Here is a 228,123-nt window from a genome sequence, read left to right on the forward strand (position 1 = left end):
ACCGTAAATAACAGAGAATCAACACTATGTAATCACATCATCTTAGATCTTAGTGTACTTCAGACTAGTTCAGGGATTACTGGTTAAAGTCAAGGGGCAACCTTCCCCAGTTTCTGTTGAAGCCAGTACGGGAGTAACTTTAACTGCAATTCCTCGACTGGCCACTAGAGACAGGCTCCAGAAGTTAGCAGAATCTCATTGAGCCCCATGTTAAAATTCCCAACTATACAGCAGGAGAAAAAAAACATGTTTACAGCCTGGTACAAATTGTGGTTTTGGTCTATACGGCTAATTTTGCTCTTCATGACAACTGTGAGGGGGGTGATTTTTTTTTCTGTTTACATTTTTTTTTTTTTTTTTTTTTTTACAAAAAAAAAAAAAACCTTTCCCCCTCTATTTTTTCCTTTCTTCTTTCCTTTTCTGTTTTTTGCTACTCTGAGCAGTGTACAAATCTTAGTATTTAGGGCACTTTTTGTGTTTCGTTGCCTCTTCTTGACGGATCGCTTCCTGTTCTCCTGAGTTGTAAGTCGCTTTGGATAAAAGCGTCTGCTAAATGCATAAATGTAAATGTAAATGTAAAATTATATAAAGCCTTAAAGTTCTGCATAATTAAGGGCGTGGCCACTTTAAATGACAGGTGGATTGCTATTTATCCGCTGTCTGTTAGTTATAGCGTCACCTCAGCTCCGTCCACGTCCCACCTCTTTGCCCATTTTCATCCTCAAGTGACGTGCGATGACCACAAGAATTAAGGACTCTGGGATTATATAGTAGCCTATATCTCGCGGCATGCGCTGTAGCTAGCAGAAGAAGAAAAAAACTAGGGGATTGGAGATGTTTTCCATAATGGAGGACAGTGCTTTAAGTAGCCTAAAAGAAGTGCCGGTACTCTATCATTATTATTATTTTTATTTTTTTTGCTGACTCCTCTCCTCCCCTGAGGTAACAACAACTATATTGAAGGGGTTTTATATACGTAGGGTTGTCAACTTCTGGAAAAGAAAATAAGGGACAATCGTGGTTCTTTAAGAAAATAATGGACATAAGGGACACTCAAAATATGTGTAGGCTACCGTACCACACAGTGTAGTTATTTCAGTGTCTGCAGTTAAGTGTGTGTATAAAGGCTCTCAGACATACACATTTGAGTCATTCTGTGTCAAAATCTGCCAAATTTCTGAAAATTTCCCAGATTTTGTTAATTTTGTTTCTGAAGAATGAGTCATAAATTAAGAAAAAAAGACAAAATATTTAATGTGATGGGTGTATATTTACTGAGTAATTCAATATTTTGTAGTGGGGGTCAGAATGACAATTTTCACAGGGGTGTTAAAATGACTTTAGAAGTCAGAAGTCAGTTTTCTATACATACACATACATGGTACGGGGGCCCAGCAAGATGGTTTGTACCCAGGGCCCAAAATTTGGTGCTACGCCGCTGGATACCTTTATTAGATTCCAATTCTTAAAACGCTTTTTACTTTAGGTTCCTTAATTTTAAGGCCCATTAATTTCCAGAGGTATAGGGATCTCAATGTGGCTGTTATTATTAATTAGTGTGAGTTAATTGGTAAGCATTTTCAATGGTCTAATATTTTCTAAACAACAAAAAAACTAGAAATGTATCTATTTTTTTAGATACATTTCTTTTGGATACACAATTGAACATTGCTATCTGAGTGCCATCAATAGTTTCCCATACTGTACGTGTAACTTTTTAGTTTAAAGTATTAAATATATCTCAATATACTTCTATATTCTCGTTCTTAATACAATTTTCTTTTGTAACCTTAATTTGAATGGCCCTATGGTCCAGTCCAGTGGGCATAATGTGACTCCATGCTCAAATGACTGAATATTTATTTTAAGGGATATTAAATACCAAAATTATAAAACGTAAAAGGAGTTTTTTTCCCCTCAGGAAGATACATAGATGGCATACAATTTGAAAGCATAATAACTGGACTTTGAAATTTCAGCCAATAAAACATTTTATAAAACAATGGCATTTAAAATGTTGAACTAAATGTTGTTGTAACCATATATGAATAAATTAAAATGCATATTTTTGTATTAAAGAGAACTTAGAGGATTGCTTTTGCTGCTTGAGACTGTATTAGTTATTTTGTGTTTGAATAGCCTAATGAGTTTATGAATACGACATGTTACTTAAATATTAAATATTTAAAGTACTGCATTAACTTACAATTATAGTGAAAGACGACTTCCCTTTTTGATCACTTCTTCCATCAGGGAGAGTGCATGTTTTTTTTTTTTTGCATGGCTGAATGTTGGACTTACGAACAATAATCACGTTGTTTGCATCCGCCCAAACTGATATGCCGAAAATCTTGTCACATGCCTGTCCTGTCTTGTGTGCACATGTGGGTTTTGTCAGTATGGCCTTGTGCTTCTGTCATTGTCTGATCCCTCCCCCTTGTTATCTGATTAGTGTTGATTTCTCCCACCTGTTCCCTCTTGATTTCTTCCCTTTATAAGCTCCTTGTGTTTGTCAGTCTGTGTTGGATCCTTGTGTATATGTCTCGTCATCGTCTCCCGGTTCCCTGTGTGGTATGTCTTCAGTTCATGGTTTTTGATTATGTATTTTGCCCCCTCGTGGGTTTTGTTTTCTGTTTATGTTTATTTTTGTCATAAATAAATATATAATTTTCTGCACTTGAGTCCTCGCACCCTTTTCCTTTGTCTGTGACGTGACAGAAGGATCCAACCATACAATGAGGACTCAGCAGAGAAGTTCTCCCTCGGTGCCAGTTCCGGGGGTCCCGAGTCCGGGAATCCCGAGTCCAGACATGGCCTGGAGGGCTGTAATGGGAGGGTTTGTGATGGCAGTCCTGCATGCTTGGGAGAAGCACAGGGTGTCATCCACCACTCCGGTGGTCCCAGTTCCGGTAGATCGTGTTCCGGTGGTCCCTGTGCCGGTGGATCGCGTGCCGATGGTCCCTGTGCCGGTGGATCGTGCTCCGGTGGTCCCTGTGCCGGTGGATCGTGCTCCGGTGGTCCCTGTGCCGGTGGATCGTGTTCCGGTGGTCCCTGTGCCGGTGGATCGTTTTCCGGTGGTCCCTGTGCCGGTGGACTCCGTTCCGGTGGTCCCGAGTCCGGAAACGGCCTGGAGGGCTGTGATGGGATGCTTTGTGGTGGCAGTCCTGCATGCGTGGAAGGAGCACAGGGCTTTATCCGAAGCCCCGGAGGCAGTTCCGGTGGTCCCAGTTCCGGTGGATCGTGTGCCGGTGGTCCCAGTTCTGGCGGATCGTGTTCCGGTGGTCCCTGTGCCGGTGGATCGTGTTCCGGTGGTCCCTGTGCTGGTGGATCGTGTTCCGGTGGTCCCAGTTCCGGCAGATCATGTTCCGGTGGTCCCAATGCCAGCAGATCGTATTCCGGTGGTCCCAGTGCCGGTGGATACTGCTGGACTGGAGAAGTTTCCCCAACGCCCTGCCTGCGCCCCTGAGGCGTCCTGCTCTCCGTGCGCCCCTGAGGCGTCCTGCTCTCCGTGCGCCGCTGAGGCGTCCTGCTCTCCGTGCGCCGCTGAGGCGTCCTGCTCTCCGTGCGCCGCTGAGGCGTCCTGCTCTCCGTGCGCCGCTGAGGCGTCCTGCTCTCCGTGCGCCGCTGAGGCGTCCTGCTCTCCGTGCGCCGCTGAGGCGTCCTGCTCTCCGTGCGCCGCTGAGGCGTCCTGCTCTCCGTGCGCCGCTGAGGCGTCCTGCTCTCCGTGCGCCGCTGAGGCGTCCTGCTCTCCGTGCGCCGCTGAGGCGTCCTGCTCTCCGTGCGCCGCTGAGGCGTCCTGCTCTCAACGCGCCTCCCTGGCGTCCCCTGCACTCAACGCGCCACCCAGGAGTCCTGCTCTCACCGCGCATCCCTGGCGCCCTGCTCTACCCATGCCGCCCTGGCTGCCTGAACTCTGCGGGCCGCCCCGGCCGCCTGAACTTGGTGGGCCTCCCGACCTCGGCGGGCCGTCCTGGCCATTCGAACTTTGTGTGCCACCATGGCCTCCTGAAAATTTTGTTTTCCCTATTCCCTCCTTGTTGACCCTTCCCTTGTTTGTTCCTTCCTTCTCTGTTTCCCCTGTTCCTCCCGTCCCGCCCTGGTCTGTCCCTCCCGTCCCGCCCTGGTCTGTCCCTCCCGTCCCGCCCTGGTCTGTCCCTCCCGTGCCCCCCTGGTCTGTCCCTCCCGTGCCCCCCTGGTCTGTCCCTCCCGTGCCCCCCTGGTCAGTCCCGCCCGTGCCCCCCCTGGTCAGTCCCGCCCGTGCCCCCCCTGGTCAGTCCCGCCCGTGCCCCCCCTGGTCTGCCTCCCGTCCCGCCCTGGTCTGTCCCGCCCGTCCCTAGTGGAGCGTCTGGTAGCCGCTCCTTAAGGAGGGGGTAATGTCACATGCCTGTCCTGTCTTGTGTGCACATGTGGGTTTTGTCAGTATGGCCTTGTGCTTCTGTCATTGTCTGATCCCTCCCCCTTGTTATCTGATTAGTGTTGATTTCTCCCACCTGTTCCCTCTTGATTTCATCCCTTTATAAGCTCCTTGTGTTTGTCAGTCTGTGTTGGATCCTTGTGTATATGTCTCGTCATCGTCTCCCGGTTCCCTGTGTGGTATGTCTTCAGTTCATGGTTTTTGATTATGTATTTTGCCCCCTCGTGGGTTTTGTTTTCTGTTTATGTTTATTTTTGTCATAAATAAATATATAATTTTCTGCACTTGAGTCCTCGCACCCTTTTCCTTTGTCTGTGACGTGACAAATCTAAATGCGAACAGTTAAAGGGATTCGCCGTTAGCGCGCGCATAGGGTCTTAAAGCCTTCCGCGAACGGTTATTCTCGGTGGGACGAATTAGGAAACGTGCATTCGTGAAGGAAGCTCTGGAAGATGTGCAAATGAGCGTACCGGTACGCTAAAGTCACGTTCTGGGCGCACGGAGAGGTGGCGGTAAGCTCAAGAGCTATTTGGAAGTGGCGTTACTGAGCACCGGCGCGTAGCCTACCGGCCCACTTAAAGCACTGATTGAGGAGATTTAAAAAAAAAAAAATTAAAACAGTAATAATACTAATGATAATCATTTGGTTCATCCCATTGAGTTTAATCTATGGTAGTAATTCTTTGTTAATCCACACACATTGGCGGACTCGTCGTAGGCTATCCTTTGAATAATGAATGTGCTCACATTCACAGAAATGTATCCAATTAATTTGTATTGATTTGAATGATGAGACAGATAGATTGACCGTAAGCCTCACCAGTGGAAAATTAAGCTGATCAAACATCAGCATTGATTCAATGTTTGTCTTTTCAACACTGAAAAGCATGAATTACCAACATTAATCCAATATTATTTAGCACTGAATATTTTTTTTGCACACAACATTGGTCCAATATGTTTTTAGTATTGAATTTTCAACATTGATCTAATATTACTTAGAACTTAGTAGGCTACTACTTGGAAAATTGACCTTAAACAAAATTATGATTCTGATAGAATTTCACCATTGACTCAATGTCACAATGCTGTATGAGAAGTCATCTGATTTTGTAACTCTAGTTACTAATGCGTTACTCCCAACAGTGGTTACACAATCCTTCAGAAATCATTTTAATATGCTGATTCAGCATATTAATATATATAATCATATAAATATAATCAGCATTTTAACATGCTGATTATATATATATATATATATATATATATATATATATATATATATATATATATATATATATATATATATATATATATATATATATATATATATATATTTTAATTACATACATTTGTTAAGATTGTCTCTTTAAGTTCAAACAACAGCATTTATTATATTATAATTGCCTTTACTGTTAAAGTACTATTTTTCTTTTCTTTTTTTTATACCGGTGCTAGACTTCAACCTGAATGTACACTGACTTAATGAGGACTTGTGTCACCATGATTGAGATCCCCATGAGAAAACAAGTTTATATACCATACAGAATTGAGTTTTGTAGAAAATATAAAAATGCAGAAAGTTTTCAGTGATATGTTAGGCTAGTGATAGGTAGGTTTGAGCGTAGAATTTGTATAAAAGCCATTATGTCTAAATAGAATCTCCACAAAGTGAACCTGTGTGTGTGTGTGTGTGTGTGTGTGTGTGTGTGTGTGTGTGTGTGTGTGTGTGTGTGTGTGCGTGTGTGTGTGTGTCGCTCACAAATATGTAGATACTAAGTAACATACATCATCGAAATTTTGAAAATTTTAGGCCATTTGTCAAGAATGGTAAAGTTTGAGAACAATGTAATTGCACCTGATCTTTGTGTCCATGAGACTTTTTAATTCTAATCCTGGACAGAACAACTTGTTTGAGTACAAACGGTTATTAAAATGGTATTGTGGCATAAAAAAATATTACTATAATTCGTTACATACTAATCTTGCCTCTATAATTGAAGGAGGCAGAAAGGGAGGAAAGATGAAGGGTGTTTGGGGAGGGGCTTTATTTAGCCTTTCTTTAAGAAGTACTGTTCATTGTTATCCTCCAATATTTTTCTGTCTGTGTTTTACTCTGCTTGTTGATGCTTTTTACCATCACTGCACTCTACAAAGACTGCTCATATATTTCAATAATCAAGCGGAAGAAGAGGTGAGTGTCTTTTTATCTTGTTTTTTAACACCGATGGCATAGTATCATGCTTTTGAAAACACAAGAATATTGATTGAAATAAAATACCTATATATTTTTAATCATTGTGATCATGAAAAACCAACAGCTTCACAATGGACAATTTTTAAGAACATTTTATTTTCATTTTAAATATTGACTGGAATAAAGTTAAATTTTATTCTTGACTGAATAAAGTTTTGGTTAATGTGAGGATATTTTCACAGAATCATTATTAGAGGATAAGCAAGTACAATCAAATTAAACGTAACACACATTTTGCAGTGTCCACCTTAATAAGTAATGGAATTAAACTTTTTACATCGAATAACTACTATTCTAAACTGTAATCATTCAGTCCATCTAGTGTGCGTCTCAACAGCTGTGCTCAGCATTCAAACAGAGTTCTGTACCCCCTGTTGTCCGTTGCCTGCTTTGAGGCTAATGTAGGCTGAAAGAATGAGCTTTAAAAGGGTTCATGCTGCTTCACAGTGTTTTCAGAATCCAACAACCCAGTAAGTTTAATAAAAGGCCCTTACAGAATCATTGAAATAGTCTGTGATGAAGTTGTATCGCATACAATGATGTCTCAATGATTTACTAATTGATTTATGATGAACTTATTTGTGTAGTTTAGTTCCCTATCGAGATGTCTCTCATATTGCGTATGGGAAAAGCTCCTTTTCTCGAGAATATGAAGCAAAACTTTATTGTTTAAAGGTATCTATGTAAAGCGCAGTGTCATTGTACAGCAATAGCATGGCACAAGGAGCGCTTTGATTGGCCGGGCCGCGGCAACTGCAGGAGCCTGAGGAAAGCGAGCCAATGGGGGCGCTCTAGAGAGACAGCCGAATAAGGGACTTAAATTAGCATACTGGAGGCTATATAAGACCCTGTTTCGCCATAGGTATCAGATTTTATCTCCTTCAGTGACACCGTCGCTGACCTCCGGAATCGAGCAAACCGCCGTCGAAAAGCAACCAGCGGAACTTCCCTGCAGCCCTGAGGACGCCGGATTCCCACCGGGTCTCCGCCTTCAGCCACCTGCATTCCAGCTGCGCCATCCGGTGTTAAATATCCTTTATTCTGTGTGTCTATGTTGTGTGTGTGTGTGTGTGTGTGTGTTTGTTGCCGCTGCAACACCCCTTCAAAGAGCTTACAGGCTTGTTCTAATGCGAGGACTCTCTCCCTCTTCTCTCGTTCCGCCGTGCCAAAGAAGGGCCACGGAAAGACGGAGCTCTCCTCACTCTCCCTCTTCTCTCGTTCCGCCGCGCTAAAGAAGCGCAGCGGAGAGAGATTGTTAGAGTACATGAACAAACTCAAGTCGAAGCTCTCTTCACTCTGCCGCCACCGCGATGCTTCTTTTCCCCGCCGCCACCACAGAGCTTTCCTCACTCTTCCTCTTCTCTCGTTCCACCGTGCCCAGAACCGTCGCGTACAGAGAATACTAGAGTAGATAAACAAACTCAAACTCTCATTCCGCCGCAGAGAATACTAGAGTAAGTTAGACGAGCGAACTCGGGCTCCTGGATATGTCGAGAACTTGGCTTACGTCACAGCCGTTCTCACTGCAGCGCGCGCTTACTGCCAAGGAAGTTGTAATGGCTGCCTTGTCATGACAGCGCATACACTCTCCACAGCGTGCATTCGCTGACTAGAGCACGAATTACGTCATAGCAAACACTCACTGTCAGAGCATAAAGGCGTCGTAATATGGCTGCCAAACCCTGCGCCTTTTTCACTATCATTTCTCCCAGGCCCCTCTATTCAGACGACTGGAGAGGTTTAAACACTGTAGGCAATGTGTCTACAATGTGCACCCCTGCATAAGCACTGTTAATTCAGCCCCACAAAATCACTCATATATCCTGCCGCGGCCGGATTACACCATGGACTTCCTTCTATTCTGCCAGTTCCCTTGGTACAGGTGACTGGAGATGTAAATATTGCAGTCAACTAGCCTGTGGTCAAATAGCCTGTCTGCACACGTGCTCTCGGTCTAGACTAGAGCATAATGGCATTGTAAAATGGCATCCATACCACCCGACCTTCCTTACATTCTCCCAGTTCCCTTAGTGACTGGAGATGAAATATTGCAGTCAACTAGCCTGTGTCAAACACTCTTGTCTGCACACTAACGCTGTGAGCGTTTACCCCTGGGGACTCACTTGCTGGCTTGTGCCGCAGGTACTGCACATTATTTACAACGAAACACAAAAGAGCTTTTTCTATTTAGGAAATGTGCCCACTTTACAGTCTGCACTACTGCACCCAAGCACTTTTCACAAAGCGCACTTGTGCTACGAGCACTATAAATGTGAGGCGCGGGCTTTGCAGTGGGCGCGCGCCTCACATTTATAGCGCGAGTGCGCTTTGTGAAAAGTGCTTGGGTGCAGGAGTGGTCGAGCCCTCAATGAGAATCAGTGTCAGTCACGTGCTTCTCACTGAGGTGTTGAAACTGTTAAAGGAGAGAGTTGTGGAAACAGTGCATACAACGCTAGCGAGTCAGGTTTTTACTGTCGGTAATTCCTCATCCCGAAAATGGATGGTGGTCTAAGGCCCATTCTTCAGACATCTGAACAAAGCACTTATGACATGCTTGTTCAAGATGCTGACGGTGAAACAAATCCTTGCACACATTCGCCCCGAGGATTGGTTTTTCACAATAGATCTTGAAAAAGCCACACTTTCACGTTCAGACAGCCCCACACAACAGGCCATTCTTGAGATTCGCCTTCGAGGGGCAGGCTTATCAGTACAGTATCTTTTCTGGGCACAGTCATAGACTCAAGACTCATAAATGAGCGGCTTACATCACAGTGCACACTTCAGAAGACAAAACTCGCTGCCCAATATTTTTCTCCAAATGCAGGGACACCCTGGCCCATGTTTTGTCCCAGACTCCCTCTATATGCTCCCTTCGATCGCGATGCTGCCGCAAACCATCAAGAAGATCAGAGAGACAGTATCCACAGTGCTTTTAATAGCCCCACTTTGGAAGAACCGCACATGGTTCTCCGAACTTATTCAGCTATCAGACACAGCCCCATGGCCCATTCCGCTGAGGAAAGACCTCCTCACGCAGGCGAAAGGGAAGATCTGGCATCCCAGTCCCAAGCTATGGGCCCTTCACGTATGGCCCATCAACGGGTATCCGGAAACCTCTCTGACAAAGTTATGAACACTATTTCGGAAGCTAGAACCCCCGCTATCAGGCGGATCTATGCTTTAAAGTGGTCAGTGGTTTTCTGACTGATGTGCTGCCCGAAACATCGACGAACACTCATGCAAAGTGGCAGAAGTGCTTTCTCCAAGAACTGTGCTTTTCTCCCTCTAAGGGCCCTTCTGCAGCCCTGTTAACACGATTGCTTATATTGCATTCCGCTTATACACAATCGTTCTTAAGCACCATTACACGCTACCATAGATCCGACTATGTCCGGTCAGGTGTTCAAACTAACCGACTCTTCCGGTTCTTCATTCCCCTTATGAAGCCCGCCTGTGTCTGTCTCTCTAGAGGTTTTTTGACTTTCCCTCATTCAGTTGGGGATTTTGGGTCAGTCAGCACGCACTGCGTTTTACATTGTGTTCCCATACACAATATGAGAGACCTCTCGATAGGGAACGTACTCGGTTACTTTTCGTAACCTCGGTTCCCTGAGAGAGGGAACAAGTATTTGGTTCTGTGCTGTGCTGGTGCTTCTCAGGTGTCGCTTCAGTCGATTTTTAAAACCTGATACCTATAGCGAAACAGGGTCTTATATAGCCTCCAGTATGCTAATTTATGACCCTTTTTCAGCGGTCTCCAAATTGACTCGCTCTCCTCAGCCACCCCTCTCCATAGGTTCCTGCAGTTGCCGCAGCCCGGCCAATCAGAGCGCTCCTCACACCGTGCTATTGCCGTGCAGCGACACTGCGCTTTACATAGATACCTTTATATAATAAAGTTTTGCTTCATATTCTCGAGAAAAGGTGCTTTTCCCATACGCAATACTCTTTCCCTCTCTCAGGGAACCGAGGTTACGAAAGTAAACAAGTACGTTTCTCATATAGTCAATGATGTAACCTATGTTTAGAATTAGATGGGTGGAATATAATTTAAAAATGCCTCTAGTCAATGATCCTTTTGTTGTTATTATTACACAACCACATAATGTACACTGTAAAAAAAAAAAAAAAAAAGTCAAAGCCTGAAAATTTTAAGTACAATCAACTTAGATGTTAAAGTTATTTCAACTTAGATTATGTTAAACTGATTTTAAACAATTAGTTACATCTTGTATAACAGTTTTTTCTTAACATATTCTGACGAGTTAAAACAATGTAAAAACATGTTGGCATAACTTATTGAACATATCATTTTTTACAGTGTATGTACATATAAATATAAATAAATATACACTACAGTTCAAACATTTTGGGTTGCTGACATGTTTTTGTAAAATATCTAGCTGTTTTTTATTTTAATTAATGATGTATTGTATTCCTGTAATGGCAAAGCTGAATTTTCAGTGTTGCATGATCCTTTAGAAATCATTCTAATATGTAGATTTGCTGTTTAAGAAACATATCTCAATATTATCAATGTTGAAAACATTGTGCTGCTTAATATATTGTAGGAAAAAAAACAATATTCTTTGATGAATAGAACTTTTCAATAGAAATATTTTATATTAATGTAAATGTCTTTCCTATCACTTTTGATGAATAAAAACTTAATAAAAGTATTAATATCCCTTTTTTTTTTTTTTACTAACTGATGCCAAACTTTTTAATGGTAGTATAAAAGTCGTCAAATAAATATTAGGCCTAACCTTTATATCAGTTATGACATATTGATGTTTTATTGTCTGAAATTCCAGATGACAATTAAGTTTGACAGCATTTTGGACGAGGCAGATGGGTTTGGCCGTTATCAGATTGCACTGCTCTTTCTAATGTCCATACCTCGTATCACTATCCCATGTCACTTCCTGATGAACAATTTTATCGCCGCCATCCCGTCTCATCACTGCAACATCAGCTCTCTGGATGCTGACGGGATCCTTGGGAATCTGAGTCGAGAAGAGAGACTGACTGTCAGTATTCCAGTGCAGGAGGATGGGACTCTTGCTTCCTGTCATATGTTCTCGCATCCTCAGTTCCACCTGCTGTCAAACTCCTCCAGCAGTCCCTCAGAGGTTGCTGTAGTGGAGTGTCAGAATGGATGGGAATATGACAACAGCACGTTCATCAGCACTCTCGCCACACAGGTAAAGTCTCCTGATGGCCCACTATTAAATGTATTAAAATGCACTTAAAGGGGTCATATAATGGTACATGCACTTTTACAAGCTGATTGTATGGAAATGTGTGTTGGCAGTTCGACGCCCCTCCCACGATTGTTGATTGACAGCAACGTTTCAACACAGACCCACCCTGAGTGAGCTCATCACAGTCCACTACTGTTGTGGTGTCCTGTTTTTGGTTGCAATAATGAATACAGCATTTTGATGTTCCTAAATCCAAACCGCTGAAGACGCAGTGGCTGAGTTTTGTTTTCGAAGGGAATATTACCCCGATCAATGGCAATGTTTTCAAGTTTGCACCGTGCAAATCATTTCTCACCAGAGGGTCAGTATAAAGCAAGTTTGCGGTACTAAAGATCGATACTAACAATTTGTGTTCCTGCTGCACCTCCAGAAGAAGTGAGTGTAACGTTTGAAACGCTTGCATCATGATAAATGCGGCTAAAGTTTTCAGGGTAAGTTAAATCCAGAGAAGATGGCGCCTTTGTTTGGCATAACCGTTGCTGCATCACATTTATGTAGTTTTTATTTGTTTGTTTTCATCTCTTTTATGGTCACATCAACCCTGCCTTTAAACTACTGTGCCACTGCTGTTTCGACATATGATCATTTCCCCCTGAGTGTATATGGAAGGACTTGTAACAACTGGAAAATTTATAGTCAAACTTTTCCGCCCCCGTTAGTGTGTGTGACCAGCCTACATAAATTTTTGTTTTTCGTGGTAATCCCAAGAGGAGACGAAGGAGAAGAGACTGCAGAGCTGGCATTCAGGTCGGAATGAGACTGTCTTCATGGATGGGGTGCCCAAGCTTTTTTGCGGGTGGTGGCTGCATTGACTGCTGCCTGTTTTTCCTCGGGATGCAGGTGCTCACTGGACGAGATCTCCTTTGTTCATCGTGGGCCGGTGGAGGAAACACTCTGGAATTGCAGTTTGTGGCCGACCTGCCTAACCTCAGCCCCGCTGGAAACCACATGATTGTATCAGGTGTTTGCGTCCACTACAACTTGCCATTAAGGAGACCGGCTTGCCATCATCGCACTGATAAATGCTCATTCCATCACTAATAAGGTGCAGAAGGTATGTTTCTAACAGAAACGTGGCAAAAGGATAAGGAAGCTGTTCATTTAAATGAGCTCTACCCTGCAGGCTGCTCTGTGATTGGGACACCTCGAATGCTGCTGTATATCGTGACAGATTCTTATGCAGAGTAATTCACTACGAAACCTCCTCTTTAGAGTCACAGATGATTAAGGTTGGTTCTGTTAATGTATTATTGTGTGGTAATTTACCGCCCTCTTGGTCCTACAGGCATCTTCCTTACTGATTTTACAGATTTTATAGATCCTCTATAATCAAGCTGAAGAAAGTTTTAATTATTGGAGATTTGATGGTATTGTATGTATTGCAGCTACAGATCTCTTACCCATTACTGACTGACTCTTTTAACTTTATGCAACATGTCTCAGGACCTACACGGTGCACTCCCTGGACCTTGTTTTCTCATTAGGTCTAGAGATAGTAAATGTGTGTGTGGAGGATGTGCATGAGTGATCATTGTTGTTTTCTTTAACCTGAATTTACCTCAGGTCTCGGGACCCCTCACCCCGAGAATTAAGGCTCAAAGGAGAGTTATTGACCAAGATGTTGCTTGGAAGTTTTCTGTTGTTTGAGCCATGCCGACTAAAGGGTTGCAGTGATGCAAATGTGTATGCTGAGTCTTTTAACAGTTAATGTTTAGCTATTTTAGATGAAGTGGCACCTGTGAACTCAAACATTGTTTCTCTTAAAAAGCCCTTCCCCTGGATAAATAAATCTATCCAGAGTTGTAGAAGTAAATGTTGGAAAATAGAACGCTTATGGAAAACAACCAAACTCGAAGTTCACAGGCTCTATTTTAGGGAATTAACTGCTTAAATGAACTTCTGAAAAGTGCTAGAACTAAATACTCCTGTCATCTAAGAAAAAACACAAATTCTTGTTTGACAGCATAAACTGTTATTTCAACATCTGTCCCTCCAATTGCAGTGCTCTCTCCATCAGACAGTAATGCATTCCTTAACTTCTTCTGTTGAGAAGATTAGGGATATTAGAGTTAGTATCTTACCTCCTCCTGCCTGTGTATCAAGGCATGTACCTTGGCTCTTCCCCATCCGTGTTTCTCTTTTAAATTAGTGACATTGCATAAGGTCACCACTTTGCTAGATAAGCTGAAACCTTCTTCCTTTCACAGTGATGTTCTCCCGACTATGCTGTTTAGGCAGGTTTTTGATAGTATTGGCCCGTGTTGTAGAATTTATCAATAATTCTCTTTTAACTGGTGTGGTTCCTAACTTCTTTAAGCATGCTATTGTTGAACCTGTTCTTAAAAAGCCCAGTATAGACCCACTTCAACCCATCATAGGCCTATTTCCAAACTCCCCTTTATGGCTAAGATTCTAGAGAAAGTTGTAGCAGAGCAACTTACTACTTTCTTAAAGTTAAATTATATTTATAACAAATATCAGTCAGGTTTCCATAAAAACATTCTATGGAAACTGCATTAATTAAAGTCTTGAGTGATATTTTGATGTCAGCTGATTCTGGGAAGCATACCGTGTGTTTTACTGGACCTTACATCTGACTACATGATCTAGTAGGGATATCTAAATCAGCTATGAAATGGTTTACCTCTTATCTTTCCGGTAGAAGTTTTGTTTTCTTTATTAATCAGATCATGTCATATACTGCCGGTTTATTGAGTGGTGTACCTCCGGGTTCTGTCCTGGGACCGATTCTTTTCCTTATTCTTTCCTTTACATACTGCCGCTAGAATAGATAATTGGCCAGTTTATTGATGTTTCCTATCATCTGTATGCAGACGACATTTAGTTGTACTGCTCTTTTACCCTACTGAGTTACATAAACTGTTTTCTTTGATCAGCTGTCTGAGCAGTATCAAGCAGTGTCTAAATGATAACGTTTTACTCCAGAACTCAGCTAAGACTGAAACACTGATCATTGCTCATGAGCAAAGCATCCCTCAGATAAAACAACATATTGGTGCCCTAAGCTCGTCTGTCCAGCCGAGTCTTAGGAGCCTAGGTGTTGTTTTTGATTCGGCCATGTCTTTGGAGAAACACTCGAATCAACTTATTAAAACGTTTTTTTTTTTCAATTAAGGAACATTTTGAAAAGATGAGCCTTGGTGTCAAAGGCCGAATTGGAGATGATCATTCATGCTTTTATTTCATCTCGTTTAGTCTATTGTAACAGTTTTTTTATGTGTCTAAATTTTTGAAAGATTTTTGTCACCTCCAGACTGCCCAGAATTCTGCAGCAAGGCTTTTAACCTACACCAGTAAAATGAGAAGGGTCCAGCTGCGGCTTGGGCGTTCCGATCATGAAACAAGAACGCCTATCGGACGCCTGGGCGTTCCTGGTATCATCTCATCGACCAATCGCAATGAGTTTCTCAAGGCACATGGGTATGATGTCATATGATGTCGTATGATGTCATATGCGTTATCCCCCCCCGCCCCCCAACCAGTTCAGTGGAAATGCCCTGCAACCGATTCTAAACATTTCATTTGGCCATGTCAATCACAATAACGATTGCCTACACCCCACCCTGATCCCTAAACCTACCCATCACAAGAAACATTCTGCATTTTTACATTTTCCAAAAAAACATAATTTAGTAAGTTTATAAATCCATTTACATTGTGGACACACACACACACACATAATGGTTCATTTCGGCATAGACATACACGCGGAATCACATACGGTGACGATGGATGGTTTAGGTGTAGACTAGATTCACGCGGAATCACACGGCATAGACATACACGTGGATAGCTCAAAATGCACGCAGATAACACGCCACTTGGCTTTAGAAAGTGTCGTGTAAGTTCTGCATTCCTGTCCGATCTTCACAGTGATCTGTGCAGGTGTGTGTTCTCCCTGGGCGTCTCAGCACTCTGCCTGAGTTACTCCTCTCTAAAAGAGCTGCTTCTTTTTAAAGATGTTTCGCCCGAGCTCCGTTCGCGCATTCATTCCCTCTACCACACCCCGATCTACTGTCTCCTCGTGAGGCAGTACTTTGGCTGGTGATCAGGGTAATCTGAGGCTGTCTGTGTGGGCCAACCCGACAAGTATTCCTCGGGCCACACCCCCCTCTTCGGTACTGCAACCTGTGGCTCTACCAGATGTTAGCGCTGGTGTTTCCAGGTTTATCAGGCCAGGATGCTCAGAGACATGCACAAGCGCAGTGCTGACCCTGCTTTTGTGCATGAGCTGCGCATGGCCACTGACCTCGTCCTATAGGCGACGAAAGTGACCACGCAGGCTCTCAGGTGATGTCCACTTGTGTGGTCCAGGAGCACCGTCTATGGCTTAACCTGGTTGAGATATGTGAGTCTGATAGGACCCGCTTCCTAAACGCTCCCGTCTCAGCGTTTAGGAAGCGCTGAGACGGGAGCGAATGGGCGAATTCGAATGGGCTATTCGGCGGGGTGGTTGAGGACTGCGCCCAACAGTTCTCCGCTGTGCTGAGACAGACTGAGGCTATTAAACACATCCTGCCCTGGCGGCCCGCTGCTGCTTCCACTTTGCCGCTGGCCCAGACGCCTCAGTCCTCTCCCCATCGAGGCCGCAGCAGCAGCCTTCACCTGAGCCGAAGTGCGGAGGTGTCCGCAGGAGGGCCGCACAGCCTGTCTCCGCCCCAAAGCCGGCTAAACAGCAGGCTAAGCAGCTGACCGGAGATAGGCCGCTCAGAGGTGAACTGTCCTGCGTATGGCTCCCTTCGAGCCACTGCAGACGGTGGAGCTTAATTTCCTGTCAATGAAGACAGCGCTTCTCTTTGCTCTGGCTTTGATCAAGAGGGTAGGAGACCTGTAGGCATTTTCAGTTGACGAAGCGTGCTTGGATTTTTTTGCCACCCAACGGGAAATGTGCCCAAGGTTGCTACCACCCCCTTCAGGGACCAGGTGGTGAACCTGCAAGCGCTGCTCTTGGAGGAGGCAGCCTCGGCACTGCTCTGTCCAGTACGCGCCCTTTGCGCTTATGTAGACAGGACGCAATGCTTTAGGACCTCAGACCAGCTCTGTCTGTTATGGAGGGAAGCAGAAAGGGAAGGCTCTCTTCAAGCAGAGGCTGTCTCACTGGATAGTGGACGCCATTGTCCTGGCTTACCAGGTTCAGGGCTTGCCATGCCCCCTTGGGGTAAAAGCACACTCCACTAGAAGTGCAGCTGCCTCTTGGGCTTTAGCGTGTGGAGCCTCGCTGACAGACATTTGTAGAGCTGCAGGCTGGGCAACACCCAACACATTCACTAGGTTCTATAATCTGCGAGTGGAGCCTGTGTCCTCTCGTATACTCGCCCCCAGATGGCCAGTGACTGGACACACGCTGGTGTCTTCGCTTGCTGCGCCATTCCCCTCCAAAAACGGACTGGATATGTGCGCTTATATTCGCTCAGGTGAGCCTCCCCGAAGGCCCTGAGTTCTTCCAGCACTGTTGATGCCGGCACCAGAGTGCATGTCCGAATGGTCCCAGCCCTCGTGCCGCAGGCCAACCGTCACATTTGTATTCTCCACGGTAAGTCTCCTTGAGCACGTGTCTTCCCTTGGCAAGACCCTTGCCACCCCTGGGGTTGAAAAACGTTTCCACCTGTGGCTGGATACTCCAGGTTCTCCGTATGCACCCCATACGTGGGTCATACGTGTATTCCTAAGTCCTTCCTACGGGTAGGGACTGTGATTGCATTTCTCCAAGTGGAATATTCTTCCCAGTGTACCTTGGTATATGAGCCGGCCCCTAGTCATGTTAAACTCCGAGGCAGGGTGCACAGGTCAGCCCAGGACACTGGAAGACAGCCGCTGTGGCGTGATTAGACTGGGATCCCCATTTTGTCAGTACTGATGTAACTTGTAGTGTACTGACTGAAAGGGAACGTCTCGGTTACGTATGTAACCCTCGTTCCCTGAAAGAAGTGAACAGAGACATTACGTCCCCATGCCACATCCGCTGTACCGCTGGTATGGCCAGGGTGGTCGGCCTCGGCTCCTCACCCTGCTATGCAACGCCGTTTATACCCATGCAGTGGGGCGGGGTTGCATTAGGCAAATTCTAATTTCAAATTCTAATGAGATTGAAGGCAGCTGGCTTTCTAAGCGAAACCCCCATTTCGTCAGTACTGACTTAACGTCTCCATTCCCTTCCTTCAGGGAACGAGGGTTACATACGTAACCGAGACGTTCTTACTTTTAGAGTTCTACAAGGACAGGTGCCTTGTTACATCTCTGACCTGATACAGCTGTATACGTCCTTACATAGTCTAAGATCAACAGGTCAAAGATTTTAGTTGCCCGCCACACACACTTTAAAACTAGAGGGTTACGTTCATTTCAAGCTGTGGCACCAAGACTGTGGAATGCATTGTCTTCTTCCTTACGCTGCCTGGACTCAGTGGACATTTTTAAGACACAGGTGAAAACTTCTATTTAGGCCGATCTTTTGTGCATTTCTGTTTATTTTTAATTTCCATTTATTGTTTTTGTTACTCATTCTGATTAGGTACTGTAATGTTTTTATAAATGTTGTGTATTTCCTCCTTTTGTTGTGAAAAACTTTATCTGTGAAAAGATCTACACAAATAAATTTTACTTACTTAAATTACAGCATTCTTTCTATGTATGACGTTCTGAATATAATTCATAATCCTAAATTTATAAATGTGGGATTATGATTATAAACGTGGGTTCATAAGGTTATTGTGTAGTTACAAACTGATGATAAAGTTAAAGTGCTAACACCACACTAAGCTTACTTTTGTAGATGGTTTATAAAGGTCTCTATTGAAACATTCCTGTGGTGACCCAATGTCAGTGCTTCAGCCCGACTGTTATATACCTGTTGTCAAGGCAACACTCCACATGTGTGTGTCAAAACGCCCCACAGAACAAAGGGGCAGGGTGAGCAAAGCTCATTATCATTTAAAGTCGCATGCACTGAAATGGCTTGCTGAAAACAGAGCTGTTTTTGACCAGGTAAAATTTGTGTTTTCTTACAATACTAATGAGAATTTTTTATTAAAGTATATTACAAACTTTTAATTTAGACAAGAATCATATTAACTTGTACAAAAATGGCATTATATGACCCTTTTAAATTTCAAGTAGTATGTTTATATTTTATCTTTTTGTATTGTACTAAAACATACACAGATATATTTTTTATACATTTTCTTCCTGTTTTTCTCTCCTTAATTTCTCAATCAGTTTGATCTAGTTTGTGACAGGAGGGGACTGGCCAAAACATCAGCCACCATATTGTTTTTGGGCGTCATGACTGGAGCTGTGTTCTTTGGAGTGCTCTGTGATAAGTAAAGTGCCAATATCCTCCATTAAGAATCATTCACCAGTGTGATATAGTTTAATGAAACATATCATATAATGAATGCAGTATTAAATCTCTGACGGGTCATTGCTCATCTATGTGCTTTTTTTCAGGTATGGCCGTAGGAGCATGCTGCTGTTGTCATATGTGTTAGCTATAGTGTTTAGTGTTGCTAGCGCTTTCTCAAGCACCTTCATCATGTATGCTACCTTCCGCTTCCTGACTGGATTTGCATTGACGGGAATCACCAACATATCATTCGTGCTCAGTAAGTATGGTCTGAAACCTAACTGCCTCAATTCTTCTTTGCTATGTATTTTTCGTCTCTATTGTATCCTGTGGACTCTTAAGGACATTAAGCCATTTGTCAAGTCTGAACACTTTAGGGTCCAAAATTAAAAGAATCCAACAAGGTCAATAACAGTCGTCTGGCTGCACTGCCATTTTCGGATAAGAACAAAACTTTTGGAGCTGGATGATGATACTGCACTATATAAATGTGAAAAGGTTCACCACAAAGTTGCAGTTTTTATTAAATATTAAGTAGGCCTATTAAAATATATATGTTTTATGAAAGAACACTTTTTTCTCTCCTTTGTCTTCTTGAAATAAAAACATAGAATGTGTTCATTTTTGTAGCTTTTTTAAATTTTTGTAAATGTTTGTGACATGTAAATATTTTCGAGCATGCAGGCTCTTTATCAGTAACCCGTGTGAGTCCATTATTTAATCTTTTGCATAATTTGGAGTTTTATACCGACTTTTTTCAGTTTTTTATTATTTATTCTGTCGAGTTCCAACCCCTAGTTTTTTTTACACTGTATTGGACCAGGCCTGTAAATAACTGAAGCCTCTGCGCTTCGATCGCCCTGGTGGCCAGTCCCAGTATAGCCACCCCTCCGTGTTTTCTAATGGAAGCGAGAGAAACTAAACAATCAAATTAAACTTCAAATATTTTCCCTCAAAGTTAATGTCATTGTAGGCAGTTTTTATCATGATAATTTAATTTCAAGTTTAGTTTTAGTTAGTTATTTGGTGCTATAAAAACGGGGTGTGACCTCATGACAGTTGAGATCGATGACTTCTCTGAGTGAAGTTGTAACTGAGGAACTAACAGACTTTTTTCGGGAGTTTTTTGGAGCAGATTAGAGCTTTAGCTTAATTTCCATAACTGTTAATTTCACACCAACATAATTAATCGTTCTGCATCTGTGAGATTCTGGGCGGGCTTTTGATTCGCGGCTGTACTTCCTGCTCTCTACTGCACAGACTCCGGTCCCGAAATCACTATTGCGCAGACTCTGTCCCAAGGTGTCAGCGCTGTGTATGAAAGCTTCAACTCTAGTCAGTGGAAATGGATGAAGTCGCGTCATCCATATTTTTTTCCGGTCTATGTATTGGACAGGTGATGACCAGTGCCTGGTTTTCTCCACAAATACCACTTAGAATTCAGGCCTAAAAGTTAATACCAGAGAACCTTATTTCTCACCATCTTGGAGTCCTTCAGTTGTTGTTTTTTATCACATTTCTGTTTGTGATACAGTGACGTCTAAGGGCTCGAAGATCACAGGCATCCAGTATGGTTTTCCGGCCTTGACCCTTACGTACAGAGATTGTTCCAGATTCTCTGAATCGATGGACGATATTATGCACTGTAGATGATGATAACTGAAGTCATGAGAAGTCAAACTGTAGAAGTCATGATAAACTCTTTTCTGATATTGATATTGGTCCTCAATTTTTTTGCCGCAGTATTGGAGGAATTGGTGATCCTCTGCCCATCATGACTTCTGAGAGACATTGCCACTCTGAGAGGTTCTTTTTATACCCAGTCATGTTGCCAATTGACCTTTTTTTTTTTTTTTTTGTGTATTACGTGGGGGAGAGGACGCTGGCGTCGTCTGTTCGCCGCTTCTCCACCCACAAATGATCATGTTAATGTACTATTAGATTTAGATTTTATTTTATTTCCTTATGTTTGTGACTAGTCTAACAGTCAGAGCTACAATTGGGGCTGTTGCTGATTGCTGGCAGCCACTGAGAGGACGTTGTTCCTCGTTTCGCCGTTTTCCACCGCTTCTAATGTTTACGTTTGAATTGCTGCGGTTGGTTGGTTCTGGTTTGGAGGACATTTGATGTTTCTCGCCGCGACTGCTCACTGGTGGTCTCCCTTGGGCATAAGCTGCATGGTGGCTGAAGTTTGCACCGGGCTAGCGTCATCTGGGCCATCGTAATCGGCGTCCGGCATGATGTTGGGATGTTCCGCTTCTCGGCTGCGCCGCTGTTCCGTCCTGCATTGCGGCCGTGGAGCGGCTTGGACTTCTGCGCCGACCCCGGTGTGTCCACAGAAGTGCCCGAAAAAATTGTTCTGCCTCCTGCATGGTGCTGCGGTGATCCCCATCGTTTGAATCGTCATGAAGACCCATCATCTGGTCTTCAGCTGTCTGCCTCGGCGATGTCATCAGGACACTGCCGCTGGGAGAAATCTGAAACATGGAGTGGACCACAGTGTGCTGCGGAGCTAACAGAGACTTCCACCAGCTGTTTTCTGTTCACCATCAGCTCTGTTTCTGTTCACCATCAGCTCTGTTTTCTGTTTTCTGTTCTGTTTTCTGTGTTGGTTGATTGTTTGTAGTATTCTATATTTTTACTTGTTATTCATTTTTTGTTGTTATCCCCCCCCCCCCCCCCCTGTTGCACTTTGAGATTCTTCGGAATGAAAAGTGCATTATAAATAAAATCTATTATTATTATTAATAAGTTGAAAACTGTAATTTCTCTCTCTCTCTCTCTCTCTCTCTCTCTCTCTCTCTCTCTCTCTCTCTCTCTCTCTCTCTCTCTCTCTCTCTCTCTCTCTCTCTCTCAAAAGATGCACTTTTACAAGTTGATTATACAGCAATGTGTGTTGGTAGTGACTGTACACAACCATCCTATAATGATAAAAATCCATCAAGTTTTTTTTTTAAATCTCCTTATATGTTTTCACCTGTCTGAAATCAAGCCGTTCGATGTGTGACGTCACACAATCGGACACCACTCCCACGACTGTTGATTGACAGCAGCATTTCAGCTCAGAACCGCCCTGAGCGAGCACAAGCTGTCCGCATTGTGGATACGCTGGAGCAGAATGGCGTCTAAGCGATTGTGGTGGTCTGATCTTGGGTGTAATAATGAACACAGCAGTCATTTTGATGTTGATATATCTGATATATCGAATTGATACGGTTGAACTTGCACAGATGGGTCCTGAGAGACTCGCGTTGTCAAACTTTTTCCTGTTGTCTAAGCAACGCTTCACACTCAAAGCCCCCACAGAACAGAGGGGCCGGTTGAGCAAAGCTCATTAACATAAAAGGCACATGCACAGAAATGGCTTGCTGAAAACAGAGCTGTTTTTCACCAGGATAAATGAGTGATTTCTTAGAATACTAAATAGAATTTTAAATTGAAGTATATTACAAAGTTTTAATTTAGACACTAAATAATCATATTAACTTGTACAAAAATGGCATTATATGACCCCTTTAATGATTACATTTGATCTGTTCTGCAGATGTTGAGTGGGTGGACACTAAGCACCGTACATTTATCGGCGTGTTCAGCAGTGTTTCCTGGACTTTAGGCAACATGCTGCTGGCTGGTTTTGCCTATCTGTGCACTGACTGGAGGATGCTGATTATTACTGCCACCTCTCCTATTCTACTTGCTACAGCAACCTGGTGGTAAGGGAATACCATTATATTTTATGAAGTCCCAAATCTTCCTTACTGCCAGAGCCTGTTTGTAATGTCACCATGTTATTTCCTCAGCTGGAAAGTTTGTTTTTTATTCTCTCACACATCACATCAGTAAACGCAACAATAATAAAACTTTTAGTGCTGCGTACATACAAGAGCACCAGCACCCCCCTTGTCCTAAAAGAGCATAGATAGGCCCATAAGTCACTCACATTGCAAATTACATAATAGTATCTAATAGTATTTAATAGTAAAACTCTCCCTCTCTTATAAATGAAAATAAATTTCTATTTGAATATATTTTACTGTAAAATATAATTTATTCCTGTGGTGCAAAGCAGAATTATCAGCTTCATTACTGCAGTTTTCGTCACATGATCCATCAGAAATCATTCTAATTTGCTGATTTACTGCTCAAGAAACATTTGATATACTATATATATATATGGATAAATGATTGAAAGAATCACGATTGAAAATGATTGGTTAATACTTTAATAGGTGGATCCCTGAATCAGCGCGATGGCTGATAACCAATGGAAAGGCAGAAACAGCATACAAGTATCTGCAAAAGTGTGCTACTTTTAATAAGAGAAAAGACTTCACATCTATAGTCAAGCCAGAGGTAAACAGTTTCATTCGCCATCTATGTTTGCTATCATTTAAATATTTGAAAAGAACTTATTTCAACAATAACACCTTTCTTTCTGTTTCTATCTTAGTCTCTGTCCACTGTGTCAACTTTGGTTCCACAGGGCCACAGTTACACTTACTTAGACCTAGTCAAAACCCCACAGCTAAGGAGACTCACACTCTTTACCGGAATAGTGTGGTAGGTTTTTGTGTGTGTACTTTATTTTAGAACCGAAGAAAGTCCTATTTAGTGATTATGTGGAAGCAATGAGCCTTCATTCATCTTCCCTTTTTGTAGGTATGGAGTTGCTTCCACATACTACGGCATCAGCCTAAACATCACCGGCTTTGGGCTCAATCTTTACCTGACGCACTTCATTTATTCAGCCATAGAGGTGCCAGCAAAAATCCTCTGCTACTATAGTCTCAACAATGTCGGCCGTAGAGTCACTCAAAGTGGGACACTGGTGCTCACAGGATTTTGCATACTCATCAACATCATCACACCTACAGGTTTGTAGATTAAATGTGTCTTTTCAGTTTAAAGCAAATAAGCCCTTTAGTTGCCAGTGCACTTGCGTGGTTCTAAAAAAATACAACCAAAAACAAAACTATGGTTCCAATAGGGTAAAGGCCAGCAGGAAAAAACTATCCTAAATACAAATTATAAAATAAGATACCAAAATACATATGTGCATCCGCTTTCAAAAGGGGTGAGAAAACACTTGTTGATGCTGATGTCAAAAGCCATACAGCAGCCAAACTCTATTCATTTTGAAACATGGGATGATTGTCCATCCTTGAAAATCATGAACAAAATTATGCAAGCCTAGACTTAATAAAACACAGGTTCCCTCACAACAAGAATAGACATAGTTTATCATGACCACAATTATTTTTGTATGACAAATTATTTGCCTTTAAAACCACTGAAATGGATATATTAAGATATTTAAAAACCAAAAACTCAATCATTTCAATTTCACACTTGGTAATATTAAGAAATTATAAGGAAATTTTCTTTTTAAGGATACATTTTGATACTGTTTTGTGTCACTCTGTGGATCGACGTAGAACCGTAAATAACTTTTTAAGAACCACTGCTTTGCAAAAACTGTTTTACCCATCTTTTATAATTCGGCATAGTATGTGAGGTGTTATTTGGTTGCCTGATGCTTTTCTCTGACCTCTTCCGTGTGAATGTCTGGGGTTTTAGAATACTGGACTTTTCGGACTGTGATTGCAGTGTTGGGTAAAGGACTTTCAGAAGCTTCGTTCACAGCTGTCTTCCTGTACACAACTGAGCTCTATCCTACAGTCATGAGGTTAGAATCTACCATGTCCCCTTTCAAATGATTAAGCACACTCATTTTTGAAAATGCTTCTGTTATCTCCCTTTCACATCTATAGGCAGAATGGTCTTGGCTACACAAGTTTTATGGCACGATTGGCTGCATCCATTTGTCCTCTTATCATGCTCTTAGTAGACATGTGGATTCTCCTCCCAGAGATCATTTTCTGCACAGTGGCCATCTTTTCTGGTCTCATCGCTTTGCTTCTCCCTGAAACCCAGAACGCAAGATTACCAGAAACCATAGAAGATATTGAACAAGGTATAAGAAAAACAAAAGCAAATAGACAAAATGCTTTCACTTTAGTTTGTTATATTGTATCCTTTTGTTTGCCTTATTTAGTTTGTTTTCTAATTTTAAAATTCACAATAATTTGCTTTATTACAGAAAGAGACCTGTCTATTTCACAACAGAGGATCAGAGTACCGTCCCTTTAAATTTGCCCATCTCTACAAACTCAACCCAATGATACAAATCACTTCAAATGCACAAATTATAGTAACAAGATTCATACATTTACTTGCCATCATATCCCATCTTTTGATATAAACAAAACATGGTATACTGATTTACTTGTTTTTATAACCTCTAGGAATCGAGAAATCAATGTCAGTTTTTGCCCATGCATTACCTAGCTTTATATACATATTTAGTTAATCAGTTATGCTTTTTTACATCTTCAACTTTCAACTAAATTTTCATGAATGTAATGTTGCTGTTTGAGCATGAATAAAGGTCTCCAAAGTTACAAAGCACAAAGTCCACTCCAAAGGGAGTTATTCTCTTTATCAGTAAGGATGGTTTCTCTCCCTTAAAAGCCTTGATTGTAGTCTTAAGTTTTCTTCTGGAAACACACACATCACAATATCCCTCATTTGAATTATTTCTGCCCAAGGCATATGCAAAAAATAAATAAATAAATTAACAGAGGAGGAGCAATAAAAGGGAGGAGGCCTGAATGAGTAGTGTGTTTAAAGGGGTCATATAATGCCATTTTTGTACAAGTTAATATGATTCTTTAGTGTCTAAATGAAAAGTTTATAATATACCTTAATTAAATAAATTCTCATTAGTATTGTAAGAAAACACTCATTTTAACCCGGTCAAAAACAGCTCTGTTTCCAGCAAGCCATATTAGTGCATGCGACTTTAAATGATAATGAGCTTTGCTCACCCCGCCCCTCTGTTCTGTTGGGCGTTTTTGACACAACACAAGTGGAGTGTTGCCTTGACAACAGTAAAGGGTATATTTTGGAGAAAGAATGTCAACAGGAGTCTTTGAGAGTCATCAGATTCGGACCCGGAACAAAATGATAGCCCCAACGAAATTCAAAAATTAAGGCTCAAACAGGACATTTCTGAATGGTTGGTTAACGTAATGTCACTTTGATCTATCTTTGTATGTTCTGGTAGGGTAACGTTAGCGTAGTGAGATACAAATGCTATGTGTTTACTGATGTATATGTTAGTTCATTGGCAGACTGATGTTACAACTAATGCCAATAAAAACTTTTTTTCCGGTAAATATAGGCTTGTCAGTAATGTGTAGCATTATCTATGCAGTGTAATAACTGTTACAACACATTTTTTTGTGACTTAATCAGTAACAGACACTGCTATAAACCATCTACAAAAGTAAGCTTAGTATAGTGTGACCCCGTTAACTTTATCACCAGCGTACACAGTTTGTCATAACCCAATAACCATAACGCATTGTTAATTATAAACGTGGGATTATGAATTATATTGAGAACGTCATACATAGAAAGCATGCCGTAATGTAACTTACCCTGTTAACTTTAACTGCATTCATTGTGACGCATGCAAGCGTTTCAAACTACGCTCACTTCTTCTGGAGGTGCAGCAGGAACACGAATAGTTGGTACTGATCCTTTTTGTCAGGAGCAGCTTCTTAGCAAAACCTGCTTTGTACTGACCTTTATACTGCTTATAAAGCAGTCTGGTGAGAAATTAATCACACAAACATGAAAGCATTGACGTTGATCCGGGGGTACTATTCACTTTGAAAACAAAACTTAGCAAATGCATATTCCGCTGTTTGGATTTAGGAACATCAAAATGCTGTGTTCATTATTACACCCAAGAACAGAACACCACAATCGCTTAGACGCCATTCTGCTCTAGTATATCAACAATAGTGGGCTGTGATGATGATGATGATGACAGAGCTCACTCAGGGTGGGTCTGTGTTAAAACGCTGCTGTCAGTTAACAATCGTGGGAGGGGCGTCCGAACATGTGACGTCACACGGTCGGACGATTTGAGACAGGGGTAAACATATAAGGATATTAAAAAAAACACTGGATGGATTTTTTTTTAATTATAGGATGGTTTTGTACAGGCACTGCCAACACACATTTGACAATTTAGCTGGCCAAACATGCATCCAAATGTATGCACTTATATACAGTTGTTTTATTAGATTGTATTCCATTCCAATGTTCCTGGTAGAGTTTGAGAGCAGACAGTGTGTTTCACACAGCTTTATGCATTTAAAAAAAAGCTTTGATCAAAGGTGCACTATGTAGTATTTTTGCAGTAAAATATCAAAAAACCACTAGGACAGTGTTATATATTTTGTTCAGTTGAGCACCTACAATATCCCAAATGTGTCCAAGTGTGAACAAGTGAACGCACGGAGTAACGTCATAACATAATTTTCAACACACTTAAATGTATCTAATATGATAAACAGAGCTCATAATCATAACTGGAAGAGCGGAAATACTGCAGGCGCCCGGCGAATGTGTCCCGTCCCGTCCCGTCATAATAAAAGTCCCGGTGTTCGTGAGCCATGTGTTTGTATAACAATCTCTCCAGCGGCCGTGCTCAGCTCCACAACACTCGGTCCTGCTCTGCTTTACACTACAGTAACGTTAATAACCGCATCCATGAACATGATTTCTGCCCAAGTCCTATTTTCCACCGGCTGTGAGGTGAAGACCACATGTCCCAAGATGCTACGCTCAAACTGTGCGTCATCAAACTACACATTTGTTTTGAATAGGTGCCCTCCAGTGGACGGAAAGTTGCATAGTGCACCTTTAAGCTTTGCTGGACCTGAACACAATTTATGTAAGTTTATGCTGCCACATGTTCAGTCCTTCTAATAATTGTACTATATCACTGAACCTCTAGATGGCAGTAGTGACAGAAAAAAAGAGTAGTCGTGGCTTGCAGTGTTGTCAAAAAAAAAAAGAGATCACACATTTGGATACAATTTGTTACATCATACACCAAGAACTGTAAACTTTACATTACTGTTCAAAAGTATTATTATTATTTGAAAGAAACTCATACTTTTATTCATGCGTTAATTTGATCACAAGTGACAGTAAAGAGTCATAAAATTATTATACATTACATTGTTACAAAATATTTATATTTCAAGGAGAGAAGGCACTCGACTCTGAAACATGGATGCAGAAACAGTCAGACAGAACAAACTTGAAGCAGCCATTCATCTTATGCTTTCTACAGAGGATCATCTTATGATCCTCTGTAGAAAGCATTGTCTGTAAGTTTATGATTCATTTGTATTCTGCTTATTATATTTACTAATTATAAAGCTATGTAGTGCAGAATTTTAGACATTTAAGAAATATGCAATTCATTTATATTAGTGTTATGTTGTTGGAGATAACTAAGCAGCTCCATCATTTACATCTTTCTGTAGTTTCACTCTGTTGCAACATATTCATCGTGGTGTGGAATAAAGCAGCATTCTCCCACAAGCCTACGTGTTGAAGGAGTTTATCTAACGTTATCTGTCTAACTTTGGGAAGTGAGACACAAATGTCAGGGCAGAATAAGTCCAGAGATCCCTAGAGACTTTTTTCAAAAACAATTTTCTATTGTTTGTTTAGCATAACGATGACTGTAATCTTAATATTATATTGATAATAATATTATGTTATATATTATAATCTGTATAATCTTTGTACCCAGTCTGTCTATGTATTGTTCAACACCGCTGTCATTTATTAAGCAGGCAGAAGTCTGTTCAAATGACTGGAAGTTCGGACTTTCCACTATAGTTTAAACACTCTCTGTCTTAGATGTTAATTTACTAAAGGAAAATGCTAATGCATCTGTGTGTGCAGTGTGGTATCCATGCCTATTTGTGAATTATATAGAAATGGAAGTGTTTTTGTAAGTTTGTAACATTCTTTACTTAGGTGTACGTGCATGTGTTTGTTTGTGTTTAAGAAAAAACGGCAGAATAGAAAAGGAATATTATGTATGGATGTCTTTCAAGGTAGTATGTGAGAGGTTAATGATCTACATCAGAGCAGTAAGTTTGTAAGTTAGACTTTTGGTTGGACAAGCTCAAGTTCATATCACCCTCATTGCTTTTTTTGAGCCACATCCGAATATTTGATCAGCAAAGATGAAGTTTGAGAACCTGTTGGCTGAGGTTGGGGGGTTTGGAAAATACCAGATCAGTATCATTGCCCTTTTGGTGATTCCGAGAGTCACACTGCCGTTTCACTTCCTGTTAAACAATTTTATCGCCGCCATCCCGTCTCATCACTGCGACATCAGCTCTCTGGATGCTGATGGGATCCTTGGGAATCTGAGTCAAGAAGAGAGACTGACTGTCAGTATTCCAGTGCAGGAGGATGGGACTCTTGCTTCCTGTCGTATGTTCTCACATCCCCAGTTCCACCTGCTGTCAAACTCCTCCAGCAGCACAGAACTTCAAGTAGTGGAGTGTCAGAATGGATGGGAATATGACAACAGCACATTTAAATCAACCTTGGCTACTGAGGTAATCCACTGTTTGTTTGTTTGTTTTTTTCAAAAAAAATTTTTTTATATAATTTAATTTTAAGATTGTTAAATATGGTTTTCACAGTCCTTCTCAGCCTAAATAAATGTTAAAAGTTATAAATAAAAAAGTAGGCAATTTTGGGGTTTCCCCCCAAACATTGGCTTAACAAATAGTATGAGTTTGGGGTTAGGATTTTTGTTTCTCTGGCCAATGGGAGATAAGGGGAGTGTTTAAATTCTGTTTAGTGTTGATAGTGCATTAATTACATCAGTAAAAAATCTGATTTAGACATTAAGCAAAACAACATCACTGCTCAAAAGAAAAATGATGTATCTCTGATACTGTATGTGTCCCTCTTTCAGTTTGAATTGGTGTGTGACAGGAAAGGTCTGAATAAAGCCACAGCCACCATCTTCTTTGTTGGTGTGATGGTTGGAGCAGCCATTTTTGGCTGGCTGAGCGACAGGTGAGACCTAAGACTTCTTAGATCTAGGCCTTCAAGAGATGATGTAAATGAATCAGGCTTTCCAACTCTCAGATTGATTCACTAGAATGAACTCACAATTCTACGTAGGCAACACATGAGAGAGAGAGAGAGAGAGAGAGAGAGAGAGAGAGAGAGAGAGAGAGAGAGAGAGAGAGAGAGAGAGAGAGAGAGAGAGAGAGAGAGAGAGAGAGAGAGAGAGAGAGAGAGAGAGAGAGTTTAGGATTAGCCTATTCACTAAAACAATTAATCAGATTGGAATTTGCCTGCAAGGGCATGACCATGTTGACACTGTGGTCAAGATTCTCCTTCCTCATGAAGGCTGGAGTCCCCTCTTCTATTACACAGCAAGCTGTCTCTGCACATTCTGAGAGATCTGACGGTTACAGTGTGACAGAGTGATGATGTGAGTCCTTCTCATGGGGGTGACAACCTCCGGGTGACAACCAGATGTTGGTAGAGAGATCGGAGAGTGGACTAATGTCCTCTGCAGAGGAAGATGAAGCCGAACTTCCCCCTTCGGGCATGGTCGCTCAGGCTGAGTCGGATGCAGAGTGAAACCCTCCAATGTGTCCTGGGTGCTCAAAACTGGATGATTGGTTCCTGGGTGCGGCACACAGTTCACACATCCACTTTCTGCATCAGTGCATCTTTTCCTGGAAGAGCACGAGGAGGTTCAGAAGTCGTGGAGGGCACCTTTTATGCTCGAAGTCACAGCGCAGGCCCTCGGCCAGATGATGTCCACTCTGGTGGTCCAAAAACCTCATCTCGGGCTTAACCTTCTTGCCGACAATGTACGATTGCTCGACGCTGACAGGGTAGCCTCTTTGGTGACACTGTTGGGGACATTGCCCAGCAGTTCTCAGCAGTCAAGAAGTAGACTGAGTGGATCAAGCACATCCTACCCTTGCATAACAACGCTGTCACCAGGCCTCCGCAGTCTGCTAATCGCAGTGGGCATCCCCCTAAAAAGAGGCTCCTGGGGCATATGGCATCTGCAGCTGCGGTCAGACCTTGCCTTTCTATGGTCCTTGACAGAGGCTCCCATTGGCACAGGTTTCTTGACACACAGCTGGCCCCAGGGCCTATGCAAATACGTGTTTCCTCTAGTGAGCCTATTTGCACAGAAACAGTTCCTTACTGGATGTTTTTTAAACCTGATGTGTCTCGTGACAGCCCTGCTCTGGCAGATTCCAGAGGAAGAACCTAAGGGAACAGAGGCACAAAGGCAGTGTGGGCTAGGAGACACCTTATTTATTTGCAAGATTCTACAATCTCTGGGTGGAGCCGTTTTAAAAAAAAAAAAGGAATTGAGAACCGAAGCACACCTGTGAAATAAAATGTAAAAGGATCAGCAGCTAAGACCATCTTCATCTTCATCTCCATTTCCATTTTCCTTTCCAACTCGTTGGCATGGGGGACTAACCTTCTGGAACTTATGTGGGGTGCTGGGTAGGTTACGACAAAACCCGAAGGCTGGGGACACACTGAACTTAGGGCTGAACAATATATCATTATCAATATATTATGAACTGTCAAGATATTACTATCGAAAAAAGCAACGATACAGACGATATAGATTTCCCCTCTCTGCACTCAGCCTGCATACAACTCTGGCAGTCACAACAAACATCAATTTACAACCTCTATGTTTACAACACGTGAATTCATCCTCTTCTCCCGAAATACTTAAAAGTGGCTGGTGAACTGGGAATAGAATAGAGTAAAGATTGAAGTTACTTACACAATGTGTATCTGATATGAATAAAACGTGTCGAATTATAATGGAAAGGATTATTATTACCTCTTCTATAGACATCAGTGTGTATTTTACAAACTCTAAATGTATTGTTTTTTTTAGTACTTATGTGAATTTATATGTTTGAAACCTAAAATAAACAGTATGTGGTTGAAAACACTGAAAAGTACTGGTATATGACAGCTCTGAGCGCACCTGTCTCTGGCTAAATTCAACATTTGGATTTAGCAGTTGATCATGTGATGCACTTGATCATACGCTCCAAGGACCAGCCTAGACTGATTACACCTGTGTGATCGTACATGTGAAAGGCTTAAAAACAATACATTTTCTGAGACAAATTTTTGAAATGTAGGCTTAAATCTTTTTATTTTTCTGAGAAATGCTTGGTTTTCACCGAACACGTAGTCATATCGTATTGTATCGATATCGAGATATCTGGCATGAAAATCGAGATATGAAATTTTGTCTATATCGTTTAGCCCTACACTGAAGGACTAGCTGAAACATTCTAAGACTGAACTGAACACACTTCAGATTGTTTCCTTCGACTGGTGCAGATTTTAATCTTTGGCAGTCAGAGAACAGCATAAAACTTTTACGATGGAGCCAGACTGAGATGGTTTCATCGGACGAACACGCCTGGCCCGAAGTTAACTCTGTGTTTGTTTATCGGTCTGGCTATGATATGGCGCACTACTCAGTAGAATTTTTTTTTTTTGACATACTATTCTTGGATAACATTATATAAATATTAACAATCAAGCAGAGAGCATATGACACCAGCGTAAAAGCAGTGTGTGACTCACAAAAAAGCCGAATGCTTTATAAGTATCCAATCTGAGGGAATATGAGATCGGCGTCTAATGTAATTTAGACTGTATGTCTAATGTAATTTAGCTTGTTATCATAAATAATTTACTGTAGAGGTTATTCTGGCTGTTTTTACACATTGCCAGAATACATGTGATCGCATTGATCCTGTCAAGCAGATTGGCTCATCGTTTACATTTGATCACGTCAAGTTGTTGCCATCTGGATAACTGATTGGATTTATGTTTACCGCAAAATATTAAATTAGGTATGTAATAGGCCTTTATCAAACAATTTCACTTTATCCTTTTATCAATAACAGTGCCCATAAAGCACAGGATTTTTGTGATGCATTCAAATAGGCTACAATCAATCTCAAATATGGTACTTTATCTACTTGTTAAAGTTTCCCAACATTAATCTAATATTATGAAACAAAGATACATAGTCTTTTGACACATTGCATAATTGAAAGGCGAGTGCGCACGCATTTATATAGGCTACTGTACAGAAAACGTCCCCGGTTACGACTGTAACCTTAGTTCCCTGAGAACAGGGAACGAGACGCTGCGTCAGCTGACGCTATGGGGAACGCCTCCAGCGTGACCGGTGTCTGAGCTACTATCAAACCACAGCAATCCTATTGACCGGCGACAGCCTATGATGTCATCAAGGTGCGACCAGGAAGTATATAAGGGCGCCTTGCAAACATGACACCAGCTTCTTCGTCTGAAGGGACTGTTCGCAGGCAGGCCCCGAGGCATGGCAAAAGTGACGCAGCGTCTCGTTCCCTGTTCTCAGGGAACTAAGGTTACAGTCGTAACCGGGGACGTTCCCTTTCGAAAGGGAACTCGAGCTGCGTCAGCTGACGCTATGGGGAACGATATACCCACGCCGCCATGCCGAGGGGAGTGCATGCCTACTGGCAGTGACAACTGTCAGGACAAGCAAATTCAACTGAAATGCCTGAACCATTCCCCCTCTGGTCACATTAGGCTGTCAGTGACAGCATTCCCTACGGTCATAGCCCGAGCTGTGGCCTTGGGGCACCTTCATGTACCCTACCCCGGCCGCTCAAAGGCCTGGAACCAACCTGTTCGACAGAAGGGGTTCCTTTAAGGGAATGTGGCTAGGGGACCCGAGGGCGCCCCAGCCAGTCACTATTCGGGAAGAACTTCACCGAATGCCACCAGGGAGGCTTGACCTGGCGTCACTATGCGGGACGCTTCCGTCTGCCAGCCCAGTCTGTTAACAACAGAGCCTCTGGAAACTCGCCTCTGGAGAGGCATCAAGCTGAGGGACTGCGAACTGGCAGTGTCCGCCTCAGGCCGGAACTCAGAGACGGGCTATCCTGGAGAACAGCGCTCAGCGTAGTGCTTTCCCACCCTTGCTAGCGAGGGGAGTCAGCTGCTCGATCCTAGGATCTACCGAGCACATACATTACAGGGGTGCTCAGGAGGCCTGAGAAGGCCTACAGGCTGATCTCACAGGGAGGCCCCGAGGGGCCTACGACCAACTGACCAGGCCCAGGCGGCCGTAAGCTCACAGACAACCCTCCTAAGAGGGGAGCTCTTAAGCCTGCCTGGTAGGTACCATGCTGTAGGCAACCTATGCAAGTCCCTGTCCTGTAAGGACCGCATAGCAGCAGTGTAAACTCGTCGTGCTAGAGTATGCGCCCGCCATCAGGTGCTGCCGGCTAGGACCGAAGCCTGATGGCAGGAACCACTAGCTGTCAGCTTGAGCCAGTTATGTGTCTCCGTCCAAGGAACTCATTCCCCCTGGGAGGCCCCGCAGGGCCTACTACTTGCCAGGCTACTCGTAGCCGGCACTGAGACCAGGGAACGACCTCAGGGAGGCCTGGTGAGGCCTGCTACCTGATAGCAGATCATGCTAGCCGCCCTGGCTAGCAACCATGCTCACTGTCATAGGAACCGGGAACCGGGGCTCACCCTCCGGGAGGCCTAGCGAGGCCTAATCCCTGTCACCCAGTGGCCGAGGCCCTGGACCACCCCCTCAGGGGAAGCCAGATGAGGCCTGCTGCAACCCAGCAGGCCCTCCGGGAGGCCTGGTGAGGCCTGCTACCTGCCATCTGGTGACTGGAACCCAGGAACTGTTATCCAGCGCTAGTTCCCTGGAGTACCCCCTCAGGGGAAGCCAGATGAGGCCTGCTGCATCCCAGCAGGCCCTCAGGGAGGCCCCGCGAGGCCTACTACCTATCATCCAGTGACTGAAACCCAGGAACGACCCCTTGGGGGAAGCCAGACGAGGCTTACTGCTACCACAGCAGGCCCTCAGGGAGGCCTGGTGAGGCCTACTACCTGCCGTCTAACACCTGAAGCACGGGAATACCCCCTCAAGGGAAGCCCGGCAAGGCCTGCTGCACCCCAGCAGGCCCTCAGGGAGGCCTAGGGAGGCCTACTAACTGGGCTTGTAGCCATGCGCACTACTCAGTAGAATTTTTTTTTTTTGACATACTCTTCTTGGATAACATTATATAAATATTAACAATCAAGCAGAGAGCATATGACACCAGCGTAAAAGCAGTGTGTGACTCACAAAAAAGCCGAATGCTTTATAAGTATCCAATCTGAGGGAATATGAGATCGGCGTCTAATGTAATTTAGACTGTATGTCTAATGTAATTTAGCTTGTTATCATAAATAATTTACTGTAGAGGTTATTCTGGCTGTTTTTACACATTGCCAGAATACATGTGATCGCATTGATCCTGTCAAGCAGATTGGCTCATCGTTTACATTTGATCACGTCAAGTTGTTGCCATCTGGATAACTGATTGGATTTATGTTTACCGCAAAATATTAAATTAGGTATGTAATAGGCCTTTATCAAACAATTTCACTTTATCCTTTTATCAATAACAGTGCCCATAAAGCACAGGATTTTTGTGATGCATTCAAATAGGCTACAATCAATCTCAAATATGGTACTTTATCTACTTGTTAAAGTTTCCCAACATTAATCTAATATTATGAAACAAAGATACATAGTCTTTTGACACATTGCATAATTGAAAGGCGAGTGCGCACGCATTTATATAGGCTACTGTACAGAAAACGTCCCCGGTTACGACTGTAACCTTAGTTCCCTGAGAACAGGGAACGAGACGCTGCGTCAGCTGACGCTATGGGGAACGCCTCCAGCGTGACCGGTGTCTGAGCTACTATCAAACCACAGCAATCCTATTGACCGGCGACAGCCTATGATGTCATCAAGGTGCGACCAGGAAGTATATAAGGGCGCCTTGCAAACATGACACCAGCTTCTTCGTCTGAAGGGACTGTTCGCAGGCAGGCCCCGAGGCATGGCAAAAGTGACGCAGCGTCTCGTTCCCTGTTCTCAGGGAACTAAGGTTACAGTCGTAACCGGGGACGTTCCCTTTCGAAAGGGAACTCGAGCTGCGTCAGCTGACGCTATGGGGAACGATATACCCACGCCGCCATGCCGAGGGGAGTGCATGCCTACTGGCAGTGACAACTGTCAGGACAAGCAAATTCAACTGAAATGCCTGAACCATTCCCCCTCTGGTCACATTAGGCTGTCAGTGACAGCATTCCCTACGGTCATAGCCCGAGCTGTGGCCTTGGGGCACCTTCATGTACCCTACCCCGGCCGCTCAAAGGCCTGGAACCAACCTGTTCGACAGAAGGGGTTCCTTTAAGGGAATGTGGCTAGGGGACCCGAGGGCGCCCCAGCCAGTCACTATTCGGGAAGAACTTCACCGAATGCCACCAGGGAGGCTTGACCTGGCGTCACTATGCGGGACGCTTCCGTCTGCCAGCCCAGTCTGTTAACAACAGAGCCTCTGGAAACTCGCCTCTGGAGAGGCATCAAGCTGAGGGACTGCGAACTGGCAGTGTCCGCCTCAGGCCGGAACTCAGAGACGGGCTATCCTGGAGAACAGCGCTCAGCGTAGTGCTTTCCCACCCTTGCTAGCGAGGGGAGTCAGCTGCTCGATCCTAGGATCTACCGAGCACATACATTACAGGGGTGCTCAGGAGGCCTGAGAAGGCCTACAGGCTGATCTCACAGGGAGGCCCCGAGGGGCCTACGACCAACTGACCAGGCCCAGGCGGCCGTAAGCTCACAGACAACCCTCCTAAGAGGGGAGCTCTTAAGCCTGCCTGGTAGGTACCATGCTGTAGGCAACCTATGCAAGTCCCTGTCCTGTAAGGACCGCATAGCAGCAGTGTAAACTCGTCGTGCTAGAGTATGCGCCCGCCATCAGGTGCTGCCGGCTAGGACCGAAGCCTGATGGCAGGAACCACTAGCTGTCAGCTTGAGCCAGTTATGTGTCTCCGTCCAAGGAACTCATTCCCCCTGGGAGGCCCCGCAGGGCCTACTACTTGCCAGGCTACTCGTAGCCGGCACTGAGACCAGGGAACGACCTCAGGGAGGCCTGGTGAGGCCTGCTACCTGATAGCAGATCATGCTAGCCGCCCTGGCTAGCAACCATGCTCACTGTCATAGGAACCGGGAACCGGGGCTCACCCTCCGGGAGGCCTAGCGAGGCCTAATCCCTGTCACCCAGTGGCCGAGGCCCTGGACCACCCCCTCAGGGGAAGCCAGATGAGGCCTGCTGCAACCCAGCAGGCCCTCCGGGAGGCCTGGTGAGGCCTGCTACCTGCCATCTGGTGACTGGAACCCAGGAACTGTTATCCAGCGCTAGTTCCCTGGAGTACCCCCTCAGGGGAAGCCAGATGAGGCCTGCTGCATCCCAGCAGGCCCTCAGGGAGGCCCCGCGAGGCCTACTACCTATCATCCAGTGACTGAAACCCAGGAACGACCCCTTGGGGGAAGCCAGACGAGGCTTACTGCTACCACAGCAGGCCCTCAGGGAGGCCTGGTGAGGCCTACTACCTGCCGTCTAACACCTGAAGCACGGGAATACCCCCTCAAGGGAAGCCCGGCAAGGCCTGCTGCACCCCAGCAGGCCCTCAGGGAGGCCTAGGGAGGCCTACTAACTGGGCTTGTAGCCATGCCAGCGACGAATCCTCGCTGGCAGGTCGGATGAATGCTGGCCGCTCCAAGTCGGGCTGACAGTGGCTGTCTGCTTGGCTGACGAAGACCTAGACATCCAGTTACCACCTGGGGAATCACCCCAGGGAGGCCATGATGGTCCTGCTTGTCGACGAGGTACTGCTGAAGCCGACATCGTCGGGGATATTCCTCCCAGGCGCACATTGGCCCGATGTCGCGACTCACCCGCAAGGAGGCCTGCTGAGGCCTCCTGCTCAGAGTCCACTGCCAGGACTGCCCAAGCTGGCTGCTCACAGCCAGCTGGTAGCCCATGCCCCTCCCGGGGCTGGCTTCATCCCGGAGGCTCACGGGGTCCTCCATGCGATGACGCAGTCCCATCCGGCAGTGCCTACAGACATAGCCTAAACACATTGCCAAAAGCAGTGTACTCAGCAGAAAGTACCTAGACCCTCAAAGCGAGGGGAGTACAACTTACGTCACCTGCGTCAGGGCGGCCACTCTTCCTTCATGCAGCGGCCTACCGTTCACGCTAGGGCGTCAGCCATGGCAATGCTTCGGCTTCCAGGGGAGCATCCGACCGAACCATTACGAAGCACGCAGGTTGCGAGTGCAGCTCAACCCGAGCCCTAAAAGGTGGAGCAGAAGACACAGAGCAGAGGGCAAAAAAATATTCACAAATATGCTACCCACCGGCCCAACATCCTCCAGGATGGGGCCAGGGGCCGCCAGAAGGTGGCAGCCACAACAAGCTCTGGAAAGCGGGGTTTTCGCAAAAATAGCCCACCTGCGTACAAGCGTGGGACGCCAAACCCCGCCCCACGACCACTGGCTAAGTCGCTGTTCATTCTGCTTCACACCAACCTGCATTACTAAAAACCCCAAAACGCAGAGAAGGGGGCGGGCCTTGGCCGGACGACTCTAATGTAAGAGGAGGCTGACTAGGGATGCGAAAGAAAATGCCCTGCAATATTCAAACCGAGGGCCTCTGGCGATAATTACTTTCCTTCTTTGGAAAGAAATGCCCACCATCCCGCAAAAGCCTAGGCCAACCGATGCAGTGGCCCGGAGAGGGCCAGCCTACATAAGAGTATTATACGCGGCTCGGGGAAGCGAAAAAACCTCAATAATACTCCGTCTAAGCCCTGCGAGGCTAGACATAAATCTGTAGTTCGTGCGTAAGCCTAAACTCACCCTCCCGTCTATGAAATTCCACGAAGGGCAACGTTGACCGCTTTACCCTGGGGTGGCTAAGAGCTTCCTGTTTGACTAGGAGAGCACACTCGCCTAAAACAACAGCACATTCCTACAAGAATGAGCGGTTGCCTCAATACTGCTTCATCACACAGAGAGAAGGCAAAAAAACTGTTCGCACAGCTGTACATACAATGGCGGCTATTCTCTCCTAGCAAAGCTAGCTCTAGACATGCCACATAACGGCATCTAAAAAATCGTTCTAGCCACGGGACAGGGGAACTACAGGGCCCTATTGTCCTCCATCGATACCGTGATCCCCAAACCCTTGGCGGGGAGCATGAAGTCTCACACAACATAAATAATAAATGTTTCCCTCGCAAGGGGGACTTACCAGCTCGCCTCCTGCGCGACGATATCCACACATAAGTTTTACTCACAGTATGCATGTTTGGGAGCGCAACCGCCTGAGGGTGCGCTTCTCACAGCCCAGCCAGGCGGGGTCTAGAGTATCATCGTCATGGCCCCCCTCAGGGCCGGATGTAAGAAGCGCCTGGGGAGAAAATGAAGAAGAGCAGTAAATGAGATGTAATTCTTAACTCACCCACCTAAGGGAGGGATATTTCTTTCACGCCAACAGCGTTGTGATACTATTCCTCTTATATGGGAGTCCGCCTCTTTGCGCCCCGCCCTTAACCGCGGGGAGCATGAGAGGCGATGTTGGCACTCAGGCCCCGTCACTGGTCCGTATACCGTGACGCCTCCCGCCTGCCTGGGACCCGGATCTCAGCGGTGTGCGGGTCCTCGGACACCACCACCCGCGCTTCTGTGACACTGGCCCTCAGGCCCTGCTATCGCTGATATGGCGCACAGCTGCGCCGCGGGTCAGGGTATTTTCCCTGATTGAGATCCCTCAGCAGGTCTTCCCAGTATACTTGCAACACCGACACGGCGTAAAAGTAGCACCAGGCTGACCCGCTGCCGTGTATGCCCCACCATCTAAACTTCTTGAAACATAGTTGAAAGAAGCTCAGATGGCAGGGTTGGAGCTAGAACACCCATCCTCCAAACATCAGCATTTAACACCGCTGATGTCCGTGAATACACTGAATATGGGTTCTTCCATACCCTCACGATCTCAGTCAGGAGATCAGGAAGGAATGGAAAAGCTCAACTGAGCCGACGGTTTTATGGCCGGGGAGAAATCGATCGTTCCGTTTAAACGAGCGATCTCTCCTTTAATGCGCCCACATGACGGCCGCAGCCTGCATGCAGCGCGCTCATAACAGCCATCGGCTCAGCATACACAGTCAGGATGGCTGAGAAATTAATTTCCCTTCTCACCAGCCATCCCTACGAGCATTCGTGATTAGTCTCGTCAGTCGCTAGATCGCCGGAGGGAAACATCCCCTCGCGGCGATCGGCGACCCCATCCGAGGGAATGTGACGTGCATCCGCGCTCAGCCTCAGCGTGAGCGGGGATCACATCACTAATCTCAGATGCAAAAACGCTCTTCCCTCAGGAAGAGCGCTAGACGAGAACGGAGCGATCTCGGATTGAAAACTTCGCTCACATTACACACAATCGAACAAATGACTCCACAAGAGCTTGACTGTGCATGCTCTTAATCCCAGGCAGAAAATAAATGAATCTGGATTACCTTTGATTTGAAGCATTCAGACAAAAACAGTCCCTGAAGACGAAGATGCTGGTGTCATGTTTGCAAGGCGCCCTTATATACTTCCTGGTCGCACCTTGATGACATCATAGGCTGTCGCCGGTCAATAGGATTGCTGTGGTTTGATAGTAGCTCAGACACCGGTCACGCTGGAGGCGTTCCCCATAGCGTCAGCTGACGCAGCTCGAGTTCCCTTTCGAAAGGGAACGGCATTACACGGTCCTTAAAGTGTTAGTTCACACAACAATTTTAATTCTGTTCTTATCACTCACCCTCATGTCGTTCCAAACCGGTAAGACCTTCTTTCATCTTCGGATCTTTTTTCGTCCGTACCAGTTGTCCAATGTAGTCTCCAAGGAAACAGTGACATATTCCGTGCATGATTGCCGGAGTCATCAGACGCAAATATTAAACGTAGAAAAATGTTAAAATATTTAACTAGAAATCGTTGTGAGGAGGACTGACAATGACTTTTTCTTAAATTCTAAGACTAGAATCTTAAGATACAGCACACTGCATAATTTTTCACACTGACTGTAAACACAGACTCAACGCAATTGTCCCTGATTCAGTGCGTTTGAGCATGATCAGTCATAACAACGAAAGTTCATTCATAATCAGCCTAACAGTCGTTTTGTGTGTCCCTGGCTTAAGTGGATGCGTGCTGCCATCTAATTTACCAATATGCATAAGGGAGTGTCTCGGTATACAATTTCCACTCACCAATTCCATTGGCCATTTTTAAAACTCAGAGGTGGGGTTCCCAAGTGAGACCCAATTTGTCAGTAGACAAAACGTCTTTTTACATCAGTAACCAAGACCTGTTTTCCTAATTCCAGGTACGGTAGGAAACGAATGCTGATGATGTCTTACCTGATATCTATTTCATTTGGGGTGGCCAGTGCATTCTCTCAGTCCTTCATCATGTTTGCTGTTATGAGGTTCTTCACTGGAATGGGCTTGACAGGCATCAGCATAATCTCCATTGTCCTGTGTGAGTGCTCTACATGCCTGGACCTGGGCAAATATGTTTTTTATAATTAATATGCTTAATTCTATAAATTTACAACACTGTGACTGAATAAATGTATTTTTGTCAGGTTAAATACTGATAGTTGGTCACTCAAACCCCTTTATATAAACTTCTCTACTTAACCGCCGGACTCGCACATCCGCCATGTTTGTAGTTTTTTAACACTTTTTATTCGCGTTTGTAGTTCTAATCGAATCCAACCTTAAAAAGTTGTGGGCTATATAAGCCGTTAAGAGTGTGCGTCGATCTGTAAAGTCACGATTCTATATCTATTCTAGTATGTCCAGCAAAAGAGAATATTTTCAAAATTCGAAAAACACTAGGCAAAAATATGCGGATGACTAACTACTGAGAGTGTCCATCCCACTTTACTATTCCATTAAGACACAGAGGAGTTATAAAGTAAGTTTCAAAAGTCCTGTGAGTTTCAAATGAAATGTAGTACCAACTATTACAGTGTGTAATGTCAGATGCAGCTTGACACCTGATTAGTATCTGAATTTAGTAGCGTTTATGAATGAATTAGTTGAATAAATGTGAATAAATGATAAAATTACTTCTTCTTTTTTTCTTGACTGTAGCGTTTTGAAAGAGTAGATTGAATTATTGAATGGCTCACTCATAAAGAAAGGCACTTTACTGGTGTAAAGATTTAATTTTGTAGAAAATCATTTAAAAATATGCATCCCTAATACACAGGCTGACAGTCTATTAAATAATAAAACATATTTGTTTTGTTCATCAGGTGTAGAATGGGCTGATATTGCACACAGGACGATTGCTGGGGTTGTAATTAGTCTGGATTGGTCTATCAGCACTATGCTGTTGCCCGGCATTGCTTATCTCGTCAATGACTGGAGGCATCTAATCATCACGGTGACAGCTCCCCTTGTACTGGCAGTGATCACATGGAGGTAAGATGTTGCTACGATTGAGTCTCATCATGTCCAGTTTTGCCAAATCACATATCAATTGTAGCGTTAGTTCTGGCAGGCCACGTCATTCAAGCTTGTATAAGCTGGCTCTCAGCTGGCCCAGGTCTGCTTATAGGAATACGATGCCTATCACAGCATCCCTATAAATTAGGCCCTTCCAGTATTATCAGCAGCTTCATCGTGTTACTCAGGAGCTAATAACCCTCCTCCATCCCCAGCTCCTCCTCTCCCCCAGTCAGAACTTTCTGATATTCCTCTTCAAATCAGACTAATATTTCTTAAAATATGTTGTACATTCAATTATTGAACATTGTTGACATCTGCTATACATTTATGCTGGTTCTGTTCTGTTTACCATATGAGAGGTTATCCCTGCTCTCCCTGCTCTTATCCATGATATACTGCATGAATAGACAGGGAGTTCTTGCCCAGAAAAGAACCATACCGCAAATCTAAACAGTATGTTACTTGTCAATCATCTTTGACTATAGTGGTCATGAAAAGCTTGTCTGCTAGGTGGATCCCAGAATCGGCACGATGGCTCATAGCCAATGGTCGACTGGAAGAGGCCCATCTTTATCTGAGCAAATGTGCCTCAGCCAATAACAGACAACACAACCTCAGAGATATCAAACCAGAGGTAACACTTTAATATGTGACATTGAGAAAGAGATCCAATTTTCTGCATTTTCCTTAAGCTTTTGAGAACATGACTTTTCAGAGCCTTGCTAATGTTATAATTGCTGAGGGCAGAGGTGACAAGAATTACTCGTATCTGGATCTTGTGAGATCTTCTACGATGAGGAAACTGGCTCTGCTTACAGGAATCACTTGGTGGGAATGTTTCATCTACATTATAGACTTCATGACAGCTAAAATTATGGTTTTCTCATCAAATTCAAGTCTGAAAAGCATGCTTTACTAAGAGAAGAGATATTGAGGTATTATTTTTGCAGGTTTGGAGTGGCGTTCACTTACTACGGCATCAGTTTGAACATCAGTGGCTTTGGGCTGAACCTGTACCTCACCCAGTTTATTTATGGTGCCATAGAGATGCCATCAAAACTTGTGGCCTATGTGTGTCTTGATAAACTAGGCCGCAGGTACAGTCAGGTGGGCATGCTGCTTTCAACAGGGGTCTGCATTGGCATCACTGTTCTCATTCCCAGAGGTAAGGATAGAGAACAATCATTTAGGACGCCACAATCATGTGTGACTGTGAATGTTTAGTGGATTAAGTTACAGAACATCATGATGTTGTAATCATGTGTCTGGCATTTCAGTGAATGTTTTGTATTTACAAGTCAATCATTCATTAATATGACATCACAATCATGCGTCTGACTTTTCAGTCCATTTATATAATTTGAGCAATAATGTATTGGAATGTCACAGTCATGAAATATGAAAAAAGTCATCCATTGTGATATCATAGTCATGTGTTCAGCATGTCAATCATTTAAACTTTTTATATGTAAATGAAATTCATTTTTGAACAAGAAAAAAAAAAAGTAGGGCGGGGCTTGATTTTGTCCACCAGGAATTGTTTGGATTGTTGTGGTTTGCTGTGAGTAAACACATCATCAGAGAAGAGAGTAAATGTAAAGAAATACATGAGGGAAAGTTATTTTGATTAAAGATTACAAGGGCACATTATTATAATATTATTTTAAAGGTTACACTTTATTTTAAAGTGTCATTGTTACAGTGTAATTATATATTTAAGAGCATATTAATTAACAACATGTATAGAGTAAGGGTAGGATTAGGGTTTGGTTGAGGGTTAGTTGCATGTATTTATAACTATGGTACATGTAACATATGTAACAAGGACACTGTAAAATAAAGTGTTACCAAAAAAATAATGATGTGCAAATAATGATGTGCAATAATGATGTGCATGGATAATTAATTTATAATATATACTTCAATTCCTTAAAAAAGGAAATTGTCCATTTTTATTTCATGGTTACTTTAAAAGGCTTTTCGATGTCAAAATCATTTGTGAAGTTAATGTTGAAATATGTATTTTCTAGTGTTAAAATATTTTATCTTATGCCAGCTGAATATGCAAAAGGCAAATATATAAGCGAGCCATTTATGGGCTGATTCCCACACAAAATACACATTAAAAAAACATGCCATGTTAATTTAAGTGTACTAACAAGGTTTTGCCTGTTATTATGGCCCCTGATAGATGTCGTGATACACCGCCTGGTCACAAAAATAATTTTTTGTCCAGTTATGCCAAGGAATGGCATATTTAATTATTAAAATAAAATGTCCTTTGGTTCTCAAAACATTAGTACACATTTCAAACATTTGACATTTACGATGAATGGCTCAGGTGACGGCACACACATTTCACACTGAACTTCCCCTTTAAAAGAGTCCGGTTCTCAGCCGTCTCTGTGTCTGTTTCTAGATTTGTGGCTGCCTCGTACAGTCATTGCGGTGCTGGGTAAAGGATTCTCAGAGGCCTCCTTCACATGTATTTTCCTCTATACCACTGAGCTGTACCCGACAGTGTTACGGTCAGTGGTTTATCATTTGCATTTATTTTGTTGTTTGTGCATAATAAAATCCAATATTAACTCAGCAAATAAATGGGTTATTAAACTTCTGTCTCTTCTGACCACAGGCAGAATGGACTAGGCTATAGTTCATTTGTTGGTCGTGTCGGTGTGTCTTTAGCACCTCTTGTGAGCCTCCTGGATGAGATCTGGCTCCCTCTGCCCCAGGTCCTGTTTTGCTCTGTAGCTGTCATTGCAGGCTTCCTTGCCCTGCTCCTCCCTGAGACCCACAATGTGCGGCTTCCTGAGACTATTGAGGACATTGAGAAAACTAGGTGACTGATAATTTACTACTATACCACCACTACTACTACTACACTGTCAAAAATTATTTAGAACAAAATTTACCTGGTTGCCTTAAAATTTTGAGTTCGTTGAAATTAAAATTTTGAGTTACTACAATGAACATTTTTTGAGATTCGACAACCTTTATTAAAATATTATTAAAAGATTTTGTAAGCATATTGGGTAATTGTGTGTGTTTTATTTGTGATGACGCAGCCAAAATGTGCTATTTTCATGATTTATCAAATATTTTATGTGGTTCAGATTCAATAATATTTTGAGTTTCTATTTATTAAACAAATTTCCTTCATTGTTTCAACTAAAAAAAAATATTTCAATAAACTCTAATTTTTAAGTCAACCAGGTTACTTACTTTTTTAAGTTAAACCAACAAAAACCAACAAATATATTTTTCAGTGTACTACTTCTACTACTACTACTACTAGAATGAACAATAATAAAATGATTGTCATGTCATATTATCATTTTGATAATACTTACATATTTTTGTTTAATTCACTTAAATCACCATGTTTTACTCAGGAAAAGATCAGTGTGTTTACAACTTGAATATCAGCTTGGAAAGGAGCCCCACAAGGATACAAAATGAATCTAACCTGTAAAGAAGATGAATCTAATAAAAATCAAATTCATCATTGAATTGCCTTGGTCTTTATTTTCAATAACTTACTCTTGTGACAATCTACAAAACCTTTTCTTGTGTATAAACTCAGCAAAAAAAAAGAAAAGCCCCTTTTTCAGGATACTTAAAGATAATTTTGTAAAATCTAAATAAGTTTTACAGATCTTTATTTGAAAGTGTTTAAAGGGATGGTTCACCCAAAAATGAAAATTAGCCTATGATTTACTCACCCTTAAGGTGTACATGCCATTCTTCTTTCAGACGAATAAAAGTTGAGTTACATTGAAAAAGTCCTGGCTAATCGAAGCTTTATAATAGCAGGGATTGTTGCTCTGTTTTTGAAGTCCAAAAAAAGGCATTTGTCTGTCAAATAATGTGCTCCACACGGCTCCGTGATAAATGCCTTTAGAAGTGAATTGATGCTTTTGTGTAAGAACAATTTCCATATTTAAAACTTTATAAGGTAACTTTTCGGGCGATCGCCTTCCGTATTCAGTTTATGGAAAAAGTGTTGAAAGTGCCTCTGCAGTTCAAAGGCTTACGCTATCAGGTAAGCTACTCCGAGAAGGCACTTTCAACACTTTTCCATGGAAGGTGATCGGCCGGAACTTTAATTAAAAAAGTTTTAAATATGGATTTTTTTCTTACACAAATGCAACGATTTGCTTCAAAAGGCTTTTATTAACCTACCAGAGCCGATTGGAGCACGTTATTTGACGGACAGTTTTTTATGGAATTTAAAAACAGAGCAACAATCCCTGCCATTATAAAGCTTGGATTAGCCAGGACTTTAAAAAAAAAAATATAACTCTGATTGTATTCGTCTGAAAGAAGAATGTCATATACACCTAGGATGACTTGAGGGTGAGTAATGCCTAGTTCAGACTACACGATATTAGCCCGAATTTGGCACGATCTGTTTGATGTAAGGTGTCGTAGAGATTCGTAAACGATAATGGACGTCGAGACGTAAGAATCGATCGTTTCATCTCGTATAGTGTGTCGTATACGACAACCGAATCCGCATCTGTGATAGTTCATTACGTCATGACAGAAAGACTAGCATGTTTAATTTTTTTTGCGGTCCTTCACGACGGGTTCTGTCACGTGTGAAGCTGACTAACCGGAGCACAGACAGTTTTCGTACACAGCTTTCAAACACGGCGAAATGCATGAGAGATGACGGAGCGGCTAACTTTAGGTGGAATTATAAAATGGAGGAAAGGTTTGTAGAGTTGTGGCAATAGTATTCCTGCCTGTACGATGTGTCATCGACGGACTACCACAACCAAATAAGAAAAATGCTGGCGAACGATAGCGGAAGCCCTTCAGGAACCCGGTGAGTAACGTTACTGGAATGTAAGCTTAAAAGATGTTTTACAAATACTGGCTAATAACTAAATATTTAATATAAAAAGAACAATATTTTACCTCAAGTTCTCTTTGGAGGATTGACAGCCCATAATGTCCTCTTCCAGCAAGCCAGGAACATGTTCTTTGTTGGGTTTTCTTTCTATTTTTGCGCTTTTCTAAACATAAATAAGCCAAAATATGCTGCTTCAGACATCGTTTGTTTACACGCTTATTTCTTAAAGTCAATGACCTCTCTGGACACGACAAGATTTTAGGAGTAAAAATCATGTAATCTGACACAGTAACTATCGTTAACAGACAAAACTATCTTGTAGTCTAAACCAGGCATAAATCATGGGCTAATTTTCCTTTTTGGGTAAACGTGTTTTTCATGCTTGTTCCATAAAAATGAAAATGCATGAGGACTGCAGATGTGACAAGAGCAATAAACTGCAATGTCCGTAATGTAGGACACCTAAGACTACATGCTTACTTTACATGCTGCAGGGAAACAGGAAAAACAGATGATCATCCTTGTAGTGCCAAACAACAGATATATTCCTCCAGACATGTTTGAGAACAAGTGCCTTGGAAGAAGAGTAGCCTAACATCTCGCAGCAAGAACTTGTAGATCTGGTGTGGTCCATAAGGGTGAGACTGAAGACGAGGACACACCTGTGCCTAATCAGGGACAGTAGCGTTGAGTGTTTACAGTTGGTGTGAAAAATCATGCAGTATTTTAAGATTCTAGTCTTAGAATTTAAGAAATGGTCATTGCCAGTCCTCCTCACAAACGATTTCTAGTTGAATATTTTTCTACATTTAATATTTGTGCGGATGACGTCACTGTTTTCTTGGAGTCTATCGTTTTTTTTTAAACAAGCAAAATTGTAAGACAAAACAACAACAAAAAAAAAAACAGAAATTACCTTGAAAATACACTAGACAACTGGTATGGAAGAAGATCAGGATAAACGAATGGTTTTGAACGACATGAGGGTGAGTGATAATGACAGAATTAAAATGTGTAGGCCTGTGTGTGTGTGTGTGTGTGTGTGTGTGTGTGTGTGTGTGTGTGTGTGTGTGTGTGTGTGTGTGTGTGTGTGTGTGTGTGTGTGTGTGTGTGTGTGTGTGTGAAAGGACCGTTAATGTCGTTAAATGTGTGTGCGCTTGCCTTTCAATTGTGCAGTGCGTCGGAATATGTTTCTTTCTTTAATATAAGATTAATATTCGTAGATGAACCCTATTGGCGACAACGACATGATCAAATGTAACGTGCTGTGTCCTGATCGACTGAGCCGATCGGCGATCGCAACTGCAAGTGTAAATTCAGCCAGAATAAGTTACCTCTACAGTAGATTATTTATGATAAGCTAAATAAATAACAAATCACATTAGACGCCGATCTATGCAGTCAGGATGTTTATAAAGCTTTAAGCCAGGCGTTTTGGTAAGTCCAACACACTGTTTATGCGCTGGTGTTCTTGCTGCTTGATTGTTAATATTTGTTATCCAAGAATAGTACGTCAAAAATGTGTTTCTACTGAGTGTGCCATACTATCCACTAGCCAGACCGATAATAACGACTTTACTCATCAAACAGGAGAAAGTTAACTTCGGGCCAGGCGTAACCGTAACCGTGGCAACGCGCGTTCATCCCTGGTTCATCCGATGAAACCGTTTATAGCAGTCTGGCTCCGTCAACGTTTGTGCTGTTCTCTGACTGCCAAAGATTAAAATCTGCTCCAGTTGAAGGAAACATTCTGTAAATGTGTTCAGTTCATTCTTAGAATGTTTCAGCTAGTCCTTCAGTGTGTCCCCGGCTTGAGTGGACACACAAGATACTGACTTGATTTTTGATAGGCCTTTTTTAATTGACTACTCATGTTCAGGGACTTCCCAGCTAACATTTTTAGGTTATAAGAACGTTTCCCTAACGTTCCCATTAAGTTCTAAAAACGTTTTTGAATGTTCTAGGAACGTTGAAATGTCCAGTTTGTGGAACGTTGTATTAACGTTCTCATTAGGTTCTAAGAACGTTAAATAACGTTCTTATAAGGGTGTGGAGTATGATCAAATAAAATATTCCTGTTTTCTCCTTTAATGTACTTGCTTTTGTTTATTGACATCTTATTCTTTCTTAAAAAAAGCTAAAACCACTTTTATAATTGACTTTTATATTTATATTACATTTATATTTAATACATAATTAGTTTACTAGATTTTTCTTCTGATTGTAAAAAATAAATATATACACGAAAATAGCATTTAAGTGTCATTAAGTTGTCTCTGGATATACAAATTATGTATCTGAAGTTTGAGAAAAAAGCTGTATGACTAATTTGTAATGACTAATACTTTTTTTAATGTAGTAACGTTTTTAAAACATTCCTCTAACAATGTAGGTTTTATAGCTAACATTTTTAGAACATTTCTCAATAGCAAATAGCGTTGTCACAACGTTCTAATAACGTTACTGCAAGAACGTTTTTTGATAACTTTGAGAGAACTTTCAGAGAACGTTCCCTGTTAGCAGGATTGTTATTCCATTTTAGTTTTTTAAATGTTTGTCAAATGTGTTCAGTTTATGTTTCGGTTGGTAAATCTTTCTACTAAAGCAGTAGAAAGTGGGAGGATTTTTCTTGTTTGGCTGAGTTTATATAAAATATTGATAAAGGCTCTTATATCAAAATCCTCTGGCATTTCTCTTTGAAAATTCTCATTTTTGACTTCTAATTCATTACCGGTGTTTGTTTTGCTCTATCCTCTGTGCTTCTACGCAGGGGCGTGGGACTGGGGGGATAAAGGGTACTGAGTAACCAGGGCCCGAGGCAGGGAAGTCCGTTTTCTATACATACACATACATGGTACGGGGGCCCAGCAAGATGGTTTGTACCCAGGGCCCAAAATTTGGTGCTACGCCACTGCTTCTACGTTCATCAATATGTCATGCGTCAGATCAGGGCTTACTGTTTGCCATAAACTGATTTGTACAGCCGTCTGTCAGAAGCTAGTTATAGTTTATAAAGTTTTAAATATGGATATTTTTCTCACACAAATGCATCGCTTGGCTTAAGAAGGCCATGTGGAACACTTTTATGATAGATGGATGTACTTTTACAAAACAGAAGCAGCCATTCACTGCTGTTATAAAGTTTGGACGAGCCAGGACATTTTATCACTGATTGTATTCATAAAAAAGAATTTCAGATACACATAGGATGAGTAAATCATGGGCCATTTGAGCAAAAATACAGTGAAAACAAAAATTGTACAGCATTATTAATATTACAATTTAAAATATGTTTTATTTTAATATATTTAAAAAAATAATGTATTGATTACTCTAGTCTTCAGTGTCACATGATCATTCAAAGAATGTTCTAAAATGCTAATTTTGTGCTCAACATTTCTTATTGTTGAAAACTGTTGTACTGTTAAGATTCTGTGGAAAGAACATTTAGCTGGAATAGAAACATAAATGCCTTTTGATTAATTTAACGCATTCTTGCCAAATAAAATTCATAACAAAATTTATGTTGGATAAACAATGTCACAATGTCAGAAAAATCAAAGTGAACAGACGGCTGCTAAAGAATTTGAAAGATCAGCTAATCTGTGTCTGAGGGCAAAGTTAGCATATGCTCACAGTGACAAAGCAGAATTCACTTCTTTTATAAAAGGACCGTATTGTAAAGTTTCAACCAAAGGGTTTAATTTTTACAAATGTTCCACAAAGCTTTCCCCCCCTGTTAACCATTTTCTTAATTCTCTTAGAGTGTGATTATGAACCCAATGGCCAGGTGCATGAGACAGATCCACAACCAGGTCAAGCACAACAGAGCGCAAAGATGAAGTTTGAAGACCTTCTCTCAGAAATTAATGGATTTGGGAGGTTCCAGAAGATGGTCCTGATCATCAATTTCTTTGGTCGATTCAGTCTTGCGTGCCATTTCCTGTTAGGCAACTTTATTGCTGTCATCCCGTCTCATCACTGCAACATCAGCTCTCTGGATGCTGACGGGATCCTTAGGAATCTGAGTCGAGAAGAGAGACTGACTGTCAGTATTCCAGCGCAGGAGAATGGGACTCCTGCTTCCTGTCGTATGTTCTCTTATCCTCAGTTCCACCTGCTGTCAAACTCCTCCAGCAGTCCCTCAGAGGTTGCTGTAGTGGAGTGTCAGAATGGATGGGAATATGACAACAGCACGTTCATCAGCACTCTCGCTACACAGGTGAGACTCTTGCTTTTTATGTATCACTGATTTATTCTACTCTATTCTAGTCGTGGCCTTTCTCTTTCTCTTGTGTGTTCAGTGGGATTTAGTGTGTGACAAAAGAGCACTGAGCAGATTGACAACCACCATCTTCTTCATTGGGGTCATGTTTGGAGCAGCCGCTTTTGGAAGCCTAAGTGCAATGTTGGTAAACTGGTTCAATAAGACTTTTGATGTAAAAAAACATACAAAAAAAAAAACACGTTTTTACCACCTCAAAATTAGCACAATACATTTCTCAAAGGCATAGTTAGCATTAAAATGAAAATTCTGTCATCATTTACCCACCCTCATGTTGTTCCAAATCCAAGTCTTTTATTCTATGGAACACACACACATATTTGGTTACCATTGATTTGGTATAAAAAAAAAAAAAAAAGGGAAAACAAGAAAGACATTTCTAAAAATATATTTTATTTTAAATTACAAGGAAGTCATACAGGTTAGGAAACGACATGATGGTGAGTAAATTCTGACATTTTGGGGTGCACTATCCCTTTAAATTTCCGTTGCATTAGAAACACGCCGGACGTATTTCTAAATAATCTAGTCAATCATGGATATCCTTCACAAAAGTATAAAGGTTATCTAAAGATATAGGTGTTTGTTAGTGTTTCTAAATGGATACATGTCTTATTCTACACAGGTTTGGGCGTAAGCCGATGTTGCTTGTGTCATATATATCAGGAATGGCTTTTGGATTGTGTAGTGCTTTTTCCTCTTCCTTCATCATGTTTTCAGTTCTGAGATTCTTAACTGGATTCACCATTACTGGCAGCGCCATCATCTCCTCTGTACTCAGTAAGTTATTTTGGTTTTAAAACAGCACAGAAAATGTTTCTAAAATGAAGATGAGTACGTGTAAGTGATGAGTGTGTGCATTTGTCCTTTTGTTAATTTGTTCTTTCTCAGATGTGGAGTGGGTGAGCATTGAGCACAGAAAGCTGGTAGGGGTGATTGACAGTCTGTCCTGGACATTTGCATTCATAAGTTTTCCACTGTTTGCATACCTCATTCGAGACTGGAGATGGCTGACAGTTTCCATCTCGTTGCCCACTGTTATTGCAATAATCACTTGGTGGTGAGCATAAACCATTACTAAGTAGATGTCATAAAATATCTGTAAGTCATCTGGTACAAGAAAGTCAGAGTAAATGCAGAACATTCTCAATATGAAATAATTATTGATGTGAATAATGTTATAGGTGGATTCCAGAGTCGGCTCGGTGGCTGATTGCTAATGGGAAAGTGGATGAAGCTTATATTTATCTTCATAAATGTGCTGCCATGAACTGTAAAAAAGAAGGCACTGCTAAGATAAAACCTGAGGTGAGGAAACCCAGAAGAATGTTAGTGAAAACATATCAGCAAAATAATTTTGCTAGCAATTTTACAGTACAGCAAAACATTTTTCTTCATTGGAAAAAGTCAACATGAACTGCAGATTGCATTATATTTTACTTCTAAAAAAGATGTACTTCTAAGCATAACATAAAAGACGTGATGTAACAGAAGAAGCAAACGATCTTTTCTTGTGTATTGTGCCGTACATTAGCCTAGAAATCTAAACGATCCTTAGCGGCAGCAAATTTAATTTGCTGCGAGTGTAATCTAACAACTCTCAATACACTTCTGAAGCTGTAAAAAACAAACTCAGGCCAATCACATCGTGTATAGAGTCGGTGGGCGGGGCCATAATGACGGCTGAGTTGCGTTTGCGTGCTACTAGTAAACACAGAAACTGGCGAACGGTGGTCTTTCGAATCAGCTTTGACCGCGACTCTGGAAGACTTGGAGTTAAGCTTTTCTCTGAGAAAAGAATAAAGAACGGCACTGAAGTCATTCTTAAGAAGGGAAGATGTGTTCAGAGTTTTGCCGACTGAATACGGCGAAAGTTTAATCTATCAACTAGCTCCTCTATACTTGCTTTGGTTGGTTGTAGCGATATCCAATTGCGTGCAGAGGGAGTTTGAAAGACAACCGTTTATCCCGCCCCTCGGATTGAGCCCTGTCAATGATCAGTTTCCAGACCAAACATCTTGATGTGGATCTGGCCTGGCTTGTCAGGCTAGCCTTACATCTGAGTGAAACGGATTATTGAAAAAGGGAAAAATAAAGTGCAGGTTGTCGACTAGATGGAGGCAGATCTGAATGCAAGCTGGCAGTCGACTGTAAGAAAGGGGCAGGTTAAAGAGGACAAAATAATTGGAGAAGTCCAGCATGCATCATCAGAGAGTACGTTAGTCTTTCGTTCTTCTGGAAGATCAAGTTATGAAAATGTTATAACTGTCAAAATAAAAAAAATAAATAGGCAAGGCAGGTTTATTTGTATAGCACATTTCATACCCAACAAAAATTTAAAGTACTTTATATAGAAATTAATTAAAATAGTAGTAGCATATGCATGAGAAATAAGAATACCATGTGTAAGAATTAAAAATTAAAAACAAGGATAATTAAAACAGTTGTAAAGATAATTCTCAAACACGTTCATAACATCCATTTCAATCACTATTCACTGATTTTTACTCAAGAACCTTCTTGATTAAACCCATGTTCATTCATCATACCTTTCCACAGATTTACACATACTCAAACCTTTTTGTCAAACTTGCCATTTCCATCAAACCCAGTTTTTACTCATCATATTTAACTCAAATGAACATATTAAATAACAATAGCCAAAGATTAGAACAAAGGTAAACTAAACTAAAACAATTATAAGAATAAACAGATAAGATAAGGTGCAATCAGTGGGACGTACAGTGGCACATAGCTCATTAAGTAAATGCACAGCTAAACAGATGTAGCCTGACAAGCCAGACCCACATCAAGATGTTTGGTCTGGAAACTCACCATAGACAGGGCTCAATCCGAGGGGCGGGATAAACGGTTGTCCTTCAAACTCCCTCTGCATGTGATAGGATAGCGCTACACCAACCAGAGCAACGAAGGTGAAGCAGAGCTCGCTGACAGATTAAACATTCGCCGTATCCGGTCGGCTAAACTCCGAACACATCTTCCCTTTTTAAGAATGACTTCAGTGCCGTTCTTTGTTCTTTTCTCAGAGAAAATCTTAACTCCAAGTATTCCAGAATCACAGTCAAAGCTGATTCAAAAGACCGCCGCCGTTCGCCAGTTTCTGTGTTTACTAGAAGCACGCAAACGCAACTCGGCCGTCGTCATTATGGCCCCGCCCGCCGACTCTATACACGATGTGATTGGCCCGTCCAGAGTGAGAGGAATAGACCCTTTTACAGCCCACGTGATCAAAGAGTTGCGCGCGCATTTTGGCAACGGAAGTGGTGTTGTTCCCTAGTGGTTCTAACGTGTTAGCAACTCCGAAAGTTTATCAAAACGGTTTCCCAGCATCAAAATGTCTGGCTGTTGCGTTTTCGGTTGCACTAATTGCTATTCCACCAATGGGCTTAAGTTTTATAGGAATCCGACAGGATCACGGCCGTTTCAGAAGAACCGGCGGTACCTGTGGCTGCAGGCGATTAAATGCATTTATTGGAACGAGGACATAAAAATGCTCGCATAAAAGAATTTCATTTGTAAAACATTTACTGCACTTGAAACTTAATTATTTATAATAAACCTCCCAACATTGGCTGCCACTGGTGTGTATAATGTACCCCCCACCCCCAGATTATCATATCAATAATCACAGTACTTATCAATTTCATTTGTAATGATTTTATTAATAGTTTAATTGCAAAATAACCATCTGAGAAATGTATGCAAGCAACATAGTTGCTATTAAAGTACTATAGCATTACAAAATTAAACTTTAAACAGAAGTGTGTCGACACATACGAATCAATAACAACATAAAATGTAAGGAAAAGGATAAATGTATGTCTGTGTGAAGAATAAGAAAAAATGTAGAAAATTGTATTGGACATTCTGTACATGCCAACAGACAACGTATTCACAAGCATCCAGTGATTTATATGCTTGTCTCGGGTGTACACGCTCGGTTTCTCAACTAACGTTAAATACGTATATATCCGGCCACTAAGTTATATCTGGCCATCTGCTAACGTCTTCTATCCACTCCACTATAGTACACGGATCTGGTAGCCGAATACCATTTGATAAAGTCAACTTTTTAAAATAACTTTCTCGGTTTGTGTTGCTTAATCCGCTCACGTAGCTTGACATGTTGCTGATTCTCGCCACAGTTTGTTGCCAAAATTAAATTTGCTGCCGCTAGGGTGCGTCTAGATTTCTAGGCTAAAACAGATGTGTTTTGAGTCTGGATTTAAATGTGGCTACTGTTGGAGCACATCTGATCTGTTCAGGAAGCTAGTTCTAACTGCAGCTGCATGCTTTGAGTGAACTCTTGGTATTTCTAACTGACTTGATCCTGCTGATCTGAGTGATCTGTTGGGTTTGTACTTAATCAGCATATCTGCAATATATTGAGGTCCTAGCTCATTAAGTGATTTACAAACAAGTAATAGTACTTTAAATTTAATCCTAGATGTAACTGGAAGCCAGTGTAAAGACCTGAGGACTGGTGTGATATGGTCAAATAAACACATTGTTTACAATGGTTTTAATAGGGCCAGGGTCTGTGTTTGTTTTCTTGCTTTTTCTTTTGCATAGTTTGATAACAGCTTCTGAGCGTCTTTGTTTTTCTCTGTCTAGGAGCTGGCTAAAATCATAGTAACTGGACGAGGAAACAGGAAGTATTCATACCTGGATCTTATCAAGACTCCTAAAATGAGGAGATTGTCTTTACTCACAGGAATAACCTGGTGTGTCAAATAACAATCACAAACCACAGTGCCATCAACAAAAGGGTATTCAGATTAATCTCATTTATGACATGTTTCTGTTTTCCGCTGCCAGGTTTTCTGTTGCCACGGTTGCCTATGGGATTAGTTTCAACATTTCAGGTTTTGGACTAAATATGTACCTCACTCAGTTTCTGTATGGTGCCATTGAAATCCCGGCTAAACTGATCATCTATTATCTGCTGGATAAGTTTGGAAGGCACATAACTCAAGCTGGATCTTTGCTATTGGTTGGAATCTGCCTCGTGATAAACATATTCATACCCAAAGGTGAGAGACTTACAACTTATTCCCCCAGTGTTATAGACAAGGCTTAAGCTATAGTCCCAGACTAAAATGCTTGTTTGATCTGTTTTAACTGAAAGCAACTTGCACTGACATAATGCTACTGCCATTGTTTTGTCTCAAGTTGCACACCAGTAATGTTTTTTTTTTTTTCTAAGGCGCATTTATAAAACCTACTTAAATGTCCTAATTGAATACTGGCTTAATCTAAACCCATCTGTGAAACCAAACCATTTACTTTTTTAAATGACAATGTAGGTTTGATAAAAAGATCCGGTGCAACAATGTTGTCTCTTGCCATTCAGATAAGACAGTGGTTCGTACGGTGATAGCCGTGCTGGGAAAAGGCTGCTCTGCCACATCTTTTGGTACAGTTATTTTGTACAGTTCTGAGCTTTACCCCACTGTGTTAAGGTAGGAAAACTAACTTCCTGCTTAGTTATACTCTAGTAAAACTATATCCAGCATAAACAACTAATGTATTTATTGAAATATTGCACTACTTGCAGGCAAAATGGGATGGGCTACAATTCCTTTGTGGCTCGTCTGGGTGTTTCTGTGGCTCCTCTGATCTTGCTATCAGACGATACATGGAGCCATTTCTCTCAAGTCATTTTGTCTTCTATTGCACTCATTGCTGCTTTTGTGGCTTATCAGCTACCAGAGACACGAGGCAGGTGTCTGCCGGAGACTATAGAGGATATCGAGGGAATCAGGTGATGTTATGTGGGGAAACTATTTAGTCTGTAGTGTAATTTCTAGGTGACTGAACCCTTAAAGGGATAGTTCACCCAAAAATGAAAATTCTGTCATCATTTACTCACCCTCAAGTTGTTCCAAACCTGTAGGAGTTTCCTTTCCTGCTGAACACAAAATAAGGTATTTGGAAGAATGTTTGTAACCAAGCAGATAGAGCTATCATTGACTACCATAGTATTTTTCCCGCTACTGTCTATGGTAGTCAATGGTTGCTCTCTCTGCTTGGTTAAAAACATTATTCCAAATATCTTATTTTGCGTTCAGCAGAACAAGGAAACTGACACAGTTTTGGAACAACTTGAGGGTGACTAAATGATGACAGAATTTTCATTTTTGGGTGAACTATACCTTTACATATTAACATTTGCTTCTCATCGCAGGAAAGACACTGATGGCTCACCACTACAAGATCAAAAAATGGAGGAAAAAGAAGGCAGTAGGGTGAAATGGAAAGATGATTTAATTTTGCAGAACACATAACTATAGCAGAATAGCTTTTTTAATCCATAAAATGTCCTATTTATGTGTTATCATTTAATTGAACAATTTAAAGAGAAATTTGAAGGGAGATGTCACTTGTTTTTCTCATTGTGTTTGCCATTTTAGTCAGAATTGTGTGAACTCATTATTCAACGCATATGGGAATTTTAAAGTAGAAATAGCCCAATTTTGAGAATTCATCAACATAGCCTACTATAATTTGCTTTAAAACAAAAATTGATCGGGTTCACAAAGCGAGATTAATTTATCCTGGAAATCATTTTCCAGGATAAATTAAATTTGGCCACAAGTACATTTCTACAGGCCAACAAATAAAACGCTTCATCTGGAATGATGTTATGCAACTTGAGTTTACTGCTTATTAACCAGTAATATGGTGCTTATCTATATGTGTTAATGAAATGCAGAATGTTTGTCTATAGAGAAGAATATTAAGAAGTGATTTATATCTTTGGGCCTATTTTCTTAAGTACACACAATGTAAAATGGCAAATGAAAGGCTTTAAAATGTATTTAATCTACTTTCTATGGAATAAAATAAAACATGCAGTGAAGGTAATAGATAATGCGAAGATGCTGTTTTATGACAATAAGAGACAGAGTTTGTCTTTTTCCAACTTCCAACTTCAATTTCCAACAATGAAGAAATTGTTTACGATATATCGATTTATGTATGTGCACAACAAATCATGTATACTAGCCAAAATTCGCTAGTGTGAGAGCCAATTGCTGACAAGTTAAGGAATGGCGTTAATGTCCATGTGCATTAACCAAGCATACTGCACACATGGCAAAACACTCTTTTAAAGACATTAACAAATCATTCACCCCTAATGACAAGCTACTATGGTTGGAAGATCATTTGAAGATATGCACACACACACAACCGCAGCAGTTTTATTAAAGATCAAAGTACAAGCTGCATCTGACTTCCAGTTACCAACCTTTGATATCCCATAAAAACTCAGCACATGAACCAAGCATTTTGTACGAAGACACAGAGGAAAGTCTGTGCATCATAAAAAAGCATGAAGATCGAGGATTTAATTACGGAGATCAATGGCTTCGGCAGGTTCCAGAAGATGATTCTTTGCATCAGTTTTGTAGGACGATTCACTATACCGTGCCACTTTCTCTTAAGCAACTTTATCGCCGCCATTCCATTTCACCATTGTGACATCAGCTCTCTAGATGCTGAGGGAATTTTTGGGAATTTGAGTCAGGAGCAGAAACTGGCTGTCAGTATTCCAGTGCAGGAAGATGGGACTCCTGCTTCCTGTCGTATGTTCTCTTATCCTCAGTTCCACCTGCTGTCAAACTCCTCCAGCAGTCCCTCAGAGGTTGCTGTAGTGGAGTGTCAGAATGGATGGGAATATGACAACAGCACGTTCATCAGCACTCTCGCCACACAGGTGAGATTTCAATGAAGTAAACTCAACTCAATGTGCCTGTAGACTAAAAAATCCTACAATGCAGCATTTTTTAATCTTAATGTCTATATTTACTAATATATATTTTAATTCAACATTTGTACATTAACATTAGTTAATGCATGAACAAAAAAGAACAAATGTATTATTATAAACACATTTTAATGCATTTTTTTTTAACAAATGACTTACAATTTCTTAAACTATGGCTCTTTCTCTGTAAACTCTACTCACAAAACCCCCAAACACACACACACCACTCAAACCATCAAATGATTAACCATACATATCAAACTCCACGCGAATGTGAAAAATGTATTGCATCTTGTGTCTTTTGCTGATTCTGTGTGCAGAGTGCACAGGATCGTGTCATAGACTGCACATGTAAAGGAACAAAATATGTTGATCCAGAAACATGTCTAATTAGGAAAAATAACTGTGACCCACTGTATATGAGTATACATATGCACAATTGGTGAACTTTACAGTTGTAAAGTGTGAAATGCAACTGAGTGTTGCATTTCAATGCATGTATGTGACATGACAATTCGTATGCCATTTTGGCGTGCTATCAAGACGCATAATCACTGTTTAGCATGTTTATCAACGGCGTTTCATTCTAACGTTATCCCCCTACACTGCCCTTACCCCTAAACCCAGGGGCGTAGCACCAAATTTTGGGCCCTGGGTACAAACCATCTTGCTGGGCCCCCGTACCATGTATGTGTATGTATAGAAAACTGACTTCTAAGGCCCCCCCCCCCCCCCGCCCCCCTGCCTCGGGCCCAGGTTACTCAGTACCCTTTATCCCCCCAGTCCCACGCCCCTGCCTAAACCTACCCATCACTCACTCTCCGGAAGAAACGTCAGGTCAGCTTTGACAGCATTGGCTGTCGTATGCATAGATATCCATAATAAGGACTTTATTATGGATATCTATGGTCGTATGTGACCAATTGCGTCATGACGTCAGCGTTGATTGTAAATGTGTTGTGTCTCGTGATCAATCGCATCTTTCTAAAGAGTCGTCGTGTGTATAATTTGAATGAGAAATATGAACGAGTGCATGTGTGTTCTTTCCACAAAGGGGCGCGATCATCATTTCAACGACTAAAACATTAAGATCACACTGTTCTTCACATGAAAATATATGACTTCAGAAGACTTGGAATGCAACATGAGTTAATACTTTTACAGTTTTTTTGGTCAGTTTTTGCAATAAATACTTGTATGTGTTTTATATTGTTGAGGGTAGGTAGGTTTGGGGTAGGAGTGAAGTTAGTTGCTCCAAAATATAAAATTAGGCTATAAATATTCATTCTGTGAGATCAGGTAGGGCAGAATCACACGGCGTAGACATACACGCGGATAGCTCAAAATGCGTACAGATAACACGCCACTTGGCGTTAGAAAGGGGCGTGTATGTTTACGCAAAGTCATGATGTCATGTTGTTCAATGGCAAGAGCTGTTCATTTCAAATGCATAAGTAGGGAACTGAGTTTAGCACTTTGCAAGAATTTCATTTTACAATTGGAAACTGAGTGTAAATCATATATTGTGCTTGTAGTTTTGCAGACTTGGTCTGGATATTAGGTTTATGAGTGACCTATATTAGTGTGTAAGCAAAAATAAAAAACCTGTAAATGCTGTATGTGACAGATCAGTCAGTCTCTCTCACTCACCTCACAGCGATCCCTGTCACCAGAGTTCTGATCATCCGCTCCTGTCATCATTCACCTCATCAGCAGTGCACTATATATTCACACAGCTCATCTTCAGTCACTGTCTGACCTTCCACTAGGAAAGACTCACCTGATCTCCTTGGTTTTCCTGGAATGTGTTCCTGTCTCATCCCAGTGTGTTGGCTTTTGTTAGCCTACTCACCTTTCATCCTGGCTGCTGAGGTTTCCATTTCTCCATCTTCATACTTCCTCTGTAAGACTACCATCAAGGCTGTTATTCCTGTACCATCTCTCACCGTCATACAAGTGTATCTGCTACATCCCTTTCTCTGCCCTGTGTTTCCAAATAAAGTGTGTGTTTGGATCTTCACTAACCTTATCCAGTGTGTATATCTTGACAGAAGGCCAAACCAAAACTGCATATGGTTCCAGATCAACATGGTCCTTTTCAGGGACTAGCTGAAACTCAGGAGAGTGTTAGCAGAACCCAGGGTAGTGATGTTACGTCTGACACCGATGCTCCGAAGCTTGCTTCAAACTCGAACGGTCCTTGCAGTGAACCACTGCTTCGGAGCTTGTATCATTACGTCACTAGTCACGTGAAAATGCCTTCTGAAGCAAACACACCGCTTCACTCCTGTAGTGAACCACCTGACTGCTTTGACAGCCCAATCAGTGTTGACAGGTTTGAAACCTGCCGGTTGTATTTCTTATCTGCTTTCACACATGATACTGCCATGCTAAAAAACAAATAAAACAATAAATAAATAAATAAAACTGTAGAAACCATTACTGAAATTCTATTGCATTTAATGGTTTTCATGGGAATTTTATTGGTTGTAATGGGAATTATAGTGGTCTCTGTGGCTCTCTTCTGATAGGTGTTGGGTTCTATTGGTGGGGGCATGGGCATCACATCCTAATGGAATACGTCCCACACATGAAAAAAAAAAAAACCTTTTTAAAGCTGGTCTGATCTTCTGTCCTTGTCTAAAGAAATAATTACACACACACATCATGATAATGTTTTATTATCAAGGTGAACACATGAAATTCATCAGTATCTGTAAAATGCTCCTACATAAATGCGTTTCACAGCACTAACACTGTTTCAGCTTTGATCGCGTCGTTAAACCCGTAATAAACGGGGCGTGAACATAAGCCTACTTGCATTTTATGGTTGTCTGCTTTGTTGCATTACATTTACTTCACCAGGAGATGGTGCTGCAATTTCTATCTGAATGAAGCTTCGAGTAATGAACCATTTTCGACACAATTGTATCAGAAAGCAATAATGCTTCGAAACGCTTCATTTGGCCATTACTAACCCAGGGCACCACTGAGAACTTCTGTCACTTCCACAACAGCCACTCCTTTACCCATAGATATCCATAATAAAGGCTAGATGTCTTACGGCGGAGTCACCATCGTCATCACCGGCGGCCATCTTGTCACAGGCAAGCTTTCTGTCGGGCTCTGTGGAACCTGATGTAAGATGAGCGATCTGTACGAACATAAATACTCTTATCTCGCTGAAATCTTGACGGATTTACAAATGGTTTGGTTTCTTACAAACGTTATTAACATGGCTACAAATCTGGATGCTTTAACACGTTGAAATTGCAGCTTTTCGTTTCGGTAAACGACTTAATCATGCAGCTTGTGTATCACGGCTAACTTACGTGCACTTTATCAAGGCTGTGACCACAATCGAGCTATTATAATATTGATATTCTTATTATAAAAGTATATATATATATATATATATATATATATATATATATATATATATATATATATATATATATATATATATATATATATATATATATATATATATATATATATTAGCTATAGCTAGCTCTGGAAAAAAATTCAGAGCTATGTGTGTGTGTGTGTGACATAATTAATAAATTTCTCATGTTGCCATTCAGTACACAGTTTTAGTAGGCCTAGCCTATATATTGATTTAGCATAAATACCTTTTTTTATTGCACCTATCTGTTCTGTTCAATGTTACTTTCATATTGAAGTCCATGGTTATAATTATTCATAAGTATGTAGAGTCATAACTACATCTGACGTTTATAACAAACGAAACAGTTTGAAAATCGGTTGAAAATTGAGCTATTTAAAAGTACATGCACCATTAAAACACACTGTTACGAGTGAGCGAGCTGCCTGTGACAAGATGGCCGCAAGTTACGGACAAAGACCTCCATTGGCCAACAGCGCGCACGAGACATCTACCCTGCGTCTCAATCAGCTCCCTAGTTCACTAGTCAGGGCACTGATCAGGACATAAGTCAAGGCTGACTCCCTGATCAGTGCCCTGACAACTGAACTAGGGAGCTGATTGAGACGCACCCTACTCTGGTCTGGAGGAGGACTGCAACGGATTCATCTTACAATGTTCCCTCGCACTGGAAGCGCAGTCTCCGCTGTTTACCATCGAATGATCAAAGAAATCCTTTATAATTTCTTATCTATCTGGTCAAGCCCTTCATTGGGCCAAAACAGTTTCAAGCTGGTCCGGCCACCATGTGTCTTCAAAGTTTCATTGCATGTTTTAAGGAGGTGTTTGGCCATACTGCAGGCGATTCTTTAGCCAGCGAACAGCTTTATCATCTCTGACAAGGTATGCCCTTGATTACAGATTATGCACTAATTTAGAATTCTTGCTGCTGTGAGTGGATGGAATGCACTCAACACTCAACACTCAACACAATAGACCAATCAAAGAAAAACTACCAACAATCGTTTGCTCTCTTCTCCCCACTCTTCTCCTCTCAACATTTCATCACACATAGGGTAAGGCAAAATAAAATTACCTGTTGTGTACACAATACTTACATACTCACTAACAATCCCTGGACGCACCCGACTAATCAATCCACATTTAAAATTCATAATTCCCTCCCATCTATGAACCTCAAAGTTCCAAAACATACCTTTCCAGAGGAGTTAAGGAGATATCAGACCTACACAAAAAGGTCACATCAGTGCAATCCCACGAGGAAACTAATCTCACTGTGTCTATATAGGTACGTCATTACTTGACATAACACCACAATCCACACACCATTCTTAAAGGGGCCATCCTATTACTCACACAAATACCCTTCTTAAAAGGGCAATCCCACTACATACAGAAATTAATTACAGATGTAATTACATGCAATTTACATGCAGGTAAAAAAACATTTTTTAAATGTAAGTACAATGTAAAAACATGTCCACAAGTGCATTATCAAATTATTAATTTAAATGTAAGTACATATAGTTAAGGCCACCTAATATAAAGTGGGTCCACAATATTTTACTGTATGACTACTATAAACTTTGTGGTTTTTTTTTAAAGTGGACTTAAATTGGAGTCTTGCTATTAACATACAAACTCTTCTCAACATTGTCTTAATTGAGCAAAATTATTTAAAAGTAGTAGTTAATTTTCGGCTAGCAATTACATTAATAAAATTACTGTGTGACCAGAATAACAGCTTTTCAAATAAAGCAACTTTTTTCCCCCTTTGCCTTTCACATCCCCCAAAAATTTATAAAATCAATCTGTTAGTTGGAGAATTTGAGGGGTAGTGTGACATGAAAGTTTGCAGGTTAAACCCCATAGGGTCAGTTTGGATAAAGTGTCTTTCATCCACATCTAGTTTTAAAGTCTTTTAGTTCATGAAGCAGTTCATCAGAACTGTTTAAGTAATTTTCCATCTTTCTTCATTTCACAGTGGGATCTAGTATGTGATAAAAGAGGTCTGAATAAAGCTGTGGCCACCATCTTCTTTGTAGGAGTGATGTTTGGAGCAGTTTTTTTTGGTGGCATGAGTGACAGGTGATGTTTCATTAAAAACAGAACTCTGTATTATAAAATATAAATCTTTTTTTTTTTGAACAGCCGCAAGCATGAAATGTTTTCTATAAATAAACATGTACTCTCTTTGGCATGTAGATTTGGCCGTAAGCCAATGCTACTGGTGTCATATATATCAGGAATGGCTTTTGCGATGGCCAGCATCTTTTCTTCCTCCTTCATCATGTTTGCAGTGCTGAGATTCTTTAGTGGATTCACTATCACTGGAATCATTATCGTCTCAACCGTACTCAGTAAGAACCCCTCTCTCTCTCTCTCTCTCTCTCTCTCTCTCTCTCTCTCTCTCTCTCTCTCTCTCTCTCTCTCTCTCTCCTTGGCCTTGGCTTATAATTGAAAGTGAATATAAAAACAAAGTAAAAGGGCCTTATCTTCTATATGTCTTTCTCCAGATGTGGAGTGGGTGGACATTCAGCACAGGAGACTAGTATGTATAATTGACGGTATGGCATGGGCTGTTGGGAGCACCTCATTGTCTCTTATTGCGTTCTGTATCAGAGACTGGAGATGGCTGACAGTGGCTGTCACTTCACCTTTACTGCTGTCCACAGTCCTCTGGTGGTAATGGGCTTTACATAATTTGTCTAATTAAAAGCACAAATGAGTCAGTACAGCCTATGTCTAGAGGCATGCCCTGTGTCCAAGTACCCGGATGGCCTACTAATTCAGGCGAGATTCTGAACTGCAATTGCACATCCACTGAGACTACAATCCCATAAGGCCACATGAGAGGATTTGTTGTTTGCAATGCAACTCACGCCATAGGTCACATGAATTTAACATCTGAAATTCATTCCTACACCATACTATATACAAACCCGATTCCAAAAAATTTGGGGCATTGAACAAATTGTAAATATAAAAGGAATGCAATAATTTAAAAAATTTCATAAACTTATATTTTATTCACAATAGATAATATAGATAACATATCAAATGTTGAAAGTAAGACATTTTGAAATGTTATGCCAAATATTGGCTCATTTTGGATTTCATGAGAGGTATACATTGGGAGTTGTGTCAGGTAGCAATAAGAGGCCGGAAAAGTTAAATGTACATATAAGGAACAGCTGGAGGACCAATTTGCAACTTATTAGGTCAATTGGCAACACGACTGGGTATAAAAAGAGCCTCTCAGAGTGGCAGTGTCTCTCAAAAGTCAAGATTGTCAGAGGATCAATGCTGCAGCGAAAAAATAGTGGAAATAGTGGACAAAAAAAATGCTAAGAGTTTTAAGTTATCATCATCTACAGTGCATAATATCATCCACAGATTCAGAGAACCTGGAACAATCTCTGTGCGTAAGGGTCAATGCCGGAAAACTATACTGGATGCCTGTGATCTTTGGGCCCTTAGACGGCTCTGCATCACATACAGGAATGATACTGTAATGGAAATCACAACATGGGCTCAGGAATACTTCCAGAAAACATTGTCGGTGAACACAATCCACCGTGCAATTCACCATTGCTGGCTAAAACTTTATAGGTAAAAAAAAAGCCATATCTAAACATGATCCAGAAGTGCAATCGTTTTCTCTGGGCCAAGGCTCATTTAAAATGGACTGGGGCAAAGTGGAAAACTGTCCTGTGGTCAGACGCTCCCCTCTAGACATCGTCTCTTTCAGGGAAGACCTTGCATTTTCCAACATGACAATGTCAGACAATATATCATCAATTACAACATCATGGCTGTGTTGAAGAAGGATCCGGGTACTGAAATGGCCAGCCTGTACTCCAGATCTTACACCCATAGAAAACATTTGGCACATAATAAAGAGGAAGATGCGACAAAGAAGACCTAAGATAGTAGAGCAACTAGAAGCCTGTATTAGACAAGAATGGGACAACATTCCTATTCCTAAACTTGAGCAACTTGCCTTCTCAGTCCCCAGAGGTTTGCAGACTGTTATAAAAAGAAGAGGGGATGCCACACTGTGGTAAACATGGCCTTGTCCCAACTTTTTGAGATGTGTTGATGCCTTTAAATTTAAAATCAACTTATTTTCCTCCTAAAATGATACATTTTCTCAGTTTAAACATTTGATATGTCGTCTATGTTGTATTCTGAATAAACTATTGAAATTGGAAACTTCTACATCATTGCATTCTGTTTTTATTCACAGTTTTTACAGTGTTCAAACTCTTTTGGAATCAGGTTTGTAGAAGAAAAAAAAAACTTTACAGTTGCTAAGAAACTTTTGAACCAAATGTAGTACTTAGTATGCGCTTTCGGCCGCAGCATTGTTTTAAAAGATGAACTTTAGTGCCACATTTTTAGAATGCTGTCATGCATAAGATGCATGCGCAACAGTCAAACACATCTGTCTAGCGAATGTTTACTTAGAAAACTATTGAAAAGCAGAGGAGTGTAATACAAAAAATGCATTCTGTCTGAACAGCCCTTAACAATGTTTTTATAGAGACAATGTTTCTAATCCAGGTGGGTTCCAGAGTCAGCTCGTTGGCTAATAGCCAATGGAGAGACAGAGAGAGCTCATTATTATCTTCATAAATGTGCTGTCATAAATCGCAAGGAGGAAGTTATCTCAAAAATCAAACATGAGGTGAGAAAATATATCTTATCTGATCTTACAGTAGGCTACATGCTGGATTGGCCAATGGTCACTTTAAACGGTCTGTTGGTAGGCTAACTATAGCTCTGTCTTTCTTCTATAGGATCTATCTGTCATAATAACAGATCAAGGAAAGAAAAATTATTCGTACCTGGATCTTGTCAGAACCCCTAAGATAAGGAGACTGGCTCTACTCACAGGAACCATATGGTGTGTAACAGTGGTTATGCGCAACACACTTCCATATTCTTTAAAGCAGGTTGCTTTTTTTTCCCTCTTCTTTACTCAAGATGCCTTCAAATGAGCAAGCGAAGATGAGCATAACAGATGTCCATCTCATATTCAGATTGATAAAGTATCTAAAAGTTATGTTGTATTTTTCTTTTTCGTGGATAATTAATTTGAATAAAACACCAATAATAAAAAAATGCTCATCAGAGGCAACAGGTGCACCCTGGTATACCTTTTTTCTACTGTCTTTAGATCACAGATTTATAAAGTTTATAAATATGGATGTTTCCTTATGAAAACGCATCACTTCAGAAAGACTTTATTAACCCACTGGAGCCATATGGATTACTTTTATGATGGATGAATGCACTTGCATTTGGGTTTCCAAATCTTAAAGCTTGGATGAGCCAGGATCATTTTTAACATAACTCTGTGTTTGGCTGAAAGAAGAAAGTCATATACATCTAGGATGTTTTGAGGGAGAGTAAAATATGGAATGATTTTCCTATTTGAGTGAACCAACCCTTTAATAGTTGGTCAGTTATTTTTCAAAATCCATTTCCCTGTAAACAAAATGAATGGGATTTTTACTTTTGGAACCTTGCTGTTGCACTCTATTAGCCTTCAGCCGCACAAGATTAGAGAATATTGACAGACTTTATTGTTTGAATAATAAATAATTTATTAATAGCTTTTCACTTCTTGCAGGTTTTGTGTTGCCACTATTACCTATGGTATAAGCCTCAACATCACAGGCTTTGGACTAAATATGTACCTGACTCAGTTTGTGTATGGAGCCATTGAGGTTCCATCTAAACTGATTGTATATTACCTGCTGGAGAAGATTGGAAGACGTAAAACTGAAGCAGGGGCGCAGTTATTGGCTGGAATCAGTCTTATGATCAATATATTCATACCCAAAGGTGAGACTGGCAAAAACAATGATTACACAACACAAAACCGCATGATTGTTTTTATACAACTGATGAATAAACAAGATGTTAAGATTACATTAGGCCTAGATTTTAGGCATAATAGCCCACTGTCAGTTTACTTTGTTTTTTGCTCCACCAACGAAAACGTGGTTTGGTGTAGTTGGTATGTTGTGCCTGAATGAATCAGCATCTTTGAATGAATCATTTCAGTTGAATTAGTGATTCAATGACTCACTTTTAATAAGACATTATTCTACCTTGTTTCATTCCTGAATAAATCAGTTCTTTCAACAGTCAGTTGTATGTACAAGTGACTGATTGATTGAATGAAAGACAATAATTTGCCTCCACCTACTGCCATAACAATTTTAACTGCAGAAAGAATAAGCTAACTTAATCCAAACATTAAAGTGCTACTCGGTTGATTACTTAACAGTACGAAAACACTGTTGTCCAAATAGATTTGTAGAATCCGCATACGCGTTGTTTAAAGGGGGGGTGAAGCACTCAGTTTCAGTCAATCTCATGTCAATCTTGAGTACCTATAGAGTAGTATTGCATCCTTCATATCTCCGAAAAGTCTTTAGTTTTATCATATTTATAAAAGAAATATAGGCTGTACCGAGTCTTTCCGGAAAAAACGAGCGCCTGGAGGCGTATCGTGTGGGCGGAGCTAAAGAATGACGAATGTGCACAAAGCGGTGATGTCCTCAAGCGTGAAGAAACCCATCTCAGCTATCTCAGCTAATACCATAGGCTAATACAGATAATGATCCACAATCAAATCTGAGGCTGAAATAAATTGAACAGGAGAAACGGCAACATCAGGATGTCCGTCTCTGTGGTATGTACTGTATTTAGGGGCCTTTGTGTGTCTTTACGCGAAGTTTATGAGGACATGATTCGGTTTATGGACTATTGTATGTGACTAGACCTTAGAGGTAGCAAGCAAAAACGGTTTTGCACGTCAGAGTCAGACTAGTGTTATACAGAACAACAATGGAGTAACCGTTAGCGCATTTGAATGACGAAGCACGCGATTGTATCGTTTACTGATGTTTACTCATGCGACGGTAGCCGACAGCACAGACATTTGAAGCAGTTTTACTTACCGGCTGCTTCCAAAGCAGGACCGAATCTTTACCGCTGGGACCGCTCTGTCAAAAACACACTTCTTTGGTATGATTTGGTGAAGTCCTGTGACAGCAGTGACCGTGGAAATCCACTTTGCGACGCGACTGAAGCGATGCCTTGAAGCTTCCCGTCATTTCTGCGTTCAAATCGGTTCAAATGCAGCGCTGCCTTCCCGGAATGCTGTGCTGAAGCGTTGAAGTCGCTCGACGTCACCCATAGGAATAAAGTGGAGCGCGGCGCGTCATAAGTGTTCACGGACGACTGGATCTGCACCTGAGAGACTGTGTACTGCGTGCATTTCCTCTCTCTCCCTCTAGTTACGCGCGCACCCTTCCGGGAGAAGAGCCATACGGCCCATACAAGGACCTTCCGATCTATTTAACGTCAAGTAGACCCATACTCGAAAAAAACTCGCGGAAACTTGTGAAAAACCGGAAGGAGTATTTTTAACACAGAAATACTCCATCAAACGTCCAACATTAGTTTTTGAAACTTTGTCTATGTTTAGGATGGGAATCCAAGTCTTTAAAGGTGTAAAAATCTCAGTATGCATGAAACAGCATTTCACCCCCCCTTTAACTTGAACTCTGTGGGAAACTATACTTACCAGTATGGCTACTAGAAGAATTTCATTTGTTTCTTCAGTCACACACTGTGCCTAATATCCTCTCTTTCACATTCAGATCAGTGGATTGGTCGTACTGTGGTGGCAGTACTGGGTAAAGGTTTCGCTGTTGCTGCTTTTTCGACAATTGTATTATACAGCTCTGAGCTTTACCCAACTGTTCTCAGGTAACAGAACTGTCATATGATTAAACTTTTATTTTACACCTAGAACAAAAATCATTAAATTACTTAATTTTTGTATATATTCATATTTAGGCTATTATCTAAAATGCAATTTTTACATTATTTATAATTACCGATTAATAATAGTCCTTGTTATTAACAATGTTGAAAAGTTTGTAATAAAGATCTGAAATTTGAAATTGAAATTAACATTATAAATGTCTTTACTGTCACTTTTGATCTATGCTGAATACGTTTTTTAATCTTTCGTAAACCAAACTTTTTAATTATACTGTATCACTTAGTTTGCAAAAAAAAAAATCAGCACAGTGGTTTTCAATATTTATAGTAATAATTTTCTTCAAGTTTCTTGAGCACCAAATCAAGGATCATGTGACACTGGAGACTTGAGTAATGATGCTAATAAATAAAAATCTTAGAATATAAAGTATACAATATTACTGTTTTTATTTTTGAGCAAATAAATGCAGCCTTGGTGAGCATAAGAGCCTTCTTTCAAAGACATTAAATAATTAAAAATTGACTACAAAAGTGCAAAATGTATGTCAGTGCATATATAAATAAAGACTTTATTTAATTATATGTCCTATAGGCAAAATGGGATGGGCTATAACTCGTTCCTGGCCCGTCTGGGTGTGGCTGTGGCTCCTATAGTCCTGCTACTGGACAGTTTCTGGGGTTACTTTTCTCAGACGGTCCTGTGTTCTGCGGCACTTGTCGCTTGTCTGGTGGCTTGGCAGTTACCTGAGACACGAGGCCGGCGTCTTCCTGAGACTATAAAGGATGTCGAGGGTACTGGGTAAGTCATAATCTATGTTTTGTTAAAGCATCTTTAGAAGACTTGTATTCGACATACAGCTGAAAATTTGAGTAATGTTGAATAAAGCCACTCAATTAGTATGATACCATATTTTGAGATTATTTTAAGAGAATTAGCTTGAACAAAGATATATTTGGATGAATATAGCTCAATATAGTCTCTCTTTAATCTCTATAAAAAACTTAAAGGAAAGTTGAAGTTGTTAATTAACCAAGTCATGTGTTTTTAATAGGAACAGTCTCATTAAACATGACAAGCAGGAGGACGTGGAGAAAATGAAAATGAATGAACCCATTGAAGACCACTGAGATATACATACATTCAATCTTTAACCAATCTTTTATCTTTTCCCAAGACAGTAAATGCACACAAAAATGAAAGAAATTCATTGTGAAATATTTTTTATTAGTTACACAAAGATTTACACATTTCTCCAGTGCCATGTAATAACTACAGATAATTTCTAAAAAATAAAAAAAATAGTGATGTGAATGAATAGCTGTAAATTGTACATCTGTTTGTGAAAGAAAAAAACTAAACAATGATAAAGTGTGTGTGTGTGTGTGGGGGGGGGGGGAGACTGTTTTGTATGAATAATTTAAGATGCCAGTGGCCATTTATCAATTAGAAAACATGCATATATCTGACGATGTGAAAATAAACCTTTACACCATACGATTTTATAAATGATGTAAAAACAAAAAACAAAACAAAAACACGTCTGTACCAAATTAAAAAAGAGCCTTTCCTATATGACTTAACGCTCACTTGGCATTTCATTTTCTGCATTTTCTTTCTCGTAAATGTAACAGCCCACCTTTCCAATGTTCACACCTTTTGGTCCAAAAAGGTACCCATAGCAGGGCACATGGCAGTACGGGCTACCCTCATGCTGCAGAAAATGGAGAAAATAATAGAGCATATTTTAAGGGAGTCTGAATTAATGATAAAGTAATCATTATGATAAATATTCTACAAATATTACACAATATATCATTGTGTCATAGAAGCAGTAGGCTGTATGTGTCTATGAGTACCTCTGCATGACCACCAGGGGTCAGTGTTTTCTTGCACCTCACACAGCGAAGGCAAGGTCTGTGCCAGTTGCGACCCAGTGACATCACCTTCTCAGCTGCAGCATTAGACCACATTACATCATATCTAACACAATGCTTTTTAATGATTATACTTTTAAAATAAAATAAGTATATACACAATCTGTATCTTATAAAAAGGAAAATATTCTTAAAAATATTATTACATTTTTTTAAAATATTAATCATTTATTTAAAATATGTAATTTTATAAAATGTATGTATACATAAATAAATAATATATAATTTTAAATAATTTATTTAACTAAATTTTTCTACTTAGTTTTGTGTTTGGGACAAAAATATTCAGCTAAAAAAGAACCAACTAAGTTCAAACTTTGCACTCAAGTGTAAATGGCAATTGACCATCAAAAACAACAGTGACCTTTGACTTGCACCTTAAACTTATCTATTTTAAACCCTAAAAATCTATTTTGTTTTTACTGGAATTCTTGCTATTCCCTTATAAATAGACTAAAAGTCTCAGAGCGGTCAGATAGAGTGCTGCACACATATCTACCACAGCACATAACTACACACACACTTTCTGCATTTTTACATTTTCAAAAGCGGTTTTCCCTATGGGGACCAAAAAACCCCACAAGGTCAAAAAGTACTGGTTTTACTATCCTTGAGGTGACATTTGGTTCACGCACAGCACAGCACAGCACAGCACAGCACAACACACACATGAAGGTTCTAAAATGTCTAAAAGGGTAATAGTTTTGATTCAATGGACTCACCGAAATAAACTGCCTTTCCACAGCCAGGACACATATAAGTCTCCCCAGCAAACATGCGTGTAGGCACAGTGGACGCTATAAACAAAAAGCAAATCCTTTATGGTTCTGTATACCGGTATGTTTAAACTTTTAAAATTGTATCTGTGTGTATGTTAAATGTTTCTGACCTATAACTTTAATATAGTTGGAGGACCATCCACTCAAACTTTCATATAGCTGCTTTTCTAGCAATTACCACAAAATTGATCAAGATCTATGTAACAGGAGCTATCTTTAAGGGATAGTTCACCCAAAAATGAAAATGTGATGTTTATCTGCTTACCCCCAGGGCATCCAAGATGTAGGTGTGTTTGTTTCTTCAGTAGAACACAAATTAAGATTTTTAACTCCAACTCTATAATATTAACCACATATTAACTCGTATAATGCATGTCAATGGGGTCTAATTATTTAGACCCCATTTAAATTTACATTACAGGGTATTTATATTAAGTACATAAATATGTAAATGTATTTTTATAATTCATGTTACTTTTACAAATTAAGATTTTTAACTCCAACCGTTGCTCGTATAATGCATGTCAGTTGGGTCTAATTATTAGACCCCATTTACATGCATTATACGAGCAACGGTTAGAGTTAAAAATCTTAATTTGTGTTCTACTGAAGAAACAAACACAACTACATTTTGGATGCCCAGGGGGTACATCAAACTTTCATTTTTTGGGGGAACTATCCCTTTAAATATGTTCTGGTTTGTTGCTTTTAAAGGCCGGATCCAGACTGCTATTGTTAAATCTGTCCTGTATGATCCAGCTTTGATAAGGATCTGTTGCATTTCAACTTTGATTCAGCACTTCTGTTTCACATCAACGATGACAGGCTTTTACCAGTTTTAGATCCTAATTTCTTTGCCTGTGTTATATTTAACAAAGTGAACCCATGGCGTTTGGCTCACAGGAAACACGTTACATTCTGAGACATTTCTCCAAACGTTTCCACAGCAGTCCTTAAAACCCTCCCCTTACATTCCTGCAATGTCCTGCCTGTCGGAAAACACCTATTAAGGGGAAATATTTCAGGAAAGGAGCCAATCAACTAAAGCCATTAAAATTCCACTGCATAAAATCCCAAGGGGGTCACTTCAGAAAATGATCCTCCTACCCCTCTATTACAACACACACACACACACACACACTTAAGTATTTCATTCTCCCACTGAGTGTGGGAGTGTGTGTATGTGTGCGCGTGTGTGTGTGTGTGTGGTGTGTGTGTGTGTGTGAGTAAAAGTGCTGAGGAAGTGTTAATGTATAAAGGAATGTTTGGAACAATGCAGCTCGGTTGAGTACGTCTATCTATATTGTGGCTAAAAATAGCATATTGACACATTTGAACACTTAAGTCACACTTAACCATGTCTGAATGTCATTTCATTACAAGACCAAATATTAAAACAAGTGGCATTAGTCCCCTAAAATTATTGTTTCTCGCTCAAAAACTGTGCTGATTGGCAGAATGGTAACCATAGCAACATTCTGGCATCTCGTGTGTTTGGCATCCACAATTCTGAACAAAGAAGCATTACAGCATCAAAATAATTGGTATGTTCGTTTTCGTCTCGTTTTGCTTATGCTTGGAAAGGGGGCTTCACAGAGAGCACTTGCAGTGTTTACATTTTCCCTTATTATAAGTGTTTTTGGGCTTGCTGTTTAAGCTTGACTCATAAAGTGAGCAGTTGCTGGTTGCAATAGTTTGGAATAGTTCTTAATTTTAGCCTAAAGTGTTTGGTTTTAATTCTTGTGGCCTTGTTTGCTTATTTTCTAGCAAGATCTGGCAACATGAATTGAGTCAAGACTCGTACCAGCTTTCCCTATGATTTCTTGCACCACACATAAAGAGAAACATTTCCGGTGCATGTTAAAATATGTCATTAACAACTAGTTGTTCAGTTCGGTTCTGTACACACAGTGTAAAAGATATGCGATTTTCACTATCTGCATTTTTCAGGAGTTAATTCTGTTGTAGAATGCTGTTGTCACTCCTGTAAATTACTTAAAGGGGCACTTCAGCACTGGGAAGATGAATCTGTATTTAAACAGGGTCATTAATGTAGTAGAAATGTGTAGTTATTTTTGAATTCGGTGCTTTCTAAACTGAGAAAAAACAGAAAATGTGTTTTTCGTCTCATGGGGATGAAATACTCCAATTCCCAGAATGCTTTGCTGCCCTGTGAGGCCACACTCAAAGCCACCGCTACTGAAACACTTTTACTTTCCCAACACTGCGTTCATCTTCATAAAATCAGTTCAGTTAGAGGAACAGACACTACAATTAAAAACTGAACGTGTCTGTTCAATATATTGTGATTTAGCTGCTGAGGAGTCCGATTACACGCATCGTGATAAGCTGAATGAACTCTCGTGATGAGAGCTGAGGTAAACGCGTCCACGCTCGCGGCAGTAGTTCTCGGCGCGTGTTCAGTCTGGCGCATTTTTAGTTCATGCCTTTGGAAAATTAACTTTCATAGGAATTAACTTGAGAAGATAAAATACTTACTTTGCTCCGCTGGCCGCGCCATTTCCATGAATGCCTGAGCCGAGCTGAGCTGTGCAAATTGAAAACATGCGGAAATGGCTCCCTCTGCTGGCTGTAGTCTTTAGTGTCTGGCTAAGTATTTTACCGATGACGCAAATTGACGATATTTGCTTCACTGGAGTAATTCTTCCGGAAATATAATGCATAAATCTCTCGTCTCAGGGGGATATGAGAGGGGGGAGCATGATCATTTGAATAAACTCCATGGTTTCTACTGATAGAAAGCCATATGCTAATAGCTGAAGTAACCCTTTAACCGTTTAAACGAAAGATGATCAAGCACTAAAAGGTGAATTGACAACCAAATTTAGCTGCAGTGTACTTGGCCAATTCAGATTCCAGTTTGGGATTCTTTGATGAATAGAATTTTGATGAACAGTATAATTGGAAGTAGAAATCTTTTGTAGAATTATACATGTCTTTAATGTCACATTTGATTAATTTAATGCATCCTTGCTAAAAAAAAAAAATCCATAAAATAAATTAATATCTTCCACCTAAAAGTTTTGAATAGTAGTGTCTAAATTACCTTTGGGTTGATTATAGTTGATCTGTGAGCTGGTCCAAGGTGTGGTGGGTGCTCCGTCTGACAGGCTGTTATATGATTTGTCGACTGGTGTTTGAGGAGGTGTGTCATATATGTAAGACCCCGCCCCTCCGATATTTACACCTACCAAAGAGAGGACAGAACAGTGAGTCCTATTCCATTAGTGTGTTAGTGAGTGAGTGAGTGTGGTTGATAAAGCTCATATCTCATATCAGACTGTCCAAATGCAGACAGCATTACACAAAAGCCAAAAATATCCTGTTCAGATTATGATAAAAATGTATCACTACTGAATTATACACTCACTTGGATAGTATAATACAAACAGAAACAACCATATTCTTAAATCTGGATGGGCCTTAGCTATATAATGAAACCTAACATCTTACCGAATGTCACATTCCAGATGGAAAAGACACCTCTCCAGTTCACTAGCTCAGCCTGTCATTGTTTTTGTTTGTTTTTTGAGAAAATTATCTAATTGAGAGTTTCAAATTAAGGTTTTGAATAAATGTTCCTGTAAGATCATGTCCGAGGTCCAAAGTCATATTCTTGTGCATGTGTCGTGGAGCTTCATGAGTTAACATCAGAGGCCCAGACAGAAGACAAGAACTTGTTGAATAACACTTAATGCACAAAAACTATTCTCGCTGCTTCATAAAATTATTGTAGAACCACTGGAGTGAGATGGACTTTTTAACACCTTTAGTGCCTTTTATTGGTCTTGAGAGAGGAAATGTCATTGCTGCCAATGGAGGCCTTTCTGAGCCACGAATTTCATCAAATATATCTTAATATGTGTTCAAAAGATAAACAAAGGTCTTGTTGAATGACATGAGGGTAAGTAATTAATGACAAAATGTTCATTTTTGGCTGAACTAACACTTTAAGTAATGTTTCTTATGTAATGTAAATAATATAGGCCTACATTGTGTTTGTAAAAAAGAGGCTTAAAAGTCAAGTCTCTCTCGCTTCCTCTCTGTCTCACACACACACAAGATAAGGTTTCTAGTGGTGAGTGAACTGTCTTTGGTTGGATGCTAAGTCACTGAGAGTCAAATGTCTCTAAATGAGCCCTGATTCAAACCTTTATTTCCTGCAGATCAGTGTTACTCATTGCGCGACTCGCACAGATACATTTGTGGCTTCCATGGCAGTAAATAATAAAGTGAAATTATTGTGCAGTCAATACATATATTTCATAAAAACAAGCAGGGCTATAACATTACCCATTAAAAACTTGAAGTGTCTGCTCTATTAAAAATAATTCATATTTTCAAAAATAGCCAAAAACAGTGGAATTACAAGATGGAAATACAGACTAGAAAGGATATCTAAACTTGCTCTGCTCTTATGTCCATTACTCACTGTGGAGTTGCCAGTTTTGGCTGTCTTTCAGGCTTTTAACTACGAATGTGCTTTTATAGATCAACACGTTCTAATGAAATGCGTATCTATAACACAAATTGTATTTATCATGCGATTTAAGTCTAGCTCAGACTGCACGATTTTCAAACTCATCGGGTCACTGCTCTTTTCACACTGCATGACTATCTGGGGTAGCATTCAGTCACTGCTGTGTTCACACTGACCTATGGATCGGTGACAGGAGGTTTCACACTGCATGACTGTACAGTCAGGAGGAACAATCGCCGACAATTCTCTCTCTCCGGTGCACAAACTACGTTTCCCAACTACACGTGCAATGTGACAAGTAAACAACGCAAGATCACACGTGCGTCACACCAGAGTTCTCGAGCGAGAATTGTTATTAAAAATGATAAACTGCACAAAGTTTGCTCCAAATTGTGTGTGCTGATTTGTGGAGAAAAAGAAAAAAGATTATGGTGGAGGAAATTGTTGGAGAGACAGAGGGAGGGAGGTTTGTGTTCTGCAAAGAGAGTTTGAGGTAAATAAATAATTTTGTAATGTGCTGCTGCCGCGGCTGGACCCACAAATGCTTTGTTTCTGTTTAATAGAACTGAAAACATATCTATTAAAAGGTGGGGTACATGTTATTTTAAAACCGTTTTACAAAAAGGACTTGGGCCCAGTTTAATAACAAACTTGTAGCCAATCAGCAGGTAAGGGGCGTGTCTACTAATGATGGTGAGAAGAGAGGCTCAGTGCACATCATTATTCAAAACACACGAGTCACACAGGACGGACATTAGCCGAGAACTAATATATGCTGCTTTTGCTTGAATATGCTTGTGTCATGTTCACTTGTTCGTTCATTTGCGATCGTATTGTCACTCACTTCAGCGATGATCAAGACTTTTTTATTTCCACACTGTATGGAGCATCTAAATCTCCTTCACTGTCTGTTTCAAGCGTCAGCTCTCAAAATGTGTCCGACAAGTAAGATACTATACTCCTAATATATGTTTGTTTCCTCTTTTCATGATCTATATAACCCTTATCCCATAATTGTAATATGTCGTTAGGTGGACTGTCGGCTCGTGTTCTATTGAGTTGTTCATGAGAACGGTTTGTAATGGAGGGGTTTGACTTTTTCATTAAATATTCGACCTGGATTAGTAACACTCAGATTCTGTATGTTGCCTGGGTTACGTATGTGTGGGGCGGAGCTATCAAAATAGGGCCGAGACCCTTTTTGGGAGTAGGGTCTAAAAGCATGTTTGTTTTGGTGATTTGAAATATCAACAACGGTTACCAGAAACTTTAAAATACTTACCCAACCTTTAAAATACTGATATTCTGTCTATGACTCCTCTCTGAATCTACGGCTGCCCTGTCACTCTCTCATTGGCCGTCGGTTATCGCCGATGTAATTTTCAGTCAGAACACATTTCACACAGCAGGATTTTGAATTGCAGACAGTTCCATATATTTAGCATGACAACTATCTTGCGTCGATGACTCGTCGACGATTCTCTCTGATCGCATTCACAGTGAGATATTGTCACTCGCGTGCACGGGCACCAATTTGTCTATGATTTCAGGCATTTGTCAGCGATTTCGCAAAACCTGTGGGTAAATCAAAATCGGGACTAAAACCGGGCAGTGTGAACTCGACATTACATGTCAAAATGAGTTTTTACGTGCATACACATTGTCTAGTAATTTTATCGATTGACAGCACTAAAAAAAGTTTACATTAAAATAATATATACCCTACCCACTATCTATCTACCTTTTGTATATTGCACTGGATATTGAATGTTCAGGTATGACAGATTGATAAGCAGACATGCTTTTTATGACTGGATGTAACTTTTGATACTTTGCAGTAAAAGTGGCTCTCCTATTGATTTTGTCCTATCAGTGTGGCTCTCCTGAAAAAAATATCAAAGGCCACTGCTGTAGATGAACTCTGAGTGCAGCTAGAAAAAAACTCAAAATACAATTTATTGCACATACCTTTTGGTCCAAAGAGAGTGCCATAGCAGGGTTTATGACAGTAAGGCAATCCATCATGCTGTTAGAGAGAGAAAGAGAGAGAAAATATATTTGTTAATGACAATATCCATTTTAACTTTTGAATAAGTCCTATTTAACAAATTTTGTCAATAAAACACACTAAACTAAAACTGAATTGAACAAATAGAAATGCACTCAAATATTCAGACTTCCTACCAATAACAATTATTTTCTATAACATGTATTTGTAAATATTTTAATTTGTGCAACTAAAACCTGATTTTTCAAGTAAGGTAATATTTTCAAGAGAGAGAGAGAGAGAGAGAGAGTGAGGGGGGGCTTGTGTTTTGTGCTGGATTCATTAGAGGTCATTGTTTATCCTTCTCTTCCTTCCTGCTCCTCCCAGACTGCATAAAAAGACCCAGTCAGGCTCAAATCAGACTGAAATTCAAGCCTCCTTAATAGAGAGACTACACACACACACACACACACACACACATACACATTCACTATCTTTGTGAGGACTCTCCATAGACGTAATGTTTTTTTTACTGTAGGCTACAAACTGTATATTCTATCCCCTAACACTAACCCTACCCCTAAGCCTACCAATCACAGAATACTTTCTGAATTTTTACATTTTCTGAGAAAAAAAACTCATTCTCTATGATTTTTACGTTTGTTTCCTAATGGGACCTCAGTTTAGGTCCCCACGGTGACAAGTCCCCATGAGTCAATGTGCATTTATGTTGTCCCCACTGGAATGGAAAAACATGAACACATACACACATCTCTATTTTAGTGTGCAAGTGTTTTAATGTGCATGTGCATAAAAATTAAGCCAAAATAACATTCTAAACTGAGAAAACAGATATTTATTCATTTATATTTACAACCATCCTCCTCAGGCATTTTTATCTATTTTATACATTTAATTAAAAGCGTTGTCTCTATTGTGACGAGCTAAAAATACAGTTTGCAAAGAATCGAAAGAATAGAGTTGGGGGGGGGGGCAGTCTACACCTGCAGAGAGTGAACACCAACAACACAACCACCTGCTGTTTTAAACACAATAAGAGAGAGAGCTAGCACAGTACTCAAAAGAAGTAGAAAACAATAACTCTAATAAAAGAGTAACAAGGCTAAATATATCCCTCAGTAAAAAATGTGGAGAGCTGTTTGTCCATCCGTTTTTATAAACACAAATGAAAAAGCAATACAACTTACTTTATAATTAAACTAAAGCTGTGTGTGACTGTTCTTTTTGTGTGCATACAAGCGTGAGCGTGCTGAGAGAGAAGGAGGGAGAAGGAAGAAGGGAAGAGTAGCAGAAAGGCAGACGATTGTTTTCTGGTTTGAATGAACACTATCTTTGTCCCTACATTGTCCTTGTAATAGTTCTGGTAGACCCACAGTAACACTGTGTGGGAGAGAAAGTCCATATGCTAACAGATACCTACATGTACACTAAAGTTTTTTGAAATGTAGCAGCTGTATCATACTAACCATGCATTTGAAAAATCAATTTCTCCATGAATTTCATTGCGATTAAGAATATTATGATTTACATTTCCTGTAAGAGGCAAGTAGCAGTAAAGCCCAAGAATAAAAGAATGTTTCACTTCCTGTTAACACAGTCAGTCTTCACCCTGCTCTTCTTGTCTGTCAATCTCTTTTCTGTTCTTAGTGTAAAAAATGACAAAATAAATCAAAATCTAATGCTTTTAGTAATGAGTGCAGAGGATATTTATTCCTTATCCTTTTATTCTTTGCTATTTTGATGTTCAGGGTTCAGAGGAGTATGGGAATGGCTTAATGTAACCTTTTCAAGAAAACAAACATGATTTTTACATGATAAATAGTAAATGTAATTGTAATCTTTCCCTGACAGTGAGAGAACATTCCAGACATATCAAAGGAGGTTACTATAAATACTGATTATCTGTGTTTACGGTCATTGTAGGACTTTCAATTCCTCAAACCTCTACTCCGGATGATTGACAAGTCTACGGGTAGAGTGTAGACTTACTGAGGGATGGATGAACAATCATCATTTAACCCAAACAGGCACAAAAGACATCTCAGATCACTGATCTAGAAAATCTCCTAATGTATCAGACAAGACCATCAAACTTGTCAGGACAATTAGGAGAAGGGAGAAAAGAAGGAACAAGAAGAATGTACAATGATTGGCACCGAAACAGGCAAGGACTTGGATGACCTAAAATCAGTTGAGCTTTTAGAGTTGGTTGTGTGATTTCCTGCTAAACTATGACATTGAGGATCTGCAGCCCATAAATCTGCAGACCAGCATACATACAGATCAAGAAGCAGGACATCCACAATCCCATTTATATGTCATCGAGAGAGAGAGAGAGAGAGAGAGAGAGAGAGAGAGAGAGAGAGAGAGAGAGAGAGAGAGAGAGAGAGAGAGAGAGAGAGAGAGAGAGAGAGAGAGAGAGAGAGAGAAACAGAAAAGACAGACAGGCAGAGAAATAGACAAGACAAACAGACAGAAAGAAAGACAAACAAGATAGACAGATAGACAGAAGTGTAGACAGACAGACAGACAGACAGACAGACAGACAGAAGTATAGACAGACAGACACACAATCAAGACAAACAGAGAGACAGACAGACAAAAGCATAGAAAGACAAGATAAGACAGTATAGACAGACAGACAGACAGAAGTATAGACAGACAGAATTATAGAAAGACAAACAAACAAGACAGACAGACAGACAAACAAGACAGACAAAAGTATAAAGACAAAATAAGACAGTATAGACAGACAGACAGACAGACAGACAGACAGACAGACAGACAGACAGAAACACAAAAGTATAGAAAGACAAACAAGACAGACAGAAGTATAGACAGACAGACAGAAAAACAAGACAGACAGACAAGACAGATAGGCAGACAGACAGACAAGAAAGAATGATCCCAATGATCAGAGAGCGAGTTTTCATTAATGACATCTCAGCCTGCAATATCAGCTTTAGTTCTGCTTACCTCCGCATGGCCTCCAGGAGACAGAATTTTACTACATCGTTCACATTTCAGACAGAAGCGATGCCAGTTTTTCCCCAGAGAGCTCACTTTCTCAGCTAGAACAGGGAGAGAGTGTAATGTGTTATCTATCTGATCAGTGTACTGAGGTGACCGCTTTAACTGCAGTGATATACTCTATTTCTAAATTACACACAATTAATAAGATCACAATTGTTCTGATAAACTTCTATGTTTGGCCACTTTACAGCTCAGTCAAATGACCTCCTTTTTTCTAAGTGGGTGGTTCTTGGCTAAAAACACTGCAAACTACATGGACCGCACTGTATGTTAACAGTCAAAAGCATGACTTTAGAAAAACTATGTTCTGGAGAAAGCAAGGAAAGCAAGAAAAAAGAGAAATATCAAGCATACACTGCCATTCAAAAGTTTTGGTCATTAAGAATTAATTAAAGAAATAAGAAAAAAGACTTAATTCAGCAAGGATGCATTCAAAAGTGACTGTAAAGACAGAAAAGTTTAAAAACCTGAATAAATATATACCACAACTGTACCTCTTTACATTTGATAAATGTTTCTTGAGTACCAAATCAGCATATTAGAAAGGATTCATTTATTAATTAAAAATTTTATTTTAAAATCTAAAAATATTTCACAACATTACTGTTTTACTTGAAAAATATTTTAGTTTAAATCCAAGAGACAACAAAAAATTATTTCTAACTCTTAACATTTGAATGGTAGTGTACTTAAAATCTTGTCTGGCTATCACCAGACCAAACTCAATTTAATATTGATCATTGGTCTGGGAAGTCTGCTCTTTATTTTCTATTGCACAAGAGGTGTGATAAACAAAAGCATAAATTAAATGACCGTATGCAATTGTATAGTCCTTCAACCAATCTGACCACAAGAGGCATGATCAACCGGCAATGACCCATCGTTTCTCTATCCATCATCGTGTTAAACCTGCCAATAGCGCGCCAGGTGGATAAGCCACTAAAAGAATAAAAGTAAAAGTAATTAGTAATAAAGTAAAATAAGCCTGTGATTGGTTCCCGCAAAAGTGTAACAGCAGTGGAAATGAATGTACAGGTTTCCAGCCTGAGATGCAGAGCAAAATCAAATCGCCGGCAGATCAAGGTTGGTTTACCCAGTCTACTTAAAATCTTTATACGACTTTCATAATTACTGTTACTGTAAATTCATAGATCTTTTCAGGTGTGTCCAGCTCAGCAAATGCTAAAATACAGCTTAACACAGAAACTACAATTGTGTTTGCATTTGTGCATTTATGTCTATCGATGTATCTATAAACAGTACTTACAAGAATATCCACACAAAACACTTATTCTATAGGGTGGGGTCTGTCTCTGTATGTGTGTTTGCAGCTGAACAATGCAGCATCAAAGCAGAGGAAGAACAAACTCCTTCTGAAGAAAAGCTCCAAATGGAAATCCTGTTTCAAACCCTGCTGAGTCAGATCTGCTCCTATCAAGAGGATGTTGAAAAGTGCATCTTATCTCCAACCTTTCTGATCTTCACAAGCAGTTTATGTGCATAATCAAATGGACAAGTTCGTCACTGATAGAAACTAAGCATTGAAAAAGTAGAAACACTACCATTTAATTGTTAGCGGAAAATAAGATTGCTTTTAAGATACTTTTTTTTTTAAATCACTGTTTTCAACATTGATAGTAATAATAAATGTTTCTTGAGCAGAAAAATCAGCATATTAGAATGACTTATGAAGGATCATGTGACTGGAGAAATGTCTGATTGCCATCAAAGGAATAAATTATATTTTAAAATGTATTCAAATTGAAAACAGTTATTTTACATTGTATTATTATTTCACAATATTGATGTTTTACTGTATTTTTGATTACATATATGTAACCTCTTAATGACCCAAACTTTTGAATAGTAGTATATGCTGATCTTCAGCCTTTAGTAATGTTGTCCAACTTCCATTCCACATAACTGCTTGCGTGTGTTCTCTAGCTTGTCTATCAGCGCCTGAATTTAAAATAACTACAAGAAAAAAATCAATAGTTTGCTATGAGCAAACACAAAGTAAACAGCCATGAACTTTGAAGCACAGGAGTAAGAAATATAAGTGACAAATGATTTAGAGAAAGACACACAGACCCAAAAAAGTAATAAAAATAAAGAAATACATATAATTCTTTGTATATTTTCTGCACTCTTAAAAGTAAAGGCTCTATACTGGCGTTGGTGGTTCAATGAAGAACCTTTGACATCGCTTTCCATTCAGCAAAAGGTTCTTTATAGTGGAAAAATGTTCTTAAAGGTAGGGTAGGCAATTCCATAGAGGCTAGCAATAGCAAGTTAAATTTCAAAGAGCAAGATTCAATTCAAGAACATTATGGGTTGCCAACTTGCCAGCTCATAATTATGGTTATGACATGGTGTAAACGCATTTGGACTGAATGCAATGATTGGACAAACATTTTATTCCTGAGACTTTCACAAAAGATTTTCATAATATTTAGACCATTTCAATTATTTATTGCTATCAGAGAGTTTAAACCAGCAAAACATTGCCTATCCAACCTTTAAAGCTGCACTCTGTAATTTTCCGTCCGCTAGAGGGCGCCTGTTCAAAACAAAGGCGTACCAAGTTTGAGCTCAGAATCTTGGGACATGTAGTTTTCACCTCATAGCCGGTGGAAAAGAATCGGGATAGGACTCGGGCAGAAATCAACTTCATGGATATGGTTAATAAAGTTACTGTAATATGAAACAGAGCAGGACCAAATGTTGAAGGAGCTGAGCAAGGCCACTGGGGCGATTGTTATGCAACACATGGCTCACGAGCAGCGGGACTTTTATTATGACGGACACAGTCACCGGTGCTATTTCTGCTTTTCGAGTTTCCGGCTGCTGTGACACTTGTTGTACACTGCCAATTAGTAAAGCATTTCTGCCAAATGAAACCGGAAAATGAGAGTAACGCAGATATGATGCAATTGACAGGCAACTCCCTCAGACGTCCCGCCTTCTTGGTTGAAATATTAATTTTTTCAAAATGTACAAATAGTTGAAAACATTTGGGATATAGTAAGAACTCAACTGAACAAAATATATAACACTGGCCTGGTGATTTTTGGATATTTTACCGCAAAAATCTTACATAGTGCACCTTTAAAAGACAAATGTCATTGTCTGAGACAGCAGAGAGTAGCTAGTCTTCTGTAAACCAGTCTGTCCATTTAGGGCTACTATAGAAACACGACGGCGCAAAATGTTGAGTTCGCTGTAAGGAGACCTGCGTTGTATGTAGATAGAAATGGCTCATTCTAAGGTAATAAAAACATAACGATTCATTATGTAAGGTTTTTATACACCACTGTAAACATAGTTATGTATATTATATTGCATTTCTGTCAATAGATCCTCATATATTATATATATATATATATATATATATATATATATATATTACCTAATGAAAAAAAGAGCTAAAATATGATCCAAAAAAACATTTACCAGGTTGACACTGTGCTTGTGAAGAACTTACCCACTATCCCAAACCCTTATGCACTAACCAGCCAACATTCCTAGGGTCTGTCTCGCTCACACATTCCATCACACAAAACTAGTCGCAGTAGTCGGTCAATCAGAGAGCACACACTGAGTCAGACATTTTCAGATGTCTAGGCTCAGCAGGGATATCAAATCATCAAGCTGACATCTCCTCTTCAGCACAGCTAGAAAGACAGTTACTCCATCCGCTAACCTGCAACAGTAGCACAACAGATCCTCTCACTTTGTTCGAGAGTCCCTTGCCAAATTCTTACGTAACACTGTCACCCAATTCTCTTTTCATGGGCTACAGCATTTACTAACCCTATGGCTACGAGATGCCAGGACAGAATACTAAACAGGAGTCTATAACAAGACAATACTAGAACTACATCCTCCAATGTGTTTGTGGGAGCGTCGGGGTCACTTGTGCTTGACCTACAAATAACAATACGTCTGCACAGGCTGCAAGATTAAGCTTCATCTTTTACTTGAGACTGACAGTTTGAGGTCTGAGATATCCCTATGATGTATGAGGGAAAATTCATGATAGCAATATTGAAATTAACCTATTATTTTACCCTACATCTTTTCCTATGACCCAGTTGAAACTACTAGACGGATTAATTTAACCGTTTACTAAACAGACAAACTTTTTAGAATGTTTCTCAGAGACATCAACCCCGCTTTTTGGGGCTGTAAGTTAGTTCTGATGTGTACAGTTGAGAATATTAGTAATACATTTATTCATATGAATCCCGAACAGTAGAAGCACATCCATGAAGCAGGCTACTAATAAAAGATCATTTGTTAGACCATGAAATGTTTTGTAACTATTAAACTGGTACGAGCTCTTCAAGAGCCCAAAAAGTAAATAGATAATAGATAATAGTTCAGCTCATAACATTACTGCTTATAACTAAATGACTCCAAAACAAACAAATACATTTTTCAAACACTTATTATGTAACTCTGCCAAGATTTTAATAAGTTTATTCCTTTTAAAAAATAAATTACCTTTGAACTTTAAATTCTAGAACTATAAATATAATTTTAAATTCCCTGCAATTTGAGTCAGTTGCATCCACTCCAATGATATAATGACATTGAAATGAACGTGGCTCAGATAAAGTGATAAAGTGATAATTCTAGTGGAAAATTCTCACCGAAAAACACAGTCTTGTCGCATCTTGGACAAATGGACGTCATTCTCTAGAATAGTCTTTTTGCCACGCAGTTTCAGTAGGTTGGTTGCTTGTCCCTCAGCGCCGCTGCTGCACACTGTGTGAGCAACACAGGTCGCGCCGCCGCGTTTATTTAACTTTAAAGAGTCTCCGTCTCATGAATAATTAATACATTGCGTGACGTTCTACCAGTGAACTCTGACTGAAAAGTAACTATTCCTACTATGGTGAAGGAAGACTTGTAAATATCATAGACAGTAAAAGAAATGGACACAGCGACCCCATTGACGTCTACGGCGAAATAATGAAGTCAACCTAGGGGCACTCACTTCCTGATGGCTGAGCGAACTGCGCAGGCTCAGACTGAGCTTGACGACGTAGATGTGACGTGAGCCTCCTGTCTGACAGCTGTGAGTCTTCTAGTAGATGTGGAAAGCGAAAGCTGAATCACGTTGTTTAAATATTTTCTCCCGTTGCTTTTGGCTCACTATGGGCTTCTACCCATTCTTCCCCCTTGACTTTATCAGACTAGTCTCCAGGACATGTCTCCACGTCCCCCCGACTGTCTCATAGACAGTAAAAGATTGCCTGCGAGCGTCTCCTCAGGTCTATACGGTAATTTCTCTACTGCGCGACAGGGTCGCGTTGGTTATGACGCAATCGTTAGCCTATTTTTACAAAAACAGCTTCTGCGGGGCGATAGTGTAAGATACAAGGTAATGGAGCCTTTTATACATTGTCGTGTTTCTTTAGAAATATACAATGGACAAATGGAGTCTTTAAACGCCTCTGATGTAAAGTTATTCACTGTCAAAGTGACTCAAAAATGAATGGGAGTCAATGGGATGCTAACAGCAGGTGATGGCTTGGTTAGCAATGGCAGCCCCTAGGGGTGGAACGCTTTCCGAGCGCTAGATTACCCCCTTGGTAAATATTCATTAGGAAACGTGACTGGACCAAGCCTGCAGTCTCCCTCTCATTTACTGAAGCTTTCGCGCCTTGATCGCCCCCCGGTGACTGGTCCCAGTATAGCCGCCCCTCTGTGTTTTCTAATGGACGCGAGGCAAACTAAATAATAAAATTACACTTCAAAAAATGTTCCCCAAAGTTAGTGTATGTCACTGAAGGCAGTTATCATCACGATGATTTCATTTCAGGTGTTCGTTTTAAAAATAAGTTTACTTTGAGTTAGTTATTTGATGCTATAAAAACGGGGGTGTGACGTCATGATTGACAGCTGAGACTGACGGCTTCTCTGAGTGAAGTTGTCACCGAGGCACTAACGGACTTTTTTCGAAATTTTTGGGAGCAGATTAGATCTTTAGCTTTAATTTCTACATTTCCATAACTGTTTATTTCACACCAACATAATTAATTGTTCTGCATCTGTGAGAGTGTGGGCGGGCTTTTGAAATCGCGGCTGTACTTCCTGCTCTACTTCCTGCGCTCTACTGCGCAACTCCGGTCCCGAAATCGCTACTGCGCAGACTCGGTCCCAAGATGTCCGCGCCGTGCAAGGGCGCCTGAAAGCTTCAAATCTGACAAGCGGAAACGGATGATGTCGAGTCGTCCATATTTTTTTACGGTCTATGGACTGGACCAAGCCTGCAGTCTCCCTCTCATTTACTGAAGCTTTCGTGCCTCGATCGCCCCCCGGTGACCGGTCCCAGTATAGCCGCCCCTCTGTGTTTTCTAATGGACGCGAGGCAAACTAAATAATAAAATTACACTTTAAAAAATGTTCCCCAAAGTTAGTTTATGTCACTGAAGGCAGTTATCATCACGATGATTTCATTTCAGGTGTTCGTTTTAAAAATAAGTTTAGTTTGAGTTAGTTATTTGATGCTATAAAAACGGGGCGTGACGTCATGATTGACAGCTGAGACTGACGGCTTCTCTGAGTGAAGTTGTCACTGAGGCACTAACGGACTTTTTTCGAAATTTTTGGGAGCAGATTAGAGCTTTAGCTTTAATTTCTACATTTCCATAACTGTTTATTTCACACCAACATAATTAATTGTTCTGCATCTGCGAGAGTGTGGGCGGGCTTTTGATATCGCGACTGTACTTCCTGCTCTACTTCCTGCGCTCTACTGCGCAACTCCGGTCCCGAAATCGCTACTGCGCAGACTCGGTCCCAAGATGTCCGCGCCGTGCAAGGCCGCCTGAAAGCTTCAAATATGGCAAGCGGAAACGGATGATGTCGAGTCGTCCATATTTTTTTACGGTCTATGGACTGGACGCTCCAGGTTACCAAGCAACGTCAGGTTGACCTCATTAATATTCATTGCCTTCACCATAGTAGGATCGGTTATTTCGCATAGGGGAGAGCAGAGAAAAACGGCTCTGGGCTGCACAGTTACGCCACGCCTTTGGCTTAACCAATGAGAAATGTTTTTTACACGTCAATCAAAGCAAAAACTTATAAAGCAACCCATCATCATCAAACCTTCCCGTTTTTCATTTTCGCTTACTGTCAAAATTCAAAAGCTGTTATTAGTCTCTCTTTTTTTCTTTCTTTTTTGTCGTATGAATAGCTGGGATTATCATTTAAAAAAACTGCATTTGATAGTTTATGTCTCAAAAATGAGACCCTAACCCGGGTATTTCTAAGAGAACGTGATTTTTAATAATTCTATTTTCATCATCTTGATAGGGTTTTATACTGCCTCCTGGTGTTTTAGATCAAAACAACACTGCCAGATCAGACCTTGCACAGATTTTCACTTGAACATATTTTTAATAACATAAGAATTAGGAATTAAACAAGAATTTTTAACTAGGATTTATCTATTGGTCAGATTTCTGTTATGGATGATATTATCTGAGGATATGCAAATTAGTTCATATTTAATTACTGTGCCTCATTTCCATTTTTAAACATAATATTTCAGAAAACGTGTAAAATAAAGCATTTGTCTTTATGTACTGTGATTAACCAACTGGGGAAGTGTTTATTAAAACATTTACCCTATTTGCCTGTGCTGTCTCAACACATTATGAGGTTCTTTTTAAAATGAACCGCATTAAAAGGACCCCAAATTCATCACTTAGCCTACTCAATGTCATGTTGTTCCAAACGTGTCTTTCTTCTATACAGAATACAAAAGGAGATATTAGACTAAATGTTAGAGACCGACAGCCTCAGGCTACTTTTCTTTCCCTCCCCTATACAATGAATGGTGTCATTCTGTGAAAGGCTGTCATTCCACCTAACATCTCCTTTTGTGTTCCACCAAACAAAGAAAGACATACGGGTTTGGAACAACACAAGGATAAATAAATAATGACAGAATTTTAATTTATGGACTCTGTTGAATCCAAACTTTGTTTATTGGTGCAGAAAGTCTTTCCAGTGCTCTCATTCATTCTTCTGACTGTTTACACTACAGTAAAGATACTGTAATTAGTGCAGTCTAAACAGATGGCTGTGAACGATGGAGGCCTCAGTAAATGCACTTGCAGCCACTGGCATCACCACTGAGATAATAGATGATCTCACACTTGTGTCCTTAGATAGGGTCATAGGTCACCTCGTGAGAGACAGACATCCATGGTACCAACTGTTTACAACACAACTAAATCTCACATGGTCTATTACATAACCGTGTCTCACTGTCCATAAGCTTTATACCCTGAAATATAGTGTTAAATGACTTCAGTATAAAAAAGTCATGTTAATTGCACACAAATAAACAAACAAACAATAAAAACAGCCCAAAACACCTAACCAACCATACTTTATATTTGTGATGGAGAAAATTAAATAATAGTAATAAAAAGAACAAAATCTTAAGAGTGTCATGCCCTCACAGCCACCAGACACTGCCACGCCCACTCGTTCACCATCACCGGCATTCTGAACACCTGGGCACCATCACCAGTCACCCTATATCAACCTGGCTCACCTTCACATTCACTGTCTGGTCTTGCACCGATCCAACCTCAACTACCTGTCCTTCATCGAAGTCCTCAACTACCGTCATCTCCGTCTCCATCATCATCGTCTTCAGCTTCACCTTCATCATCGTCTTCACCATCATCGTCCTTCGTCTGAGTGTCACCACCCTATTAAGTATTACCTGTGTCCGCAACCTCTGTTAATAAACTTTGCACTTGCACTTATCTATCTGTGTCCTCGTCTGTGTCTGACAGAAAACCAGACCAAATGCAGAGCTCGCCGGACACAGGCGGCAACCGCACCGCACAGACCACTTCACCACGCTGGTTCACGCTATATGGTCCTCACTGGTTCACGACACTCCCTCCACCGCTACTGAAGCTATCGTGTTATCACCTGCACAACCGGCACCCGTTACTTCGTCAGCTGCCTGCGTAAGTCCCATGGCCTGACCAGCAACCTACGGCGCGGCGGACGATTGCAGCGGGTTTCTCTTGCAATGTAACTTGAATATGGAAGCAAACTCCCATCAGTTCCACAGCGAGAGAGGCCGGGTGGTGTTTATCATCTTATTACTCTCGGGAAGAGCCCACAGTGGCCACAGTCGCTATGGGAAGTGAATGCCCCCATCATTGGCTCAACAACCGCCACCTGCACTCATCTTAAAGAGGTATTTGGTCAAAAAACTGCTGAATTATCTGTCCATGATCAACTGTTTTCTATTCGCCAAGGCAAACGAGAGACAGCGAGTTCCTATGCACTGCGCTTCTGCACACTGGCCTGTATGAAAGGATGGAATGAATCAGCCCTTATCACGCCTTTCGCCAAGGCCTCCTCGCTGAAATCAAACAACTCATTGTGGTCTACGAGGACGCCATGGGCTTGGCAGCCCTCATCCAGAAAACCAGAAAATGGATATCTACCTGTGGCCTCTCCTCACCCGCTGCCGATCTTCTGCCTGCTTAGCCATCTGTCGCACCTCCAGCACCTGAACTCCTGCAGATCGACTCATACCATCTCACCACCACCGAACACCAACGCAGGATTTCACAACATCTGTGCCTGTATTGTGGGGAAGATGGACATGGCATTACGACCTGCCCCGTGCGACCCACTCGGCCAGCGGTGAGTACCATCCAATTATCTCCTTTAATGGCAAACTTTACCAAGACGCCAGTATTCGTTTGTAATTCTCACTCATCTGTTGCAGCACAAGCCCTCATTGACTTCGGGTCGGCGGCAAACTTCATCAGTCAGCAAACCCTCGGAAAGCTAACCATCCCACGTCAACGTTGCCCTGTCGACCTCAGAATCACCACCATTCAGGGAAAACCGCTGAGCTGAGGTCGTGTCCGCCATTTCTCCCCCACACTTACACTATGCGTGGGTCATCTGCATGAGGAAACCATCACGTTTATGGTGCTGGAGGAGTCAACCGCAGGCATCATCCTGGGACGCCCCTGGTTAATATTACACCAGCTGCATATCAATTGGTCCACCGGAGAGATCCTGCAATGGGGTAAGAACTGCTTTGATCGTTGTATTCATCGTCCTCGCCGAAAAGGTCCGTCATCATCGTCAGTTCCTTCATCATTACCTGTCCAGTCCACCTCAGTAGAGAGTCCCGATACTCAAGTCAACGTGGCGATTCCTCCAGCTTACCGGGCGTTCCAGGATGTCTTCAGTAAGCGGTTGGATACCAAACTACCACCCCATCGGCCATGGGACTGCGCCATCGACCTCCTGCCTGGGGCTACTCTACTGAAGGGCTGCGTCTATCCTCTGTCCATCCTGGAACAGAAGGCCATGGAGGAGTACGTGCATGAAACGGTCCAAAAAGACGTCATCTGACCATAGACCTCCCCTGCCGCTTCAAGCTTTTTCTTCGTGGCCAAGAAGGACAGAGACTCGCAGCCGTGTATCGACTACTGTCACCTCAATTCTCAAACCGTCAAATTTAGTTATCCTCTTCCTCTGGTCCAATCAGCCCTGGAAAAGCTCCGTGTGGCCACCATCTTCTCCAAGCTCAATCTCAGAAGTGCCTACAACCTCATTCGCATTCGCAAGGGAGACGAGAGGAAGACAGCCTTCATCACTCCCTCAGGTCACTATGAATATCGGGTGATGCCATATGGGTTGTCCAACTCACCCTCCGTCTTCCAAAATTACATGAATGAGGTATTTTGTGAATTCTTAAACAAGTTCATCATCATCTATATCAACGATATCCTCATCTATTCTAGTGACCTGAGGGAACATGCGGAGCATGTCTGTCAAGTCCCACAAAAGCTCAGAGACCATCACCTTTATCTCAAGCTCGAAGTGCGAATTCCACGTCTCTACTGTCCAGTTTCTTGGGTACATCATAGCTTCCTGGGTTTCGCCAACTTCTACCGTCCCTTCATAAAGAATTACAGCCTGCTCAGCTCCTCACTCACCTCTCTACTCCAGAACCGGCCCAAGTCTCTGTCCTGGACTTCATCGGCCACAGAGGCCTTCCATCAGCTCGTGTCGTTTACGGATGTTTACTTACGCGACAACAGCATAGACATTTGAAGCAGTTTTACTCACCGGCTGTTTCCAAAGCAGGACCGAACCTTTATCGCTGGGACCGCTCTGTCAAAAACCCACTTCGTTGGTTTGATTTGGTAAAGTCCTGACAGCAGTGAACATTGGAGATCCACTTTGCGACGCGACTAAAGCGATGTTGTGAAGCTTCCCGTCATTTCTGCGTTCAAGTAGTGCAGAAACAGTGTTCACGGACGACTGGATCTGCAGCTGAGCAGTGTTTACGGGCGTGCATTTCCTCTCTCGCTCTAGTCACGCGCGCGCGCGCCCTACCGGGAGAAGAGCCCGTACGGCCCATACAAGGACCTTCCGTTCTGTTCACGTCAAGTCGAGCCACACTTGAAAAAAACTCTCCGAAACTTGTGAGAAACCGGAAGGAGTATTTTTAACACAGAAATACTCCATCAAAAGTCCAACATTAGTTTTTGAAACTTTGTCTATGTTTAGGATGGGAATCAAAGTCTTTAACAGTGTAAAAAGCTCAGTATTCATGAAACAGCATTTCACCCCCCCCCCCCCCCCCCTTTAACTCCAAGTCTTCCAGAGTCGCGGTCAAAGCTGATTCGAAAGACCGCCGTTCGCCAGTTTCTGTGTTTACTAGAAGCACGCAAACGCAACTCGGCCATCGTCATTATGACCCGCCCACCGACTCTATACACGATGTGATTGGCCCAGCAAGAGTTAGGCGAATACAGCTCAGAAGGGTATTGAGAGTTGCTAGATGACACTCGCGGGCAGATTTAATTTGCTGCCGCTAGGGTGCGTCTAGATTTCTAGGCTAGCGATGCATCATATTGACAGCAGAACGACTCTTTGTACTTCTGTCCAACTTCCAATTTTTCGGGTATTTTTGGTAGCTGGATATACATCATTTGTTGTGTCTAGATTTGAATGATGATATAGTTAGTGATAAATCAAAATGTTATTGTTGTTCATTATCATTTAGGGGGGATTAGGAACATTTTAGGGTAGCTTCAGCCCCCTAAAATAGGCCGAACGACGTCCCAGTATATGACCATCCAGTGAATATTAGTTTCTGTTCCACTCAATTCCAATTTCATTTTAACGCCTATGGTGGCCGATTTAGCCCAAGATTAACATGGCTTCCAGTTCGACCTCATCCATGAGTGCCACCGAGTGTTAAAATGCGAAAGGCGAAGCTTGAATTTACGGGTATGTCCCTCTTTGGCTAATGTACTTTCAAGACGGAGGAGCAACATGGCGACCAGCATTCGAACCCCTCACCCATATGTGTTTTCAATGGCATATTATAAACTTATGAGAATGCATTATTACTTGAAAGAAGTAAATATACATTAATGAGCACATATATTTTTGAAAGGACTACGTTTTTTTAGCTAAGAATAAACTAAAAAAGTTACACAGTGTAGCTTTGAAATACATAATATTAACATCATGTACATGTACATGAGTTATAATAGTCATTACTATTCAAGTCGTATCATAACTGGAAAAACCTGAAAACCAAGGAAAGAAAACATCTGTATTTTCTACTTTCTTTAGACATTCAATATTACAATTAAATATGAAAGGTCTGTTTTATTAGTGTTTTTGTTCTATTGTGTGTGCTTGTCTTCAGTAAGCTTGAGAGTTTATTTTAGGCTATATTAGATTTTTAAATGATATTGAAAATGGTGATAAGAATTATGAAATTTCAGTCGTATCAAAAATGTTGACACCTTATTTTAAGCAAAAATTACTATATTCTAATATACATCATTATCGTTAAAATAATTTTATTTATTTATTTAAAAGTCAAGAAGAGTCATGGATCTTTCAACTTTTAGTATGCACTCTTTTTTATTTACAGGGGGTAAAGGGGAAGAGGGATGAGCTGCACTAGGAGGAGCAGTAGTTGCGGTTATGCTTATTTATCCACAAGTGTTTCAGTTTCGGTTCGTTTATGTAGCGTTCAAACAGCAACTCTTTTTCTTGTCGCTCCTTTTCCTTGACTAATTTCTTCTCCTGTATTTTCTTGGCCTTCTTCACTGCCCAGTTGAACAGAACAAGTGGCCCTTTTCTTTTGCACGTTTTCTGGACGGTCGCATTGTCCTGGGTCTCATTCTGGGGACCCTCAGGAGAGTCTACACGTTCATTGATCTGAAAAGCATCATCCAAATGGCTTTGTATGGCGTGAGCATCTCCCATTTCACTGGGGTCACCTTCCTCTTCCACAAATTCCTGGACCTCCACCACTTCGTCTGCCCACACTTCCTCCTGCACCTCGCAGTCCTTCTCCATCCAAGCAACCATTAGTATCGGTTTCTTTTCAAGCTCTGGCATTTGAGGGCGCTCAGACTTGACTAAGTCACTGGCCCAGAAGGTCTTCCCTGTGAACGACACATACTCGCTCTCGTCATCCTCTATGTCCACCAGCATGAGTTCTGGAGCTGGCTCAAACGGGGAACAAGCGAACGGCAGAGGCTTCTGGCTTGGAGGACGCTGAAGAGCAACCACTTCATCATGTGCAGGAGTGGGGCTCAGTGGCTCAAACGGGGAACAAGCGAACGGCAGAGGCTTCCGGCTGGGAGGACGCTGAAGAGCAACCACTTCATCATGTGCAGGAGTGGGGCTCAGTGGCTCAAACGGGGAACAAGCGAACGGCAGAGGCTTCCGGCTGGGAGGACGCTGAAGAGCAACCACTTCATCATGTGCAGGAGTGGGGCTCAGTGGCTCAAACGGGGAACAAGTGAACGGCAGAGGCTTCCGGCTGGGAGGACGCTGAAGAGTATCCACTTCATCATGTGCAGGAGTGGGGCTCGGAGGAAGCCTTTTGGGATGTCGCACTTGCGATGAAGAGTGTCGGATGGAAAACATTTCATCAGGTGCTGGAGTGGGGCGTGGAGGAACCACCACAGGAAGCATCTGGGATGAAGAGCGTTGGAGGGAAACAACTTCATTGGAACATGAAGGAACCACCAACAGTTTGGGGGGATCCACTTGAAGCTCACTTCCTCCCTCCATCAACTTTTCCAGACTGTGCACCTCTATTTTTTTCTGATGTACACATCCTCTCTGTGTTATTTCATCCTCATCATTGTGACTGCCTCCCTTACTGATCTTCACCTCTCTTTCCTCCTCTCTCTCTCCAAGCGGGCAATTCTTACACTGTAAAAAAAAAATGTTGGTTTTTGTTGGTTTAACTTAAAAAAGTAAGTAACCTGGTTGCCTTAATTTTGAGTTTATTGAAATTAAAAATTTGAGTTGATACAGTGAAGGAAATTTGTTTAATAAATAGAAACTCAAAATATTATTGTATCTGAACCATATACAAAATGTGATAAATCATGAAAATAGCATTTGGCATGTTTCACTGCGTCATTAGAAGAAAAAAAAACAAAATTACCCAATATGCTTACAAAATCTTTTAATAATATTTTAATAAAGGTTGTCGAATCTCAAAAAAATGTTCATTGTATTAACTCAAAATTAAGGCAACCAGGTAACTTTTTTTCTAAATAATTTTTTTACAGTGTAGGTACCTTGCGGCGTCTCTTCCTGTAATTGGCAGTGCTGTTGAAGGCCTCACGCTCCTCTGGAAGTTTCCCTACTGCTGCTGATTCTTGCTCCACACACTGCTGTAGTGCATCCCTTCTTCGCAAGAAGTGAGCAAAACAATCAAACAGTTGTCTTAATAAACTGCTAACCAGCGCCATTATGGACACTGAATGGTGAGAGATAATTCAATACTTGTCGTCGATATCTGCAAAGTCTCGAAAGTCTTTCGCTCTATTCATTCAAAACGCACTAACTGCAAACCAGAGTCAGATCTGCAATTTACAGCTGCCAGAACGGAATCTCCACTATGATGTCACAGTGAGCTCAAACACTCGCAAATACACCCTGTTTGTATTTTTTTAAAACTTTTTATCCATGTTTGTAGTTCTAATGCCAAACGTCTAATTCCAACGTGCAATGGATTGTGGACTAGAATTCACTATACTATCTCAATTACAATTAAGTACAAATTAACTGTATTTATTTGTGTTGTAGGCACTAAAACAGTCCAGTATATAATAGTCAAACAAATTTTTATGTTGAAATAACAAAAAGATTTCTGTGGCCCCTGCCTGGCCACCCCAATAAAAAAAATCCTGGCTCCGCCACTGTGTGACAGCAATGTCTCGTGATATAAAAGTAGTGCGCAAAACAAAAAAAAACCTCTTTCCTCCTCTATTTCTCCTTTCTTCTTCCCGTTTCTGTTTTTTGCTACTCTGAGCGGTATACAAATCTTGGTATTTGGGGCACTTTTTGTGTTTCTTTGCCTCTTCTTGACGGATCGCTTCCTGTTCTCCTGAGTTATAAGTCGCTTTGGATAAAAGCGCCTGCTAAATGCATAAATGTAAATGTAAATGTAAAACAGAAAAACATCGCAAGATAAAGTAGAACGTCAGAACAGTGACGGTGAAGGTGAAAAGGAATCACCACCATGTATGGGTAGGTTGTGATACAGTAGGCTAGCAGCAGTAGCTATAGTTATGATAGTCTATCAAAATAATTAACTCCTTTTAAAGTTAACAACAAGCTCCCAGTAGTTAGCTAGCCATCCACCACACTAGAGCTGTGGAACATAATAATTTTTATGTATGGCAACGTTGATACAAAAAATTCTGCATAGGCTACATGTAATTAAATAGGCCTTATCATACATGTTTCCTACGATAATCTTAAGAACATTTTGAGACGTCATGAATATTAACTAAAATGTGTTTTTAACATACTATCTCTGTATTTTAAAAAAAAAATATATATATATTAAAAGCACATTTTAGTTCCTATTCATGGTGTCTTTAAGTACCTGGAAGTGCACTTTTTTTTCACTTATATTTGTGTATTTTATTTAACAGACCTATAGATTTGGATGTTTTTAAATACCATTTATTCCCGTAAAATAAAAGGCTTTGTAATTAAAAAGATTGATTCGATGACAAATGCATATTTAACAGTCTTGTTGCCACCTGGTGGGGTAAAAGGGGTGGGACCATAACTTTTAACGATTAATTATGCAGTTCCAATGGATGAAGGGCCCCTCAAGAGGTAAAAGCCCAGGGGCCCCTTATAGACTTGATGTGGCCCTGGTTGTAGGTCTATCTAATTGAGGTCTTTCCTGGTTCGGTTGAAACACGCCCCATAATTACAGCCCAATGGAGCAGTTTCAGACTCATATTCTGACTAGAATTTAATATGGATTTGTATATCTGTGTTTTTTACTCTCATAGTAACTCTCATATAAAACACCCCATTGACATGCATTATATAACAGAGTTAAAAATCTTCATTTGTGTTCTACTGAAGAAACAAACAGATCTACCTCTTGGATGCCCTGGAGGTAAGCAGATAAACATCAAATTTAAATGAAAAATATCTGCATCTCTTGTGCTGTATCAAGCCTGTATAATATTCATCATTACTCAATTAATGCACGACGCAGATTAACTGCACAACATTTGTGTAAACCTCCAATACAAATATAAAGTAATTATCCCATCACAAATAAATCTTTCAATTAAGTGACTGTGTATAGTAGCCTATTATATGCACCTTCACAACATTATAATATTATTTTCAAATAAACTTTATATTATAATTATCATTTTCAATTATTATTGTCCCTGGTTTAGTAATGAAGTCTTGTAATGAAGTAGCAGTGGCTGGGACAGATTTTAAGTATCACCTCAAGATGCAATCTAATCCTGTTAACATGAAATAAGCCTGCTCCCGAGCAGTTTTAAACGTACAGACCTGTTGCTATGACAGCAAGTCCAGGATGAGCTTTGAAGAAGCAAACAATCCGAGATCATGCCAAATCGTCAACAATCAAATCCAGCTAACTGAGTTAGCAATGTACGAAGAACGGACCCCAGGAGTCGTCAGCATATAGTTATATTGATACACAAATAATACTGTGTAACGTTATGTGTATTCATGTTCAGACACAGTACATTCGCCTTGTTTCCACACACACTGTGGAAGGATATGTCTGAAGGGTTTGTCAGGTGTACATTCACGTTGTTGTAACTGCATAAACCTACGATTGCTAGTCAAAGCGGTTTATTTAGGAGGGGTTTTTTTTGTCTCCGTGTGGTCCTGTTCAGTATCGCAGCTTGATATATATATAGTGCCAAAGTATTGGGACAGCTCGTTAAATCATTGAATTCAGGTGTTTCAATCACTTCCATGGCCACAGGTGTAAAATACATTCCTCACTACTAAATATTCTCCAGTCAACTGTTAGTGGTTTTATAACAAAGTTGAAGCAATTGGAACAGCAACTTAGCCACAAAGTGGTAGGCCACATAAAATCACAGTGGGGTGAGCGCATGCTGAGGAGCACAGCACGCAGAACTCGCCAACTTTCTGCAGAGTCTATAGCTCCAGACCTCCAAAAGCTATGTCTGTCCTTCAGATAAGCTTAAGAACAGTGCATAGAGAGCTTCATGGAATGGGTTTCCATGGCAGAGCAGCAGCATTCAGGCCTTACATCACCAAGTGCAATCCAGAGCATTGGATGCAGTGGTGTCAAGCATGCCGCCACTGGACTCTAGAGCAGTGGAGATGTGTTCTCTAGTGACCAGTCACGCCTCTCTGCCTGGCAATCCGATGGACGAGTCTAGGTTTTGCATGTGCCAGGATAACCTGACTGTATTTTGTGGCCAAGTGTAAAGTCTGATGGAGGGAGGATGGTGTGGGTTGTTTTTCTGGGGTTGGGCTTGGGCTTGGCCCCTTATTCCAGTGAAAGGAACCCATAATGCTTTAGCATACCAAGAAAGACATCATATTCCAACATGACTGCTCAGCAGTGTTTTCTGCCCTCACAGTATGATAGCGCCCTCTACTTGCATGAAAGAGAAAAGTGTGTGTGTGGACACAAATGTGTATAATGACATTTGTATGACATAGGTATTACAAGGAGAGGGTGAAATATGGGGACATTCAAATCATACAGGGGATAGAAAATACGGTTTGTACCGAGTTTGTGTGTGTGTGTGTGTGTGTGTGTGTGTGTGTGTGTGTGTGTGTGTGTGTGTGTGTGTGTGTGTGTGTGTGTGTGTGTGTGAGCCTGTTTATGTGGTTTATGAGGACACAAATTTGTATAACTACATGGGTATTACACTGGTATTACACTATAAATGTGGTTTATGAGGACATATCAAATGTCCTCATAATTCAAATGGCCTTAAAAACATACTAAATTATGTTTTTTTAAGAAAGTAAAAATGCAGAATGTTTCCTGTGATGGGTAGGTTTAGAGGCAGGGGCAGTGTAAGGGGATAGAAAATACGGTTTGTTACGAATAAAAACCATTACGCCTATGGAGAGTCCCTGTAAACCACATAGACCAACGTGTGTGTGTGTGTGTGTGTGTGTGTGTGTGTGTGTGTGTGTGTGTGTGTGTGCGCAGAAAGTTTGTCTTATAGTTTTGCACTTTATTTTGGTATTTTATATCATGTTGTGGTTGGAATAAATAAAGAGCACACTATTTTGTCTGATGTTAACCACAAAAAAAACTCATCAACATCATTAACATTATTTAATTCACATAAAGTTCACTTTTAATAAGCTGTTGTTTATGTTCATTTTTTATGTAACAGTTTATGTGAGTGTTGTTACACACTATCACCACTAGAGAGCATGTGTTCACTGGAGTTAACTGAACACAGCCCAAATAAGGTCAAAAGGTCTCTGGTTCATTTAGTTAATTTAGTTAATTTATGGAAAAATCAAGCTAAGGTTTGCCAGTGGTTCTCTCCTCTGTTTAATGTCAGGGGAAATGTCCAGTCTTAATCAAATCTTTCAATTATTTGCTCACGCTGTAGAGTGTACGATCTGGCAGTGTTGGCAAGAGTTCTGGGCTTAATATTCATAACACGCCCGATTCCTGACTTTTTGTTTTGTTTTGTTTGGCATCTGTTAGTGGCAGCTGAAGGCTGTGTGCCATGCATGACATACAAAAAAATATTTGCGATTTGGCCAATTCTTTAGGGTGCACAGCAAAAAAGAACAATATGATCAAATTTGGGTTTATTTAGTTTTAGTTTTGTTTTTCATTTAAACAGTTTGAGCTTGGCTGAGCTGAACAGCTGGAACTGGTAAACAATAAAAAATATTGACAAAATAGTTTTATTCTATCTGGATAAAGAATGACTTTGTGTTTATATCTTAGATGTTCAAATACATGTACACTACTGTTCAAAATGTGGGTTCTGTAAGATTTTTTGTAAGAATCACCCTTATGGTCACTAAAGTTGCATTTATTGTGAGTAAAAAATACAATAAAACAGTAATATGGTGAAATATTACTAAAATGTAACAATAACTTATTTTTTGGGAATTTTAAAATTAAACAGATTGACAAATCTGAATTTTCAGCATCATTACTCCAGTCTTCAGTGTCACATGATTCAGAAATCCGTCAAATATTCTGATTTGGTGCACGGAAAACATTTATTATTATTATTATTATTATTATTATTATTATTATTATTATTATTATTATTATTATTATTATTATTATTATTATTATCATCATCAGTGTTTAAAACATTTGTGCTGCTTAATACATTTTTTCAGTATTCTTTGAATAGAGAGTTCAAAAGAACAGCACTTATTTAAAAAGGAGATCTTCTATAACATTATAAATGTCTTTACTGTCATTTCTGATCAGTTAAATGCCTCCTTTTCTCCATTTTTTCTTACCAACCCCAAACTGTTGAAAGGTACGCTGTCAGAAAACACAAGCTGTCATTGGGGCAGTACCCTTTGTACCTAAGCAGGGCATATTAGTACCTCAAATGTATATATTGTGTTACATATTAGTATCTTTTTAAAGGGTCCTGTCCAGGCAGCTTTTGTACCATTCTTTCTGAGTGTAATGTATGGACTTTAACAGAATCTAATATTGAGATGTTGAGGTCAAAAGTACCACCAGTAATTGTCATCAATGTTTTGTTAATACACCACCATGTATTTTTTTTTTTTTTTTCAGGTGCAATTGTAGTCTTCCATATCAAGGGAAACTTTTATTAAAAAACATTTAAAACATTTTTGCTCTAGAAAAGCGCAATATCAAAAGTTTTTAATCTTTTCAACAACAAACATTTCAATTTATATTACAAAAAATGTTAGAAATTCCAAAAAAGTTTGGAAAAACTCAAGTTGCTGTGCACTAAATTGTTGGGTAGTGGAAGAGAAAATGTATATTCTGGAAAATCTAATCCTATCCAATGACTAATGTTGAACAACAAACTGTAGTAGCATCCTCTAAATCATTCATTATGAAAAGAGGGAAAAAAAGAACAACAACAAAAAAAACATTAATAAATGTGAGTCTATCAATGTGCTCTATACAGTCTAAAATCTGAGGCTGAGCTTTCACCCTGCCTGTCATTTTAATAGCACGGACAATTGGCCAGACGTCCCTCGTGGGGGCGGGGCAGAGGACACACCCGGTGAGTTTATTGGTGGAGTTATTGAGCACCAGCTCAAGGGTCAATCTCCATGGGAATGATTGTGAGGATGACATCCTCGTTGCCACGTCGAACCACTGTGCGTAAACTGGTGTCCTTTCTGATGGCCACGCTCACATCCGTTGCCGAAGTGATGCGCTGACCATTGACGGAAATAATAACGTCGTGTTCCTTAAGTCCACCTCTGCAGAAGAGACAAGAAAAGAGGGAATACACATTTGAGAAGGAGGACAATAGGGCTAGAAAATTTATTTTGATGTAGGTTCCTTCATCTTAAGATAATTTACATCACAAAGACTGAAACCTCCCCAGTACAAATATTGCTGGATTTCCCAGAATTACTCCAAAATAGCTTCCAATATCAACGCTGAAGGCTGTACGTAATGTATTTTTACAGTTGTTGTAGAACAAAACATCCACATTAAAAGCGTAATGGCTCTATTCAGATCTTATCACTTCAAATGGCTTTTAAACCATATTTCAGATACTCCTACGTCTATGTTAGGTCAAACTAACACCGAGATTGTATTCACGTGGGTAACCACCCAGGTTATATACTAGACTTCACAAGTACTTCCTGTTTGTTGGACTGCAAGTGTGACATTTGGTGATCATCTGTTATCCAATTGTGAATCATAACCGTAGTGATGTCGCACAGAAAGGAAAGAAGCAGTTGTTTATGTGTCTGGGTGCCATCTGAGCTTGTTCTTAACATGTCCAAGCTTTCGGGAAAACTAAAAATGACCTGGATCAGGATGTGGTGGGCAGTGGATTTTGACTGTGGTTGTGGAATTATATCAAAACAGTGTTTCATGCACAAAGAATTTCATCACATGAACCTGCAAACCATATATTTGCCTTTGAGTGTGTGTTTGCTTTTGTTTTTTTTAACAGGGATGTATTGAAGACAAGATGCACTAAAAATGCTTAAGGATATGATGTGGCAGTGACAGGCCCTGAGTCACAAGTTGGGTGACTAACTGGAAGTTTTTAGTCATATTTAAAGGGATTGTTCATATGGAAATAATTGTCAGCATTTATTCCCCCTCAAGTTGTTCCATTATTTTTCCCCCTTTTTCCCCTTGTCCATACAATTAAAGTCAATGTGGATGAAACATAACTTGCTTGGTGTTCCACGAAAAATAAATAAAGTCATACAAGTTTGGAACAATCGCAACTAAGTTTTCATTTTTAGGTGAACTATCCCTTTTATTTATATTAATTCAGGATGCCTCTCTCGCTCTTTACGCACATAAAGGTTTAAAAACAGAAGAGGTTTTTGTGAGTCAATAAACATGTTGGGCTGAAATGATGAACATCATCAGGTTTTCATGTGTTTTGATGGGGCTCTAACATTAATTTAAAACATGTGGAGACAAATGGAGCCAAATACAATATCCCTTCAAGCATGACGGCAGAGAGCATGTGGCCAGTAAAAACAGAAAACGAGTGCTGCCAAACGAGTTGACCTGCGCTCTTGACCTGCTTGGCATTATGGAACTTCGAGTTTAGGTGACTCACGCTGCAGCTGGGGTTTTGGAGATGACCTCAATCACATAGGCTCCTGATGTGACGTCAGGGAAGTCTTGCAGTCGACCTTTCAGCTCTTTGGACAGTCTGTGAGAGGGAATTAACAGATTTACATCTGATCTGTTGCCATCAAAGAAACAAAGAGGTGAAATATTTTCTGTCCCTACGCACAATATGGTACTAAATCACACTAAGTATAAAAACGGAGATCTCACAGGATTACATAATCATGTAAAATCTTCCATAAGGTCATGACAATAACCTTATTAATGTAGGTATTCGTTAATTTGATGCACAGCCGTGGTTATGTACTCACGCAGGAGTGAGGGTCATCATACGAACACCAATGTATCTTTTCTTGGTCACTCCTCGACCTGTAAAACAGCCAGATGAACAAACTAATTTAGCAGGGCTATACTAAAAGACAGCAAAGAACAGAACACACAGCTTCTCTATGACATGTATCAGTTCTGGATATGCATGTCCTGTGTCGCACCTCTGGCCAGTCTGTCATATGACTCAGCAAGAAACTGCCGTATCTTGTCTGACGGGATAGCGAAGGAGATCCCGGCCGTCACCTTTAGTGTGTTGATCCCAATCACTTCACCATCCTATAGGAAAAAGAATGATCCGATGTGTGCATGATTATCCTGCTGTTGACACATTTTAAAGGAATAGTTCACCCAAAAACTACAATTCTGTCGTCATTTATTCACCCTCAAGTTGTTCCAAACCTGTATGAATTTCTTTTTTTCTGCAGAACAAATATCGGTAACCTTTGACTTCCATATTAAGGGGGAAAAAAGTTAATGGGATCCATCAACTGAATTAGTTCCCCATATTCTTCAAAATATCTTATTTTGTGTTTAGCAGCATAAAGAAATTCATGCAAGTTTGGAACAACTTTTTTTTTTTGGGTGTGAACTATCCCTTTAAAGGGTTACTTCAGCGATTAGCATATGGCTTTGTATTAGTAGAAACCCTGGAGTATATTTGAATGATTGTGCTTCCCCCCTCATCCCCCTGAGACAAGATATTTATGCATTTTATTTCTGGAAAAATTCCTCCCATGACGCAAATATCGTCAATTTGCGCCATCGGAGGAATTGTTGGCCAGAGGCTAAAGACTACAGCCAGCAGAGGGAGCTGTTTCCGCATGTTTTCAACTCGCGCATGGGGGATGGAAGATCGCACTCACAGCACTCAGCTCGCAGCTGCAGCCTCAGGCATTCATGGAAACGGTGGTCAGCAGAGCAAATTAAGTCTTTCTACTTCTCAAACTAATTCCTATGAAAGTTTAGCTTTCAAAGGCATTAACTGAAAACGCGCCAGACTGAACATGCGCTGTGAATCTATGCCGCGGACGCGTTTACCTCAGCTCTCATCACGAACTCATCATGGCTGTCAATATATCTGACTCCTGCAGCGTTTTGTGGGCTGTGAGACTCCCTAAGCGGCTAAATCACATATTGAACAGACAGGTTCAGTTTATAATTGTAGTGTCTGTTCTCTAACTAAACTGATTTTATGAAAATGAACACGGTCGCGGTAGGAAAGTGAAAGTGATTCAGTAATCTAGTAGCGGTGGCTTTGCGAGTGGCCTCATAGGGCAGCGAAGCAGTCTGGGAATTGTAGTCTTTCATCCCCATGAGACAAAAATAAATTGTGTTTTCTCAGTCTAGAAAGCAGCAAATTAAAAAATAATTTTACAGTTCTACTACAATAATGATCCAGTTTAAATACAGAGTCATCTTCCCAGCGCTGAAGTACTCCTTTAAGTTTAAAAAACTTGCCCCTGGAAACCAATCAAAAACATGCCACTCATATTATATTAGATACTTACATAAGATACTAAAATAAAATAATTTGTGATAATTTTAACTCAAAACAGTATTGTTATTTTAACCACAACTATTAAAAATGATTTTCAGTAATTCAAATCTAGCTGCAAATCTATTTAAATCTAAGATTACATGAAAACGTAATAATGACTAATAATTTGTAATTTAAAAATACCGGATATTATACATATTTAATATGATATATACTGGGTCTCACTGAGGTACCATTACTGTAACACCAGACACATTCATGAAAATAGGTCCTGATTATTACCACACAGTCATGCTCTGTGCAAATATATAGTGTATATTCATGTTCATATGGGATATTATTGGACATTTTTTGGAATGAGGAAATGCTCACCAGATTGACTAATGGTCCTCCTGAGTTACCATACTGTAAAAGAGACATTTCATGTGTTAGGACATGCTCGGGTTATATGCGTGCATATAATGTGTGTGCCTCATGGTAAGACCATCAGATGGAGAGACAGTCAGAAAAATAATAAAATAAGTAATAAATGACTTCAAATAATAAAAATAAAAATTTGCAGTTAGAAAGAGCGCAATGATTCACTCACATTAATGATGGCATCAGTCTGAATGTAATCCATATCTGAGTTTCGTAGACCCAACTCTTTCCCGCCTCTCTGCGTGGTGCTTACTATCCCTGTGGTAACCGTATTCTGGAGGGAAAATGGGCTGCCGATGGCAACCACGAATTCTCCTGGTCTGAGGTCAGCCGATCGGCCGAGCAGAAGCACCGGAAGCTTACTCTGTTGGTCAGAAAGAGAGAGAGAGAGAGAAAAAAAACTGTTACGTTGGAAATGCAGCTTTTATTTCAGTATCTGCCTATAAGACAGGAATAGTCCAAACTTTCACAGTCTTAAAGCCTGAAAAAGTTTATAAAAGAACTTTAATTGATATTCTATAGTGGCCACACAACGCAGCTGTTTTTGACATTCTAGCAGCTTTATGACACTGCAAAGTCAGTCATGGGATAAATTGTCGTATGGGCGTTCCATAATTCTACCCTTCAATTTCCTGAACTGCCCAAAACTGGTATACAAACAGTCCTATTCTAACACCTCTGTGCGTCCACTATCAAGTGTCTGCTAAACAGGAGTTTGGATTTGAAATTCAGACCTCTGAAACCTTATCGCTAGGCAACTTTATGACATCATGGAAAATAGGCACTTAGGACAGGACAGGACAAATCAGAATGGCGTTTTGCCCTTCCTGTGGGGAATCATTCACGGAATCTCTCCTCCCAACACAGGGGCTTGATTAGGACGATCATCGTGACAACAGAATATGCATGTTTAGTCATTGCACTGGTGTCTAGTTTGTTTACTGACAGTAAAAATAGAGTCAGAGAGTAGATAACAGACACACTGAGCTTGCGTTAGCGATGTGAGATGTCTTTACTAAAAAAGCATCACTGAAGGGTTAATGAGGGAAATGTTCAGTATTAGATTGATTAGAAGTCGTGTAATGTCTGTCTTAGCTCATGGGGAGGTCACACTGCACTTTTCGTTCCATTGACTTCCAGTCAAACACATGCGAATGCATCAGACCGAAAACACAAGCTCATGCAAAAAGGTTCGCATTTTGCTGCATTCCAAAATTCAAGTTTGGTGAACTCTGAGCTGATCATTTGCATCACGTGATGACATGTGACCAGTATAAGATCCATATGTCACGACATAACCTCTTGGCTTAAAGGTAAGTTCACTAAAAAATGAAATTTATGAAATTTATTTACTCACCCTTAATGTCGTTCCTTACCCGTAAGACCTCGGTTAATCTTCGAAACACAGTTTAAGATATTTTATATTTTAGTCCCAGAGCATATTCAGTCAATGCCCACTTTACTGTCCATGTCCAGAAAGCTAATAAAAACATCATCAAAGTAGTGCATATGTGACATCAGTTGGTTGTTTAGAATCTCTTGAAGCATCGAAAATACATTTTGGTACAAAAATATCAAAAACTAGAGTCAAACGGTCATGAATCAGTGAATCGATCAATGGCTCAGATTCGTCAATGTCATGTGATTTCAGCAGTTTGGATCACGTGTCAAACTGCTGAAATCAAGTGACATTGGCGATCGATTCACTGATTCATGACCGTTTGACTCTTTATTTGAGGAACACGGAAGAGAAGCCAATGGGGGGTAAAGTCGTAGTTTTTGATATTTTTGGACCAAAATGTATTTTCGCTGCTTCAAGAGATTCTAATCAACCAACTGATGTCACATATGGACTACTTTGATGATGTTTTTATTAGCTTTTTTGACATGGACAGTAATGTGTGCATAGACTGCATTATGCTCTGGGACTCTGTCTTCAACTGTGTTCCGAACATGAACGGAGGTCTTACGGGTGAAGAATGACATTAGCGTGAGTCATTAATTTCATTTTTGGTTAAACTAACCCTTTAATTAAAAGAACAGTATTTCTGCTGTTAAGTCAAGTAGATTGTATTTTTTTAATTCGTATAGTGCTATTTTTATATATGGAATTAATGTTTATAAATAAAAAAAAATACATTCAGAGAGTGACATCTTATCACAAACTTTGCAGTGCAAAGAAATATTGCATGCTCAAAGTCTAGTGTGGCCGTGGCTCAAGGCCTGATTTAAATATTACAGGAAGATATTTTCCAATATTACCGCTATATCCTACCCTAAAACATGCAAAGAATCTTTTTGGGTATCGCTGAACTGACACCATTAACAATAACAAAATATTTATGAAAATGAGAACAACTTCTGAAAGAAACAAAATGGCTGACATTTTACTGCACAGTTTCTACTCAGGCTGTATCTACCTGATGGAGAGAAAGAAAACTGTAAGTCCAGAGCAGTAAACTGATCCTGAGCATTTAACACAGGGTGAACTCTCAGCGAACTCGACCTGCGCTACCGGGGTTTTAAAAATAGAAGAGAATAAAGATGATGAGGACTGGCAAACCAGACAAAGAAATCCATCACTCCCTCCTTCCTATCCTAGGGGCCAAAATTATGCACAGCAATGCATAAATTAATGTCACGAGAATATGATTCTGTGTTCTTGAAACGTTAACTCAGGACCATATACTCTTAACGTCCTTTTCAAGCAAGCATAAGTATAAATTATATTTAAAATACTATTTTAATTATATCTTAAATGTAGTTTATAATTATTTATTGGACAGTTTATATTAAAACGCAATCTAAATCAACATTGTGAGTATACCGCCCTAATGAAGAATCTCACAGCTGCAATATATCCGTGCAAATGTGTGCGCGTGCCGGAATCAAAGATCAGCCAAACGCTGCCCATGCTCCTGGTCAGAACATTAGAGCTCTATTGGGTTACCATTGCAAAAAGATGAGATCATGCTTCAGACACAAAGGTCACATTAGAACTCACACCACATATCAGTGAAGCTACCAGCCATTTTGTGTCAATGTGGCATGTTAGACAACCATTTTGTTTCTGTGTGAAATTATAGTTTCCATTTAACATCTACATGGAAAAACCACCATGAAAGCTTCCCTCTTAATTTTTTCGCTCGTTCTCCTCACCACAGAGATGATTCTGTGTTCATGTCCAAACTCAAAATATAGGCTATTAAGTATATTAGAACAGTGATTATACATTGGCAGAATATCAAAGATGGTGAAAGAAAAAAGGCTTCTACTTTGTTATACATATACCAATCAGCCATAACATTATGACCTGTGAAGTGAATAAAACTGATTATCTCTTCATCATGACACCTGTTAGTGGGTGGGATATATTAGGCAGCAAGTGAACATTTTGTCCTCATAGTTGTGCCAGAAGCAGGAAAAATGGCCAAATAGATTTGAGCAAGTTTGACAAGGGCCAAATTGTGATGGCTAGACGGCTGGGTCAGAGCATCTCTAAAACTGCAGCTCTTGTGGGGTGTTCCCAGTCTGCAGTGGTCAGTATCTACAGTATCAAAAGTGGTCCAAGGAAGAATAAAAAATAAAAAATAGCAAAAACACCAATAGTGGGAACTCTTACCTGGGGAACACATGGCACCAGTATGCACTATGTAAAAAAGGCAAGCTGGTGGAGGCAGTGTAATCCTTTAGGCAATGTTCTGCTGGGAAATCTTGGGTCTTGACATCTATGTGGATGTTACTTTGACACATACCACCTACCTAAGCATTGTTGCAGACCATGTACACCCTTTCATGGAAATGGAATTCCCTGGTGGCTGTGGCCTTTTTCAGCAGGATGCACCCTGCCACATAGCAAAAATGGTCCAGAAATGGTTTGAGCACAACGAGTTGTCTTGGTCTTTAAATTCCCCAGATCTCAATCCAATCAAACATCTGTGGGATGTGCTGAACAAACAAGTCTGATCCATGAAGGCCCCACCTTGCGAATTACAGGACTTAAAGGATCTGCTTCTAGTATCTTGGTGGCAGGTACTGTACCACAGCACATCTTCAGGGATGGAGTCCATGCCTCAACAAGTCAGGGCTGTTTTGGTTGGAGGACCAACACAATATTAGGAAGGTGCTCATAATGTAATGTCTGATGATTGGTGTAAGCTTGTATATATTTTGTATATAAATATAAAAGATTTTCTGTATAATTGTAATTAATGTTAATATTATTATACATAAATTGCCCATTTAACTGTATATATTATGTACACTACTTCTATACACATATATTGTACTTATATTGGCCTATATACACTATGGAAAAAAGTATTGTGAGACACCCAGGAAGTCACCAAATCACTTTGCTGAATCCATAACTGAAGACTTCAAAACTTCCACTGGCATTAATATCAGCGCAAAAACTGTGTGGCGAGAGCTTCATGGAATGTATTTCCATGGCTGAGCAGCTGCATGCAAACCCCACATCCCCAAGTACAATGCCAAGCGTCGGGTGGACTGGTGTAAATCATGCATGTATAATAGTTTATATAGGACAAGTATACAATTTTGTCTATATGGACAAGATACTCTGACATACAACATATGATTGTGACCAGTTAAGTTGGTCATTTCAGCAGGTTGTAAGGTTACCATAACAGGCCATGAACTCTAATAAAGCTCTGCTATGTAAGTCTACAGGTCAGCAGTTCCTTATAAACATTTACCAGCAGAAACACCTGCATCCATCTGGCCCATAAAAGCACCCAGTTACCCAGGTGTCTTTGTTAATGATACTGCAGTCTGAAAATACCAGTCAATCTGGGACATGTAAAAACATTCTTACCCTCACCCGATGCCAATGAAACACTAGTAGAACTTTGAGAAAGAAGACTCTGTCGTCCCCATAAGACCTTCAAGATAAGGCTCAGATAGGGGTGTCCAAACAGAGATAGAAGACATGGCAAAGAAAAGAAAAAAAAGGCAAAACAAGAATTATCTACTTTTTGTAGAGATATAGTATATACACATAGCTACCAGACTCATGTCACACTCACACAGAGAACAAAAAAACAACAATGAAAACAAATACCACTTGATTTTCTGTAAATGGTACGGACACCTCTCAAACATTTATAGGATGTGAACAAAAACATTGAATGATTATCAATTTCCTCACCTATACAAATTTAGTGATATATTTTACTTCTTGAGGTGATTTTAATTTCTGTTTATGTTAATTTCAGTCAAACTGTATTTCTAATGCCCACATCTTAAAAAAAAAAAAAAAAAAAACATTACAGCAACACTTTAACAAGCACTTATGCAGGTGCAATATGGTTCACAGTCTGACGAAGGTTTAGCTTATTATTAGGAGGTTGTTGTGAAGCGCTTCCACAAGTTGACATTCACATGCACTACTAAAAATGTGTCTGCCCTAAAACATCAGTTTCAGTAAGTCACATTCTGAACAAAGGCTGTAAAAACTGACTAGGAACCAGAGTTACTGAGATCACGTCCCGCTCTGTCATCTTTGTGCCCGTCAGTAGCCACCTCGTCCTACGCCGTGCCTCTATAATTACTGCGATGTGAGTGACTTTAGAAGATAAGCGCTGGTTTAATTGCAAGCACTGAATTCTCTATTTGGTGGGTTTGTGTAGGATGTGGCTGCAATATATTTTCAGCGAGTGAACTACTGAAGGTTCTTCCCAGAGGAAACCTCAGAGGTTTCTCCATCAAAGCTCAGTAGACTTAATAGAGTTCTCACTTATATTTAAGTATATGTCTTTGTCTTTGGGATTTTTCCCCAAAAAATCCCTATGAGTAATAAAAAATAGGCACATATAAGACAATTACTTACATATAGTAAGAGTATAGAGCTATAAAATAAATGCTTATAGCTTCACTCTCATTGACTCACTCACTCAATTTGGTCTTGGAAGAATACGATGAGGAATGTTTGAATCAAATTGATTTGATCAATTGGAAATCTCAGACTTGACTTTGACTTTTAAACTGCTCAGGTTTGAGATACAGCATCAGTGACATTAAATGTATTTTCATGCACACTAAATATTTCAGATTAAAACAAGTATTTTTTTAAAGTCATGTAAATGATTGGTATATCTGAATTCATACAAGCCTGTTTGACTAACAGCTCAATACAAGATAATGAGACTACAACTGGCGCTGGAATTATGTGATAAAAGACAGGTGACATGCAAAATGTATTTAATGTCTCATGTACACAAATGAAGACTGTATCTTATATGCAAAAAAAGAAGATCTTATTTAAAACTCTAGAAGCGACATACAGATATGCGTTTAATAGAGGACTTTTCTCAGGAAAAAAAATTAGTTAAAGACTTATTTGCTTCATTTGCTGCTCTCGTTGCATTTAACAATTGCAATATTTAAGAGTTTTGACTTGATTTTCCTTCCTTCTAATGTGTTCTGGTGTATTCAATCACAGAGCAGCTGGAAAATCACCCTTGGACCAGGAATGATACTGTATACTGCAAACCTGAGACGAGTTCAGACTTGTGAGTTTCTGAAAGCGTGTTTGGGGGGGAGGGGGGTTTAAGGGGTTTCAATGACATTCTATTTTCACGTTGCTGCCCCACATGGTAGATTATATCATGTATATCCCTATGTGCCTTTGCATACATCCACTTTTGTTTCCACACTCAAATGGCCAAAACTACTGCTCTTTTCCCACGTGTGATTCACATCTTACCCTGTAATATTAAATGACTCATTTTGGCCCAACCAGCAGTCAGCCACGTTATAGTAGTCTGGAGTGCATTTTAGGACACTGGAAAATCGATAATCCAAAGAAAACTGTGTGTGCGTGCGCAAACAATGTATTAGCTATAAAGCTCTTATATGCTTAACAGTAAACTTACTCTTTGGTTTGGTTCACGATTAGAGCAGAGGAATGGAAAGGAAGACATGGGAGATTCACAAATGAGTTGAATTAATGTGTGATGGGCTGAGACATGAAAATGATTCATTTTCCTGGAGCTTCTGAGTTTAGGAACAGGATTGATGGGAAGTTCAACTGGTGGAGGTTGGACCTTCCAGAGCTCCTCATCCGTACAACGTCGACTTGAATGCGGGTTAAATTTGTGTCCACATATTCACACACATATGGATTCATTTTCAGTCCCTAACCACATTTTCTCTCTCTGAGAGGGAAAACACTTTCCCCTCTTTTCTGTTTCTGAAGTCTGGCTTCTGCCGTCTGAGTAATGATTTCCCAAGAGACATACAGCCAGCAAAAAAGGGAGAGAGAAGAAGGAAGAAAGACAATGTGAAGGACAAAAGATTTAGAAGAAAATAAATTATCTGCTTGAAAGTCTCCCCTCTCAGTTCATCCATGTGCTGCCCATTTTCTGCATGAGCGAAACAGTGTTGTGTGATATATAAGCTCATTTCTTCCTCATCAAGTCAAGGCATAAGCATATGTTAGTGAATGTGAAGTTTGCAGTGTTGGGTAGTAACCTAGTGATGGATCTGACAATTTTAACTACAACTACAACAAATATTGGAGTAGCATAACAGAAACATAAATCATTGTTTGGCTTGCAATAGCCAAGCAGGCTGAGGAATAATAAACACTCTCTGTTCTCTTCCTCATACAAACGTTCAAATGCATCAGTTTGTTTGGCTCGATACAACAAATCATATGTATCCTGATTTATATTAGTAAAATCCGTTTATTCAAATTCAGCTTTTAAAGTTGTATTTTTTTAAAGATAGATTTGTTTTCAAGAGAATGCATGAACTAAAAAATACCTTGATAAACAAAGCAAAATACTTGACATGCATTTTAAAAGTTTGATTTTAGTAGGACTAAAGCATTAATTTATAGTTTGTAAAATATTTTACTAATTTTTCTTTTTAAGTCAGACAGACCTATAGTTCTTCATCCAGCATACATGTTAATCATAGGCTCAGTCTGTAGCTAGAGTATTAAAAAACTAAAAACAGTTTGACAGTACTGCCCTACTTAAAACCTAACAACATGCATCAAAAAAAGTAAAGAAATTGCAGTAATTGCTTACAGGGATACAGGCACACACATGTTCTCGCAAACACACACACACACGCACACACGCACGCACGCACGCACGCACGCACACACACACACACACACACACACACACAAATACTCTCCCTAGGGTCTTTTTCAGTGCCTGATCCTTTTCCAGAGATTGAACTCTACTTGTTGTGCAATTCAAGCCAATGCCCTTTTTTGATCCTCTTTTTATTTTTCCAAATGCCTTGTTAGTTAGAGACAAGTCTTCTATCAGAGACAAGTCTGAACTGTCTCTATTAAACTCTCACTGTTGCTCATGCATACACACATGGCCATGATGTCATTTAAGATCACTCCCTCAAACTGGGGCAAACTCTTTAGCAGCTGGCAGTTAAAGAGCCACTGATTCAATCCAGCAGCATCTGAAACACCCTGCTGAGAGAGAGCCACATAAAACATCTCAGACTATAGGCACTGCCATGGGATCTGTTTTGACTACAGGGATCGGGATAAGAAGTAGTCCAGGAATCTGATCTTGGAGCAGTATGCATTCTTTGGGAACACCGGATCAGATTAAACTTGCAATCTGGGCTTGTGTGTGCTTTATTTCTCCAGAGAACATATGTTTAAGAGTCTGAGCGATTGTGAGGTTAGGATTGTCAGCCAAACATGCTGCCTGGTGTCTATCAGCCCACGTTGACATATATTACACGAGTCTGCATAGTGCACTGCACTGACCTGAGTGAGCAGGGGTTGTGGGTAATAGAACATTTTGCCTAAGACGCCTTATAAGGATTGTGTTGGGCATTCTGTATTTATGGGGTCAATAATGTTCCTATTTTGGTTACATGAAAAGTCCTTTCCAAATATTACTGGGCTATGCGAATGCGGTAATTGCTGAAATATAGTCACGTTTTAATTCCAGCAAACATTAGCTTGTCTATCTGTTTTTTTCTGTTAATGAAACCCTCTTAGTTTATTTGGACTTGGTTTTTGATGTTGTACTAATAGTAACTATATTCTAAAACAGACTCTGCCGTATTTGCTACATCACAGTACGTATTCATTCTGGAATCTTTTCTGTATAAACAATTAGGATCAAAAATAAAACCTTGGTATCCATTTGTAAACTACAGTTAGGTGGTTTCCTGTGTAAAAAGACATGATAAAACTGTTCAATCTGTCCACCTCAGTACACAAACCACACAGATGTTTGGTCTGTGGTAGGCTAAACATGCTAAGTGCCTGCTGAGAGTATAATGGCCATTAAAACAGTTCAGTAAACTGCTGTGTGTGCGTGTGTGTTTGATGGGTAGATTTAGAGGTAGGGGCAGTGTAGGGGGATAGAATGTAACGCCGTTGATAAACACGCTAAAAAGCGATTATGCGTCTTGATAGCACGCCAAAATGGCATACGAATTGACGTGTCATACATACGCCATTTCATGAGCTCAGTCTGGGAATGGAGAAAAAATATTACCACTTAGCGCCTCCGGTGGACGTTTCACCCAAAAAGTGCAGGTAAACATACCTGGAGGTAGCCTAGAAATCTAGACGCACCCTAGCGGCAGCAAATATAATCTGCCCGCGAGTGTCGTCTAGCAACTCTCAATACCCTTCTAAACTGTAATCGCCAAACTCTTGCCGGGCCAATCACATTGTGTATAGAGTCGATGGGCGGGGCCATAATGTTGACGGCCGAGTTGCGTTTGCGTGCTTCTAGTAAACACAGAAACTGGCGAACGGCGGTCTTTCGAATCAGCTTTGACCGTGACTCTGGAAATCTTGGTGTTCAGCTTTTCTCTGAGAAAAGAACAAAGAACGGCACTGAAGTCATTCTTAAAAAGGGAAGATGTGTTCGGAGTTTAGCCGACCGGATACGGTGAATGTTTAATCTATCAACAAGCTCTGCTTCACCTTTGTTGCTCTGGTTGGTGTAACGCTATCCTATCGCGTGCAGAGGGAGTTTGAAAGACAACTGTTTATCTCGCCCCTCGGATTGAGCCCTGTCAATGGTGAGTTTCCAGACCAAACATCTTGATGTGGGTCTGGCTTGTCAGGCTAACCTGGAGGTATTTTGGGTGTTGCAAAAATGTAGGCAGTCGCGTATTTCCGATAAGCCTGGGTTTTAAAAAACACTTGTATGCCTGATGAAAAGAGTACAACATTTGATCCTGAGGTCTCTCTCTCTCTCTCTCTCTCTCTCTCTCTCTCTCTCTCTCTCTCTCTCTCTCTCTCTCTCTCTCTCTCTCTCTCTCTCTCTCTCTCTCTCTCTCTCTCTCTCTCTCTCTCTCTCTCTCTCTCTCTCTCTCTCTCTCCCTCTCCCTCTCCCTCTCCCTCTCCCTCTCCCTCTCTCCCTCTCATTTATTCATTTATTTCCGCCCCTGTCTTTATCTTCCTCAACCTCATTTACCCTTTCTTCTGGTCAAACTAAAATGGGAGAAACAGCTAAAGGATGCTACTGAAGGGAAGACATTGATTAAAGAGGCCCTTTATTATGATTGAACTTTTTTTACTTTAGGTAGTGTAATGCTGCTGTTTAAGCATAAATAACATTTGTAAAGTTATGACGCTCAAAGTTCAAAACAAAGGGAGATTTTCTTTTACATAAATCACTTTTTAAGGACTACAACAAACGCCTGGTAGGTGTAGACTACAACAAGCTTCTTTCTGGGTTGGTGACATCACAAACCCTCAAATTTACATAATCCCTGCATCTGGGAACACACATCAAAGGTGGTGAGGCCATGTTGGACTGCTTTAGAGAAGAGGAAGAGTTGTTGCAGTAGAGCACATTTAGAAGTCTGCTCAAATATTACAATACAGCTCGTAACACAAGTGCAATAGAAAAAGCAAGATGACAACATAACCGTAATTAAACTAAACTATACCTGTTCTATGTTCATATGCTTATATTCTTTGGCTCTGAAGTCATTTTACAACAGTTCCTATTTATACATTATCATGACAGAATATGCTAATCGATGACTTGAAGATAGTTAACTCCACATCCACCATTCAGAAATGCCCTGTTGCATTCTATACGTTGTCTCTTCTTCTTGAGTTTTTCCATCATTGTCTGAGTCTAGTTGTACTCAGTAGTATACAGGCACCGTTGCCTTATACTATGTCGAGCTCGATTGTCCCCCCTCCCCAATCTGCCGCTGGCCTGCATTCACATTGCACTTAACATACTGTGCCAGAGCACACTTGCGTCATTCACAATGCAACCTTTTTTGAAGAAGACAGGAAGAAAAGTGCTTTTGATAATAGGCTGACTAATAGATTTCTCATTTCTCATTTCTCATCAAACCAAACCGTGCTCTGACCCACCTTTTCTAGGCGGGCCTGCTTACAGGAGCTCTTAATGCTCCGCCCTCTTCTAGAAAGGGGGCCGGGAGCACCAGCTAATTTGCATTTAAATGGACACACAAAATTGTACCCTCACCCTCAAAAAGTTTGAACATGTTATAAAAGATCTGTGGGGCATTTTGAGATAAAACTTCGCACATTCTGGGGACTTCAGAGGTCTTGTACAAAAAGGGGCATAATAGAACCCCTTTAAGTCAGTGAAAAAAGATGCTTAACTTTCAAAAAATGTTGATTATTAATCTCAGACTAATCACAAACAATGTGTTGCTAGGATATTAGGTGCAATATTAGTCTAAATAAAAAAAACACACAAAAAAACAGGAGGTTATATAGTTCTCAGGAAAAAAACATGGAATTTGTGCTTCTATTGCTTACTAAAAAAGCAATGTGTGTACTGTAAAGTGTCATATCAGTAGTGAACGTGCATGATTTCACCAACATGTTTGTTGATCCTGGAACAACATTACAATCAACCAATCAGATTTGAGGGACAAGTTTACAGTTTATGTCAAGTTTAGGCTTACAACAAGGATTAAGGATTCTGCACTATTCACCTATCATTTCTTTCTGATTGTTATGGGTGCAGATTTACGGGTCGGGAGGGTTAGAACTACATTTTCTGACAGGAATACTGTTTCAGGATTAACAAAATATGTTGATCCAGGAACATGTCTTACTGGGCAAAATCACAGTGACCAAAAGTAGTGTTGGTTCCTCTTACCGGAGGATCAATCTTTATAAGGGCAATATCTGCCTTTTCATCGACATCTTTGATCTTGGCATCATAAGAGGCACCGTTTTTAAGCTCCACCTTCACACGGTTTTTATTGGCTACCACGTGGGCGTTTGTCACAATGAGGCCGTCGTCAGACACCACAAACCCTGACCCGCTTGCCACTGCCATCTCACGCTTTGAGTACACCATCCTAAAAAAGAGGGAAAGGGCATGAAAGAGAGATGGAAATAGAGGTAAATAAAAATAAAGTTGGTCAGATGTTCCCCTTTCTATCTTACTGGTGCTAATATGAGAGCTTATGTGAGAACCTTACTTGCGGTAGAGTTCAATATGAACCACGGCAGGGGCAATCTTCTCTACAACATCTGCAATGAAATTGTACTTGTATCTCAGGCTGTTGGGGTTTTCATGGACAGCTGAAACAAAAAAAACAAAAATGAGATATAATGAGAATGTATACCGGAAGAAATGGACAGTAGAGGACAAACATCTGAAAATATCAAATGACATCACTTAAGAAGGACACGGAAAGGAATATGAGACTAGTCGTTAACTAAAAAAAGACAAGAGGTGGGATTTTTCTGTGTAAATATATATATGAGACTTCTGTTGCTTATGTAAGTCAGCATTACACACACACACACACACACACACACACACACACACACACACACACGAAGAGTAAGATCTGAGAAGTCTCTTGGAGGACAAGTCTGGAAATGTTGACTCTCGTCCTCTATAATTTCAACATGAAGGGAAAAGAAGTGAGAGATATTCTTTTCCATTTCAACCAAAAGAGTTCATTATCGGCACTCAAAAGCTCATAATAAATATACACAAAAAGTATGAAAATTGCTCTTTTAACTGTCTATATTCTTTCATTCCATCGCCCTCAGGGTCAGACAGTTTTGCATCACAGACACAAAGACACAGATGATAGCAACTGTCATTTGATCCAATCATAAGACAGTCACTGCAATGATGGAGGAGCCCATTTAATTATACGGGATCACAGGGACCCCAACAAGACCTGGCTGTTGAATAACATAAGTTCAAAAGATAAACGTGTCTGTGGCCAGATGGACTTGTGCTCAGTGAAGGAACATTAAAATTAAAGAGTGGAGTGGTTTATGAAGAGTTATGCTGCTTGCTCAAGTCTAATTAAAGTCATATTCAGCGTGGCGCTGGCGTGCATTTGGACCTGAATGATTCAACCTAATTATAGCTTTAACACCAAGTCTTCTCAGTCTTCAAATTTTCCGCATGACTTTCCTCATCCATTAAACAACCAAACTCTTGATTTTTAGCTGCCTTGTGTGTGTGTGTGTGTGTGTGTGTGTGTGTGTGTGTGTGTGTGTGTGTGTGTGTGTGTGTGTGTGTGTGTGTGTGTGTGTGTGTGTGTGTGTGTGTGTGTGTGTATGCTTGTTTTTGTGAAATATCAGGACACAAATGTGTATAATGACATGGGTATGACAGGTGTTACAAGGAGAGGGTGAAATATGAGAAAGTGAAAATGCAGAATGTTTCCTGTGGGTAGGTTTAGGGGCAGGGTCAGGGTCAGGGGCAGTGTAGGGGGATAGAAAATACGGTTTGTACATTATAAAAACCATTACGCCTATGGAATGTCCCCACATTTCACGTGTGTTTGTGTGTGTGTAAAAACACCACCATTCAAACTTTTGGACTCATAAGATTATTTTATACTCAGTTACCTGAAGCCATTGACTTCCATAGTAGGAGAAAAAAAAAAAAACTATGGAAGTCAATGGCTCCAGTTAACTGTTTGGTTACTGACATTCTTCAAAATATCTTCCCTCGTGTTCAGCTGAAGAAAGAAATTCATACAGGTTTGAAACAACTTGAGGGTGAGTAAAGGATGACAGAATTTTCATTTTAAAGTGAACTATCCCTTTAAGACAATAAAAGACCAGCTACTTTATTGCAAATAAAGTCTTCAGTCATCAACTGTTTAAATTCATCATTTAAAATTCATAAATTTAGCGTATATCAACCTGACTGGACTGGAAATTTACTCTGGGAAGTTGAAGGCCAAAGAATTCTAAACAAATCCTCCCTTTAGGCATGCGATGGAAAGGCATTTGGGTTTTTTTTTTCTCTTTGAAAAACAGACCTATGATTAGGTCAAACGCACTGGCAGAGACAATAGAATCAGACATGCTTGTCTTATCTTGGCCCAAGCTCAGGTACTGAAACCCAAGAGGATCACAAAGATTTAAACAAATCCATAACCTCTTATCTCTGACAGAACAAAATCTTTCTGGACGTTTTATAAATTATTAGTGTGTATTCTGGCCATACTTCCAATAAAACTTTCAAAATGATTTAGCCAGTGCTACTGTTGATGTATTAATGGTTTTAGACTACATGAACTTTGCTCACAATGTAAGATGTGTAACATCGAAGAATTTATCACATTACCAACCCTGACCTAAATCATTGTTGACATTCGCTCCTGCATGGTTTTGTGAATCTGCTGACTTTTCATCTAACGAAACCGCTTGAACACACGGTACTAAGCACACAATTCAAACCATCACTACTAACCATCCTCTTCAAACCAAGAGGAAAAGGAAATAAAAGTTTATTTTATGGCGGCAGAATATCCACTGTGGTGAGGCTGACCAGCTCCAGACTAACATTAAACAAGGGACAGCATTCAATCTAAAATAACATGTTTTGAGAAAAGCTCAAAACAAAATAAAACAAAGTAAAAAAGCTCAAGGTCAAGATGCACAAGATGATTTCACATTGCTGATCTAAAATGACGAATCAGTATCCAAAAATGCAAAACACCTCATCACAAAATAGAGCGTTCTGACTCTAAATTCTGAGTGGACAAGCTATACATTTAAAGTCACTATGAAATCAAAATGGACAATTCTCATGTTTCTCATTCTCATGTCAATTTTAAGGTATTTATTATAAGTGATTTATCCATGAACCTCTTTTATTATTATTATTATTTTTATTATTATTATTATTATTATTATTATTATTATTATTATTATTATTATTATTATTATTATTATTTACATTAATTTGCCCTCAATTAATTCAAAGTTTTACTATATTGGCTGGTGTCCAAACCTGCCAAGAAGAAGCTGGGCTCTGACCTAAATACATCAAAGTCTACATTTAGTCTGCACAAATTTGAAGCCTTTGTGTTTTTACTGAACCTCTGCCAGATAACAACATATGGTCTGAGTGAATGAAATATCATTTGTCTTTGAGATCCTGAATATCTCTACTAGTGGGTGGAGACATACAGACTGAAGAAAGCAGGTTGCACCATCAATAAGAGTACTTTTCGTGGTACTCTTTTCACTTTTCACGTTTTATTTTTTTCAGAATAAGTCATCTTAAAATTTAACAGCCTATATGTAAAACTGTTCATATTACATGCAACTACAACAAAATAATAATAATAGCAAGACATTTTGGACACAGATTTACTGCCATCTAAGACTGCCATCAGTGAAAAGTTTGATTTTAAAATATATTCAGCATGTTACAATAGCTTTATCTGAATTTGGAAGACCTGGTTTCACAGAGAAAGGCTTAGATTAGGCCAGGCTTAGGCCTCCGTTCAGTTAGGCCATTTAAAGGTGGGGTAAGTGTTATTTCAAAAGCGTTTTACAAAATGAACTCAGTAATGATAAAAATAGACAATTTTGACAAATAATGAAAATAATAAAATAATAAAATAAAAATAATAATAATAAAAAAATAGACAATTAATGAAAAATAGACAAAATTAATAATTTATTCCAAAAAACCTTTTCATTAAATTGATTTAATGTGACAGAAGACATTTATTATGTGATAAAATATTTATATTTTAAATAAACGATGTACTTTTCTGTTCATGAAAAAGCCAATCTTTTTTTTTTTATTCAACATTGATAACAATAACACATGTTTCTTGAGCAGCAAATCAGCATATTAGAATGATTTCTGAAGGATCATGTGACACTGATGGTGAAAATTTAACTTTATCATTACAGGAATAAATGACATTTTAAAAATAGAAAACAGTGATTTTAAAATTGTTAAATATTTCACAATATTACTGTTTTACTGTATTTTTTAATCAAATAAATGTAGCCTTGGTGACCATAAGAGACTTGTTTCAAAAAAATTAAAAAATCTTACCAAACTTTTGAATAGTAGTGTAGGCCTATGTGGATAGAGGAGAGGGTTCAACTATTCTATTCTATTCTATTCTATTCTATTCTATTCTATTCTATTCTATTCTATTCTACTCTACTCTACTCTACTCTACTCTACTCTACTCTACTCTACTCTACTCTACTCTACTCTACTCTACTCTACTCTATTCTATTCTATTCTATTCTATTCTATTCTCTGAAACAGCTTCTATGTTCAGGGAGAGCTCACTCCTGGCTAGCACAGTGCTAACAAAAGTCAATAGAACTGGTGAGGGATTGAAACTTTGCGAACATGAACAGGTCATGCCTGTGGCTCTGAGTTATAGTTATGGTGTCCAGTTACAGTTGTATAAGCCCTGTCTGAGGCTTCTCTGCAGGGTTTTTGAAGGCTTAAGACTCCAGAAATGTGTTTATTTGAGTTCAGCCGAGGCTGTAGGTGAGCAGAGGGAAGGATTGTGAGTCCTCATTGTGGGAAAGTCCTACTGGCCTACAGTATATTACACTACAGATGCACCGAGACTTAAAGGAGAGATGGCTGTCGGAGAAAGAGAACTGGAGAAAATTTACTGGCAGGAGATGGCAGGGTTTTAAGGAAAAAGAGAAGCTCTAAGCTCCAGGGCAGTGAGAAAGAGACATAACTTAATATGACGAATCATAAAACATTAATAATGTCCCTTCTTGTTCATAGCAGAATTCATTCACACTTATGTGCATGTCCATTCTTGTTCTCATATGCTAATTTCTAGACTGAACATCCACGTGTAAACCTTTTTGCGGGTGTTAGTGTCATTGAAAGAGTTCAAGCACTTGACTGCACTCATAAACAAACATGCCTTTTATAACATGCTAATTGAAAAGAGTTAAACAAAGGCCGATTCTGCACGAACAGAGCCCACATACATAAATACAAAGAACAAAACCTTACTCACAATTGAAACAATAAACATTAGTGAACAAAGAAGCAAATAAAGGATCTTTTCCTCGACACACACTATTCTTTGCTGTTTATAGTTTTGGAGAAAGGTCATCAGTAAAGGATTTGAGAGACCATGATTCATTATTTTGGAGTTAGCAGCAGGATGTGAGGGAACGAGTCCAAAAATAGATATAGGGACGGATGATCATAAACCAGACTGGTTGAGACAAGTGACGTTGGAATATAGAACTGTAGATCAGGGAAAATCTGTAGATCTATAGACTAAAATCTGTCAGTGAACATTAGCAACAAAAAATATTAATTTGATATAAATTCATTTAAATTCCCATTACTATAAAATACAAATATTTAACACGATTTATTGTCATGATACAACAAAATGATAAAACAAAAATCCAACCAAAATACACTCTAAAAAAATGCTGGGTTAAAAACAACCCAAGTTGGTTTGAAAATGGACAAACCCAGAAATTGGGTTGTTTAAACCCAGTGAATGGACCCATTCAAACAACCCAATTCCTGGGTTTGTCCATTTTCAAACCAACTTGGGTTGTTTTTAATCCAGCATTTTTTTAGAGTGTAGGATTTCATTTCTTTATGAAAAAAATATAATTTTGCATTTTGAATTTGTGTAAGAGAAAGATAATAAAAAAGAGAAGCCAGAGACTGGAGAAATATGTGCCTCGTCAGCTTTTGTAAGGCTACTGAACAAATCTGCAGAAGTCTGGACAGGACAAACCTCTGAGCGCCTATGAAAACCACCGAACAAACGCACACAACATATAAAAACAGATAAAAGCACATAAACCACTGCACAGACATTCTACAGAGAGCCATTAAAGGCCAGATATGCTGACTGTGTGTATACTGCAAGAATGTCAATGATCTGGTTATACATTACAAAGCAGTAAAGAACTATGAATCTTGATTCTTCATAAACACAAAAAAACTGACGTGAGCAAGAACAAAGACAAAACACATGCAAAACTGCCAATAGAATAACAAACAAACGCACAAGACACAAAATACAAAAGATTCTGGTAAACAAGCTTGAAATACTTAAATACTTAATGAAAACCACAAGAGTAGAACCTAAACACACACACACACACAGTCTGCCCATTACTCCTTCCAGCTCAGGGCCCATAAAGAGTTCAGGATTACAGCTGAACCCAAAGATGCAATATTAATGAACACACTTCTTTTTCTCACTCCTATATTTTTTTCTCCAAAACTCAATGATGAGTTTGTTTAAAACCTTAAATTCATGAATGTTTCAGCAATGATTATTAAATATTTGGGTCCTTAGAGAATCAGAATTGACATCTAAGACGGATGGATCTCAACCTGTCGCAATAATATGAAACTCCTGATATTAGAGTAACAACCACAGAAAAAGAAATAAAGCATATTTTATTACCTTTTGGAGCTTGGAAGGGTTTAGTCTGAGCAGATGTTTAATACCATCATCACTGTCCTCATCAGAGCATCTGGCTCATATTTGCCATCTCAAACATATTCTCAAAACTATCCTTTTCAACATCTTTATAATCAATATTCTGAGGTAACTTCAAAATACATAATTCTATACCAGATCCACCATCAATTGATAGTGACACTAATATTTGATTGTGTTCTGCAAAAACAGAAATCAAAACCATTTCTAGTTTTTGTGATGATATTCCTATTCTTTTGTTTTCTGCCTGGAGTAACTATAAGTAAAACTTCACTTCATAATTGTGTATCAAACATTGTCACCTTCTGGAATAAAAGTGAATTGTTCTTATTCAGCCATCAAAGATTAATTTATTGTTGTGCAGAAAAAAATATATACTTACACTGTAACACACCACGGGTCGTTAGCGAACATATTAATTTTTTCTTTTCCAAAAAAATAAATGGGAAAACAGCCATTCTTTAATTGTTTTTATAGTTATATTGTTTATAATGAACCTATTGAGGAATACTAAGAAGGTCGGACTTTTCAAAAATTATAATGAGGAGTGTAGTGAATTACCGGGTCACCAAAGACCCAAGATATGCATTGAAAGGTTAAACATATGGAATTAGCTTTGTCATGGATAAATTACTGTAAGTGTAAGATAAAGTACTTTGTCATGGATACACTGTACATGGATACAACTTTTATCGATATTATTGGTTACTTCAATAACACAAACTTATTGCTGCCTTGAAGAACAAGCTTGTGAAGAAGATGATGAAGATGAAGCCGCCGCCGCTCCATGTCTCTCCTGAGAGCTCATCTTTACGAACTAAAGCACCGCAAGATCATTCCAATATGCGCAGGTCAGAAAGCACCTGTCCATCAAAAGCTCTTTATCCAATCAGAGTAGATCACTGTTAAGCCCGCCCCCACGAGAGGTCAGTGTCAAAACAGCAAACGAAAAAAAGGTGCGAAAACGAATCTTTGAAAAACATTAACAAAGAATGAAGCATACAGGTCCTTCTCAAAAAATTAGCAAATTGTGATGAAGTTCATTATTTTCCATAATGTAATGATACAAATTAAACTTTCATATATTTTAGATTCATTGCACTCCAACTGAAATATTTCAGGTCTTTCATTGTTTTAATACTGATGATTTTGGCATACAGCTCATGAAAACCCAAAATTCCTATCTCAAAAATTACCATATTATGAAAAGGTTCTCTAAACAAGTTTTTAACCCAATGATCTGAATCAACTAATTAACTCTAAACACCTGCAAAAGATTCCTGAGGCTTTTAAAAACTCCCAGCCTGGTTCATTACTCAAAACCGCAATCATGGGTAAGACTGCTGACCCGACCCTGTCCAGAAGGCCATCATTGACACTCTCAAGTGAGAGGGAAAGACACAGAAAGAAATTTCTGAACGAATAGGCTGTTCCCAGAGTGCTGTATCAAGGCACCTCAGTGGGAAGTCTGTGGGAAGGAAAAAGTGTGGCAAAAAACGCTGCACAATGAGAAGAGGTGACCGGACCCTGAGGAAGATTGTGGAGAAAGACCGACTCCAGACCTTGGGGGACCTGCGGAAGCAGTGGACTGAGTCTGGAGTAGAAACATCCAGAGCCACCGTGCACAGGCATGTGCAGGAAATGGGCTACAGGTGCCGCATTCCCCAGGTCAAGCCACTTTGGGCTACAGAGAAGCAGCACTGGACTGTTGCTCAGTGGTCCAAAGTACTTTTTGTCATTCGCAACTCAAGGTGCCAGAGTCTGGAGGAAGACTGAGAGAAGGAAATGCCAAAATGCCTGAAGTCCAGTGTCAAGTACCCACAGTCAGTGATGGTCTGGGGTGCCATGTCAGCTGCTGGTGTTGGTCCACTGTGTTTTATCAAGGCCAGGGTCAATGCAGCTAGCTATCAGGAGATTTTGGAGCACTTCATGCTTCCATCTGCTGAAAAGCTTTATGGAGATGAAGATTTCGGTTTTTTAGCACGACCTGGCACCTGCTCACAGTGCCAAAACCACTGGTAAATGGTTTACTGACCATGGTATTACTGTGCTCAATTGGCCTGCCAACTCTCCTGACCTGAACCCCATAGAGAATCTGTGAGAGATTGTGAAGAGAAAGTTGAGAGACGCAAGACCCAACACTCTGGATGAGCTTAAGGCCGCTATCGAAGCATCCTGGGCCTCCATAACACCTCAGCAGTGCCACAGGCTGATCGCCTCCATGCCACGCCGCACTGAAGCAGTCATTTCTGCAAAAGGATTCCTGACCAAGTATTGAGTGCATAACTGAACATAATTATTTGAAGGTTGACTTTTTTTGTATTAAAAACACTTTTCTTTTATTGGTCGGATGAAATATGCTAATTTTTTTAGACTTTTTTCATGAGCTGTATGCCAAAATCATCAGTATTAAAACAATAAAAGACCTGAAATATTTCAGTTGGTGTGCAATGAATCTAAAATATATGAAAGTTAAAATTGTATCATTACATAATTACAAAATAATGAACTTTATCACAATATGCAATTTTTTTGAGAAGGACCTGTACTGAATATCCTGTTACATCTGTGCGACTGAGTTCATTTTTTTTCATTTTCAATGTGTTTTTTTGTGTCTTTTGTAATGGCATATTTATGATAGTTTCTGAAAAAGTTTTGTTCAGTTTTATAAAGTTTTGTTCAGTTTTATTGAGACAAAGGTAATTCCATATAAACATACCTACTTTCAGACAAATTCGCAAGCAGCAAATATTCTCTCAGTGAGGGCAAATGCAAAATACATTGCAACAAACAAATAAACCAACAAGCATTAAACCTCTGTTCAATTAGAATAGAGTCTAATTAAAAAATGTAGGCTATTACTTTACCCAATATTTATGTGTGCTATGTATGATAATTATAAGCATTATAAGTGTTCATAAGTCGAGTTGCTGCTATGCAGAGTTTCAAATCATGTCAGAACAGTGTTTAGAACAGTTCTAATATGGAGCAGTGTGAGTCTGGAAAGCATTTGGTGGCTTAATTCCCATTCCCCTCCTTGGGTTAACCATGTGCAGGCCATTTCCTTCCATCACAATTATTAAAAACCCAAAACAGGCTAAAACATCTAGTCTTGCAGGATGGTGTCTGGATGACTTTCTTTCTGCTTCAGTAAAAATCTGTTTCCTGCTGAATGCATATGACTCACAAAATGACCTAAATCTGCAGCCAGTGAAGGAGAGGGCTGCAGGCAGGACTTCAGATCCAGATGCAAATGACGTTATGAGCTTTGCAGCACTGTGTGTTTTCTTTAGGTGAGACCAGGACTTGGAAGCCACAGACCTCTCACAGCTTGGCACCCTACTTAGAGGCTTTATTAGGCCAATATGCAGAGACAAGAGAGATGTCAACAGTTAAGCCAAACATATTCATAATATTTTTGCTTCTACAGAAGAGCTTTGGAGTGCTGACAACTCAACACCTGACGCAAGAAGTGTGTGTGAGCCAACAAGTGTGTGAGGATTCACTATCACAAATCCACTATCCACTATCCACTTTCAGCCATAATTTAAGATTCAATGTGTGCCAAAATGAATACATTGAGGCTCTTTCAGTAAGAATAATGAAGAAACAAGGAACAAGATAAAAAGGGACCACATTTCAACTTAAAAAAATAGGAATTTTTCGTTTTAGAGCTATCTCATAAAAGCAGATGCCTTCCAACCTGCTCAAATTCATCTCTAAAAACCTATCTAACACAAAAATGCACAAACACAAAGTAAGATACGAGAGGCTTCATTTCGAGAGGTGAAACTGTATATTCTGAGGGCGCACACACACACACACACACACACACACACACACACATACACAAAAAGAGCACACAAACTGGTCTGGTTTTTCTCCTTTCACAATGGTATTGATGGGTCAGACTGTGTTTGAGTTTATGAGCAAGTGCTATGACCAAACTGCATGAGGGTCAAAATGCATTAAATAACGAATGAGTGCAGAGACTTAAAGAGACAAAAGGGACAACAATTTAAATTCCGTGATTAATTACTCACCCTCATGTCGTTCCAAACACACAAGACTTTCGTTCCTTTTCGGAACACGAGTGAAGATCTTTCTGATGAAATCTGAGAGATTTATGTCCCTCCATTGACAGCTGCAACTTCAAATTCAAATTCAATCTGTTCAGCATATAAAGCGATCTTGTCTCTTCAGGAAATTTTTGATCAAACCGCTAAATTCTTATGGATTAGTTTTACAAACAAACTTTTTGAAGCGTCAAAGTGGCAGTTGCGTAGCTGTCAATGGAGGGAAAGAGAGGTCTCAGATTTCATCAGAAAGATCTTAATTTGTGTTCTGAAGATGAACGAAAGGGGAACTTACTGTTTGGAATGGCATAAGTGTGAGTAAATGATAACAGAATTTTCATTTTTGGGTGAACTATCCCTTTAAGCAACTCACAAGATGAATGGTTGAAGTTGGCCTTTTCAATCACTTTACTCAGTTCAAACTCATAGTCTTTTAATATTTTTGCCAGAATAGCCCCAAGTTCATCCCAAACATGATCATACAGGCATAAACCAATGCATGACTCAAACACATAATTGCTCGTTTATTAACAGAAACAAGACATTTTCCTCCATTTTTGACTAGAATATGACTAAATATGACTAAAATGAGCCACATAACCAACCATATATTGTAGGCCTAATCTAAGTATATCCCTTATGAAAATTAACCAAACTTATTGTAGGCTTTAAACAATGGTAACCACAAATTAACCACTTTACTACTATAGTTTAACCTGTGGTGAAAAAAAAAAAAAAAACTTGAAAAAAAAACTGTGGTTATATAAATGGTAATCAATTAGCCAAAATTAAACATGATTACTACATCTTTAATTAAACCATGGTTCATTTTCGTAAGGGATAAACAAGTTACATGTAAAATTAACTAGGCATATTAAGGTGAAGAGTGTTCATTTAAATTACGTCAAACGTATGTATAGCACTGTAAAGAGTTTAAACAAACAAAAACAAAAATGTAAACAGTGGGGTTTTTTTGTTTGTTTGTTTTTTGGTGAGATACTCACCCGTCTCACACCCTCCCCGCTGTATGAAGAGCACCGGCGGTTGCTGCAGGCTCTGCGCTCGGTTACTGACCCGCTTCAGTTCGCAGATGTTCCGATAGGACACTCCATCACTGCCGCACACCGGGTCGCTGCTTTTACACACGCAGATGCCGTGTTTCCCTCTCCTCCTGACGGTAGCGGAGTAGCCCACTCCCCCAGTAACGGAGCACTCCAAACTCTCTCCACACACCGGGTCCCCAAGTTTACCCACCCCGCCGCACGCCTCTCCCTCTCCGGATGCGCACACCAGGCAGCAGTTACAGTGATCCATCACCTGCCCTGTTGGACAGTCCTTCGGCATTGTCGGACACATGGACTTATCACAGTTACTCGGACATCCGCCGACCACATAGCGTTTACTGAGGCGCGCATCGGCTTGCAACGATGTTACCAAGACGCATATGCAGAACAAAGTTACCCAAATCATATTTATCAGCGTTAAATAAATAAGGAATGTAAATTGGGAATTATGCTGCTTTAAATGCCTGCTAAAACCAACCGAGCTGTCTCCCAGCGGGACTAATCGTTGGACCGAGCTGTGTAAATTTGGTGCGCCGCGGGAGCGAGCACAATGCGCGTCTCTTGAGTTTCTGCTGGCGCAGCGTTTATAAAAGCGCTCCGGATTCCACGCGCACACTTCACCACAATGACAACAAGCGCTGCGATTGGTCTGGATGTGAGAAAACTCTTTTTTAGACTGATGTGCAATCAGAGCAAAGCGGTCTCTGATGCAAATTCGGTTCTTGAAAATGTACTGAACTCATTCCTCTTACAAAAATTACAGCATGTCAACATTTCCGATGAAACAAAGTACATTTTAATGGAATAATTTACAATGTTTCTGTAATTTCGTTTGGCATTTTTGACTACAGTGATGTCTAGCACTACCCTAAATGATTACCATGCTAAATGTTTTAAACACATTTGACGTTTTATGAAGCAATAACACTTGAGGGGTGTAACAGTTACAGTACTTGTTGTAACAGTTTCAAAAGCCACCTGTAACTATTATTGTTATTATTATTATAGAACAATAATATTAATATTATTACTATAATGCAGTTATTTATTGCACATTCTCACCAGCTATAAGAAAAATGATGGAACGAAGAGGAAGAAAAGGGTGTGGAGTACACCTAATGCTCAAAATGCTTAATTGGTTTGAGTAGGACAAACTTAAATTAAACAAATTAGTTCAGTTAAACAAACTGTTATGATTTAGAACTTTATTTTTCTTTAGAATTCACAGCACAGACATATTTCAAGTAAACTTGAACTTACACTATTATTGTATGAACTAATTTACTTCTAAAGTTGAACTGAAACTGGGCTGAGATTTTTTATTTCCCATCATGCTTTGCCCATGGCACTGGAAAGGAAGAGTTAAAAGCTAAAATTATGTATTATTTATTATTAAATAAATACAAATTTGTGCAAGATTATTGTTAAGCGAGATATTAATGTTTTGTTATGCTAACTTAGAAGAGTTTCTGTTGGGTTTATGGAGAGCATAGTTTGAGAGCAGGTAAGTTACATTTTTAAGTTACAGGTAAGTTTTAAAGGGATACTTCACTGCTTTTTCATATTAAACTATATTATTCCCTTATTTAAAACGAGTTGATACATACCTCTCTCGTCTCAGTGCGTGCACTTAATCTCTCTGATGGTGACGATCTGATAGCATTTAGCTTAGCTCACTAAGTCCAGTTCATTTACTATGGTACCAAACAGAGATCAAGTTAGAAGCGACCGAACACCTCCACGTTTTCCCTATTTAAATACAGTTACACGAATAGCTGTACGATCAAGTGGTGACACGAAATAAAATGCAGGGGTGGTAAGTAATCAAGTAAAAATACTTTGATACTTTACTTAAGTATTTTTTTTTCAGGGATCTGCACTTTACTTGAGTATATCTACTTTTACTCTTACTCCACTACAATATTAAAGGCAAAGTTTACTTTACTTTTCCCCATGCCCGCTCCAAGTATTTGGAGTATTTTACACTAACGTTAGCTCTGTGTTTCCCAAACGTTTTTATTTCGCGGCACACTATTTATTATGAAAACATTACTAACACTTTACAATACAGGTGTACTAATATGCATTAATTCATACCTAACTAAAGCACAGATAATCATGAGTTAATGTAAGACTCATGAAGAACTAAACCATTTATTTATGATTTACTGCATCACAACTAATGAACATTCGATCAGATTAATAAATATATGTATTGCTATTAATTAAATATGACATAATTAATTCCCTAATAACATATTACATTAACTAATAATGTAAATTAATGTATTAAAAGCCATGTGTTCCGACTCTCAGTTGTCTGTTTAATTAATCATAACAATTTGAAAATTATATTATGACTTTACTTGTTGAGGCACATGACTATTAACTAATTGTTACGTAATATGTCTTTGTTGTTATGGCTTTTGAATTAATTTTAAATTAGTTAACAGTATCTTGCTCATCTGTTTTATGGAGCTAATGTTATGGAACATGTCTATGTATTTTAAGTTTAACCCCTATACTGCGTTAAGCTGCTTCATTGTCTCTTATTAATTGCAAATCTAACAAATTCTTAATTGCAGTATCTAATCTTATCATTTGTTCAATTAAAGCATTGCATATCAGTCCCAAAAGAATTTATCTGCTTAATTATTGATATTTACAGTTAATTTGAATATTTACTTTTTACTTTCGGTACTTGAGTATGTTTTAAATCTGATACTTATGTACTTTTACTCAAGTGATGTTTGAATGGAGGACTTTCTACTTTTACTGGAGTCATTTTTTTATTTAGGTATATATACTTTCACTCGAGTATAACTTTTGAGTACTTTTACCACTTCTGAAACGTGGCGACTTTCTAAGCGGATTAAACAGAAAAACTATAATGTATGGCGGAATAACACTTCTGAGAGTACTTCGACTCTGTCGCAGTAAAAAGTCCTGGCTGAAAAACCCTCCCTCACACTGAGGATGTTTCAGCCAGGACTTTTTACTGCCCCGAGTCGAAGTACTCTCAGAAGTGCTATTCTGCCATACATTATAGTTCTCCTTTTTAATCCGCTTAGAATACACAACGTTTTATTTTATGTCATCATACTTGATCGTTCAACTATTAGTGTAACTGTATTTAAATAGGGAAAACGTGGAGGTGTTTGGTCGCTTCTAACTTGATCTCTGTTTGGTACCATAGTGAATGAACTGGACTTAGTGAGCTAAGCTAAATGCTATCAGATTGTCACCATGCGTCAGAGAGATTAAGTGCACGCACTGAGACGAGAGAGGTATGTATCAACTCGTTTTAGTTAAGGGAATAATATAGTTTAATATGAAAAAGCGGTGAAGTATCCCTTTAAGTTGCTGTGCTCAAGTGCTATACCATGCTATTGTTAACATGTTTGCAAATTAGCAAGTTAGTTTGTTATAGCTAGAAAAATATTTCTTAACTTTAGGAAATCTTGTTCAAATGTTTTGGGTTCTGACAACGTATTAGGGTTTACAGTTAAGTAAATAACTCATTTGATTTGCAAGAACTAAAAAAAAAACTTAATTAAATATTTTATGAGCTAGCACAGTTCTTCAAGTTAGCAGCAATTAACATGCATAAATACTACTAACTCAAAACTTGATAGTTTTGCATAGTTAAAATTGGGAACCTTATAACGCAAAATAATAATAATAATAACAACAATTTTAATTGATTATATCAAATTTTTTAGAATTTCCATTATGTATTTCTATTGTTAGGGGAAACTCATTTATAAATCTGGTAAACAGACCCCATGATCCAAATTATAAATTAATTGAACCCATAATTAAACATGCAGCAAACAGAGTCACTTGTGGCGGTGATGAGCTTCAGCTTCCTGCAATAATTTACAGGCACTTGAATTAAGCCTGATAGGCCTAAACATTTTTGTGGTAACACATGGACTGCAGCATTCACGGATGAGAGTGAGTCCAGGAATTTTACAGGCCTATAATGTGTCTCGCAGAGCTTGTTCACACACAAACTACATGTCTGAGATGTTAGTGGTAGGTCTATTATAATGCTGCATGCAAAAAAATAAAAATAATAATAAGTCTAAATACTGACTCTAAATTATTTGACTGACCAGACTGTTGGGCTGTTTTAGTGCTAGCGTCTTTACAAGGGGTGAGGCCTGAAGACTAGGGCTGGGTTGTTATTGTGGTTAAATGGAACTGAAAGTGGGTGATTTTATGGTTTTCCTCATGAACAAAGCATTTTAAGTTGGACAGTTCTGACTAATAATTTAGTTATCGTTTCAATTTCAATGACAACAACAAAATGCTCGGTCAGCACTATACTGTAGGTAACTTGAAGAAACATGAAAATACTTGCCTGCAGATGATGAATAAACAAGATAAATATTGTCTGTACCTTTTGCCTGTATATCCCAATGTTTTGTGGGTGTGTGTTAACATAAATCTGCTGATTTCCAGTGGTTTTAGTAACTGTTATTCATGAGCCTTTTAAAAAAATTACAACAGAAAGTGCTTAAACTATCCAGTATTATTTTACCATTTTGAATGAGCTTTTAGTTTTTGCCATTTTTATCATATCTTTTGTTACATTTCTATTTACTCTTTATTAATATTTAGAATTAGCTTTTTAGTTTTTGACATTTTTATCATAGCCATATTTTTTTTTTTATCATAGAAATATATTTTTTACCATATATTTCTATTTTTTAAACTCTTTATTTATATTTTTAATTAGCATTTTTCTTGTTTTTGCCATTTGCATGATAGCTTTTGTTATATTTCTATTAGCTTCATTTCAGTTTTAGTCATTTTAAAATCATTATATTTCAAAAAAAAAAAAATTCTTCTAATTTTAAGATTTGTTGCAAGAATCTAATACTTTTCACTTAAATTATATAAATATAAAAGTTTCAACACTGCTATTAACAATAGCAACACTGGAACTACCAAAAGAGCTTTGGATATTTTGAGATGTTCAAATAGTTCATGCAAACAACATGCATTACAATTAATAGCCAGTAACAACAAATAACATCAGACGTCAATTTTTCTGAAAAAAAGAAATCAGTCAATAACAGTAGCTTGGCTTCCTGATGCAGTTTTGCTCCTGCAAACACAAGACAAAAAATTAGCAAAGAACACAAAACGTTTTAGAGAAGATTACAGGGGTCTGTTTGGAGCATGAGTTCATGATTGAGTTCATGAGTGTTCAACAACATGAATAAATAAGGACATTGTAATTATTGAGTGAACGGTCTTTTAAACCGTTATTTTGACCGCTGCTCTACTTTAAAAACTCCTTTTCCCAAATGCCTTGTGAAATTATAACAAAATGTTTAACAGCATTATCCCAGCTCATGTTATTGCTGTCCTGTCATGATCTAATAGTTGGTGAGATCACATGATCCTTAATATGACAGCCTCAGTGGGTCAGTGAAATTTTACATTGGACATTTCTTAGAGCCAAGAATAACGGTTTCGATATGTTGGGTGATTTACCTAATGTGTTTGAATAATAGTACAATTAGCGAGTCATATATGTCAAGATATCAGTTTAGCAAAACAACTAACAGTTCGACAGTAGCTTTAAATGTCCAACAGAGGGCAATAAGCCTCTGCTTTTTAATGGTAACATGAGTCCAGCAAAAATAAATATATAAATAAATAAATGTGATATTAAACAACAACATAAACTCAGACTTGGTTTATTGCGTTTTCTTATAATAAATAATATAAACAAACAAGATTAAAATGGTTACAGCACAAAATGACAAAAAAACAAACTGAGTGTTAAAACTGCCGGACCTTTAAGAGAAAAAGATACAGGCACTTTTTTAGACACAGGGCAAAAATGAAACTGCGTAAAAATAAACACTCTGAAAAGCATTTCATTATAGTAGTCATACTCAAATCCCAAAAACTCAGGAAAAAAAAGAAGGAACAGTTTAACAACAAACTCTCATCCGGTCAGACATACCCAGAATGCCAGAAAATGACAGGGATGTAGGCAGATTATACAGCATCAGTCTGCTCAGTTTTTCTGTATCCAAACCATTGAGTTATTAAATAAACTGTGGATTCGATCAGTCATTTAGTGGCGCAATAGAAAAGAAGTATTATTACAGCAACAACAATTTCACCAATACGTATACGTGTGGATAAAAGATGAAAATGATCTGTCAGTCAAAATAACCCCCAGCTTAGTCCACGGGATCAATTAGTCACATTAACAGCACATAGAAAACTATTAAAAATAGGAAACTGTACAGAAAGAAACGCAAATGAAGTATGTTCTATAATGCTCAGTGTAATTTTTCGATATTAAAAGGAATCGCTTCTTCTCACAAGCACTTGAAAAGCTTTTCCAACTCCAGTCCGTGAGTTAGTGCGAATCTTCGCATCCGCCAACACAGTCCCAGAAACCATTTGAGTTTAGGTAACAAAAATCCATATTCCTTGAATTTCTTTCTGCACATTTCGGTAAAAGCGCAAAGGTTAGAAGGGACTTTGAAGATTCCTGAATCATAGAGTTTCCGAACTAGATGAACACAACTGAAGCTCTTTTTAAAGTTCAAAATTTGCTTGACACGTCGGGTCGAATCAGTTTGGATACGGACGCCCTTGTTATCTTTCCTCCCAAGATCCTAAACTCTGCATACCCATCTTTATATTTCTGGGTCAGAGGTAAAAGTTTAATGTAAAACCGTCAGACCTCGCTGACAGGAAGATCCGCACTATCCAGATCAAGTTGGGGCAAAGGAGCGTCGCGCATTCCAAAGCTGCTGCGTCGTCGCCAAGGCGATTCGTGAGTCACTTGGAGAGGCGGGTCTCTTGCAGTGACAGGCGGGCATGTGGGCGGGGCAGGGGCAGCAGGCTCATGAAGTGCTCGCTGTCCCAAGCCAGACCTCGTGGGACCACGGCATTCGGGGTAGGCTGACACGGCAGGGTTGGGCGTCCAGGGGATGGTGTGACTCGAGAGCTGGCGGTAGAAACAGGAGCTGCCAACAACGTGCTCCTAAGTGGGAAGAAAGAGGAAGAGAACAAATTGAAAGTTCTGGTCTGAATAGTGTTGTCAGGAAAGCGGTTAGACTGATGCATTGCGGTAAAGATTGAGAGCAGTCACAGCTGTGAGTAAGAACATCCGAGAAACGGTTTAGGATTTTTGGATGAGCTTAGCAGTAGAAGATGAGAAGTACCAGAAACCAGAGCCAGTAGAGCACCAGATCAGAAGTGTTAGTACTCAGAGAGCCCAGCTATTCCCCTCACTGGAAAACACAACATGAGAGAGAATGTGAGAAGGAGAGAGAGAGAGAGACAGATGCCGGCCTGGACGATACATGACATATTCATTTTATATTTTGTTGCCAACAAAAGAAACATCAGGAAAGGCTTTACATTCGTCTGATGAGTTTCTAAAAGACAGTATCAAGATGAATTTTGACACATTGTCACAATTCTTGAGTATGTGACCATAAGATAGCATCTCTAAACTGAATCTTCAGTAACAAAAACACTTGCTTGCTTGTCTGATTAATTTCCATTCATTCAAAGATTCATCATGCAAAACATTTTCAAGAATATGGCATTTTATACATGATGTTGTAGTAAACTTAAACTTCTGGTCAAAAGTAAGGTTTGGTGTCAGTAAGGATCATGTGACACTAAAGTAACGGCTGCTGAAAAATCAGCTTTGCCATCACAGGAATAAATTACATTTTGAATTAAAAATTACATTTTAATTCATACAAAATAAAAAGACCCTTGAAGATGCATAAATAAATATCGTCAAGCCATACTGAATCATTATTTTTAAAGGAATACTTCACTTTAAAATAAAAATTCTGTCATCCTTTACTCACCCTCAAGTTGTTTCAAACCTGTATGAATTTCTTTCTTCAGCTAAACACAAGCGAAGATATTTTGAGGAATGTCAGTAACCAATCAGTTACCTGAAGCCATAGCCTGACAAGCCAGACCCACATCAAGATGTTTGGTCTGGAAACTCACCATTGACAGGGCTCAATCCGAGGGGCGGGATAAACGGTTGTCTTTCAAACTCCCTCTGCACGCGATAAGATAGCGCTACACCAACCAGAGCAACGAAGGTGAAACAGCTCCTTGATAGATTAAACATTCACCGTATCCGGTTGGCTAAACTCCGAACATATCCTCCCTTTTTAAGAATGACTTCAGTGCCACTCTTTGCTCTTTTCTCAGAGAAAAGCTTAACTCCAAGTCTTCCAGAGTCGCGGTCAAAGCTGATTCGAAAGACCGCCGCCGTTCGCCAGTTTCTGTGTTTACTAGAAGCACGCAAACGCAACTCGGCCGTCGTCATTATGGCCCCGCCCGCCGACTCTATACACGACGTGATTGGCCCATCCAGATTGTGAGGAATACAGCCCAGAATGGTATTGAGAGTTCCTAGACGACACTTGCGGGCAGATTAAATTTGCTGCCGCTAGGGTGCGTCTAGATTTCTAGGCTACTGAAGCCATTGACTTACATAGTAGGAAAAAAAATACTATGGAAGTCAATGACTCCAGTTAACTGTTTGGTTACTGACATTCTTCAAAATATCTTCCCTTGTGTTCAGCTGAAGAAAGAAATTCATACAGGTTTGAAACAACTTGAGGGTGAGTAAAGGATGACAGAATTTTCATTTTAAAGGGAACCATCCCTTTAAGCTACATCGCCCAGCCCTAGGTAGAATGTGGGAGACAGACACAAAAGGCAATATTATGAAAGAAAAGAGTGGGGAGAGGATGTTTGAACGACAGAATGAATGTAAGGGAAAGACGACAAATACGGCAACAAGGTTAGAACTGCATTCTGTGTTTAGTTACAAATTAACACGCACATAAAAATGTCATTGTTAGTTTGACAACTGCAATGAAACAGGAGGAAAAAGCATCTTAGTCACTGCTCGAGTGTCCACAACATTTTACTTAAGAATCGTGCGAGAAAGACCAGACATGTCTAATCTAATAACAGCAGTGATTGAGGACCTGATGTTGGAGGCTCGCGGGTTTACTCTTACAAAAGTCAGTACTGGGAAATGTGGATAACGTTTATAAAACACAGGCACCACAACGCAACTCTCAAACATGAAAGCGCATGTAACCTCATCACAAACTCACACACACACGCACACGCACACGCACACACCCAAGTCTTAACCCTCAAACAGTCCTTTAAATGAGTGTCAGAAAGTGAGGACCGGCCAAATGTCCTCATGCCAATAGTCTAAAAAGAGTCCACACAAAGACAATACAAGTACACACACTTACAACAACAACTTATTAAAATTTTACATACATTTGTAAAGTCTGAAAATGTGTAAAAACAATGCATTAACATGTTGTGAAAATAACATTGCTTTATAATAATCAAATAATTTTACTCAATCTCCAAAGGGTAAAATTAAGTTCTACTCTACATTTCTAAAATCAATAAATATCCTGTTTCAAGACAAGCAAAATGGGAATTGTTTTGGGTATATTTTAATCAGTAATTGCCAATTGGCATCATTTAGGATGTTAAAAGAAAAATGCATCGTCAATAAACTTCATGAACCATGTTACACACAAAAATAAAGAACGATTCAATACAGATGAGCAATCGAAAAACATGTGAAACATGCGTTTTGGGTGTGTAGCAGGAGACTGCAGTGGGCTGGCAGAGAGGCAGAAGCATTAGAAATGAAGTAGTGCATCAATATTAACCGTTAGTTTAAATGAGGGAGCCACACTGTTGAGAAGAAACAGATGATAGAATTAGCGGGAACACTGAATGCATCTCGTTAATGAACCGTTGAATCCGTTTATTTCTGCATCTGAATTTGAACGGTGTGCATTTGTGTGTTATTCTGGAAAAGCGAAATGGAAAAGATCAAGCTAGGTAAGTACGGTTGTGCGCGCATGTGCGTTAGCGACTCTAAAGCGAAGCGAGGAAGAGGAAACAAGGGGCAGGTCAAAGGGGGCGGAGCTCACATACGTGCTGCCTTGAGTGACACGTGGTGTGTATCTCTGAATACAGGGGCTTGAGTGCCTTCTGGCCTGACGCATCTGAAACAACAGTGCAAAGCTACATTAGAGGAAAAAAGGGAGAGAGAGATACATGCGCCCCAAAATATTTGGACATTTAATATACGATTGTCATTGATTTGTCATTTACATGATCAAATTATCAAACCACGCAGATTCTGCAAAAAAAAAAAAAAAAAGCACTTACACATACATTGTTTTATTTTATGATTTTAAACTTAAAAGTCGGCATGAAAAATACATATAACTGTGAATGAACATATGCATGATTGCATCAATCAAAATGTCATAACTCCATCTTCCAGTGAAAAGACCGCTCTCTGGTGACGTATAAACTGCTCCAATCATTCAGTCCGTTTAAACCCTGCTTCTTTCTTACAATTGACTGCAAGCTTGAATTCAGATCTAATCAGATAACTCACATCTAATCAACAACCAGTGAATAGAACTAAGCCACTGCTCAGTCCCCCCCCCCGATAATCGCTTTTACTCAGATGCAAGTCAATGCCAAAGAAAAGATCTGTCCCTGCTTCCAATACATCTACACTTCTTCAATCTTAGATAAATGCCATCTTCCATTATAACTTGACATATTTCATCAAATGCAATGACGTTCATACATTAAGTTCAACTGAAATGTCCAAATACTTTTTGGGTCACTAGGTTCAGAGGGAGTGGGAGAAAGAGTATGAAAATGAACAGACTGCGGCCCACATTTAAATGAGTGCACTCTTCCACCAGGAGCTAGAACACTTCTGAAATATTGCCAATCTTAAACCCAAACCACTGCAGTCATTATTGTTCACTGCTCTTTTTGTTTGTTGGTGTGTTTGTGTGTGAGAGAGATAGAAAAAGAAAGAAAGGGACATGATTGGATGCATGTATGCAGATAAACTCCTGAAGTGTTTTAAACATTCGCACACTCTCCATGTGTTCTCAGCTTGCCTTAAGAATTCATGCTCCTTTGTTTTGCTCAAAGGCAGAGAGACTACCTGCTTTTGAATGCATGCGTGCGTGTGTGTACATACAGAAGCTGCGGACCGGCCTGGGCCCCTCTGAGCCACAATGGCTCCTGAAACAGCCTTGATCCAGCTGTGCATCTCCTCTGGACTATCAGCCTGGAACAGAATGGTTGAAAGAAATGGAAAGTGTTTACATTTTCTAAAAGAAACAAAGAGATTAAATGCTGCAAAGGTACCAAATGCTCCCACGATCTGAGCCTATTGGTATCTATATAGTTCTGAGATACAGTGTAGACTAAGAACTTCCAAATAATACACTAATATTTTCACAAAAGGGAGAAACTCTTTAAAATATTTAGATTTTTGGACTGTGGGCCACATTGGAAATTAATGTTGATGCATGACAGGACCTCTTACCTGGATATAGAATGTTCTGGAGGTTGTGACGACTTCAAAGAGGTTGTCTCGCATCATTATTTCACTGAAAGTGAAAATGGGAAGAGAATAACTTGTAATTTAATTTTATACCTACAAATGCATCACTGAAATATACAGTCAACAGTGACTCCTCACTCTCTAGAGTGTGCAGGCGCAGCAGCAGAAGGCTCCTCTAGGTCCTAGGTAGAATGTTATATATATTTAATGGGACCGCTGTTGCTATAGTAATAAAATTAAAAATTGAATACACAAATACCTTCCAAGTTACTTAATTTCTGAATAAATAAAGCAGTAATGATGTCATAAATCAAAAGGATGACACTTGTAAATTAAATAATTTTATGTACAGTTTATTATTCTATTGTTCTCATTTGTAATTCGGTTTGGATTAAATCATCTGCTAAATGATTCAATGTAATCTGTAATAACATTTTATGAAATGGTTGATGAAAAACAATCCAAGAAGCTCTAAAATAACTAGAATTTTTATTTGAAGCTAAAGGCAGCATCAACTGACGTCATGCCATCCCCACTTCATGTGGACAAATGTTAAAAATAATACTTTCATTCAGAAAGGAAAAGGGTACTTTCTAAAATGTACACAGATTTCTATTTCAAATAAATTGTGTTCCTTTAAATTTACCATTAATTACAGAATCCTGCAAAGAAAATGTATTTCAGTTTCCACAAAAAAGATTAAGGGTTTACAACATAGATGACACCAAGAAATGTTTCTTGAACACACACACACGCACACGCACACACAGTATCCTTCTGTACTTTTTATGCTTACCAAGGCTGCTTTTATTTGTTAAAATTACAGTTAAAAGCTGTAATATAGTGAATTTATATATATATATATATATATATATATATATATATATATATATATATATATATATATATATATATATATATATATATTACCAGTCACGGAAAGAAGGGACACAAGTCGGTTCTGGGGCATTTTGAGTTATTCACAAAGTGTAGAATGATTCTGAAAGTGTAGTCTCCAAGCTTTCCAAAGATGTGTAACACATGGAAATACTTTCAGCAGGATAATGCACCATGTCACAAAGCTCGAATCATTTTCAAATTGGTTTCTTAAACATGACAATGAGTTCACGGTACAAAAATGGCCCCCACAGGCACCAGATCTCAACCCAATAGAGCATCTTTGGGATGTGGTGGAACGGGAGCTTCGTGCCCTGGATGTGCATCCCACAAATCTCCATCAACTGCAAGATGCTATCCTATCAATATGGGCCAACATTTCTAAAGAATGCTTTCAGCACCTTGTTGAATCAATGCCACGTAGAATTATGGCAGTTCTGAAGGCGAAAGGGGGTCAAACACAGTATTAGTATGGTGTTCCTAATAATTCTTTAGGCAAGTATATATATATATATATATATATATATATATATATATATATATATATATATATATATATATATATATATATATATATATATATATATATATATATATACATTCACTATATTACAGTTTTTAACTGTAATTTTAACAAATAAAAGCAGCCTTGGTAAGCATAAAAAGTACAGAAGGATACTCATTTATAGGAATGTTCAGTCAAGAATTCAAAAGCATATGATTGGCTGACATTCTGTTTGTACCTGTGTTTGCACTCCTGCACCTTATGGACCTCCTTCAGAAGAATAATCTTCAAAGGCTCCTTTTCCTGAAAGAGAAGTGAAAGGAGAGAGAGATTAGTCGGTAGTCTCAGAAAGCCAGAGAGATCTTTTGGGATGAGTACAGTTCAATTTAGAGGCTATTCAAGCCAAGAACCACCTGGACTGCACGGGAGACTTAAATACTTTTTTTCTCACTGCAAGAGCAGTGATTTCATAATGTTTTACTCTGTTACAGGCACACATGTACATATGCTGCAGAATCACACACAACTGGCAGCCACCTGGAATTTCACAGATATAGTGGCATTCATGTTGAGACAGAGCGCTGGTATTTGCTTTATCTTTTGTTCAGATTTTTTTTTTAAAGACAACCTTAAATGCAAATGAGAATAACCTTTCAATTCATATTCTTTCTTAAATAAAATATCGAAGATCGACTGGCATAAAAAGGCCTTTTCCTCCAATAAGTAAATCTGCTTGTACGAGTCAGAGGATGCGACCATTCAACCTACATTTTTAACATGATTTATTAGGCAATTGAATCTTTCAAAATTAGAATTCTCCACTGACCAGGGATTGTGCATTCAACAGAAATCACAACTGCATAAGTGGTGAATAGATTCACAACATACCAGATCAGACTTGAAGTAACTCATCGAGTTCTGCTCCAGAACAAAGTATCTCCGTTTCCAATTCTTCATCTGATATGAGGAAAATAGTAGCCTGTAATTAATCCTCTCCAGTAATCACCCAAAGCTTCATACATTTCACAGTTCAGATTTTAAATATAATATTTTTGGGACATTTTTGAACACACAAACCATGCTAAAAATAGCCTCTCTGACTCACCAGAGCCCCCTGTTTGACACAGTATCCTGCTTTAATAACTGTCTGATCGTGCCCTGCTCTAGTGTGCAAATATGGCGGATTGTGCTGAGGTTTCCTCAAGCCCACCTTCTCTCCTCCAACACCGTGTGCCATCTCTCCATCCTGCTAAAAGAGGGAGAAATGGGAAATTGATAAATACAAAAATACTGTGTATGTATGCATGTACTGTATGTATATGCATTGACCGATGGATGGATGGATGGATGGATGGATGTGTATTAACCATTGGAAGGAACCATTGGATGGATGGATGGATGGATGGATGGATGTGTATTAACCATTGGAAGGATAGATGGATGGATGGATGTATTAAAGGGTTACTTCAGCGATTAGCATATGGCTTTGTATCAGTAGAAAGCCTGGAGTATATTCAAATGATTGTGCTTTCCCCCCTCATATCCCCCTGAGACAAGAGATTTATGCATTTTATTTCTGGAAAAATTCCTCCTATGATGCAAATTGACGATATTTGCATCATAGGAGGAATGTTTGCCCAGAGGCTAAAGACTACAGCCAGCAGAGGGAGCCATTTCCGCATGTTTTGAATCTGCGCATGGGGGATGGGAGATTACACTCAGCTTGCAGGGAGAGCTCAGCTGGCAGCTACAGGCACTCGTTTAAACGGAGCTATGGTGAGCAATGTAAGTCTTTTAACTTCTCAAATTAATTTCTATGAAAGTTAAGCTTGCAAAGGCATGATCTGAAACGCGCCAGACTGAACTCGCGTTGTGAATGTATGCCGCGTATTTAGTCGCAATTACCTCAGCTCTCATCACTCGTGCAGTTAGAGCTCAGTGCTGTGAGACTCGCGCGGTGACTCACTCATTATATTGAACAGACACGTTCAGTTTTTAATTGTAGTGTCTTCTCTAACTCGATCACAGTAATCAAGTTGGTGGCTTTGGGAATGGCCTCACAGGGCAGCGAAGCATTCTGGGAATTGTAGTCTTTCATCCCCATGTGACAAAAATACATTTTCTGTTTTTTCTCGGTCTAGGAGGCACCAAATTCAAAAATAATTTCACATTTCTACTGCATTGATGACCGAGTTTAAATACAGATTCATCTTCCCAGCGCTGAAGTACCCCTTTAACCATTGGATGGATTTGTATTAACTATTATGATGGAAGTCTCAACTTTAAAATGGTCTATTTTATCACAAAATTCAAACAATAAATGTCATTTTGCTGCTCTTTAATATGGCAGGACAGATCACTGTAGCGCTGATCAAGTGCATGTGAACCGATCATCTCATCATACATCATGAAATAAACATGGGTGAACATCAGCTTGAAAGATATATTACAACTTAACAAAAGGAATCATGTTTCATGTAATCACTTAATCAGTGTTTCAACCAGGGAAAGATGCCAATAAAACAGCTTGTAGGCTATTCTTAACATTACATTTACCTCAAGAAAAAATATCCATAATCTCATTGGTTATCTAGAAAAAATAACTTGAGAGTATCTTGCTAAATATATGAACTGTATTAAATATTTATTATATTTTTTACTTAACCCGTTAGTGATGTCTTCATTATTTAATGTTTGAATAAAAAATGTAAACAATGAAAACAGTTGTTACAGTTCATCGTCATTTAAAGGTGCAGTGTGTGATTTTAAGCGGCATCTAGTTGTGAGGTTGAGAATTGCACCCCCAGAATTTTCAGTTTCGCCAAGAATGTTAATTTCGACGCATCCCTAATATATATTGTTTTTTGTTGTGGTATTGACAATCATGACATTTCTGGCATTGTTATTGACTAAAATATATTTGAATCATGACAACCCAAGTCTTGACTGTCAGAAAGTGATCAAAAATGCATGTTCGTATCCCGTGTTTAAGCCTACATGAGTGAGAATACCTGTGTCTGTGTGACGACAGCCACGCCTGCAATGATCTCAGTCTTGTATGGCACTTGTTTCTTGTTGCCGTTTAAAGCCAACCTCTGAGTCTCAGAGTGAACGGCATCAGAGGACTTAGGAACCTGGGAGTGAGAAAGGGAGAGACAAAAAAAAAGAGAAACAGAGTAATGACTAGGAAAGACTGAGAGGGAGTTTTCAGAGACAAAATCAGGGCAGCAGCAAATGATTAAAAAAACAATGTAATGAAAGCACGGTGGGAAAAAAGGTGAATGAAGCACAGATGAATTAACCATCGATTGTGAGACTCACAGGATAACTCAACAACGGCTTATTGTGTAGCCCTTCAATCCATCAGCCCACGCTCCAAGAGTGTCTGGCCTACAGAGAGAGCCTTTCCTGCCATTGCATGTGGAAGTGTGATATATTAGTGATACAGAGAGAGTGAAAAAGAGTAGAAGAGAGACAGAGACATTGTATCCTACGTGTGTGTATGTGTGCATGTGAGGGCATTCTGAATCGCCAGTGACTCAGAGGTGAGGGTCTTTCAAACAATACAACTTCCCATTAGTCAGCCAAGTGACTCGCACAAGGAAAAAGCCATCAGGAAGAGGAACGCATAGCTTAAACAGGACAGGTTTTTTTTTCTTTCTTCAACTTTCAACTTCCTGTGCGTATGTGTATGTGTTGGACTGCACATGTGCTCAGAGAAGGGACCAAGACTGCAACTTCAATACAGAAGCTTGCTGTTTTATTGGGCAGGTGTGTTTTTTTAATGGTAATTTGCTTGCAAACTGCTTGTACTTTGTTATTTGGGTTGCTTTCAATAGTTAAACTGGCAGAGAACACTAACAAGAATTTACCTGCCAGTAAACAAATCTGCAGTGTTGACAGAACCACTGACACTGACTGAATGAACTCATTGAATGCTTTCATTGTTTCTTTAAATGTTCCTGTATGCAGCAGTCTGGGATATCAGATTAACATGTGAGCTTGTTTAACAGCTAGATAACAAATGCAAACAATCCAGGATCCTAAAAGAAAAAGCCTGAAAGAGAGCCCAAATCGCAAATTGATACTATATTTTCACACAATAAGCAGTATAAAATGGTTCTCTAATATAATATACTTCTATAATATACTATTGTTCCACATCAACTAAAGAGTCAGTACTTATTTTCTTTTCTTTTTAATTAATACTTTTATTCAACAAGGACCCATTAAAACGATAAAAAGTAAAAAGCAAATACTTCTGCATTGTTATTAATAAATTTTAAATAGTTTACATTTCCATTTCCAATAATTACTGCTCTTTTTAACTTTATATTCTTCAAAGAACATTTTTACTGTACTTTTGGTCAAACAAATACAGCATTAAATTGCAACTTCTTTCAAAAACATTTAAAAAATCTTACCAACATTAAACTTAATTTAATAAATTATTTTATATTTAGAATATAGGGCAGCAAAATCATAACAAAAATCCATTTTTGATTATTCTTTTTGATACTATAATCATACTCATAATCATATATTGACTACAAATCAATATATTATAAATATACATTTATTTTGTTTAATCTAAAACAAGAAGTGACTGGTTACAATTTACTATTAGTTGAATTATTTGTTAATTGTGTAGCACTTATGATCACCTTTGAGAAAGAAAGGAATTACACACACAAACAGAAAAAAAACCATCCAGATACATGAAAATTGGGGGAGTTACAATGGCAAAATTCTGTATAGGGGTTCTATGGATATAGATGAGTGTATACATTCACACTTGCGTTTTGCGTGTGTGTACTCACTGTGATTTTGGTTGCATTGTTGAGTGCGTTGACCCATTCCACAAGATCCTGCTGATCATTAGCTTGCAAAAAGAATTTCCTCATTCCCGCATTGATGACTGCAAACAGAGAGAAAAAGCTTTAACTCATTGGCCATAATTCAATGGCAAATTGGCCTAATTTTGCTGAGTAATTCTGAAATATCAGTGCATCAGAAGGAAAGTGTCAGTGTATTTTAAAAATGCCAATAAATCCCAAAAGCACATAGATAGCCTTTCTACGAGCCCACCTTTATGGATTACCATAGACTCAATAGTCAATAAGGCAGTGCAACATCTACAGTGCCTTGCGAAAGTATTCAGCCCCCTTGAACTTTGCGTCCTTTTGCCACATTTCAGGCTTCAAACAAAGACATAAAACTGTAATTTTTTGTGAAGAATCAACAACAAGTGGGACACAATCATGAAGTGGATCAAAATGTATTGGATTTTTCAAACTTTTTTAACAAATCAAAAACTGAAAAATTGGGCGTGCAAAATGATTCGGCCCCCTTAAGTTAATACTTTGTAGCGGCACCTTTTGCTGTGATTACAGCTGTAAGTCGCTTGGGGTATGTCTCTATCAGTTTTGCACATCGAGAGACTGAAATTTTTGCCAATTCCTCCTTGCAGAACAGCTCGAGCTCAGTGAGGTTGGATAGAGAGCGTTTGTGAACAGCAGTTTTCAGATCTTTCCACAGATTCTCGATTGGATTCAGGTCTGGACATTGACTTGGCCATTCTAACACCTGGATATGTTTATTTTTGAACCATTCCATTGTAGATTTTGCTTTATGTTTTGGATCATTGTCTTGTTGGAAGACAAATCTCCGTCCCAGTCTCAGGTCTTTTGCAAACACCATCAGGTTTTCTTCCAGAATGGTCCTGTATTTGGCTCCATCCATCTTCCCATCAGTTTTAACCATCTTCCCTGTTCCTGCTGAAGAAAAGCAGGCCCAAACCATGATGCTGCCACCACCATGTTTGACAGTGGGCATGGTGTGTTCAGGGTGATATGAGCTGTGGTGCTTTTACGCCAAACAAAACATTTTGCATTGTTGCCAAAAAGTTGAATTTTGGTTTCATCTGACCAGAGCACCTTCTTCCACGTTTGGTGTGTCTCCCAGGTGGCTTGTGGCAAACTTTAAACGACACTTTTTATGGATATCTTTAAGAAATGGCTTTCTTCTTGCCACTCTTCCATAAAGGCCAGATTTTGTGCAGTATATGACTGTTCGTTGTCCTGTGGACAGAGTCTCCCACCTCAGCTGTAGATCTCTGCAGTTCATCCAGAGTGATCATGGGCCTCTTGGCTGCATCTCTGATCAGTCTTCTCCTTGTATGAGCTGAAAGTTTAGAGGGACGGCCAGGTCTTGGTAGATTTGCAGTGGTCTGATACTCCTTCCATTTCAATATTATCGCTTGCACAGTGCTCCGTGGGATGTTTAAAGCTTGGGAAATCTTTTTGTATCTAAATCCGGCTTTAAACTTCTCCACAACAGTATCTCGGACCTGCCTGGTGTGTTCCTTGTTCTTCATGATGCTCTCTGCGCTTTAAACGGACCTCTGAGACTATCACAGTGCAGGTGCATTTATACAGAGACTTGATTACACACAGGTGGATTCTATTTATCATCATTAGTCATTTAGTTCAACAGTGGGTCATTCAGAGATCCTCACTGAACTTCTGGAGAGAGATTGCTGCACTGAAAGTAAAGGGGCCGAATAATTTTGCACGTCCAATTTTTCAGTTTTTGATTTGTTAAAAAAAGTTTGAAATATCCAATACATTTTGTTCCACTTAATGATTGTGTCCCACTTGTTGTTGATTCTTCACAAAAAAATACAGTGTTATATCATTATGTTTGAAGCCTGAAATGTGGCAAAAGGTCGCAAAGTTCAAGGGGGCCGAATACTTTCGCAAGGCACTGTATTTCAGACTAAAAAGCTACAGCAAAATGGAGCTCGATAAATTTCCCCACAATGTCAGTTAATCCAGTGGCTGTTTTCTAAAATGAAAAGATGAATGCAAGAAATCACTGCATCACAATAAACTCCATTGAGCATGTTCATTCTGTGGCTGTACTGAAATGTTCTGCCTTGCACCAATAGTTCTCACTCATGTAAGTTACATTATGTGCCCTCGTATGGTTAAAATAGGAGTGTCTAAATTTGGTCCTGGAGTGCAACTGTCATGCAGGATTTTTTGATTTTTTGGAACTATGGTTAAAATATTTCTAGGTGTTTATGTAATTTTGTCCTGTAAATTACATTTGTGTGTGTTTTTTGCAATTCCAAAAAATATATAAGTCATTATTCACTGATAATCTTCACTTGATTTAGGGTGTGTTCACACTTGTCATGTTTGGTTCGATTTAAACAAACCCTGGTGTGATTGCTCGTTTAGTCCGGTTCATTTGAACATATGTGAACGCTGTCATCTGAACCCTGGTGTGCACCAAACAAGCAGACCGAGAGAAAAAGATGGGTCTCGGTCCGCTTCCAAACGAACTCTGGTGCGGTTCGATTGATATATGAACTTAACACGGACCAAAGACATGTAAACGAACCAAAAACCGGACGTAATGTTACAAGATGCGACGCATAGTCAGCTGATTTGACGACGCGGAAAGATCGGTGTATCCAAAATGAATAATGTTAAAGGGGGGGTGAAACACTCAGTTTCAGTCAATCTTGAGTACCTATAGAGTAGTATTGCATCCTTCATATCCCCGAAAAGTCTTTAGTTTTATTATATTTATAAAATAAATATGGGCTGTACCGAGTCTTTCCAGAAAAAAACGAGCGCCTGGAGGCGTGTGAATGCACCCTTAATCTCCAGTTGTTTAATGTTTCCAATGAATCAGTGAGTTGAACCTAAGAACCAGACCAGACCGGTTTTGTGTATAGGATAAATTGATTCACCTGACCCAAAAGAAGTTATGCTCTCTGATGAGTTATTTTTGTCATTTTTAGACAAGATTTTACGTTTAGTTTCTTGGTTTTCTCGTTTTTCATTCCATTAAAGAAATAAAGTTACATGGGCTTGAAGATGAGGGTGAATAAACAACTCCTAAATAGTAAATAATGTGTTAAACTATTCTTCAACCTATATCTGTGTAAAAACATGAAAAGCAATTCAAAATGAAGTTCAACAGAAACATTCTGCAAAAAGCACACACACCAACTCACTAACACTCATCTATCAAGTGACCAGACCACCGTTTCCTGTTTCCACTCATTTTGTGCAGAAGGTTACCATGTGCAGTGCAGTAACTGTACAGGCAAAGCAACACAGAAATGTGTGTGTTTAAGATGTAAGAATGTGTCAGAATAATCTCATAGTGTGCATGAAAAATTATGAAATACTTTTTTTGCTTTTCAATGCATTACCATACTATTACAATCCCTTCACAGAAATACAAAAGTAGTGCTTAAAGTAAAAACAAACGTATAAGCTTTCTATATAGTACTTAGCCAGGATTCAAACCACAAACCCTTTGAGCTGCAGCTCTTAAAAGAGAGTTCACTCAAAAATGTATATTTTGTCATCATTAACTCACCCACAAATTGCTCCAAACCTGTATGAGTTTCTTTCTTCTGCTGAACAAATGGGGGCCCACCAACTGTATAATTCCCCATATTCTTCAAAATATCTTTATTTGTGTTCAGCATAAGAAAGAAATGTATACAGGTTTGGAACAAGTTGAGGGTTAGTAAATTTTGGTAAAACTGGATAAAATAACATGAAAGTGTTTTAAGAAAAAATATATATATATTCATTTTCAGAAAGCTTTTCACATATTTCAAGCAAATATAAATAAAAAACATGTAGTATGTTCTGTATGGACAAAATATACATAAAACAAACAATATCAGGTACACACCAAGACAATAAGGACAGAAAAATTAGGTAAACTAATCTAATGCATCATGACATTCCAAAAGATAAAGGTCATTTATACTAGGATCAGAAATCGGATAACTTTGTACCATAATCAGTCTGACGTGAAAGTGTGTAAATGTGAGAAAAACTTACCAAAGCAGTACTCAGCCTTTGGTCTCTGTTTGGTGGCATCACTGACCTAAAACAAGAGCGGTGGCTTTGAGTGTAACTTCTCAAAAAGCAACGATGTAGAAATAGCAGAACGTGTGAAAAGTTGGCAGCTTACCTTGGATATGTAGGTGAGACTGAGGGAACCCACATGTTTGGCACCTACAGGCAGGTTCTATAAGACCAAGAAGAAACAATATCACTCTCAGATAGCGAATCAGAACTGCATAACCCATAGAGCATTTACACTTTAGTTAGATGGTACCTGAGGGTTGTCCATGTACCAGACCAGACTCCCCTGTTGTGTGTCCAGGATGAAATACCGTCGCAGGAACTTGCCACTGTTCTCCACATCTTCGATGTCCAGGAAACCGCATATGCGGTTCTGCCGGTCCACGTAAGGCATGTCCCCCTCTCTTCACACTACTCATTCCCCCTCTCTCTGATATCAGAAACTGCTATAGACAGAGATAGAAAGGGAGGAGCATAGGATAGGATGCAAAGATTGAAGAGAGAGAGAAAGAAAGAGAGAGGTTAGTCAGACTAACAGTAAATGAGCTGATGTCGTTATGTGGTTGTAAAAATTTCCCCTTTCCTCGATGACCCCTCTCTCTTCCTTTCTCTCCCTTTCTTGTGCTCTTTCAGCTGAAAACTATTTTCTTTCTCTGATGTCTCAAAGTATTTTGCACAGGATCTGAATCACTGCCTGGTCCTGCATTAGTTACCGACAAGACTGGCTAATGACTGGCAGTTGGCATGTAGTTGCAATGTTACTTATAGTTAGTGGAATGTCTAAAGTGGACTAATGAAATTAAGTGTTTTTTTAAATGTATTAATCTATGGAGAGATTACCTAAACTGTCAAAAAAGGCTACTTGTATAAAGTATTTTTTTTAATCTATGAAGTACTTTATAAGTATTGAAAGTGTTTTCAATAATAAAATTTTTTAATCATTATATATTTAAAATAATTTGTTTTGTCCTCATTTAATTTTTCAACATCAATTTACACAAACTCAAACATTTTGGGTCAGTATGACATTTTATTAATTCAATTGATTTAGGCAATTCTTACATTCTGACAAAACAAATCTGTTTCAAATGATCAAACAAACTTTCTGTTGATCAAAGAATCCTGAAAACAATGCATCACGGTTGTTTAACAAAATATAAATATTAAGCAGCATAACTGTTTTCAACATTGATAATTATAAGAAATGTTTCTTGAGCATAACATCAGGATATCAGAATGATTTCTGAAGGACGTGACACTGAAGACTGGATTAATGATGCTATAAATTCAGCTTTGCCAACATAGGGATAAATTACATTTTAAAATATATTTAAATAGAAATTTTATTTTGTAACAATACTGTATTTATCATCACATAAATGCAGCCATAGTGAACTTAAAGGTGTCATTAAAAGACTTTATTTTTTTATACTGTTGTCTGAGGTCAACTAATGACGTTTGTGTGGTTTTTACATTCAAAAACATCATAACTAATAAGTTCTAGGCCATTTTCTACCCTGGTTTTGAGGCTCTCTCCTGAATGCTGGGTTTTGATGGCGAGCCGCACTGGAGACTTGGAAGTAAACGCCCATGGCGCGCGCACAAAACCCAGGGGCCGTTCTTCGTACCTCGCTTAATGCATCTGAGATGATTTGACAGATCCCAGATCTTTTAATCAAGATAACTGATCTCTGGCTAATATGGTTCTTCAAATAAATTTGTGGATAGGATTAAAATATCTGGATTAAGTTATCTGAGATCACTGCTCATGCCTGTGTTCCCTAAAGAGGGCAGATGCATCAAAACTCGAAACCACGATCAGCAATGCAGCGATTAGCTGGCGTCAAGACACCGTGATGACATTATATAATTAAAAAAAGCCACCTGGCAAAAAAACGTTCAAAGAAAAAAAAGAAAAAGAAAAAAAAACACGAATTTCTGGACCTTTATAAGGAAACGACCAAACCAACATAAAAGTTAGATGCATTAAATGTGCACTGTTTTGATGAACATGATTCCCAATTATTTATATTCACGATTTTATATTTGTACACACTTTGCATTTTAATTTCAATGTTGTAATTTCATTTTAATGCAATTTGAAGCAGATTTTTTATGTGACAGTATTAATTAAAGTTTCTTAACGGTCAAGATCAAACGAGTGTCACCCCTACATTGCTATGCACTTTTTTTCTGGTTCATGGCTGATTTATGGTTTGTATCACCAAAAGATTCCCTGAGTTTTTGTAATTTTGAAATTCAAAATACTGGAGGTTGTTGTTTTCCCCGGACCCTCCTCCTCATACTCGAGGCTCACAGTTTCAGGACACAAAAGCGAGCACAATTGACATTAAAAAACACACACTGTAAGTTGATGGGTTGATTTATCCATGTTTTAACATGCTCTAATTCATAGAGATTTTTAGATAGATACTAGGGGTGGCACGGTACATGAAAAAAACACAGTATTAGTATGGTGTTCCTAATAATTCTTTAGGTGAGTGTACATCTGCTGCCAATGTGACTGTGTCCCACTCTGTCCCAAACACATATGCATATAACATGCTGTATTTATAAGTATAGTTTACATGATAGATGTAACATTAAAGTTAAAATAAGCTTCTAGCTTTAATAATTTAAACAGGCCTTTGAAGGGTGGGCAAAAAGATGCTCATGCTGAATTAAAGCCACAGTGCATTGCTTTGATCAAAATTGACATGATTGCATGAAAAATGTTACACCAATGTGTTGGACAGCATAAGCAGGAGACAGCCAGTTAGGAAACAACTTCTACATGATATAACTTTTTAAAAATACTGTATCCTAAATTGTGGATAATTAAACTATCATATGCTGAAGTAATATGCTGATATGCTGAAGGGTTAGTTCATCCAAAAATGAAAAATTATTTCATTAATTACTCACCCTCATGTCATTGGACACCCGTAACACCTTCGTTCATCTTCGGAACACAAATGAAGATATTTTTGCTGAAAGCTGATGGCTGAGAAAGACTTCAGATAGGCCTCCATTGGCATTCAGTATATTTCCACTGATTCACTCACAAGACCCATAAAAGGCACTTAAGACGTCGATCTCACTACAGTGGTTGTACAATAGTTTTACCAAGCGACGAGAATAGTTTTTTTGCGCAAAAAAAATCAAAATAATGACTTTATCCGCCAAGTTATTGCCTTCCGTGTAGGTCTCGGACGTGAACTCATGCGATAGCGGCGCTCCTCCTCTTTTATGGGTCTTGTGAGTGAGTCAGTGAAAATATACTGAATGCCAATGGAGGCCTTTCTGAAGGCTTTCTCAGCCATCAGCTTTCAACAAAAATATCTTCATTTGTGTTCCGAAGTTCGAACGACATGAGGGTGAGCAATTAATGAAATAATTTTCATTTTTGGGTAAACTAACCCTTTAACAATAAAAAAAAAGAAAAGAAAAAAAGAACCGTACCGAACCGAAAACCGTGATACGAACCGAACCATGGGTTTTGTGAACTGTACCACCCCTAATAGATAGGAGGCTTTTTAGGTCGGGTATAAATAATATGTAATCTTTGACCCAGTTTGTTCGCTGGCTTCCTTGGCTGCTGCAATACGCCGTTTTCTCCGCCAGTGTGCGGTTTCACACAAACCAAAACAATAACAGACATCTTGACACAGAACGCACATTTCAAAGTAGAATAACTGGCTGTAGCATTATTTTTCTGAGAAACAAGTAGGCGAATTTGTCTGCAAACATATTATGGTATTTTTATGCTTTAGTAAAGTGAAAAACTTACATACAGCACCTTTAAGAGACTTTTGAATGGTAGTGTAGATAACTTTTTGTTTTTGGAAGCACGCACTCTCAAGCAGCAGTATTATTTACTATTCATACATTTTCCGAGTCAACTCGTGAATAACGGACATAACGTGCCGTCGGAGTGGCAAAACCATGAATAAATCCACCATTCTCCTCTTTTATTTTGAGGACAGGGCGATTAACGACATGATTGTAAATCATAAACAGACAAAGGCTGTGAAGGAAGACAAGGCCTGCTGTGTCATCGCCCTGCAGAGGCAACAATGACCATGAGTCACTTGACCAATTAGCATGAAGTGCTGTTCAGCCCCACCCTGAGTTCCAGAGAACAGAATCAGCCTTCTGTTCTGGAATGCTAGGTTCTAGAGGAGCCCTGTTCTTCTAAGTCTCCAAGTATGCAGGCCTGTACCGTCATAAGCAAAACATGACACATACAGCATTTGGGTTTGAACAAAAGCACAAAGATATCACTTTCTGAGATTTGCTGCTTATCAGAGCCTGCAAATGTAGGGAAACGGCTTCAGATCCCTTTTTCTCGCTCTCCTCCTGATTTTAGATTTGGGCAGATAGTCTCCATGACAGGTCTGGTCACGTTCTAGACAAGATTTGTTTTGTTCTAGACTAGACCAACACACACACACACACACACACACACACACACACACACACACACACACACACACACACACACACACACACACACACACACACACACACACACACGTTTGTTTTTGTGACATTTGGAGACATTCTATTGGCGTAATGGTTATTATACTGTACAAACCGTATTTTCTATCCCCTTACACTGCCCCTGCCCCGGTCCATCACAGGAAACATTCTGCATTTTTACTTTCTAAAAAAAAACTCATCCTGTATGATTTATAAGTATTTTGAAAAGTGGGGACATGGCCAATGTCCTCATATTTCACCCTCTCCTTGTAATACCTATATCATACCCATGTCATTATACACATTTGTGTCCTCATATTTCACAAAAACATGCCCACACGCGCACACACACACAAAGTAATGAGGCGGAACTCCTTAACTCTTGATATTAGACGTGTGTAACAAAGGTTAGAATTACATGTTGATCTCAGTTTGTTTATGCTATTTAACGCAAGCAGACACACATGAAGAATCTTACTACGCTAGTTTAGGTTGGTTTGCATGCACATATCCTTCTTTGAATCTCTGACAAGAAAACAAATCTGCTGTTTCACTGACAAAGACGAACGTCATAGATAAGGTAGATGAAAAACCGATTTAACTCAGACCACATGTCTGCGTTTTTATGCAATTCACTCGCATTATTAGAAACTATATGCAGGCATATTTGTGCAGCGATTCGGATTCAGGCAAAACAGACACGCACATGCACCTAACATATTTTGTTGTGAAGCAGGTAAAGTTGTCAGAGAGGTTGTACTAAGCTCTTGGCTTTAAGCTAGTTTCAGCAAATGCAAGCATGCACATACACACACACAAAGGTTATTATAGTTTTACATATAATCAGTTTAAATTGGATTATTTAATTCATGCAAACCCTCATGTAGGTCCTTAAGTGTAGGACTTTTAAAAAACGTTTTAAAAAAACACAACAAATGAAGATATTTTAATGACACCCGAAAGACATCTGTGCCTCAATTTAAAGTCCATTCCACGAAAACTGACACTTCAAAGAAAGTACATGAAAAGATTATAAAATGTCTCTTCAAATGACTCTTTGAAGTGTCAATGTTTTGGTGGAATGGACGTTCAGTGGATGGACAGAAATCTCTAAGGTTTCATTTAATGTTTAATTTGTCTTTCAAAGATGAATGAAACATATTATGGGTTCGGAATGGCATGAGGATGAGTAAATGACAGAATTTCCATTTATGTGTGAACTATCCCTTTAATCCTATTTTCAAACTGACTTTAGATTTCAGTTTCATTTAAGTTAGTTGCAGTTGCAGTTCATTATATAGATAATTTAAATTTTATATATTTTTTTGTTTTTGTTATAGCTGTACCAATTATAGCAAAGGAATCAGGAACTAACATTGTCACTAAAATAAGCATCTGAGGAAAAAGCTCTACTTTTCATCAGTTTTGTTCCTTTTTAGTTTTCTAGTTGCTTGCTTCCATTCATAATTTTATATGGGTTTACAAATACATTCAAATCACAGTATACCATAAGTATAACATAAACATACCAACATGTATGTGTTTGTACAGTAAACATATCTCAAGGAAATAGAGAAGATAAATAATCCCTCTTTCTTTGCCTGATTTACTTACAGAAGATAAACTCCATTAATATAATAAAAGCAAATAAGGACTAGAGTAAAGCGGTAAAAATACACTGAAAATCAAAGAATGCTTCTCATATAATAGGCATAGTATGGATTTAAAATCAATGCATCTAACAAATAAATCCAATAATGAAATAAATCTAATAAAGACATACAGTATATCTATAAATAACAAGTCAAATGTTTGCTGACGCGTCATGTTCATTTAAAAACACACCAACAAAAACTGATGTCCTCAAAAATAATGGCCTACTGGTATGCAACATTTCAACACATTTTAGGTCAGGTGTCCATTGGCTGGTCTGCGGTAAGGGCAAGTCTAAAACAGAATATCTACAATAACACAAAACCATAAATCGGTACAACATCAAAGATATTACTGCCACAGTGGTTGATTTAAATGGTTGAGTTCTCATATTCCCATATAATGTTTCCAGTTGTTTGTTACGTTACTGATTATGATTTTAGTAAAATAATCAACAAAAACTGTAGTCACAAACAGCAATGAAATGTCTTACATATCATTTAATCAAATATATTAAATAAAAGATGTACACAAGCAAAACAAAAAGATCTTCATTATTATTATTTATTTCTGTTTAACAAAGATTAACATAAAATGCCATCTTTAAATGATAAAATGTATTTAAACCTACAGTTTAAAAGAGAAGAAGGTCGAATCTGGCATAGACAGAACTACAACTGATAACCCATCCATTAACACATATTACATGACGTTTATGATCTGATATTATTATTGCGGCGAATGGAAGCGTGCTCACATATCCGAACTATAAATGATCAATATGATCCTCTAAATGATTCTCTTGGTATATCATCTTTAATTAGATAAGCATTGTTATTGTATTACAAGGATGAGGTGTCTAAAATCCACCTCTGTCAGTTAACGTTAGCAACAGCGCGGAAAAACCCAACCTCGCCCTGCCTCCATTTAATCCTGCCATTAAACTACAGCGGGATCCGATGTTTACATTTTAACATAATCTCATATCCATAACCAAACTCATATAGAGACAGATGTGCTAAAAAGGCTCATTTCTCATACTACTCACTCGGTTTATTATCGCTGAAGTGATTCGGTTCAGCCCATCTCCAGCTCGTGTCCCCGTTCACAAACTTCACGAGTGTTTTTCCTGCAGGAGCGGAAGTGGCTGTATACGTCACTGCGTCAGGTTAAATGTGTCTGTTTTTTACTCTTTCTCTTCTCTCATTTTCATTTTTATCAATTATAGGATGTTAGCCACTCGGCGATTTAAATAACTTGCATAAAACTAATGATATAGATTAAAGAAAATGATTTACTATTAGGCTAGTATAACTTGGCCTACTTTATAATTTTAAATAATAAGCCTCACACATATGGGGAAATAATGTCCTCAGCATCGAAAGTAGCCTATAGCTAAATCTAGTTATTTAAGTGCTGCTAATTATTGCATTGATTCTTGAAACGAGACAACCAAGCTGAAAACCTGAAAAACTAGTTTATGCATGAAATTATTTTGGATTAATATTTGTAAAAAATATTACAGGCATTTTTTCTGGTGTTGCTAGCTAATAGGGCCTACTTTAAAGGAAGGGGGATTGGGTTACACAGATCTACAGGTAAACCATAATTCCTTGGAGACAGATATGAACATAAGCATACGTTTTATAAGCTATTCAGTATTCAGAATGTCTATAATATAGCTATTATAAGAATTTAGATAATTTATAGGTTTTGATATGCCTTTTCAAACTGTATAGCCTTATATGATGTACAGTTTTTAATCAAAATGTGTAATCTGTGGCTACAGGCACATATTTTGAATGTAAACACAGTTCTAGCGACACAGGGAAGTGCAGCTGTAATAGACGTGTCCTTTTGGCCACATCATCTTTTGCATCAAATTGTATCAGTCAATTAGGAACAGGAGCCTATTTTACAACATAGTCAGCTGTGTATTTTCCATGCTTTTACAATTATGTTCTTGTCAAATGCTTTAAAAAAACGTATTATTTTATCAGTGCCTATAGTTGTATAAACTTTTATGATGGGTCCTTTACAATTTTGAAACTGTTGTCTTTGGTTATGGCCATGGGGACTCATAAAGTCTCATTTATACTTTAATAAAAGTCCAAGTTGTTTTATGCACTTTGTTATGTATACCTAGTACCGGGTTGGACCTCCTTTTACTGCCTTAATTAATGATGTATTTAACAAGGTGCTGGAAACATTCCAGAGATGTTGGCCCATATTGACATGATGACATCACGCAGTTGCTGCAGATCCCTTAAAACACTGTTCTTTCAAATTCTGATGCTCAGTTTTAACTTCAGCAGATCTTCCAGACCATGTCTACTATGCACTAGTTGCAGCCATGTGACTGACTGATAAAGATATTTGCATTAACAAGAAGTTGAACAGGTGCACTTAAAGTGGATGGTTAGTGTATTGCTAATTTTTACACTGACTAATAAAATATGAAAACAGGTAAATTCCATTTGATTATAAAAAATAAATTATAATATAATCCAGCCATGCTTAGTGTGTAAAAGATTTTACAGCTAAAATATATAATAAACTCCAGTAACACTTTATTTTACAGTTTCTTTGTTACATGTACTTACCATAACAGTAAATTATGTAAATTAAGTTACATTACATGTAACTATCCCCAAACCAAATCCTACCCTAAGTATACATGTAGCTAATAAATATTACTCAGTAGATTAATATAATATTACACTGTAACAATGACACCTTTAACTAAAGTGCAACCTAAACTCCTTTAGGCTCATGAGAATGCCTGCTGGGATTCTTAGACCTTCAATGGTGAGCATTATTGTACAAAATCTGTACAAAAAGTACAGAATATTAGGGCGACCAAACATTTTGTTTTCCCAGGACATGTCCTGTTTCCAAGTTCTGTCCTGGTCCTAATATAACAATTTTCTAACCATAAAGAGGGGCATACTTTAAATGTATTAAAATTAGTAAGGAATCTTTGAGTAAACTTCGAGTATCATTTGAGTATCTCATTGCCAAGCCAAGTGTCCTGGTTTTCGTTAATCAAAATATGGTCACTCTAGAATATGTTTTCATATTCCCATGCACTAATCTAAATGATGTAGTAAGAAGTGGTGTACATTAATGAGAGTTCAGTTCTATTTGAAATAGCCTATAGTAAAATCTATGATCATTAGACTATATCTCAAACAACTGTGTCAACAACTATATCCATATTTACAAAAAGTGTTATAAAACACATCCAGCTGTGTCTTTTCCACGATTCAGCTGCTTTAAAGCTTTTTCCCAGCACAGGCTCCAGGATATTGATGTGTAATAAGGAAATACACCTTATACAGTTTTGACTATATAAGTGATGAAGGAAAGTTTGAAGACAAACTCGATCAGAAGAAAAAGATGGAAGCTCTGAATTTCCTTCTCTGTCTGCTTCTAACTGCCTATCAAGGTAAGATTATCATTCATTGGCAATGGAAATCCTTTGGAAAATGCACAATTCATGGAAAACAACTGTTAGACTGAACATCAGATTTTACACTCAGATATAATTTATCAGTTCAAAGAGCTGACTTTCGAATACATTGCATTACATTAAATGTTATGTATGTTTGTCACGTTACAGCAAATACCATTGGGGCATGGTCATGGACAACAGGTAAATATCCTTCAACATTATATATCATGTGACATGGGTTTATGTATATTTTAATGTAAGCTAATTTTGAAACATCGATCCATATAATATGTATATATTTGTTTGTTTGTTGTAGTTGACTGGACAGATGTCTGGCTGTCCACCACTGAAGATCCTTCATGTATCTATCTATCTATCTATCTATCTATCTATCTATCTATCTATCTATCTATCTATCTATCTATCTATCTATCTATCTATCTATCTATCTATCTATCTATCTATCTATCTATCTATCTATCTATCTATCTATCTATCTATCTATCTATCTATCTATCTATCTATCTATCTATCTATCTATCTATCTATCCATCTAAAGTTTTATAATAGGGTAAAATGGAGCTAAATCCTTTACATTTATGAGGTGGCAAGGTGGGCCTTTTAAAAGGCACACACAAATACTTTAGCTAAAATTATGTTTTTAATGTCTAAGTTAATACTTGTTCAAAACAATCACTTTAGCACAGTTTGCACCACTTTTGTTTAATTTTGATATATACAGTAAAATAGGCTAATACATTTTTGTTCAGTAAATATACTGTCTTTAAAATATGTTCATTTTAAAAATATTTGTGCAGCGGATAAAGCAGAAACAAAGTTGTTTAAAAAAGGAGATTCTGAAAGCACTAAATGAGTTTCTATAATAATTTGATAATGTTTTACAGTACTAACAAACACATGTGATATTTTATTACATGATATAATTAATATATTTTTTAAATATGAGGGTTTTATTATAAATATTATCTCTAAAGTGGACACCAAATTTGATATATGATATTTACCATCTGAATCTAACCATGTCATGTCAACAAATGAAAAAGCCAGCCAGCTGTATATTATCATGTTAATTATTGTGCCTTTAGTTCCAACAGCAGCATTTTACCCCAAATACCATACTTTTATAGCCTGACAAGCCAGACCCACATTAAGATGTTTGGTCTGGAAACTCACCATTGACAGGGCTCAATCCGAGAGGCGGGATAAACGGTTGTCTTTCAAACTCCCTCTGCACGCGATAGGATAGAGCTACAACCAACCAGAGCAACGAAGGTGAAGCAGAGCTCACTGACAGATTCAACATTCGCCGTATCCGGTCTGCAAAACTCTGAACACATCTTCCCTTTTTAAGAATGACTTCAGTGCCATTCTTTGTTCTTTTCTCAGAGAAAAGCTTAACTCCAAGTCTTCCAGAGTCGCGGTCAAAGCTGATTCGAAAGACCGCCGTTCGCCAGTTTCTGTGTTTATTAGAAGCATGCAAACGCAACTCGGCTGTCGTCATTATGGCCCCGCCCACTGACTCTATACACAATGTGATTGGCCAGACCAGAGTTTGCCGTTTACAGCTCAGAAGGGTATTGAGAGTTGCTAGACGACACTCGCTGCAGATTAGATTTGCTGCCGCTAGGGTGCGTCTAGATTTCTAGGCTAATACTTTTACATATTCTTATTGAAAAACTGTTGCTTTATTTACTTTATGTACAAGACATTTGTCTCAAAATATAGACATTCTTTTTATCATTCTTTTTGCTACATAAATCTACAACATATTTAACATTAAATATAAGAATAGATCAAATCAGCACAGAATCAACTTTGCCTAATGGCTGGCGACCGTGTCAAGCATCAGCCAAATTTCCACGTGCCTCAAAAAAAGTGCTGAGCTGAATTTTTATGCCATCTAGTGGTTTAAGAAAATAAAGTCAAATGTGCCTTTTATCATGGTGCACCTTTAGCCCCGTTTTACCCTACATGTCATATCTATATCACATTACAGTAATTAATGCTAACTCATCAGCAATAGAACCATTAAGAGGAATAGGAATTGATAATATCATTACGTTTTCCACCCCTGCTTATTATAATGGAATCATGGCTAACATCTCTTTTCTCTAGACGCCTATTCATGCTGGAATCACTGTGGATCCCATTTTGGCATTTGTTCATGTACATATTCCTGTCAGGACAATAAAAACTGCTGCCATGACTATGACAGTAAGTTTCTCTTTATCTGACACTTCAAGATCAAATACTGTAAACAAAATTCTCTTGTATTTAGCAAAACTGAAATGTATTAATTTTTCCCCTTTGTACAGACCACTGCTCAATGACTACCCTCTGGCCAGATACAACAGGTGCACCTACATCTTTTGTATCTTTCTGTCAGATTCAGACATTTTTTTCTGGTTCCCTGAGTGTAGACAAATACTGATCTCCTTCTTTATATATTTTCTAGGTTTCCCCTCCTGCAGGTATAACTGTGGATACAACCTCGGCAGCTGCTCATGCAACTACAACTGTCATAACTATGGCAACTGTTGCCCTGACTACGACAGTGAGTTTCTCTTGATCAGACTCTTTAAGATATAGATACCGCAGAAGGTTCTGTGTATAGAACCATAAAGAGTTCTGTCAGGGGCTTCATATAGAGAACCTTTGATTCTTTGTAATTCCAGAAATAAAATTGACGTTTTATTTCTTTGCTTTATACAGACTACTGCTCTTCAACAACTGACTGGCCAGCTACAACAGGTAAACCTTTGACTGTCAAATTCAAACTTTTCTCTCTTTTCATTGGTGTTGAGCGAGGCTGATGACCCTGTAGTCATGCATCGCACCCATATTAAAGAGTTAGTTCACCCAAAACGGAAAATTCTGTCATTAATTACTCGCCCTCATGTTGATCGACACCCGTAAGGCCTTTGTTCATCCTCAGAAAACAAATTAAGATTTTTTTGTTGAAATCCGATGGCTCCATTGGCAGCAATGACATTTCCTCTCTCAAGACCCATAAAAGGCACTAAAGACGTCGTTACAAAGCCCATCTCACTCCAGTGGTTCTACAATAATTTATTAAAGCGGTGAGAATAGTTTTTGTGTGCAAAAAAATCAAAATAACAACTTTATTCAACAAGTTTTTGTCTTCCATTTAGGCCTCTGTTGTGAACTCACAAAGCACCACGATGCATGCGTGAGAATATGACGTAGAGCTGGCGGAAGCGAGGAACTTTGTTTATAAGCAGAGGAAGATGCGCTGTATCTAAGCTGTTGAATTCTACATTGATTGTGCTTTAGGTCTTGGCGTAGTGCTCAAAATGGTGCTAAAGTGTGGATTTCCTGAATCCGAACCATCAGAAACGAATAAGTGCACGTAAAAGTGCCTTACAAAACCACAAAATAAAGAACTCTACGTAATATTCTGCCGCATACGTCGTGGTGCTTCGTGAGTTCACGTCAGAGGCCCAGACGGAAGACAAGAACTTGTTGAATAAAGTCGTTATTTAGAATATTTAGTTTTGCGCACAAAAACTATTCTCGCCACTTCATAAAATTATTGAATAACCACTGGAGTGAGATGGACTTTTTAAAAACGTCTTTAGTGCCTTTTATGGGTCTTGAGAGAGGAAATGTCATTGCTGCCAATGGAGGCCTTTCTGAGCCATCGGATTTTAACAAAAATATCTTAATTTGTGATCAGAAGATGAACGAAGGTCTTACGGGTGTTGAAAGTCATGAGGGTGAGTAATTAATGACAGATTTTTCAATTTTGGTGGAACTAACCTTTTAATGGCCTTCGTAGTCATACATGTACTAATGGATTTGTGGATAATGTTTCTCTCTCTCTAGCTCCCTCCTGCAGGTATAACTGTGGATACAACCTCGGCAACTGCTCATGCAACTACAACTGTCATAACTATGGCAACTGTTGCCCTGACTACGACAGTGAGTTTCTCTTGATCAGACACTTTAAGATATAGATACCGCAGAAGGTTCTGTGTATAGAACCATAAAGAGTTCTGTCAGGGGCTTCATATAGAGAACCTTTGATTCTTTGTAATTCCAGAAATAAAATTGACGTTTTATTTCTTTGCTTTATACAGACTACTGCTCTTCAACAACTGACTGGCCAGCTACAGCAGGTAAATCTTTGACTGTCAAATTCAAACTTTTCTCTCTTTTCATTGGTGTTGAGCGAGGCTGATGACCCTGTAGTCATGCATCGCACCCATATTAAAGAGTTAGTTCACCCAAAACGGAAAATTCTGTCATTAATTACTCGCCCTCATGTTGATCGACACCCGTAAGGCCTTTGTTCATCCTCAGAAAACAAATTCAGATTTTTTTGTTGAAATCCGATGGCTCCATTGGCAGCAATGACATTTCCTCTCTCAAGACCCATAAAAGGCACTAAAGACGTCGTTACAAAGCCCATCTCACTCCAGTGGTTCTACAATAATTTATTAAAGCGGTGAGAATAGTTTTTGTGTGCAAAAAAATCAAAATAACGACTTTATTCAACAAGTTTTTGTCTTCCATTTAGGCCTCTGTTGTGAACTCACAAAGCACCACGACGCATGCGTGAGAATATGACGTAGAGCTGGCGGAAGCGAGGAACTTTGTTTATAAGCAGAGGAAGATGCGCTGTATCTAAGCTGTTGAATTCTACATTGATTGTGCTTTAGGTCTTGGCGTAGTGCTCAAAATGGTGCTAAAGTGTGGATTTCCTGAATCCGAACCATCAGAAACTAATAAGTGCACGTAAAAGTGCCTTACAAAACCACAAAATAAAGGGCTCTACGTAATATTCTGCCGCATACGTCGTGGTGCTTCGTGAGTTCACGTCAGAGGCCTAGACGGAAGACAAGAACTTGCTGAATAAAGTCGTTATTTAAAGGGGGGGGGGGGGGGGTGAAATGCTGTTTCATGCATACTGAGCTTTTTACACCTTTAAAGACTTGGATTCCCATCCTAAACATAGACAAAGTTTCAAAAACTAATGTTGGACGTTTGATGGAGTATTTCTGTGTTAAAAATACTCCTTCCGGTTTCTCACAAGTTTCGGCGAGTTTTTTTCAAGTATGGCTCGACTTGACGTTAATAGATCGGAAAGTCCTTGTATGGGCCGTACGGGCTCTTCTCCCGGTAGGGTGCGCGCGCGTCACTAGAGAGAGAGAGGAAATGCATGCCGTAAACAGTCTCTCAGGTGCAGATCCAGTCGTCCGTGAACACTTATGTGGCGCCGCGCTCCACTTTATTCCTACGGGTGACGTCGAGCGACTTCAACGCTTCAGCACAGCATTCCGGGAAGGCAGCGCTGCATTTGAACCGATTTGAATGCAGAAATGACGGGAAGCTTCAAGGCATCGCTTTAGTCGCGTCGCAAAGTGGATTTCCACGGTCACTGCTGTCACAGGACTTCACCAAATCATACCAAAGAAGTGTGTTTTTGACAGAGCGGTCCCAGCGATAAAGGTTCTGCTTTGGAAGCAGCCGGTGAGTAAATCAACTTCAAATGTCTCTGCTATTGGCTACCGTCGCATGAGTAAACATCAGTAAACGATACGATCGCGTGCTTCGTCATTCAAATGCGCTAACGGTTACTCCATTGTTGTTCTGTATAACACTAGTCTGACTCTGACGTGCAAAACCATTTTGCTTGCTACCTCTAAGGTCTAGTCACATACAATAGTCCATAAACCGAATCACGTCCTCATAAACTGCGCGTAAAGACACACAAAGGCCCCTAAATACAGTACATACCACAGAGACGGACATCCTGATGTTGCCGTTTCTCCTGTTCAATTTATTTCAGCCTCAGATTTGATTGTGGATCATTATCTGTATTAGCTGAGATAGCCATGGGTTTCTCCACGCTTGAGGACATCACCGCTTTGTGCACATTCGTCATTCTTTAGCTCCGCCCACACGATATGCCTCCAGGTGCTCGGTTTTTTCCGGAAAGACTTGGTACAGCCCATATTTCTTTTATAAATATGATAAAACTAAAGACTTTTCGGAGATATGAAGGATGCAATACTACTCTATAGGTACTCAAGATTGACATGAGATCGACTGAAACTGAGTGTTTCACCCCCCCTTTAGAATATTTAGTTTTGCGCACAAAAACTATTCTCGCCACTTCATAAAATTATTGAATAACCACTGGAGTGAGATGGACTTTTTAAAAACGTCTTTAGTGCCTTTTTTGGGTCTTGAGAGAGGAAATGTCATTGCTGCCAATGGAGGCCTTTCTGAGCCATCGGATTTCAACAAAAATATCTTAATTTGTGATCAGAAGATGAACGAAGGTCTTACGGGTGTTGAAAGTCATGAGGGTAAGTAATTAATGACAGATTTTTCAATTTTGGGGGAACTAACCTTTTAATGGCCTTCGTAGTCATACATGTACTAATGGATTTGTGGATAATGTTTCTCTCTCTCTAGCTCCCTCCTGCAGGTATAACTGTGGATACAACCTCGGCAACTGCTCATGCAACTACAACTGTCATAACTATGGCAACTGTTGCCCTGACTACGACAGTGAGTTTCTCTTGATCAGACTCTTTAAGATATAGATACCGCAGAAGGTTCTGTGTATAGAACCATAAAGAGTTCTGTCAGGGGCTTCATATAGAGAACCTTTGATTCTTTGTAATTCCAGAAATGTAATTGACGTTTTATTTCTTTGCTTTATACAGACTACTGCTCTTCAACAACTGACTGGCCAGCTACAACAGGTAAACCTTTGACTGTTAAATTCAAACTTTTCTCTCTTTTCATTGGTGTTGAGCGAGGCTGATGACCCTGTAGTCATGCATCGCACCCATATTAAAGAGTTAGTTCACCCAAAACGGAAAATTCTGTCATTAATTACTCGCCCTCATGTTGATCGACACCCGTAAGGCCTTTGTTCATCCTCAGAAAACAAATTCAGATTTTTTTGTTGAAATCCGATGGCTCCATTGGCAGCAATGACATTTCCTCTCTCAAGACCCATAAAAGGCACTAAAGACGTCGTTACAAAGCCCATCTCACTCCAGTGGTTCTACAATAATTTATTAAAGCGGTGAGAATAGTTTTTGTGTGCAAAAAAATCAAAATAACGACTTTATTCAACAAGTTTTTGTCTTCCATTTAGGCCTCTGTTGTGAACTCACAAAGCACCACGACGCATGCGTGAGAATATGACGTAGAGCTGGCGGAAGCGAGGAACTTTGTTTATAAGCAGAGGAAGATGCGCTGTATCTAAGCTGTTGAATTCTACATTGATTGTGCTTTAGGTCTTGGCGTAGTGCTCAAAATGGTGCTAAAGTGTGGATTTCCTGAATCCGAACCATCAGAAACGAATAAGTGCACGTAAAAGTGCCTTACAAAACCACAAAATAAAGGGCTCTACGTAATATTCTGCCGCATACGTCGTGGTGCTTCGTGAGTTCACGTCAGAGGCCCAGACGGAAGACAAGAACTTGTTGAATAAAGTCGTTATTTAGAATATTTAGTTTTGCGCACAAAAACTATTCTCGCCACTTCATAAAATTATTGAATAACCACTGGAGTGAGATGGACTTTTTAAAAACGTCTTTAGTGCCTTTTATGGGTCTTGAGAGAGGAAATGTCATTGCTGCCAATGGAGGCCTTTCTGAGCCATCGGATTTTAACAAAAATATCTTAATTTGTGATCAGAAGATGAACGAAGGTCTTACGGATGTTGAAAGTCATGAGGGTGAGTAATTAATGACAGATTTTTCAATTTTGGGGGAACTAACCTTTTAATGGCCTTCGTAGTCATACATGTACCAATGGATTTGTGGATAATGTTTCTCTCTCTCTAGCTCCCTCCTGCAGGTATAACTGTGGATACAACCTCGGCAACTGCTCATGCAACTACAACTGTCATAACTATGGCAACTGTTGCCCTGACTACGACAGTGAGTTTCTCTTGATCAGACTCTTTAAGATATAGATACCGCAGAAGGTTCTGTGTATAGAACCATAAAGAGTTCTGTCAGGGGCTTCATATAGAGAACCTTTGATTCTTTGTAATTCCAGAAATGTAATTGACGTTTTATTTCTTTGCTTTATACAGACTACTGCTCTTCAACAACTGACTGGCCAGCTACAACAGGTAAACCTTTGACTGTCAAATTCAAACTTTTCTCTCTTTTCATTGGTGTTGAGCGAGGCTGATGACCCTGTAGTCATGCATCGCACCCATATTAAAGAATTAGTTCACCCAAAACGGAAAATTCTGTCATTAATTACTCGCCCTCATGTTAATCGACACCCGTAAGGCCTTTGTTCATCCTCAGAAAACAAATTAAGATTTTTTTGTTGAAATCCGATGGCTCCATTGGCAGCAATGACATTTCCTCTCTCAAGACCCATAAAAGGCACTAAAGACGTCGTTACAAAGCCCATCTCACTCCAGTGTTTCTACAATAATTTATTAAAGTGGTGAGAATAGTTTTTGTGTGCAAAAAAATCAAAATAACGACTTTATTCAACGAGTTTTTGTCTTCCATTTAGGCCTCTGATGTGAACTCACAAAGCACCACGACGCATGCGTGAGAATATGACGTAGAGCTGGCGGAAGCAAGGAACTTTGTTTATAAGCAGAGGAAGATGCGCTGTATCGAAGCTGTTGAATTCTACATTGATTGTGCTTTAGGTCTTAGCGTACTGCTCAAAATGGTGCTAAAGTGTGGATTTCCTGAATCCGAACCATCAGAAACGAATAAGTGCACGTAAAAGTGCCTTACAAAACCACAAAATAAAGGGCTCTACGTAATATTCTGCCGCATACGTCGTGGTGCTTCGTGAGTTCACGTCAGAGGCCCAGACGGAAGACAAGAACTTGTTGAATAAAGTCGTTATTTAGAATATTTAGTTTTGCGCACAAAAACTATTCTCGCCACTTCATAAAATTATTGAATAACCACTGGAGTGAGATGGACTTTTTAAAAACGTCTTTAGTGCCTTTTATGGGTCTTGAGAGAAGAAATGTCATTGCTGCCAATGGAGGCCTTTCTGAGCCATCGGATTTTAACAAAAATATCTTAATTTGTGATCAAAAGATGAACGAAGGTCTTACGGGTGTTGAAAGTCATGAGGGTGAGTAATTAATGACAGATTTTTCAATTTTGGGGGAACTAACCTTTTAATGGCCTTCGTAGTCATACATGTACTAATGGATTTGTGGATAATGTTTCTCTCTCTCTAGCTCCCTCCTGCAGGTATAACTGTGGATACAACCTCGGCAACTGCTCATGCTACTACAACTGTCATAACTATGGCAACTGTTGCCCTGACTACGACAGTGAGTTTCTCTTGATCAGACTCTTTAAGATATAGATACCGCAGAAGGTTCTGTGTATAGAACCATAAAGGGTTCTGTCAGGGGCTTCATATAGAGAACCTTTGATTCTTTGTAATTCCAGAAATAAAATTGACGTTTTATTTCTTTGCTTTATACAGACTACTGCTCTTCAACAACTGACTGGCCAGCTACAACAGGTAAACCTTTGACTGTCAAATTCAAACTTTTCTGTCTTTTCATTGGTGTTGAGCGAGGCTGATGACCCTGTAGTCATGCATCGCACCCATATTAAAGAGTTAGTTCACCCAAAACGGAAAATTCTGTCATTAATTACTCGCCCTCATGTTGATCGACACCCGTAAGGCCTTTGTTCATCCTCAGAAAACAAATTCAGATTTTTTTGTTGAAATCCGATGGCTCCATTGGCAGCAATGACATTTCCTCTCTCAAGACCCATTAAAGGCACTAAAGACGTCGTTACAAAGCCCATCTCACTCCAGTGGTTCTACGATAATTTATTAAAGCGGTGAGAATAGTTTTTGTGTGCAAAAAAATCAAAATAACGACTTTATTCAACAAGTTTTTGTCTTCCATTTAGGCCTCTGATGTGAACTCACAAAGCACCACGACGCATGCGTGAGAATATGACGTAGAGCTGGCGGAAGCGAGGAACTTTGTTTATAAGCAGAGGAAGATGCGCTGTATCTAAGCTGTTGAATTCTACATTGATTGTGCTTTAGGTCTTGGCGTAGTGCTCAAAATGGTGCTAAAGTGTGGATTTCCTGAATCCGAACCATCAGAAACGAATAAGTGCACGTAAAAGTGCCTTACAAAACCACAAAATAAAGGGCTCTACGTAATATTCTGCCGCATACGTCGTGGTGCTTCGTGAGTTCACGTCAGAGGCCCAGACGGAAGACAAGAACTTGCTGAATAAAGTCGTTATTTAGAATATTTAGTTTTGCGCACAAAAACTATTCTCGCCACTTCATAAAATTATTGAATAACCACTGGAGTGAGATGGACTTTTTAAAAACGTCTTTAGTGCCTTTTATGGGTCTTGAGAGAGGAAATGTCATTGCTGCCAATGGAGGCCTTTCTGAGCCATCGGATTTTAACAAAAATATCTTAATTTGTGATCAGAAGATGAACGAAGGTCTTACGGGTGTTGAAAGTCATGAGGGTGAGTAATTAATGACAGATTTTTCAATTTTGGTGGAACTAACCTTTTAATGGCCTTCGTAGTCATACATGTACTAATGGATTTGTGGATAATGTTTCTCTCTCTCTAGCTCCCTCCTGCAGGTATAACTGTGGATACAACCTCGGCAACTGCTCATGCAACTACAACTGTCATAACTATGGCAACTGTTGCCCTGACTACGACAGTGAGTTTCTCTTGATCAGACTCTTTAAGATATAGATACCGCAGAAGGTTCTGTGTATAGAACCATAAAGAGTTCTGTCAGGGGCTTCATATAGAGAACCTTTGATTCTTTGTAATTCCAGAAATAAAATTGACGTTTTATTTCTTTGCTTTATACAGACTACTGCTCTTCAACAACTGACTGGCCAGCTACAACAGGTAAACCTTTGACTGTCAAATTCAAACTTTTCTCTCTTTTCATTGGTGTTGAGCGAGGCTGATGACCCTGTAGTCATGCATCGCACCCATATTAAAGAGTTAGTTCACCCAAAACGGAAAATTCTGTCATTAATTACTCGCCCTCATGTTGATCGACACCCGTAAGGCCTTTGTTCATCCTCAGAAAACAAATTAAGATTTTTTTGTTGAAATCCGATGGCTCCATTGGCAGCAATGACATTTCCTCTCTCAAGACCCATAAAAGGCACTAAAGACGTCGTTACAAAGCCCATCTCACTCCAGTGGTTCTACAATAATTTATTAAAGCGGTGAGAATAGTTTTTGTGTGCAAAAAAATCAAAATAACGACTTTATTCAACAAGTTTTTGTCTTCCATTTAGGCCTCTGATGTGAACTCACAAAGCACCACGACGCATGCGTGAGAATATGACGTAGAGCTGGCGGAAGCAAGGAACTTTGTTTATAAGCAGAGGAAGATGCGCTGTATCTAAGCTGTTGAATTCTACATTGATTGTGCTTTAGGTCTTGGCGTAGTGCTCAAAATGGTGCTAAAGTGTGGATTTCCTGAATCCGAACCATCAGAAACGAATAAGTGCACGTAAAAGTGCCTTACAAAACCACAAAATAAAGGGCTCTACGTAATATTCTGCCGCATACGTCGTGGTGCTTCGTGAGTTCACGTCAGAGGCCCAGACGGAAGACAAGAACTTGTTGAATAAAGTCGTTATTTAGAATATTTTCTTTTGCGCACAAAAACCATTCTCGCCACTTCATAAAATTATTGAATAACCACTGTAGTGAGATGGACTTTATAAAATGTCTTTAGTGCCTTTTATGGGTCTTGAGAGAGGAAATGTCATTGCTGCCAATGGAGGCCTTTCTGAGCCATCGGATTAAAAAAAATATCTTAATTTGTGATCAGAAGATGAACGAAGGTCTTACGGGTGTTGAAAGTCATGAGGGTGAGTAATTAATGACAACATTTTCATTTGGGGTGAACTAACCATTTAGGAACAACAACAGCAGCAGGAATAACAGTCTTGACACATATTACAGGTGCGGCTGCCATTCAGTTGAATTTAAGTGCACATTGAGATTAACGACATAAAATGGATAGGTTGTTTTCCATAAAGGGAGTTTTAACAGTTTTAATGAGCTTTGCTTATCTAACTAAATATAGAGACCAATAGTGACCTATAATGTGCACACACATATTGATGATTGACATCATGAGTAAAATCTGTTCCTCCCTCTACTACAGATTCTCCCTCTTGCAGGTATAGCTGTGGATACGAATTCAACAGTTGCTCATGCAACTACAACTGTCAGTACTATGGCAACTGTTGCCCTGACTTTCACTGTAAGTTCCATAAAAACAGACAAAAAACAGACAGTTAAAACTTGGTTAATAAAGGCCTTCTGAAGTGAATTTGTTTGTGTGTGTGTGTGTGTGTGTGTGTGTGTGTGTGTGTGTGTGTGTGTGTGTGTGTGTGTGTGTGTGTGTGTGTGTGTGTGTGTGTGTGTGTGTGTTTAGTTTTGTGTGTTTAGTTTTGTGTGTTTAGAAAAATATCAATATTTACTATGTTATAAAGTAAAATACCTAGCTTCCGGTGGAACACTTTTTGTATTCAACTTACAAAAAAACGTGTAACACCTCAATTCAATGCGATTATGCTGTGTCCAACGTCATTGTCGCACCAGTAATGCTTTTATCGTAAGTTGAATATGGAAGGCAGTCTGCTGGAAGCTAGATATTCTTCTTTATAATATTTTAACTATGGTTATTTACACAAACCCATCAATTCACTTCAGAAGGCCTTTATTAACCTCCCATTTTTGGGTGAACTATCCCTTTAAGTAAGGGATAACGTGGTGGAAGCTAAGAACCGCCTGAAGGGTGGTTGCCTCCGTGAGCCTGTGCATTTAACGGTTTTATTGCATCAGAATTGAGTATTCAGACACAGACACACTATGGTATAAATTATTTTATGATCACATATATAGCTCTTTATACAAATTATGGTTTGAAGAATACTGATATTTTGCATTCTGTGACTAGATACTCCTTGAGTAAACTACTTCTTGAGGACTCAAACATGACACTTCTGATTAATAGCCTACTCATCCTTGTTTTATCTTCTCTCCTTTAATCAGGGCACTGTCAATCGGACACAACAACTTCAGGTACTACAGTAGTATTTGTAATGGCATAGGCTAAATTCAGATAACATGTTTTACGTGTTTCCGATAAAACTTGTTTGTAACTGTAAAACTGAACACATTTTGTTTCTTCATGATCACCAGTTTCTCACCCTCAGTGTGGAGGACACCTGTATGGTTCGGGGCTGTTTTCCAGTCCAAACTACCCAAGTTATTACCATGACAATGCCTATTGTGTGTGGTATCTCTCTGCTCAGCAAGGACAGAGGATCTTCCTGTCATTTGTTGATGTGCAGTAAGTGAGAGACAGGTTCATGATGGTGGAATCATGTTTGCTATCTATCAGAGATAGGAGGGTGGAAGGTATACTGACATAAACTAAATGTTTACTAAATTATAAACTAAATTATACTTTTTAATATACTATATTTTAATTTAGTATAATTGCACAATTGAATATAATTTTATTTCAGTCCAAAAATACTGTAGGAGCAGTGTTATTATTGAGGATTTTGGCAGTTAATTTGTGCAGTTCCACTAGCAACCTTAAGGTGGAACCAATTCCAAATAGGTCCTTCTATTCTAGTGAGGTTAAAAAGTCAGTTAAAATATTTAGCTTAATAGTTTAAATCACAGCTTTCAATCATAAATGACATCCAAGGAAACAGTGTTCCTCTTTTCTGATTGGGGTAACATTTTGTCTGTTTCTTCCAGATTGGAGCGCTGCTGTAACTGCGACTACATCTCTATACATGACGGCTCTTCCACTAGTCATTCACAGCTGGGAAAAGTCTGCTTCAATGACACCACCCATCAGGTGTTTCACTCTTCTTCACGATACTTGACTGTTGTTTTTAGGAGTGACTTCTCTGGTGTCAGCCATGGTTTTAAGGCCCTTTTCACAAGCTCTCTGACTGATGATAAAGGTAATATTAAGTTCATGTTTTTAAAAAAAGTATAATCATTTAAAAAATACTTTAAAAGGGCAACATTAATTTGAGGTGATAAAACTCTTTGCTCTTCAGGTCGTGTGGATTGTTCCTCAGACAGCATGGTCATTGTCATTCAAAAGTCTTACCTGAACTCACTTGGGTTGAGTGGAAATGACCTTTATGTGGATGATCATATTTGCAGACCCACTATTACCAGTAATGATGTTGTGTTCAGCTTCCCTCTCGACACATGTGGAACCGCCAAAGAGGTATGATCTACATGTGTGTCAGATCCGGCATGGCTCCAGGGCTGCTAGTGGCGGTATCTGTTTTCTTTAGCCAAAATGTAAAAATGTTCATAATTGCTTCTTGTCAGCTTTTAATGCTTGAATTTGCTGTGTCAGATTAGTTAGCATCATTGAGGGGCATGTCACCTGCTCCCTGTCTCTCTCTCATAGATGATGAACGGTTATGTATCCTACACCAACAATGTGCGGGCATCTCAGTCTCAGTCGGGTGAGATCACTCGTCAGTCACAGTTCCTACTACACGTGGGCTGCCGAATGGAGCCGGACACTATGGTCAACATATTCTACAAGGCCAGCGAGATCATCAATGCCAACATCACAGGAATGGGCCGCTTCAATGCCAGCATAGCCTTCTACACCTCCAGCAGTTTCTCCCAACAAATTTATGACACTCCGTATGAAGTAAAATTGAACCAGTTTCTGTATGTTCAAGTCGAATTAAACAGGCGTGACAACAGCCTGGATCTCTTCCTAGACACCTGTGTAGCATCTCCAAATCCCACTGACTTCAAAGACCGTTCCTATGACCTACTGCGTAACGGGTGAGACCTTTTATTTCTTAAATGTGACACCCTCCACCATCATATCATATGTGACATTGGAATCAGTTGAGATCTAAGATAATATTGATAAGAACTCTGCTGCTTCTAGTCTAAATATGTTGTTGTACTCCTTTGCACTAATAGTGAAACCAACTATTGTACTTTTAATTAAATTCATTTATTTGTTCAAATTCAGATATCTATCTCAATATGTCCTCTGTTTTAGATGTCCCAGAGACAACACATATTATTCCTACACCACCGGGGAGCACTATTATGCTCAGTTCAGGTTCCAGGCTTTTAAGTTCCTCCGGACTCACGCCTACGTGTACCTGCAGTGTAAAGTGATCATCTGCCCTAATAACGATTACAACTCTCGCTGCCGCCAAGGTTGCCGCTTCCGTCGCAAAAGATCCCTTGACAGCACCTACCACACCAATACTGTGACGCTGGGGCCAATCAAACTTAAAGGTTTAAGGAGTCTCGCAGATTTAAAGCAATAATTCACCCAAAAGTGACAATTCTGCCATTATTTACTCACCCTCATGCATGTTGTTCCGAACCCATTACTTGCTCCATGGAGCGCAAAAGGAAAATTCTGAAGACTAGTAACAAGGAGGATAAGCACCATAATTAGAGTAAATAAAGTCAGAATTGTTGGGTCAGCTATCCATTTAACTGTATCTTAAAACTTGTTATTAAACATAATATTCATTATATATATATATATATATATATATATATATATATATATATATATATATATATATATATATATATATATATATATATAATATATATTTTAAATTTTTTTAATTAATATTTCCATTTCCCATACAGTATTTGAAATGTAATTAAATGCTGTTATATTGGTATAATTTCCTGTACCATTTCTAGCTGTTGAAATTATTAGCATTCTACATATGACTGTAACTAATCTATCCCTTTATCCCTGTACTGAACAGGAGGGAGACATGCTTTCGGACAGCATGAGAAGATTGAGGCAGCAGAGTGATTTGATCATCATCATCAGCATCTCTATCTCTCATCTGCATCTTTAATAATCAAATCATATTATCCTTCCTAAGCAAATTGATTTGAATAAAATGTTCTTTAATGCATTAAAGCAATCCTTCTTCATATGCAACTTCCTTGTCTTTATCAATGTGTTATAATATATATTTTACATTTGTTTGCCATTATTGAACCAAGCAAGTCACAATTGCTGCCTGTCAAGAGAATGTGTTGATATATTAATATTAATCAATGTAAAACATTTAGCATTAAAAATGAATATTGAAAGGAATAAAGAAGCCAGGCAAAGTAGACTCCAATATAACTTGATTTATTAACATAAAGAAAACTTAGGCAATGCAATAACAACGATCACTAACTAAACAGTATGTCATGCACAAATAATACTGGAAAAGGACTGTGACAGACTTAATTAGAAACAGGTGTGCTCATTAAACTAATAGCGTACAACATGGTTAAAGGCACACGTAAAGAAAAATGGGCTTTTCACTACTCCTATAAAGTGTGATATACAAAAAAGTTTGTATTGAACATTTATGGAGCAACATATTTTGTGTGAAAATAAATCATAAAAGTGGTTTATTTTATTTAAAAATCTTCAAAATGTATGAGGTGACGAGGGGGGCCTTTTACCCAACACATGGGGTAAAAGGCTCACCAGCATGGGGCAAAAGGCACAGTATTGATACAAATAATTTTCCTAAAATAATGTTTTTAATAATCTTTAAGTTAATACTTGTTCAAAGCAATCACTTTAGCAAAGTTTGAACTATTTTCTGTTTATTTGGATGAATAAAGTAATTTTTTTATCAAAAAAATATGCTGTCATTAAAATGTTAATATAGAAATATATCTTAAAAATATAGAAACAAAATAATTTTAAAAAGTAATGATTCTGAAAGCATTAAAGGAGATCCCATAATAATTTAATATACATTTACAACAACTTATATTTTATTATATGATTTAATTAATATCACATCTTTAAATATGATGGTTTCATTATAAATATGGTGATTATCTCTAAGGTGGACACCGAACTTAATATATGAAACTTACCATCTGAATCTTACCATTTCATGTCAACAAATGGAACAGTCAGCAGCTGTTTTTTATCATGTTAAATGCCTTTTGCCCCCAACAGCAGGGGGACCTTTTACCCCAAATATCATACTTTTACATATTCTTCCATTATGGAAAAACTGTTGTTTTAATTACCTTGAACAAAACATTAAAAAGCCCATTGTTTCAAAATATATTCAATAATTAGATCAAATGAGATAAATGATATATATTAGATCAAATGAGCGCAACTCATTTTACTACAGCAAAAATAAAAGAAATCTGGAATTTGTTTTTTAATTATTTTTAAAACAATTATTAAAAAGCTTCCATGTCTTGCAGCTGACTTGCACATTGAGTTTAAATTAGAGTTTGACCTTCTAAATGATTTGATCTTAGATGGAATGGTGCAGTATTACAGAGGGTGTTCTAATGTGTCACATCTTATGAAGAACTACCATGAGGAAATTGAAACCAATGATGACATGGATGTTCTAATTTTACAGGCATTCACTGAAATGATACAGTTGGCTGATGACAATGTAATGGAATGTTCAGCTAATCAGTCATAATTCACAGAACTGGAATGTGAACGGGAAACTTGTTTAATCCTTACTGTAGACACGTAGGTTTTAGAATTACTATTTTGTATAGCAGGTGCTTGTCTTTCTTTATAAAATTACCTTTCAAAGTTTATTAGATGCAAGATATTTAGGGAACTCACCATATGAAAAAGAAGGCTCACTTATGTGGCAGAAATGCAAGGCATAACTTTTTGGTTTTGAGAAATAAATGACAGGATGAACAAACATTGCAGTACATGTCGCATAAGTCAGGTTTATTGACATTCAACATCAAATCCACCAAAACATGTTATTCAATACTTTTCTGATAATTTAGTACATTATGCAGACAGAAATATGAAATGTTTAAATAGTAGCACCACAGACATTTCCAAAAACATTACAAATAACATCTACAGCATGGCACCGGTGATAGTAATGGGAGGCGAGAGAATGAAAAAGAGAACAGTGTGCCCACACTAATCAAACACAATCATCAACACTGCTTTACAAAACCAGTGTGTACAGCCATGTGCTATGGTGCTAAGCAAGGACACCTCAGGTCTCCAAAATAATTCATTTGGACAACAATCCTACAGGACACTATTTCTCACTGCTAAATAGCCAGGTTATTTATCTGTAACTGTTCATTTTCAAACTCAAGTTTGTTGATTTAAGTTTAGCTTAAATAATTTAGCTCTCTCAACTAATAAGCAAGTAATAATTTGTGGTAATTTTATCTTAAATTAGAGGATAGAAATATTAAATATGGCAATGTCATGTTACAACATTTAAACTAAAGCGATAACATTTACTGTCGTTCATGTCACTGGATTCCAAATGTAAATAATAATAATAATACAAAATGTTAAGTGTCGACTTTCAGAAAATAACTGTAGGCACTGATTAATGAACTCTGGCACTTATAAAAGAGAGTTGAGGCAAAATCTTTGTTATAAATAATTGGAAAGTTGGAAAAGTTCTCAAGATCTCTAACTGGGATGGTAGTTTTTGATGTAAGAACACCATTAGCATCCACATTTCTTACCTTTCAAAGACCAAAAAGTGTACGCTCTAAATGTGATTTACTGACTTCATCATATCATACCAATAACAGTTCTAATAAAATAATTACAAAGCAGAGTCAACCAATTTCATCTTTGGAATGTACAGATACTATAATTGTATTATTATTATTGTGTAAAACAGGGCAAAGAAGAGGACCGTAACACATATGTGTTCTTATTTGTGCTGGCCTCTTGCAAAGTGACAGGCAAAGTCATAGCTGTTTCTGCATCTGTGTCCGCATATGTTACACTGAAAAGGGTTCTCGTAACCATGACAACCCATGTGGATAGTGTAGAGGATGTTGTCTGGGAAATATATGTGACAGTGGGGGCAATGGTGGAGCATCTGGGGGTCTTGTACTGGGGTGGGCGTCCCTGGCTGGCTGTTGGTACCGCTGGGTGTGCTGGTTCTCTCGCTGCAGGGTCCCACCCCTGGGCTACAGCCACTGTGCGCTGCCGGTCTGGGCTCGGGGGTGATTGGAGAAGAAGCTTGAGCCGCGCTGACAGAGACGGCAGCGGGTGCCGTCACGGGCTGCTGGACGAGGAACGTGGGTTTTTCGTCGGGTAGAGATTCTGCTCCAGGGGATACCGGTGCACCTTGGGCTTCAGGTGGGATGCTGGCAAGCTGACCGGCCAAAGTCGAAAGCTGGTTCAGCGGGTTGTCCATTACCATGTCCTGGTCCTCCCTAGAGCCACTTCCAATTGCTTCACCTACTTGTGCATCCTTTCCTAGACTGTTATAGGCCTCCTGATGGAGGTGGGAGTGAGGAGGGAGATCATGACCGAAGTCACCCAAGTGGTGCTGCTCCGAGTTGGGCTTTTGCAATACCATGGATGGCGGGCTAAGGTTGATGAGCAACCGGCGGCCATAGCCCAGAGAGTTTCCTCTCTTCTGGAGGACACTGAGCATTTTTCGGTGTGAGATAGCAGAGCGTGCACCCTTCATGGGAAGCAGTTTGTGTCTTCGACGCCGATGATGAGAAAGGTTACTGCGATCGCTGCAGCGGAAAGAGCAGAGCTCACATTTGTAGGGCTTTTCACCTGTGTGAGAGCGCATGTGCGCCTCCAGGTGGCGCTCGTATGCCGAGGCGAAAGGACACAAGTGGCATCTATGGGGTTTTTCACCTGGAGGAAGAGATAGAGAACATTGTATGTACTTGGTAAGCTGGTAAAGACCAAAGAGCATCTATATAAGTAGTCAGAGTGTAACTAAAGTTAAAGATCAGTTTTCAGTCTTACCTGTGTGGATGCGAATGTGTTCGATTAGCCGCGCAGTGCCTCTTGTGGCATAGTTGCAATAGCGGCACTTGAGTTTGCCATCATATGTTCTCTCAAAGCCATCCACTAACATCCCAGAACTATCCTCTAAGGACATGTCCACTGCTGGGTGCTCCAGGCCATTCTGACCAAGTTCTTTAAGGGTAAAAAAACAGAGAAACGAACTAAGATTAAGACATGGGACACATTATATTTGAGTATTGTATTCAGCACACTAGATTCAGCAGGCATTTTCCACAAATACGGTACACTTTTTTTAAGCATTAAGCCCCGTTTCCACCACAGGAACTTTACCCAGGAACCAGGAACTTTGGGTGGTACTTGGTGTGTTTAGACCGCAGGAACCAGGGTCTAAATGAAGTTCCGGGTAAATATTTCCCCCTCCAAATGGCCCTGCTCGCGAGGTAGTACTTTTTCAAAGTTCAGGAACTTTCGAGGGAGGGACTTGGGCGCTGAACGTGCTGATTGGTTGAGCACACGCAGCATTTTATTTCAACCGGCATTTTAAAAGTCTTTTGCGAGGTTCGGTCTACGTTCAGTAAATATCAGTCTTGCTCTCTGTCTGATGGCGCGCGTTCGTCTCAGCCATCTCACGTGCAATGTCCGTAATAGCTGATAATAATATACATTGTCATTTTAAATCTAGCTTTACAAGCTTTCTGAATATGCTGCATGCTGCTGAATCTGCATATTAGTGCTCTTTTCTGTCGTTGTTAATTACCTCTTTAGTAAACCTATACATAACCAGCAAGAGCAGCACAGCTTGAATCTCTTCCATACTCGTTATTAATTTTTTTACAGTCTATATTTTTCACCATGTAAACGACCTGACCGATTACTTTTAAGTGTGCGTCCTTACATGACGTGACAGCGCGCGTCGCGCTCATGTTGACAAGAGAGGAAAGCTCATTTTTCCTGAGGGGTAAACTTTTTATTTCGTAAGTTATGAAGATAATGTTGGAATAATAACACAGCGTATATTGCCCCAGGCAGTTTTTACTTTAACTGCGCCTGACAGAAGAATTTTTTTTTTCTGAGATGATTATTACACTTTACAACAAATAAATAGCTTATTATATAATACTGTATTAGTCCTGGTGGCCGTTAAGAGTTGCTATGGCTACAGTTAACACATTCCAGCTGCTGGAGAAAACATCGTTGACATTTTTGATGCGGCAGACAAACTGCATGTGACAAAATGATTGCGATTGAAAGTCATCACATGTAAACACGATAGGTTTAGATAACTTCTCATGTAAACAGTCCACTAAATCTTTCAATCGGTACACACAAAAATTACTGTCCGTCAGTGACTTGGAGGAGCAGTCACGCGCAGTCCTACATCACCGGACTAATTTGCCTAAACTTCACGGAACTTTATCGCGGTGGAAACGCAGACAGTTGCAGGTCTGGGGGGTAGAAAAGTTCCTGTAAAAAAGTTCCTGGTACAAAATGTTCCGGGTAATTTTGGTGGAAACGGGGCTTTAGAGGCACAAATACCATGTTGTGAAAACTGTTGGGCATGGTAAACTATTATATAATTAAAAAACCTAAAAAATTAAATGTAATATATATATATATATATATATATATATATATATATATATATATATATATATATATATATATATATATATATATATATATGTATGTATGTATGTAATATGTTTATTTTTTTTATATTATTATTATGTTCTATTTTTTATATTTTAGACCAGACAGGATGGAAAAAAAACACACAAAGGAAATGCAGAATCCCTAAACTACAAATTCATTTATTCAAACTGAATAAAGTGTTAGTAAACTTGCACTTCCTCATAGCTCAACCCCCACAAGGATTTCCCTAATACTATAAAAATAATAGAAATGTGTGGTGAATTTTTTTTTTTTTTTCAAAACGACTGATTTTGTGGGGGTCATTTCCAGAAATGTTCTAAAAATGTGCATGTTTTTTTTTTTATATAATTAGGATGCCACATTTACTATGTTAGATGCACAATAGTCACACATGGCAATACAACAAACAAAATGCATGAATCTTGTTTAGTATTATAAAAAAAGGCTGGTCCAGTGGTGTATTTTCTAGTTTTGATGACATGATCACTTAGGGTGGGAAACATGACCAAAATCTTACAAGTAAACCACAACACTAAGCAATTGCTTAATTTAAGTAAAAGGTTCTCAAGTAATAGACCTTTATCACACTTCCTGTTTCCAGAAAGTGAAGCATCGAAAATACATGACTAAAATATGTAATACAAATTAAAAAATGTTCAGATCATATTCATCGGGTCTCACACACACTTCAGCATCGTGGTCCATATTTAGACGAGCACCGACACTGTGAGGTGAAACAATCACATATGTTTACTAGCCTCAGCTTATGCTGTAGCCATTGAGTTCCATAATAGGGACAACAACAACAAAAAAAACACACAATGGAAATCGAATTGTTACCGACTACAAATGTTCTTTAAAATAAAGAAGAAACTTGTACAGGTTTGGAGCAACATGAGTGAACTATACCTTAACCTGTCACATTAAAAAATGTGCCTAACTAACCTTAACCCAAATCATAAAAATAAAAAAAACACAACTATATTAATACTAATGATATATTAATACGATACATTTTGTACATTTTCATTCCAGTCTAAAACAACACACAGGAAGGTGCTCTAACCATTACCTCCTTGGAGATCCTCGCTGTCTTTCACTCCGATGACAGAGCCAGATATCATGTTGACATGTTGGGTCTGCTGACTCAGGTACTCCTGAAAGTCCTTCACAAAATCCAGTGGTTCTGGCTTCTCCTCGCCCATTGAAATATCTACGCCGTCGTCCTCTGCGTCCTTAAACTAGACCAAACAGGATGTAAATAAAATACAACCAGAAGACCGTAGAGATGTCAATGTAATAAAATGTATATGTAACATGATACCCACTTCAAATAGCAGCAAAATACAACTTTACAAGCAACCTGTAAAGAGTGAATCCAGTCGATTATTCTACACTAGCATGTAACGTCAACCACAGGTCAAGGGGCGCGGAAAACAAATGTCATATCTTAAGCTCATAAGTTTTAGTGGAATCCGTGACAGTTGTATCAAACATTAATCAGTTGTATTAGTCTGGTTGTTATCCAGTTGACAAGGTAACGTTAACATGTGTTACTATGATAACGAGTGAACGTTGACGTTGCTAAGCATTCCCAACTGTTAAGCTATGATTAAAACAACAGTTACCTTCTCAGAGGCGTCAGATGAATTAAAACCACACTCAGTTGTTGGATGTACTGACTGTCGACCCGTTCTTTGAGGAGATTTTAGAAAAAAGTGAGTAAATAAAGCTCCATGTTAATGCTGGAAAGCTAACGTCAGCGAGTTAGCACGACTGATTCAGTTGAATACAGATTTTAAACGAGCTCTAACGTTACATTTGACCAACAGTTAGATCGGTGTATTTGAAACATAATCGATGTGTCCATTAGGACTGTGTCATTAGTAAATGGAGAGTAAAAACAGATGTTTGGTGGGCCAAAATGATGCTCTACGACATCAAAACAAAAGAAAGCGAAGGGGTGAAAGTTCAACCAGGTGGTGCGCCGCTGAAATGATTCCGACTTCGTTCCGATAAATGAACATTTAGTTCCTGCGTGTCACTGAGTACAGTCTACAAGGACTTGCAGAGCAAACCAGACTTTAAAAAATTAATGTATCCTAACACAGCATCCTAAAATGTGCTAATATAGGAGTGAGTTATACATCATTTCACGATTTTCTTGATTTGAGCAGGTGTTGCTATTTTGTCATGTCTTTAATTTAGTTAGCCTATATGTAACCTACAATTTTTTTAGGTAACCTACCTAAAATGACAAAATATCAAACATGACGTTTTCAGTGTTTCCCTTCCTCCAATTAAATCACGTTCTGTTCTGAATGCTGTTTTAATTTATATTCAAGCTCTCCGGTGTTCATATCACTTGCCAACCTGTTATTTTAAATGACAAATGTTCCTGACGCCATTCTCCAGGAAATACATCGTTTTGGTGGAAAACAACAGCACACATATATGTAAGTATTTCCAGTGAGTGCAGTTTAACTTGCTGTCACATTAAACAGGCATTCATCAGCTACATAAATAATTAAAAATTATTCAAAATATTACATTTAACTTGATACTCGCACTCTCAATTCCTCATTGAGCAATGACTAGGCTATTTATTTCCATCAGGTTAGGCATCCTGTTAATTTTTAAGTTATTATTAAAAGCATATTTTTGAAAGTCTTGTTACATTTTACCTTTTTTAATACATTCTTAAATTATATCTTAATCATATTAATTGATATATCCAAAAAGTACTGCAAAACAGCATTGATCCATTTTTTAATATACCTTTTAGAGTTATATCAAGTGCATTGATGATTCATCTCCTTTTACCAGATTAGCTAAATACATGGATAATTCCCATATTCAAATGTCATGGGCAATTTGATGAGTACTTGAGCCAATTGCATTACTTTAAATAGCAGGATTGGCTCATTTATGTTTCATAGCGTTTAATATTTAACTAGAGGGGAAGTTAGCCGAAGATCGCATTGCCCCATTTGTGTCAGGGTTGTAGGAAAACCATTGAAGAGGGTGTGACAAATGACCAGTTAGAGCGAGAGCTTTGGATCCTTATGACACTCTTCAGAGTTGTAATGAGGGGGTTCTAGTGTAACATGCGGCAGTTCATTGCCTGTGATCATGGTTCAGATAACCAGAAAACAACTGGCCTGGCTCCCCATCATAGGTTAAATGTTAACAAACTGTATACTGTGTGTATGTATATATAACATCATTATTTAGTTTTTTTTTTAGACTATTCCACAGATTTAGCACTGTTTCACAACCGCTGATCTAACATACTGTTTTTTTATTATTATTATTATTCCACACCAGTCCTAAAATTTTATTTTGTAGTTCTCCTGAAATCCATTAAAAAACCTGACTCGCAAAAGACACTGCATTTGTGTTGCAATCTCAAACAGACAATTCTTCTTACCAAAAGCATATGTCTAATTCTGTACTTTACTGTAAATAGGGCTATAATCCATCTTTATTTCACAGTTAGGACACTAGATGGCGCAGGATGTCAAGTTGTGATGGCCATGTAGGGAAACAAGGTAGGCCTGTATGATTTAATATCAAATTTTTCTTTCACTCTTTTGTGTTTATTATGCACAAAGCATAATGAGACTGTTCAGTTTTTTGATTGATGTCAGTATTTTGATTGATGCCTATGAATGAGCTGAAGTCTTGATTCAAAGTGCACTGTAATATTAGCATTATTGAATGAGAATTATAAATGAAGTCAAACAGACAATTACTATGAGGTGCAGTACTTACAGTCTGTGAGTTTCTGTGCGCCGTAAACAGATCCAAAAGCAGGCACGACCTTGTGGGGTTGAACTACGACCCCTGAAGCAGTCAATTACAACACTTCCTAATGGCCTGTCCACACTAATGTTATTTTATAGCAATTTAATTATGCTCAGGTTTCCCGTGAAGCCACTTCCCCTTAAATAATTCAAGCAGGGTGACAGTAATTTGTCAGTTGAAAAAGATTAATTGGGGTTTCAAGTGGGCTTCTTTTCATGAAGCGTTATTGTTTTCAAAGCAGGGGTGCAACAGTACATTTGGAAAATAGTTGTTGTGATGATAATAGTGAATTTGTTTCTTAGCTGCCTATCAGTATGGTCGACATCAGATGTTCTGGAAAACTAGATGTTGCAGTATGTTTATAAACGCCAATGACATTTATTTCTCTCTTACTTCATGGTTTTGACAACCATATATGGTTATAGTATTCAAATATACTATGTAATAACATAGTGTAATTTGGTCACACATGCGTATCAGTTAAATTTGTTTGTCTGGCTTAGTTTCCCTTTTCTCACTTTCCATTTTAATCTAGCATCTGCAGTGTCTGAAGCTGCTCCATCGACACCTGCTCGGGGGTAAGTCAGACCAAGTTCCCCCATTGCTCTAATTCACATTTAAAAGGCTTTGAATGAGCGGGCCCCCTTCTCTCCTCCAAAGCGCTTGATTTATGTGGTGTTTGTGGTTTTATAGAACGCGAAACAATTCATTTTCTCCTGAAAAGGAATTGGGTATTAATTTGGAGAAGGCCCCTGAGCACTTTTTTAAGACTCCAATCATATGCTGGAGTCATTTAAAGGCTGCCGTGGACATTAGCCCCTGAAGAAAGGCTTTTAATCCTGCCTGAAGAGCGCAGCTATAGAAACGGCTGCCCCAACGCCAAATCATTACTGCCAAAGGGTGAAGGAGGACCACTGCTGGATTTATTCTTCACGCCCCCAAGACTATTTATTTCTGGAGAGACCCTATCTTACACCCCCCACCCTTGTGCGACACGGGGCGTGTGTAGAAGCAGAGAAAGGGAAAGAAATAGGATAAAGGAAGTACATATTAAGCTTTTCATTTTCCTGCCACTTAATTTCCTCGCGGCCGCCTGTGTAATGAATGTAATTGCTACCTTTGATGAGAACACTATTATCTGAATCACACTTTAAATGGGCAAACAAGGCCCCCTCCATCCTCTCTCTCTCCCCCCCACACAAAGCGGGTATAAGATCTGTAATTATGTGACAGAACAAGTGGTTTTTCTCAAAGCCGTGGCGTTGCGCTCGATTGCCAAAGAGCAGCCTTGGTTACATTTGCACAAAGGCGCAGATTAGCAGCGATACGCACGCCACACACAAAGATGGGCTTTTTTTTTTATCATTAATTTCCTGCGTGAACCAATGAATGTCTCTGTACAGGAAATTCTCATTTAGTTGAATGCCAGATCTGATTTTCTAAAAATCTGGGCCAATCTGGCCGATTGGAATATTGCATTGAAATCAAATCAATAGGGCTTAAATGGAATAAAAAGTAATGCCAGTATACAAAAGCAAAGAGGAGAGTAAACTTTATTTATTCCCTTAAGAAAAGTGCAGAAAATAGTAGCTTGTGTAATGCTGGTCTGTTTTAGGCCTATAAAATCATTCTATCTATCTATCTATCTATCTATCTATCTATCTATCTATCTATCTATCTATCTATCTATCTATCTATCTATCTATCTATCTATCTATCTATCTATCTATCTATCTATCTATCTATCTATCTATCTATCTATCTATCTATCTATCTATCTATCTGAATTGGTTATTGTTTATAGCCATTGTACTGATTTAAATAACAATACAAATATCCTAAAAAGCAATAGTTTTACCCCCTCCTTGTATAGCCCATGTGCTGCTTGTATCGTGTTCGAACTTTTGTATGACACACACCGATCCTCAAACAGACAGTTCAGTTATTCATGAGGATTTATCTTTGCACATCTCTCGGCGCGCGCGCGGCGAATAGCTGTTTAATAAAAGTGTCGGGCGCGTCCTACAGATGACGTGCCTTTACGAGGCGACGCACGATAAAACCCTGTCACCTTATGAAGTCTGAACGCGCGCGCGTCCCTCTGACAAAGTATTGAAGCATCGCGGGAGAGATTTTCAAACGTCACAGGTGACAGCACGCTTCTATTTGGTCGAGCTCTTTAGCCCCGCCGAGATGCAAAAAACTATAAAGCAACGTCACAAATGATGAATTACACAATTATTCTTAAATGGCTGGCGTTTTGAGCTATATGCAAAGCCATTTGGCACCTTAAATGTGAGTTATTATTCTTTAAAGCAAGCTATACTTAAATGATAAAGTGATAATCAATTCCTTTGACTATGATGCCTGGCTTGGAGCCTGGGGGAAAAACTACTGATCACTTCTATTGGTCTGCAAATGATGGTACTTACATCATGACAGATGGCTGGCAGGAGCAATGTGTGACTTTAGAAAGGTTTATAATGTCTGAAACAGGCTGCCATTCGGGCCCAGTCAGGCAACAGAGGAATGGGCCAATATTTCTGAGTGAAGTGGCATTTTAGCTGTATTTATCTGAGGATCTCTACACCAAAACCATAGGCACTAATAAAGAAGATGCTGTAATAGCTTTTGACTGGGTCCAGTCGCTCTGGATGGGGAATGAACTGTCCTTTGCTGAATTATTGTGGCCAAATGCCATTTGTACAGCCTGAAAAGTGGGGGCATTTATCCTGACTGTCAGCGCTTGGCAATAGCTCATAGTCCTGAATGATATCTCCCAACGCACAGTTGCCCCAATACTCGCATTTCATGCTCGGCGCTGAGAGGGAAACTAATGGATAGCACTGTCTGAAGGCAGATAATTTAGAGCATCTTCTGTCAAATCTTTAAAACACATGGCTCTACACAAGCCAGCGGATACAGTGGAGTGCATCTAGCGGCACCACCCCTGCACCTCCCTGCCACTTTGGGGCACTGAACCAGCAAGATTCATTAGAAATGGCTTTTGAATTCTCAAAAAGTATATAATAAAGTATGGGTATCAGTTGATTTAATGCTGAATTCAGGTCAAGTTTCGGTTTAGTCTTCCTGTGCACAAATATACATGTCATGTATGTGTAAATGTGTTCACAGTGAAGATGCATTTTGGAAGTACATTAGCAGATTAAGTAGATGTTTGTATTAACTCATTATATTAAAGTAACAGTTCACCCAGTTCATGATTTACTCACCATACTGCATTCCAAACCAGTATGACATGCTTCTGCTGAACACAAAAGCAAATCTTTTAAGATTGTTGGGGTCCAATGTTGTTCCAACTTCATTCCGATAGTATACACTCTTAGAAGGAACGGTTCTATGCAGGGGCGTCGGACTGGGGGGATAAAGGGTACCGAGGGCCAGGGCCCAAGGCAGGGGGGCTTAGAAGTTAGTTTTCTATACATACATATACATTAATCAGAGTATGGCTTATTTTGTTTAAGTTTTAAGTGTTTTTTATGATAAAAATGCAATACCCCACCCATTGGTATCACTATGATATTTGGTATGGGGGCCCAGCAAGATGATTTGTACCCAGGGCCCAAAATTTGGTGCTACGCAGCTGGTTCTATCGGCGCTACGTATTTGGAACCCTTAAAAGGTTATATATAGAAGTATAGTTGAGTATACTCCAAAGACCCTTTTATGCTAAAAGGGTTCTATAATGACAAGAAAGAACCCTTTTGGCACTTAAAAAGGGTTTTATATAGAACACTGCAAAAAAAAAAATGAATTTCTTATCTTAGCAAAAACTCTTAATTTTGAGTATTTTTTTCCCCAAAATAAGACAATTACTTTTGCTTGTCTAGTAAATACTTCTTGTTTTAAGAATGTTTAGATGTTTGGACTAGAAACAAGACTAAGTAAGAAAAGCATTTTTTGCAGTAAACCTTTTAGGGGTTCGAACTATGTAGCGCCGATAGACCCCTTAAAGGTTCTATATAGAACCTTTTTCTTCTAAGAGTGTACAGCACTTCTGCAGAGCAAATCAGACTTTAAAAAAATGAATGTATCCTAACACAGTATCCCAAAATGTGCAAATAGAGGAGTGAATTTAATCCATTTCTCGATTTGAGGTTTTGCTCTTTTGCCATGTCGTTCGGTGTTAGCATACAATTGTTAAAATGACTCAAAAACCCCAACTACTTTCATATTGACAAAATAAATAACAGATTTTTTTCCCTTTCCCCCCCAAAAAATATCATCTTTTGGGTAGTACAGAAGAAAGAAAGCCATGGTACAGGTCATGAATATTGCTTTAGAAAACTTTTTTTTTTTTCAAAAGAGTTAAAATAAAATGATTCTCCCTTAATTTATTGTTGTGTGCACGTGCTGTTCATGTATGACTGTCTGTATTACTAAAAAATAGGTAGTATCTATGGGCACAGAGGACATCTCAGGTTAAAGAGATCCAATAGAGTATTGATTATTGATAACAGCTGATCATTGCCATAATCAAGTCTAATTGACTCCTTATCTCTTTTTCAGGTTAACAATTCATAGTAGAGCAGAGGTTCCGAGGCACCTCCAAACCTGTTCATTTCCATCCTTCTTGGTTTCAGTTACTAGTACTTTTAGAAATGGTATTCTATATCAGCATATAATATTTTACCAAAGAGCAATGACTCTCCGCCCAGTGTTTTCTGTTGCCCAGTATTTTGAAACAAAGGTCCAGTCTGCTTTCCACATCACAGTGCTGCTTAGTATGTTTTATTTATACTCAACACAAGTTGATGCTGTGACAAGAAAGTACTCCATTACCTCCATTCTGTTTCCGAATGAATAGCCCCTCTAGTATTATTCACTTTCTCTGAACACTGCTCTTATCTTGCGCTGTACCCAGTAGGCCTCGTTAGTCACCATATGAGGTGAGTGGCCAGGTCATAATGGAAGGGAGGAATGACCCTCGACCTCCTTGACCTTTTATCGATCTCTGGGCCTAGTGCAGCTGGGCCTGTGTTCCAATGCATAGGGGGAGGAATTTAAACATGACACGCACTGTACCATGCCAGCGTGCAGTTGGGGAGATCATTAATAACATGCGTTTTACCTGTACAACAGTGACAAACCAACCAGAACACAGAGACTCAGGGCGTTTATGAACACAAACACGGGGCTCACATAAAGAAGCGACAAAAAAGAATGGATAAAGAGCTGTAGATAAACAAAACCCTTTAGGTGTTAGCATAAAATTGTTAAAATGACTGAAAAAAAACAATTACTTTTATTTTGACAAAATAAATAACTATTTTTTTCTTTTTCTTTTCCTCCAAAATGTTTTGGGTAGTACAGAAGAAAGAAAGCCAATATACATGATACAAAATTAATTACGTTATTTTCTGTCTGAATTCTCAGTGGTTTGAAAATTTGGGAGGCTGAAAAATTGATGAATATATAATGGATTGTACTAATTAATAACCTCAACTTCCGTGCTTATCTTAAAGTCCCCCGTGGTCAATAATTGTATCCTGTAAAAATCTTGGATCACAAAAATGACATATTTAAAAAAAAGTTTCCTGTGAAAAAGTTTTTTATTTTATTTTCATATCTTAAATTAGCTTAAATGTAACTCTACACCCTTGCTTCAGTTAGGTATATGTGGATTAAATTAGCCCCGCCTCCACTCACTCGCACCAGCTCACAGATTCATTCGGTCAACATAATAAAGTAAATGCTGCACAATGGTATTTCTCTTTACAACGTCGGACACATAATGGTAATACGATTTGTCTATGAAATGCTTTGAACATCAGTGGAGAAAGACATATAGTTCATCATAACATCATAATAAACATCATTCACCTGCTATTGCTTAATGTACACGGTTTTTCATATCAACAGAAAAATATACCAGTATAAACCCCTCTGCTTCAGAGCGGTTATATTTAAGGATCTGCTAAAGGTAGTTTTTGACGTCAGAAACACCAGCGATTGCAAACCGTGTTTCTGAGAGTGTCTTTGTTTTTTTTTAAGGAGAAAATACTCAGCATTTGTGTTCATTAATGAATTTGTGTACGTTTTCCTGAAAGCATATTAAAAACACCACATAGACATATAAAAAACATTTAAAACTTGATTTTCTCCACTTTAATCAGATGAGCAGTTTGGTTTCCACAGTTGTGTCTTTAATTGAGTAAATGCTCAAATATTTGACCTTTCTCTTATCATATAGACAGGAGGAGCTGTCTATATGATAAGATCACCTCTATCATAGGTGGAGCTGGGGAAGGTGAGGGTCTAACCGTCTATTCAAATGTTTAGCAGCGAGCCCATTGGATACAGGACAGGAACCAATCAACATGTGCCATTTAGTAAATTATGTAAATTTCATTAGGTTGTGTGAAGGACCTCTCTGTCTTTCTCGTTTTCTCCATTTTACTCGTATTCTTTTTATTCTGGTATCTTGTTATCTTTTCTTTTCTTTGCATGTCTATCACACTGGCTTATTCTCTTTCGAGATCCTATCACTTCTTACACTTTAACAACTCTGCTTCTTCTTTACATCTTCCTGCTATCAGACACATATGCACTTTTATTCACCTTGATCTTTGGTCCAGTAAAGACTACAATAGAAGGCTTGTAGACCTTAAAAGAATTGTCTTTTTATTTTTATTTTTTTAGAGAGAGAGAGAGAGAGAGAGAGAGAGAGAGAGAGAGAGAGAGAGAGAGAGAGAGAGAGAGAGAGAGAGAGAGAGAGAGAGAGAGAAGAATGTTGTAGGCCGCATGGGGGAAGTAAGCCGCTAATGTAAGCATGTAATAGTTTTCTATAAATAATCGAATGACAACATGGGTGCAATGGCATCTTGGGACTGTAAAAGAATATGTAACCAATTTTAGTGCTATTAAAGCGAAATAGAGAACAAAATATATAAGAGGTCGAGGGAAAGGTTTCATTTGTAACCAGGGAATAAGGGCTTTATGGCAGCATAGGATACAGTCACTGTTGAGAACCGAAAAGAAAAAGGGTCATTGAACAAAATGAATTAAAGCAGTGGAAAATATGTGCTGTGCATAAAATCAATCGGTCGATAATTGGCTCACTTCTCATGTGTGTGCAGGTGGGTGGCCATACATCTCTTCCTAGGAGCACCTATTTGATTTGCACTTATGTTTTTACAAATAATCAATGCTTCATTTTGACCGCATAACAGATCGTGCCTCATATAGTACACTTTCATTTGGAGACACCGACAGCTTGAAATTGACATACAAAGAGATAAATATTGTATGGCCTGGATTACCTTTATTTGTTTTATTCGTGTTGCTTTCTATAGATTTGTTATTGTGTCAGAAATATTTAATTTACTGTAAGAAAATAGACAAAGATTTATTATCGTCATAGTCTTCTGTGCTCATTGTCATCCCCATCATCCAGCGAGTCATCATTATCGCCACCTCCATCAGGGCTATCATTGTCCTTTATTTCCATTCTAATTTCAGATCATTAAAATAAGTGCCTGTGTCTGATTGATACACCCACGTCTGTAGCATCCTCTCACTGTGCTCAGTATTTGCTAATTTTAAGCTTGCATTCTTTGCATAACCTATGACATGTCATGTCTTTCATAAAAAATGTTAATTGCATTTTTCAGTGGTGGTTTTCTGTGTGTGAGGGGAGAGAACAGCATCTAAATTTGTTTGCCATTGATTTGTGGTCCATGTGAGGCTAGACTGATATTTATGGGGAGAAAATGCCCCTCTGCCCCCAGGACTCTGGTACAAATCAGATGTGAGATCCAATATGGCCGTCATGAAGAACGGATGATGTGAGGCGAATAAAAAGAGTCTTATCTCAAATGGATTTGTGTGGTGACACTAACAAGGGCTTTTAATCTTTCATTCAAGATTAATTCTATTCTCCCCTGGATTATCTATTCTCTATTAGATTTTTCTGTTAAGGAGTACAAGTGTAGTAGGCTTAATTTTGCCAGTTTGATTTTTAGTAAAAGATCCCTGTGAATGTCAATCATGAGTACTTTTTCATAGAAGTCTCTTTTTTTCTCTCTCTTTCTTTGGTCTAAGACAGCCCCCTCTCATTGCTCTCTTTGAGCGGTTGCAGTAGCTGCTTAATTATGTAGGGAGGTAGGAGATCTTTATTCTCTGTGTCCATGCTGATAGCATCTCATTCACTCTCAGTGTTTGAGGTTTAGATTTTATCTTGACAGGCTGGCTGACAAATAGGAGTCATCCTACACCTGCACTGGGAATCTGTAATGGTGTTCTGGACAAACACATAACATCATTGGGCTGATGCGTTGATCATTAATTTGAACATATTCTATATTAAATGTAAATTTATTTTTTTTAAAAAGTATGTAAAAAATACATATATATATATATATATATATATATATATATATATATATATATATATATATATATATATATATATATATATATATATATATATATAATGTGTGTGTGTGTGTAATATTAGTAATATGTTTTATTAATATATACATTGTGTGTATATAATAAAATGTAATAACTTAATAATAATTATATATGGATGGATGGATGGATGGATGGATGGATGGATGGATGTGTTTATATATAATTAAATGTAATAAATAATATTAAATAATAAAATAATACTATTATTATAATATAGTAATATATAATGTAATATATAATGTAATAGTTTTATTAATATATACATAGTATGTGTTTATATAATTAAATGTAATAACTTAATAATAATTATTATTATATTATAATTATAATATATAATAATGATAATATAAAATTATATATAATACAATTAAATTAATATCACATTTTATTCATGATTTATTTAATGTGATAATTTACAATTGAAAATGTACGATATCTATATAAGTGTATATATACAGTACCTGTCAAAATTTTGGAAACATTACAATGTTTAATGTTTTTGAAATAAGTATTTTGTGCTCATCAAGGCTGTATTGGGAAATATTATTATAAATTAAAAGAACTCTTTTCTATTTTATTATATTTTAAAGTAATGTTTTCTTTTGAAGACAATGCTGAATCTTTCAGCATCGTTACTCCAGTCTTCAGTGTCACATGAAATCATTATGTAGTGCTCAGATAACATTTATTATTATTATTATTATTATTATTATTATTATTATTATTATTATTATTATTATTAACATTATGCTTAACATTTGTGTGGAAATGGATACATTTTTCAGGATTATTTTATAGTTGCATGACCAGCATTTATTGGCATTGATAAAATGTTTTTTTTTTATTGCATGCATTAAAGCATTTATTAAATATAAAAAAAAATGTAACATTATAATGTCTTCACTGTCCGTTTTGATCAATTTAATGCATTCTTGATAAATAAAAGTATTAATTTATCTCACTTTTAATATTACCACAAATGTTTAAATGTTGGTATCACTGTTTCCACAAAAACACTAAGCAGCATTACTGTTTTCAACATTAATAATAATTAATAATAATAATTTTTTTCCTGAGCTGCAAATTACAATGATTTTTGAATGTGACACTGAAGACTGCAGTAATGATACTGAAAAATCAGCTTTGCATCACATACATGAATTAAAAAATGTCAATGTATTAAAATAGAAAACAATTATAAAAGACTTTTGAAAAACATTAAGACCATAAGAGACTTATTTGAAAAACATTAAAAACTAAGGTCTCCAAACTTTTGACAGGTACTATACAATCCCTTTCCGAGCTTGACAGCTGATATTAGCATTTTTCATTTGAATTAAAACGCATATTTAATAGTAATAATAATGATAATGATCAAAATAATAATGTTGAGGTATTTATAAGCTTATCTGAGGACATGACAATAATTTTTTTTATTATTAATTTTTTTTGTTACAGAACTCAGTTTGTTTGATTAATCCACCCCTTACATCTCGTCTCTGTTTCCTTTAGTCAGGAAAGGTCGGTTGCTATGGCCACATTTATGTGTGTTCATAAGTGGCCCTGAGTGACTGCTCACCATCTTGGCTCCAAACAACGAGCAATAATCAGCTCATTAAAGAGCTCCCCCCTCCCCTCATACCCCCAAACTCATCTAAATAACAAATAACAAGCTCTCTCTCTCCATTCTGCCTTTTTCTCCTCTTCGTCCCCCCTCCTTTGAACCACATCTCATAGAAATGTATTTATATCTCTATATCTACAATCGAGGCTGTGAGTGGAGAAAGAAAGGGAGAGAAAAAGTGGGTTCTGTCAGAAGTGGTGGGGAAGAGTGTGAAAGTAGCCGATTTTCTTAATACATCCCCTGGGAGCAGATAAGTCTATCAATCTGTTAGATTGGAAAGCCATTAGGTGCCCTGGTTTATGCGTCTCAAGCTGTTAAAGCAGAGCAGATTGATTGTTGAGCCTTTGATGGGATATGCTGATCTAATCTCACTGTGCTTCAGTTTGCAATAAATTACACAATTCATTTCCCCCCATTTAGGGGAAGAAAATGACACCTCCAGGCACGCCTGGCCTCTCCGGGCGAAACAGCACACAGAAGCTATTTTATGGCGCCATTTAGCCAGCAAGCTTTCAGCCAACCAGGCCAACCGCCTCTCTCTCTCTCTCTCTCTCTCTCTCTCTCTCTCTCTCTCTCTCTCTCTCTCTCTCTCTCTCCTTCCTAAAAAATCGAAGCATAATCAAGGTGTATGTTTAGAAAATTTATTGTTATAATTTCCACCCATAATCTCCTCCATTTTCCTGCAGCCAGAATGACATAGATCATCATCTGGAGAAAAAAAAAAAAGAAGAGGAAAATGGATAGCAGTTTAAAATTTATCGGTCTTTGATTCTCAATTATAGGTGTTTATGACTTCATCCGTCTTCAGCCACCTCAACCTTTTCCATTATGGTGGAATATTATTTGTACGGAATCCATTAAATTCACAAGGCAGGACTCTAATGGCGAGGCTGCAGTGCTTTGCAGAGGGAAAAGTTTTTTGAAAGGTTAGCTTTAGCAAAAGCGCTGCTGTTATGACACCAGAAATTGCTTTATTGATGGGCTTCCTCAGAGCCTGAGCATTTGGGCCATTTGTAACGGGCTCCATATCTCTATCTCCTCTCAGACACTGATGAGAAGCCACTGCTGCCTCAACCCGATTACACCGCTGTAATGACACACGGTCAGAACGCTTGGCCCAAGAACGCCCACACCTGGCTATATTCTACCGAAGGCATCACCTGTGTGTGTGTGCGTGTGTGTGTGTGTGCGTGTGTGCGTGTGTGTGTGTGTGTGTGTGTGTGTGTGCGTGTGTGCGTGTGTGCGTGTGTGCGTGTGTGTGTGTGTGTGTGTGTGTGTGTGTGTCAACCTGGACAGGTGCTGCAAAGTCATTCCACAGATTCAGCCATGTCAGAAAGAATGAATGGGGTCTTTTAGTTCTTGCTTGGCACAAGGAAGACACAGATCATTGCATCAATGTAGGACACTGAGGGTCAGGGAATCTGTTGAACATCTCTGTACCTGTAAGCAACATTTATGGTTGCCAAGGTGGTACATCAGACAAAACATTATTGATACTTTACCACAATGAGGCTGAAGATCATTATTGAGCATATATTTAACCTGTTCCTGTATTTATGCATGCTCAGTTCTTTATGCAAAAGCTATTCACACACGCACACACAAAATGAAACACGATTGTTTTCATTATTTTGTCCATAATATGAAAGTCCGAGGGGTCTGCTTTTATTGTTTGGACCAAAGGGAAATTTATAGGGACATTTTCAAAATATTCCCCTTTGTGTTCCACAGAACAAAGAAAATCCAACAGATTTGGAGTGACATGAGCAAGAGAAAATTAGGACATTTTCATTTTTGGGTATGATGTGCTAAAATGGACAACATTTGGTCCTGGTGGGCTTTTGTTAATCCAGTGTTCGGACATGGACTGACCTGTAACCCACTTGGCGAAAGCCTCTCCTCACCCTCAAAGTGACATTGAATTCTGCACTTTTCTCTGTGCCCTCCATAAGCATATAAAAGCAGCTCACTGATACTTGGCTGATCACGTTGTAACTCAGAGCCTCTAACTATCTCTCAGCCAATCAATAGCTTCACCATCCCAATTAAGCTCCTCCAGGTCAGGGCCAGGCCACAGTCAGTCCTTTACAACTTAAATGCCATGTTTAAATCCATTGTGTGTATTACAGTGGGACGAGCAGCCTGACCTTCAAGCTTTTAATGCCTCGTTTCAATAGTGCCGGACATTAATGCACTGAGAAAGAGCAGGCAGTGGTCATTTTGAACAAGACGGTTAAATACATCAAGAGATTTTAAAGTGAAGGTTTAAACTGTGTGTGCTAGCCATGGTGGTTAGAAAACATTTTTAGCTTATTTATATTTGTGCATTTTTGCATATGCTTTTATCCAAGCAACTTGTGGTGCATTCAAGTAGGCCTACACTTTATTAGTCTGGCATTTATATATATATCCCATATTATTAACCCATATAATATATCTGTAAGTAATACATCCACAATAGGCTAAATGCAACATCTCCATGATAAATCTGTAGCCTATTCTATCACTATCTATTTTTTCCCTTAAATTACACACAACAAAATCGTCTTTAAATAAATCATCATAATTCCCGTGAATATTTGTTTAATAGTTTGTTAGTGATGTCGCGACCAAACGCCATTGCCGCACCATCCAACAGGCGTAGGCCTATACAATCCAAGAGTTAAAGGTTTAGAATACCTCCCCGCTCATTTTTCACTGTGTGGTGCTTTTCGATATTATACTCATGTCTTTTATCACAATTTCGACCAGACGAGAGAAACTCACAAGATATCAAAACAAAAATCTATATATAATACGTGGGCAATTACAGCGCGAAGTTAGCGGCGTCTGGTCATTGTCACCGCGCGGCGCGCTTTTCTCATCTCCCGGGGTCGTTAGACGATGATGGATGTAAACCTATAAAGTATCTAAACTGGACCTTTTAACAAACCATGAGCAATACTATCATTTCTTTAATAGAACCTGCTGACCGTGTCATTCCGTCCTGCCATTCGTCATTTTCCCGGTGAAATAATCAATAACTCCACGCTCTGAAATAAATAATCTAAAAGTCAGGGAACATTATATCTTCTCACCAGGCAGAGAGGCACAAAGAGCCGAGATGAAGACTAATATGAAATATCTACACACGGCCGACATGGCACAAGCCCCAATAAAGGCACGCACCGAACACTGATTCTAATAGTAGGCTATATGGTTTGTGTGTAGCTTCCATCAGGATAAAACTCTTTGTGCGCTATAGCTACAGCTACAGCTACACTAAAGGAAGTAGGTCTGCCGTTGACCCTTAAAATCTCATTATTGTTGTGTTAATAAAACACCTGTATCTAAGGTATTAGAAATAAGCCTGGCGTTTATAACTGATATATCCGAAATCATATCTATCTCTATCGCCTGAGTAACATCATTGACTAAACCCTGTCTAACACTTGATGGCGCTAGGGAACGACTTATTTGAACAGATTTTGATATATAAAAAAAGAATGCAATAAAAGTAGGCTACACATATAGCCTACATTGTCTGTTTTAACTGTGTTATGGTGTAGGCCTATTTTACTTATTCTATAGGTGTAGGCCTATGGTTCTACGATTTATTTTCTGTTTACTAAGTTAACCTACTCGCTTTTTGGAAAAAGTTTTCACAATCCCATAATAGATGTTTCCACCCTGACACACCAAGACATTAAATGTAACATTTAGAAAACCATTTTCAGTTTTTTCACCACTTGGCAGTGAAACTATAGCTAAATATGATCACGTTACCATGCAACTCAATTTGAATAGTAGCCTAGGTTATAGCCTAGCCCATATCATAATCATATGCGCCAGCGGTTCTCCCTGCTTGTTACTCTTTAAAAGTACTGCTATAATAATAATAATAATAATAATAATAATAATAATAATAATAATAATAATAATAATAATAGGCTATTGTTAACAATCACCGTTTTATTATGTCCAGCAGTAGGCCTAAATTACTCGATCCAGCCTATATGGGCTTAATTAATATTAGTAATTTTTACAGAAAGCTTGGCTTTTATTGGCTTGCTGACTTGACTCGCAGTTTGTTTTGCAAGCATGCAGTAATTCTTTGTGACCCGTAGAGGACGCTCTCATCTCATTCAATCGGTGACTCTTGGCGTCCAATTCACTCTTGTTAATAATTATAGAAACAAAATGATTATTAGGCTATTATCATTGTCTAAATAAGACACCAACACGTAGGTATGGGTTTGATTAAAATGGACAAAACGGGCAACTTGAAGATAGACAATTCACATGTTCACTGATTTTTTTATTTTTTTATTAGTCTATTTAATTATGTGAAAGTGAAGACGAGCAAACTCAGCATTTAGTGGCACCAAAGTATGACCTCATGACCTATTGGTCATATTTATCTTTGCTAAGATTTTTATATTTTATTTTGTGCTTTGTTTTATTTTATATTTTAATGAACTGTGAAGTAGCCTAATACTTAATTCTAAGATGAAGATCATTTATATCTTATAACTCCTATGAAAATAAAACAAATCTAAAGATCAAACTTATAATTAATTTCAATAAAACGTATGGAAATATTTAAGTTTCTGAAGGAGTCTAATGTTAAAAGAAATAAATATTTTAAAGAAAGAATGATTTGACCTCATCCTTTTGGAGAGCTTACTTAAAAGAGCGCGCAAGGTTAATTAAAAAAAACCTTGATTTGTGCTATTCGTTAAAAAAAATCTGTAGGGAATTTATATGGAAACTGCACTCGCAATGTGCAATGAAAAAAGAAATACAACGAAATAGTTGTTTACAGTAGGCTATTATAGTCATAGCCTGGTTGTAGCCTATAATGCAATATTATGCTAAAATATTGTAACATTTTAGAATAGCTAAATGTAGGCTACTTCAATTAGCAAATACAAATTACACTTGTGTGAAAAAATAAAAATTGGCACTTTCTTTATATTTATTAATGCATTTCTATCTCTCAAATCCTAACTGCAGTTTACACCTATGTCTATGCCCAGATAGATGTAGATAGACTGTATATAACATTTTATAGAGATGCACTAATAAAAAAGCCAACTTTAACTTTGCGATGCTCGTGGCCTAAACCACCTTTTCGCTATTGCCTTCATCGGCGCACCGCTTGAGCTAAATCCTTGTTCCTTTGTGTTAATGGTCCGTCCTCATTTGCCACCTAATTGGACTATATAAGACCAATAACAGGAGAGAACTCTCAGCCCAGCAGCCAACGCGAAGAGTCTGGGAGGCCCCTCCTCTCTCCCGACTCTCCACTTCCCATCTCTCCCTTCATCCCATTTGCTATTGTACGTGCCCAATCGCCGTATACTTTCTGCATTTAACTCGGGTGACATTTTTATTTCATCATTAGCATCTGGCGCCAGACGGACGCGGTGAGCATCATTTTCACCAAGGAACTCTCGGAAGATGATCAGCAAGATTAATATTGTTTATCTCGCCCCGCGTTATTGTCTTTCGTTTTAACGTCAGTGCTGACCGCAAACAACCGCGTTTAAGTCCTCAATACTGGAAGACTTTACCAAGGATCTTCAAGCTGTTTAAAGATTTTTTTTAAAAGAGATTTTTTTTAAAACAATTTTCAAAATATAGGTAACCCCGAATTTCCAGCCAACATGCCCGAAACAACCCAGGATACATGTGCTTCGGCAAAAGACTCTCCGTTTTTCATTAAAAATCTTCTAAATTCTGACAGTAAGCCGTCAAAGCCTAAGCCTATTTTGGCTTCAACTAAAGCAGGACTTGATGGCAGCTTCTCGCTCTCTCAGGTTGGGGAAATAAACTTTCCTCGCTTTGAGTTGCCGACCCAGCGCTTTGCGTTACCGGCTTACCTCGAGCGTGCCTCGGCGTGGTGGTACCCGTACACACTCAGTGCATCTGCGCATCTTCACAGAACAGAAGGTACGTTTTGATAACTAAAAACTGTCTACTTGTTTGTATAATGTGCATGGATTTGTTATTTTTCATAAATAATTCTGCTAGCAAATGGTGCATGTAGGCTAATGTTTATGAGAAGCAGGTCAGCTCAGTATGTTTGGGAAATGTTTCCTGACAGATTAGGCTATAGCCTAAATAATGTAGCCATACATGTAACAATTATCATAAGCTCTGTTTTCATTCTTTAAATATAAAAGTGATTGTGGTTTTTATTTAAAACGCAATGTTTAAGTTTAATAACACTTAGATTTGGACAGTACGAATCACACTTGTTTGCACCTGTCATGTGGCTGTGACGCGACCTGTGAAACTTGATATATAAATATTTCTGAAAGAAATGCTAATATGATCTCTCTTACTGTAGCAGCACAGAAAGCTAGAGATTCGTCACCGAACACAGGCACCGACCGAGACTCACCTGAGCTCGTGCTCAAATCAGACCCGGACGCTAAAGACGATGAAGACGACAACAAAAGTGGGGACGAGATTGTCCTCGAGGAGAGCGACATCGAAGATGGTAAAAAAGAAGGCGGCGTGGACGACTGGAAGAAGAACGACGACGGCGCGGACAAGAAACCTTGCCGGAAAAAGAAAACTCGCACGGTGTTTTCGCGGAGTCAGGTGTTCCAGCTGGAGTCCACCTTCGACATGAAACGTTACCTCAGCAGCTCGGAGCGCGCGGGCCTTGCTGCCTCCCTGCACCTCACAGAGACCCAAGTCAAAATCTGGTTTCAGAACCGCAGAAACAAATGGAAACGTCAGCTGGCCGCAGAGCTGGAGGCCGCCAACTTGAGCCACGCAGCAGCGCAAAGGATTGTGAGAGTACCCATCCTGTATCATGAGAACTCGTCCTCTGAGAGCTCCAACACAGCGGGCAACGTGCCCGTGAGCCAGCCGCTGCTCACTTTCCCTCATCCGGTTTACTACTCGCATCCTATCGTCACCTCCGTGCCCCTCCTCAGACCGGTTTGAGAGGACAACAGATGTCTTTTTTATGTAACTTATGTAACTCTAAAACAATTTTACAGAGACTCGAAAAGAGGGAAAGAGAAAAAAGGCGGAAATGAAACCAAGAGACAAAGCTATTTTTGTTTGGAAAATAATTTAAAAGAAAAGAAAATGTACAAAGATGCACTATCATGCATTTGAGCCCGGCATTTTTGTTTTACAAGGCTACCCATAAAACTACACATGAATAAGGCGAATGTTTAGAGGCCTTTTTCTGATGTTGATGTTGGTTGGTGGTTAATTACAATGACGTTAATTTACTGTCATTATTAATAATATTATTAACTATGAGTATCATAAGTCAACTTGTTGACAAGTCAAAGAAAAGAGTTTATACACCTGGATATGTTTCTTTATAGCACCGGGAGGGAAATCACACTGAACACGGATGTGCAATACTACTGTGTATGATCCATATTCTTTTTTAAACTCTTATTTTAGACACATTTTGTTATAGCCAAACAGTTCTTAGGTTGAGAAGATAATTGCTGAAAACGATTTTGTGTCATTGGTCCCGCGTTCAATGGACAATCATTACTGAAATTAAAGTTAAACTGAAGACACGCAAACACGAATAATAAAAAAACTTTTACTTTTATCTATATTATTTACAGATGTATATGAACATGTACAGATATAAAAAAAAAATGAGCAAAGGTGTCATTTGTACAGTAATAGTTAAGTCTTTTTTTTTTTACATTGTATTCTGCTGTGAAATAAACGAAGACTATTGAAGTCTATACATGTCATGATTGACGTTGTGGCACGACTGCGTGTGTTGAAGCGAAAAACGAGTTTTTTTTTTTATGTTTCACAATTTAGTAGGCCTATTGTTTTATATAAATATTGACATGCTGCTTTACTAATGCACTAGCAAGTAGCCTACAAATAAAAACATGATTTTCAGTAAATATCATACAGGCTATGAGTTAAGAAATCAACATGGGAGTCATAACTGACATTAGATTGCACACCCCCATTAGTTACAGTGTGAGGAGGTTCAGTGTGGAGTCTATTATAGTTTCAAAATTATATAAAAGTATTTTTATACTTTTTAAAACAACGAAATATTCTTAAAGGGATGTAAATAAATTATGTAAATAATTAATAAATTAAATCAATATGTGGGCTGATTAGTAGTTAATAATTTATTTTGTCAGTGCTCCTTGCTAAACATTAAAGGAAATAATATTAAAAAAAATGTTGCATGTTTTATGAAATAAAATAAAAATACCATGGACTAAACCAAGCTTGCAGCAAAACCGGAATTGTTTCACTTACGCCTCAACAAGCTGAAATACCCATTACCATCTCAATTACAAGCAGGTGCACCTTTAAATCTGGCGGACTCTACAAGCGATGTTTTGCAAAATCGCGTTGTCAATAATACCGTATAATTATCGGTGAGGGCTGGCGGAATTGCATTAAGAGTTTCACCACGCTTTGTGTGTGTGTGTGTGTGTGTGTGTGTGTGTGTGTGTGTGTGTGTGTGTGTGTGTGTGTGAGAGAGAGAGAGAGAGAGAGAGAGAGAGAGAGAGAGAGAGAGAGAGAGAGAGAGAGAGAGAGAGAGAGTAAAGAGACTGAAGAGTAAAAACGGAACTCCTCTGTGCATTGTACTTTAAGTGTATGATAAAAAAAAGTATGCTGGTGCTAAAATGCGTGCATACAAAAAACAAAAAACAAAAAACTCAACCTGTTAATTTATTATTGACTTCAGTGATAGAGGTTAGACAACAACAACACAATAATTATTATTATAATTTAATTTTTGATATTTTAATATGTATTTAGCCTATTATAAAATATACTAGGCCTATATTAATATATTGATAATAATTAACTCCCATTTAATATGATCTATACCTTAAACTATTGGATTAAAGGTTTCAGATTCAGGGTATATCCTAATTCTTTTCAGATAGGCTAAACTGTGTAAATACAATTTTAATATGACCTGCCGTCACCAAAACTAAAGTCATAAAAAATAGAATAAACAGTGACCATCGAGAGAACTTCAATATGGGCCAGTCAGGCTCATCGACAATCATTGGTCTTCCTATTGCACTCTTCCTCTTATAAAGTCGAAATCAACTCTCTGCGTTGGGTCTGAGCACTCAGCCAAGCGCACATTCAAATACCGCCGCCTAATAATCATAACTCCTATATTGACGTATAATATAATGCAAGCTCAGCACGAGCCCATTACGGTGAATTAATAGATCGCAGAGGCATTATTGCCTGTCGAGTATTGATCGGATAACGTCTGTAAAATATTGTTTCAAATCAAGGGCATTGTTAACAGTTCTTTTTCCCCCTGTTGGCTTACTGATGACCTTGATTCACTGTCATAAACTGAAAAAAATATATAGCTATCACTCGATAATTTCCATTTGACCATGTCTTTATGCAAAGAAGGGAGGTGGGGATAGACAAATAAAATGTTCTCTGCGCATCAACATAGACAGAAATAGTGCATAGCTAGCCTATATAACCGGTATTTAAAGCACCCCTTCCCCATTTGTGTTCACAAGTCATTACTTTCTGTCTATGTGATTATTCATATTTGCACAACAGTGTTTTTCTTTGTGAATCTGGCGGGGTTTGTTCAGGCTATTCAAACGGACGGAACGGCGATTTAACAATTTCGATAAAACACAATACGTTTAGTTAGCCGACCTCACATTTTCGAGCGAAAAGGATAGTAGCTCTCTGCGTCATATGATGAGACTGACAAAATGGACTATCATCTGCCCTATTAAATTATCTTTCGCTATGTAGGGGAAAATGTTTTTCAGCGCTCTGCAAAGTAGGCTACATTTACCCACAATAGACGACGAGAACGCGAACTCAATCCCGTGTCCAACGCTTGAGAGGGAGCGGGCCTATCTTTGCTTATTACTTTCTGGAAATGTTTTGGTGTTATTCAGGAAAAATGATATCTTCTTTTTGCCCCACCTTTCCCATTTGCCTTTGTGATTGAAAGCGAGCATCAGATTTTCATCAAAGTTCTATTAAGTGAAACATAGGTTGCGGGGCAGCCTCTGATTGAAACAGTTTAAATTTTAATTGTGTTTTTAATTTGACATATAGTTGCGGAGAGGAATGACACCACAACGCCGAGGGGCGGTCGATTCGCTTAATTTCTCCCTCAGGGATTGATGAGTATATCAGAGCAGTAGATTGGAAACCCATTAAGACTCAATGGTTAGGTTGTTAATTGGATCTTGATGAATAGAAGCCCTTGGTTGAACTATACTGATCCAATCTTCTTGACTTTCTGTTTTCCAATAAATTACCCAATTCATTTCCCAGCCGTAGATTACATAAATTGTACACCTCCAGGGCTTGAGATTCCCGCCTGCCCGCTCTCTCTCTCTCTCTCTCTCTCTCTCTCTCTCTCTCTCTCTCTCTCTCTCTCTCTCTCTCTCTCTCTCTCTCTCTCTCTCTCTCTCTCTCTCTCTCTCTATCTCTCTCTCTCTCTCTCTCTCTCTCTCTCTCTCTCTCTCTCTCTGCAAAACCATTTGAGAAAAAAATAAAAGACCAGCCTCAGAATCTTGAATGAAAATCGAAACATAATCAGCGTTTATACTTAGAAAATTTATTGATATCATTTTCTCTGGTAATTTCCTTATCTTAAAGTTGGACATGCCATATATCATAATACACACGTGGAAAGGGCCCTTTGTTTAATATTTATCGAAGCTTGATTTGCAGATCAAAGGCGCCCATGACTTCATCCGTCTTTCTAGTGGAAAGCTTTTTTGCCAGAGCTCGATGTGTATATGTTCGGTCATTACTGGCTGGCTGGCTGGCGCATGCACTGACAGCACGTGCAGAAAACGCCTGCTCTCGCGGTTTTGAAAGATCTTTAGCTTTGTGAACGCCTGACAGATTGTCCCATAATCGCTGGGTGTTCATCACGGTAAACCTGTCTAGGTTTTTGCGAAACATAGATAGCACTGTTCAGTGGGCTGTCATAGTAGAAACACACCTTTTCGAATTTTTGTTTACAATAATGCATTACGCACATCTTAAAGATGCTCTTGTTCATAACTATTTAAACAGCTTTCAGCGATTAAAAAAAAAAAAAGGCTACCACTCCCTTCTCAACCAACACGTACAATAGCTACAATACTGTGATGGGGCCTACATTTGTGGTGTAGGCTATTGTTTTTGTTTAATATGTCTAAACGGCCTTTAAGCCATCCAGTCTCGGCTGACAGGCGCAGCGTATAAAACCGGCTCTTTAACGATCATTGCGGATTTCACGCCTTATGTGAATGCGCCATAAATCGTTGGGCCGCTGTGAACTAGACCCTCATATTTTACGCACTAAATGGCTATATGTGGGCATATGGCGCCTCACAATAGGTCTCTTTAACAACCGTTCCAAACAGAGTTGCAGATTGTGACAGTTCAACCACATCGTTTCCATCATCGCGTACATATAGCCTAGTGCACGTGTCGTACTTCCAGTGCCTTTGCTAAGACCAAACAAAACCCTATGATATGGTTTTGTAGAGTCAGATCATTGAAAATATATAATTCTTGCTGAGTAGGCTACACAAAAATTAATTATTAAATAAATAGGCTAAATAACAGGATTTTGATAGTACATTTATATTTTAAAATAATTAAAAAGAAAATGGTCAGATTCGATTATGTTTACTGTTATGGCCCAGTTAGTCTGTGGTTGGGAGACCCATGTGTGCAGGGCATTATTCCCGACCTTTGAAATTTGTAGTCGGGATCGCTCAACCCTGGCTCCCTCAGCTCCATTAGGTGTCCGCGCGCTGTCACCACGACAAAGCCAGAGCATTTGTTAAGTGTCGCCAGCCTTTAGAAAACGCTAACGAGAGCTAATGTGGCAGAGCCACAGCTGCCCTCGAGACACGAGTCAGGGGTGGGGCGCGCAACCCCCCCCCCCCCCCCCCCCCCCAATCAATTAGTCAATCAATTAAACAGGGTCCTGCCCGCTCTAGCCGGCCCGCAGAGGCAGTAGATTAGCCCACCATAATGATCAAATTAATTCTTAAACGGAGATAATGGACGTGGAATGAGTTTATTATTTTCAAGAAAAATGAGATAGGATCCATTATTAGTTCCTAGACTGTGTGTTGGATTATTTGACCGATTTGCCATTTATAGCACACGACTAGTGGAATTTAAAACGACTCTTTAATAAGATATATGATTTTGAACTAAACCATGTATTCAGATGACTTGTGATTATGAGATCGGTTTATTGTTGGTTATTGATGTGCGCGTGAACTTGAGAACTCTAGGCGTGTATTTGAGATGCCTAGAACTATTCATGAACAAAGAGCACCTCTGTGGATCAGCAGCATGGTTGTCTGTGCAGTGCAGTCTACAGTCAAATATGTTTAGAAAGTACTCCTGGATCAGTCTGGATCTCTCAATTTGAACGTCTTTTGAACCAGACAAAAAGTTATGGATTTACATTTTGAATTATTTCTCAGAGGCCTTTTTCATAAGCGTCCAATACAAGTCAAAATCTGAACATCAATAAATGAATATAAAAGTAAGTTCGTTATCCTGTAAACAGAAAAAAATGTATGTCGATATAAGGGAGCAGAAAATTACTGAAATAAGAAGCAATAATAATCACAATTTATCAAAGTGGAAACCCAGAGGCACGTACATGACAATGAATAATTATCCATCACGTAGTTCACAGAAAGCTATTAAAATGTTGGTTGTAATTTCTCGTAACAGTGATATTCTGCAGGCAAACGTCCGTCAAGTAGGCTAAGTTGTGGAGAGAGAAAAATACGAAATAATGTTGACCATATACCTTAACTGTTACATGTACATTTTAAGAATTTGGGGTACTTAAAATTGGCATATATTGTGAACAATACTGCTAATATAGCATTTTGAGTCATTAATATTAAATATGTTCGTTACTGCAAAATGTACTGATAGCACAGGTGGTACAATGCAAGGACATGATGGATTTGTGTTAATCAAAATTAGCCGATTAAACAAACGACAATAAAACAATGCAATAAGACATTAATTAAATAAGCTTTAACTATTAAACTAAATAAGATAAAATGCCAAATAAAACAATTTCATGTTCATCACTGATAACAAGCATACAAATGAACTTGCTTATTATAAAAGATGTGATGGTTTGCCTAGGGAATTCTGAGAATGCACCTTTCCCATACATTATAAGGTGCTTTTTACTTTTTAAAGCATTTGCAAATGTATTGCCTTGCTAAATACCATGTGTAAACTGAAAAGTAATTCACAGTTTTTACTGCTATTGTGTAGCTATAATATGTTACAGTAAAATTACACATGGTTTATAAAACATATTGTTTACCATGTGGCAAAATAACTAACGGTTATTTACGGCCAAAGAACAGGTTTGGACTGTTTCATTTTACATTCGTGGTTTGGACTGCTGCATTTTAAATTCATTCCCCCTTTAAAATTTGCGTACTGAATTTTTTTTTTCTTTTCTTTTTAGAGTATAGAAAATGTTTTCCAGCAAGTTTTCCATCGAGCGCTCCATTGAGAAACTCAACTATTATAAAATTTGAAATTTCCGGGCGCGCTTTGAGCGCGTGATTGGCCAGCTCCGGTCTTACCTACATGCAAATGAGGGCACGTTCCACCCGCCTTGAGACCAGAGCGCGTGGAAGTGGAGAGGAATGCATTCGAACACTTTTGAGCCCACGAAAAACAAGTTTTTTTTAACGTCCCATCAGCTCTATCGAACAATATTTAGATTTGAAGAAAAACACTATCTATGTGTAGCGGAACTTATTGCTGCGTTGACATTTTATCCTTTTTAGACCATTTTTGAACTGTTATGAGGCGAGAATGAATAATTCGGAGGACAGCGGAAGCAAGTGCTCGCCTGCCCCCATTTCAAGCTTCACGATCCAGTCCATTCTGGGCACCTCAAACGAGGCAGTCCGATCAGCTGGAAAGGACAGTCCCAAATCCCAGCCGAGGAAGCGGACGTTGTCCGTGTCATCAGAGGACGACTGCAGCGCCGGAGAGGACTCGGGCGACTGCTACTGCTCTGAGTCCGGTGTACCAGAGCCCTGCAACCCGCACCAGCCTCTGAACTTCTCCTGCCTCGGTAAGTGCCATTTTTTTTCTTATACACACTCGTTACCACCGTGCTTAATAGAAATTTTATTTGTGATTATGTTTAGTAAGAAAGTCACTTATATAAAACGTCTCACTTCAAAATCATTAAGTTTAAAACACGAATGGTTTGTATCACCATGGTGACTGTCTTGTAATGTTGTCCCAATTGCCAGCACTGAATAAAACTCCAGTCTTGTTTTTATCCGACATATTATCGCGCCTCAGTGAACAGGGGAAAGGTCAAATAATTAACCGAATTTAATCGAGTCTGCTAATTGATTATGCCGGCTTTTAGAGGCAACGCTGCATTCCGTCAATTGAGCGTTAAATGTAACACGATTTAATTAATATCGTGCACCAGTGCTAGTCATATTGTATTGTTTATTTAACAGGGCACTTGTAACCTTTCAACAGTCGATCAAACAGTCAGAGTTCAAATTTAATGAACTCTTGTGTAAAGTATCGAGTAATGGCGATGTTTAGCCTAACAGGGAAAAAAACACCGAGCGGATTTGATGATGGGCGAATATTTTTTTTTCTGTCACATTTAATATTAATATAAAATTTACTAAAATAGACACACCAGTCATGCACATTGCACCCACTGAAGCACGAAAGCTTTATCTCAATGGCTGTTGTTCTTCAAGCACAATTTGATAAGACGATAGTTTTGTGTTGCATTTGTTGCAGGTGCCACAAAGGGACTTCTACCTGTGCAGGATGGGATCGACCGCCGGCCGCATTTGACACCATCTATACTACCGGATTACAAAGAGGAGCAGGAGCGAGCGTGTAGCCAAATGTCTCCCGTTTCTGAAGAGAGACAACGTGACGGTCCGGACAAACAGAGCAGTTCCGCCAAGAAGAAGACGCGAACGGTTTTCTCTCGGAGTCAGGTTTATCAGCTCGAATCCACATTCGACATGAAACGCTATTTGAGCAGCTCCGAGAGAGCCTGTCTCGCCTCCAGCCTGCAGTTAACGGAGACACAAGTGAAAACGTGGTTTCAGAACCGGCGGAACAAATGGAAACGGCAGCTCTCTGCGGAACTGGAAGCTGCGAACATGGCGCACGCATCGGCGCAGACTTTGGTTGGGATGCCCCTCGTTTTCAGAGAAAATTCGTTGCTCCGGGTGCCGGTTCCGAGGTCCATCGCTTTTCCAACCCCACTGTATTACCCTGGAAGTAATTTACCAGCTTTACCATTATACAATCTTTACAATAAGATTGAATATTAACTTTTACGCACAACGAAAATTCTTTGCTAAAGGATGACTATTACACTATTACACACTAAAAACGTACAAATACACATTTAACTATGTTTGACAAAATTCATGTCTATTTATACCTCTTTATTTGGTGAAAAAGTATATTTCTTAATATGCAGCAATTAAACGAGTCTATGTGTAAAACACAAAAGCAACACGATTCTGTACATGTCCTAAATACACCATGTGTATAATGATTATTTTGTACTTTTATTTACATTTCTGTCCCCCGATTAACCAGTTTTACACATTATGAGGAGTGAAAACATTGAAATAAAAGTGTAATCATTCGATTCCTGTCTCTAAAATGAAAACATCTGAGATGAGCAAATAACACTCAATAACAACAAAAATAATAATATTAATGTTTATTAATTATATTGTATTTAATATTTATTATATTTAAATAGATGTCTATACACAATTAATAACCAGCCGCTTAAAAAACGGCAAAGCCTCATCTTCCTAATATTTTGAAATGCAGAAGGCCTAGGAGCCTATGAATTTTTAGTGAATGAATCTTTAGTGGTTAAGTGTGTGTGTGAGTGTATAATGCAATATATATATATATATATATATATATATATATATATATATATATATATATATATATATATATATATATATATATTTTCTAGGCTATGTGACAGCGCTCTTTTTCTTGTGCTTATCAGCTCAAGACAAACATTTGTGTTACATTGACACTGGGTCATGTAAAGTGTCCCCAGTTGATGCTTTCGCAATTAGGGATAATTACATGTTGCTTGTCACACGAACACGCATTCAAACATTCTGAGACAAGCGGAACGTCAAAAGCGCAGCGGGGCCTCAGAGAAGCCGCAGTCAAGAATGACAGTGCTCGCGGTGCAATCTGATAAGACTCTCCCGCTGTCAAATTACAAAGGGTGTAGTGGTGTCATGTTGTACTGATTCCATGTTCTCTATACCGGCCATGGAGAAAGTTCATTATCAACACACACAAGTACTTTTTCCAACATGATGACAACAGTTTGAAGGCCATTTTAGAATGTTATTTTTAATCGATCAAAGATTTAACAACACAATTTTGGACTCCAAATATGAAATATCTACAGTACATTTTAAATACAATTCTAGATGCATTTTCATTTAAACATATCAATAAATACCTTCATTCATTCTTCATAGTTGACAGATATCTTAATACTGATATTATAATGCTTTTTAGTTTTTATTTCGTTTATTATATATTGGATATTTTATTGTCAAATAGATTTTATTTTTATTTTTTCTTTACCCTAAAATGGCAAAAAAAAAAAGAAAAGAAAAAACGGACACATTAGTGACTTCCCTAAAGGCAGGATGAAGAGAAGCTCCTAGCTTGCTAGTAATACTGTTGTTGCTGTCTGTTTGATTGACGGCTCAGACCAGAGGTCAGGCCTGCTCATGACATACATGCAAGCATAAACTTATGTGGTTTCCGTGTAAATTTCATCCTATGAGTTTTCAGTGTTTTCTCACTGAGTAAAAGTGCGTACACTTCCATTTACTGCTTCACACACCCATCTGTAGGTGAAATGGCAGGTGTGAATTACAAATTTTAATAGCACAGCAATGAAAATGATTTGAAGTGGTTTGAAGAGGTGGAAGACAGTGTGGAGCAGATTTGTTGAGATGATGTGTTGTGCCTCAGGATTCATCAAACTTGCCTGGCACAGCGAAAAGCAGGAGTAATTCAGTTTGGGATGTAATTTATGAGCAAGGTAATGGGCACTATATATAAAGTGGGGAGAGAGAAAGAGAGCGAGAGAGCAATAGAAACAAAGAGAGAGAGAAAGATAGAGAGAAATGTTTTTCCATTCCTCTAATATCAGAACTGACATTGGTCTATTAATTTAAAAGCAGTGCTAAATCAAAAAAAAAAAAAAACTTCAACATAACTCCCATGCATTCATGTCTCTGCATGTGCCAACTTAGACAAAAGACTTATAAATGGTGTTTTTAAAAAATACCATTAGCCAATGATCTGTTTTCAAACCATGTGTCTGTATTTTGTTGAAACAGCAGCTGAACCTCTAACCGCTCAATATTGAAGGAGTGTGCAGCATGTTTGGATGGACATTTGCCATAATTGTCACTCACTACAAACAGCATCTAACAGAAGCTGCTTTTCTCTAAATGAATTTAAGAAAAACATAACCAGGTTTCTGATTGGCCTCTGTATCACTTATGTTCCCCACATGAGCGGCTGTACCTCCAGACTAATGGCTCAAATTAGGAGCTTGAGTCTGAACTGATTCTGGTTTGTATCAAATCTTAATGGAGGAGCCGAAGGGAAATTATGTTTGGATCCCCCCCAGACAATAACTAAATATAAAGCCACTTAGTAATTTCCAGATGCACTCTGAGATAACTTTCAGTTATATGACAGAGTTTAACATTTCATTGATGCAGTGTTTTAGAATGAGCATCATTCACAACAAAGTGCAATGTATGTATATATATATATATATATATATATATATATATATATATATATATATATATATATATATATATATATACAGTATATGTATGATAGATGGATAAATATATAATATATTTATCATAAAATAAAAGTTATCATTCCTTCCAAGTGATGATGAAAACTACTCGGCTTTCCTAATGTCTTCAATTCAGCGAGGCTGATCACTTCTTTCATTGGGAAGAAGAAAGAAAGTCCATTATATTGAGCAAAATCAATAATCATGATATAAAAGTATCTTAGTCGGCTGAACTTTTCTCTCAGCGATGAAAGGTGATCACATTTATCCATTAGTTCACATTGATTGTGCAGATGCGAGAAAGCGCTTGATTAGCTGTTTTTTAGCCGCTGCACTACAATTGCTCATGTTTTATTTATACTGAAATGTATTTATTTAACAGGCTAAAACACATACAAAATATTTTATTGTAAAACATAAATAACACTTACTGTTTTTTTTTGTTTTTTTTGGAGCTACATCGTTTAAGAAATACTCAGAAAAATAATAATGAATAAATACTTTGAAAATAATAAAATACGTATTTTGTATAGAACACGGTAAAAAAGTAAAGAAGTATTTTCTACCTAAAAACACAGTTGCATTGTTGAAAAACATCAAAGACTGAATAAATTAATGCAGCTTTCTTTCTCACATGGAATATCATTGTAGTCACTGTAACATTGCCTCTGTCTTCTCTCCTCTATCTCATCTGTACTATCTTACTCTTTGTCTCTTTCTTTCAGATCCCTTTTTTCATACTGGAAAAGGAGGGAGGGTGGTCATTATTCTATTTAAGAGGTACAATTTTAGTAATGGCTTTGCTGCAGTCCACAGAGGCACAGCCAGCCTCCCTCAATATCCTGAACATTATTTGCTCGTTTAGTTAAATGATGTTTCTAATTGGTTCATAATTAGTTGTAATGAGGCGGGCCCGAACGTCTCTGATGCAGATACGTCTTAATTCAACATGGCATCTTGCTTCTTCAGGAATAGTTGCCCATGGTTCTCGGAGGGCTGGGAGCGAGAGGAAGGCTGGAAGGGGGAGGTTTCCTGCCATTGTGTGTTCCCGTAAATTGGAAAATGAAGTTTGCAGAGCAGTGGGGTTGAAGACCGGGCCATCATGTGCACTGCTGCCGTCTGTCTTAAATGATCTGGCCAGCCAATTGTCAAGAAGCAAATAGATGGCTGCATAGAACAAGCAGAATAGACTAGTTAGTATGGCACATTGTTGATTTTTTTATGAATGTTTACTAAAACATTAACTTTTTTATGGTACATGCCAATTTTGTTTGTGTATGTGGGTCTGTGCTCATAACCGAATGCTGTGAAAGAGGGAAACTGAAGGTCATTGCGGCTAGTGTTAACATGAGGTTTGGATAAATGAACATGTCCATTTACTGGAACCCACTCACCCCTTTTAAGCAGAACGACCAATGGCACACACAACCACACACACACAATCGCACTTATACACACACAATCAGCGGTGACCAATCACTTTGCTTAAACAACTCTTACAACTGAATGCAGCCAGTACATCTGCCATCTCTCTGCTCTCTTTTGATTTTTCTCGCTTTCTTGTTATCTTTCTCTCACCCACATACTCATTCACTGAGATTCATGTGGGATAGTAAAAGTTGATCATGCATTCACTTACTCACTTGAGAGTGATTTTATATAAACCAACAGAGAAAAATGTTATTAAATGTTTGTTGTTTGAACAATGAATTATTGAGCCTTCCCTAGAACTATTCACAATAACCAGAATTTTGGCTGTTTATTAGTACTTATAAAGCACATATTAATGCCTTATTCTGCATGACTCCAAGATCCCTTAACCCTTTTGCAGTAATTAGGAGTTTATTGAGGAAAAATAGTTAATATGTGTTCCCTGATAATGATATATATATATATATATATATATATATATATATATATATATATATATATATATATATATATATATATATATATATACACTCACCTAAAGGATTATTAGGAACACCATACTAATACAGTTTGATCCCTTTTCGCCTTCAGAACTAATTCTACGTGGCATTGATTCAACAAGGTGCTGAAAGCATTCTTTAGAAATGTTGGCCCATATTGATAGGATAACATCTTGCAGTTGATAGAGATTTATGGGATGAACATCCAGGGCACGAAGCTCCCGTTCCACCACATCCCAAAGATGCTCTATTTTGGGTTGAGATCTGGTGACTGTGGGGGTCATTTTAGTACAGTCAACTCATTGTCATGTTCAAGAAACCAATTTGAAATGATTCGAGCTTTGTGACATGGTGCATTATCCTGCTGGAAGTAGCCATCAGAGGATGGGTACATGGTGGTCATAAAGGGATGGACATGGTCAGAAACAATGCTCAGGTAGGCCGTGGCATTTAAACAATGCCCAGTTGGCACTAAGGGGCCTAAAGTGTGCCAAGATAACATCCCCCACACCATTACACCACCACCACCAGCCTGCACAGTAGTAACAAAGCATGATGGATCCATGTTCTCATTCTGTTTAATTCTCACTCTACCATCTGAATGTCTCAACAGAATTTGAGACTCATCAGACCAGGCAACATTTTTCCAGTCTTCAACGGTCTAATTTTGGTGAGCTTGTGCAAATTGTAGCCTCTTTTTCCTATTTGTAGTGGAGATGAGTGGGACCCGGTGGGGTCTTCTGCTGTTGTAGCCCATATGCCTCAAGGTTGTTCTGCATACAAAGCTTTTGTGATTTCAGTCAAAGTTGCTCTTCTATCAGCTTGAATCAGTCGGCCGATTCTCTCTGACCCCTAGCATCAACAAGGCATTTTCCCCCACAGGACTGCCGCACACTGGATGTTTTTCCCTTTTCACACCATTCTTTGTAAACCCTAGAAATGGTTGTGCGTGAAAATCCCAGTAACTGAGCAGATTGTGAAATATTCAGACCGGCCCGTCTGGCACCAACAAGCATGCCACGCTCAAAATTGCTTAAATCACCTTTCTTTCCCATTCTGATATTCAGTTTGGAGTTCAGGAGATTGTCTTGACCAGGACCACACCCCTAAATGAACTGAAACAACTGCCAGGTGATTGGGTGATTAGATAATTGCATTAATGAGAAATTGAACAGGTGTTCCTAATAATCCTTTAGGTAAGTGTATATATACACTATATTGCCAAAAGTATTGGGACATCTCTTCAAATCATTGAATTCAATCGTTCAAATCACTTCCATGACCACAGCTATATAAAATCAAGCACCTAGGCATGCAGACTGCTTCTAAAAACATTTGTGAAAGAATGGGTCCCTCTCAGGAGCTCAGTGAATTCACGCGGGCTTGGCCTTTTGACTGGCCCGAGTCCTGACCTCAACCCAAAAGTACACAGTTGAAATGAATAAGAGTGGAGACTGCAAGCCAGGCCTTCTCCTGGCCTGGACATATTTGGACAATATTTGGACACATCAGTGCCTGACCTCACAAATGCGCTTCTAGAAAAATGGTCCAAAAAATAAATCCCATAAACACACTCCTAAACCTTGTGGAAAGACTTCCCAAAAGAGCTGTTATAGCTGCAAAGAGTGGGCCAACCCCATATTAAACCCTATGGATTAAGAATGGAGTTGTATTATATTTGTATTCGTCTATGAAATTTCCTTTATTATATATTTGGGTTCAAATCTCAGAGATGTGGTGTTTGTGAATCCCAGACAATATTTCTCTAGGAATAAATTTGTCCTCCAAGTAAACCCACACACTCATTGTTTCTCACCTGTAAGGTAATCAGTGTAGGTGGAAGGAAAAACCTGATTAGAGAGATTTATAGACACTAGGAGGCAGGGGTCATTCAGGTGTGAGGCGAGTCAGGTAAATGTGAAATGCACCTGTGCTTTATAGAGACAGCTTGAATGATGAGGTGAATGGAGTCTTGATGTGTGTATTTATGCATTTACATGGCTTTTTATTTCATTTTCAAGTAGCCTGACTACTTTGTTAAAAATAACTGACCCGGTATTTGCTAAGTATTGCAATAGGTAGGGTTTAACTTTATCAAAAAAGATGAGGTTTATGTTGCAAATGCCCTGGAGAGCACTTGACTGAGGTTGTTTTTAGTAAACAAGCAACTCGGTTTTTGAGAGATCTCTGCATAAAGCGCCACGTCTGGATAACAATTTAGACGTGTGTGTGTGTGCTAGTGTGTATGTACTTGGGAGGCTCACTAGAGATCTTTTTCTCACAGGGAACATATTTGTAACCATTAGTTGGGTCTCCTGTTTCATGTTTCATGTCGTCTCTGAGCTAACAGCATCATCAGAGTGTATATGTGTGTCCTGAAGCTCCATGTTAGTGGAAGGAGACTCTGGTGCCTCTTCGTCCCGCAGATGATGCATCATTCTGGGTGTAAAGAGTAATCTGAGCCCTTCTTCCAGCATGGCTGTGGTTCTCCGTGGCCCCACAGAGCCCTGGGGAGGCTTTTAAGGAGATTTGGTGCTAGAGAAAACAGCTCTTCAAAAGAAGTGTCGTTACATTACTGAGTAATTAGCACTGCACTAGGGGCAAAGAAGCTCTCTGGCTCATCAACCGGAGCTACTGCTACACAAGACATACGCAAGTAGAGTGTGTGCGCCTGCTTTTGTTTCACATTAGTTCAAAGCACCTTTTAGAAAGTGTGTATGTGTTTTGTCTTTGACAAGGAAAAAAAAAATGCAGTCGACCGCTTTGTTATACTACCGTCTTTCTACGTCTCCGTAATCATTTAACACATTTACTGTGGCTTGTTCTGTTTCACTGAGTGAGAGAGTCACTAAGTGCCTTTTAAAAGCATAACAAACATTACAGGTTAACAAATGTGACATTTTAGATATATGCTATAAAGGGAAAAACCACCCAACATTTTAGTACATTTAATTTGACAGAATGGGAAAATGGCAATTTGAGGCATTAGCGCTTGACTTTGAAAGCACCCGTTTGAAGTAAAAGACATGCTGATTGCTTTAATTGATAATCTGTGGTTGGTTAAGTGCAGTTTTGGTGTGCGTGTGGTCTTAATAAATAAATGTGTATTTTTTTTATCTCACACAAATTTGCCTCTCTCTCTCTCTCTCTCTCTCTCTCTCTCTCTCTCTCTCTCTCTCTCTCTCTCTCTCTCTCTCTCTCTCTCTCTCTCTCTCTCTCTCTCTCTCTCTCTCTCTCTCTCTCTCTCTCGCTCGCTCTTTAATTCAGCCTGACTAGCTTCCTGGTAAAGAACAATACAGAAATGCTACACGGGTTGAATTCACACTACCACAGGTTATCCATCCAATCCCTTTTCTCCTCAAAGTAGGATTGTTTATGCAAAAAGGAGCTTGTATTTCTTACTTCAAAGAGTGTTTGAGGATTCTCTGAGAGGTAAAAGAAGATACACACAGCACAAAAATCACACACACATGCACACATGCACACACACACACGTAGGTCCACACTAAACCAAGTGGCCGAAGTCACCACTTACCCTTAGTCCTCGTTAGGGAGACTGTTATCATATTAGAATCATATTAGCAGAGCATGGCTTAACCTGAAAGGTCAAAGGTCACAGATCAAAGGTACAGACCTGTGGGAAGCACAGAAGGAGAGGATGATCCTCACCTCTGTAACGGAATCCTCTCATTACAATAAAGCTCCACTCTGCCTGCCGGGGAGGGAGAGGGAGAGAGAGAGAGATAGAGGGAGAGAGAGGGAGAGAGAGAGAGAGAGAAAGAGAAGCCACGGTCATGTGATAGGAACCAAGCCAGAGGGAATGGAGCAGATTTAGGGCCAGCCAACCAATAAAAAAGGAAACAATGACATCATGATGACAGAAGTAGAGGTGGCTTTATTCTTGTGGAATTTCAAAGCAAAAGGTAAAGATGATAGAGAAACGGGTTCTTAGATCAAGTGATCAAGTTAAGTGGCCCTCTTCTAGATGTTAGATCTTTTCAACAGGAAAACCGAGACTGCTGCCAATTAACCCTCAAAACAGTTTTAAGTAGTATAAAATGAACTTACATTTATTTATACCTTATATCTTGAAAAATATCCATAACATTTACATGTAGGCATTTAGCAGACGCTTTTATCCAAAGCGACTTACAACGGAGGAGTACAGGAAGCGATCTGTCATGAAGAGGTGAAGAAATGCAAAAAGTGCCCGAAATACAAAGATTTGGATATTACTCAGAGTAGCAAAATCTAGAATAGGGAAAAAAAAGAAAAAAAACTAGAACAAGGGTTTCAAAATAGTGCTCAAGGACTCAAAGAAGGAGGTGTAAGGGTGTGCACAGAACAAAACAAAATAAATAAATAAATATTTTATTATTAATAATCATAATTATGGTATTAATAATATTTTTCAAGGTAATACTTTAATCTTTTTTTGTGTATAACAACAAAGTAAATGCCACCTATTAATTTTTTTAACATGTTATTTTCATAATATTTCCCTTTGTATATTTCTCACACAATATAAATGAGCCTTAAAATATATATCTGTCTTAATATTTCAAGAAAGGTGCCAATCATTATTTTTCATTATGTTTTGAAAACCCCTGAACTAGACTAAAGAAACCAAATGAATACCTAAACCAAACACCTACAAACAAGTATAACTGTAAGTAGAAGCACTTTAATGTTAAATCTGTTATGAGTTTATTAATTCGTTGATTAATACAATAATTCCATATTTATCCATTATTTATTATGTTTTTTTATTTTATTGTTGTTATTAAATCACCTAATCCACTTGCGGCCTGATATTCTTCACAGACCACCAGGTTTTGAGAACAACAAAAAGGACATAAAGCTCAGGACGAGCCTGTGGGCTTCTGGCCTCTCATTGGCTGAGGTCACAGGCTGTGATCAGGGTTATGACCTCTGACTCGTGTCTTAAAGGAACAGAGACAGACACTGAGGAGGAGTGGCCATCTCAGAGTGAATAAAGATCTTTGACCTTCACCTGAGATTAGTATCAGTATCAGAACTAGTGTTTATTTCACTTCCACCCTCTAACTAAACCCCTCTTTCTTTCTGTCTCAGTCTTTGTCCTCCAAAAATTACATGCAACGGGTGGTTGAATCCTGGCAGAATGAGACACATGGTGGTGAAGGACATATGTCACAGGCCTCACCTGGATATATTGCTTGCAATCTCTTTTTGAGTGAAATGATTCACTCAAGCCCTTTCACTTAAATACAAAAATAAAGTTGCAGAATGACATTACAGCAAAATATCAAACCAAGTTTATATTATACATTATATTATACGTTTATATTATACACTGTAAAAAAATATAGTTGGTTTAACTTAAAACGTAAGTAACCTGGTTGCCTTAAAATTTTGAGTTTATTGAAATTTAAAAATTTGAGTTAATGAAGGAAATTGGTTTAATAAATAGAAACGAAAAATATTATTGTATCTGAACCACATAAAAAATGTGCTAAATCATGAACTATAGCACAATTTGGCATGTTTCACTGCGTCGTCACAAATTAAACACACAATTACCCAATATGCTTACGAAATATTGTAATAATATTTGAATAAAGGTTGTCGATTCACAAAAATGTTCATTGTATTAACTCAATTTTTTTATTTCAATGAACACAAAATTTTAAGGCAACCATGGTAACTTATTTTTTTCAAATAATTTTTTTTACATTGTAGTAACAAAGTACCTTTTTACGAAGAAAAAAAATATATACAATAGACAGTGCTGGGTAGTAACTGATTGAATTATATTACATTAAGTTTTAAGGATTTCATGATTACATGTTATTCTTATTACTAAATAATTATAATTATAAATTATTAATAATTAATTGAGTCTACTACTTCTTCTTTTAATCTTTTACTTTAAAAAAAAAGAAGACGAAAAAAAAAGCTTGTTTATGTTCAGAAGGGTTCCAGGTTTGTGGGAATTGCACAAAGAGGCCAGCACCGGTCATGACTCTCACTGAAAACTGAGACCAGCAGCATTTGATCACTAAACTTACAGAAATCTTTTCACTTTTAAGATTTTTTTTCTCAACATTGCAATATTTAATAAGCTCCTGATGCACACATTAATTATCATTTGATTTACCACTGTCATTTAACCATGTATTACTGTCTTTGGAAGGCTTTTGTAAAATAAATGTACAAATTCACGTCATTACATATTTACACATGACAAGGCAGAGATTCCCCATCTCAACCCTTGTTGAATTTTTTTTAGGTCATTAAGTTAGTGATTTTAGTTTTATTTAGTGAATCATTTATTTTATGATTTAGTTAGCTTTTCATTAAACTCACAAACCTCTGCAGTTCCACCATGAACCCCAGTGTGTGAAACCCTGACATAATGTAATGTTTAATGCACGTCATGTTTTCTATAACAAAGAATGAGATATAGGCCTAAATGTTCCCTCCCTTTGTATTTTTATATCAATTATAGTACAAGATCATCCTATTCAAATCAATGTGATAAACAAGTTTAGGTCAAAAGTAATCTAAAAGTACTTAAAAAGAAGTATTACGTTACTAAACAGTTTTTGTTATGTAAATTGGAATCAGTAACCGACTCCAATTGGTAAGTAATCTACCCAGCACTGACAACAGATATTGTTAAAAAATATTACAAAGGTATTTGGACACTCTGGTTGTTGAAGGTTAGTGAATGTATCCATAATGTGATGAATTTACCACAGTTCATACAGTTTATGTGTGACTTTAGTGTCCAAAAAAAGTTTTACAAAGTTCCAACACTGTAAAAAAATCAGATCTCCAAATGAAAAATGTTCTAAATTGTTCAGAACTCAGAAAAATTCAGTCGGCCAAACTGAATTTCTGTGAATTAAATTGCACCAATTCACAGAAATTCAATTTGGCCAACTGAACAATTTAGATATGATCAGTCACCTGATTTTTTTTACAGTGTACCTCTTCGGACTAAATAATATTATTTCATCAAATAAATCAATCAAATAAATTATTATATGTGAAAATGCAGTAAGTTTGAGTAAATCATTTGATTATTTTATTTTGTTAATGCATCATAAAAGTGTCCTTCAGTAAGTTTTTGTATTATTATTTATTTATCATGACAGTATTTTCCATGCATTCAAACACACTGCCACACAACATGGTTAATCCTAGGCTTTTGCCAAATTCACCTGCAGTCATTAACCTGACAAAATGAGATCAATCTCCATGAGGCTTGAAAACACACAGAGAAAGGAGGAGATCCACAGGCAAAAGAAAGAGATCTGAAAGAAAAAGAGAACAGATCTGAAGGCTTTATGGGGATTAGAGCCAACAGTGTGCTGAGTGATTGGTCAAGTCTTTACAATGTCATCACCTGTCACAGATTGCTATGGGCAGAATTTACAGCTTGCCCGTGACATCTCTCATATATTAAATCATATTCCTGTGAGACACAGTAACTGTCAATCGCGTTCCTTTCTGTGATCCCCACTGAAAGACTGCAAACTGCTACACTGCTCCTTCAAACTCCCAAAGAATGAATGGATAGAAGGGCCTTAACAGAAAGAGAGGATATATAGAGAGAGGGAGGAAAAAAGAGGGAGGGAAAGGTAGCAATTCTGTCCTTCCTGCAATTAGCATTCACGGTTAGCTGAGCAGAACTAATGCAGTGAATCTAAGAGTGTTGAGTTACGTGCTCACTGTCGAAGAAACCCCTGGGCAGATTAGACTGTAGAGAGAGATGATGAACAAGAAAGAGAGAGAGAGAGAGAGAGAGAGAGAGAGAGAGAGAGAGAGAGAGAGAGAGAGAGAGAGAGAGAGAGAGAGAGAGAGAGAGAGAGAGAGAGGAGAGAGGAGAGAGAGAGAGAGAGAGAGAGAGAGAGAGAGAGAGAGAGAGAGAGAACAAACCATTCAGATCCATTACAAGCTTTATTAGGGTGCTGGGATATTGGTAGTGTGCTCTGCAAGGGGGCAAAACAGTAGCACACACACACACTGGGAATGGGAAGTATTTAGCCTTGAGGAGTCAGTGCTTAAGAAGTTAATGATGGGGTTGTTTTCAAAACTAAAAACAACAAAAATAAGATCTCTTGAGCCTGTTGTGTGCAGTTTTTGACCTGAAAATTAGTTCTGTTTCAAAGGTAACAAAAGAAATTGCTGGCCAGACCTTACTTTTTTCTTTTATTTTCCTTTTTTAAAACTGAAACCAATACAGACTATATATATATATATATATATATATATATATATAAAAAAAATCAGAAAAAGTTGGGACAGTATGGAATGTGCAAATAAATAAAAAAGAAGTGATTTCTAAAATTACTTTGACTTGTATTTCATTGCAGACAATATGAACACAAATATTTCATGTTTTGTCTGGTCAACTTCATGTCATTTGTAAATATGCATCATTTCCTGTCATTCAGACCTGCAACACATTTCAAAAAAAGTTGGGACAGTAAAGCATTTGTAATGTTGCCATTCCTTTTCACAACACTTAAAAGATGTTTAGGGACTGAAGACACCAAGTGATGAAGTGTTTCAGGTGTAATTTTGTCCCAGTCTTCCTGCAAACAAGTCTTAAGGTGGGCAACAGTACGGGGTCTTCGTTGTCGCATTTTGCGCGCGCTTCAAAATGCGCCACACATTCTCTATTGGAGACAGGTCGGGACTGCAGGCAGGCCAGTCAAGTACCCGTACCCTCTTTCTCCGCAGCCAGGACTTTGTAATGTGTGCAGAATGTGGTTTTGCATTTTCTTGTTGAAATATGCATGGACGTCCCTGGAAAAGATATCTTCTTGAAGGGAGCATATTATGCTCCAAAATCTCTATGTACTTTTCAGCATTAATGGTGCCTTCACCGAAGTGCAAGTTACCTTTGCCAAGGCCACTGACACAACCCCATATACCATGACAGACAGACCCTGGCTTTTGGACTTGTTGCTGGTAACAGTCTGGATGATCCTTTTCTTCTTTAGTCCGGAGCACACAGCGTCCATTCCTCCCAAAAAAATACCTGAAATACTGATTCATCTGACCACAGTACACATTTCCACTGTGTGATGGTCCATCCCAGATGCCTCCGAGCCCAGAGAAGTCGACGGCGCTTCTGGACACTGTTAACATAAGGCTTCCTTTTGGCACAGTACAGTTTTAACTGGCATTTGTGGATGTAACTACGTATTGTGGTACTTGACAAAGGTTTGCCAAAGTAGTCCTGAGCCCATGTGGTGATATCGCTTATAGATGAATGACGATTCTTGATGCAGTGCCGCCTGAGGGATCGGAGATCACGGTTGTTCAGCTTAGGCTTGTGGCCTTGTCCTTTACGCACTGAAATTCCTCCAGATTCCTTGAATCTTTTAATTATGTTATGCACTGTTGATTGTGAAATATCCAAATCTCTTCCTATCTTTCTTTTAGGAACATTGTTTTTAAACATTTCAATAATTTTCTCACATATTTGTTGGCAAACTGGCGATCCTCGGCCCATCTTTGCTCCTAAAGGATTAGATGAAATATTTTGTGTTCATATTGTCTGCAATGAAATACAAGTCAAAGTAAATTTAGAAATCACTACATTCTTTTTTTATTTGCGTTTTCCAAACTGTCCCAACTTTTTCTGATTTGGGGTTGTATATATATATATATATACTTTTTTTCTAAATAATTTTTTACTGTGTATATATATATATATATATATATATATATATATATATATATATATATATATATATATATATATATATATATATATATATATATATATATATATATACAGTAAAAAATTATTTAGAAAAAAAGTTACCTGGTTGCCTTAAAATTTTGAGTTCATTGAAATTAAAATTTTGAGTTAATACAATGAACATTTTTTGAGATTCGACAACCTTTATTAAAAGATTATTAAAAGATTTTGTAAGCATATTGGGTAATAATGTGTGTGTTATTTCTGATAGAGCAGTGAAACATGCCAAATAGTGCTATTTTCATGATTTATCACATTTTTTATATGGTTCAGATAAATTTTTTTTTGAGTTTCTATTTATTAAACTAATTTCCTTTATTGTCTCAACTCAAATTTTTAATTTCAATAAACTCAAAATTTTAAGGCAACCGGGTTACTTACTTTTTTAAGTTAAACCAACAAAAACCACCACAATTTT

At 38.9% G+C, this 228,123-nt stretch overlaps 11 protein-coding genes and 1 long non-coding RNA gene across 21 annotated transcripts; 8 read left to right on the plus strand and 4 right to left on the minus strand.

The window, feature by feature from the left end:
* Positions 1–6,500: 6,500 nt before the first annotated feature.
* Positions 6,501–26,470, plus strand: LOC137091312 (solute carrier family 22 member 7-like). Of its 2 annotated transcripts, XM_067455609.1 has the most exons (10): positions 6,501–6,608; positions 11,489–11,878; positions 19,175–19,278; positions 19,406–19,560; positions 22,846–23,014; positions 23,531–23,654; positions 23,752–23,861; positions 23,961–24,175; positions 24,879–24,987; positions 25,073–26,470. In XM_067455609.1, exons 2-10 carry the CDS (start codon positions 11,489–11,491, stop codon positions 25,449–25,451), a joined length of 1,755 nt encoding a protein of 584 aa, XP_067311710.1. In that variant the 5' UTR covers positions 6,501–6,608; the 3' UTR covers positions 25,452–26,470. The 2 variants fall into 2 exon arrangements, with proteins under 2 accessions (XP_067311710.1, XP_067311709.1); XM_067455608.1 differs by lacking the exon at positions 6,501–6,608 and having other exon boundaries at positions 11,465–11,878.
* A 2,688-nt stretch (positions 26,471–29,158) lies between these two features.
* LOC137091311 (solute carrier family 22 member 7-like) lies at positions 29,159–46,191 on the plus strand. Its single transcript, XM_067455607.1, has 10 exons — positions 29,159–29,806; positions 30,172–30,275; positions 41,573–41,727; positions 42,512–42,680; positions 43,218–43,341; positions 43,423–43,535; positions 43,658–43,872; positions 45,127–45,235; positions 45,343–45,549; positions 46,103–46,191. Exons 1-10 carry the CDS (start codon positions 29,426–29,428, stop codon positions 46,167–46,169), a joined length of 1,644 nt encoding a protein of 547 aa, XP_067311708.1. The 5' UTR covers positions 29,159–29,425; the 3' UTR covers positions 46,170–46,191.
* A 1,315-nt stretch (positions 46,192–47,506) lies between these two features.
* Positions 47,507–58,738, plus strand: slc22a7b.2 (solute carrier family 22 member 7b, tandem duplicate 2). The gene is made up of 11 exons (XM_067455610.1): positions 47,507–47,541; positions 51,333–51,790; positions 51,873–51,976; positions 52,479–52,633; positions 52,745–52,913; positions 53,038–53,161; positions 56,489–56,598; positions 56,693–56,907; positions 57,228–57,336; positions 57,432–57,638; positions 58,062–58,738. Exons 2-11 carry the CDS (start codon positions 51,407–51,409, stop codon positions 58,159–58,161), a joined length of 1,677 nt encoding a protein of 558 aa, XP_067311711.1. The 5' UTR covers positions 47,507–47,541; positions 51,333–51,406; the 3' UTR covers positions 58,162–58,738.
* Positions 58,739–58,887: 149 nt separating this feature from the next.
* Positions 58,888–72,436, plus strand: slc22a7b.3 (solute carrier family 22 member 7b, tandem duplicate 3). The gene is made up of 10 exons (XM_067455611.1): positions 58,888–59,594; positions 65,036–65,139; positions 65,257–65,411; positions 65,568–65,736; positions 67,618–67,741; positions 67,854–67,960; positions 68,690–68,904; positions 70,734–70,842; positions 71,453–71,659; positions 71,913–72,436. The coding sequence occupies exons 1-10, from the start codon at positions 59,211–59,213 to the stop codon at positions 71,986–71,988; spliced, it is 1,650 nt and encodes a 549-aa protein (XP_067311712.1). The 5' UTR covers positions 58,888–59,210; the 3' UTR covers positions 71,989–72,436.
* Positions 72,065–87,929, minus strand: crip3 (cysteine-rich protein 3). The gene is made up of 7 exons (XM_067455612.1): positions 87,772–87,929; positions 83,060–83,154; positions 80,044–80,101; positions 76,642–76,782; positions 73,518–73,592; positions 72,718–72,812; positions 72,065–72,572 (listed from the first exon to the last, which is right to left on the minus strand). The coding sequence occupies exons 1-7, from the start codon at positions 87,812–87,814 to the stop codon at positions 72,438–72,440; spliced, it is 642 nt and encodes a 213-aa protein (XP_067311713.1). The 5' UTR covers positions 87,815–87,929; the 3' UTR covers positions 72,065–72,437.
* Positions 87,930–103,340: 15,411 nt separating this feature from the next.
* htra1a (HtrA serine peptidase 1a) lies at positions 103,341–131,967 on the minus strand. The gene is made up of 9 exons (XM_067455614.1): positions 131,333–131,967; positions 119,983–120,085; positions 119,655–119,859; positions 107,699–107,893; positions 107,482–107,514; positions 105,773–105,887; positions 105,593–105,650; positions 105,268–105,363; positions 103,341–103,930 (listed from the first exon to the last, which is right to left on the minus strand). Exons 1-9 carry the CDS (start codon positions 131,796–131,798, stop codon positions 103,762–103,764), a joined length of 1,440 nt encoding a protein of 479 aa, XP_067311715.1. The 5' UTR covers positions 131,799–131,967; the 3' UTR covers positions 103,341–103,761.
* A 5,407-nt stretch (positions 131,968–137,374) lies between these two features.
* plekha1a (pleckstrin homology domain containing, family A (phosphoinositide binding specific) member 1a) lies at positions 137,375–160,454 on the minus strand. Of its 6 annotated transcripts, none has more exons than XM_067455618.1 (13): positions 160,330–160,454; positions 153,400–153,592; positions 153,253–153,309; positions 153,120–153,165; positions 149,064–149,161; positions 147,255–147,377; positions 145,349–145,492; positions 145,132–145,200; positions 144,482–144,546; positions 142,824–142,887; positions 142,473–142,562; positions 141,395–141,465; positions 137,375–138,416 (listed from the first exon to the last, which is right to left on the minus strand). In XM_067455618.1, the coding sequence occupies exons 2-13, from the start codon at positions 153,538–153,540 to the stop codon at positions 138,212–138,214; spliced, it is 1,173 nt and encodes a 390-aa protein (XP_067311719.1). In that variant the 5' UTR covers positions 153,541–153,592; positions 160,330–160,454; the 3' UTR covers positions 137,375–138,211. The 6 variants fall into 6 exon arrangements, 5 of the variants coding, with proteins under 5 accessions (XP_067311719.1, XP_067311718.1, XP_067311716.1 ...); XR_010908065.1 differs by lacking the exon at positions 141,395–141,465 and adding an exon at positions 138,598–138,666 and having other exon boundaries at positions 138,278–138,416; XM_067455617.1 differs by lacking the exon at positions 141,395–141,465 and having other exon boundaries at positions 145,349–145,489.
* Positions 160,455–160,603: 149 nt separating this feature from the next.
* On the plus strand, positions 160,604–164,970 carry LOC137091319 (uncharacterized). 2 transcript variants are annotated; one of them, XR_010908067.1, is made up of 5 exons: positions 160,604–160,879; positions 161,597–162,729; positions 162,904–162,936; positions 163,052–163,096; positions 164,872–164,970. It is a non-coding gene; the product is annotated as an uncharacterized lncRNA (long non-coding RNA). The 2 variants fall into 2 exon arrangements; XR_010908066.1 differs by lacking the exon at positions 160,604–160,879 and having other exon boundaries at positions 161,026–162,729.
* Positions 164,971–165,071: 101 nt separating this feature from the next.
* On the plus strand, positions 165,072–178,750 carry LOC137090663 (CUB and zona pellucida-like domain-containing protein 1). The gene is made up of 21 exons (XM_067454614.1): positions 165,072–165,110; positions 165,212–165,310; positions 165,469–165,507; positions 166,603–166,698; positions 166,857–166,895; positions 169,201–169,296; positions 169,455–169,493; positions 170,589–170,684; positions 170,843–170,881; positions 171,977–172,072; positions 172,231–172,269; positions 173,365–173,460; positions 173,619–173,657; positions 174,940–175,038; positions 175,833–175,862; positions 175,983–176,133; positions 176,553–176,764; positions 176,864–177,039; positions 177,229–177,620; positions 177,847–178,091; positions 178,586–178,750. The coding sequence occupies exons 1-21, from the start codon at positions 165,083–165,085 to the stop codon at positions 178,633–178,635; spliced, it is 2,196 nt and encodes a 731-aa protein (XP_067310715.1). The 5' UTR covers positions 165,072–165,082; the 3' UTR covers positions 178,636–178,750.
* Positions 178,751–180,528: 1,778 nt separating this feature from the next.
* On the minus strand, positions 180,529–186,209 carry ikzf5 (IKAROS family zinc finger 5). 2 transcript variants are annotated; one of them, XM_067455621.1, is made up of 4 exons: positions 185,871–186,209; positions 185,315–185,483; positions 182,587–182,760; positions 180,529–182,472 (listed from the first exon to the last, which is right to left on the minus strand). In XM_067455621.1, the coding sequence occupies exons 2-4, from the start codon at positions 185,445–185,447 to the stop codon at positions 181,523–181,525; spliced, it is 1,257 nt and encodes a 418-aa protein (XP_067311722.1). In that variant the 5' UTR covers positions 185,448–185,483; positions 185,871–186,209; the 3' UTR covers positions 180,529–181,522. The 2 variants fall into 2 exon arrangements, with proteins under 2 accessions (XP_067311722.1, XP_067311723.1); XM_067455622.1 differs by lacking the exon at positions 185,871–186,209 and adding an exon at positions 185,571–185,855.
* Positions 186,210–186,276: 67 nt separating this feature from the next.
* hmx2 (H6 family homeobox 2) lies at positions 186,277–213,741 on the plus strand. Its single transcript, XM_067455625.1, has 6 exons — positions 186,277–186,378; positions 186,588–186,698; positions 187,742–187,793; positions 188,585–188,627; positions 211,587–212,207; positions 212,909–213,741. Exons 5-6 carry the CDS (start codon positions 211,943–211,945, stop codon positions 213,454–213,456), a joined length of 813 nt encoding a protein of 270 aa, XP_067311726.1. The 5' UTR covers positions 186,277–186,378; positions 186,588–186,698; positions 187,742–187,793; positions 188,585–188,627; positions 211,587–211,942; the 3' UTR covers positions 213,457–213,741.
* On the plus strand, positions 202,896–206,204 carry hmx3a (H6 family homeobox 3a). 2 transcript variants are annotated; one of them, XM_067455624.1, is made up of 2 exons: positions 202,896–204,043; positions 204,447–206,204. In XM_067455624.1, the coding sequence occupies exons 1-2, from the start codon at positions 203,758–203,760 to the stop codon at positions 205,049–205,051; spliced, it is 891 nt and encodes a 296-aa protein (XP_067311725.1). In that variant the 5' UTR covers positions 202,896–203,757; the 3' UTR covers positions 205,052–206,204. The 2 variants fall into 2 exon arrangements, with proteins under 2 accessions (XP_067311725.1, XP_067311724.1); XM_067455623.1 differs by having other exon boundaries at positions 202,901–204,043; positions 204,444–206,203.
* Positions 213,742–228,123: the final 14,382 nt, after the last annotated feature.

This window comes from Pseudorasbora parva, chromosome 10 (assembly GCF_024679245.1).
Source record: "Pseudorasbora parva isolate DD20220531a chromosome 10, ASM2467924v1, whole genome shotgun sequence".
Taxonomy (NCBI): Eukaryota; Metazoa; Chordata; class Actinopteri; order Cypriniformes; family Gobionidae; genus Pseudorasbora; species Pseudorasbora parva.

What these genes read in the sequence shown, in the direction of transcription:
- hmx3a (XM_067455623.1), top strand. Translation starts at nt 203,758, where the DNA reads ATGCCCGAAACAACCCAGGATACATGTGCTTCGGCAAAAGACTCTCCG. An exon ending in GCATCTTCACAGAACAGAAG is followed by an intron (nt 204,044 to 204,443) that starts GTACGTTTTGAT and finishes CTCTTACTGTAG; the next exon opens with CAGCACAGAAAGCTAGAGAT.
- plekha1a (XM_067455615.1), bottom strand. Translation starts at nt 153,540, where the DNA reads ATGCCTTACGTGGACCGGCAGAACCGCATATGCGGTTTCCTGGACATC. An exon ending in AAAGGCTGAGTACTGCTTTG is followed by an intron (nt 149,162 to 153,119) that starts GTAAGTTTTTCT and finishes CTCTGTTTGCAG; the next exon opens with TCATCAATGCGGGAATGAGG. An exon ending in CAGGCCGGTCCGCAGCTTCT is followed by an intron (nt 138,417 to 142,472) that starts GTATGTACACAC and finishes CTTCCCACTTAG; the next exon opens with GAGCACGTTGTTGGCAGCTC.
- hmx2 (XM_067455625.1), top strand. Translation starts at nt 211,943, where the DNA reads ATGAATAATTCGGAGGACAGCGGAAGCAAGTGCTCGCCTGCCCCCATT. An exon ending in TCTGAACTTCTCCTGCCTCG is followed by an intron (nt 212,208 to 212,908) that starts GTAAGTGCCATT and finishes CATTTGTTGCAG; the next exon opens with GTGCCACAAAGGGACTTCTA.
- slc22a7b.3 (XM_067455611.1), top strand. Translation starts at nt 59,211, where the DNA reads ATGAAGATCGAGGATTTAATTACGGAGATCAATGGCTTCGGCAGGTTC. An exon ending in TCTCAAAAATCAAACATGAG is followed by an intron (nt 67,742 to 67,853) that starts GTGAGAAAATAT and finishes TTTCTTCTATAG; the next exon opens with GATCTATCTGTCATAATAAC. An exon ending in CAATATATTCATACCCAAAG is followed by an intron (nt 68,905 to 70,733) that starts GTGAGACTGGCA and finishes TTTCACATTCAG; the next exon opens with ATCAGTGGATTGGTCGTACT.
- slc22a7b.2 (XM_067455610.1), top strand. Translation starts at nt 51,407, where the DNA reads ATGAAGTTTGAAGACCTTCTCTCAGAAATTAATGGATTTGGGAGGTTC. An exon ending in ATTGCAATAATCACTTGGTG is followed by an intron (nt 52,914 to 53,037) that starts GTGAGCATAAAC and finishes ATAATGTTATAG; the next exon opens with GTGGATTCCAGAGTCGGCTC. An exon ending in CTGCTAAGATAAAACCTGAG is followed by an intron (nt 53,162 to 56,488) that starts GTGAGGAAACCC and finishes TTCTCTGTCTAG; the next exon opens with GAGCTGGCTAAAATCATAGT.
- LOC137091311 (XM_067455607.1), top strand. Translation starts at nt 29,426, where the DNA reads ATGAAGTTTGAGAACCTGTTGGCTGAGGTTGGGGGGTTTGGAAAATAC. An exon ending in AATCAACCTTGGCTACTGAG is followed by an intron (nt 29,807 to 30,171) that starts GTAATCCACTGT and finishes TCCCTCTTTCAG; the next exon opens with TTTGAATTGGTGTGTGACAG. An exon ending in CTGGCAGTGATCACATGGAG is followed by an intron (nt 42,681 to 43,217) that starts GTAAGATGTTGC and finishes CTTGTCTGCTAG; the next exon opens with GTGGATCCCAGAATCGGCAC.
- crip3 (XM_067455612.1), bottom strand. Translation starts at nt 87,814, where the DNA reads ATGACGTCCATTTGTCCAAGATGCGACAAGACTGTGTTTTTCG. An exon ending in TGGAAAGGCAGTTTATTTCG is followed by an intron (nt 72,813 to 73,517) that starts GTGAGTCCATTG and finishes CTAATGCTGCAG; the next exon opens with CTGAGAAGGTGATGTCACTG. An exon ending in CCCCTGGTGGTCATGCAGAG is followed by an intron (nt 72,573 to 72,717) that starts GTACTCATAGAC and finishes CATTTTCTGCAG; the next exon opens with CATGAGGGTAGCCCGTACTG.
- htra1a (XM_067455614.1), bottom strand. Translation starts at nt 131,798, where the DNA reads ATGATTTGGGTAACTTTGTTCTGCATATGCGTCTTGGTAACATCGTTG. An exon ending in GCGGGGAGGGTGTGAGACGG is followed by an intron (nt 120,086 to 131,332) that starts GTGAGTATCTCA and finishes TTTTTGTTTCAG; the next exon opens with CTGTCCATGAAAACCCCAAC. An exon ending in TTATAAAGATTGATCCTCCG is followed by an intron (nt 107,894 to 119,654) that starts GTAAGAGGAACC and finishes TCTGACCAACAG; the next exon opens with AGTAAGCTTCCGGTGCTTCT.
- ikzf5 (XM_067455621.1), bottom strand. Translation starts at nt 185,447, where the DNA reads ATGGGCGAGGAGAAGCCAGAACCACTGGATTTTGTGAAGGACTTTCAG. An exon ending in CAGCGAGGATCTCCAAGGAG is followed by an intron (nt 182,761 to 185,314) that starts GTAATGGTTAGA and finishes TTACCCTTAAAG; the next exon opens with AACTTGGTCAGAATGGCCTG. An exon ending in ACACATTCGCATCCACACAG is followed by an intron (nt 182,473 to 182,586) that starts GTAAGACTGAAA and finishes CTCTTCCTCCAG; the next exon opens with GTGAAAAACCCCATAGATGC.
- LOC137090663 (XM_067454614.1), top strand. Translation starts at nt 165,083, where the DNA reads ATGACTACCCTCTGGCCAGATACAACAG. An exon ending in CCTCTGGCCAGATACAACAG is followed by an intron (nt 165,111 to 165,211) that starts GTGCACCTACAT and finishes TATATTTTCTAG; the next exon opens with GTTTCCCCTCCTGCAGGTAT. An exon ending in TGACTGGCCAGCTACAACAG is followed by an intron (nt 172,270 to 173,364) that starts GTAAACCTTTGA and finishes CTCTCTCTCTAG; the next exon opens with CTCCCTCCTGCAGGTATAAC.
- LOC137091312 (XM_067455608.1), top strand. Translation starts at nt 11,465, where the DNA reads ATGTTTTATTGTCTGAAATTCCAGATGACAATTAAGTTTGACAGCATT. An exon ending in CAACATATCATTCGTGCTCA is followed by an intron (nt 19,561 to 22,845) that starts GTAAGTATGGTC and finishes TCTGTTCTGCAG; the next exon opens with ATGTTGAGTGGGTGGACACT. An exon ending in CATCTATAGTCAAGCCAGAG is followed by an intron (nt 23,655 to 23,751) that starts GTAAACAGTTTC and finishes TTTCTATCTTAG; the next exon opens with TCTCTGTCCACTGTGTCAAC.